The sequence below is a fragment of the Ctenopharyngodon idella genome, chromosome 9, assembly GCF_019924925.1.
Source record: "Ctenopharyngodon idella isolate HZGC_01 chromosome 9, HZGC01, whole genome shotgun sequence".
NCBI lineage: Eukaryota > Metazoa > Chordata > Actinopteri > Cypriniformes > Xenocyprididae > Ctenopharyngodon > Ctenopharyngodon idella.
In genome coordinates this window covers 31,367,984-31,598,232 of record NC_067228.1, presented here as the reverse complement: position 1 = coordinate 31,598,232, position 230,249 = coordinate 31,367,984, and the positions used below count along the sequence as shown (strand labels likewise).

General features: G+C 37.7%; 5 protein-coding genes across 14 annotated transcripts in view; all 5 read right to left on the bottom strand.

Annotated features, from left to right (window-relative positions):
• Positions 1-3,183: 3,183 nt before the first annotated feature.
• On the bottom strand, positions 3,184-91,721 carry ubr3 (ubiquitin protein ligase E3 component n-recognin 3). 4 transcript variants are annotated; one of them, XM_051904894.1, is made up of 40 exons: positions 91,194-91,721; positions 84,327-84,466; positions 83,707-83,859; positions 81,391-81,546; positions 81,200-81,240; positions 80,914-80,980; positions 80,678-80,808; positions 78,676-78,904; positions 78,319-78,498; positions 77,172-77,305; positions 76,506-76,592; positions 76,355-76,420; positions 73,767-73,856; positions 72,596-72,724; positions 72,079-72,131; positions 71,332-71,465; positions 69,293-69,378; positions 68,733-68,874; positions 67,735-67,831; positions 63,880-64,021; positions 63,572-63,676; positions 60,891-61,085; positions 60,720-60,752; positions 56,202-56,647; positions 53,507-53,595; positions 44,440-44,589; positions 42,179-42,312; positions 41,335-41,445; positions 36,761-36,997; positions 36,372-36,508; positions 33,489-33,574; positions 24,491-24,596; positions 21,843-21,943; positions 16,896-17,020; positions 13,810-13,917; positions 11,788-11,913; positions 11,302-11,478; positions 10,555-10,764; positions 10,315-10,454; positions 3,184-6,459 (listed from the first exon to the last, which is right to left on the bottom strand). In XM_051904894.1, exons 1-40 carry the CDS (start codon positions 91,622-91,624, stop codon positions 6,342-6,344), a joined length of 5,622 nt encoding a protein of 1,873 aa, XP_051760854.1. In that variant the 5' UTR covers positions 91,625-91,721; the 3' UTR covers positions 3,184-6,341. The 4 variants fall into 4 exon arrangements, with proteins under 4 accessions (XP_051760854.1, XP_051760857.1, XP_051760855.1 ...); XM_051904897.1 differs by having other exon boundaries at positions 36,797-36,997; XM_051904895.1 differs by lacking the exon at positions 60,720-60,752 and having other exon boundaries at positions 91,194-91,720.
• Positions 91,722-95,371: 3,650 nt separating this feature from the next.
• On the bottom strand, positions 95,372-103,773 carry LOC127518348 (ribonuclease inhibitor-like). Its single transcript, XM_051904900.1, has 7 exons — positions 103,532-103,773; positions 103,267-103,437; positions 102,999-103,172; positions 101,573-101,746; positions 101,137-101,310; positions 99,703-99,861; positions 95,372-95,821 (listed from the first exon to the last, which is right to left on the bottom strand). Exons 1-7 carry the CDS (start codon positions 103,741-103,743, stop codon positions 95,809-95,811), a joined length of 1,077 nt encoding a protein of 358 aa, XP_051760860.1. The 5' UTR covers positions 103,744-103,773; the 3' UTR covers positions 95,372-95,808.
• A 2,404-nt stretch (positions 103,774-106,177) lies between these two features.
• LOC127518347 (NACHT, LRR and PYD domains-containing protein 3-like) lies at positions 106,178-131,138 on the bottom strand. Its single transcript, XM_051904899.1, has 6 exons — positions 130,857-131,138; positions 128,947-130,762; positions 128,448-128,618; positions 117,596-117,769; positions 117,216-117,386; positions 106,178-106,508 (listed from the first exon to the last, which is right to left on the bottom strand). The coding sequence occupies exons 1-6, from the start codon at positions 131,011-131,013 to the stop codon at positions 106,277-106,279; spliced, it is 2,721 nt and encodes a 906-aa protein (XP_051760859.1). The 5' UTR covers positions 131,014-131,138; the 3' UTR covers positions 106,178-106,276.
• Positions 131,139-156,477: 25,339 nt separating this feature from the next.
• On the bottom strand, positions 156,478-167,334 carry LOC127518731 (tripartite motif-containing protein 16-like protein). The gene is made up of 4 exons (XM_051905757.1): positions 163,914-167,334; positions 163,459-163,734; positions 162,433-162,468; positions 156,478-157,215 (listed from the first exon to the last, which is right to left on the bottom strand). The coding sequence occupies exons 2-4, from the start codon at positions 163,712-163,714 to the stop codon at positions 156,644-156,646; spliced, it is 864 nt and encodes a 287-aa protein (XP_051761717.1). The 5' UTR covers positions 163,715-163,734; positions 163,914-167,334; the 3' UTR covers positions 156,478-156,643.
• A 20,120-nt stretch (positions 167,335-187,454) lies between these two features.
• Positions 187,455-230,249, bottom strand: part of kalrna (kalirin RhoGEF kinase a) — a 252,578-nt gene continuing 209,783 nt past the window's right edge. For 5 of the 7 annotated variants that reach the window (XM_051905418.1, XM_051905422.1, XM_051905423.1 and 2 more), the window contains 26 exons: positions 230,183-230,249; positions 227,913-228,056; positions 223,801-223,896; positions 220,848-220,963; positions 218,803-218,869; positions 218,334-218,437; positions 218,186-218,255; positions 218,016-218,102; positions 216,179-216,271; positions 216,037-216,087; positions 215,763-215,840; positions 215,067-215,252; positions 214,131-214,302; positions 213,819-214,039; positions 212,170-212,426; positions 208,089-208,224; positions 207,439-207,501; positions 202,876-202,903; positions 201,761-201,923; positions 198,693-198,814; positions 198,484-198,615; positions 195,527-195,691; positions 194,089-194,167; positions 193,772-193,972; positions 192,556-192,694; positions 187,455-190,921 (listed from right to left, as the gene is read on the bottom strand). The exon at positions 230,183-230,249 is cut by the window's right edge and continues 199 nt beyond it. In XM_051905418.1, coding sequence (XP_051761378.1) covers positions 190,376-190,921; positions 192,556-192,694; positions 193,772-193,972; positions 194,089-194,167; positions 195,527-195,691; positions 198,484-198,615; positions 198,693-198,814; positions 201,761-201,923; positions 202,876-202,903; positions 207,439-207,501; positions 208,089-208,224; positions 212,170-212,426; positions 213,819-214,039; positions 214,131-214,302; positions 215,067-215,252; positions 215,763-215,840; positions 216,037-216,087; positions 216,179-216,271; positions 218,016-218,102; positions 218,186-218,255; positions 218,334-218,437; positions 218,803-218,869; positions 220,848-220,963; positions 223,801-223,896; positions 227,913-228,056; positions 230,183-230,249 — 3,583 coding nt within the window. In that variant the 3' untranslated portion in view covers positions 187,455-190,375. The remainder of the gene's footprint in view (positions 190,922-192,555; positions 192,695-193,771; positions 193,973-194,088; positions 194,168-195,526; positions 195,692-198,483; positions 198,616-198,692; positions 198,815-201,760; positions 201,924-202,875; positions 202,904-207,438; positions 207,502-208,088; positions 208,225-212,169; positions 212,427-213,818; positions 214,040-214,130; positions 214,303-215,066; positions 215,253-215,762; positions 215,841-216,036; positions 216,088-216,178; positions 216,272-218,015; positions 218,103-218,185; positions 218,256-218,333; positions 218,438-218,802; positions 218,870-220,847; positions 220,964-223,800; positions 223,897-227,912; positions 228,057-230,182) is intronic. The other 2 variants (XM_051905419.1, XM_051905420.1) reach the window with 2 other exon arrangements.

Here is a 230,249-nt window from a genome sequence, read left to right as displayed (position 1 = left end):
TATCAGCCGAAAACCACCACTTTATTGCATGCCTATTTATCTAAATGTACAGTAAATCGAGACAATAACATTCCACTGTTTAAGCAAATTCTTCTCTGAGTTATAAAAATATAAAAATTCAGATCCCCAAACCCTGTAAAAAGCATATACTCACGATCACTCGCCGACTCGCTACAGAAAGCTCGAGGCCGCTGCGCTCAGAGTAACTCACCGAACATTCTAAGAACGCGCCGATCATTATGACGTCACAGTGACACCTACTGTTTCTGTGGGTTAAAACTGAACATGCAGTACAAATACAAAGAGTGACTAAACATTTTTAATTAATGATTGTTCATACAAAAACTCTGAAACTGCATTTGCAGCTGGTGCATAAACAGGAGCAAGAGAAGCTGCGGATCAACAGTTTAAGCATAACAGATATTACAATAAAACATTTCTGATACAGACTATTTATTATATAGGCTATATATATATATATATATATATATATATATACACACACACACACACACACACATATATATATATACATATGATTATGATTTATATATGGGCTACAATTTAATAACATAATTTTATATATGAATAGGGTGTTTGTCAGCTGATCATGCCGTCGGAGTTTACAGTGACAGTTCCGTAAAATGCATACATGACGACTAAAAAACCCCCCACAAACATGATGCTTAGTTTACCATGAATACATACATATTGAATACATATTGCAATAATAAAATAGCCTGTACACAGTTTATTATGTAATGCAATGTTATTTCAAATGAGGAAAATAAAGTGGGTTGAATAGGCTACAAGGAGAATTTTAGAATCGTTACATGAATGTCGAAATGTATTACATTCAAATAATAATCTGTTTATAGCTATAAACACTATAAACATAGACTATTTTAGTTCCCCTCACTCCACAACAAATCCTTCAAATTTAACCCTATTCAGAACAGAACAAGAATGAAAAAATATAGCTATAAACAAGCAAAATAAATAAATAAATAAATAATAACAATAATAATAATTTTAGCTAAAGCAAAAGTGAAAGTAACGTTGGGCTCACGTAGCCTATACCTTTCTCATTCAGCACAAATCCATTTTTTTTTTTTTTTTTTCCATATTCGCGATGTATTTAAAACTATTTAGCCTATTAAGTATATAGTCTTTGTATTTCACTCGCTTTCCCAATAACGACAGGGAAAAAATGGATTCAGGATGAAACTCTAAAAGTGCTGCTCTTCTTAGTTGGTAAAACATTTTGTGTTGAAACAGTCAAAATGTGACATTCTGTACTTCCTCATATTAATCTTTTAATTATTATTATTTATAGATGTCTTGACACCACAGCTAACAGAGCAATTTTGTCTTGTGTATAAGCTTTCGGCAGTCTGTAAAAATATACCTAAAATTTCTTGTCAAATCTATTTGAACAGTCGGTCGCAAAGCTCTTTACCGTTTTGAATGTGTTTTGTGTGTTATTCGCGGCATTCACGCTGAAAACCAATGCTGCCACTCAGTGTTTTTGCCATTCAATGGGCGGAACCACAGTCACAGCAGTCGACGGTGATGTCAGGTGCATACCCTCAGTTACTCAGTAACCCCCACTCCTTTAGGACCCCAAGCGATCCCATTGGTTCAAATTGCTTTTAATAGGTACTCTTTTTAGCAGCTGATTACAATTCCTACAAAATCATGTTACGATAAATACTGTTTCAACTACTTTATGACCATTTATGTCAGTATTAGTTAGCTTATATACTAGCATAGCATACAGGTAAGTGATTAGCCTGATAGCTTAAGTTTATAGGCTAGGCTACATACTTCACTTACCCTACATATATTCTCAATCATCCTTTATGTAGCCTAATTATGTGTTAAATGTCCATATATATATATATATATATATATATAATTTTTTTTATATATACAGAAGTAGTTAATAGAGAATATATATTTATTTTTTTAAATCATGAAACTTCATGTAAAAAAAAAGAAAAAAAAAAAGTGGCCTGGATTTTCATGTCACTACCAAAACAGTGTATGTTTTAGTCCATTGGCAGAGACTGATTTTAATCACACTTCTACATTTTTGATAAGGAAATATTCCTGTGTCCCTCCCTCTCATAGCCTCTCTTTCATAGTAGATAGGTACCATCATTTTGAGTTAAATGTGTTCAAAAGTCTGAAAATCTGTTTGTAACTTTAAGGAACGTCACTTCCCAACACCCTTTTTCTGCAATTAAGCCAATTTTTTTGGGGGTGTTATTCCATGAAATTTAGTTTTTATGTGTGAACAACTGTTCAGAACTGTGCTAGCTAACCATGTGCTGATTAGCATATTTGAACTAGGCTCAAAAGTATCTAAAATTGTCACTACCGAAACAGTGACGACTGAAACGTGGTGAAGTTTCGGTTGTGACATCATTGTTTTTTTTGAGTGTTATTCGATAAAATGTATTTTTTTTTCTGTGAACAACTGTTCAGAGCTGTGCTAGCTAACCATGTGCTGATTAGCATCTTTGAGCTAGGCACAAAAGTGAATTAAAATTCTGTAATGTGATGTGGTGGCTACCAACACATTACTGTCACTACCGAAAATGTCACGACTGAAACATGGGATGTTTTGTCAAAAATAAAGTACATTAATTGAATTATCAACTAAGATGTTATGATATTATGATAAACTTTATACCTTTTAGAAAGAAATATTGAATTAAGAAAACAAATCTCATAAATTACACCTGAAATATTGTTAAAATTGTAATTGTTACTGATTTACCTGTGAAAACAAAAACAAAAATCTTAATAGGTCAGTGTGTGGTTCACACTTCTTATTAAATTATTTAATATTGTGTTTCAGTAGTGACAAATTTGGGGAGAGGAAAAGTATTCCAAAACTTTCTGAAAATACAATATAAGAATTAACTGCACAATTACTAGAAATGTGTACCTTGGATATTATACAATTTGCATACATACAAAATTTGTGGAAAAAGACATTTTTTCCAAGATGTTTCCAACTCTGACTTTGAACCATTTCTGTAGAATGGCCCATAAACAATCTTTGCATAACCAGATGGAGAGAGCAGAAATTCTAACATGTGGATACATTTAACGGTTTATGGATTATAATGCTTTAAAAAAACAACAACAAAAAAAAAAAAACACACAAAGGCATTTCAGAGCATCTGTATATTTTATTCACATATGTTACATTTTGCATTAAATGTCATTAAAAGTCACCCTTTCAGAGATGACATCATAAAGTCTGAATCAGCACCTACAGTAATGTACTGTATTACTGCCTGCCTGACAAGCATCCACCGCAGGAGAACACACCAGCATTATCCACCCATCACACTTAGCACAACTGTCTGTCTATACAAAGTGGGGAAAGAAAGAACTCTCAAAGAAGGGAAAACGGAAAAAACAGCAGCATGCAAGAAATAAAGACAAAATAACAAAAAGAAGCTACCTTCAAGTGCACCGAAAACATCCATCCAGCATGGCATGATTGCAGCAATGATAATCAACACCTACCAATCAAACTGATCAATACAAACCAAACATGCTTTTCCTGGTGTGTGTGTCTGAATATGTGTGTGGTTTTGGGGGGTGCTTGTCTGTCTTCGGAAAGAAATAAAAGTAAAATGCCCTCAATATAGCTGGACGTTACATGTCCCTGTAATTGCACTAAATATAATTTTCACAAGGACATTTTTTTGATTGTGACACCACATTGAGAGCTCTTGGTGTCACACAAGGCAAATTATTATAATGTTTAAACTGGGAATATTTTGTTTATGTGAAGCTTGATCTGAATTTTTAAGGGGGAAAAGATGAAAAGAGGAAACTGCTAACAGAGGAGCTGCATAAAGTAAAGAAACTGTGTGCCATACTATACAGGTCCATCACCGGACTGGGCTGTAATATTACATTTGATGTGATCCAGTTTAACGCATTTTCAAATAATTAACATGTGCATACATAATGCCCTCTCCAAAGTATCAGATTACACAATCAAAGATGGTCCGAGGACAGAGCCTTGAGGAACACCGCATTTATCTGACTGGAAAACTAGCCTTCACTAAATATCTATTTGTATAATGTACCAAATAACTTTTTTTCCTTTTTCCTTTCTTTTTGATAACATTAAAACTTTTTTTTTTAATTTTTTTATTTGGTCTGATTCTTTTGCACAAAGGAGATACACACAACCTGGCCGAGTTCAAACACTTTAGATCAGGAATTCAATATCTGAGTGGTGTGTGCATCAAATTAATATCACAATAATATCTTTAAACAAGAAAACTTCATAACCTGCAAAATCCTAGAGGAGGAGAAATTAGACTCAGGCAGCCAGTTGCTACAAAACACAAAGTCAAGAAGATTATTACTAAGAGCTTTCTTAACTTCAGAGGTTTGTTGCCAACTGAGCCTGTAGATACATAAGCCCAACAGGACATCTATATGAGGAGTTGTGTGATGAGGCTCTTTGAACCAGAGCTCAGTGTAATGGAGAACACTGCCCCCTATGGACCATCTGACACCAGTCTAGGCATTATCATGTAATTAGAATATGGGAAAGACAATCAAGACCTTGAGTGACAACTGACTTCTTGGGTCTGTGGTCAGATTTTTGGGCTATAGTGAGGTGAATCTCAAGAAACTTGCCAAAAACATTCCCAGTTCACTATTTCACCCTTAGTCAAAAATAATAAATTATATTTTGCATTAAAAGCTAAGCTTATTTTTTTTTTTTTAGAACCATTACATTTTTATTTTTTTTGCGTTGCAATTGCATTGCATTATTTTCCTGACAATTCAAGCACATCTGACGACTCTTTACAGTAAAGCCAAAACACTATTGAGAAACAAGAAAAAATTCAAGATGCATTACATTAATGAGAAATGTGTTTGATGAAAATGATGCAAAAAAATAATGCAAAAATATTTGGTAACACTTAAGGCCTTTATGTACAGTACAAGTATTCAAAATGCGTGTTATAATGCATTATATCTTTTCATAAATAATTGTAACCAAAGTTAAATTGCCTTATAATATTTACAGATTCCTTGTTACATCTGAAATTGATTTGTCATGTGTTTTTACACTTTCTAAAAGTGTAACAATGAATATACAAGTATTATAATGCATTTTAACTGTGGTTACAATTATTGATGAGAACAAAGAATGTGCATTACAAGGCATAATTAAAGCATTAAAATACTTTTACAATGCATAATACAGTATATAAAGGCTTTAAGTAAAGTGTTACCATTTTTTTTTCTTTTTGATTTTACTTGTATTTATTATTTTCAAATGGCCTTGAGTGAGAAAATGATAACCTTTATGCGAGGGAAAGAGCCACAGACCATAAAGACTTGTTCTGTCTCAAGCCATTAAATATAAATGTGCCAAGAAATGCTGTACAAGGTTGCAGGGGAATATTTTTTTATAATAAACTCAACAGACCAGCCAACCACCATCAAACACAGAGCCTTCATTAGAAAAAAAAGAAGAAAAAAAAAAAAAAAGATGAAAATTGTAAAAATATTTTTTTTTTTTACAAAGGTATAATTTACTTTTTTTTTTTTTTTTTTTTTTCAAACAATGAATAGCAGCACTTTTTAAATATTAAAATCTTTTATCTGAGACTACAAAACAAAAACAAACAAAAAATAAAATACCTGAGGATGACTGCAACTACACCTCGACTCAGAGACAAATCGTGCTTTAGCTCTAATCTGTTTATATTTTGTCTCATTCACTGCTTTTCAACTCACAGTCAGTCTTATGAGATGTGTTTAAACTTAAATAGCATGACATGACATGACATGACTACACATCGCACTGGTCATGGGGTGGCGGGGGGATATGTTGAGAGTCTTGGTACCTTTAGCATTCAAGGTTTTGATATTAATTCTGATATCTGTACATGATTTGTTTAACATTGGTCAGAATAGTTCTTTTCCAAGAATCTCTCTCCTCAAAAATCTCAGTTTTCCAAATATTACAGAATGGGAGCATTTTTTCCACTTGTGCGTCTAACAGGATTGACACAAATTAACTCAGTGTGCTTTCACTGTGAGCTTGCTGGGACAAAACAAAATTCTCCCCTATTAATCCACACGAAAAAATCACTTTTAAACACACGCACGCACACGCTGTTAGTCATTAGCCTTGATTGTACACTAAACTTCACATGAACCCAGGCTGTGGCCAACTCAATGCAGGTTCTCTTTATATTACACGACAGAAATCATCAGAGGACGACACAGAGGCTTGCGCTGACATCATGTGACCTGTCCTCTCCAGGATGTGGGCTGCAATGTTAAAGTCCATTGTAGTGGGGACCCCAGCGCTTGTTGATGTGGTCGAAGGTGTGCGAGACCCACTGCTGCTCCAGGACGCGGTATCTCTCCTCACATAAATACAGAGGCTTGCCTCGACTACAGAACAGGAAAGATCAAGAGGTTACAGCAGGAAAGGTAAACCGTTTTCTATAAAAAAGAAATACAACACTAAAAAATGCAAAACATGTTTAGGCAGGCATAACAGGGTAATGAAATCAAATAAATGACTACTTGAGCAGGGTCAGAAATCAATGGGGGCTTGGGGCAAAAATGTCACCAAAATAAACAAAAATGCTCTTCAAATTCAAAATAAGTGCCCCTGTAAAATTTAAGTAAATATATTTACAGCTATCGCTGTGGTTGAAACATGTTGAATTTGAGGCTTTATATTTAGATCTGCTCACGTTGCATCAGATTTCTTTTTACACATTTTTAATGCAGCATTATATCCAATCATGTGTTTCTGTTGAGCTTATGAATTTAATGGCCAATCAGAGGCATTTAGATTAATCACAGCTGAAAATGCCATTCTCATTTTCTTCAGTGCACATGCTCACTGAATGAATTCTGAACTTCTCATCATAAACAACAAAGAGCAGATGCGATGCAAATAAGAGACTAATTTTGTGGTGTAGACAGCTTCAAAGATTGAGTGAACGACAAATTTTTTCAAATAATTAACATGTGCATACATAATGCCCTCTCCAAAGTAACAGATTACACAATCAAAAATGGTCCAAGGACAGAGCTTTGAGGAACACCGCATATATCAGACTGGAAAACTCGCGCTGAACAGAAGTCAAGGACTACTTTTAAGTGTTCTTGCTCACTTTCGGTATTTACCTTATGTGGCAACGCAGAAGTTATTTTCTGTGATTGTGTGGGTACTTCCTGTTAGAGCCATAACAACATTAATAATTTTGTAATATTTTGTCCTTATTAAGAATGATTATGTTTCTTGATAAATGTATATTTTGTGTTATTTGCATTGTATCATGTGACTTTGACTAGTTTTATACGTGTTACATCTGCATAACAAAATCTGAAGAAGAATAAGGAAGAAGGAAGGATTGGAACTAGACAGTCTTTTGACTGTGAAAAATTTATGTATTTGAAAACAGATTAAGCGTAAAGAAGTTTTTGAGTTTCTGAATTTCTTTTGAAATGTAACAAAGTAAAGAAAAAGTAAACATTTACAAGACAAGTTTTGGATTCATGCGTCAAATCCTTTGTGCCACACCCTTAATGGAAATGGTGAAGAACATGGAAACTTCCGATTCATTAGACACTATAGTAAAAAACTGGAAAAATAACAAAATGCAGTAAATGGTAAAATAATTTTAGCTGTGTTCATGGTTACAGCTAAAATAACTGGAAGCAGGGTTTTTCCTGCATAGATAATTACGAGGTGGCTGTCTCCGTCAAATTTCGTGCCGCCTCTGGCTGTCGACAAAACTCAGGCAGTCACATGCTCAGATACCCCTTTTTCACCGACACGGTTCTGTTGCGGGCTCCCTGCGCATTCTGGAACTGTTCGATAGTGATGCGCAGATCACGGTTATATCCGCGGGTCGGCCGGGCCAAGTAATAAAATATAACATTCCAATTAATTGAGGGTGGATGAGAGATAAATCATTAATGTGTTGATTTTAATAAAGACACAGAACTCTCATTTCACGGTAAGATGAAACAAACATGCGTCACTCTTTTACTTTCATTTTTAACTGAAGGTATTTCTCAGGGAAAACCAATCAAGGAAAACGTGTCTAGAGCACCTCCTAGTGGTCAATATATAAAACAAAGGAAAAACCCTACATGAGATATTGCTTTATAACTTAACAGCTTTAACTAAAAATATAAACAAGCTTAACTAAAAGAAATTATTCTGATAAGAGTGTTTTCCAACAATGATGTAATGAAACTGTGACAATTTAAGTATTGGCCAGAGGAGAACTGGCCCCCTGACTAAGCCTGGTTTCTCCCAAGGATTTTTTTCTCCATTTTAACACCCGTTTGCCACCTGATGTCACCTATTGGAGTTTGGGTTCCTTGCCGCTGTCGCCTTTGGCTTGCTTAGTTGGGGACACTTGACATTTGATATTCAACAGTGTTTTGATCTGCCTGCATCAACACCCTTGTATGCGAATTGAACTGAGCTGGATGATGACATCACTGTTCACTCCAGTGCTGATATATAGTAGTCAACATTTGAAGTGGATCAAAACCTTTCATCAAAGTTGTCCTAAAACCTTCTTCTTAGGACAACTTAGTTCTAAGGACAACTTTGATGAACTTTTTTGATCCACTTCAAATGTTGACTACTGTAGATAAATTAACTAAATTAATAACTATTGATTCTTACAACGGAATGAATCAATACCGAATCTACTTAAGATGGATAATGACACCATGTTCTTTAAGAGCTGCTGTGCAGCCAAAATTATATACCAGTTATCACTGTAAAGCTGCTTTGACACAATCTGCATTGTTAAAAGCGCTATATAAATAAAGGTGACTTGACTTGACTTGAAGGGAGTAAAGACTGTTTTTAGGCTATTAAGGAAATGTAATTCGCCAAAGAAGAACTTTTATTTTAAATAAATGTTAATTTATAAGAAACCTACTTCAGTGTGATATGTTACCATATCATCATGCTTAACATTGAGAATGTGAATAATTGTAATATGATGATCAGGTGCAGATATCTAAATCATCGGGCAGTTGGCGGGTGGATGATTTATTTTTAACAGTGGATTCAGGTACTTTTTGGTTGGAGCTCTTTAATTTGAACTCTCAAAGTGCACCAGATTAATGAATTTATCTTTGAAATGTACAAAATTTTCTTCATGCCCGCAGACCCCCCTAGAGGGACCAAGGATTTTACCACCTTTGCCTCGATTTGAGCCAGGAAAAACCCTGAATAATGGCAACATCTGTTCTTACGTTAAGAGTAAGGTGAATATAATTTATTCCCAGTTTAAATAACCGTTTTGTTTTTCATGTTACTAAAATTAAGCCTGTTTTGTCTGTCTAGCCAGAATATGATGTGCTGCTTTGCAACTTTTTTCTTATGTATTCTATTAATTGACAAATTAATAATCATTATTACAACATCAAGAGCAATAATCAACTATTTGTCATAAAATTGCAGTCCTACCCATAAGTTGTCAAAAGTTTGAAAACATTAAATTTTTTTTACTTTTTTTTTTTTTAACAAAAAATGTCAAGCAGCACAACTGTTCTCAACATTGATAATAATAATGATGATGATAATAATAATAATAATAATAATAATAAATGTTCCCTGATCACCAAATCAGCATATTAGAATGATTTCTGAAGGATCATGTGACACTGAAGACTGGAGTAATGATGCTGAAAATCCAGCTTTGATCAAAGGAAAAAATTCCATCTTAAAATATATTAATAGAAAACAGTTATTTTAGTTTGTAAAAATATTTCGCAATATTACCGTTTTTACTGTATTTATGATTAAATAAATGCAGCCTTTGTGAGCAGAAGGGACTTCTTTCAAAAACATGCAAAAAACTGAAATGTTTCAAAACTTCTGAGAGGTACTGTACATTTATGCCACATCTGAGCAGCATTAAACAAATAAACAAACGCCATGTCAGATGCCACTTCTGTTCCACCTTTGCAGTGTAAAGACGGCTTTTGCTGATGTTGATTACATTTTTTTTTTTTTGCTGACAGCCAATAGTATTCTGATTGATGTAACTGGTTAAAGTATTTGCATGAAAGACAACACAGATATATTAAATATGTTAATTCTTAAAATTGCCCTTACAAATAAAAAAATACCCCTGAAAATCAATTCCAGGGGGCAAATATTACCCCTTAATGGAAAAGTAAATTTCTGACCCTGCTACTGAGCCCCTCAGAATGAAATCTAGATGCAATATCTGGCCATCAGAGCAGCAAGAGGTTTACCGTAGGTCTCTGTCCTCCTCTCCATGAGCGTCCAGATACACAGACCCCCACAGACAGAAGCGATGCCCTCGGATGATAATGATGACTGAGGCGTTTACCAGCAGGAAGATACCGGTCGCTGCTCCACAGTGCTGGGAGTGCTTTGGATTAAAATATATATATATATATATATAATTATAATCAGCATCATCAGTGTAAGGATAATTCAAACTGAGCTTTCAGCATTTGCTACATACTCACCAGCACACACTCACAGACGCCCTGCTGTTTACAGCAGTGACCCTTCAGACAGACGAACGCGCCGCACACCAAGCAGAGCGCAGGGTCTTTGGGGGTCTTGCCGCAGCTGGTGCAGGATTTCCTGTGGTAGTACTGGAAGATGGTGTTGTAATTGTCTGGGAGGTGCAGGAGGCGAGGAGCGGCCCACTGCGGATCCTGAACTAACAGAGACTGAAGACAGACAAGAAAAATACCAGATTTAATTAACTTTCACTGTCAGTCAAAAGCAAGTCTTTTCACTTTGTAACATCTTGACACTGTACAAAAAAAAAAAAAAAAAAAAAAAAAAAATCTAATTTCTGCCAACTGGTTTACCCAGTATTGCATGTCTCGGTCATGCACAATGTTTGAGTCACTTAGATTAGTGTTATTTAAAGGGGTCATGACATGGATTTTTATTTTTTTTATATGTTCCTTGAGGTTCACTTATGTTAAAGATTTTTTCACACACAAAAAAATAGTCAAAAAATCAAGGCAAATTTGATTTCTCATGTCATGACCCCTTTAATTTTATTTTTGCAGCATGAAATCTTCAAATCTTCTCTGCAATCTTGTATATCAAATATGATGTTACTGATGCTGGTTACGCTTGGTTAGATCAAGGTGGTTAACAGTAATAAAGACAACATTTGGTTAGAAAAACTGGTGTTAGCAACACATAAAATAAAACAGGGTTTACAAAGAAACAAGACACAAACGGATACTGACCACAGACTGCTGGGAGGGTGAACCGGACAGAGCGATGACCTCTGAACACCACTGGTTAATCAGATCGAAAGCATTGAAGTTCCACTCCAGACACGCTGCGCTGCTCATGGATCCACTGGACTGAACAGAACCAGCCAAATTCAGACACCCGGTCAGCAGAGAAAACTCCTCCTCCACCTGTGACGAGAGACAGCCGTGAGTCTATCAACTGTGCTGAATGAGAGCGAATACCCACAGGCTGAACATGTGTGAAGTACCTATTTAACCATATTCTGGGGACAAATTTGTATCAAGATGTGAGCTAAATCCCCAAAAACCTCCATTTGGGGATTCTTTTGCAAAAACAGTATAAAATTAAAGTAAATAAATATATATTTTTTAAATGATAAAAATGCAGAAAGTTTTCTGTTAGGGTGTTAGGGTTAGGTTATAGTATTTATAACTAGCTGTACAGTATATAAAACAACAGAAGTCTATGCAGTGTACCTGGCAGCCGGGTAAGCTGTCTCCATACAGGTGGTGCTGCAGTAAACAGGACAGTCTCAGGAAGGGCAGACAGAACTGCTGTAGGGTGAACTCAATGGACTGAGGAGACCACACACTGGAGCTCAACTACAGAGAGAAGACATCATTAATAACAGCTCATTCCCGGTTGATAAAGCCCTGATAAACAGCCCTCTGACAGCCGGCCGCGGTGACTGGCTTTGAATGAACAAGCTTCAGGCTCAAATAACAGTGAGCTGCAGATTACTATTTAATAGATAATTACTCTTCTATGGCTGGTTCTCATGAAACTTTGTGTTCTGTATAATTGCTCAAAAATTAGTTTTTTTTGCTTTTTACGGAATTAATACTTTTATTCAGATTTGCCATTACAAGAATAATATTTTAAAATATTAAAAATTTTATTTAAAATTGTAATAATATTTCATAATATTACTGTTTTTACTGTATTGTCGATCATATAAATGCAGCCTTTGTGAGCAGAAGAGACATTGTCAAAAAAATTTTTACCGACCCCAAACTTTTGAAGGGTAGAGTCCACATAATCAATTTAATGTACATTACATATTTAATGTTTCAAGTTAAATTTGTTTTACTGTAAGGTATCCTGATTAAAAAAAAAAAAAAAAAAAAAAAACACAACTAACTTCCTGGGAAATAAAATGACTTTTTACTGCCTTGTCAAAACAACAAGAGAAGGAAGTGAATGTACTGTCCCACGGTGACACATTTGCAAAAGACATTCAACAATGGGTTCTTAGATACTTATTTACACACTTTTCTTCAATAAAAAAAAAAAAAAAAAGAAAAAAAAGAAAAAAGATCTGAACCTGCTGTGCCCTGTACTACATATTCTCATTATTACTACTGATGCTGAATTTGTAAGTTAATGACTTCAATAATCAATATCTGTCCAATAAATTTGTTTTGTAAGTTTAGTCATAAAGGCTAATCAAATTATTAGCATGTTTTGTTAGGTAATCTCATAATTTCTATGTACTTGAATTAAATCATAATAGTCAGAACCAGAAAAGATTACTACCGTACCATCATCTTATATTCAGGGTCTAGACTTTTACATGTTAATAATACACCTGCAACAATAGGGAGTGTGAAATACATGTGAAACGAGTGTGACCTCCAGGACTGATAAACGCAGTGGAGTCAAACAACTCTCATTAAGCAGCCTGGAAATATGGTCTGTCAGAGTGTAATGCTAGAAGATGACGAGCCCAAAAAGAGTCTTAAAAATGCTAACAGTCAAAGAAAAGAATACTGCAGTCCTAAAAGCAGCCGCTTCGAAGAGATTGATGGGCGGGTGTGTTGGTCCGTGGCCGAGGAAAGAAATGAGGGGCTGCCCATAACCAGAGCCATCATCTAGCTGAAGGATATCGCCCAACAGCTGAACGTACCCACCAGCGAGGCCCCTCATTTCTTGTTTCGGCTGCGTGCTGACACGCTAGCCTGTTGATTTCTTCGAAGTGGCCGCTTTGATGCGGCATAGGAATGATGTACAAGTTTCGACCCAGCACTTGCCCTCTGACTTCAGGGAGAAACTGCTGTCTTTTCAGCACTGTGATTGGCCTAAGGTAAAATCACTCATATCCCCTGGATCAGATGGGTAATGCGGATCAAACAGCTGTGTTTTTTGACATGCCAACATGTGTCACTGTACATAAAAATGTGAATTCAGTCATTGTGAGTTCTACTGGAAATGAGAACTACCGGTTATTTTTATGGTATGTTTATTTTTAAATGTGATTGTTGGTTTCACCAGTACTTACCATACTTTCAATATAAAAATTAAAATATGAAAATTCATTTTCTTTATAAAAGACAAGATTTGGTCCTCAAAATGCCTTTTTCCAAAAGGTACATCTTGAAAAAAGGGGGTCGCCTTATAATCAGGCTTGTCTTATATTCAGAACAATATGGTAAATAATAGTGTTCTAAAACTGTTCTGTAGTGCTGTATTACCCTTTCGTGATGCTGAAAATGACTCACCATTAATGCTTCCTCAGAGTTGGTGTCGTACACATCTTTGGCCTTCGTCAGCTCAGAGATCACGTGACCCAGGAGAGACTCCCATGATTTGTCAGAGTTTGGCATGTTCTGCGTATCAAAACAGCATTGAATATTATAAAATGAAGTAAAAAAGTGCTTTTTACTCCCTCCAGAATGGAATCTATGGAAGCTTGTTTCCACCACTGAATAAAAAATAAAAAAGGTAATTGCGATAGGTAATAAACATAAAAAAGGTAATAAACTCCAGACAATTTTTCCTGCAATTGCGAGTTATCTTGCAATTCTGGCTTTTTTTCTCGCAATTCTGAATATTTTCTTGCAGTTGCGAGCTTACATCCCTCAATTCTGACTTTTTTCTCAGAATTGCTTGATATAAACTCACAATTGAGAGTTATAAAGTCAGAATTGGTGATATAAAGTCGCAATTGCAAGTTTGTATCTCACAATTATGATAAAAGAAGCCCGAATTGCGAGATATAAACTCGCAATTGCAAGAAAAAAGTCAGAATCGCGAGTTTCTCACAACTGTGAGAAAAAAAAAAGTCAGAATCATGAGATAAAAAGTCGCAATTATCTTTTAAATAGTTTTATTCCGTGGCGGAAACAAGTTTCCATAAGATTTACCATCATTGTACTAACTGGATTTAAATACTGTATATTGGCTGTTTCTCAAAACCTAGTGAGCTGACTATCTAGACAACATTGTTGGCCATCACAAATGGATTGAACATTTGAATGCACCTATAACAGTGGTCTCAAACTGCCGGCCCACGGGCCATTTTATGGACCCCCTCTCCCCCTCCACCTGGCCCGCAACTGATCTCAAAATAAAACATAATGTGGCCCGCTAAATTATTATTATTATTATTATTATTATTATTATTATTATTCTCTAGTTGTCTCATAGCATATTCCATATTCAAAAGAATGACACGATTCTATAAAAAAGAAAAGAAAAAAGCACGCAGGCAGATTTGACGAGAGCTGGTTCAGGGCTTTCTTGCCGTGGCATAGGCACGCCTGGAAAAACGAGCGCGCCATGCTGCGCCATGCTGCTTCTATTATGAGTGCATTTGCCTAAATTACAGTAAAAGCACTCACGCAAGTTGCGAGCGTTGATTTAAACCACCGAAACGTGTCCGATGCTACCAATAAACTTTACCGATGCTCAAACGCCATCTTGGACAAATGTGGCACAGCTGTGTGAGCAGAAGCGCTGCCAGGTGTCTGGCAAGAAATAGAATACTGTACAAATGTATTCAGGGATTGTATTTGTTCAGTACAGTGTTGTTCAGTGCAAGATTTTGATGTTATTTAAGCTAAAAGTAAGGAAAAATATATCTGCACTAACTGTTAAAAACTAATACTGTATGTAACAATGATAGAGACACTGCTGTTTACATTTTTTGTTAAGTATGGCAAAAGTATTTTAGTAATGAAATTTGAAGTAAATGAGAAATAATGCAAAGGAAAGTAAATTTTCAGAAATTTTGCGCTTTTTTGTGCTTGAATGTTAAAATGGCCCTCTTATGCGGCAAATTTGAGTTTGAGACCCCTGACCTGTAATGTCCAATTCTGCTGTCTAGGAAGAAAACTTGCTAGGTTTTGAAACATCCTGTGTGTTTTAAATGTAGTCAGCAATTTGCAAAAGCAATGAAAGTTTCAGGCAGAGAGAGATAAGAGAGATGTTAATTAAAGCAGTCTGACTGATGACATCAAACTCTTCACATTAGTCCATTTATTTCTCATAAAGCCCGTCTACACCAAAAATAGACATTTAAAGGGCTGTTGAACCATTGCTAATGATCTCTTCTGTGCTAATGAAAACCTCTGAGTGAGATTTATCTGAAGGACTTTTCCTGTAGCATCTTCTCGCTCTGGGTTATCTGAAGATTATTGCCAGCACCCCCTAAACAAACAGGATTGAGGGACAACAACATACTCTTTCTCTTAATAAAATTAGCTTATCTTACAGGTCTTAATGTGCAATTTAATCATTATAAAATAGATTTTGAGTAAATAGTTTAGAGTTCTGCTTTGGAATAGCCAAATAGCCAATCAAATCACTACTCTGAAAAGCCTGGTTGCTATCCACCATTTTGTTTCACAAGCTTTAAAGCTTACTGAACTGTCAGACACACACAAAACTCCTTTTTTCGGGAAATTTCTTTAAACTATAAAAAGGTAAAAAGGTGGTTATTGAACATGAAATTCAGAATAAGTGTCTAGAGTTGCTAGTTAATGGAGTTTTGTTCATTCTGGTCCCTTAAATCAGCCAGTAACCTCGTAAATTAAAGCATCAGGTTAGACTTGTTATTTGTAATTAACCTCTGTTTATTTTAAACTTCTGTGTTATTTTCTCCATTAAATAAAAAGAAAGCATGTGTGTTCGGGCGGTTTTCATTAACACTAGATCCATATTTAGGAAATTACAGGAAATTTTGTATGGCTGTATGCTTCACCCTCAGAAAATTTGAGGATGATTTTGATGAATTTCTTCTGTAAATATCTATCTACAGTTAGAGTAAACATCTGTATACTAACAGCAAATTATTTGAAAAACAAAAGGATGCTGAATGGTTTCAACATCTCTGTGCTCTGATAAGTAATAAATAATGAAGTTAACTTTATTTTAAGAAAAGACACTTACCCCTGTTTGCATCTGCAACTAAAACACATTTTTCCTGTGATAATGTCAATTTTTATGACGTTGACTGATCGACTTCTTGACACGAGTAGATTTCCTCTTATTTCACTAATTTCTCATCTTCTACTGTTATATTTAGTGTTTCAACATAACCTGATACAAAAGCTTATGACATTTGTGCAATGATAAACTATGGTAAACTTCATTTAAAGTAATTTATTCCAAAATGATAAAGGGACATTTGGTCCGTCATTTTGTTTGACGGACACAGAGCACCAGCCCTTGAAAAATGGTAGGCATGGTAAACCAATCTTCAAAGCCAATTGGCTGACGTATGCGTAAGAAAGCTTTTCGATTGGTGTTTGGCTGGATGTGTGATTGGGTGAGATGGTTGTGATGTGTAGCTCATTGGCCGCACCTTCTTGGCAGCTCCTGTGTTGCTCCAGGCGAGTCTCTCCTCACAGCTGAATCTGATAGACAGAGCGGCCAGAGCCTGTGTGTACTGCAGACTGTACAACACCTTCACCACACACGTGAAGTGCTCTGCACACAAACACAACATGCTTATGATTAACACAAGATGTAGTATCTTAGTATGTTTAAAACATGTTTTAACACAACATGAAATTAAAACCCATTTTCACTTTATGTTCATGGTCATACTGTGCATGATTCATCTAAATATAATGACTTAATTCAGATATGATGAAAGAAAAACATTCTATTTCACTCATATTCCATAAGATTATGACTGCTGCACAGTTCTAGGTAAACATTATCACTTAAAGGGTTATTTCACCCAAAAATGAAATTTTGGGCAACAGTTACCCTCATGTCGTTTTTTGATGAAATCTGAGAGCTTTCTGTCCCTCTGTTGACAGCTACACAACTACCACTTTGACAGGATCGTAAAACTAATCCATATGAATTGAGAAGTTTAGTCCAAATTTTCTGAAGAGACTCAATCACTTTATATGATGAACAGATTGAATTTAGGCTTTTATTCACATACAACATTCATGAACACACATCTGATATGGTAAACATAAGCTCAAGCATGTTTGCTTGATGTGCGAAATGATCTTCATTCTCATCTCTTTATGAACTTTCTGAAGTGACAAAATGGTAGTTGTGTAAACTGTCAATGGAGGGACAGAAATCTCTCAGATTTCATTTAAAATATCTTCATTTGTGTTCTGAAGATTAATGAAAGTCTTACGGGGTTGGAACGACATGAGGGTGAGTAAATGATGACCTTTTTTTTTTTCTTTCATTTTTGGGTGAACTAATCCTTTAAAGCCTTCTCTGGGAATTGAACCCATGACCGCAACAGGAGGTTACACACTACACGACCTGACGACAACTCTGTCACCCAACGACTTTATTTGAAAATGGATGTTGGGAGGAAATTATATTAAATATTGAATTAAATGTAATTAAAATTGCTTGATAGCTTTATAGTTGATAAATGAGCTTTATAGTTACTTACACAATGTGTATCTGATATGAATAAACTTCGGCAAATGAATGGATTGTTATTGCTGCTTCCATAGACATCAGTGTATATTTCATTGGCTGTTGCGTCGCGACACGTGACACCACAGGATATCGAGTCGGCCAACAGCTCCAGATATTTAGCATGCTAGATATTTGTCTGGTGTCTGCGAGGTGTCAGCGACGCGTCAGCGAGCGTCACTGAGTAGTTCACACATTAAGATTGGCGAGCGCCGATCACCCGCTGATTTTCCCCCGATCACAGCCTGACCTGTCAGCGAGCTCGTTAACTTGCAAATCGGGCTTAAAATCCTGTAGTGTAAACTTGGCATTACGTGTTTAGTCTATAGGTTTGCGTGTTTGAGTGCGTTTGTGCGCAGAAGCTTGGTCTTTTTTTTTTTTTTTTTTTTTTTTTTTTTTTTTTAAATAAAGTGATATTTGCCAAATTACTTGTCTGGTCCGCATAATACAGAAAAATTAGTTGTGTCCGCAGATCTATGCGAACTAGAATAATTTTGATAACGTTTTATCTATATATAGGGAAAGGAAAGGGAAGGAGGCCTTCGCAGGGTAAATTGTAATATTATTACAATTTAAACTAACTGTTTTCTATTTTAATGTATTTTAAAATGCAATTTATTCCTGTGATCAAAGATGAATTTTCAGCATCATTACTCCAGTCTTCAGTGTCACATGATCCTTCAGAAATCATTCTAATATGATGATTTGCCGCTCAAGAAACATTTCTGATTATTATCAATGTTGAAAACAGTTGTGCTTTGAATGGTAGTGTACATTGAAAATGCATTGATCAAAATATTTCCAGTGGACAAGAGTGCAGATATGAAAATTAAATGTGACCTAAGACCTCGAGAAAGCAGGACAATTTGAACTGAACTGGACTTCTGCTCCTCACAAATTATGTTCATACACAACAAATATATATTTTATCTATAGCAGATTCTTAAACTTTCCCTTTGGTCTCCCCAAGCCTAAATATCTCAGTTGCATCCTTGAATAAAAGCTTCTGTTCCAATAACAAGAAGCACAGAGAGACTCTTACTCAAACAGCTCTATAGATGGCAGAGCTTTCAAGAGAATCGTGGGTCTTTTGTTAGGACACAAAAATCAATCATGTGACTGTGTACAGAAAAAGATTAGATTTTTCTGGAGAGGGTAATTAGCCCTTGTGTTCATGTAGCAGGTGTTAAGACCAGTTGTGTGATGAAAAGCCACACACAGACACACTCGCACACACACAGACAATGACACTCCATTAACATTCCTCACCACAGACAATGACACCTCACACACACAGCAGTGTCTTTGTGACAGCACTAAGCTATTCTCTAACACATGCACAGCCCGTTTCTGTGCTAATTCAAGCTTTATTGTCTTGTGTCTTCAGACTGATGGACCTGAATCGATCCTCTGCTCACAATAACAAAACAAATGATGCTTATTTGAGAGTCAATCAATGATCAGTGATCAATCAAGACAGTCATGGCCCATCTAAAGATGAAACTCAGTGTGAAGGGAAAGAGGAAGATGTTTTTTAAGTGCTGTACATCTTCTGCAGCAATTGGTTTTCCTGGTGCATCACGACTGACGGCATTCTCAGGACCAAGTGTGTGAGCGGAGTTTCAGATAGAAATAATTTTCAACCCAAATCTTGCCAAGAGAAGATTTTTGTTAACAATGTAAGTAATTTTCAACCACAGCAAGGAATGAGATCACAATATAGTAATTCTGTGTTTTGATCCGGAGATTCTGTACTATTTCAGAATATGTGTAAAATTCCATCAATAGTGGGGAAAGAGTTGAAGGACTGCCAATTTAATTTTGAAAAAGTTGAACTTATATCCGACTCTTTAAGACAATGGATTGTATAACTGACTATTATCAAAATCTCAATTACTTTTGAACAAGCAGGCATGTGCCCAAGCAACATACTTTCAGACTTTTCAACTGCAATAATCAAACCATACTTTCATTATTACTTCATGAGAATGACTTTTGCCAACATTTAAATATCTTGATAGAACAACACCGACCAACAGTTAAATCTCTTAATTGCCTCTGAATGCTCACATGTGTCCGAGTCACTGTGGCACTTGTGCTAAACAACACTATAATAAAATATATCTAGATCTAAACCTGAATCTGGAGGATCACTGGTATCATCATTATAGATTGTTTAAATTGTTATATTTAATTGATCTATATAAATACATTTCAGATGGAAACTTTTGGTTGTTGCGCTTAACTGTTTTGTGAAAGCATGAAGGTGGTACCTCAAATCGGAATTGACGTGATGGTAGAAATGCCTTTACCTAATTCTAGAACTTACGTAAAGGTCAGAGGATAAGACCAATTGTTTTTGATTGAATTTTTTCTTTTTTAAAACCACATTTTTATCATTAACTGTTAATTTGTCAGCCTTACTTGATAAATTAGGCATTAAAGGGTTAGTTCACACAAAAATGAAAATTCTGTCATTAAGTACTCACTCTCATGTTTTTCCACACCCGCAAGACCTTCGTTCATCTTTAGAAGACAAATTAAAGGAATACTCCACTTTTTTTGAAAATATGCTAATTTTCCAACTCCCCTAGAGTTAAACAGTTGAGTTTTACCGTTTTCGAATCCATTCAGCCGATCTCCGGGTCTGGCGGAACCACTTTTAGCATAGCTTAGCATAGTTCATTGAATCTGATTAGACCGTTAGCATCTCGCTCAAAAATGACCACAGAGTTTCGATATTTTTCCTATTTAAAACTTGACTCTTCTGCAATGATATTACGCAGCGCCTGTGACCCCCTGCTTGCACAGGGAGCGTGCCTTGCAACCATGGAGACATTTGTGAGAGACGCTGCGTAATATCATTGCGCCTGCTGCAGCCATGGTACGGCAGCAAAGTTCCTTGATTATTACGCCGGAATGAGAGAGAGTTCCTAGCCATATCGGCTTAGAAAATCGCAACTTTTCATTTTCTGTCGGTCTTAATACACAATGTAACTACAGAAGAGTCAAGTTTTAAATAGGAAAAATATCGAAACTCTTTGGTCATTTTTGAGCGAGATGCTAACGGTCTAATCAGATTCAATGAACTATGCTAAGCTATGCTAAAAGTGGTACCGCCAGACCCGGAGATCGGCTGAATGGATTCGAAAACGGTAAAACTCAACTGTTTAACTCTAGGGGAGTTGGAAAATTAGCCTATTTTCAAAAAAAGTGGAGTGTTCCTTTAAGATATTTTTGATGAAATCCAAGGTTTCTTCCCAGTTAGTCTCCTACACATTTGGCGCAGTGAAAGGAGTGGAGTGCTTCTGTGTTCTACGTCAGAATGCCGACTCACTACATGCATTGTGCTGCTCACGTGAACAGCGTTGGCCAATACTGAGCTGGTGTTCGGACAAAACATGGAAGCGCTGAACTGCGTTCACTGCGCCAAATGCGTAGGAGAATGACAGGGAAGAGGAAAAATTGTTGAATCAAGTCGTTATTTTTGTTTTGTTATTGCGCACAAAAAGTATTCTTGTCGCTTCATAACATTGAGGTTGAACCACTGTAGTCTCGTGGACTATTTTAACGATGTCTTCAGTACTTTTCTGGACCTTGAATGTGGTAATTTCGTTGCTTTCTATAGGCGATAAAAAACCTCTCGGATTTCATCAAAAATGTCTTAATTTGTGTTCCGAAGATGAACGAAGGTCTTACGGGTGTGGAACGACATGAGGGTGAGTAATTAATGACAGAAATGTAATTTTTGGGTGAACTAACCCTTTAAGAAGGTCTTTCTCCATCATTTACTGTGTGGCGTGAACATGAAAAGTATTTGTGATTTCATGTTACTGTGCGTGTGCCTTACCTTTGCGTAAAGGCTGTGGCATGGTGAGGATGAAGATGATGAGGAGGGACGGGACGTCTCTGAAGAGCATGGGCACCTCGGGACGTTCATCATCACAGAACCTGCACACAAAACACAGAATCATACAACAGTACAACACTAAATGCTGTAGAAACACACAAACACATGATCACTGCAAACAAAGAGCAAGCATCTAAAACATATAAACATCAACTATACACAGCATTTTTACATTAGGTGCATGACACTATGTGATCTACAGACAATACTATCTTGCCCACACAACTTAAAACATTATGTAAAAACAGGGCCATTACTGTGGGCGAATATCCATGAGGCTTCAAATCCTTTCAATGGAATTTTACTGTAAATGTACAGTAGGTGGGCAGTTTACATTAAAAGAAACCCAAGACCACAATTAAAATATAAAAGAAAACAGAAAATCAAGTATTTATTTATTTAGCAGACAACTATTTGAATGTGAGGGACTGAGTGAGTGCCGTCCATTAAAGCAGAAATCTGAACCGAGGTTTAAAATATTTTTTTGACATTTTCTGATTTGTTAGTGGATGATGTTGACAGTTAATGTGATGAACTCTATCTGTGGTTACCTGTACTTGAGGAGAACTGACTATACAATCACTAAAAATCACAACACCACCAGCTGAGTAAAAGACATTGAGCAAAAAGTTCTGAGAAAAGCTTCGAGTGCAGATGACACTTTCATATTCGGCATCCAGAAAGCAATGACATTCAATGACTTTAATGTCCGAACACAACTCTCAGATAATCTTTTTTCTGTTTGACAAGTGATTGCGGGCAGGCAGAAATAGGGACAGCAGTGCTTTTATTCTAATGGCTGTATTAATAGCTCAGTGAAAGTGCCAGAGGGTTGTAGTGACAGAGTTTTCCTTCAAAAGCCCCTAACAAGGTATTTATAACCACAGCTGCCTCCCCTCTGAGTCTGAGTCCAGCCCGGCTAACAGTCCTAAGAGACACAGGTGAAAACCCTGTCTTACCGCCTGAACGCAGGAGAAATGAGGCCACTTAACCAGCCTGACAGTGTTAAGTGGCTTTTAAACAGGAGATGTGGTGAGCGGTAACCTCCACACAGCCATAAACCCTCAAAATAAACCGCAGCACTCATGAAATGTAGTGCGGCACACCATAATTTGCAAGATGCAGCAGTTATTAGTATCTATGGAAACCCCATTTGCTCAAGTCTTTCTCGCTCTCTCGCTCTGTCAAAAAGATGCAGCAGCAGTCGAGAAACAACGGCATAAAAAGCCACTGAGAGTAACAATAATACTTCATTTTAGTGTGTTTTTTTAAAAAATAAAATACCATTTATAGCAGCAAAACTCTTTTGTGTATGTGTATCAACGTTGTTAACGTCATCCAGCCAAGTTATTTTTTACTGATTTATTAGAAGAACTGCCCCATAAGAGTCATTTGTTTGTGAATCAGACTTCACCGGTCTCATTGTCAATGTTGAAATGAATAGAAAGATTCATTTCTATACTTTGATGTATTTGGAACAGCATTTGTTTGAAACAGAAATCTTTTGTAACATTATAAATGATCAATTTAATGCATACTTGCTGAATAAAAGTATAAAATTCTTTAAAAAGAAGAAGAAAAAAAAAAAATCCTACTGAATGATTTTGAATGTACATGTAGTTTATGTAGGGAGACTTCAATTTTAGTAAGCGTTTAAACAAGTTCTATTGTCAAAATTTAAATGTCCATAATTACAGCAACTTCTGATTGCTGGATCTCACTTCAGGATTATGGGTAGTCTAGTTCTTCATTGTGAATTCAGAAATTTATCATGATTTCATAAAAAGGACTGAACTCTGATTTTGCTGTGCCAGGATCAGTTCAGGAAATGTGTGTGTGTGTGTGTGTGTGTGTGTGTGTGTGTGTGTGTGAGTGTGTGTAGGTTTGCTATACTTGTGAGGGCCAAATATACTCACTTACATAGTGTAACAACCGACTAGCGAGGTCATTACTCGTTTTATAAAAGGCTTATAAACAAAATCCCTGTAAGACAAGTCATTTCACTCGGTGGCCATCTTTAAAACGCCTCTCGGGCATGCAAGTGCAGCTCCTATCTCTTTGAATGGGGAAACATCAAATTCTCCAAAGCTGTTCGCCAAGCTTTCGATTAAATTTCATATTTGAAATCACCAATGAAATCTGACAACAACTGCCTCATAAATTTTGTTTCTAAACGCTTGAATCATGTCAAAAAACTGCATTTTTCAGGCTGGATCAAGCTAATGTGCATGTGCAGTCCTAAATGTGCATCTCTATAGGCGGCTGACTATCTGCAGTGATTCGATGACTTTACCAATCAGTGATTGCCTCTTATTTAGAATGTGGGACTTATTCCATCATATTGCGCATTGCACTTTCTCCCATTCATAATAATACGAGTGCACTGTCTTTCTATATATAAAGTCTTTGTTATAAATCAGCCAAAATATGTTTTGGTTTAAATCTAGTGTTTTGCACCTGTTATTGTGAGGATAGGAGTTGGTTTAGGTCATAGAAAATATCATTAACCTGATATAAAAATCAATAAAAATCTGTGCAATGTCCTCACTAATATAGTGAAACAAACGTGTGTGTGTGTGTGTACTCACTCAGTCTCTCTGCTGTGCGTGCTCTGTGTGAGTCTGGTCCAGGGGTTGTATGCTGAATCTATGCTGTAGAGACGCATGTGCATGGCCAGCACATGAAACAGCTGATCTGAAACACACAGAACGCACACACACATAAGTGTTAGTGTGTGTAACATGATAAATGGAGTTTGCGTAAAGCCTCTAGGTACATAGGAGGAAGTGACAGATAATAGACCTCATGAAAACTTGTCCTTTTACACAGATCAATGTCTTTGACACATGCTGTGTCTAGCACGTACTAAAGGCACTGAAGCCACCCGACACACACAGGGGCTTCAGAAGCAAAGCCTGATGAACTTGCAACTTTACCTCAGAAGACAGATTACAACACAAACTCTGAGGAAGAAAGACAGACACGCTGCTGGGAACACAACAAAAACTGAGGTTTCAGAAGAACATGAGGCTATAACTCTTATATGTTATTCTATTCCCAACATGCCTCAGAGATGCTAGAGCCAGACTGAAACTTATGGCCACATACACTCATCAACCACTCTAAAAATAGAAGTTCATTAGCCTACTTCTGTGAGCAGTACATCTAGTGAAGGTGAATAGATTGTGACTTAGACAGTCGTGTGATTTAGACAGTAAAATAATAACGGACACTGTGATTTTACACTAGTTTAGCCTTTAACTACTAATTTTGTCCCTTCTGAATGCAACAAAAGATGTGACGTCTCTCACAGACTCCGTCTGCTTTTACAGGCTGTGGGGATTCTGTGATGCCAGATCTGTATTATTACCAGAAACTAAACACCAGCAACATTCAGGAAGCTGGCTCACCAACAGACTTATGATAGAGCAACAGCACCACCTATAGATGACTGTAAGAAAGATGGGACAAAGTGATCCCTACACTCAAAGCATTTTTAATCAAAATTTAAGATGGAGAACTGCTTAGAAAACAACTTATTGGTTGATTGAGTGTGAAATTAAATTTTCAACAAAACCCTTCACAGTAACTGCAATAGGAGGATCGTTTACACAGGAGTCTGCACTATTGTTTGAAGTGTTGGTCCATTTATAAATGCGTCAACAGATGTCTTTGGCTGTTGCATCGCACCTCACTTTTTTACAGTGTCTCATGCCATGAGCAATGTGTGTCGAATTCAGAATCACTACTTCACTACTGTTCAACAATTTGGGGTTCAAAAGTTAAGCAAGAATTCAGCAAGGGTGCATTAAACTGATCAAAAGTGACAGTAAAAATTTTTATAATGTTACAAAAGATTTATTTTTCTAGTTTTCTATAAAAAACAAATATTGAAAAAATACATCAAGGTTTCCACAAAGATATTAAAGCAGCACAACTGTTTTCAACATTGATGATAATCAGAAATGTTTCTTGAGCAGCAAATCATCATATTAGAATGATTTCGAAAGGATCATGTGACCCTGAAGACTGGAGTAATGATGCTGAAAATTCAGCTTTGATCACAGGAATAAATTATATTTTAAAATAGATTCAAAAAGATTTTGGTTATATTACTAGGCTATTTATTATAGATTTTAAATTTTAATCATGTTTTATACAATTTTACAGTTTTCCTCCAAAACACGTTGGCCACAATTATTGGCACCCCTAGAATTTTTTATGAGTAAAATATCTCTGAAGTATATTCCCATTCATATTTACATTTTTTAGCACACCAGGGTGATCATGAACATGAAATTGTCCAGCCATGATTGCCTGTTCCACAGGAGTATAAACATGAGGAAACACAAATGCCAAATTCCCGTAATCATTCATCACAATGAGAAAAACCAAAGAATATAGTTCTGCTGTGCAGCAAAAGATTGTTGAGCTTCACAAAATAGAAAGTGGCTGTAAGAAAATAGCTGAAGCATTGAAAATCCCCATTTCCACTATCAGGGCAATAATTAAGAAGTTCCAATCAACTAAAGATGTTACAAATCTGCCTGGAAGAGGACGTGTGTCTGAATCATCCTAATGCACAGTAAGGAGGAGAGTTTGAGTGGCCAAAGACTCTCCGAGGATCACAGCTTGAGAATTGCAGAGATTAGTTGAGTCTTGAGTCTCAGAAAGCCTAAAAAAATTATCAAACAGCACCTACATCCCCAAAAGTTGTTTAGGAGGGTTTCAAGAAAAATCCTCTGCTCTCATCCAGAAACAATCTCCAGTATATTCAGTTGTCAGACAAGACCGGAACTTCAAAAAGGACCGGCTCCTATGGTCAGATGAAACTAAAAAAAAAAAGAGCTTTTTGGCAGCAAACCCACCAGATGGGTTTGGTGCACACATGGATAAAAAGTACCCCATGCCCACGGTTAAATATACTGCTGGATCTTTAATGCTGTGGGCCTATTTGTTTTGCTGGAGGTCCTGGACATCTTGTTCAGATACATGGTATCAACACAAAAATGTGTCACTGAGCACAAAATGAAGCTTCTGCCATGGCTGTCCCAGTCCCCTGACCTGAACCCTAAAGAAAATGAGTGGAGTGAACTGAAGGGAAGAAGCACAAACATGGAGCTGGGATCTGAAGGATCTGGAGAGATTCTGCATGAAGGAACGGTCTCTGATCTCTTGTCAGATGTTCTCCAAACTCATCAGGCTTTATAGGTGAAGACTCAGAGCTGTTATCTTGGCAAAAGGAGGTTGCAAAAAGTATTGAATAAAAAGGTGCCAATAATTGTGGCCAACGTGTTTTGGAGAAAAACATTTATTTCAATGAAAGGTTAGATTTTTGCTATTTGTATGAATTAAAGATCAAAAGGATAAAAGGTCATCTTTGATCATATTTACCAAGGGTGCAAAAATAATTCTGAGCACAACTGTAAATGACTCTTTAACAAAGATGGGACTATATTGCAAGATTCCTTCAATTCATTTTTATACAACTGGTCCGTCTCCTCCCTAATGTCTCAGACAAGTAGCAACAGATTTGGGTGTTAAAAATATGTTTGCATTTTGTTCTGTTGCAAAAATGTTTGCGAACGCCCTCTAAACCTCAGACATGATGGCACATGGAAATGTGAGAGATCTTCAGATATTTATTCCATTCCTCCATCCTCTTGTTTCTATCCATTTCCCAATCACTTCATCATGTAGCCTGACAGCTGAAACTGAGATCTCTGCATCGCTCTATTCCTCGCTCGCGTCTGTCTCTCCATCCCTTATCCTCACACACTCTCTGGCTCCATATTGATCTTGCGTCTCCACCCACCTGTGATTATAGCGTGCACACTCTGCCCTCTTCACATGCCATCAATCACACACAGACATAAAACATGAGTGAGAAAGAGACTCGGGTGTTCGACTGGCAAAAGTGAACATCCCCCAATCTGCACTAAAATCTAGAGAAAAAATTAACATCAAATGACACTCAAATTCTCCAAAATACAACCCAGATTTACTCTGACTAAGCTAGAGGACATCTGACAGAGTGGAATAGAACATACTCTAAAGACCCGTTCACACCAACGAACGATAATGGTCTCTTTATTCTAAGCTCACGCACTGCGGTTTTAAAGTGTTTTTGCTGTTCTTGTTGCATTTACACGGCTTTAACCAGCAGATGACCTCAGCATGCTATGTTTTGAGTGAATAGCTAGTGTAATCAATCTAATCTAACAGTGAATTTAGCTAATGAAGTCAATGTAGTGGAATAAAAACAACACCTAGTCTTTTTCACTGCAGCAATGATCTCGAATGATGTCGAAACTAGCGCTGGATACCTGAGGTAATTTTATGTCTCAAACCCCCCCCAAAAAAACGTATCATTAATACTTCTCACCATTTATTCTGAGGGTATGGCCGAGTGTTTTCCATATATCCATTTTCTTTACAGTATGCTTGAAAAGGGTGTTTGACTTGTCAAACAGTGGTGGCTTTTTCTAGACCTTGACGATTAACTTCTCCGCAATGACGTCTGCCATTTTAAATACGCGAGCCCTTAAATTAGAATGGATTCTGATTGGCTGTCAGGGTTTTATCGTTCAACAGCTGGAAAAACAAAAAACAAAAAAATAAATAAAAAAATCGTTCTAAAAGTGATCCCAAATATATAGTTTCTCTATATCGTTATCGCTGTGGTGTGGACTCTGCTATTCTTTTATATTTAGAATGATTTTTAGAACAATATCTTTATCGTTATCTTTATAGTTATCGTTCTTGGTGTAAACGGGCCTTAAGGCAACTACTTACAAGCCACTTACATCTGAACAAGTCATTGTTTTTGAAGTAATTAAACTCGCAGCTTCATTGTTAGTAGAGACGCCGCACAGATGCAGGTAATTCACACATGCATCTCATCTCTCTCTCTCTCGATAATTCAAATTAAAGTAATCTTACTGCACTACTTTATCTCTGTGTCTGATTTAAAACATTCACAATGCTAGATCTAACAAGCCATAACTGATGAAAGAAACCATCATTTTTACCCTTCCTGTCAAATATTGTGATGCAAACATCTTTAACTTGTCCATGGTACAAAGGGAGTTAATTCACGGCTAGGTGTGCATTACGCTATTTTAATCGCACTTTGAGGAGGCACTAAACTGCGTGTCATCAAAGTATACTACATTCAGGGTTCATACAGATACTGAAAAAAAAAAAAAAAAAAAAAAAAAATTCAAGGGATTTCAAGGACTTTAAGAACTACTTTTTTGGTTTTCAAGGACTCCAATCAGAGATCTCACTTACCAAACAAATCAAAAAAAGGTAAATATATAAATAAAAATAAGCTAATAAAACAAAATGGTACAAAAAGTGCAGCACATGCAATGACCATAGTAACTTTAACCACTGAAAAGATACTTTGACAAAGATATCGCTTTCCTTATTCAAACTGATTTTTTTCATATATTCCCATGAATATTGACCTAAAGAATGAAAGCTTTATCATATACTTGGATATTTATATGAGCAATATCTCGCTCATAGCCATGCGAAATGGCTTTATATGTATGTCAGATGAGCTGCAGCATTAATTTGGTGTGAAAAGATTGTTTTATCTATAAAATATTAAACAATAATTTCGTATATATTGTCTTTCAATAATTCAAGCACTTTTCAAGTACCTTTTCATAAATATGGCTGTTTTTAAGGGTTTTCCAGGACTTAAATTTCAAAAAGTCAAATTCAAGTACTTCAAGCACTTTAAGCACCTTGTACAAACCCTCTACATTTGACTCGAATGCATACACAGGCTTTTGGCGCATGCTAAGTTTTGAGCAATCTCTTGCCATGAGTTACAACCCATGTAAACATCTTTCATGCTAGAGTTGTAACAAATGAGGGTACTTTCTAACCTCTTCACACAATCTCTCGTCTATGTGGGCCTCCATTGTCAAGTCAAGTCACCTTTATTTATATAGCACTTTTTACAATGTAGATTGTGTCAAAGCAGCTTTACATTGATACATTGATAACTGGTACATTGTTTGGCTGCACAGCAGCTCTTAAAGAAGTGTCAATGCAGGCAGATCAAAGCACTGTTGAATATCAAATGTCAAGTCAAGTGTCCCCAACTAAGCAAGCCAGAGGCGACAGCGGCAAGGAACCCAAACTCCATCATTGTCACTGTAGCTTGCATGTGTTCCGGTCTGTTATGTTTATGCAGGTTTTCTTCGACTACCTTGTGAATCAACGCCCCCAGGGCATGGTCGCCACCTTGTGGATAAACTAACTACTGCAAAAAAATTAAATGTGCATGTGCGACCTACACATACAAGTACACGCAGTTACAAAAATCTGACGGCTGACCCTCATGTACGCGTAAAAAGTGAACTATACTTTGGGGTTTAGCTACCACCTAGTAACAACCCAGAATGGGCTTGCAATCGCAGGCTTTAAAAAAACAAACAAAAAAACAATGCAAAACAAAATGCAAAAATAAACAAAGGCATGCTGAACAATCATATCCCAGCAACTAGGGATGTCCCGAGCTGATCTCAAGAATCAGGGCAGATTCAGCATTTTTTTTAACTGATTAGTATCGGCTATCCTAAGCCTGATCACGCAGGTGTTGTGCAGTAGGTGGTGGTGTGCACCTTCAAGTTGGTTTGCCAACAATTGAGCTTATTAAGTGTTCAGCATATTTGATGCACACTTACATAACAAATGTAACAAATCACTCAAAAGTAATTTATTTACTGTTTATTTTTATCTGCTGTAAGACTATTTGAGATGTCATTGCCATAACGCATTGCTATGGGATGCGTTTGGCTTCATACTTAAATAATCATTCATAAAGTTCGAAAAGGTTGAAGCGAATTACAAGGGTGTTTGAAGTGGGCTGTGTTTACATTAATCTTGTGTCATAAGAGCATTCTGAGCTGAGGTGCAAGCATATTTAACCATTACATGACTCAGCCGAACGCACAATCGCTGTCCAGTACTCTTCTTTGTGAGCGTTTGAGTGTGCAGTTAAAAACTAGCCTAGATCTCTATCTGCTGTTAAAAACTAAGCTCAGAATCGATTAGAGAGAGACAATATCAAAATCAATCAAGAATCATTGTATCGTGAATCGAGAATTGATGTATTGTCCCAGCCCTAATGCACTGGATTGATTTGAACTTTAATCTACTTAAAGTGTGCACCAAACATGAGGAAAATACATGTACAGGATCGGAACTTGGCATTGGCAGATACTCAATATTCAATGACTCAGATTGGAGCAGGGGCACAAAACACCTGATCGGGACATCCCTACTGACAAACACTCGCAACACCCTAGCAATATGGTGGTGAGATCTGCACAGACAAGAGCCATTCTCTTTCTTTGTCCATACTTTCTATTTTCTTGTTCTCTTGCTAAGCTCTAATGTACTGAGGCTAAGTAAATCTGGCCCTCTCTATGGATGTGTGTTTAATGTAGCTCAGAAAATGGCTGCTTTGCTGGAGTGTGAAATCTCTTCAGCTGCGCTTGAGTGTCGGGATTTTTTCATGACAGCTCCAGGTCTGCACACACACTCATTTATACAGAGCCAGTGTGTGGATGTGTGTCGATTGACTGGTCTTGACTGCAAAAATACAACGGCAGCAGTCTCGACATTCTCCTTGCATCCAGTCCATCACCATACAAATATATCATCCATAATGTATCACCCCTGAAGAATGGCGTTCTTGAACAATTAGAACAGTCCCCTCCCCATTTGAATCATGGACAGTAGTCCACTTGTCACATGGACAACCAGGGAAATTTCATTTGAGGTGACGTTGTGTAGTGGTTAAGGTTCAAGGCTGGTAACTGCAAAGTTGAATCCCTTAATGCCCCATCAATGAACTCTTTCTGTCCTTGAACACTAAATTGAACTTCAGATTCAACTTCATTGAACTTCAGATTACTCCAGATAATTAAACTGTAATAAGTTCAGGACCAGTGGCTGACACATTCAAGGCCAACATCATATCTAAAGAGCATGACATGCGCAGAGCAGTTGAAACATACGCAAATTGCTATAATTAAATGAATACATTTACTCAATTCACAAAAAAAAAAAAAAAAAAAAAAAATGAAAAGTGAACGTTTATTTTTAATTAACAATGCTGACATGGATTTGTGAACTGACAAGTTCTGCCAAGCGGGCACTTTTAGATGCTGAAAATCTCAAAATGACCCAGCCTGGCACAAGGGTGAATGCTGTCAGCGGAAACTTGGTGTGCACCAAAAAAGCGGACCGAGACCGACCAAACCAAATGCAGGACATAATGTCACAAGATAACCCTAAAAAGGACAGAATGCTTAAGGATACCTGGTTCTTCTCGTCATAGTCGCAATGTTGTCCATTACAGTTCGGTACAGGCATTGGAATCGCTATCTCCTTGCAGCAGATCTTCATTTGTGTGTGCAATGGTGGATTTCCTGCCGCTGTTTTTACTCCTTTACACATTTTATGACCTCTTCATGAGTTCTCAGCTGGTAAAAATACCACCATATGTACACAAAATGAGTGCATTTAGCACACAGCATTGTTTTTAGGGATGCAACGAAATGAAAATTCTGGGCCAAAACAGCATGTCAGCATGTTCTTATTCTAAATTAGCTTTTTTAATTTTTGTATGAATATTAGACTTTTTAATTATCAGTAAATTCAATAATTTTAATGATACTGAATTTAAAAAAATACAAGCCAACAAAATAAAATAACCACTTTTATTGAAAGTAACACTAAAATTGGACAGAAAATATATTAATATTAAATATAAATATATTTTTTCAGTTTTATGCAACAGAATCAGATTTAACATTTATTTTTTGACCAATTATCATTAGCAGAGCGGATTGGTGAATGAGAGGGTCATTTTACCAGCATTGCTCAGTATGGCTATACTGTATGACACCATGTTACAGTACAGTAGGGCTATTGCAAACAGAAACAAGATATATTAATACATAGAAATTTCATGCCGGCACGTTATTTTACCGGACTTTACTTTTCCGATGAGCATGAGGGGTACATGAGTGGAGCGTTCTCATGGGCCGTGAGTAACTGAGCTTGTGCATAGAGCAGAATATTGAACGGAGCGTCACACCGCCAATGATAACGGCTAGAGCGATAGAGAAACCTGAGCGCTGAACACTGAGGGGCAGGGCGGCATATATTTTTTGTCGTTTTTCTCTTTCGGCCAAAAACAGAAAATGGCATTTCAGCCAAAAATTCTCAGCGGCTGAAATTTCGGTGCATCCCTAATTGTTTTGGATGTTCAGTAAGTTCTGTCACAAAATATAAATCATAAAGTCTGTCCAATCAGGTTGTGAACATTTCTTTTTGCCTTTTGTTTTGCATCTTTAGGTTTGGGGTTAAAAAATGACAGTGTGAATGCTAATCGAAAAAGGACTAAATGTATCATGTTCTTCTTTTGGACTGAACCAAAAAAAACAAAGAGAACTGAACTATAAGTGTGAACACACACTAAACCTGCATTATTCACTAACAAAGCCATTAGTACTGTATACTCTGGAAAGAGAAAGAAAAAAAAGGGATACTCACTGAGACAGGAGCGTTTGGCAGCAGCACTGGCCCCCCCACTGCACAGATTCCCCCCACGATGAACCAACTCTAACTCCAGATTTGTCCTGAGAGAGCAAGCGAAAGAGTGTTAGTCAACATGTGGACTAGAGAAGCTCTGCAGGAAATTATCAATAAGTAATATGTTCCCATAACATTTTAACTGAAGACTAATATTTTGCCATTATAAAGGTATACAACATATAAATTCTTATTTTTTTACTTTTTTTTTTTTTTCTATTAATAAGTCTGTAGAAAAATGGAAAAGGTTCTGGTTTCTGCCAGTACGTTATCTGTTAAGTTTACATACATCAACTTGGCTTTAACCCTAAAACACATCACAATGCAATACGTTGTTTAAAATACAGGTAAAAAACTGTGAAAAATCAATACGGAAAGTTTCCTTCATATTAACAGTACATTGAGCCCTATTTTTCGGACCTCTCTTAGAGTGTGCAAACAGAGTTATAATGTATGATAATACTTACAATAACTACTTAATGTTTCTTCAAACAATTCAATGTATCACAACATTTAAAAGGCAATACAGTGCTATGAATTATCTATTAAAAATTTCTAATCAAGAAATGATGTCTTAAGTTGACAACATAACTCAATTTTTTAGCATTCATATTTATTTTTTTAGCATTCTTTTGTTTTGCTGTTTTACCGAGCATTTGCCTTAACAGGAGTAAAAAACACATTAACACGATAACTGAGACGTGTGATTAGTATGTGAAGAATCCAACGTAATGGCCCTCATACACAAACACAGATGAGTCTGAGAAGTGCATCTCTAATATTACAAGCTGAAATCCGAAAATACACAGAAAGACTACAACCTGTGTGCACTAAAATCAAGTGTTTTAAATTAACATGCACATGCCATGTCTTACACTTAGCAAAATCTTAAAAGCCTCCTGGAAGAGAAGAAAGGGAGTTGGTAGATGAAAAGGAAAAGAAACAGGCAATTTCACATAGATAATGCACTGGTGAGTGGATCCACCTGGCTGCCACTGATGAGTGAGTGAGTGAGTGAGTGAGTGAGTGAGTGAGTGAGTGAGTGAGAGAGAGAGAGAGACAGAGAGAGAGACAGAGAGAGAGACAGAGAGAGAGAGAGAGAGAGAGAGAGAGAGAGAGAGAGAGAGAGAGAGAGAGAGAGAGAGATCGCTGCTCAGAGACAGACAAACAGACAGACGGACAGAGGAGGGGTGTGGAGGGGCTAATGGCCTGAGAATGATCATCCTGCTAAAGACAGGACACAGGTAAAGATGCTGGAGTGGGAGCAGGTGGACACCCTAGAGTCACTGAACTGTTGAGACAAAGTTAACAGACCATCATCCAGTATAATGTGATCATCAGATGTAGACAGACAGAAAGACAGAGACAAAACCAGAAAAAGAACAAACAAATCACAACAAACAGTAAAATAAACACAAAAATAGAACAAGTGATAAAAAAAAAAAAAAAATTACAAACAAACAAAAACACAATAAAAAAAGACAAACGCAAGCTAAAGAATGAACAACACAAATAAAAGAAACAAACAAAAGGATGGAACATAGAAAAGACAGTAAGAAAGAATGAGAGTAGACAAAAGAAGAAATAAAATGAGGAAAAAACACAAAATAACCAAAGCACATGCAAACAAAAGAATGATCAAGAGAACAAAAATGGTGAAAGAAACAACAAAAGACTGTACACAAAAACACTGAACAATTCAAATAATAAAAAAGAAACAAAGAAAGAATAGATGAATGAAACACTGGAAAGAAAGTACAATCAAACAGACAAAGAATGATTAAAAAAAGAGCAAAAAAAAAAACAAATAAATTAAATCACAAATGAGCAAAAACAATGAATGAATTAATGAAAAAAAAAAAAAAAAAAGAATGGCAAAAGTATGTATAATGGGGAAAGACATGATTTACACAGATAGTGTTTATAGTTCAATAAACCCATGCGGTCAAACCACTGATCTGAGAACAGACTATATGAGGAGGTAAAAATTAGTCAATAAACTTTCAATGCCTCGTTTTCCCCTGTCGAGGCTGCTGAATATAACACACATTTCACAAACACACACTCTTCCTCCAGGAAACACTGACTGATCATATTTAAGTATAAATTACAGCTAAAATGATGCCATTTACACAATCATTTTCACAAATTTTAGCAAGAATATAAACACTGTCAAGACATCAGAACATCTGTAATGCAACACTGAACTTCATTCTAATGCCAAACATGATGAGAACACTGAAGTGGGGTTACATTTTATTTTGATGGTCCCTTTTTACACATTCTGTTGACTATAAATAATGCTGCACCTACATGTCTACTAACTCTCATTAGAGTGTAAGTAGAGTATTAGTTGACTAGACCTGTTGGAGTTTGGGTTCCTCGCCGCTGTCGCCTTTGGCTTGCTTAGTCGGGGACACTTGACATTTGACATAATCAACAGTGTTTTGCATCTGCCTACATTGACAGCATTTTCTTTAAGAGCTGCTGTGCAGCCAAAATTATATACCAGTTATCACTGTAAAGCTGCTTTGACACAATCTGCATTGTAAAAAGCGCTATATAAATAAAGGTGACTAGTAGGGTTAGGGTTAGAATAAGTTGACATACTTGCAAAGTTACTTATAGCCAGTAGAATGTCTTTTGGGGAGCATTAAAATAAAGTGTTATCGGATATTAAGCAGACAGTCTACTAATTGTCTAATAAGAGTTAGTTAACATGTAGGTGCAACGTTACTTATAGTCAACAGAATGTTCAAAGGGGACCATCAAAATAAAGTGTTACCAAAAGGAGAAAAATTGTGTAATTTATGTCTTAAACAGACGAGCAATGCTCTTTCTCACCTGGCCACGGAGTACATGAACAAGAAGTCATTGTCAGGTGACCCTGGGTTCTTCCCATAATCCATGTATTTTTTCTGTGTGGTGTTTTTAATATCCTTTATAACAGATTCCATCTCTTTACTCAGGTTCGACTCTGCCTGGGAGGGGAAAAACACATCAGATTTGTGAAGGCCTCTGTGTTTTTCAGAGCAGAGTTTAATGACCTGACATGCAAGTCTATGACACTGGCTTGAGATTTTGTGTTGAGATGTTAAACCAGAACAATATTTGGTGGGGCATGAAAGATCACATGGAGGTGAGTGGCACACCAGTCCTTACTCTGAATCAGGATGGAGGGATGAGATGAACAGAACAGAAAAGAGGGGAGGGGAGAGCGCTCTAATAAATACCAGTATAGGATCTCTCTGCTTTACGCTGGCGCTTACTGGGAAAATGCCCAGCTGCTCCTGAAGGTCCTCCACTTCCTTCACCAGTGTGGACATGCTTTTGTTACTGGGCATGTGCCAGGCGCCCGTCTCTATCCCACGGCCAGGACGACAGGGTAAAACACTGTTGGCGAACTGACGACACAGTGGACAGGTGAACTCGCCCTTATCCACAGAAAACCCCTGAAGAACCTGATCATTCTGAGAAATAAACAAACATGACAGAGGTTCATTTACAGCTAGGTTTACAGCTGATTAGTTAAAAAAAAAAAAAAAAAAAGACGTAACATTCATAGTATCCCATAAGACATTATCTGTTACAGTATCAGAGTCAGACTTTTTACTATTCACAAAACATCTTAAGGCTAAAAGTAGCTCCTAACTTGCCGATTTAGGAGAAACTCTTAAAAATAATGGGCATGTCAGTTCTAAATTTAGGACTCCTAAATTTTTGCTCTAAGAGTATTTCACAAAGAATTTTATTCAAAGTATTAAAACTAGCTTCTAAATCTGTGAAACGTTAGGAGTAGACAAGAGGACTCCTAAGTCACTAAGACCAAATCACAAACAAACCTAAAATTGCCGTAAGCAATCCTCCCAAAGAGACTGACACCATTGAGGCGATAGGCGATAAAGCCTTGAGTGCTGAGCCTATTCTTTATAAATGCAATAAATATTTTGATTTATAGATTTTAATCTGCGATGACAACAAAGTTACATTTATGTACAGGCAAAATGTATTGAATGATTAAGATAACATTGCGATCAAGTTGAAAATAATATTCTATCATCAGTGCCGATAGCCTGGTGGGCAGCTCGGGTGACCTGAGTTCGAATTCTGGCTCGTGGACCTTTCCCGAACCCATCAACCTTTCTGTCTACCACTTCGCTTCCTGTCTACTCACGGTCCTATCATAATAAAAAGACAAAAATAAACCTTTGAAAATAAATAAATAAAAATGACCTCTGGCTGTTGTTTTCACTAGTTCACGCTTACAAATAATCGAATAGTGTAAACGAGTAAAATAAGCGTATTTGGTGTGCTGACCGAGGGGAGGCTCCGAGCTCAGATTTTAGCCCAAACTCGGAGTACTCCCCTTCATCCCCGGCTGGGAATAGGAACCAGCCGAGAGTTAAGAGTCGGACTGGCAGAAGGATGCAGAAAACTGTTGCGGTAACTAGATGAGTCGGCTGTGTATATATGCCTCCTCTCGAGCTGATTAGACCATTTGAACATGCTCCTTCCAAACTTTGTTTATAAAACATTTTTTGTTGCTTGAATTCTGCAATCTCTCAAGATGCAGACATTTAAGAGGCTGACAATTAGCTGAACATATACTTGTTTAATTAATGACACTTAGCCTACATTTTAAAATCTTTATTTGAATATGACAACATTTAAAAAAAAAAAAATCTTTATTAGAATATGGCAACGTGACACCTAGTTCTACAATATTTCTATGATTAAATCACTGACAGAGACCCCTCCCCTATCAGCCAATCACTGCAGGCATAGCTAGTAAGCGTGTTGACATCATCCATAGCAACGAGGTCAACCCCGCCCCTTATCTTAGCTTAAGACTTCTCTCTATTCCTTACTAAAAAGTTGGTCTCAGCAGCTTTGTGAATAGGTTTTAAGAGAAAACTCTTAGCTAAGAACATTTACTGCTATTTAGAATTACTCTTAGTGGTAAGATAAAATGTTTTGTGAATACGGACCCTGGTCCACATTGTAGCTTATTCTGTTATCATGGTTATCATTCTGTCAGCAGTGGTGTTCTGGGTGGTTGTTAGGGTGTCGTTATGAGGTTGATATTCTATTCGCTAGACTAGATATTGCTTGGTTTCTATGTTGATATTGCATGTTGCAAAAAAACTTCTGTCCAAAAAAGGGGCATACTGGGAAAAAATCCTTCATCATGGCTGTAACATGCAGATTCCTAATTTAAATTATTTGTGAAATTAGGAAGCAGTAAGTTGGCCAAATTGTCTCATTACTCTCATCTATTTTACAGGTATTTGGGGAGATAAAGATATGCACAAAATTATGTATGGAATTGGCTCAAGGGCAGATTTCTTTTGTGATTTACCAAAACTTTTGGGACAATTCGGATGACGTGATTTCGCACAATATTTGATCAGTGAAAGGCCATTTGGACAAAAACAGGCTGCAGACAGCAAAAAGCATCTCCTGAGGCTTAAGTGCTGATAATTCTAGAGCTAAAGGGACAGCCCTGCCTAAACCTCCCTCTCTTGCTCTAAGCACCAACGCTTATGTTACAGATAATTAAGCAGATGGTCATGTCAGACTGCCCTTATTAACATAAGCACAACCTCTGAAAGGTTCGGTTGAGAAGAAACACAGTGGTGGATGAAACTCTAATAACAGATCAGAGTCTGAACTAATAGTTCAAGATTTTGTAAAGAAAAAGACATTTTATATTTGTACATCATGGAAAGTATTGTTGAATGTACCAACAAAATGTAACAAGTAAAAGTTAATCCTTAAAATTCATTTTTAGCTAAACATTCAACTGATAAGTCTTTATGTATAACAGTCAATGAAGGCAGTTCCTCCAGTCTAGAGTCTGTGGTTCACAAGGCTCTGGTGCCATGGGACATTTTCATAAATTATGAATTGAGGTTTGGGATACAGCTAAGAGTGTGTGTGAACAATGAATACTGAATATCTCTTTGACAGGGGAGTCAAACTCCAGTCCTGACAGATGCCAGATCAGAAGCCACTTTATATTAGACAGCTGGATGAATGATTCCAGAATCATCTGTTAGGTTAAATAATTTAAGAGCTGTTCAAATGCTAGGTGGGCTGTGAGAGTGGGGTCACTACACATACACTTTTCCTAATTGTTGTACAGTGCTCAGCGTAAATGAGTACACCCCCTTTGAAAAGTAACATTTTAAACAATATCTCAATGAACACAAAAACAATTTCCTAAGTTCTATATAACATCTGTTTAACTTATAACATGAAAGTAAGGTTAATAATATAACTTAGAGAACAAAATTTTCAGTTTTACTCAAATTAGGGTGATGCAAAAATGAGTACACCCCACTGAAAGTCTCTGGAGCAAAGCTAAATTTTAGACCACAAATGTCTAATTTAACAAGAATTCAACCACAGGTGAGTCTAATTATTCATTACACAGGTGTCCAGCAGACAGTTGACTATAAAAGGGCGTTAAAACCCCTTCCCTTTTCATGCTGTCAGCAATGGCACCACATGGAAGAGAAATGTCACAAGACCTGAGAAAGAAAATAATTTTTTTTACACCAGAAAGGTGAAGGCTACAAGATCAGCAAAGCTTTACTTATCAGTCAGAATACTGTAGCAAAAGTGGTACAAAAATTTAAAAAAGATGGAACTGCAACCATCTCACAGAGACGTCCAGGTCGTCCACGGAAGTTAACACCTTGACAGGAGCGTCTTCTGATGAGAAGGGTTGAAGAAAATTGACATGCAAGTTCACTGCAGTTATCTAAAGAAGTAGAAAGCCAAACTGGGGTGATTATTTCCCGTGACACAATATGGCGTACACTGCAGAGGAATGGCATGCTTGGGTGCCGTCCACAAAAGAAGCCTTTCCTAAAGCCCAGGCACAAAAAAGCCCACCTAGAGTTTGCCAGGGCCCATGCTGACAAAGATGAAGACTACTGGGACTCCATACTCTGGAGTGATGAGACCAAGATAAATGTTTTTGGAACTGATGGCTTCAAAACTGTATGGCGTCGCAAAGGTGAGGAATACAAAGAAAAATGCATGGTGCCTACAGTAAAACATGGTGGTGGCAGTGTCCTTATGTGGGGCTGCATGAGTGCTGCTGGTGTCAGGGAGCTGCATTTCATTGATGGCATCATGAATTCACAGATGTACTGCTCTATACTGAAAGAGAAGATGCTACCATCACTCCGTGCCCTTGGTCGTTGTGCACTTTCCCAACATGACAATGATCCTAAATGCACATCTAAGGCCACTGTTGGATTTCTGAAGAAGAACAGGGTGAAAGTATTTCATTGGCTCCTGATCTGAACCCAATCGAACACCTATGGGAAATTCTGAAGAGACAAGTTGAGCATCACTCTTTATCCTCTCTAAAAGAGGTCATTCTTGAAGAATGGAAAAAGATGTTGCAAAATGTCGCCAACTTGTTCATTCCATGCCTAGAAGACTTGGTGTTGTCATTAAAAATCATGGAGGCCATACAAAGTACTAGATGTAGTAGTTTTTGTTGTGGGGTGTACTCATTTTTGCATCACCCTAATTTGAGTAAAACTGAAAAATGTGTAATCTAAGTTATATTATTAACCTTACTTTCATGTTATAAGTTAAACAGATGTTATATTAAACTTAGTTTTGTCAACATTTTGGAAATTGTTTTTGTGTCCATTGAGATATTGTTTAAAATGTTTTCAAAGGGGGTGTACTCATTTACGCTGAGCACTGTAAGACTTCCTCTATAACTGTCCAAATGCATGATAAATAGCTTGATAAAGTTACAGCTCTTTACAGTGATTCTCACCCGTAAAGATTCCATGTAGGACTTGTGACAGTCTATATGCAGAGTGTGGCCGCACGTCTGCACATATACACCACCGTCCCACCCAACAGACACAGACTGCAGACAGGAACTCTGGGAAATTGAGAACATGAAAAAAGAAACTTTAGAACATCAGTCATGACCTAACAAATGGCAATCAGCTTTTATGTACTATTAAACTCTTTAACTGAATACAAAGCTTTAACTTTTACTTGCAGTGGGGTTTTTTGTCCATTGTACAGTTTGAACATTCTTCAAAATATATATGGATTTTTTTTTGCATGCGCACGTTTGTAAAAAAAAAAAAAAAAGTCATACAGGTTTGGAATGACATGAGAATAAGATATGAGCTGATATGAGCGCACTTGTGAGGCAACTGAACTCAATATTAATGCAGCAACTGTAAATCATCTACACAGTTAGGATAATGAGCTCCTTTAACTGGCAGAAGAATTGTTTATTTCTAACTGTTCATTTTAGAAAAGCAACATGAAAGCTGAGAAATTGATTTTACTGTGTCACACTGAGGTAACAGCACTGTAATTTATTGGTCTAAAGTATGTGTGTGCAACCATAATGAGGTTGTACCTGTATGAAAGTCTGTAGTGTATGAGTAGGTGTGCATTTACAATGCTTGAAACATTTTAGCCTCTCAGACAAATAAAAGAAGAAAGAAAATTGATACATTTATGCTTATGCAGTCATATTGCACTTATATGCCTGAACAAAAATGTTTGAGATGTTTCAGAATGAGTTTTATATTGTTAGTGTGTTACAGAGATGTTATTGTAAGTCGTGTGAACGTGTGTTTATATATGGCACATACATCTTTAAAGTAGCGTTGCATAAGGGACAGTCTAACGTCATTGGTCGCTCCACATGTGTCCTCAGGGTAGATGTGCTCCTCATCTGTAGTGGGCAATCGCTTTGGCGTGTCACTACGACAACGGTGCCCCAACACTGAAATACACACACATACACACTCTTCAGAAATGGCAATCATATGCTAATTAGCTGCCATCACATTCATGGCACTCACCATTTGCATACTATAATGAAGTACCATGTCAAAGTCAAAACTGTAACGCGCGCCACGCCAATGCTTGCTGACCCCAAACCCCATCGTACTGAATATTCAGCAATAAAAATTAAAAACAGACCAAATCTGCAGTCTGTTAGTCCATCAAATCTCTAAGAACTGTGGACTTTCTAGCTCTTCAAAGTCAGACATGACTGCTAGAAACACAAGAAGGTTGCCATCTTGACCTTGAGGCATTTCTTGAGTACTAAAATCACATATCGAACAAATCAAAGACCAGTGATTATTCATAAAACACAATGTTAATTTTAATCACAGCACCTGCTGAGAAGTCACAGCACTTGATAAATTAAGCAATTAAAACACTGCTGTTAAAACAAGTAGAGTAAAGTGGTTTAATGCACAGTTAAAGAGCTCCAGTGATCTGGACCACAATCTGAACCTGCAGATGGAAAGCTGTAATGCTACACACCGTCCTAGTGGTGATATAAAGACTTACGCAAACGAAAACATGTTAGTGATGTTCGATGCATAGGTGTACACAATACAATTAATTTCAGCTGCTTTGAAACTAAATGTATTCTGAAAAGCGCTATACAAAAAAAAATATACATGGTGTTGATAACACAAAACTTAAGACATAATGAAAACTTTTATTAAATCTACAACTACAGCAAATATGGATCCAAAAATTTCAACATTATCCAGGATCATGACAAAATACTGGATGGATTAGAAATGTACATTATGTGGTACATTTTTTATGTGGTTTGGGATGACATGAGGGGGTGAATAGATGAGAGAAATATTTTTTTTTTTTTGGAGAACCTATTTTAAAGTGGACATGAAATGAAAATTCTATTTTCTAAATACATGTTATAGATCTTATTGTGAACAATTCATACATGCATGACGTTTAGAAAGCGAGAGCAAGTATGTTAACAAAGGCATAGGCAACTATGAAACTGATTAGACCTCCATAACATGTGCAGTCCCCCAGGGCTCAGTCCTTGGACCTCTAATCTTTAATCTGTATATGCTTCCACTAGGCTAAATAATGCAGTACAACAACATTGATAATCATTGGCATGTAGATAACACCCAAATATTCTGAGCTCAATGTACAGACTTAAGTCCGACAGTCTCTATATACCATTACGATTATTTGGTTTAGGATCTGAGATACAGGTGTGTCTTAGAAACTGACTGAAGTTTAGCTACTAGGGGTGGGAATCTTTAGGCACCTCACACTCCGATCCGAAATGATTCATAATCTACATTTTTTTTCCCTCTTATTGATTAGTTTACTGACTTTAAATATTACATTTATTTGTACATTTTTTATTTAATAAGTTTTGTAATAAGTTCTTTTTAATATGGTTACAAAATAAAAATTAAATGAAAACAATTGTATGTTAAGAATTTTCAACTGACTAACTATAGCTTCAAAACATACAAGTAATTAGTTAATAATAATAATAAAGAAACATATTACAAGCGATAAACAAAGAGTGCTTTCAGTATCTACACATGTTTAAAGCATCTGAATGTTTTCCAGTCAGGATCCAAGAGTGATTTTACTTTCTCAGCTTTATTGCTGTTTTATTATTACTAATAACATCATAGGCATTGGGAGATCTAATAGGCTGCATTCACAGATATATTTTGAGATATCATACGTTTCATGTATTGAATACATATTTCTACTGCATTCCTTGCCTTTGTTGAGAATTTTTAAAGGAAAACACTGAAATACCTGCAGGCGAGACTGCAAACTTTAAATATAACATCAAGCAATGAAGTCCACGATTGCCCTTGTAATTCACTTAAAACTCTTTGAACTTTCTAAAATCGATTCTGAAAATCATCGAGGAGAGAACTGTGATGCATCAGAGAACTGATTTTTTTATCAAGTGTTATCAACAACATTTTTCATTACTATATGCCCTGATGTTATCTGTTTCAAAATTGGCCTAAAACACACTAATACTGGCCAGTGTTGATAGACACTGATACATTGCTGATGTAAATGTTGGAGTGTGTTATACCTGATGAAGCCTGCAGCAATACCACCAATCCTGTGGGTCTGTCTTCAGTGGACGGTCCGCTTTGACCACAGATCACACAGTCATACAGAACCTCAGAGTCCAAAGGTTCTGCCGAGCCCATGTCCATCACTGCATCTGTTTCAGGTGACTCTATTAAACACAGAATTAAACAAAACAAAAGTCAGATAATCTATATAATCTATATAATTACAGAAAACAGAGTCTTTGAAATCACAAAATCTCCCTTCAAATAAAAGTGGTTTGTTTCCACAACCCTGGGTTTCCAGCTGGTGGAAAATGGCGCATATTGCAACCATAGAAACTAGCAAACAATTTAGGTTAGAAATTGCAGGTTCTACAAGACCTAAAAAGCATTGGCATCCATCTACAAAGCTCTATGACCAGTGGCATATTAAAACGCATATTAAAACGTGTATAAATATACAGTGCAAGGCTCGTCGCTTTCCATTGTCAATTGTGCTCATTCCTGTTGCATGTTCTTAATCTGGAAACCCATGTGAATGTCAAGTCTGAGGAAGAGGGGGCGGGGCAAACAACTCTCTCCAATATTTTGAATTTGGACTTCAGTACCCATTTAAACTGCTAGCTGTCAATATTACATACTGCACCTTTAAGGCATCAAAGGTATAAAGACTGTTTCAAAACATAGGCAGCAAAATATTGCTGCCAATCAAGATACTTTGTTTTGGCCAAATTCTAGTGAAGCAACACATGTATCCCTCACAGAGAAGGCAATCCCAGAGTGCAATGTGAAAAATTCCAGCCCCTCCAAAAAATGCATTAAAGATTCCTGATGAGTTAAGAGAAATGTTGATTATAAATAATTCTTTTTCATTCAATAATGAAAAGTATTGAAAAACAAACCCATTTTAGAGAAATACAGCTCAATAGGTTTCAGAGAAGAGATAAAGAACATTCATTTAGATAAAGCATCAGAGATACTTTGCATAGGTGATGTATAATATTCAGTTTAAGTTGTGTAGAAATTGATTGTTCACCAGAAACTTTTGAGAGACTGGTATATTTTGAAGCTCCTAGCAATAAAGTGCCAAAAAGTATCATCTTTAGATACTTCCATGATAAGATCATTCATTACCATGACATTCCACTGAACCATAGTCCCACCACAGTACTTTTTTTGTAAGGGTTTGGCGTTTTCATTTTACATTAAAAAAAAAAATAAAAAAAATAAAAAAATAAAACCCAGAGAGAAGCCAAGCATAAAAGTCAGAGAAAAAGGGGCTAAAATCCAATAACTGAATATGAATTATGAGCTCAGTAGATTGGCAAAACTTAATTAGTTATATAATGTGGATCTGAATTACTTTTTTGCACTCTCCTGGTTAAATTAACAAACGGTTAATGGAGGTTCAGGCGGTCATGCATTAAAAGCAGTAACAACAGAGCTAATGTTGTGTGAACCATGTTGTATTTGTACAGAATGTGGAAGCTGAAACGAATATTCTTGGTGCGTATAGTTATGAGGAGGCTCAAGAATGGTTTGAAAATCCCTGGCTTAAACTGTCTATAACTGTAAAAGTGTTAATACATTTACTATATCAGAATTACTTTTAATAATGTGACACGTTTTTTTTTTTTTTTTCCCCATTTAATTCATTTACTGACTAATACATTTGAAAAAAATATCCCTTCTCTATATATTGTTCATATTTAAGGTGCATAAACACTGTCAGAGTTGTTGTAATATGTAAAATATAAATCAAAACAACAAAGAAAAAAAAAAAAAAAACACTTTGTGTTATATATAAAAAAATTAATAAATAAAAACAACCACAAGCTAGAGCTGCCCGATTCTGGATAAACTGAGAATCACTGAGATTTTTTTTGTTTAAAATAGAGATCATGAATCTGAATAGACAACCATACAAAATAATTTATTAGAGGTTCTGACAAAATGTTAATTGCTGCAGTCTATTAAAAAAAATATATATATTTAAATAATTTGAATTCATTTTTTTTAAAAATCAGTTTGAATAAATGATTCAATGACTCACTCAAATGCTTCACTTGTCTCATTACTGGATTATTCAGCGTTTTTGAACAAATCTCCTGAATGAATGATTCAATGACAAATACATTTTTTAAGTCACTTGTCACCACCTACAGTAGATTTACTCTACTTTGATCGCTATCACAGACATCAGGTGTTTATATCCGAACTATAAACTTTTAACCCAGTACTTCTGTGATAATTTTAATTATTGTAACAGAAATAATGATACTGTGTAGTTGAAAAGACAGTTTGGTTTCATATCTATACATGAGAGCTGCACGATTAATCGTAAAAAGATCGCAATCTCGATTCACACACCCATGCGATCTTATTTTTTAATGACAACGATTCGCCTGTGTCTATTAAACCTTTGACAAAAATCCTACCGGAACATTCACATCTGTGTTCGTGCTGCCGCTGATCCAGAGAGAGCAGTTTTGAAACACACAGTAGTTATTTCAAAGACTATATAGAAATACGCTTCACTCCTATTAGTTATGAATGGGAGAAACTGCAACGCGCAATACGGAATATGTCACGCCTTCTAAGTAAAAGAGCCAATCTCTGATTGATAAAGTCATTGCGTCACTGCAGCTGTTGTTAGAAGCTTCGGTTCCCATAGAAACCCTGAGACTCACGATTAGGACTGCGCATGCGCATTGGCTCGTCTAGCCTGAAAAATAAGCATTTTTAATGCCATTTGAGCATAAGAAACAACATTTATGGGACAGTTCATGTCAGATTTTGTTGCTGATTTGAAATATGCTAATTAATTGTGAATTTGCCAAGCAGTTTTTGAGATTTCAGGATTCCCCCATTCAAATAGATAAGACTTGGTCTTGGATGCCCAAAATAGCTGCCAAATATTCAGATTATCACAGAAGTACTAAGATAAAAGTTTACAGTTAGGATATAAACACTGGACATCAGATAGCGATCAAAATAGAGCAAATCGAAACTAACGTGGTGCTTCAAATAACTGTTGTATAAATTACTTTGTCATTGAATCCTTCATTCAAAAAGATTCGTTAAACCCTGATTCATCCAGTAATGAAACAAGTATTTACTAATGAGTCATTCATATATTTAAAACTATTTTTTTTTTAAAAATAATTCATTCAAATTAATTAAAAAATTCCCGGCAATTAGAGTCCAGCAATTCATATTTTGTCAGAACCTCTAGTAAATTAGATGTTTTTTTTGTTTGTTTAGATGTCTATTCAGAATCGTGGGAGAATCACGATCTTTATTTGAAACCATAAAAATCGTGATTCTCATTTTATCCAGAATCGTGCAGCTCTATTATACATGACAACTGCTCATGTATAGATATGAAGCAGATTTGAATGTTCCGCTGTAATCGTACTCAAAGGTTTAATAGACATAACAGAATCGCTGTCATTTAAGAATGAGACTGTGTGGGTGTTTGAATCGTGATTGCGATCTTTTAACGATTAATTTGCTTCCACCGTATAGAGACTCTCAGTCAACACAGATGTAACGCATTTAGTTACTTATTATTAAGAGTGATGCAAAATGTACTATATTTTTCATAACTTTTAAAGTAGCATTCCCAATCATAAACGCTGCTGATGTCTGCTATTTCATTAATTACCTTTTCTAAATCACTCTAGAACATTAAAGAACATGTTCAATTTCAGGACAAATAGAGGCTTTGTAAATGTCAGTGTGTGTTTGGATTGATTTATAGCTTAAGGTGCACTGATAGAGACAGGAAATCTATGGGGAAATGAAACGTTTGTGCTAGAAAGGTAATGTGACAGTGTTTGCCTGAGGCCGCCCGCCAGGTACTGCTGCCCTCCACACACCCGTCCTAAATAAACACTATAATACGAGATACTACGACAACTAGTCGTCACATGTGGACAATTCGTGACCTTTGTACACATTAAAACAGGTAAAAACATCAAATTATGGTGAAACTAGTTCTTGTTGATTACATTCATATCCATCCATCTAATCCAGTAGACCTTGTCCATCAGAAAAACACACAAGCATACATCAACTCAAGGGTTAATGCAGACAACACATCAGTCAAGCTCTGATTATACTGTAAAGATTAATGAACCTGACCACCAGATCACCAACAAATAATTTATATCACAAAGCAATTAAGCAGCAAATACAACTTAATTAACACTGGAGACGTTTTCATAGCAATAAAAGCAATGTGTGAACTTTGAGAGATTTATGACACGGAATTATTATCCTACGCACTATTAAACAAACCAAAAATTATAAAAAATAGTTCCGTTTTAATCACTGTATTGCTGGTGGTAGCAAAAGAACTTTATATGCTTTAATAATGTCAAATAGTCAAAGAGTAAATGTTTATTATTATTTTAAGCTTCACAACATTTTATTCAATGTAATATTCAGACAAACTATATGAAGCAGAAATCTGTCATGACGTCATGCTCCTTCAGAAAAACATATCGACCGTTGGCAAGAATTGAAATGGAAAATATCGACCATTATATTGGCCATCACAATTATTCAACCACTAATTGTTTCAATAATGAGACATTTTAAATGAATCACATATCCTTTAACCTCTTCAATGTGATTATAATAGTTGCACAGAAATGATTTTACGATCTGGGCTATTAATGTGGCATCAACTATTTCAGTTACTTCTGCCCATAAAATGTCACATAAAAAGCAAACTGTGGTTGGTTGGTTGCTTACATGTTAGTCAGATGGTCTGTCCCTGTCTAAGTGGTGAAAATAAGCTTCAAAGTTGACCAGACTATATGCCGACGCAAGTCTGGCTTTGAGAGACTGTATCATTGACACTCAAATTGTCTTTAATGAATTAACTCGATCTGATTTTTGATCAGGCATTGACTGAAACTCATATCCCTCTGTAAACACCTTCCTCCTTTTCACTGTCCCATCACTGTCTCTGTTCTTATTTCTGCGGTAAGACGTCCAGTATTGCTCTGAGATTCATTACCATATGCACAGATGCTCGAAACGCTGGTCCAATTTATCTCATTATAATTCCGGTGCAAATATCCATGTCCAAAGTGACCTTTCATTCAAATCTGGAAAACAAATGGAGCCTGCACAGCAGAGCTCAAGAGAATGTTTTATTCTGACAATCCCAGACACACGCACATCTATAATACAGACACTGCTCAATGTCAGTGGGGACATCAGCCATGGGTGTCTGAAGCTAATATTTCAACCAAATCTCAACATCATTTTAGCATTTGCTGGTGACAAAAGGTGAACAACAAAGACATATACTGTTTCTCAAAACAGATCAGATATGATCTTTATTCAAATAACGCTGCTAGTGATGCACTGATATTTCGGCAACCAAAAATGAATTTTTGGTTTCGGCCAAAACAGTTTGGAGGGCCGAAATCATTGACTAAAAAGTGACGTTTAATTAGCGTTTCTCCGATGCCATGTTGACAGTATTTGTATCTTTTTCATGCACACAACATAGATAAGCTACAACAGCAGGGTTTGACAATAAGGACTGCCTGATGGCCCAGGCCAACGTGAAAGATGCTCAGGACATTTGACAGAATTGTCACTAGCCCAATCATTTGCACGTTTTTAAGTCTTGCTAATTTAAGCGTTCCGAGCGATTTTAAACCATTCAAGCCCAAGAAGATACAAAAGAGTTCTTGAGCTTGAACAGACAAATACAAATTATATCAAAATGCAGTCTTGGCGAGTAAACACAGTCAGTTTTGTCAAGTGAAAGTAAAGAACTGAGAAAGAAAATGCATGTGTAACAGAATATTTGATCTGTGCAGCTCTTAAAGTGACAGTAGCCAAATATACCTGCAGCCATCTGTGTCATTACTGTTAATTAAAACAAAAGACAAAAAGAAAAAGTGAAAAATCCATATGATCAATACAATATTGATTTTTCATTTTTAATCAATATTTTGATTTTGATAAATCAATATTGATTCTTAAATCAATGTTTTTATGCAGAGCCGCTTTAAAGCTGATTCGACTTTGTTTCATAATCCAGAAAGATTCTTTTAAAACCATCCCATGTACAGTACATGGGCTGCCATGTGTAGGATATGATGTTGACTGTACTGAGACATTGTAATGTTTATTTTAAAACTTCATCACTCATGTCTCAAACACAGTGTCACTGCGTTCTCCCTCTTGATCTCAGTGACCAGCACACAGCAGAACTGCCCTGAAGCAGAACAATACGGCCCCTGAGATCCCCCCCTCCACGCTTCTACTAAAAGGGCCTGAGGGAGTGTGTAGGGCAGAACGGAGGCAATTTGAGTCACCTTCCTTTAGAGAGTACAATAGCAGCCAACAGCTTTCAGCATTCAAGGATTTCTGCAAGTTTACTATGTCCTCTAAACTCTACGTCTGTGTGTGTATTTGCAAGATGTATTAAATTGTATTTGACTAAACCGTTAAGAGAGCTACACTGGAAAGCTTATAATTAAAACCAGAATTTTACACAAATACATGTCTAAATTGAGATTTGCTTTTCACTTTTATTCCTCACAGATGAAGCTACAAAAATATTTGTTACCTAAAGTATCATACAAATTCCATAACACACTGATGAGCCAAAACATTATGACCACTCACAGGTCAAGCGAAAAATGCTGATCATCTCCTAAAGTTATAAAATCTCTTCAGAAGAAATTATTAATTGCTTGGACTTTCAATGGATGGACAAAAAAAGAAATGTTGAAAATATCTATTTGACAGTATATGCAGTATTTTTTCCTTCTGGTATTGAAAATGGTATCGAATATCAATACTTTTTAAGGAATTGTATCGAAGTTAGAAATTCTAGTAGTGAGAACCTACTGACAGTAGTCCGAGGAGGGACAAAACACAAATCGGCGACAGGGTGTTCTCTAGGGCTCATTGATGTGTGAGGGCAAAAAAAAGGCTATATATATTAAAGCATATATTATGCTGGGAAACCCTGGATCTGGCCATTCATGTAGGCGTAAATTTAGCACTTGCCTCCTACCTAAACGTTGCAAACTAGGTACACCCCTTCATGGCAATGGCAGTGGCAGCAGGATAATGCCACACTGCACACAGTTGAGGAACATGATAAAGAGTTCAAGGTGTTGCCCTGGCCTCTAAATTCCTCAGATCTCAATCTGATTGAGCATCTGTAGGATGTGCTGAAACAACAAGTCTGATCTACTGCAGCTGCTCCTCGCAACCTACAGGACTTGAAGGATCTGCTGCTAATGTCTTGGTGCCAGATACCACAGGACATCTAGTATAATGTGGTATAATCATATGACACTAAAGTACAACCATAGTACTTTCTATAAGCCTCTGCCTATTTTAACTAGGCAGAGGCTATTTTCACTTAGTGCAAATTGTTAGATGCTATGTATACTTAGTGCAAATAGTGGCAGATACTATTTACACCTCAGTGTATTGTACCATATTATATAACAGTATGCAACAACATATTGAGTGTATATGTAATAATATATTATTATAAAATATAAACAATTATATTTTTACATTTTCATAAACTTTTTTCATAAGTGTCTTCTTTAAAACAAGACCAACCTTAGGTCTATATTCCAAAGCATTCTTGAATTACAACCATTTATGTTTGGATAGTGCATGTTGTAAAGTGACAGTTATTTAAACCTGTTTTTTTCAGAATTGACCGTTCGCAAAGACCCGCCTCCTTTAGTTACTGTTGCTATGTCCGACAAGCCATGCCACTCTCACGCCACACATCATGTTCTCATGCAGTGAAAAATACATCGCGGAGCAAAGAGGACACTGACAGCGTATCGACAGACAAAACAGAGCAGGTTACTTTTGATATGAAACAAGGTCTCAAATTTGAAATTTTTTTCATTTTAAAAGAAATTTAAACAATAAATACCGTTTTGTGGCTCTTTAATGTGTCGTGACAGATTGCTGTAGCGCCTCAGATCAAGCGGCTCATTAACCGATCATCTCTTCTTACTAGTTAATTTATATCATCAAATAAACATAAATGAACCACATTTCAACCACAGAAAGTAATTCGTTTTTTTTGGAGGGGCTGCCCCTGGTAAAATTCACATTTCAGGGGCTAAATATCTCGTTATTTTGGTTGATTCAATCCGCAGACATGAAAAACAACCCACTGCAACAGTGTAAAAGTAGCCCAATTCCGCTGGAAAACCGCGGACTTGGCAACACTGCCCCTGACTGGTTTGTCGGACAAAATGGCGGATTCGGCGTTATGATTGGTTAGATCGCCTGTCAATCAAAATCCCGGCGAATATGGTATTGAAACATGTGATAGGTAAAAATTTCACCATGTGATGGGTTTTCGCACATCACATCTGATTATTTTTTAAAAAATGGATAGTTCTGTTCCTTGATTCTGACTGGTTGAGCCATGTTCAAAGCTGTTGTAAATGACTCTACAAACATTTTATTTCAAATAAACGCCTCTCTGAGCTGGTATGCATGGGAAAGTGAGAAGAATTAGGCGGATTCGAACCCTTGTCGGTTAAGTCAAAAGCTAAAATCACCCGCCTTACTTTTCACGCTACTACTTCCGTTATCAGACAGTTAGTGTAAATAGCCTCTGCCAACAAGATGGGCTATTTGCACTTGGTGTAAATAGACATTCTGTTTTAATTAACAGTTTTGTTTAAATAAATAAAAATTGAAAAGACTAACTATCTCAAATTCTAAATGCCGAATATGAAAAAATGTTTTTCAAGACCATTCCATCGCTATTTTTGAATACAAGAACACATCCCATATAAACGTCCCACACATCTGGGCTGTTTTTGACAGCCCATAAACATGCAGAATACCAAACACTGAGAGACTGAATGATATTGTGAGAACATTGAGTTAAAACATATCCTGATCAAAAATGTTGTGTCTTTACATCTGACATGTCAGAAAGAAAATCAATCAAATAAACATGAAACTGATCATCTAGTAATTAACAGCTAGAGAGACTCATCAGATGTGTTTCATAAAGGTCAGCAAACAACTTCAGCTCATATTCAAGCTCACCAACATCCATGGCAGTCTCCATGAAGCTCTTCTGCCTGGAGGCAAACTCCGCCAGCAGCTTCTGCTGTCTCTCTCTGGCCCTCTGACGCCTGCAGATGTCAAAACACAAATTATTTGCATCATTAACTTTAATTATCAAATATTATCAAGTGGCACTGAAATGTTGATGTGATCATAATTAGATTACATTTGATGACCGTTTGAAGGATGCATTTGACCATCATTTACTCCAGCAGATTTTGAGGATGGACATATATTCATTCTCAGACAGTCATTAAGTCCAATGGAAATCCTCATTAGTTAGGGATGCACTGACAGAAATTATGGTCGATATATAATTATTTACATTTTATGTTATTTCATGAGATTTTCATGTTAACCAATATGATGGCGATATCATACATGTAAACTATTTGTTTGTTAAACAAATATATATCTGCGTCTGTCCACAGTGCCCAGCTACGAATCCAGAGGCTGTTCAAAAATCTTTCGTTCCACAGAGTCACTCACATTGTTTTCCATTAAATATTTGTCCCAAATCATTGGTAATGTTCATAATGGCATCACCCTAGCCTGGAAGAATGCGTATTGTGCATTTGAATAAAGTCTGTATGCTTCATATAGAGAGCAATAATGAAATAGATTGCCCTTTCCATATGCTGGTTTCAATTTGGGGGGGAAAAAAAAGGCAAAAATCCTTCCAATAGCAACTGATGTCAACAACTGAAAAATAAAACAGAATAGACAAAAACAAAGCAAACAAAAACAAAACAAAACACAATGCAAAGTAGTTAGCACCAATCATCATACTATGAGACACATGCCACATTAAGAAATCTGTTTTTCAGCAAATCAGGTAAGACTGCTGGTGGAACGCCACATAATTACTATTCACAATCCAAACTGATGCACACAATAAAATTTAAATTTTGCGTTTAAAAACATGAGATGCAACGGAATGGGAAAAAAACCCACAGACTTTTTATTCTTTAATTCTTTTAACTTTACATGCCTTTCTAAACACACAGCTCTCTGTTGCGAGATGAGAGTGCAACGGTCAAATATGTCCATCTAGCACTTGTTTACATAGAAAACAATGGAAAAGCAGCACAGAAAATGCATTCTGTGTGAACGGCTTGGTTAGAGTTTTGACGTAACCAAGATCTCAAAACCGTAACAAAGATCTTCTCTGCAATGAGCTTCTCTATTTCTGCAAAGATTTGAATGAACAACGGATCAACTGGCTAAGGAAAACATTAAAAACGCAACAACTCTTACATCATCATCGCATCTCGTGCACCACTGATAAGGCTGCCTTGTGCACACCTACAATCTGAATGCACCTTTTTTGCATTTAAATGTGGATTTTTATTTTATATTCAACGAATATTCGAAATTGAAATATTAATTTGACAGCCCTTAGGCAGATTCAACCAACAGACAGTAGAAAACAAAACCTTATAAATATCTGGCAACCTCGATCGGGTGAAAGAGTTTGTTTAATTGTCCATCTCTCTCCTTTGTTATTTGGATGGAAGGAACAGAGGAGCATAAACTAATACAGACAGGGATGTTACGCTTGAAGAGTTTCCAGCTGATGATGTTAAGGACAAACACACATGCACAAAGTCCTTAAATACTGTTCTGAGCACAGCTGCTATAACATATTGTTTTGAATTGGTTTGCAGGGGGTATCTGTTCCATAATCAGAGGAGCTGATGGGTGGTTTTTTACTCATTCCTTCAACATTATAGAGCATTGAAGAAGCTCCTAAATGTGACAATGTCACGTTTCTCAAATCAGACATTGATTTACTATGTAAACATAATTAATACAATTAATTCTAAGGCTCTGAGAAAGGGTGAAAAAGACCAAAAAAAATGTTGGCCGCAAAAAACTAACAATAGACCATATTCAGAGCATCGCCATGACAAGTATGAAAGCGAGGATGTGAGGTGTTTTCAATGGCATCCACTGTCAAAAAAGCTCCTAGATCACTTAAAATGTCTGGAGATTTTTGTCTACTGAAACTGATATTTTTGCAGTGTTTCGTCAGCAGAGCAATCCAAAAACACTAGGGCTGGGGTTAACAAATTGCAATAAATCGAGAAATGATTCTGGATTGATTCTGAGATTTTCTGAATGCATTGAGATTCTCTCTCAAATCAATTCTGAGCTTAGATTTTAACAGCAGATGGCACTGCGTGCTTTAGAAACAGCCGTACTCCGCTTGCTTCCAATTCCTTGCACACACCACTTAAACCTTCTATAAAATAATCATTAATAAAGTTTGAGAATGTTGAAGCAAATTACAAGGGTGTTTGCAGTGGGCTGTTTACATTAATCTTGCATCATAAAAGCATTCTGAGGTGCAAGTACATTCTCAGACTCAGCCAAACACACGAGCGCTCTTCTTCGTGAGCGTTTGAGCGTGCGATTAAAAACTAGCCTAGAGCGCCATCTGCTGTTAAAAACTAAACTCAGAATCGATTCGAGAGAGAATCGCGATGCATTCGGAAAATCTCTGAATCAAAATGAAGCGATTTATTTGTCCCAGCCCTAAAAAACAGTACAACCCACTGAAGAGATGTATGTTTATCCCTCACAGCCTCGCTTTCATTCCTGCTAAAAATTAAAGATGGCGCTGCTGTGAATAAGGCCTAATCGAATGGAATATGACACAGGGAACACACACCTTTCTTCCTTGTCCATACTCTTCTTATCTCCAGGACTGTTCTTCTTGGGTGGTATGGGCGGACACACCTTTCCACAGATTTCCTGTAGGCATCTCTTGCTGTGCCGGCTACGGGCGGAAGCTTTGGCCAAGATTCTTTCGATGGCTGTTAAACCATCTCCATGTGCGTGATGGGCCGGATCCACCTCGGCCAACCAACTCAGAGACAGAGAGTTCTGCTTGGCAGACAGTTTTTGGTGCAGTTTGACCAGGAGTGACAGCATGCTCTCACGGATCTCCAAGATCTCTGTCACCAGCTGCGGGGGTGAGCCCGGCGGCAGCCAGCGGGAGGACGAGGACTTGGGCCGCACCGCTTGACTGGCCTCGTGGTTGCTGCGGTTAATGATCTCCTGGAACTTCCTCCTGCGCTCCGCCACTAGACTGAACACTTGAGCCTCACGCAGGTTCTGAGGAGAAACCACAGACAGAGAATAAATGACAAATACACATATAGCTGCAAGCAACAATTATGGGGCCACGCACACCAATGTCACACTCATGGTTGCGTTGAGTAGATTTGTTTGGTCATAGTCATTAAGAGTAAGTAATTCACACGCTATTAAAGCAATAGCCAACTTGAGGGTGAAGCAGTGTGATAAGTAAGGGATAATCGATGGCTAGCTGAGCATTAAATGATTTTAATGCACGCCGCGGAGGCAAAGAACCGCCTGACACCTCCACAAAGTGCATTCAAATCATTTAATGTACAGCTAGCTGCCGATTATCCCACTAATACCATGGTCATTTGCCAGCATTGACGACTTAAAGTTGTTATTGATGTTTGCAGTGCAATATTTGACCAGAAAGGTAAAATAAATGGTTATTTTCGTCAATTACGGCTCATTAGATCCAGCATTCTGCCCGGTTTGAATCAGACACAGAGATAAAGTAGCGTGTAATATTATATTTTTTTAAATTAATTAATTATAGCATTTATTTGAAATATCGAGAGAGTAAGAGAGAGAATAATACCTGCATCTGTTCAACATCTCTCTCTCTATTAACAACAAAGCTGTGAGTTTAATTACTTCAAAATTGGGATAAAACCCCCTCGTTGCTGGGAAATACAATGTAGCGATTCAGTAGTAAGGCTATTTTATTAATAAAAGTTGCAGGGCAGCGTTGATAAATTTCTGTACTCCTGAATGTTTCTTTGTGTGCACAGCGTGATGTATGTGTGTGTGTGCGCTTCAATGAAAACAGTGCATTAATATAGAAAGGTGATTCAACTGACTTGGAACTACCTGTGCATTAAACAGTTTTATTGCACACCTTCCAGCCAATCAGAATCGAGTATTCAGACAGACCATGGTATAAATCACTGTAACTCTCAAGAGGCTTATTGCTTTTATAAAACGGCGTTAAGCGCAACACAATAAAAGGCACCAGTATTTAATAGTTTATCAATTATTAAATATTTACTATTGTTAGTAAACAGAAGTAATAGTAACTAGATAAAAATGTTAGTCAAGACTTTAATGTTGGCTTAAAGCGAGGCTAGAAAGCTTGAAGTAGTTTAAAAAGCTTGAAGTTTGAAGGTTTTAAGGTCATGCAGTCACAGACAAACAGACTAAGATGGATAGATTTTACTAGGTAGACAGATATTCCTTTAAAGAGACTTCAGGGGCACCATTTTTTGGTATTAATAGATTCAAGGCCGTGACACACCGAACCGACAAAGAACTAGCAAAGATGAAGGCCGACCATTTTGTCGCCTTGCCTCGCATGCGTCTAGGCCAAAAAGTTGCACTTAAACACTCCGCAAGACTACAGCTAATGGCCAACTAGCATTCTGTGCCTGCATGAGAGAAAACAACTGTCTATACCAGAAGGTGGCAGTAGTCTTTATTTGTCATTCAGAAAAGAAAACTGAATGAGTTCTCTAAGCTAAAGAGCCAATCAGAGCGATCTGTCTCATTGACTGCCTGGCACTAATTCAACATGTTCAACCAGCCAAAAAGTCATTGACAGGCTCTGACTACTGCCAACAGTGGCTCAATAACAGTGGCTCAACAACAGCTCGAATCTGGTCGATGGCCGACCGCTGGATCGGTGTGTCGTGGCCCTATAAACAACTACACTAGAGTTTTAAAATCTTGCTCAAGCGCAAGATGCTGTGAAAGGTGTGAGACACGAGAGCAACGGTCAAATAAATCCATCTAGCGAATGGAGGAGGGAGAAAAAAAAAAAAGAAAAAAAAAAAAAAAAAGGGGAAAAGGGGAAAAGCAGTGCAGTGGAATGAAAAAATGTGTTCTGTATAAACAGGCCCTTACAAAAGTCCCATAAGGCAAATCCATGTCCTGAAATATGTATGTGGCTCAAATGAGGATTTGGGATTTCTGAACCATTTAGCAGCCCAAGAGGAAGACCACTTTGTCTCTCATAAGGAACAGTTATTAGCAAGTGCCCCCCAATGGGCAACAAGTAAGATCACAGAAAGACTTCAAACTCTCTATCCTCAGTGAAATACACAAAGGTGGAGCAATGAGCTCAAGGTTAGACCTGACATGGGTCTTAAAAATTGCAGGGTCCCTGCTGATCCTTAAAAAGTCTTAAATTAGGTTTTATGAAATTTAAGGCCATTAAAAAGTCTTAAAATACTTGAATGGTATAAGTGCTAATTATCTTTTTCAAGAAGTCATAAGTAAGTAATCAAAAAACAAGAATCGTGATATAGCTTATTGTAATTGGTTATTAAACTTAAAAAGGCTATGATTTAATTAAAAGTGAGCGCTGCACATTTCAAAGTAAAAACACAGCGGTCTTGTGTTCTATAGGCTCTTGGTTTCAGAGCAGTTCACAATCAAAGAATACCATATGCCAAGCAATTGCTTATGATCTATTGTTGATGAATTTTGACAATGTTTAATGGTCTTTATATCTCCTGCAAACATGTTGCCTTTAAGCAAAATTCCCCATTCTAATAAGTGCAGCGCAGCTTTGTAAACAGGGGTTACCAGTGTAACCGCTATATTTTCAGTTAAATAAACACCACCTACTGTCAGAGAGTGAACTTGCATTTTTATTCAGTCTGTCTCCTGTTTTTGACTAATGCAAAAATGGACCCATATTTTTATGCAGCACAGCATTTATGCAGTGTTGTAAACCGGTGGATTGAAAAGAAGCTAATGTGCATTCTGAAAATCTAAACAGATTTTCTACATACAACACATATGTAATCATGTATTTTAAAATAAATATAATCATTTATAATTTCAACTTATCACTTAAAAAAAAAAAAAAAAAAATAGTTTAAAGGCTAAAATTTAAGGTTTATCATAAATTGAACTGTAAACTTGTTTAAATAATATTTTTTGTCATTTTACAGTTTAGGATGTTACCATAGACGTCGCCCTACCCCGTCCATGTGGTATTCATGTTATTTGTGTGTGTGTGTCTTAAAAGCTTTCATTTTGATTTTAAAAACACTGCAGATACACTGAAATAGACCTGCTTTTTTCTAGTTTAAATTTATCAATGACATTTCTAACCCACGATTGACAGAACATTCTGGAATCAAAATAATAGAGGACAATTGCTTTACACACATAAAAAAAAAAAAAAACGAACTCTTACTGAACGTGTCAGCTGCCCTTAGTATTTTTAATTAGCATGCTAATCTCACTGAAGCGAATGAATATTTAATAATGAGTACTGACCACTGACCGCTGTGCTCAAGTCTCATTATACCACCATACATCACTGGAAACACATGCAGTTAATGAAAACTTCTCCTACACTCATCTCCGTGCTAGTTTAAAACATATGAATGAAATCACACATACTGTGAACATATTGTCACACGAGAGAAACAAACCAAGCAGGAGAAAACTGGACAGATCAATGTACAAAAGAAAACAAAAACAAACGTAACCCAAACAAACAAAAAAACACAATCACAGAAAACAAAGATACCACAAGGTACATCACGACCAGTGCTCTATTTCCTGTGCACTTATTCATAATTGGGTCAATGGCATGATGCTTGTTTTGCGTGTCTGGATCTATTAATTAATCTCTAAATTCTGTGTGCAATTTTCTGAGAACCGATGGCTTGAATAAACCTCTTTTATGATTAATATTTTCAATATGTTACATAAAAATTACCTAAGATATTCTGTATGTGTTATGTGGAAAAAAAAAATATACAAAAGTTTTTTTTTTTTCCAAAAATGTAAGAAACTGCATTTCTAAAATCTTGCACATCCATTTTGAGCCATATGTTTTCTTCCTGTTTTCATCATCTCAGATATCCTTATTTGTTACAGACCCACTTAATTGTCATCACCATTTCCAAAAATTCAAGTTAACACAAGAAACGAGCAACAGGTCTTTGAATATTGCAAAAGAAAGTCTGCAGAACAAAACAAAACAAGTGCAGTCTTCCTATTTCAGACCATTCCATACTTGGTTATTCAAAACAGAACTCTTGAAATCATTTCACATCACTTGATAAAAATCATTCCCAAATCCTTCTACCTCTCTCCAATTTCCTGTCAGCCTTCTGGAACTCTGTGGATGGAGAGTGATGTTATCAAAACAACGGCATATAGACATCAACTTTTACAATCCCCCCTCTTGTCTGCGTTGACCCGTTCTACAAACCCTTTGAACTCAGATGAGCCTGTAACCTGACAGCATCTGCCTCACCTGTCCAAAGGTGGTGCTCTCAGAGCTGGTGCTGGGTGGAGTTTCCCGCTCTCTCTCCCTCTCTCTCTTCCTCTCCACCTCAGGAGCTGTCTCTGGCACTCGAACCCGCACAAAGTTGATGACGTGATGGAGGTTAGACAGCAGGCTTGTGCCTGGGAACCAGCTGTCATGGCAGTGCTCCTCAATACAGGGCTCCTGCAACAGAGTGAGACAAAACATCTCAGCAAGAAGGACAACACAATAGCCAGGAATCCTGGAATTTGTACTTTCAGCTGCAACACATAATCAGAAAGAGTTCTGTTCAGACATTGGACTAACCGTGATTTAATCAGTCAAGTGCTAACAGAGTAATTACAGATTGGCGGCTGGTATATGAGTCGATTGTGTTAGGACACTACTTTGTTTCCAGGGTTACTAAAACCTATGGAAGTTATGCTGAGGCCAGCCAATCAGATTGGAATTCAGAGCTGCATTTTTCTGATCAAAAAAAAGAAACAACTCCAGGTTTGCAGGGCTGCAAAATTTGTTCAAAAAGTTTGTGATTATATCTCAATATGGCAACATAATAATAATAAAATTACAGTTGTAATGTAACAATTTATGTAAAATAATTTATTAATATTTATGGCTTTCTTCATTTTCAAACATTAAACCATGAAATTTTATACCGTGCCCTAACCAGACATGACTCAACGTGACACAATAAAAGGCATCTTTTACACGTTAAGCAGAGTTTTTGTTCTAACCAGCCCTGACGATTCCATTTTAGAAAAAATGTGCGATGTCATTGTGTTATGGTTATCAGATAGTCAGAATGAGAGTTCTTGCATGAACGTGAACATTAGGACAAATAATGTAGGCCTTGTATTTTTTTTATTTTGTATTACTATTTAAAAGATTTAATTTATAATTAATTTAATAATTTATAACTATTATATATCTTAACTGTGACCCAGGACCACAAAACCAGTCATAAGGGTCAATTTTTTGAAATTGAGATTTATATATCATTTGAAAGCTGAATAAATTAGCTTTCCATTGATGTATGGTTTGTTAGGATAGGACAATATTTGGCCGAGAGACAACAATTTGAAAATCTGGAATCTGAGGGTGAAAAAAAAAAAAAAAAAAAAAAAAAATCTAAATATTGAGAAAATAGAGTTGTCCAAATGAAGTCCTTATCAATGCATATCCACTCACAAAAATGCATTTTTGATATATTTACAGTAGGAAATTTACAAAATATCTTCATGGATCTTTACTTAAAATCCAAATGATTTTTGGCATAAAAGAAAAATTGATAATTTTGACCCATACAATGTATGGTTGGCTGTTGCTACAAATATACCCGTGCGACTTATGACTGGTTTTGTGGTCCAGGTTTTTTTTTAGCAGTCATACCCTGCCATACCCAATTGATGAAACACTTCAGGTGAATTTATGTATACACAGAAGAAAGCCCTGTCTAGATAGTGCGGTTTGTGTAAAGCTATTCGTTAGTCTAGTAGTTTAATGAGAAAGAGATTAAATGTATTGTATATGTAGTTAGCAATAAAAGCTTAAAGAATCAGTACAACTGTAGCAGCTGCTGACTATTATTCTTTTGCAGGGAACTGAGGAAGAACTGATGAGGGTTTGATCTTTAGTTGACCAATCAGTGGAAAGGGGCTTTCATTCCCGTCCACATGCAGAGATTGCAGAGATCCACATTCAATCTGTTTATTAATTTTCTAGCCCTCAACGTAAAAACGAAAAATCAAGCTGAATTGTTGCTGTTGCTTTTATTTTGTTTTTTGAAAAAAATTAAAAACAAAAAAGGCGCCATTTTCTATTTTTTTACTTTTGATATTAAATAATAATAAAAAAAACCTAATGATATAGGGATTCTCAGTGTCCTCCGCAGTGTTGATTTGGTTTCACACTCACTTAATTTCTTTTGAACCCTAGTACATTTGCTTTCATCTTACATCAAAAACATGTACGCTGCACAACAGAACACAGAACGTGCATCAATATAGTGTCTTTTATTAATTTAATGCTATTATGTGTGAACGTCTACTCATATGATTGCAAGCCATTTATTTGCCGCTCTGACTGCACTCACTATGTGAGATTACACTGCACACTCACTCTAGCTCGTATATAAGGTAAATTATCACCACTGACATCCCCTACACGTGTTTTGTTAAATTAGTGACATTGTCATCAGCTAGAACACATGTGCATGTTAACCCGAGGTCGAGTTGATCTCACATTCACACAAATCACACCATAGATTCAGTGCAACCGAACTCAGACCACCTCCTACAGGTAGTCTCGGGTTCGGTACCCTGGTGCGCTCCCGGGTCTGCATGACAGCTTTCACATTACCAATTTTTTATGCAAACCGTGCTCTGTTTCGAACTAAACTGTGAAAGCACCCTTATTTAGATGGAAAACTGCAGGGAGCCCCTTAAAGCTTCTCTTTTATTGATAAGCTTTTGTTGAGCTTCTCACGTTTAAGAACACAGTGCCGTGCTTCACTCTGAAATATGCAGTGCATATATTTAATTAATCTGCATTAATTAACCTTTTGAGGAGGTCTTGACAATTCTGAGAGCAATACGCATCAATGTGTGGCCATGCTATCTGATTCTGAGACTAGACCAGTCTCGTATTTAAGAAACAAAAAAAATGCTTACCTCTTCTACTTTGTCATCCTGGACCTGATTATCAAGTCCGAGTTCTATCAGGTACAGCACCATACACAACACATGTTCAGACATGTTCTGATGATCCATCCAGATCTAAAACAAAAACATAAAAAGTTATCATAAATAAATAAAAAAACAATGGGAAACCACACATTTAATTCTAGTAAATGACCAGACATCTACAAATAAAATGTTGCAAAACGGTAAAGTCCGAGTCATTAACTTGAGTTCAAGTATCTTGTAGAATTAACCACACATATCTCTGTCAGCGCGTTTTGCTTCAAGATAAGTTTCACCTTATAAAGCAGTGTAAAGATGACAATATGTAGGGTTTTGCAGTGCAGCAGGCGCACCAGTCCTCTATAGCAGGGGTGCAGGGGGGTCCTCTCCTTATAGGGCGGCCAGGGATTCCCCGTATGAACGCCTGACTGTTTCAAACTAAAAGAAAAGAAAAAGTCTATTAGACATTAATTAAATGATGCAATATGCTTCAGCAAGCCTGTTTCCATACTAATTCTAAAAACATAAAAGCAGCCTTCTGAGTATTTTTCAGTGTAATTCTGAAAAAAAGTTCACCCCAAAATGACAACTGTCATCATTTACTCAATCCCATATCATTCTAAACCCCACATCACTTTCTTTTTTCATGGAACACAAAGGGAGACGTTCAGCAGATTGTTCTACCGCCTCTTTTCCATTTAATGTTATTGAATGGTGAATAGGGCTGTCAATCTCCAAAAAGTACCATCAAGAAATCATAAAAGTCGTCCATAACTTGTGCGCTATATTCCAAGACTACAAGTTCTACAATAGCTTGTGAGTTAAACCAATCCAAATTTAAGTAATTAATATCAAATGAAAATCTTCCGCACCTCATAGCTATCAAATCAAATTCAGACGTCATAGCCTTTACCCGTCCACCTCCACTGTAGCTTTTAAGCTGTGCTTTTTTGTCAATGGTTCTTGTAAAATTATGTTTTTGTCATTTTGGAGTTAAACAGACCAAGTCAGCATTCGCTTTTCATTACATGGAAAAGAGTGGCCAGTATATTCCCAGCATTCACTTTGGGTTTCAAACAACATGAGGATAAATCACAGAATCGTTGTCATTTTTGGATGAACCATTCCTTTTATATCTGTATTTCTGCAGAAAGTTATTTTATTGAAATATTATTTAAAAAAAATATGTATTTTCAACAATATTTCCCCTTTATAATTTGGTTTTTAGATTAAATACTATGTACTGATAAATTACCCAAGGGATCTAGGACCAACATTAACCAAGATATTGAGGTTTCTATAAATGTCCATATAACCCAAAATTTGCTGTGGGCCATGACACATAAATGGCCACTGTGCTTAAATTAGTTCAAACCAAGAGGTTTTGCAATAGCAATTCATAGAGGTAATCACTCAAAAAAATGAGGAAAATAAAAATGGTAAAGCAACCTCCATTGGTCCACTTGAAAAGGATTGGCCCAAGTTTAAATCATGTGAAACAATTCATTTTGGAGTCATATTGTGTTTTAGGATCTATGTATGTGTATGATTCCCGTGATTCACAAAATCAGAGACAAGGAACTGTAATATTAGTCAAAATAGATGCATGTACAGGGTTTTTCCTGCATTAAAAATATTTTGGCGGCCACTAAAATTAATCTTTGTCCCGCCAAAAATGTATTTGTTCATTTATTGTGACGATACCTGCCGTTCTACAGTACCGGTACCTGATGATAGCCGGATGCTTTAAAACACTCCCGTGAGAGTTTCTGCAGCTCTGTGAAGAGCATCAAAGGTTTCTATTTACAACATGTTTTTGTAGCATTGAGCTTTGTAGCTAATCACAGACATATCTGTTGAGCTCGTGAACGCAATGGCCAATCAGAGGCGTTTAAGTTAGTCAGAATCTGCACAGCACTGCTCAAACCGGCAGACTTTTTGTTTAGCGCGACCCATTGCAACGTTTTTGGATTTACGATTTACAAACCATATTTAAATGCAAGAATGAATCCGATGGACAGTTATAACTATAGCAATGAACGGAACAAAACAATCTGATACTGTATGTCAAATAATCAGTGCATTAAATCCTGTAAATACAAAATAACAGACCTGCCACTTTTTCTATGTAATGCGTTACTTTGTTGCTCATTTTATTACTAACTTTTCAAATCAGTCACTCTGTGACTTTTTACATAGAAATTTACAGAATTTTAAATAAAACATAGTTCTAAGCACTTTGTTTTATGATCTGTCCTGACTGATTTTTTATTTTTTTTTATCTCATGAAGTTAATATTACAAATTATGTAATGTGGATGACCGTGTTCATCTGCCACCACCGAAGACCATTTTTGACCCAGGAAAAACCCTGATGTAATAAACCAAATTTTATATTTAATGTACTGCTGATGGAGTTAAAAGCCACAGCGGACATGAGATAAAATGCAAACATAACTGCAAACAAAGTGTGCTTGAGAAAAACTCCAGCTTTATCAGACTTGAACACAGCTGCCCTGCTTTAAAGGCATCACTGACTCCATTTGCGTTGAAAGGAACGTGGGATATAAAATATTTTGTCCTCTTGACAGGTGATCCATCATCCAGCAGCCGGACACAAGCAACTCAAAACATATTCACAAACTGACACAGCCAATGTCAAATACAATACATTCTGCTGAAAACCACTTAAACGACATCTCTGATTCAAACGTTCACTGCTCTCATGTTGATATTGCAGTTATTGCAAAACTATCATTTAAACATGCCATTGAATTTATAGAGGGCAGAACATGCTTTTAAATTCAACATATCAAAAATGTCTTTCCTTCTTGGCTGACATCACTTAGGCCATGCTGGCTATTGGTGAACGTTAATGCCCACGTTTCATGATGCAATCAATTCATGATGGATAAAATCCCAGTTTGGGATCTGAAATGATTTCTTTTAATCACTAAAAATGTTTCGCTCAGAAAAAGAACATATTCCAGAAGTAAAATTAGTTTTGATTACAGTTTCATGTAGGGTTGTCAAAATTACCGACTTCGGTACCAAGTCAGTACTGAAATTTTAAAAATGTGACGATACCAGCATTTCCCTCTAGCATTTTGAGAGCTGTAGAGTGGATTCTTAAACACTTCTGATTTGCCACTGTGTTCATGCGCTCAACATATGTGTCTCTGATTGGCCATTGTGTTCACGTGCTCAAAAGACATGTCTGTGATTGGCTACAATGATTAACGCTTATATGTTGAGCCTGTGAATACAATGGCTCCCCCTACCATAACAGCGAAAACACGGAAAGCCAGAAAATTCCTTAAATGGAGCGGAAAGAGTTAACAGACATAGCTTAATCATTGTCATTTAGGAATAAGATTGCGTGAGCGTTTGAATCAAGATTGCGATCTTTTAACGATTAATCATACAGTGCTACAATAAAGTTAAAAACTATTGTTTTGATATTACTTTAGGCTGCTGATGTTGGCTTTTTACTTCATTTTCAATGCATGTGGTGAACAGGAAATGAGGTGATGGCCTACCTCCACTTTATAAAATCTGTGGTTGGAGTGCGAATCTGTATTTAAGATGTGATGTATTGATTGTCCGTGACATGACTCTAATTGGGGAAAACCCATTTAGGGTGTACGTCCCTCCACGAACACCTTCCTCAGAACAGGAAAAGTGACCCTGAACATAATTCCCTCTATCACACAGCGACCCTCAAACTCAAGGTCAACAGCGCACAAAATCATGCAATTTAAGGCTCCATATGTGAGGGGTTTTTTCCCTCAGTTTGGTTTCAGGATGATCGATGACCATCTCTTTGAGGTTCCACCTCAGACTAAATACGTTTTGGAGCAGCTGTTTCCCAACATTACTTTAATTAAGCGATTCTCTGAGTCTGATTTCGTTTTTTAGGATTGCCTACATTAGGCTACGCCTTATCTAGGAACAGAAAAAGTCAGTGCTGTCACTACCCTAACATTTACAAAGATTTCAGAAAGAATGTGTGTTGAATAAACTGTGCCGTATTTGCATGCATTTATATACATTAAATGAAGGAAAATGAAGTGAAACAGCAGATGTTTAGTGTTTAAATGATAAAGTGAATGTTAAGATGAGGTGGATGTCTAGAGGATTTTAGAGACTCACAATGCTGCGTATCGATCCATGGCCGACTGCACGTCTCTGCGGTACACTGTGCGTAGAATCACCATTATAGGGTCAAACTCTTTCTCCCAGACTTCAGCTGGAAAACACACACACAAAACAAATGTTGGGTGTGAGTTATGAAAAAGGAGAATAATTTAGAATCAGCCTCAGACTGCCACCATGTGTCAAGAGCTGAGAAATTAGCTTAATGACCACAATAAAATCATAATTATTATACAAAAAAATAATTACACACTTCTATTTCAGAAAATGAGCAGAAAACCAGAAGAAACTCATTGTTTGAATGTTGAAACACTGTATAAATCAATATTCCACTTCTGAATGAATGAATCGACTATGACTTTTACACAACACCAAAAACACTAAAAACTGAAAAATTATGTGTTTTGGCCGTTCATTTACACGACAACAGCGTTTTGGGGGCCTGTGCAAGTTTTTGAAAACGATATCCTTATCGTCTCTGTGAAAACGATGACATCATGCACATGCGTATTATGTGTTCAGTCTACAGGCATGTTGTGTTTCTTTACAAAGTGACATCACTAACTACTGTCCTGGCATAAATACAGCTTTTTCGCAAATGCAAATGTAAATGCAAAAAAAAAAAAAAAAAAAAAAATACACACAAATGCAAAAAACTAAATGTACCCTTAGTTTACTCCTGTTACCTAAAGCCACATGTCATTAGTTAAAGTAGAGCACACTTGCACCACATTGACAAAATAAAACTAAATTACAGATGAATTTTAAATTTACAGAAATATGTCTGGTCATGTCCTGTAACAGGTAAAGGAAACAAAGACATCTATTACTACAGAGCAGATGCTTCTGTCCTAATGCAGAGAAAAGTGTTGAAACCCTACAATCATGTAGTCACACTGCCATCTGGTGGTAATAAGAGGTACACACAACATACCAATGCAATGTATTATGGGGGGAAAAAAGGACATAAATGGCAAAATGATAAGTTGTGTCACCTTTAGGTGTGTACATGCCCTGCTGCATTGATCCTCCTGGCTCAAACACCGGGGCTTTAAAATCAGCTACAGCAGACAGCATCTCCTCAAAACTACAGCTGCCCGGCACCACGCCGCTCTTAGGGTTCGGATTCTCCGGGATCTACAACCGTAGTCAAGGACAATCAGCAAAATTCAACTAATATGACCAAAATATTGAAGTTTTTATTATTATTATTATTTTTTTTCCACCAGAGGCCCTCTAGTTATAAGCCCTATTAGTTATAAAGTCAAGTTTTTGCCGTAATTAAGGGTTTCCATTTTCTCTGGGCATTAAGAAACTGCTTTTCTTTCTTTAACAAATGTTTAAAGAATGATCTTTTTGTACTGGGTTACAGTATTTTTACATAGTATAATGTTTTTTTAATTTACCATAATTAAAAAATAATTCAAAAATGATTCTTATGATATGAATTGAGTAAAACATCACAAGTTGTTCTAACACTAACAAAAGCTCAATCAAAGCAGAGCACTTGCTGTACTTCCTGTGAGTACAACATGTTTTCATGGTGAAAGGATACAAGATCTAGCAGGGAACTGTGGGTACGATCATTCATACACAACTGTGACACCATCTCCGCTCTCAAAATCTCATCATCAGACATTCCTGCAGAGAGACACAAAGACAGAATGACATGAGCTAATATCTCCATCTCTATGAATGTCTTGAAACCCACATGAGAGGGAAAAAACAATCCACATGCGTGTGCTATCATACTATATGATGTGATGGACAACTTGTCCAGTGTTTCCATTCCCACACCACAGCTTTCAAAATGTGGGCGGGTCATTCCATCACTAATGGTTCAAAAAAAGGTTGTTTGCTTTCAATTTTCCTTTTTTTTTTTTTTTTGAGTGATTATCTTAAGGTATTGGTATTGCAAAACAACCATTAATAATAATAGTGTACATGTACCGTTAAATGTGCACTAGAGATCAGTGTAATGTAAACGTTTTAATGCTGGGCAAATGATTAATCGCAATTAAATCGCATCCAGAATAAAAGTTTGTATTTACATAATATATGTGTGTGCTGTGTATACTTATGTATATATAAAAACACACATACATGTATATATTTAAGAAAAATGTATTATATTTATATATAAAATATATATATATATATATTTATATATAATATAAATTATATAAATACATGTACAGTATATACATGCAAATATTTCTTTAATATATACATGTATGTGTGTGTATTTAAATATACAAAATAAGTATAGACAGCACACACACATATTATATAAACACAAACTTTTATTTTGAATGTGATTAATCACGATTAATCGTTTGCCCAGCATTAAAACGTATATAACCAAAAATGTGTTGTGGGCCATGACACAAAAACGCCTGCTGTGATTAAACCAATTAAAATAGAAAAGGAAAAAAAAAAAAATGTGGTTTTGCAACAGCAATACATGGAGTTAAAAAAAAAAAAAAAAAAAGTTAAAATTTTAACAGAGTCCTCACTGTTAACAGAGAATTCTGTTAAAGAACATGGTTATTGCTCTTATTTACAAACAAACTGTGTGTGAATGAAACCATATTCAGTACTCTAAAACAGGGCAACCATATAGAGGGTATGCACATGAGTAGGTGGGAGTCAGTAGACGGGAGTCACTGCGGTTACACACGACTGTAAAGGCCAGTTCACACCAAGAAAGATAACTATAAAGGTAATGATAAAGATATAGTTCTAAAAATCATTCTAATAATGAAAGAATAGCACTGTCCACACCACAGCTAAAACGATAACGACAATATCGTTGGGATCACTTTCAGAACTTTTTTTTCCCAGCTGTTGAACGATAAAACACTGACAGCCAATCAGAATCCATTCTAATTTAAGGGCTCACGCATTTAAAATGGCAGACGACATTGCGGAGAAGTTAATAGCATGCTAAGGACATCTGCTGGTTAAAGCCGTGTAAATGCAACAAGAACAGCAAAAACATGTTGTAATGTACACACTTTGAAAAACCGCAGCGCGTGAAATTAGAATAAACAGACCGTTATCGTTCATTGGTGTAGACGCAAATATAGTTATCGTTATAGTTAGCGTTCTTGATGTGAACGGGCCTTAAGTTTATAATGTTTTACAATTTTTATGGTTGGGCAATATGAGAAAATATAAGTGATCATCCAGATTTAGATCTACCTATATTGTATTTATAACGTTGACTGGCAGATAAAGCATTCACAGGCTTTGATTTCCCAGGCTTTGAAATCAGGTAAATATTAATGTCAGCAAACCCGATTCCTGGCCACGTCAATGTCCATGGACCATTGGTTCTTTAATAAGTTGTAAAGATCACAGTCGAGTGACACATTTTCCCCAATTAAATCCAGTCATGTTGCAGGATGTTTTGCCACTCAGTCCAAAGTGACGTCAATGCACACCCTCTATACTGAAGCTGTATGAATATAGCCTTAGATTCACCAATTAAAGTAACACATTACAATTAACTATAGATCTTGTGTATGTTAGCTATTTAATGTTACTGAGCTTCAAACTGTCAGTATTATTGAAAAAGAGATGACATTGTACCTAAGTGTATTCGGAGACTGCTCAGTATGACCAAGAAGGTGAGCGCTCCCTCCAGCATGGGTCTCTCCTGCTCTGAGTCCAGCACTGCGTTCTGATGTTGAGACGCCATCGTCAGCAAGTCCACCACCTTAAACCTGACATAAACACAAAGCTCTAAGGTGCCATCGCTAAACAATAGCTGTGTTTTCACTGTTGGGCCAAAAGCGAGTGTGCTAGTGCATGTCAGAGCCAGTCGCGTTTCCACTGTCACTTCTGGGGCTTGACCAGGGCCTCATCAGGGTTCCCTCAGGGCCAACGACAAGGGGTTTTTGGCCCACCGAATACCTTTAATATATTTAATTATACATTTACATGCGATGCTAAAGGCTACTTATGTTAACCATTGCCATAATAAATACACATATGTTTTATGGAAAATACCAGAGACTGCTTGAAGAACGTAGACAAATCATATATGATTATAATTGTGTATTTATTTCATTTATCTGTCTCTTTTGCCTTTGTTGATACTGGACTAATGTATCTGCATATATGTCAAAATACATGCACTGACATGATTGATGGCATCGGGTTTTAGGGCAGCACCGGAAACGTAACTTGATTTTGGTCTCGGTTGAGTTCCGAGGCTATTGGCCCCACCCGGCATGTTGTTAGCCCTGGCTAGCACTGGTCAAACAGTGGAAAAGTGGCTAATGGTGGCTGGGTACAATCTGTGTGAAAACAAAATCCAAGAAAAGTTTGACGTACCTCTCAAACACTGAGGAAATGAAGTAATCTGGATCCAGTCTAGATGCACACACCTGAAGACAAAAAAATATATACATATATATTACTATAGTCTCAGGAGGAAACATTCAGGGTTCATTAACACTCACAAAGTGTTAAATGTGAGTAGCAATGGGATAAGATAGCCTGCAAATTCAGAAAGAACTGCACAAAGTACATGGTTTAAATAGATTATAACGACTGCCTGACCCTCGCTGAATGATGTGTGATTGAAATCAAACAGTTTACTGAAGAAAATGTGTTTTATTGTGTCTTATAGTTGTCTTCTAACAACTTTTACCTCAGAGGACAATTAAAAATCATAGGTTTATCTTAATAAGGGAATATTCCACACATTTAGCCTTAAACATGAAAATATGAGGAACGTGATCATGAGAAACCCAAAATCAGGTGTGGCAAAGAATTCTGGACCCTGGATGAACACATACCTCAAGTACAGAAGTGTCAGGTTAGCGAGTAAGGGGTGTTGGCGTGTTACCTGCAGGAGGTAGATGTCCGGGTCAATCATAGAGTTGCAGAAGTGAGACTGGACATAGGTCATGGCCTGACCTTTAATCTGCAGTCCGTTTCTCACCCACATGTTACTATGGATCTCAGACAAGCTAGCCTGCACAAACACACACACACAGATCCCATCTACTTATCACACACAGTAGAATTAACATCATAACGCGGTCACATGACATTAAGTCACATGCCAGAAGTGAAACACGAGACACTGGTCAAGATTTATGACAAACGGCTGCAACATTACACAACAGAATGTCCTCTGCTTCAGCAGCATTAATGCACTGATGAACAAAATGTCTTGTGTATGGCCGTAACATTTTAGCACCTAGACCAAACAGAAGCACTATATTAAATTATAAATAGCATCAGTGGGCATAGCTCGTATATATAACTCTAGGTATTCCAAAGTCTTTGGATTTTCTTCCATTCGTGAGACAGAAAAAGATGTTTTGCAGAACGTCCAGACTGGTCTTTTCCACACAACGCAAGTGGATGTGATTACACAGTCAAAAATACCATAATATTATCATAAAAGTAGTACATATGACTTGTTTGTGTTCAATTCAAAACATTTGCATTGTCACAAGAACCAATGGATTTGCATGTTTTGTCTGAATGTATACAAGCATAAATGAGATTAAGGAACTGTGGCGGAGGAAGGATTTTCAGTGAATAACTTGCTTTTGAACTGTTTAGACTAATCGTACAAGTTAGTCATCAATTTTTTTTTTCTTTAGGACTGGTCATAACTTTACAGTATGTCAGTCACATAAAAAACCAGACTGGTCTAATTTGAATCCAAAAAGTAAAACCAATTAAGCCTTGACTAACTGCTAGCTGGTCAAACTAGTTCTTAAGACAATGTCTCAACATACTGTACAGTATCGTATGACTTCGGAAGACTTGAAATATACCGGACGAGTCATATGGGCTATTTTATGTCATATTTTTTGTAGTTTGGCCAGCCCTAGTCCAACAGTTTTAGAACAGAAGAAAGAAAATTGTAAGAGTTATGATTTTTGACATAAGGGTGAATAAATTAATTTTGGTAAGCTATTGCTTTAATTACACACAATCAGTTGCTCCTTCTCAGTTTGTTTATCCTTCTCTTAATATTTTTATTCACCATCATGGCTTACCTGTATCTGAAGAGGGTGAACCATGATCTTCATCAGCATCTCCTGATCAGGAAGCAAACTGTCCAAATCCAGACCTTGACACTTCACTCCCTGCAAAACAACGTTATAATAATGCACATAAAATGAAGAAATGACATCTATACATTAGATACTCTTCAAATAATTAATATTTGCATGAAGGAACTTCATCATGTCAGTAAATCTAATCAAAACAGTGCCCATCTTAGCCTATTCACAAAAAGCACAGTTTTGTGTGAACCCTTAATTCGAACCAACATATCCATATGAGATCCTTCGTTAAAGGGCAAAACTTTGTATTTGATGCTGAGTGAAAAAATGTTTTAATATTGCGATATGGCAATTGCACTATTACATACTTAAACCCTGTTATTACTAACTGTAGACCATACCAGTATATCATGTAATGTATTAATAATATACAGTTGAAACCAGGTATTTACATACACTTCAGAAAAAAAAAAACTTTTTTTTCTTTACTGTCATACATTAAATCAGAGTAAACTTTTTCTGTTTTAGATCAATAAATATTAACATTTTTTGCATTTGCTAAATGTCAGAATCGAGCGAGGGAGAATTTATGTTTTTTTCCTATCACTTTCATCAAAGTCAGAAGTGAACCTACACTAAGTTTATTGTGTCTTTAAACAAAAAGAAAACTCCAGATGATTCCATTCTGAGCTTAAGAAGCTTCTGATAGGTTAATTGATTCCATTTGAGTTAATTGGTGGCACACCTGTGGATGCATATAAAGGCACACCTCAAACACAGAGCCTCTTTCTTTGACATCATGGGAAAATCAAGAGAAATCAACCAAGACATCAGGAAAAGAATTGTGGACCTCCACAAGTGTGGCTCATCCTTAGGTGCAACTTCCAGATGCCTGAAGGACCCTCGTTCATCCGTTCAGACAATAATACTCAAGTATAAAAAACATGGGAATGTACAACCATCATACTGCTCAGGAAGGAGACAGATTCTGAGTCCCAGAGAGGAATGTTTTTTGGTGCAAAATGTGCGAATCAACCCCAGGACAACAGCAAAAGTCCTTGTGAAGATGCTGGCTGAAAGTGGTAAGACAGCGTCATTATCCACAGTAAAACAAGTCCTGTACCACCATGAGCTGAAAGGTTACTCTGGGAGGAGAAAGCCATTACTTCAAAACCACCATAAAAAAGCCAGACTACAGTTTGCAACTGCACATGGGGACAAAAATCTTAATTTCTGGAGACATGTCCTGTGGTCTGACGAAACAGAAATGTAACTGTTCGGCCATAATGATAAACGGTATATCTGGAGGAAAAAGTGCGAAGCTTTGAAGCTTCAGAACACCATCCCAACTGTGAAGTATGGGGGTGGTAGTATAATGTTGTGGGACTGCTTTGCTGCAGAAGGGACTGGTGCACTTCACAAAATAGATGGCATCATGAGAAAAGAAAATTATGTGGATATATTGAAGCAAAATCTGAAGACATCAGCCAGGAAGTTAAAGCTTGGGTGCAAATGGGTCTTCCAAATGGACAATGACTCCAAGCATACCTCCAAATTAGTTACAAAGTGGCTTAAGGACATCAAAGTCAAGGTATTGGAGTGGCCATCACAAAGCCCTGATCTCAATCCCATAGAAAATTTGTGGGCGGCACTGAAAAGGCGAGTGCGAGCAAGAAGGCCTACAAACCTGACCCAGTTACACCAGTTCTGTCAAGAGGAGTGGGCCAAAATTCCAGCAAACTATTGTAGAAAGCTTATGGAAGGATACCTAAAACATTTGGCCCAAGTGAAACAGTTTTGGGGCAATTCTACCAAATACTAAGGAAGTGTATGTATACTTCTGACTTTGATGAAAGTGATAAAAAAAAAAAAAAAACATAAAAATTCTCCCTTGCTCGATTCTGACATTTAACAAATGCAAAAAATATTAATATTTATTGATCTAAAACAGAAAAAGTTTACTCTGATTTAATGTATGACAGTAAAGAAAAAAAAATTTGTGTTTTTTTCTGAAGTGTATGTAAATATCTGGTTTCAACTGTACGTCCACATTTAGACTTAAGCATATGGTTTAACTTCATTATAGAATATACATATAAAATTGACAAATACAGTAAAATGCACTAAAATGCAGTTTACACAGTGAATGACTGGAGTGCTTGTTGTACAAACTTAACAAATTCATGCCACACTCAACGTGGATAGTTTTAGTACAAATGAGTTCAAACTGAAGCAAAAAAGCTGCCCAGGATTTGTATGACCCATCACAAGTTACAAGATATAAGTTCTGATATACAAGTTCACTTTTTTTTTTTTTTACTGTTTTTATCACCTCCACTTATCCTGTGTTTGCTTATATCATACACACTGTCAGTCTGTGAATTAGGGGTGGGGATTTTTCGATGACTCTTTCTGCAGGTTACATCATTTTGCAAGTAGTAGGTGACAAGTGACTGTCTTTATGAGTGAGTCATTGAATTATTCACTCAACCAGTTTGTTCAACAAGACTGATTCATTTAGAAACTAAACACCACTACTGAATGGGTTCTGGGAGTGTGGGACTCTGCTCCAAGCTCACCTTGCTGAGGAACATGGCATAGTATCGATGGAGAGGTAAATGAAAGGTCAGCTGGTTGAGGGCAGGCTGTGACAGAGAAAGAGAGAGGTTTCTCACCGGTTCAACATTCATCAAGACAAACAATATGACAGTTTAAGCATCAAGACTGTACCTCATCTACAAACCCAATGGCATCAAACCACATCTGAAGAGTTTCCAGACAGTACCGCACCACTGTCTTAGTGTACTCTTGGGTCTCCTGGCAACACACAACATGTTCAATTCAAACTCAAGCCTCCAAAAAAAACACTAAATAGGGCCAGTTCACACAGAACACATTTCTGCATTCCACCGTACTGCTTTTCTATTGTTTTTCTATGTAAACATGCGCTAGACCAGTGGTCCTCAACCAGAGGCCCCACTAGAGGCCTCAACAAACTTCCAAGGGGGCCTCAAGATGAGTTAATACTAATTAAAATATGCTTTAAATTAAAAATCTAAATATTTTTCTTAGTATTTGGTTATTTTATAATGAATATACATCTTTCCAACTAATCCAAACTCAAAAAGTCAAAAAGGTTGAGATCCACTGCGTTAGACGAATGTGATTGACCGCTACACCAGTGTCAGAGTCCTGAGACCTTGCGTTTTTTTTCCCATTCTACTGCTCAAATCTTACATTTTTGAATGCAAAAACTGTTCTGTGTGAATAGCCCCTGAAAGCATATCAATAATAAATAATTACAGACTGAAATTTAACTCAGTATGCAGCAGATAAATTAGAGAATTTCACAAATAAGAAGGTGCTGGAGTGCATGCAGAGATGAATGTGGCTCACTTTGACTTTGCAGTGTGTGAGGAGACCCCACATGGGCTGAGCACAGGCCTCCAGCTCAGCTGCAAACGCTGCATAATACGTCTGAGACTCAAACTCCACATGCTCATTCAGCTCTCTCTTATTCAGATTCATTCCTGACAGAGCAAAAGGTACAGAGAAGAAATCCATAACAACAGAGTGAATTATTGACTCACCGAGATCACGTTTCACTTGTAACATAACCTACATCACACACGCAGTTCTGTGATTTTAATCAAAACTAAAAAAATTTTTTATTAGGTAGTAACCATTTATAGAAGGCATTCGAGGCCATACTATATTGTAAATACAATAACATTTTTGTCTTGCTTTCCAGTACAAATATCTAAACATTCTTTTATCAAGATACATCTACTTGAGAAGAAAAATAACTTAAGATATTAAGTCGTTTTCTGACAAATGTATCAAAATTAAGAGTTTTTGTTTAAAACAAGAAAAAAGTTATCGATATTTCTTCTTGATTTAAGCATAAATTTTTCAAAAAACAAGACTTAAGGCCCATTCACACCAAGAACGATAACTATAAAGATAACTATATTAGCGTTCACACTAGCACACATTATCATTCTGTTTATACTAAGGGCGCACTGCAGTTCTGTCATCTGCCACTTTAAAAGCTCAAGCTCTTTAAAGTCTGGTGGATTCTGATTGGCTGTCAATGTTTTTATCGTTCATCAGCTGGAAAACTACATTGTTTCTCTGTGCCATTATTGTTGTAGTCGTGATGTGGACCCTGCTATTCTTTTATATTTAGAATGACTTCTAGAACCATATCCTTATCTTTACCGTTATAGTTATCGTCCTTGGTGTGAACGTGCCTTTAATATCTTAAGTCGTTTTGCTTCTCAAGAAAAAGGAAGTTTTGTTTATTTGTACTGGAAAACAAAACAAAAATAATAAGAAAGTGTTTTTTGCAGTGTTGTGCATAAATAAGCCCTTTAGCTGTAACTATTTTACAATATAGCACAGATTTTCATAACTCATTGCTCAATTAAGTAAACACTAATTCATTCTCATTATGCCATTCATAGGACTAAGAAAAAAAGCACCACAGACTTTGAAACAAAAACAATGTCTGTGACTGCAGGATTTCCTGTCAGTTATTGACCTTGGAAGAAGGAGACGAAACTCATCCAGAGCAGCAGCAGAGAATGATCCTCCAGGAAGCGCTTGGCCACACTTTGGTGTGAGAGGATATTAATAAAATCACTAACTAAAGGCCAGTAGGTGTTATTCTTCAGTAGAGCTTCACCACAGTTTACCACCACATGACGATTATTCTCCTCATCTGTGACATTAAAAACACAGATTTAAGACATTTCAAAACATTTTGTACTTGATATTCTGAAAATATAGACAGTCATCAAGGTTTCGCATCAAGAAATTTGCATACAGTACACAGTACATACACAGCAGAAACAGCATGGCATTTCGAACACACTCTATAAATTGTTTCTTTCATTACCTTGCAGTTCGCTCTTGATAAGGCAGCTCTCCATCATGTAGAGAAGCACAGTGACCATGATGTCCAATAACTGGCACTCCTCTGTGACGTGTCTCGCCAGCTCCTCGTTACTGAAGAGCTGCACGCTGATGTGAACGATACGGTTGGACATGGTGTCAGACTCATGGCTCTTCATGAGGGTCTTCATGATGAAGGCGTAGTGTTGTACAAATGTTTTAGTGAACGTGATCTGTGGCACAGGAGAAGGAAGTACACATTTTGGTAAAAAAAAAAAAAAAAAAAAAAAAAACCAGTGCAGACACAAAGTTTCTCCAGGAATGCAATAGTTTTGCAAGAGAAAGCAGAAGCATTGAAATATAATTTTTCCTCTCAGCTCATTTTTTTTTTTTTACCATCATCATATCCTTTTAGGGGCTCCGTAGAAATGTAACTAAAAAACATAACTAAACGTTCCATGTTGTGCAAGCCAAAAAAAATGGTAAACAATTATATTATACATGAATGTAATTTTTTTTTATTTCTTCTTTGTTTCAGTGTTTATTTATTATTCCTTTTACATTTCAAATACAGTGTTACTTACATTAAAAATACTATTATGTTATTTCATGATTAAGTATTGTATTTCAATGGAACTGGAGAAAAAAGAAAGAAAAAAAAGAAAGAATGAACCTTAATAGGGCAAACTGAAATTCACAGATTTGAAGGCTGCTATTAGACTATTAGGTCACTGAAGGTTAAAGGCATATTATGCGACGACGCATTACTTAGAGAGCTTACAACCTACTAGCTACGTTCTACCTTAAGAACACGTTATCACAAAATTAACAAAGTTAGCAACTAGTAGATGCACCTACGAACTGTTGGTGCAATACTACCCATATAGACAAGGTCCAATGTTAATACTTACAAAGAGAGTGACAACTAGCAAAATTCTCTAAATTTACTAGAGATTTACATGTACAAGAGGCCAAAATATGCTACTTTAACACGTGTATAAGATTAGGTTAACAAGCTTTAATGTTCAAAAATCACATTACATTTCCACATACTGTACATTATTGCAGCACCTCTATTCCCAGTCTGTCTGAAACACTCAGATTGAATTCTGGTTTCTACAAAGCCCCTCCTTCCGAAAAGTTCAGAGTGCTCAGATTGGCCAGCTGACCCAGTGTGTTGTGAGTGGCTACAAAAAAAACCTCAAGCGTGCATCGGAAATGTAATGGTGCCCTTATATAGATTGCGCTTTTGATGTGAGCGCAAAACCTGCGGGAATTAGTAAAATTATGTGCAATACAAGCCCTATTTAACAGAGCAAAAGAGACAAGTGAGAGAGAGGAGGCGGGTGTGTGTCACTTCGCCGTCGGAGAGAAGAGAGCGAGAATGCGCAGCTGACATTATTGCCTGTGCCGCTGGCAACAAAACGGATGGGCTCGGAATCGGCATGACGTGAGACGGTGCATTGGTGCATCTCTAACCGGGACCAACATCCGAATGACACGACACGGCAACAACACTACAATTCACTGAAGCCTCGCCTTCTTTCTTTACGTATGCCTTTGGGCGGGCATTATGCTAATATTTTGAAAAATGATCCACGTCTGGATAAGTGTTCTCTGTTAGATATAATGAATCCCTTTTGTGGGAGACTTTCCCCCAGTTTCACAGACAAGTCCCAGACTAAAATGCATGTTTGCGCTGTTTTAACTGAAAGCAACTTGCACTGACTTATCTTAAAATATGTCACTGCCATTGTTTTGTCTCAAGATTCACGCCAGTAATGATTTTTAAGGCATGTTTATAAAATGTCCTGATTGAACTATGGCCTAATCCTGGCTTAATTTAAGCCAATGAATTTTGTAACTTTGCAGATCTTACACATGCACACAAAAAGACATTACACACGAAACATTAAAGCATTAAAAAGCATCACTATGGCCTCTTTAAACAAACCACAGGTTAATTTTGGATCCTGCATATGTAACAGTCAAAAAGCATTAAATACCTTGTAATCCTGATCTGGCAACATGTTGAGCAAAAAAGTGACCATCTTCTGTGGAAATTCATACTTAATTGTCCAAAACAATAACTCTTCTAAAAAACATTTATGTTTCAGAGTGTCCATTATGGATGGATCTAACAAAACAGGAAAACAGCAAGGTAATGTGATTATTGTTCCTAAATTATTTGAAGAATAAATGGCAACAAGATTTAGGAATGATGAGATGTAACGGGATTTACCTTTGGTACTGCTACTGAGCTTCACTCTTTTCCTCTGTCCCACACCCTGCAGCCCATCCTGATCCTCCTGTCAAACAAACACATGAACCGCTTTTAATTTGACCTACTCTTCTCAACAATGAGCCCAGCTAAAACAGTTTCCTTTGTCAATAAGTTCACGTTGCTAAAGTGGCCAAAATAAAGTGGTGTTCTCAACAATAACACAATGGGAAAACACACCCTGCTGTGTTTGTTTTGACTGGTTGCTGGGTCACATTTTATCTATCCCAGAAGTCTGTGTGCCTACCTCTTTGCTAGAGTCCTCCAGACTGGCAGCAGCAGTAGCTCCTAAAATAATAAGGTAGCAAAATATCAAAACCATGTTACCAAAGTTTACAAGAGTCATCAATACCCTATTCTCCATATTCAATGTACAAAAGAGGATAAAAACACCCATCTCTACAGTACAGCAAAGCACAGAAGAGGTAGCAGTGTTACCCAGCAGACTGAGCGCTCCTGCTCCTGCCGGAGTGTCTGTTGCCCCAGCACCAGCTCCTCCTGCTCCTTTCTCCTCCACCGACACCAGACCTGAACTCTTCAGTGCCGACAGATACTTCTCATAGTTCCTCTTTGCATAAACATTCTCCTCTTGACCTGTGGGTGTGGGACAATATAGATGTGTGAACAGTGACCGAAAGGGAGGATTATTTTTAAAGGGGTCATATCAAGTGTGAAAATGAACAAAAAAAAACACCTTCTTTACAGCTTGATTAAAAACTGTCGGATTTATGACAACAAAAACCAAAATACAACGGACAAAAGTCCACATTTCCACACCAATGTCACCAAAACAGAAACTTGCTCACCAAGGAATGAGGAAGTAGGATATAAGATACACTCTTAAAAATAACGGTTCTAAAAGGGGGTTTTCACAGTGATGCCATAAAAGAACTACTTTAGGTTCTCCAAAGAACCTTTCAGTGACCAGTTCTTGTGGAATGGAAAGGTTCCATGGATGTTAAAGGTTCTTCATGGAACCATAAGCCGCTTTTTCCAGCATCTGGCTGAACGGTTCTAAGTACAGTAAGGAATGGTTCCAGTCATATTTTCACTTGAGCTTGGTGTGGCACGGCACGATTACAATCGTTGTCACTTTAAGACCTGATGCACAGATCCATTATACTGTTACAGTAAGCTACTGTGAGGCCGGTTTATATGCGTGCACTTTGGGTCTGAGAACAAAATCTGTGGAAATGAGTAAAATTATGTGCAATACACACAATCACACAGCGAAATACAAGCCCTGTAACACCAAAAGTATTGATCTGGAGCAAATTAAATGAGTGAGTGAGGGGAGGTGGGCTTGTGTGTCAACTAGGGTACTACATACTCAAGTACACGCGACACTATTGTTTTCAGTGTTTGCCGTCTCACTATCATGAACACAAACATATCCTTGGCTGCTCTGAGAGAACGCTTAATGAGCATTTCATCATTTTATTTGAGAAAAACCATTGTCAAATACACTCTGAAACTCAAAGCTCTTCACTACAACCCGTCAAAATACAAGTCCTGCTTTTAACTCGAAGAAACTGACAGAAATATATCTATACAAGTCAAAATAATAATAATAATAATAATAATAATAATAATAATAATACCAACAATTTATTTAAACATTATTTAAGAAATATAATTTTTTTGTCCATGTTTTAATTTAGTAAATCTCTTTTGTGCAGCACTTTGCCAGAACATAAAAGGATGAAAAAACATTAATTAAATTGTTAAAGTTTTATGCATTAATTTCATTACCACCATATATTGATATTGATATATTTATAGTATATTTGTATTAAATCATAAAATTCAGAAAAATTAAGTCAAACCAGAATTTCTGAATTTTAATAAATTATTAATGATAAATATAAGTTGTTAATTTAATCCTTAATCAGTTATTAAATGTAATTGACTATGGCCCGGTTTCACAGACAGGGCTTAGATTAAGCCAGGATTAGGATATATTCAAGTATCTTTTATAAACGTACACTAGAAAAAAACATTACTGGTGTGCATCTTGAGACAAAACAATGGCAGTGACATATTTTAAGATATGTCAATACAATTTGCTTTCAGTTAAAATAGCTCAAACATGCATTTTAGTCTAGGGCTAGCATAAGCCTTGTCTGTGAAACCAGGAGTATATGTTTTTGATTATTGAAATTTGAATAAACAAAAACAAATGCTTTCCAGTTTATTATTATAATAGAAAAACTGAAACTGGTTTCATTCATTTATTGGCCATTTTAACTGATGATAATAATAATAATAATAATAATAATAATTGATTGTTTAATACCTTATACTGTGACACTGTGAAACCATGATATTTTCTGAGACAGTTATCATACCATGAAAATCTCATAACATTACAACCCTAGTGTCAACTCACTGTCGGAGAGATGAGAGAGAACGCGCAGCTGGTATTGTATTTCTTTCCTGCGGGAAATGAGTACTGGAAGTGTTTCAGATATTTAAGTATTGATATGTATCGAAAAATTGATCTTTTTGATGACTACATTGCACTTTGTTTATTATTTCAGATGCCTTTTTAAAAGATTAAAAGAATAAAAAATGTATAGCTATATTATATATAAAATTCAACCCGCCAAAGCGGTTAGTAGGAGTGACTGCATTACACGCGACTGCTGAAATCCACCCGCATTTGTTGGGTTGGCGGGTGTTAATGTCAAGCCCTGCATACATACATAAATTGCTCAACTACAGTCAATACCGTCACATTTCAGACATACTCACCCATGCTCAGTTCTTTAAAGGTCTGCTGATTGGTTAAGATCTTGGTGAGAACAGTGCGCATGGCCCCGCCCATCTTGGTCAGCTCTTCTAAGAACGATATGTGCGGCTCTAACTGCTGCAGAACCTTCTGCAGATCTCTGTCAGCGGCCGACTCTGCAAGCACATGATAAGATGTTTGTGTGAGAGACAAAATATAGCAGCATATGTTACCCCAGTGGGCACGATTAGCAGGCTCAGCCAGTACATGCCATTCACATGGGACTGATATTATGCAAAAGCACAGAGAAAGCTGTTGACTAAAGCATTATTGAACATCGCAGATTATCTTATTTGTTGCTTCACACTATTTTTGGTATGCTTCACAATATGTCTGTTCAGTTTAGGAGCTGAATCTAGTGAACCAGCTCCAAACTAAACACTTAAAGTCCCATAAAAAGAAAATTGGAGTTTTGTGGCTTTTATTTCATGTCTATTAGCTTTGTGGCCATGTAGTGTATTCCTATTAATTAACAGAATAGCCTTTAGCTGACAAACCGTGTGTGCCTGTGAAGCCATTTTATGGGGTCTTTGAAGGAGTTACAACAGTACAAGGGCATTGAGGTGTGATGTGATGTCCTCACCTGGCTCAGTGTAGCCGTCTCTCAGGTACTGAATGATAGTGATGATAAACCGTGGCAGCACCATCTCAGACATGAGCAGCAGATCCCGAGGGACTGATGGCACATTCTCTCCTGTTTTTAACCGATGCCTACTACAAAACCTGTCACACAAGAGCATGTAAATTAGAATTTAACATGTCAGCAGATTAATTTGCTGTTTACAAAAAAAAAAAAATCCTGTTTTCATTGTAATAAAAATGGCTGACATTACACTGTTTTTGTAAAGGTCAACAGATTGATGCACTACCAGCAACTACAATTTGCAAGTCTATCAGTGATATCATGGTGGTGGTGTTAGGATAAAAGATGTTCTGGAACAGCAGTTGATTCATATCACCACAGAACAGTGACCACCCACTTTATCAGTATATATTATATATTATTTATATATATATATATATATATATATATATATATATATATATATAGTCACATTAAAATGGAAATGACAGGTCTTTTTTTTCTCCATAATTTGAAGTACATCCAAGTGTAAAGGTCTATCGAAAAAGAAAAATGTAATTTAAACTAAAAGACTAAATTATTGTAAATTGTAATTTAGACTAAAAATTATTTGCAGTGCGCCTCCCATCCAATAATCGCAATAAGCTTTGATATGAAACTAAGTCTCAGCTTTTAAATTGCCAATTTTTTCCACAAAAAAAAAAAAAAAAAAAAAAAAAACGTTGTTTTGACACTCCTTAATGTGGTAGACCACTGTAGCCACCTCAGTTTAAGCAACAGCAGTGTTGATTTTTAAATAAAACTGATTAATTAATTAATTAATTAATTAATTATCAAATACATTTTTTTTTTATGAAAACATTTTCGGTTTTGGTGTTTTTTATAAAAATTAAAATATTTTCAATGCATCTGCATCACTACTTTTTACTTTTTGAACCCCACTGCTGCGTTCTATTGCCCCATAATAAGGCACTAACCCAGGCTTGCTTAATAGAGACTCCCAAATAAATAAATAAATACTGCGCTGACATAATTGTACAGTGGTGGTATCAGAGGTTAAGACTAGGGCTGCACTGATTAACCAGAATTGTGATATGGCTTAGTGTGATCATCAAACTGCAAAGGCTGCAATTTAATTAAATAAATATATGCACTGTGTGTGAAGCGCGGCACTGTGTTCTTACACGTGAGCAGCTCACGATCCGCCGGTGTGTTTAGAGTCTCAGAGCGGCTTGATTCACAGTCAATGCTGCAGTTTTAAGGTTTCCAACAAAATAAGTTAGATATTTAACGTTCAAAAATGAAGATATTAAGGGATAGTTCACCCAAAAATTTTGTCTAATTACTCACCCTCATGTCGTCCACACCAGTAAGACCCATCGAAACACAAGTTAAGATATTTTTGATGAAATCCAAGAGGTATATGACTCGTCCATAGACAGCAATTTAACCACCACTTTCAAGGCCCAGAAAGGTAGTAAAGAGATTGTTAAATTAGTCCACGTGACTACAGTGGTTCAACTTTAATGTTATGAAGTGACGAGAATACTTTTTGTGCGCAAAAAACAAAACAAAAATAAGAACTTTATTCAACAATATCTTCTCTTTTATGTCATTCTCCTACGCTGTTTACGTTCAGTGCTTCCAGGTTCTACGTCAGAACGCTGACTCATTATCGGCCAGCTCCTGCGTCGGCGTCACACGCATGAGTCGTGCTGCTCAAGTGAACAGTGTCGGCCAATAGTCACCGTTTTGACGTAGAACCTGGAAGCGCTGAACGTAAACAGCGTAGGAGAATGACATAAAAGAGAAGATATTGTTGAATAAAGTTATTTTTGTTTTGTTTTTGCTCACAAAAGTATTCTCGTCGCTTCATAACATTAAGGTTGAACCATTGCAGTCACGTCGACTGTTTTAACGATGTCTTTAGTACCTTTCTGGACCTTGAAAGTGGTGATTATATTGCTGTCTATGGAGGAGTCAGAGAGCTCTCTGATTTCATCAAAAATATATTCATTTGTGTTTCAAAGATGAACAAAGGTCTTACGGGTGTGGAGCGACATGAGGGTGAGTAATTAATGCCATAAATATAAGTATTGTAATTGTATAGTTATAATGTAAAATACTCTTAAATACTCTTTATTTTACAGTGAAATTTTACAATAGTAATTTCTTATTCTGTTTTTATTTAGTCATTTTTATTTAGTAATATCAAATCACCATTATTATTATTTTAAAGCCATACTGATATAGAAAAATCACAATTTTACCCAAATTGTGCAGCCCAACAAACCTATATATTTTTAACTGCATTTTAATTTTAGTCAGAAAAAAACTTGCAATTTGATTTTTCCCCTCAAGTCATGCAGTCGTGGGTATGACTTTGGCATGTACCACAGCACTGAATGACTTATTTACCTTGTCTGTCAAGTGTCTACAGTGCGGTCTCAGCATTTAAAGCACATATAATGTCACATATTACTAACGAGATAACGAGACACATACACAGCGAATGTCATCTCTAAACTTGGCAGTGAACATGGCTAATAAGGCCATGAATTTCTTCTTTAAATAAGAGTAGAGATCACTGGGTTCAGTGGACAGTCACTATGAATCAGAAAGAACATGCGAGTAGTGGGATGTCAGTCTCCAGAGCAAAAGCAAAAGTGTTGCTGGAGCTGATGTCTTTTCACAGTAAACATCTACCAAAAATAAAATTGCCAATATCCTCATTCCTGCAGAGCAGAGTACTTCGTGATAATTACACCCTTTACTGATCAAACACAGTGAATCTTTTGAGCTCCAGCTGACAGCAGTCATACCCGGCCCCATGTCTGAACCTCTACACGTTGAATTGTTGAAGTGCAGTGAGTAGTGTGAGAGGAGGAAGGGAAGAGACCTGTCACTGACCCTGTGGGGGAAGTTAAAAATAACCCAGACTGTGACAGTCTCTGTAAGGCAGTGATCAGGTGCCACAGCCCACTCCACACTATTAACCTCCCCTGACAGCCGTCGGACTCTGACTGTCACACCAGCCCTTATGTTAGTGCATATATATCAATCAATGCACAGCTGTGCCTAAAATCAAGAGAACTGCCTATACTCAACATTTAAATGGAAGATTCCTTTACTAGTTTTACTAATAACCATACTTGTGTGGCGTTAAAATAACGACGAGAATGTATACATGTACTATGGCCCATAAATGTGTTGATTTGAAATGGACCAGATTTGAAATGGACAGTGTAAAAAAATTATTTTTGTAATGACAGTTGTAAATAAAACTGATTATTGGAGTATGTTTTACAAGAAAATACTATTATTTCAGTCTTTCTACTTCATGAATTTCATGTTTTATTCAATGCGCTACTTGTCGTTTCTTTGTAATTATTTGTGAAATTTAGTAGCAATTTCTGAGTGAAAATTATTTAAAAGTAAATATTAGGTAACACTATATTTTAATGGTCCACTTTAGACTTTCTACTAACTCGAAGTAACTTTGCACCTACATGTCAACTCTCATTAGAGTATAGCAGACTGTCTGCTTAATATCTGCTAACACTTTATTTTAATGGTCCCCCAACAGACATTCTACTGACTATAAGTAACATCAACTTATTCTACTCACCCGAACACTAACCTAACCGTCTACTATAGTCTGCTAATACTCTAGTGAGAGTTGGTTGATATGTAGTTACTTATAGTTAGTAGAGTGTCTAAAGAGGACCATCAAAATAAAGTGTAACCAAATATTACACCAATTTTTTTTTCAGTGTATAACATGCTGGCAATTCCTGTCACATCTTTGACACCCAAAAGTGTTGATGATTTGAAACACGCCCAGAAATGCTGCTGTCTGCTGCTCAAAAATGTTTCTGACAAGGAACACACTTATAGTATGATGCCAAGCTCACTAGATTTGAGGGCGTTTTGCCCAAAATACTGCTGTTTCAGAACATGTCGGCCATGTACAGGTAATGCTGAGGATTCTAAACATCTCTAAGTTTGAGACTCAAAACTGCTGCTAATTCAGGAAATGCCTACGGTGCCCAAAAATAATGCTGAACCAAAACACCCCTATAAATATCGTGACCAAAATGATGCTGATTTAGAATGCACCAATGATTTAATGCTCAATAACTATGTATAAGTAGGCAGCAGCACACTAGATTTGAGATGATGCCCAAAAATGATGCTGATTCAGGATATGATGTGACGTCCCCCCAATCAGTGCACTAAGTTGGAGGCTATGATGGCCCAAAATGCTGCCGATTGCAGATGTGTCAGTGATACAATGCTGTAGGTCAGTGTTTCCCAACCCTGTTCATGGAGGCATACCAACAATGCACATTTTTGATGTCTCCCTTATATGTGACCCTTATATTTCTGGTCTTGTAGGCTCTACTAACCAGCGAATGTATTGATTTAGGTGTGTTTGATTAGGAAGAGTTGGAAAATGTGTTTGAGTGACTCCAGGAACAGGGGTGGGAAACACTGCCCTAGGTAGTCAGGTCACTATCTTGACAATATGATTCACAAAAACCTATAATATTGCTGCTGACTTAGAATATACTGATGTCCAACAATGCTACCGATGTAGGCTGCTCACTAGATTTGAGACTATGATGCCCAAAAAAAAAAAAAAGCTTCTGACTCAGGATGTGCCTATATATGATTCCCAAAAATGATGTCTAGGTAGGCAGCTCAGTAGGTTTGATACTATGATGCCCAAAATTCCTTATCCGAGGTACTCCTATCTATGATGGCGACATGCTGCTGAAACAGAACGCACATATAATGTGATCAACAAGCCAATGTTATGAGGTTCAAAATTTTTGTTGAATTATAACTACAGTAGACAGTTCACAAGGTTTGAGACTATAGCCGCTTTTCCACCGTTGGGCCGAACGGTTCTAATAACGTTAAGGAACAGTTCCAGTTGTATTTCCACTTTAGCCTGGTACGGCACGATTACAAACCGTTCTCTGCCTGGAATTCTCTGAACGGTTGCTAGTAGAATGTGTGCAGTGATGTCGTCACTCAGGATTGGTCACTTGTCTTTTGCCTGGCTGTCAGTTTCTCTGTAGCTGGCTAAGCTCACTATTTGAGCAGCATAAACACAAATTAATAATAAAATTAACAAATATCTTATCAGTCTCCATAATGTGGTCGCTATTTAAATAGCTCTATTCTCAGCCACACAGTGGAAAATGAAACCATATCCGTACCGGCTGGGCCGGATCGGCACAGAATGGAACGGTTAAGCGACGAGAATGGATTGGCCTGGCGGCAGAAAAGCGACTTACTGCACCCCAAAATTCTCCAGATTCAGAATTAATTTCATTTGCAAGATGATATGCAAATTAAATTATTGTCTAGGTGATCAGCATGCTAGCTGTGGAGACTATGATCGCTCATATTCGGCTGCTGATTTGGGACAAGCCTATGTTATAACCACTGTTTTTTTATTATTGTATAATAAAATAAATATACTATTATAGCATTTGTTAATACTTTGCATTAAATTTTTTTTATACATATATTTTCTGTTGATCACTTTAATTTTAGTTTAAATAATTTTGTTGTGTTTTTGTCCTTTTTATTAGTTTTTTTTTTTTTTTTTTTTTTTAAATATGTACTTATAGTTTTTATTGATTTGGATTTATTAGTTATAGTTTTAGTTATTTTAGTCAAGAACTGAGAATTTTTGCCTTGGCATCTAGCTGGAATTAAAAAAAAAAAATCATATATGTATATATATATATATATATATATATATATATATATATATAAAATGTACTTTATTTTAGTTAACATTTATTTTGTTTCAAGTAACAAAAATGTTTTTTATGATTTTGTTTTAGTTAACGATAACAACCCTTGATATGTTTTAAAAGACAAAATAATAATAATAATAATAATAATAAAATCAATCTATGCAGCTAACAAAGGACTGCCTGAGACTGATCCCCAAAAATGCTGCCGATTTTGACCTGGTCTATGATATGATGCCCAAAACAGCTGACGACTCGGGATGCACCTATGTTATGACTGCCAAAAATGATATCTACATATAGGCAGCTCACTAGGTTTGATACTATGATGCCTAAAATTCCTGCTTACTCCCATGAACCAGCATGCCAATTATTTCTACTGAAAAAATAAAGACTAGGTAGACAGTTACAATGTCCAAAAATACTGCTAATTCAAATTTCACCTACAATCTCACCTTTCACCTTTAATCTTTACTTAAAACACTGTCTATGTAGTCAGCATGCTAGGCTGGAGAGTACGATCCCTCAAATTCTGATTTGGGACACGCCTATGTTATGATGCTTAATAATAATAATCGTAATAATCATAATAATGTCAAGATAGGCAGATTGCAAGGTTTGACATTATGATCCCCCAAAAAAACGCTGCTGATTTTGGTTGAGCCTATGATATGATGCCCAAATCTGCTGCTGATTTAGGGCACAACTTTTATGATGCTCAATAACGATAATAATAATGTCAAGATAGGCAACTTGCAAGGTTTGACATTATGATCCCCAAAAACGCTGCTGATTTGGGTTGAGCCCATGATATGACGCCCAAATCTGCTGCTGATTTGGGGTACACCTTTTATGATGCTCAATAATAATAATGTCAACATAGGCAGCTTGCAAGGTTCACACATTATGAGCCCCTAAAAAGCTGCAGATTTTGGTTACGTCTTTGATATGACGCCCAAACTTGCTGCTGCTTCGAGATGCGCCTATGCTATGATAATGAAGCCCCAAAACGCTGTCCATGTAGGCAGCTCACTGACAAGTGTTTGAGACACAGCCCCTGTCAGTCACATCCCCGCTCTGAGTGGCTACTGACCCGCTCTCTCTCATCACGTTCCCGTCCCCGCAGTCACAGGCCCCGCCGGCCTGACTCCGGAACATGTTAAAATCATGGCCCGTGTGATCGCCGTTATTGAAGCACTCCGCACATAACGACATGCACGGCGAGATGCCGCAAGTCCGGCAACGGTAGGCCACGAAGTTGGCAGTCCACACCAGCCCGCAGAGGGTGGCGTTATCGTAGGATCTGACGGTCCGGCAGAACTCGTCGAAGCCGTCCCCTCCGGCCAGCAGCCATTTACACCACTCTAGCGCCTCCGGGTCCGAGCCCCGCTCCGGGTTCAGCACGCTATCCAGCAGCTCCTGCAGCTGCCGCAACCCTGAGCTGTTGTCAGTCCGCTTGAGGTCTGCCTTCAGATGGGCGGCGGTGGATTTCTTGTCCCGGCGCAGCAGCGACGCCGCCATCATGCGCTCCGGGTTTGTTGTGCTCACTTTATTTTGGTTGTCTTGTTGCTGTGATCGCGGGGCTTCTCGCGAGGTCTTGTTGCTAAGCGGTGCTCTGGTGTGGCATAAAACAGAGTGCTAAAATAGGCGGAGCTTTGTGGATCAGAGTCATTTAGCGGCGCTAGCAATTTATCATAAAGGAGGCAGCAAGTGTCGCAAGTTTAAGAAGCTATGGAACAGTACAAAGCTATAGCAGAGATTTTAAATAAATTACAGAAAGCCAATAGTGATTTTTATTCGTTTAAAATGTGCCTCTAACTGATCAGATATAATGGGTCGGAAATACATTTATTCCTAATTTATCTTCACACTCTATTTTCAATTCATTAAAGTTTCTCACTGTCACCGTAAAACTTTTGCTATTTGCGTCATGTTGTGCATGTTATTTTTCTCAGCGTTGATACAGATGGACCAATCAGGTGTTCGTGATTAATGGACATTATAAATTATTGTAGCAAGATTACTGCGTCAGATTTAAATTTGTACCACTGGGACTATTCATTGTAAATAAGAGCTTTAAACGATTATACATGTTTAGTGTACAATTGTCTCCAATAAGACAAAAACGTCCTTAAATTCAAATGCGTTTCAATGGAGGTTTCCGTTTTTGAGCCGACAAGCGCCTTCTAGGGGAATGGAGCTTTTTCTGTCAGAAAATTAGCCTGATCGAGTGTTTGGTGTGTTTCTCGCGAGGTTTTGTAAGTGTATTTTGTGTATTTCGCATTTCTCTCGCGATGCTTTGTCGTTTGATTTATATACAGTGGTCTGGACAGGTGGCAGGGTGAGATGTTGCTTATCTGACAGAGCATGTTGGTTACTGAGACTATTTTGGACGAATATCTTGATATATTATTACTCAACATCACAAGTAAACACGTGTTTATGACTCAACAAAAATACTTGTCCACTAGGCAACATGCATGTTGTTTTGGTGCAGTTAGAAGGATATCAGACCTTCAGATTGCAGTAACCTTACCAATGTGACAGAGAGATGCTGTTATATTACGGCAGCCATATTGCACCAGAACACCCACCACACACCAGCTTTATTAGTGGAGAGGAGACAGTATATATGGGGATGATTAGGAGGCCGTGATGATGGACAGAGTCCAGTGGGCAAATTGGCCAGGATGCCCGGATTAAACCCGCACTTTTTTTTTTTTTTTTTTTTGAAGAACATACTGGAATTTTTAATGACCACAGAGAGTCAGGATCTCAGACAGTGATCAGAAATATTTAACACTAAATTTAATATTTAGTGTGTACTGAAATGATTTTTATATATTTTAAAGCTGTGTATTTGTGTGAACTGTTGTGTTTACTGTAAATTATAATGTGCAAGGAAACTACAACCAAGTTTATAAAAGTCAAATGAACATTTAATTAACATTTAAAAATGTAATTTGCTTATATATTCACAACGCTTCTAGCAAATCTTTTGATAGCATTTGGCCCATGTTTGGACCACTAACAGTATTTTTTAAAATAAACAATTTTCAAAGAAGCAATTAAAACTTTCCTTTTTCATTAACCTTTTTACAAATTACTGTATTATCCTTATTTCCTATTTGATCAGTTGTTTCTGTACAGTATTTCTTACTTCGATATTTGGCTAGAGCTACCTAAAAAAAACTTAAATCACTGTCCATTTCATTTGTGCTTTATCTGTTGTACATTTGTCATATTGTTCATAATTTGTTCCTTTCTTCTTATTTTATTACTTACTGTTTACTCAACTGCTTAAGAAGTTTGTTGTGGTAATGAAATTGTATTGCAAAAAACTGTATGTAGTATAGGCAGATTGTGAAAATAAAAATACAGTTAGAAAATATTAGGAATATTTGCTAAACAATTTGTTTCCATATTTTATTTTTGTAATGTGTTTTTGTAAAGTCATATTTTGTTATAATACTGTTTTGAACTGTTTGCCCTTTGTAATGGTTTCTATTTATTATTTTTCATAGTGCGATTAATTGTATTAAAAATAATTATGGTCAATTTGACCTGTAAACATTATAATAATTAATTATAATAATAGTATAAGGAACCCACAACAACAAAAGTATTGTCCTCATTTTTACTTCATAGAAAAGTGAGATTTCATTGATATTTTGAACTATAAGTGTCCCCACTGCAATAAAAGTTAGTACAGCAGAAAATGTACAGTCATTAACCAACATTATCACAATTATTTTGTACCAATTACCTTTGCAGGGACCTTTGTAGTTAAATTGTATGTAAAACAGAAGGGGTTGGGATTTTACGGACAGTTGGAAATTGAAACCACACTCCTGACTACTCCACCCTAGGGCAGTGGTTCCCAAAGTGGGGGTCGCGAGATGATTTCCAGAAATAAAATAAAAAAATAATAAAAAAATGATTGATGATTAGAAATAGCATATTTTATGAATAATTGTAACAAAATACAAAAAATATTAGTTAAATTAAAAACAAAAATAGACTGCGTAAATGATCGCTGCACTGCTGCAGACGCACCGCTCCTGGAACGCATTGCCGGACTGCATCCGTGTGCAGTGTGAACACTCTAATCCGTTAATATGGGAACGAAAAAAAAAATACAGAGTATGTGTGAAACAGGCGTTAGTGCGTGTGCGAAATGCGCACAACGTTTGTATACTTTAACCACCTCCGAAGATAGTGGGGGTCGCGAGGCATCGTTATTTTGAAAAGTTTGGGAACCCCTGCCCTAGGGAATATACCCAGTGCAGTACATTCATCTCACCTCCAGAGGTCTCTGTCACCCACTTGTAAACTATATGCAACAACTCAATATTCAGAAAATGTAATATTTATTTAATAACAATCACTGTTAGTGAAATAATTTTATGAAATGAAACTGAAACACTGGTCAATATAGTGTTGGAGGTTTCATGTGTATTATATGCGCGGCCTGCTGGTTAATCTTCACTGATTTTACATTCCATCAGTAAGAGTGAGTGTCAAAGTTGGAGTAGCCAAAAGGCTTTAACTCCTCTTGTAATTTAATGATTTCTAGGTTTGATTTGACATTTTCACACATTCAAGTTTGAGAAGCTTACAATGGCTATAGTTTATGTCCTCATCCTGCTCATTTGTACACATCCTTTTCCTTGCATTTTTGACTGAAGGCAGCGGTTCTTTGTCTTGTGTGCTCTCTGAATGTCTGTATGAAGGACAGGCAGATCTCTCGTCTCCAGTTTCTGTTGCGGAAGTTGGCAGACTTGATGCAATAACACCTGCCGGTGGATAAACAAGAGAGGACCTTGGTGGTGCAGGTAATTCAGGAAGCCATGGCGGTACAGGATGTGCTGGAGATTCAGAGAGTCAAGGAGGCACAGGGGGCGCTGGAGACACAGGGACATGGTTGCAGCAGAGATGAAACTGGAACTTAGTGCAGCAGTCTTTATTGATGACCACATCAAACTAACAGAAATGCTCAGGTTTCTCAGGAATACCAAAAATAAGAACCAAACAACCAGAAAAGGGGGCTTAAAGGGCTTAAATACAAGATCAAACAGAAGAACCAATGAAACTAACCTGAGCAGAACTAAATCAGTAACCACAGAAAGAAACAGGGAGTGAACGAAGGAGAACTGAACTGAACAAATTAACAGATTAGTAGATTAACTGAGAAACTCAAACATGAACAGAACTCAAAACGGGACAAGTACAAAGTTAATTATGTCAATGATTGTCATAGATGAGAATGGGTCATATAATGTTTATCTTTATTAGACAGTCTAGCATGGTTCTCAAACAATTCTTCTCAAAACTCAATTTGTCTTTCAAACTAAATAAAACGATCAAGTTTTTATTTGTATATTTACAATATGCCAACACATATTACAATACAATAAAATGGCATCAACTACAAATTGAAATAAATATACACAAATGTAAAATGACGGAACGGCATTAAGAAATAAGTCTGTACATGCAGCCCACAACAATTAAACATTTACTTTTAGTTTATATCACTTGATAAATTTGAGTACTAAATTTGGCAATCACAGTTATGATTAGCAATATTTTAATTGCTTTAATATGGATGAGTTTAATCCCAATATCATTATGATTGTAGGCCTTATACTGAAGACTTCTATATATTCTTGCTAATCCACTTCAGCTCTGCTCTGACCAGGATCTTCTCAATCTATGCACCTGTAAATAAAACAAAATGATTATTTATTATGAACACTAAAACAACAATAATCATTAAATCTCAATTATATGTACATGTATGTTTCTATTAATGCTGTTTGAATTAGTAGTTATTTTAATAATAAACTTTACTAACTCTAACCATATGGAAGCACATGTGTAGCAATATTCAATTTAAAATGTAATATGCAAAATGGCAATGCAATATGTAAAATGACAATGCATTTCTGTATTTAAATTGACATTTTCCATACTATATGTGCAATGTTTGGAGCAAAATGATCATTCAAATTCAATAATATCATTCACATTTGCTGTTTCCTACACTAGTTTTAACATGGAATTTAAACATATATTTTAACGCTTTATAAGTTACAAAATGAAAATGAAAATGTATTACAGAAATGATTATATATGTTTAAAATGTTCAAGCAAAAATTGTAGCAAAATGACCATTTAAATGTTATTTTTTTAATTGCATTTGCACTCACAGTTAAGACACTTGCGATTGCATTTTCATTAAATGTCCCGCAATGAATGTAGCAAAATTCAATGTGGATTTGAAAATGCATTCTGAGCCGATCACGTCTGCGCCCCGCCCTGTCAATCACTGCGTCAAGGCGGGGCCAGGTGTTGGAAACATGGCGGCAGCAGAGCTAAGAAGAGCGAGGCATAAACTGGCAGATGAAGCTGAACAAGAACAGAGAAATGTCAGTGTTCCTGAAGATTATGCGCGTCCGTCAGTCATAGAACCAGTACGTTATTAGAAGCATAGATATTTCTGGTTAGGACGACCCGTAGAGAACGCGCCTGGCGCTCGTGCACCTTATCGTGACGTGAGCGCGCTCGCGTGTCTGTAAAAGTGCTGAAACAGACGCGTCGAGTGAGCGGTGCTTTACAACAGGTTACTTACTCATAGAAATAATCTTAGACAAGCTGTCCGAGATTATTGCTTGCTCTATCAGTATGGTTTAATGTTTTTCTCTTTTTATCGTTCTGATTATTGTTTATGCATCATTTATATTAATAAAACGATGTGTAGTCCATCTGTATGCTAATGAGTGTTATATAATAATAATCATAATAATACTTTCTATTCCCAAAAATAATTGTGTTTAACCCCCCTTTTAGACACTAGAAAGCACCCCGTCCAGCCCATCTCTAATACTTCTAAAATTGACTCTGGTCTGGTGATGTCGAAATTTCTCTTCTCTATTTTAGAAATATTTTGGACAGCTACACAGAGTAGGGTCATTCTTCTGGGTCACAGCAACGGATTACATAGGCCTATTCCTTTTTCTTCTTTTTATTTTTTTTTTCTTCTTTTATGAAACAATTTCATTTTACATAATTTTATTTATGGACATTTTATTTAAAACTTCTCAACTGTTAATGTTTTTTATCATTGTACAAAAGCTATCATATCACAAAACTCCAGTTCCAGCACATGCCAAAGGCACTACTGGACTGAGATCTGGTGACTGGAGCTCATTTGAGTTTAGTGAACTCATTGTCATGTTCGAGAAACCAGTTTGAGATTATTTGAGCTTTGTGACATGGTGCGTTATCCAGCTGGAAGTAGCCATTAGAAGATGGTAATGTGGTCATAAAGGGATGGACATGGTCAGCAACAATACTCAGGTAGGCTGTGGTGTTTAAATGATGCTCAATTGACCATTTGCACAGTTACTTCCTGGTTGCAGCTTGGGCATTTCTGGTGAACTGTTAGCTGTAATTCTGTACTCGCTGTACATCGACACAAAACCATCATCATTGGTTGCCTTTTTTAATGTTGTATTTATATTGTAATGCAGTTATCACACTTACCTAATTTGCCAATAAACCAGTTTTATTGTTTGCAATAAAGATGAAGCTAATGGGAACGTTTGAATAAGAAACATGGTGTCTGTTTTTGGATACGCACACGCAAGTTTTCCAGCACTTCAAATGTTATTTTTAAATGTGATGACCAAAAATATTTGTTCACCCATCTGAGACTGTCCCCATTTGTAAAACCGAACATTTCAAGATGTAGGAAATCCAACATTTGATAGAAAACACTATCATTTAAAATAAAGCGCACAATAATTACCACTTTAACCAGCAGGTGGCGGCAGAGGAGCATTTATTGGCTCATATTAGATATATGGCTCATATCATTTTTAATATTTCCTGTAATATTTTTTCCACACCTTTCGCTTTTGAATAAATATTAAACATTATAAAATTAATAGGTTTAAAAATAAATGTTGTCAAGGTGAAGTATAAAGTACTCACAAAGTCCCATGAAAAAGAATAAATTTTCTTGTGCTCGAATTACACAGAAAACCACGCTCTCCCTGAGGCGCGTCTTTTTAGCGTTGTCTTACTTCTGAATAACTAGCCTAAATTAACGCTAAGTCTGACTATTTAAGTGACTATATTCTTATTATAAACTAATTATTACACTATTGATGCTGTTAAAGCTACCTCAGGACATTGAAGATACCGGCACAACAAGTGACATTTCACGGGAAGTTTTCCAGCTGGTTTATATTATTGCGGAAGTTCTAAAGAACGCTCCGTGCATGTGGTCCATTGGTACTAAAAAAAGTGTGCCAAGAAAATATCCTCTACACCATCACACCATCAGCACCAGTTTACATCAGACCAAAGTGCTTTCTAAGATGTGAAAGATGGGTTTAGACAGCATTAGTTTTTGGGAACAAAATTATTAATATTAATATTACTATTATTATTATTATCATTATTATTAGGCTATAAATAACACTCATTAGCATCCATATTGACTACACATCGTTTTATTAATAAGCCTATATGATGCATAAACAATAATCAGAACGATAAAAAGAGAAAAACATAGAACCATACTGATAGAGCAAGCAATAATCTCGGACATCTTGTCTAAGATTATTTCTATGAGTAAGTAACCTGTTGTAAAGCACCGCTCACTCGACGCGTCTGTTTCAGCACTTTTACAGACACGCGAGCGCGCTCACATCACGATAAGGTGCACGAGCGCCAGGCGCGTTCTCTACGAGTCGTCCTAATCATAAATATCTATGCTTTTAATAACGTACTGGTTCTATGACTGATGGACGCGCATAATCTTCAGGAACACTGACATTTCTCTGTTCTTGTTCAGCTTCATCTGCCAGTTTATGCCTCGCTCTTCTTAGCTCTGCTGCCGCCATGTTTCCAACACCTGGCCCCGCCTTGACGCAGTGATTGACAGGGCGGGGCGGAGACGTGATCGGCTCAGAATGCATTTTCAAATCCACATTGAACTTTGTTACATTCATTGCGGGACATTTAATGAAAATGCAATCGCAAGTGTCTTAACTGTGAGTGCAAATTCAATTAAAAAAATAACATTTAATCATTTCTGCAATACATTTTCATTTAATTTTGCAACTTATAAAGTGTTAAAATATACGTTTAAATTATAAGTTAAAACTAGTGTAAGAAACAGCAAATGTAAATTATATTATTGAATTTGAATGATCATTTTGCTCCCAACATTGCACATATAGTATGGAAAATGTAAATTTAAATACAGAAATGCATTGCCATTTTACATATTGTATTGCCATTTTGCATATTACATTTTAAATTGAATATTGCTACACGTGTGCTTCCATAAATCCCAAACCAACTCTATACCCTAAGCTGAAACATACTATAACTTTTGTAGCACATCATGGTAGACAGCATCCATGATTTTTCTGGTCTGAACTTAAACATGATTTAAATCAATTTAAATGTTGCTCCCTTTGTTTCAATAAAGCTTAATTATATTTTCCTTTCACAAATATTTAAAGATTGTCCAAGTGTCAGAGGTAAATGAAAGTATCTTTAACATCACAGAGATGTTTACTCACCTCAGTTTACAGTTTGAGTCTCGTATCACGTCACTGAGCTGCTCTGAGTCTCTGATCATATTTTTTCTCAGATCAAGCTTTTTTAAAAACTGCAGTGCTTTTGTGTTTGTCAAAGACTGAGTTAAAGAAGAAACATCTGTAATGCCACAGTTATTTAGACTAGAAAAAGACAAAGACAGAGATCATCTTAGTTTCATCAGATCACAAAACATATGACTAAGGTGAATTATTAAATTCATTAAATTTACCAAACAGCTCTAAAATACAATTCAATATTATTGTTTTTATTTTATATCTTTATAGTCGACCAAGGTAGAAATTTGTCTAAACAGACAATGTTATTAAAAGAAAAAGAAAAAAAAGTCACAGTGAGCATCTTTTGAAAATGTACTCTGAATTTTCAGCGAAGCTCACTTGGGAGTCCAGAATTGAACCAAGATATTTAAAATGTTTCCCAATTTCAACTTGTTGGCTCTCAAGTGAAATTGGCTGGATTATCATATCTCATTTTGTGCACATAATTAATTCTTTTGTCTTAGGGACACCGATTTCTAATTGTGAGCCAGGTAGGCAACATCATGTAAAGAGTTTTTTTTACCCAGTAGGCCATATCATCGGCATATTTAAATAATCTAAAATGTTCCTCCTTCATCATAAACTCCTTAGTATAAGAGAAAAATGCACAGGAGAAAGAATGCAGCCTTGTGGGCAGACTATGCTTAAAGTGAACACATCAGACAAAATCCCTCTAACACAGACCCTCTGTGACGGCAAGAAATTTAATTAATATTAATAATAATTAATATTAAAATCAGTAAGCCTTTTTAGGAGAATGTGTGTCTTCATTGAATTAAAAGCAGAGCTGAAATCCACAAATAAAACCCTGATATATGCTTTAGGATACATGAGATGTTTTGTAACTGTATTAAGCAGGGTCAGCTCAGCGTCATCTGTGCCTCTATTACTCTTATATGCAAACTCAAGTGGATCTAGCATCGAGGCCACAGTTGAGGTGAGATGATCAGCCAAAACTCACTCCATAGTTTTACACAGTATAGAAGTTATTGCAATAGATCGGAAACTACTGGATTACAGGTTTATCAAAGTGTATTTGGGTAAAGCCACGGTTTGGAAGACTGATTTTTCTGCACTCTCTGATTTATAACAGTGTGTTATTTTTTTAAATAAATAAAAAAAAGTTACATAGATTAGGCTTTAAACATTTTGATTCTTACATCTTATTAGATTCCACAGATCTGCAAAAGGGCAAGAGTCAAAGAACTGCTGTGGGTCTCATAAGTGCGTGATTCATTTTCTCAACTACAGGAATATTAATATTAAATAAAATATGATCCATAAGCTTGCATTTAAAGACACTTGGTGATTTTTGCCTGAGAAATTTGAGAACCACTGGTGTATGTGAATGTTACTTACCTCAAACTCTCCAGTTTACAGTGTGAATCCTTCAGTACGTCACATAAGTGATTCACTCCTGTGTTTCTTATTTGATTCTCACTGAGGTCCAGAACTCTCAGGTGTGATGGGTTTAATTTCAGAGCTGAAGTCAGGATGACACACTGATTCTCTGTAATACTGCATTCATACAGACTGAAGACAGAGAAAGAAAATGGACACAATGGACTTTAGTCAGGTTAGACGCCATATTGAATCTTATGTGGATGAAAATTAAGCTGAGAGAAAAAAATAAAATATATAGTGCTACACTAAGATTTATTACTTGTTAAAAAAACATTTAAAATGAAGTGTAACAGAAGGTGCAGAACTATAAACACTATTACTTGAGCCCTGTTGTTTTAAATAAACTAAACCATAAACTTTCATCACACTTGTACATTATAATGATACCAACTCTAGTTTTTCCAGCTTGCATTGTGGGTTCATCAGTAGATCACTGAGGTTTTTCACTCCAGAGTCTCCTAGTTCATTCCTTCTGAGGTTCAGATGTCTCAGGTGTGATGGGTTTGATTTCAGAGCTGAAGCCAGAGCAGAACAACCTTCATCTGTCATTTCACAGCCTCTTAACCTGCATTTGGAGAAATGAGAAAAAGAAAATCTTCATTCTGCAAAGTTATAGCATCTTCATAACAAACATAGGACGAAGTTCAAAATGACAATCATCATCGACAACTGTGGTAAAAAAGTAAAAGACTTCAGACTGTGGAGAGCCACCAGTAAAAAAAGGGAAAGCGACCGGGCTCGTGTGAAAACAAGAATAAGTGTCGGCAGGGCTTTTGAAAGGTTACGTGACCTAAAAACGGACACAGAGCTATTTTTCTGCTGGACAGGTAAGACATTTCAATGGTTCATTGGGGAATAAGGTTACAGTAGCACACTTTCACTTAATCCATACAGTTACGGATAACGATAATACACACTACATATATGTAGTCACGCAATGTTGATGTTTTTAACATTAACAATTCAAGAACAATGTATAACAATAATTTGCACCACTGGTTGTGCGATTTACTGTAAAACCTTTCTCAGTTGGTCAGAACAAAAGTGGATGATGTTACTTCTTCAGAAGACATTTTCTGGTGAAACTTCTTATTTTGGACATACATACAAGACATACTATCTGTAATTATGATTTACAGTGAAGATCCACACCGGTGTGTTGACTGACAGCCCCCAAACATAGCTGCAGCTCAGAACATTACATTCATCCGCACTGAGGAGCCGTACCGATGCACAACTCACGTAAAAAAGATAATTCCGCAAATCACTGCAATTGCAGATTTCAAACAGAGATGGCAACAAAGAGGCAAAACTACGGATTGCAGCTTTAAATGAGTTTCATAGGTAAAAAATGTGTTTAATAGTAAATATGTTACGTACATATGACTTTATCTTCAGTGGAAGAGATGGGAAGTTTTTATAAATATTAAAGCGGAGAAGGAAAACACAAACACACATAAAGCATATTTTAAAAGCTTCATTATAAAATGTATATTTATTTGCAACAATTATATTGTTGTAAGAATGTTATGGTAAGAAAAACTAAAGGGCTGATGGACGCCATACTTCATTGTCATGGTAACATTCCAAGTGAAGATAATGAGGAAATTACATTGTCTTTGCCAAGTATACAGCTACATTATGACACACAAAAGTCCTGCTGCCTTCAAAGTCCCCACTTCAAGCTCTATCAGAGTGAGTAGGGTATAGGGATGTTTGCTTTTGATTGGAATTCACTAAAACTGTGATCTCTGTCTTGATTTAAACTGTAGAAGCGATTTTAAGAATTATGATTATTGTATGTGAATGTTACTGACCTCAAATTCTCCAGTTTACAGTGTGAATCCTTCAGTACGTCACATAAGTGCTTCACTCCTGTGTTTCTTATTTTATTCTCACTGAGGTTCAGATCTCTCAGGTGTGATGGGTTTGATTTCAGAGCTGAAATCAGAGCGGAACAACCTTCATCTGTCAGATCACAGCCTGTTAACCTACATTAGGTGAAATAAGACAAACAAAGTCTTCATTCTGTTTCAGTCAAATACTAAAACATTTTTGTCTTTCATTTAGATGAAAGTTCCTCACCACAAACTGTCCAGTTTACAGTGTGAATCCTTCAGTACGTCACACAAGTGTTTCACTCCTGTGTTTCTTATCTTGTCCCTGAGGTACAGACCTTTCAGGTGTGATGGGTTTGATTTCAGAGCTGAAGTCAGAGCAGAACAACCTTCATCTGTCTGGTCACAGTCTCTTAACCTACATTAGGTGAAATAAGACAAACAAAGTCTTCATTCTGTTTCAGTCAAATACCAAAACACTTTTGTCTTTCATTTAGATGAAAGTTCCTCACCACAAACTCTTCAGTTTACAGTGTGAATCCTTCAGTACGTCACACAAGTGATTCACTCCTGTGTTTCTTATTTTATTGTCACTGAGGTCCAGATATCTCAGGTGTGATGGGTTTGATTTCAGAGCTGAAGTCAGGATGACACACTGTTCCTCTGTAATACTGCATTCACACAGTCTGAAGACAGAAAGAGAAAGAAAATTACTCAGATTCATGTGAACCACTTAACTGAAGTCCTACACCAGGCACTTAGTTTAATTTTAGTTTAATTCTCCTAGTCTGTTTTAACTCAGTCACACTAGTTCTTTAAACTGGAAGATGTCGATTCTTCTCTATTATTTTTCAACAATATCTTTCGTCTCTTTTCTTTACTTTTTATCGTAGAAACAGATTTCTGCAGAACGATATTTACACGATCAGTACATTGTATCAAATTCTTCAAATTTAACAATAGATCTTAGTCAGGTTAGACGCCATATTGAATCTTATGTGGATGAAAATGAGGCTGTGAGAAAAATTAAAATATATAGGGGTGGTTTCTCAGACAGAGATTAAGCCTAGTCCTAGAATAAAATGGCCCTTTAAACCAGATTAACAGAAATCTGCTTTCTCTGTCTTGGTGTAAAATAGTCCTAGACTTAGTGTAGTCCAGAGTTTAATAAGCTTATTTCCTGGAGGAAGACTAGAGCTACTCCAGGACTAAACTGAGGCTTAAATGAAACATATACCAGGAGGCAGGTTTAACTTCAGATTAACGTTGTGTTTCAAAGAAGACACATGTACTACTTGGATATATATCGATATACACTGTGTGTGTGTGTGTGTGTGTGTGTGTGTGTGTGTGTGTGTGTGTGTGTGTGTGTGTATGTATGTGTATGTATGTGTATGTACATTTTTTTTTTTTCTTTTTTTTTTTGATGCTGTTCACTTTATTTAAACAATTTTCTTTTATTTAACACCATTGTTTCTGGTTCAAATGTGATTGCTTTATGTAAAATTGACTTGAAATGGTTACTAAAACTCACTTGATGTTTTCATTTTGAAATAACATGTTTCAGTCAACTAACCCAATCAAACAGGACTTTCACTTCCCATCATGCTTTGCACTGGGCTGAATTGGGAGAATAAATGTTGAAAAAGTGTTATTTTATGCAGTTTTTAGAAAGATGAGAATATGGAGAGACTTCTTACTGTTTAATGTTTTATTATGTAAAAGTTGTTGTTATGTTAGTGTTTTTTTGGAGATTACCGTGGTGAAGTGTTGAGCTTGTGCTTGGGTTGAGGACCTGCTAACAAGGACCTTGACTTTTTTATATAATAAAGCAACCACTATGATAGTGCTCTGGATCAAACCAGTATCATTTCTAGTCTTCCAACACTGATTATCACGTGTAAATAGTTAGTTTGTTGCTATGTAAAGGACAAAACAAAAGCATTAATAATCTTAGGATTATTATATATATAGAAATCATCTATTTAAATAGAATTCATTACAAACAGATTTCCAGGCATTTCTTTTTTTTCACAGCTGATGTATTTTGCTTGCTTTAAAAGAACTGTCTCTAGTTTATTTTAATTCAGGACTCCATAGTCCAGGTTTTAGTAATCTGTACTTAATCTGTGTTTCAGAAAGCCATTTTTTAAGTCACGATAAACTATTCTAGATTAAGGCCTGTCCCGGCTTAATTTAGACCCTGTCCGGCAACCTGCCCTATAATGCACTAAGACTTACACTACCAGTCAAAAGTTTGGAAACATTGCTATTTTTAATGTTTTTGAACAAAGTCTCTTATGCTCATTAAGGCTGCATTTATTTCATAATAAATACAGAAAAAACAATAATATTGTGAAATATTATTACAATTTAAAATTATGGTTTTCTATTTTAATATACTTTAAAATATAATTTATTTCTGTGATGCAAAGCTGAATTGTCAGCATCATTACTCCAGTCTTCAGTGTCACGTGATCCTTCAGAAATAAGGATGTAATATGCTGATTTATTATCAATGTTGGAAACAGTTGTGCTGCTTAATATTATTTTATAACCTGCGATACTTTTTCAGAATTCTTTGATGAATAAAAAGTTAAAAAATATCAGCATTTATTTAAAATAGAAATCTTTTTTAACAATATACACTACCGTTCAAAAGTTTGGGGTCAGTAATTTTTTTTCTCTCTTTTTTTTTTGAAAGAAATTTATACTTTTATTCAGCAGGGATGTGTTAAATTGATAAAAAGTGATAGTAAAGATTTATATTGTTAGAAAAGATTTATATTTTGAATAAATGCTGTTCTTTTTAACCTTTTATTCATCAATGAATCCTGAAAAAAGTATCACAGGTTCCAAAAAAATATTAAGCAACACAACAGTTTTCAATATTGATAATAACTGAGTATCAAATCAGCATATTAGAATGATTTCTGAAGGATCATGTGACACTGAAGACTGGAGTAATAATGCTGAAAATTCAGCTTTGCATCACAGAAATAAATTATATTTTAAAGTATATCAAAATAGAAAACCATAATTTTAAATTGTAATAATATTCCACAACATTATTGTTTTTTCTGTATTTATTATGAAATAGATGTAGCCTTAATGAGTATAAGAGACTTTGTTCAAAAACAATAAAAATAGTAATGTTTCCAAACTTTTGACTGGTAGTGTACTAGTTAAAAGACATTTAATAAGAAGTGTAACAGAAGGTGCAGAGCTATAAACACTATTACTTGAGCCCTGTTGTCTTAAAATAAACTAAACAGTGAACTTTCATCCCACTGTAACTGCTGTAATGATACTAACTCTAGTGTTTTCAGCTTGCATTGTGGGTTCATCAGTAGATCACTGAGGTTTTTCACTCCAGAGTCTCCTAGTTTATTCTCACTGAGGTCCAGATATCTCAGGTGTGATGGGTTTGATTTCAGAGCTGAACACAGGATGAGACACTGTTCCTCTGTAATACTGCATCTACACAGACTGAAAGAAAAAGAGAAGACAATGATTCAGATCCATGATGGCCCACTCATTTGTTTTTGTTTTTTTTATTGGGGGTCATGTCTGACAGTAGTTTGTCACTTGAAAATCACTACACATATTAACTGGGGAAAAAAAAAAAAAAAAAAAAAAAAAAAAACTTGAACCAAGGAAACAAGACCAACTACACTGTGGTTTAGTGTGGGATAAACACAGCTCAGAATTCAGCATCATGAGGAAATATCAGAATAATCTGTGATTCTACAATGTGTTTCCATCTCAACAGTCAAAACCTGAAATCATTATTAAAATCAATTTATTGTGGTTCTGTGCGTGCCCAGAGGAAATCACCTCTGACTCAATCAAATGAGGAAATAGCATTACCACCTACAGTAACATTATTATTTTTAGTTATTTATTAGTTTATTTAACAGGGACAATGCAGAATAACATTGCTACAATTTCATGCAGCCAATGCTCTACATACAGGCACACACAAAATAATATAAAATAGAAATATATAACAATAATAAAAGAAAGCTGAGACTATGTACGACCATCAATGTTCTCAAACCTGCTCTTGTTTGAACCACTTTTTTAGATTTCTTCGAAAAATATTCAACTCTGTTTGCATTTTCAGTTCAACTGGCAGGCTGTTCCAAAGCAGTGTTTACCTTGAACTGAAAATGGGGATTGTGCAAATTTAGTTTTTCTCTTCAGTACTGTGCAGTTATGATTAGTTGCACCTCTTGCAGTGATTGCAGTGATTCCCTTACTACTCTGTTTTGATAATAATTGGCATATGATATCTGGAGCAAGATTACACGGTGTCGTTCCAAATTATTCTGTGAAATATCAGTATGATTTCAGTACAATAAACATTCAGATTTTAGTTTTTCAAAGAAACTGTTTGTTTGTTTTATTTCTCCGTATCTTTTTAGATATCTGGGATCAATCTCAGACAGGTTTGTTAAATAGTTTGCCAGGTCTTCTTAGGTAAATGGAAACCCTACTTAAAGAGGTTGTTTCACATTATTAAGGGAGTCACAGCTCTCATGAAATATGGGGAGGAAGAAAGATCCTTCTGAAGATGAAAAGTATGAAATGGTGCAATGTTATGCAAAAGGCATGAAAACAACTAATATTGTGTGAAAACTGAATGGAGATTATCGAAATATCATAAGATTTGTGAGTGATTTACAGCACAAGAGAACTCGGTCAAATAAAGGCTTATTAAGGAAAGTTTCTATCAAACAAGTTAATTGTATAAAAAGGGCAGCTATAAAAAAAAAAAAAGCCACAGTTGAGCAGCAAACAGGTATTTGAAGCTGCTGGAGTCTCTGGAGTCTCAAGAACCTCTCCATGCAGACTGGTAGTTCAGCCACCCCTAACCAAAGCTCACAAAGAGAAACGTTTAGAGTGGGTGTAGAAATACATTTTCAAACCATTTTATTGGTGTGATGTTTTTGCAGAATGACCATTTTCTGCTGTGGTATAAAAAGGATAGTGCCTTCTGAAATAAAAGGATTTTCATTCAGGACAATGCACTAAAATGGTCAGTTATAAACTCCACATATCTTGCAGAAGTCATTTTAACACCCTCAGAGACCCTAAAGGGACCTTCCATCTCACTTCCCAATATTCCAGCCCAAATCATCACCTGCCAGCTCCTTGCTGACGTCACAGCCTTGTTGGAACGTGGTGGCCACTCACCAACCATCCAGAAATCCATCAGGACCATCCATTGTAGTACGGCATTAGTCAGTGAATAAAACTCTTTAAAAATGAGTCTTCATGTATTTCTAAACCCACTGTAAACATTTCTCTTTGAGAGCTTTGGTTAGAGGTGGCTGAAATGCAACTTTACGCACAACTGCCAGTCTGCATGGAGAGGTTCTCAAGACTCCAGAGACTCCAGCAGCTTCAAATACCTGTTTGCTGCTCAACTGTGGCTTTTTTTTTTTTATAGCTGACCTTTTTATACAATTAACTTGTTTGACAGAAACTTTCCTTAATAAGCCTTTATTTGACCGAGTTCTCTTGTGCTGTAAAATCACTCACAAATCTTATGATAGTTCGATAATCTCCATTCAGTTTTCACACAATATTAGTTGTTTTCATGCCTTTTGCATAACATTGCACCATTTCATGCTTTCATCTTCAGAAGATCTTTCTTCCTCCCCATTTTGCATGAGAACTGTGACTTGCTGAATGTGGAACAACCTCCTTAAGTAGGTTTCCATTTACTTAAATAGACCTGGCAAACTATTTAACAAACCTGTCTGAGATTGATACCAGTTATCTAAAAAGATATAGAGAAATAAAACAAACAAACACTTTCTTTGGAAAACTAAAATCTGAATGTTTATTGCACTGAAATCATACTGATATGTCACTTACATAATAATTTGGAACACAGTGTCTTTACACATTTAAAAACCATTTTAATGAGAGACAAATTCATCAAATTTTAAAAACTAAGCAAACTATATTTTTGTAAAATATTACAATGATGCCATCTAATTGGGTTCTTGTCCAAAATGTTTAGTGTTTGTTTATATGAAGATCGAACAGGTTTAATAGTCAATTGAGAAACCAGACTCCAGTCACACAATAAGATAATTGTGAGAAGACCACTGCATGCATGTATAACTTAGTTGCTTTTAGGGATATATATGGTCTAATCATATACAAACAATTCAAGTTTGTTCTAATTGTTCAACACAGCCTCTTTACATGCAGATCAAATTTGCCTTTTGATTGATCTTAATTATAAAACCATTAATTTCCTTTCTTCTCATTGAAAAACACGCTTAGACAGTTTTTGAACAATTCAAGGTCAAACAGTTGTTTTGTAGCCACTGTGACATACCATTCTTTTCATTTGTTAATATATATGCAGCTGAGCGTGGAGTCTGTGCTGATACATAAATGACTGTGTCATCTGCATATAACTGACATTTTCACCTTTCTCATTTCACTAATTACTTTATTTCTTAAAGATTTAAATCTTAGAATATCTGTCTGTATTTTTGTAAGCAAGGACTTTTTCAAAGCAATCTCTCTTTTTCATTAGTTGATGGATATCTGAATTTAGCCACAGTAAAAGATGCACTATGTGTCTACATTTCAAAGTGCCCCTATTTTGCCTTTTTTAAAGGGTTAGTTCACCCAAAAATATTACTCACCCTCATGCCATTCTACACCCGTAAGACCTTCGTTCATCTTTTGAAACAGTTCATGTGAGTTCAGTGGTTCTATCTTAATATTATAAAGTGACACAAATACTTTTTGTGCGCAAAAAAAAAAAAAAAAAAAAAAAAAACGAAATAAAGACTTTTCAATAATATATAGTGATGGGCCTATTTCAAAACACTGCTTCAGAGCTTTACGAATCACATCAGTGGATCGGAGCACCAAAGTCACATGATGTCAGCAGTTCAGCCATTTGATACACTCTAAAAAATACTGGGTTGTTTCAACCCAAATTTGGGTCAAATATGGACAAACCTAACCATTTGGGTTAAAAATTTAATTTAAAAATTTAACCCAGTGGTTGGGTTTGTCCATATTTGACCCAAATTTGGGTTGAAACAACCCAGCATTTTTTTTTAGAGTGTAGGAGATCCGAATCACTAATTCGAAACAAAAGATTCATAAAGCTCAGAAGCTTCATGAAGCAGTGTTTTGAAATCGGCCCATATAGATATTGTTGAAAAGTCGTTATTTTGTGTTTTTTTGGCACACAAAAAGTATTCTTGTCGCTTTATAATATTAAGATGAATATTATAAAATACCAGTGAACTCACATGAACTGTTTCGAATATGTTTTTAGTACTTTTATGGATCTTGAGAGGCCTCACTAAGCCATTGTATTTCATCAACAATATCTTAATTTGTGTTCCGAAGATGAACGAAGGTCATGAGGGTGAGTAATAAACAAGACATTGTATACAATGTATGGACAGAAAAGATAGCATTGATTTTACTGTATCAATTCGAGCCCGAATCCGACGATGAAATGTCTGAAGTAGTCGATCAACCAGAAACTGACTGGAGCAGGAAGTAAGTGTCACCTTAGTTTGCACTATTTATAAGACGTGATAGCAGCGTCACTGTTATACTTTATGTAGGTGCACCTGTAGGAACTGTATCAGAATGCCAAGCAAAGCTGAAAACTTCTAAACATAAGATAATGTTACAGGACAGAAGGGAGCGGAGACACAGGTAAGGATTAACAGGTTTATTTCAGGTAAGCAGAGCGTGCGAAGAGTGCAGGTGAGTGATGGCAGATGAATGGGTCGATGAGCCGATGAACTGGAAACTGAAACTTGTCTGTGTTCTCTAGGGAGCGTGGAGACCGGGAGACGAGGAGCAGACGAACACACAGGAGAAGCACAGGAGACGAGGAGACACTGGGAATCACTGAAGACGCTGGAGATAGGTAAGAAGTCGAGTAGGGAGTCCTGGAGGTAAGTAAACACTTAGAATGTGTAAACGAGACCGGACAGTGACTGAGTGAACTGACGTGACTTATATGTGGCTGTGGTGATGATAGTGAATGAGCGTCAGGTGTGGCTTGTTAGTACTCAGGAGAGGGAGTGCGATGTGATTGGGTGAGTGTAGAGCCTGGCGTGTCTGTGACATTACCCCCCCCTCCACGGTCCGCTCCTGAGGACCGCGGACCCCGACGTCGTGGTGGTCGACCTCTGCCTCGGGGGCCTGGCTTGCTGGGGTGTCTGGCGTGGAAGTCGTCAAGGAGGCTGGGATCTAGGATATCATTCCTCGGGACCCATGAGCGTTCTTCGGGGCCATAGCCTTCCCAGTCGACCAGGTATTCAAGGGAACCACCACGACGTCGGGAGTCCAGGATATCTTTCACCTGGTAGGCCACTCCATCTTCAGCGATGAGTGGAGGAGGGGGATCTTCGGGGTCGCCAGGCTCTGTGGAGGGAAGAACAGAGGGATGGTGAGGCTTCAGGAGTGACACATGGAAGACTGGGTGAATACGATACTCAGGAGGGAGTTGCAGGTGATAGGTGACGGGGTTGACTTGCCGGATGATGGTGAAGGGGCCAACGAATCTAGGACTCAGCTTTTTACAGGGTAGGCGCAGCTTGATGTCCCGGGTTGACAGCCAAACCTTCTGCCCTGGTTGGAAGTTGGGTGCGTGGGAGCGTCGAAGGTCGGCTGTCAACCTGCGCCTGCGTAGGGCTCGCTGGAGTTGCAGATGTGCTGAGTCCCAGACCCTCTCGCTCTCCCGGAACCAGTAATCCACCGCCGGGACGTCTGATGGTTCCCCATCCCAAGGGAACAGCGGGGGCTGATAGCCGAGCACGCATTGGAAGGGTGTTAGGCCTGTAGTGGGTTGACGAAGAGAATTCTGGGCGTACTCGGCCCAGCCCAGGAACTGGTTCCAGGAGTCCTGGTGGCCGTGACAGAAGGTACGCAGGAAACGGCCGATCTCCTGTATCTTCCTCTCCGTCTGCCCGTTCGTCTGTGGATGGTATCCGGAGGAGAGACTTATGGTCACACCTAGGAGTTTGAAGAAGGCCTTCCAGACTCGGGAGGTGAATTGGGATCCACGGTCTGATACAATGTCTTCAGGTAAACCAAAGTAGCGAAATACATGATTGAATAATAGTTCTGCCGTTTCCATGGCAGTGGGGAGTCCAGGCAGGGGAATTAAACGGCAGGACTTGGAAAAGCGGTCGACGATTACTAGCACACATGTGCATCCTTCGGAGACAGGAAGGTCGGTGATGAAATCCACTCCTAGGTGTGACCAGGGACGAGTGGGAACGGGCAGAGGCTGGAGTTTTCCGGAGGGAAGATGGCGTGGACTCTTGGAGACGGCACATTCCCTACACCCTTGCACGTACCTTCTGACGTTGGATGTCATGTTGGGCCACCAGAAGCGCTGTTTCAACAGCGAGAGGGTTTCGTTGACCCCGGGGTGGCCAGTGCCCAGTGAAGTATGGGTTGAATGGATGAGGGGTGTGCGTCGTGACCGGGGTACATACTTCAATCCGGGGGGACAACCCGGCGGAATGCTAGTGGAGGCATTGGACTCGGGGAGCGTTTCTTCCGACCAGGATATGGGACTTACTATGAGTCTTTTGGGGATGATGGGCTCTGGATCCTCGTTGCTTTCGTCGAGGCAGTGGATACGAGATAGGGCGTCGGCTTTCACATTCTTTGATCCGGGACGGTAGGAGATGGTGAAATTGAACCTCGTGAAGAACAGAGCCCATCTGGCCTGGCGGGGGTTTAGTCTCTTGGCTTCACGTAAGTATCCTAGGTTCTTGTGATCCGTTAAAACAACAAAAGGATGTTTGGCTCCCTCAAGCCAATGCCTCCATTCCTCTAGGGCAAGCTTGATGGCGAGGAGTTCGCGATTGCCGATGTCATAATTGACTTCCGCCGGGTTGAGCTTCCTGGAGAAGAAAGCGCATGGATGGAGTCTGCTGGGATTCCCCTGCTGCTGGGATAAGACCGCTCCCACTCCGGTGGTTGAGGCGTCGACTTCGACGACGAAGGGGAGCTCAGGGTCTGGGTGAACCAGGAGGGGAGCGGTCGTGAAGGCGGTTTTGAGGGCCTCAAAGGCTTGGGTGGCTGCTGGGGTCCAGGACAGAGACTTGGGCTTACCACGGAGGAGGTTGGTGAGTGGACCGGTGATGGAACTGTAATGCTGGATGAAACGGCGGTAGAAATTGGCAAATCCTAGGAATCTTTGTAACTCTTTAATAGTGGAGGGAATGGGCCATTCTTTTACAGCTGTGACCTTCCTCTCGTCCATGCGGACGCCACTGCGGTCGATATTGTAGCCGAGGAATTGCACGGAAGGCTGATGGAAGGTGCACTTCTCGGCTTTCAGGAAGAGGTGGTAATCTCTCAGGCGTTGGAGGACCTCCGCAACGTGTCGGCGATGTTCGGCCAGGCTCCGGGAGTAGATCAAAATGTCGTCAATGTAGACCAGGACAGACCGGTGCAGGAACTCCCGGAGCACCTCATGCATGAAGTCTTGGAATACGGAGGGGGCGTTGACCAGGCCATACGGCATAACAAGATATTCATAGTGGCCGGTAGGTGTCACGAAGGCGGTCTTCCACTCGTCCCCCTCACGTATTCTGATGAGGTTGTACGCGCTGCGGAGGTCCAGCTTGGTGAACACAGTGGCGCCGCGTAGATGTTCCAGGGCTGCTGGGACGAGAGGAAGGGGGTAACGGAATTTTATGGTGATTTGGTTGAGTGCTCGATAGTCAATGCAAGGCCGCAAGCCTCCGTCCTTCTTGGCCACGAAGAAAAAACTAGAAGCAGCAGGGGAAGTGGACGGTCGGATGTAACCTTGCTTGAGAGCCTCGTCGATGTACTCCTCCATGGCTTTCTCCTCCGGGACGGATAGGGAGTATATCTTCCCTCTGGGCACTGGCTCACCTGGGATGAGGTCTATGGCACAGTCCCATGGCCGGTGAGGGGGCAGCTTGGAGGCTTGCTTCGGACAGAAGACATCTCTGAAGTGGGAGTAACAGGCTGGGATGTCCGTGGAACGTTTCTCGAGAGGGCTTTCCACTGTGGTAGCCCCGACTTGGATTTCATGGGAACCTGGAGACCTGGAAGCTGGGAGTTCGGGAAAGCAGTCCTGGAAACATTGGTTACCCCACTTCAGGATCTCTCCTGTCCTCCAGGAGATGGTGGGGTTGTGCTGCTCAAGCCATGGGCGCCCTAGGATCACGTCAGATGTAGACTCCTCCAGAACCAGCAGCTGTATCTCCTCGGTGTGAAGCACTCCCACTTGGAGACGGAGAGGTCCCACGCTGTAACGTACCTTCCGTAAAGGTTTTCCTGTTATCGCGTGGATCTGGTAGATCTTCGGCGTTGGGGTGGTCTTGAGACGCAACTGGCGACAGAGGGCTCCGGAGATGAAGTTTCCAGCTGACCCAGAATCGAGGAGCGCACTGGCTGGAAGACAAAGTTTAGCAGCAGTAAGTGTTACTACAATTGTGAGTGGTTTCATTTTATTTAGAGTGGGCAGGACAGCACTCACCAAAAATCGGGCAGGACGTAAAGGGCATTCAGCGATATAATGCCCGGTACCACCACAATACAAACAGAGATTCTGGGTCAGCCTCCTCTGTCGCTCAGCTGCGGAAAGACGCGAGTGCTCAATTTGCATGTTATCGTTAGCTGGTTCTGGGGAGCTGACGGACTCTGGCTGGCGGGAAATGGAGGGGAATAGCGGCTGGCCCTGGTGCTCTTCTAAGCACAGCTGCATACGAGTGGCGAATCTGATAGACAGCTGGATGAATTTCTCGAGCCCGATGGAATCCTCGTATGCAGCGAGATGCAACCGCACACGGGGATCGAGGCCTTGACGATAAGTGGTTATTAAGGCCTGCTCATTCCAACCACTAGCAGCAGCGAGGGTACGAAACTGGAGGGCATAATCAGACACAGTTAGTGCACCTTGCTTTAAATTGCATAATCTCTCACCAATCGACGAGTCCCAGGCGGGTTTTCCAAAAACTTCCTTGAAGTGGGTTGTAAAACTTGACAAGGATGAAACAACGGGGTTGTTTAGGCTCCAGAGAGGTTCAGCCCATCGCAGTGCTTTCCCGTGAAGCTGAGAGATTATGAAAGCCACTTTAGAACGATCGTCTGGGTATAAGTGCGGTTGCATCTCCAGGACCAGCGAACATTGCAGGAGAAAACCGTTGCAATCCTCCGCCAGACCAGAGAAGGGCGCCGGTTTGGCCATGGGACTGGCGACCACGGGAGGTGAAGGAGCTGTGGCGGTGGATGCGGAAGTGTTCGCTGGTGGCGTTGTCATGGAGGTGCTGGTGAAAGTGCGACGAAGTGCATCGACCAGCTCTTGAATGGGATCCGGGGTGCTCATGCTGTACCTGGACGGTGTTGGTCCGGTCTTCTGTTACAGGACAGAAGGGAGCGGAGACACAGGTAAGGATTAACAGGTTTATTTCAGGTAAGCAGAGCGTGCGAAGAGTGCAGGTGAGTGATGGCAGATGAATGGGTCGATGAGCCGATGAACTGGAAACTGAAACTTGTCTGTGTTCTCTAGGGAGCGTGGAGACCGGGAGACGAGGAGCAGACGAACACACAGGAGAAGCACAGGAGACGAGGAGACACTGGGAATCACTGAAGACGCTGGAGATAGGTAAGTAGTCGAGTAGGGAGTCCTGGAGGTAAGTAAACACTTAGAATGTGTAAACGAGACCGGACAGTGACTGAGTGAACTGACGTGACTTATATGTGGCTGTGGTGATGATAGTGAATGAGCGTCAGGTGTGGCTTGTTAGTACTCAGGAGAGGGAGTGCGATGTGATTGGGTGAGTGTAGAGCCTGGCGTGTCTGTGACAGATAAACATTGAGGCCAGATGTGTACAGACTTTTTCGCCATAACTATTAACAAAGTAAAAAGATGGCCATACCATTGTTTGACATTACAATGTTTACAGAGAGAATACTTCAACTAGTTAGTGTGGACTAGCATCTTAACATCCTATTACAATACAGACAGAGCTTCACTCTACTATAATAATAAAAACACAGAGGAAAAAATAACAGTTATGTAAGCGAACCGGGCCCACAACTATGTTGTAAACTCCCATGTTAGCCGAGCACAAAGGTAAATAGCTGATAATGCATTACACTTTGTAAGCAAAAGTCGTGCTCCATCCTTGATCATTACTCCAAGTAATAAGACAAGCTGCATTAATCGACACATTTTTAGACAATATTGGACCCACATCTGAATATCAGAACTACAGAAACGTGAGTTAGCCAGATAGCAGGAGATATACAGAGGGTGTACGTTACACAACATAACATAACATACAAAACTACGAATTTTAAACAATCGCTAGAAAATATAAACATCAATTATTAATCATACTTACAGGTTGAGATTCAAAGGAGCTGGTCCAAATAAACTGGGCATTGATCCATATTTTAAGACAAAGCGTTTTTTGAATCCTACGTTAAACTCCCCGACGTTTGAGAAGCAGTCATCAGTAAAATGACAGGAACACAACAAAAGATTGTACTGCTGTGGTATTGTTGAAAAAAATGAATTTTCCCTGGCATCTGTGTGCGCGATAAGTGGACGGGCAATATGCTAATGTTTCGTCTTGACGTCACAACGAAACGGCTTGGGATTCGTTTTACAAATGACTCATTTCATTGACTCAGAGTTGATTCTTACTTTTGAGAGACAATAACTTTATATCCGGTGCACTTTCAGATTTAAAACTTTGCAGGATGTTTTCATTCACTTAGACTAGAGCTATGTTACACACTACATGAAAGGTAATTTTCAAAAATACATAAAAGAGGCACTTTAACAGTTGTGTATACTTTTGAATAGTTTTTCCAAAGGTTCTCATCAACATTGCACAATTTTTGTCCAGGTCATTAATTTGTAAAGCATCATTCCAATTAATATTTTTATATCATTTTTAAATGTTGTAATTTTACTCTTGGGGGTGCCTACTACTCCTGATTTAAAAATTTGATGTAAATTATTCTGAAAACGTTTCTTTATCAATTTTCTAACAACCAGGATCATGTTATGATCAGACAAACCTGTCAGCAGATTATATATTTTTATTTGTAAATGCAAGATCAAGAAGAGTTTTACTTGTTTTATTAAAAGTAATAAAAATAATATTTTTAACCATGTCACATACTCACATCAGTGTGTTGAGTTGACAGTGTTTATCCTGCAGTAGAGCAGCGATCTGATTCACTCGTGTGTCTCCTAGTTTATGTTCACTCAGTTTCAGCTCTCTCAGGAGTAACGGGTTTTTACCCACAACTGTTTTCACATACTGACAGGCTTCATCTGCAGCAGGACCTAAAAACCTGCAGAAGGGAAGATGAAGCAAGAATTAAATTAAATTCTCAACTAAACTTGGTGTAAATGACAAAATCCAGCAGTTGGTGCTCTTGAAATTACGTAGTCAACTTTGATGTAACAACATATTATGTAGCTTATTGTATTAATGAAATAATATTTCTAAAAATAATTTGGCTACATATAATTTATTTTGTATTATTTCATCATGTCTCACCTCAGTGTCTTCAGTTGGCAGTTTGGATCCTGTAGTAAATCATCGAGCTTCTTCACTCCTGATTGTCCAGGATCATTTCCCGTGAGATCCAGCTCTATCAGGTATGAAGGGTTTGATCTCAGAGCTGAAGCTAGAGCTTTATAACCTTCTTCTGTTATACTGCAGTTTGAGAGTCTAGTACAGAAATGAAAATGCAACAGTCAGCACAATGGTGTAAAACTCATAGGTCTGGTTTCACAGACAGGGCTTAGATTAAGCCTTAAGTAGGCTTTAGTTAAACAAGGACATTTTAGTAGCTTTTATAAATGTGCCTTAGAAAAAACATTACTGGTGTGCATCTTGAGACAAAACAATGGCAGTGACATATTTTGCTTTTAGTTAAAACAGTTCAAACATGCATTTTAGTCTGGGACTAGGCTTAAGCCTTGTCTGTGAAACAACTACAGGGAGTGTTAGGTTGGGACAAAGATGGCAAATTGAAAGCAGAATCAATAAGTAGATATCTTTTTTTTTTTTTTTTTTTGAACAAGGTCTGTTTATTTAAAAATGTATAATATGCAATAAAAAAAACGAAAGACTGAAACAATACAGTATATACAGTCAAAACCCCAACACAACCCATCCCTCTACCAATCAGACATAAAGTATCAATTACATCATACAAAGGGAAAAAAAAAATAAAAAAAATAATCAATTATACATATTTTGGGACTGTATTCCCTACTTGAGTTTTTCAACAATAACAGTAACAGAAAGGGTTGCCAGATTGCATAGAATCTCTGGGTAGACCCCTGAAGTGAGTATCTTATTTTTTCTAGTTTAAGGAATTGCATTGAAAAAAAAAAGTGGGGGGGAAGAGGGTCGTTCCACTTAAACAATATTAATCTTCTGGCAAGTAGTGTGGAAAAGGCAAACATTTTACAATTATAGCTACTTAAGCGCATGTTCAGGGCTGTAATGCCAAATATAGCAATAAAAGGAGATGGGTCTATATACACATAAAATTAGGGCCAAATCCAAATCTTCCTAGAATGCAGAAGAGGTAGTCCCACTCCACCTGATCGAAGGCTTTTTCAGTATCAAGCGATATCAAAATCTCTGGTATGTCGGGTGGGGAGGGACTGTAAATAATATTTAAAAGCCTCCTAACATTAAAAAAAAAAAAAGTACAAATTTTTTATGAAACCAGTTTGATCTGATGAAATAATGGAGGAAACAAGCGCCTCAAGACGTCGGGCTAGCAGTTTCGCAAGAATCTTGTTTAGGAGGGAAATTGGACAATAGGAGCTGCACTGAGAGGGACTCTTATCTTTCTTCAGAATAAGAGAAATAGTTGCTTCACGCATAGTTGGAGGGGAAGAATTTGAGGACAAAGTTTCTTTGAATACAGTGAGGAGCAGAGGGGCAAGTGTGTCCGAAACTTTTTTAAAGAACTCAGACGGGAAGCCATCTGGCCCTGGTCATTTGCCACATTGCAAACTTCTAATTGATCTCTTCTACCAAAATGTCTTTCTCTAGGTCAGATGCCAAATCTGGGTCCAACTTGGGAATATCCAAACTATAAAAAAAATTTGTCTAGGGCAGATTTATCATTGCGTGGTTCTGAAGTATAAAGGGCAGCGTAATAGCGTTGAAAACATGAGTTTATCTCCATATGATCTACATGTTTTTGTTTATCACTAATCTCCAAGATATACTTATTATGCATCTTCTAATGCAACTGATGTGCTAAAATGTTTCCAGCCCTCTCCTCATATTCGTAAGAAATATGTCTAGATTTTAGTATAAGGTTTTCTGCTTGATGTGTCGAGAGGAGATCAAACTCAGTCTTAAGCATCAGACGCTGTTTAAGTATATAATCGGATGGTGAGTGGCTGTATCTAATATCTAATTTCAAAATATCATCCGTCAGCTGCCTAAGATGTTCGACAGTGGCTCTCCTTTGCACTGAACCATATGAAATGATCTGCCCCTCAGATATGCTTTCAATGTTTCCCAAATTGTTAGAAAAGACATCCCTGGAGTCTTATTATGGGATAGAAAGAGATCAATCTCTGATTTAATAAAATTCACAAAAGTTTTGTCTGAAAGAAGGAGGGGGTTGAACCTCCATGGGCGGTATCCAGGATCTACGCCTGGAATGCATAGCTTTATTTTCAAGGGGACATGGTCTGAAATTACTATGGCTTGATATTCACAGTCAGCAACCATATGAAGAAGTTTATCATCAATAAAAAACAAAAAAAACAAAACAAAATCAATTCATGAGAATGAGTTATGAACTGGAGAAAATAAGGAATAACCCCTAGAGGTAGGGTTTCTGAACCGCCAAATATCAGTCAAACCATGTGTCTGAAGAAAAAGATTAACTGTTTGGGATGATTTGGATTCAGGGCACACTCTAGATGTACTGCGATCTAGTTTGGGAGAACGGACACAGTTTATATAGATACCCCCTAAAATAAGGTGGTGGGCATCTATATTGGAAATTCGGGAGAAAGTATGAGTGAAGAAAGTGTTATTTTCCCAGACTGGGGTGTAAATATTCATTAAAATAACGGGTAGTCCATACAATCTCCCTATCACAATGATATAGCACCTCATGGGATCTGAGTCTGTATTAGATATTACAAATGGTATATTCTTATGTAGTATGATTGCTGCCCTCCTCGTCTTGGAAATAAAACTAGAATGAAATTTTTGACCTATCCATCCACTTGTTAGTCTAGTCTGGTCTGGTCTGCCACCCAGAGATGAGTCTCCTGAAGAAATGCTATGTCAGCCTTCAGATAATGAAGGTGTAAGAGTACCTTTTTCCATTTCACAGGATGATTTAAAGATTTGATGTTCCAACTAACAAAATTAATCATGTGCCCCGCATTTCCATTTGGACTGGTGTTAGCCATCAGGAAACTTAATGAACGAAACACTGAGAACACAACCCCATAAATCAAGACAATGAAATTTTAAATAAAACAAGAAATAAAGCATTCAAACAAATTAAGTCTAGTAGGTCCCCAACCCCAGCCACCTAAATAAACCTGGTGGCTATAACATCCATTGCAAGATGTGCCATACATTATAATCTAGCAAGGGAGAACCACTTTAGTGTCCAATAAACCAGTTTCCGTCCAGGTTAGTATAAGGAGGAAAAAAAAAAAAAAAAAAGTTCTCTCAGACAGCTCGCACCTGGATGGTCAAATGCACACATAGTTGTCAAAATGTCCATTGTGTGGAGTATCTCACGTAAACAGTCGGCTATGGCTTAAGTCGACGTAAACATTTGGGTGAAAACAAGATATGTGTCAGTATCCATGGTTTCGGTCTTAAAAGGACCATAGCCTATATTTGACATTACTGTTAATAAAACAACAAAATATGTTAAATAAATGTATACATGGTAAATAAACCTACTGTATCATAAAAACAGGTCTATTTAATTTGTATCTCTATAGTACTTGTATTGTTTGTAATTTGTTTGTAAATTTATTTTTATATAACAGCAATTATATATATTGGTAGGCCTAATTATGCCCTGTAAAGGTTATTGGACACTGTGAAAATTTTGTTCTTTAAGTTTGTGACAAGCACATAAAAATTATTACTTTTTTCATTAGAGTAATGATAAAGAAGCTGTCCTATATTCATTAGTCTCACTGTGTTGTGCTTGGAAAACTGCAATATCACAAAAAAAAAAAAAAGAGAGAGAGAGAATTTAATAAATGTATAGGCATCAGTATTGGCATCAGTATTGAAATAAATAAATAAATATAGAAATACATAAATGAACAAATAAATAAATGAATAAATAAATAAATGAATAAATGCTGAAATAAATAAATGCAGATATGCATAAATGAATGAATACATAAATAAATAATTGTCAAAAGTGTCATTTTTAATTGTGCTACTTTGTACCATTTGTGTTATACATTTTTTCTTCATTTATTTATGTATTTCTACATTTATTTATTTTTACCAAGTACCAATGGTAATGATTTGAGTTTAATAGCAAAAGATATAGATCATGCACCAAGCGACTACCTTATGTTTCATGTGGAACGTGTAGTCGATGATTTAGTTCAGCTCAGTGCTGATATGATGTATGATATGCTGAAATCCAAAATAAATGTCTGGCCTGAATAATAATAATAATAATAATAATAATAAAACAGGCCTAAATAAATAAATATAAATGATAAAATATATATATTTCACAGCCCAATTTCACCTGAAAATGATAGAACACCTCGGACCCTGTCACTGTATGATATGCTGAATTCCAAAACAAAAGTCTCCCTGAGTAAATGGAAAAAAAGGCCTAAATAAATAAATATAAATAAAAATTTAACAGGCCAAAGTCACCTGAAAATGATAGTACACCTCACAGTCTGACACTGTCTGCTGCTAAATTCCAAAATAAAAGCCCTCCAACACTCATATATACGATGTTTTGTCCATACATTCTAAAACTAAGAAAAGTTTCCACAGACCAGATTCACCTCAGATGGACAGTACATCTTCTCACGGTGTGAACTACACTGTTTCAGTACATTCTGATGTTGTATTCCAAAATAAGAGCCCCCCAAACTTCAAATATACATTGTTTTGTCTATACAGTCAGAAAATCATAAAAAGAAAAGTTCTAGTTTCCACAGACCAGTTTAACTTCAGATGGACAGTACATCTTCTCACGGTGTGAACTACACTGTTTCAGGACATTCTGATGTTGTATTCCAAAATAAGAGCCCCCCAAAACTCATATATATGCAGTACATGTGTTTTGGGGGGCTCTTATTTTGGAATACAACATCAGAATGTCCTGTAACGGTGTATTTGACACTATGATAAGGTGTACACACCATCTGACTAAATTGTTCTGTGGAAACTAGGACTTTTCTTTTTACAATTTTCTGAATGTATAGACAAAACAGCGTATATTTGAAGTTTGGGGGGCTCTTATTTTGGAATACATCATCACTGTCCATCTGAGGTGAATTTGGTCTGTGGAAACTAGGACTTTTCTTAGTTTTAGAATGTATGGGCAAAACATTGTATATATGAGTGTTGAAGGGCTTTTATTTTGGAATTCAGCAGCAGACAGTGTCAGACTGTGAGGTGTACTATCATTTTCAGGTGACTTTGGCCTGTTAAATTTTTATTTTTATTTTTTTCCATTTACTCAGGGAGACTTTTGTTTTGGAATTCAGCATATCATACAATGACAGGGTCCGAAGTGTTCTATCATTTTCAGGTGAAATTGGGCTGTGAAATAATATATTATATATATATATATATCATTTATATTTATTTATTTAGGCCTGTTTTTTATTATTATTATTATTATTATTATTATTATTATTATTCAGGCCAGACATTTATTTTGGATTTCAGCATATCATACAGTGACAGGCTGTGAGGTGTACTATCATTTTCAGGTGAAATTGGGCTGTAAAATATGTATTTATTTAGTTATTCAGACAGACTGACTGAATGAATAAATAAATGTGAAATCGCTTTGACAGAAGAATACTTGTTTTCAGATCAGTTCTCTGACGGTGTTGAGGAGGTGAAGAAGGATTGTATTCTAAGGTGATTCTAATGTCTCTAGCCTTCCTCTTGGTGTGTCGATCAGAACACAGGAATGGATCAAGGCAATCAGATTAAATCAAAGGGATTTATTGAACACTGAAGATGTACATGAGTGGGAGGTCGAGAATTTGTGGGTAGATGTGTGGTACTACAATGAAGCATAAATAAAGAAATAATCAGCATAAAATGTCTTGACTGTTATATAAATTAAATCACATTACACATCAAATTCCACTATGAAATGCTGTAGTATACATAACTACAATATAGAGTATTAACTTCAGTGGAAAAATACTATGTAGTATGGCGCTGTCATCATTTATGTAAACATAATCGGCACGTTGAAACCGAAAGTGTCCGTATACTGGCAATAAAGATCACACAGCGCACTATACAGTACTCCCATATAAACTTGACATGAATAACATAGTAGCATTGTAACATGAATAAACATATATGGAACAGGGTGAAGATATCACAATCTGCAATGATGTAATCGTGAACACACAGCGCGTGAACGCGCCGAACGCGCTAGTTTGATTAACTCAATAATAATGGAGAAATGCAAATTTGACCGGTAATCAAATACTACGATTAATAAAGATTATCTAATGATTAGAACGGGTACTCACAATCAGTCATAGACGCACACAATAACACAAAAATTGAGGTTATTTCTCCCAGTCTCAGTCAAGTTTGTCTCTTGCTTCATTCCGCTGCATCATAGATGATGATTGACACGTGAGCTAAGTCCCGCCTTTCCAACAGACGGTCTTACAGTAATAGCCAGTGTATGCGCGAACCGCAAAATAGTGGCGGCTAGACTGACCGCGCATTTCGCGGTGGCGGCTGGCTTGACCGCAGTTCAGAACCGGAGACAAACATGGGACGTCCACCATACCTTTTACCTTTGCATGTAATCGAGGCACACCTCCTTTTGGGACACACCGCTGGAAATATAGCTAATTTATTTGGAGTGTGCGAGAGGAAAATTCGCCGGAGGATGGCACAGCATAGGATAAGGTAATTTATAACATTCTGATTATGGAGGCGACAGTAAAAGGTATGGTGTGAAGCTGGCCTGCTGCGTCTTGAAGACCGGCGAACACAGCTGGATCAAGGTCTACATCCTTATCAGCACTGAGCTGAACTAAATCATCGACTACACGTTCCACGTGAAACAGAATGTAGTCGCTTGGTGCATGATCTATATCTTTTGCTATTAAACGCAAATCATTAGCAATGGTACTTGGAACCATTGGTACTTGGAAAGATGGCTCGCCTTTATATTGAAGTAGACCTTGTTCTCTGGCTCCGCGGAGAACTTTAGTGCAGTCCTGGTAATAGTTAAATTGGTAACACTTTCCAATAAGATTCATTAGTTAAACATTAGTTAATGTATTAACTAACATGAACTAAACATGAACAATACATTTGTTACTGTATTTACTAATCTTCGTTAACGTTAGTTAATGAAAATACAGTTGTTCATTGTATGTTCATGTTAGTTCACAGGGCATTAACTAATGTTAACAAGATTAAATAATGTATTAGTAAATGTTGAACTTAACATTAACAAAGATTAATAAATGCTGTACAAGCGCAGTTCATTATTAGTTCATGTTAACTAATGAACCTTATTGGAAAGTGTTACCGCTAAGTTCAGCGACAATTACCCGGGGCTTTCCGTTAGGCCTCTGTGTGAACGGTCGATCAGGATTTCTCTCTCCAAGTTTAAAACTTCCTTCAGTATCTTATTAGAGATTGCCATGGTAGAGCTTGTACCGGTCTCCTCTGGAACCCCCACAATGCGTACGTTACATCTCAGCATCCTTCCTTCCAAATCATCGTTCTTTTCCTTGATAGCGGCCTTCATGTTGTCCATTTCAGAAAGGATCGCCACCGTGTTTGTAATTTCCAATTTGACTTCTTTTAGCTTGTTCTTAATGAAGCTAAAGTCTTTGGAGAGAACGTTTTAGAGTTCCGCCCTGATGACGACCGAGATTACTGGCTGAGTTTTTCCCCATGTACAACATGCAGACCTGACTAAATGATGTCAATTGTTGTTGTCCTTTTTTTTTTTTTTTTTTCATTTTCAAGTATTATCAATTAGTTGATGCATTGAAATATTTCACCTGTTGCCCATTTCATGATTTTGAAATTAGCTTATGATAAAAGAAGCCCATTCTGTTGCTTTTGCAAGTGTTCAGTAATTTACAGGAGTGACAACTGCATTCTACAACTGAATTAGCTATGCAGTGTGTACAGAACCAATTTGAACAACTAGCTGTTAATGACGTATTTTAATGTGCATCAAAATTGTTTCTCTCGTCTGTATGTGTAGTACAAGAAATCACAGGAAAAGTAGTACGAGCCTTGACTTACTCATGTTGCCAAATCTTGCTTAAAAAAAAAAAAAAAAAAGCAAAAAAAAACAGCGAACAAGAACAAACCCACAATAAACAGAAATAAATCCAAATGCTTATTGCTGAAAATAAGACCAAAATATTGTGACCCAGTTTAATTACATCATGAAGTCGATTGCTTTATGAGCCAAGCTTAAACAACAACCCCAACTTAAAGCTGCAAGCAGTGATGAAAGGGCCCTTGCACCCGGGCTCACCGCCACCCGTTGGCCTTAGGAAAACAATGAACAGTGGGTGACATGCATGTAAGCGAGTAAATACGGGAGAATTATGGCAAAGTAATTTCAAAGTGCCACACTTCCTGCTGCCAACAGGTGGCGCTTTGACCGTAACTGAATATTGCCATGTAGATGTCTTCAGGCAAGGACTATTATCAAACATGAAGTTTGGAGCAGATTGGATATTGTATGCCTGAGTTACAACAACAATGTTAAATTGTGAAGATCTAGAGTTTTCGCTGAAGGGCGTATCCGTGGCAGCCTGACAAAGTTTGATGTTTCGCCATAAAAGAGTAAGTTGTTGTAACTCAGGCATACACTTTCTGATCTGCCCCAAACTTCACGTTTGATAATAGTCCTGGCCTGAAGACATCTCCATGGCAATATTCAGTTACAGTCATAGCGCCACCTGCGGGCAACAGGAAATGGCATGCTTTACACTGTAATTCACTCTCAGAAACACATTTCAATATGCCACGAAGTACCAAACATACTAGAAACACGTTAAATCATGCAACACTTGGTTAAGTGCTCATGTATGCAATAAACGCCACAAAACAGGAAGTTGTTGAGCTCCAATTATAAAAAGAAAAAATAATGTATTATCCAACGATTATCTTAACCAATTGATGTGTTTGTTACTACACACCTCCTGTAAATTCAAGAAAATCAGACCATTGCACACTGAGATATGGGTATTCATGTGTTCACACTGTCTGGTGGCCATTTTGAAAGCTGTTTGAAAACTTTCACCAGAAGAGTAGCCCCTTAAATGTGCATTTTTAAGGTGGTTAAGCCATTATAAGGAAATAACTACTTACTGCAAAATTAAGAGATTAATGTTTAGACTTTTGCACATTATAACCTGGAACCTGGATATGGGAAATAATTACAGTTAGATCCAAAAGATAGTTTTAGCAACATAGCGCAGATGCTACAGAACATTGTTAGCTTACTAGTTGTATAAGATTGTTTGCAACACTAATATATTACTTAGACACTATTGGCTTGTACTGTTAAATCCATAATATTATAAATTTACAGTTTATTGATGGTCTGTGGTTTTACACTGCTGCAATTTTTAAAGAAATAATATTACTGTAAGGTGAGCTTAAAGAGTGCACTACTATGACAATCACACAGCTTCAGTGTGACATCGACAAGAAAAAGTATAATTTCATAGATATTGTCCATAATAGTTGGTCATATTAAAATATGTATAAACTTAATACATGACCTAGATTATTTATTTTGCAAAATCTTGTCCTTTAAATTTCATGAAATATTTGTTAATTAAAAATAGTTGCTGCTCCAATTAGGCTCAGTGTGCTCCCTTTAAGCTCATCCACATTGAACGTCTATGTAAAAACTTCATAAACAGACTTTAAATATTAACTGATGGTTGTCACTTTAAGTTAATCTTTATAAAATGATTAATAACTTATTTTCATAGCCTTAAAGGGTTAGTTCACCCAAAAATAAAAATTCACCATCAAGCCATCCTAGGTGTATATGACTTTCTTCTTTTTAGACGAATACAATTAGTTCTATTAAATAATGCCCTGGATTTTACAAGCTTTATAACGACAGTAAATAGAGGATGAGATTTTGGAGCCCAAAAAAAGTGCAACCATCCATAATAAAAGATATCCACATGGTTAATAAAGGCCTTCTGAAGCGAAGCAATGCATTTGTGTATGAAAAATATCCATATTTAAAACTTTAGAAACTAAAATAACTAGCTAGTGAACTCTGACCTGACACATGACGTAATGATGAATGCGGAAGTGCAGAGAATAGAGCAAAACAAAAACAAAACATTGGTCATGAATTAGAAGTCTAAAACAAGAATTTTTTAAAGAGAAATGTCTGAGGATTTCGATACAAGAGAAGAGGAGCTTGAGTTTGTTGCCCAGCACTATTTTTTTGAACAGCAAAAGGCATCAAAGCTTACACTACAATTAATTGGATTTTTGAATGTGCTGCTTAGATGAACAAGGACTAGTCAAGATGTTGCAATGTGTTTGAATGACACTTCACTATGAATATATAACTGATCAAACTGAATGCCTTGTTGCTTGATTTTAGTGTTGTTGTTTTTGTTTTGTTTTTTCGTGTTTGACTCTGTACCTTCAAATAAAACACTTTTCAATTCTTTAAAAAAAAAAAAAAAAAAAAAAAAAAAAAAAGTTTAAAATAAGAATTTTTAATAAAATATGTTGTGAGCTTCATGGCAACAGGGGTGTGCTTAAAGGGTACCAAAAATGTACCCATTAAGCACAGCCAGACTTTTTGCATTTGATGATGATCATCTAAATTGAAATGCTTTTGTCATTTAAAATACAATGAAATATTATTGTGTGAGAGATTAATATTTTATTTTTTAACATACCTTTTTGTACTGAAACCAATATCCTGTGCACTAAAAATGTCTCAATGTAGATTTTGGTGAGCTTAATAGGTATGTTTACCCTATGTGGCCTTAGAGTGTAGTTACATCCAAATAACACATTCTTATACATATATTTTGTAAAGAATATCTAAAACAAAATCATACCTTTAATTTTGGTTGAGGTTTTTTTTTTGTTTTTTTTTGTCTGTTGTCAAACCACTTACCTCAGTATCTCCAATTTGCACTTTACACTCTTCAGTCCAGTACAGAGCAGCTTCACTCCTGAATCCTGCAGATTATTATTGTTCATGTTCAGCTCTTTCAGACTGGTATCTGATCCAAGAACTGTAGCCAGAGCTGAACAGTTTCTGTCTGTTAAGTTACAATCATTTAAACTACACAGGGATTAAATTACATTGCAGAATTAGATGCAACACATACAATTCATTTTCTGTATACAAATATTAAAAATGTTCCATTATTTTTACATGAAAAGTAAATATACAGTGAGGAGTGTGAGCTACACTGACATTATTGTTTAACTAGTATTTTCTTTTTATTAGTATTTTTTGACAAATTTGCTAGATAAAACAAACATGAATTTTCTGATTCGTCCTTTGCTAACTGAAGTTCACATTTTGCTAAAACTATAATGGTATACTGTATGATTGAGAATCACTATAAGGCAATGCAGATAAATGCAAAATGTATTAAATGACTTACAGAGCTCTTTTGGAGGTTTTGATGACTGCCAATAATCTAATGAGACACTCGTCTGATTTCTTGAATTTCTGAAGCTCAAACTCCTCCAGCTCTTCCTCTGATGTCAACAACACAAAGGCTAAAGCAGACCACTGGGCAGGTGAAAGGTCAGCAGATGAGAGACTTCCTTTGCTAAGGTGGGTCTGAATCTCTTTTACCAGAGTTTGATCATTCAGTTCACTCAGACAGTAGAACAGGTTGATGGATCTCTCTGGAGACAGATTATCTTCAAATTTCTGCTTGATGTACTGAACGATTTCTTTTTTGCTCTGGTCACTGCCGTCTTGCTGTGTCAACAAACCTCGTAAGAGTCGCCGATTGGACTGGAGCGACAGACCGAGGAGGAAGCGAAGGAAAAGGTCCAGATGTCCATTGTCACTTTTGAGCGCCTTGTCCACTGCAGTCTTGAGCAAATCTGTCATGGCTTTATTTTTGTTTTCCTGTTCTGTAGACTCGTCAACAAACACACTTTTCTTATTGATGTCTAGAAACAGATGTGCATAAAGGGCTGCAATAAACTCTTGAATGCTCAAGTGAACAAAGCAGTACATGGTACCAAGAATGATCCCTCTTTCCTCCTTAAAGATCTGGGTACACATGCCTGAGTACACTGATGCTTTATAAACGTCAACACCACAGGCTTCCAGGTCTGTGTCATAGAAGATCACGTTGTTTCTTTCCAGCTGATGAAATGCCAGTTTCCCCAGTGAAAGAATGGCATTTTTATCCCAGGAAACATCTTGTGTGTATTCTCCATCATACTTTCGCCTGCTCTGCTGGATCTGAAAGCGGAGAAAGTGTGTGTACATTTCTGTCAGAGTCTTGGGAGAGTCTTCAGTATTTGTTTCTTGTAGTGTCTCATCAGCTTTTTTCAGATAATTATTTATTTTTCCCTCTAAAATGTTCTGAAGAACAGTAACTGAAATCCAGCAGAAGACTGGGATGTGGCACATGATAAAGAGACTTTTTGATTGTTTAACATGATCAGTGATTTCATTGGCCATTTTCTCATCTGTGAATCTTTTTCTAAAATACTCCTCCTTTTGTGCATCATTGAATCCTCGTATCTCTGTCAGCTGGTCAATACAGTCAGGAGGAACCTTGCTGGCAGCTGCTGGTCTGGTGGTGATCCAGATGAGAGCAGAAGGAAGCAGATTTCCTTTGATGAGGTTTGTTAGAAGAACATCCAGAGAGGCTGGTGATGATACATCATGCCATATCTCATTATCATTAAACTTCAGAGGAAGGCGACATTCGTCCAATCCATCGAGGATGAACAAGACTTTGAATTGATTTCTTCTTGTAAGGTTCAGTCCTTTTGTATCTGGGAAACATTGAGTTATAAGACCCATCAAACTTTGTTTTTCTCTCTCCTTTAAGTTCATCTCTCTGAATGGAAGAGGAAATATGAAGCTGATATCTTGATTTTCTTTTCCTTCAGCCCAATCCAGAACAAACTTTTGCACAGAGACAGATTTTCTGATGCCAGCAACTCCTTTTGTCAGCACAGTTTTGATCTTCTTGTCTTGTTCATGTGCTTCAAACAAATTTTTGCAGTGAACTGGTATCTCTTGTGATTCATGACGCCTGGAAGCAACTTCAATCTGTCTGACCTCGTGTTCAGTATTGACCTGTTCACTACCACCCTGAGTGATATAGAGATCTGTGTAGATGTTGTTCAGAAGTGTGGAGTCACCTTGCTTTGCAATTCCTTCAAACACACACTGATACTTCTTCTTCAGGTTAGACTTTAGCTGATAACTGAACAACAGTTCATCTAAACACAGGAATAACAAAGAGACAGTTTTAGTCTTAATTTGCTCTTCTACATTTATAAGTGACAATCTGGCAGATGGTCATGAGTCTATTACCTTCTAGAGTATCAGCAGCTTCATCTTGCTTCATCTCTCTCAGGTAGTGTAGTGTGAGATCAAGAGCTGCTGATTTGATACTACATCTATTCTCATTAAAGTCCTTCACAAAGTATTGAGTTTTCTCTTTTTGTAAAATTTTCTTAAACTTTTCCATTTCATTCTTCAGAAATGTGATTATTTTACCCTCAAGAGCCTACAAACAAACCAAGAAAAAAAAAAAAAAAAAACAGAAAAACAAAATTTAACAAAATCCAAATCCATATTTGGTAAAAAATTATTTATTCAGTAATTAAAAGTATTTGTAAAGAAACCAGTTAAAAAAAAAAAAAACATGTTAATTAGCGGTCATTTTTAACATACTGTATAAAAAGTACACAAACATCTTTATTTTGCAAGAAACATTGTTCAGTAATCGATTTGTTTGTTATGAATATAAACATTTATGAAAATGTGTTTTCTTACCTGGAAGATCCACAGGAGATTGTCTGTGAAATTTGTGTGGCTCCTGTGAGTCTGGAAGTCTGAATCTAATGTCTCATATTGAAACCTGTTAGTGAATAAAATAAAATACTGCATTTACAGGAAACAAAGAAAGCAATAGCTGTTTAAGTTCACACTGTCAAAGTGTAAGATTTGTTTAAATATAAATTTAAGTAAAAACTTACTCTTATTGTAATATACTCTGTTTATAATCAAAAAAACACGTGGGCTGGTGATAAATAGTAAATACTTCACTGACAACAGGTATTTTAATATGTTGTGCAGCAGTTATATCAGCACAACAAAATGAAATGGACATTACAAAAAATATAATTTATCAATTAATTTCAATCTTTTTTGCTGATGCTCTTAGCCTGCTTCATTATGGTTTATAGCACTTCTGTTTGTAAATTTAAATGTTTTTTGAATGATAAAGTTTCATGATAAATATTCACTGAAATATTTTCTAACAGACTGTGTGTAACCTAGGGCTGCACGATATTTCAAAATTATCTAAATATCGCAAATGTACATATCGCAACGGCATGCAATTTGAATTATTTCAATAGGCTAGTACAAAACGTACTACAAAAAGTTTTAGGTCAACGCATAAAGCAGTGAATAGACTGGGCACGCGACTGCGGCATTAACATCGTGGAGCTGCACAGCCGAATCATCAGAAGTTCTGCAGGTATTTTGAAGCAAGCAAGCAAGGACAATAGCAAAAATGGCAGATGGATCGATAATAACTGTTCATGATCCATGATATCATGATATATTTAGTTATATTTGTAAATTGTCTTTCTAAACGTTTTGTTAGCATGTTGCTAATGTACTGTTAAATGTGGTTAAAGTTATGATTGTTTCTTACTGTATTCATGGTGATCAGAGCCATGTCGTTATTTTCATTTTTAACCCCGAAAACGCCTGCAGTCTGTATAATTCATAAACACATCATCATTCTTATTGAGTTTCTCCAACAGTAGTTGCGTCCCAAAAGATGCACTATACACTATGCACTTATACACTATGTACTCATCCATGTAGTGCATGAATTGTATAAAGTTATTTTGTCATTTAACAACGGAGTCCGATACACCCTCTCCCTCCGCTATGTAATTAAAGCTGCGACAGTTGAGTGCATGAAGTGTCCAACATTCCACACTTCGTTTTTTCCGTTAATTTAGTGCATCATTCGGGTATTTAAAGTGCACTTTTTCATTTTGGAATTTTCTGTGTGAACGCACTACTCGTACTATTTGTACTTAAAAACGTCATAGAATAGTGCACAAGTACGCAAATTGGGATGCACCAAGTGTGTAGCTTTAGCCACGTTAGCCATGCAGCACACTATCAAACTCATTCAGAATCGAATTTTAGCAAACATCCACAAAATACATGCCATACTTACGTGATCTGATATGTTGCATCACGAACAGTTTGTAAAGATCCATTTTGAGAGTTATATTTGCTGTGTGAACTTCTGTAGTATTTATGCAATGTTTATTGGAGTTGCGAGCTTGGGGTCGGGGAGCAGGAGCATTTAAAAGGTGTACACACACCATATCAGCGCATTTTTCCTCCCACCCCAAAATAGGCAGTTAAAACTTGGTATAATAAAAAATCTATGGGGTATTTTGAGCTGAAACTTCAGACACATTCTGGAGAAACCTTAGACTTATATTACATCTTGTGGACATTCTATGGCACCTTTAAGATTTTTAGGTTGATATAACTAAATATTATTGAGCAAAGAGTTTTTGGTATTTAAATAGGCCTATTGGCATAAATTTTTTTGTTTGTTTGTTTACATTGATGTTAAAATTACATTGTCAGATTTGTGACATTACTTTTTAAAAGTAATGTAAAGTTTTTAAAACACTTTCAGAAAGTAAGTTTTTTTTATTTTTAAATACAATTTAAATTGAATTTACAAACTTAAAGAAATATTGTATTGCATATCAAGTATCGCATTATTTAACAAGGTACTGCATATCACATTTTTCTTCAATATTGCACAGCCCTAGTGTGACCAATAAGAAACTCATGAAATACCTTTCATTAGCTGAAGGTCTTTCCTCACTGAAATTTGGTCCTTCTCCTCTTGAACGGTCACTCTTCACAGACACAGAGCTGGACACATGTGAGCCTGAACTGTCACTAATGACACAAAGAACAGAGAGAAAAAAAAATTATTACAGAACAATATTATTTGAAAAGGTTTAATGCTGCAAATGGTAATTAAATGCAGTATAACTGTGAATTTGTCCATCTATGACTTAACGGATGGAAGAACATGTTCATGCTGGGGAAAGTCGTAACCTAATGCAGGGGTTTTCAACCCTTTTGGACACGCGCCCCCCTACGTTTATCTAATTTCACTCCTATGTTTATCTAAAGAAAACACAAACATCATTGCTATATTACTTAATATGCCCGAATAAAGTGCGCAAAACCCGTTTCTACACACCGGACGCGACCGCTGTCACATCACGCCTTGCCGCAACACCTTGAGTATGTCTACCCTGGACACAACAAAGTGACCACTGCGAAACTATTTGTTCTTTGTGTCTAAAGAAATGCAGGTGCTTTAGAGTATGTCAGAAATACCGGTAGAACGAGGCATCTGTTTACTGTCGGGGATTTTGTGTTGCATCACGTCGATCACATCCGGTGTAGACAGGGTCAGTTAAAAACTGAAACATTAAAATATAAACAGCTTACCGACTTTAGAGTCACGGCCGAGCTTGTTTTTCGTTCAGTTTAACCTTAGTTTTGATCATCTCTGGTATTCTTGATTTTACAAGCCACCAGTCTATTTTGTTTTTAGTTGTTTTTGCTCAAATTCAGTTGTGCCAAACCTGCTGTAACTATAGCCAATGATTAGCTGGGAGAATAGTCCCCCTCTAGTGGATGATTCAAGATTTGCTAGTAAAATCTCACTTTTACAGCTGTTTCACTTGAGAATTTCACTTTCACTTTTGAACTAACAGGTGCTCGCGCCCCACAGGTTGAAAACCCCTGGCCTAATGGTTAGACAGTAAGATTGGTAACCCGAAGATAGCGGGTTTGATTCTCAATACTGGTAGGAAATGACTGAGGTGCAAGGCACCTAACCCCCAATCGCTCCACAGGCGCCACAGCAAAATGGCTGCCCACTGCTCCAGGTGTGTGTGCACTAACTTGGATAGGTTAAATGCAGAGGATGCATTTCAAGTTCACTTTCATGTTTGGTTGCAAGATCTATTTTCCATGGCGAATATATGCCTGTGTATTTGTTACTGGAATGAAGCTAGACTGAGTTCAAAAAAAAAGGAAAGCAGACATTGTGTTCTGTGAATTATTGTTTTATTTAGTTAATTTCTATAACAAACATCTTAGTTGAGAAATTAGGTAATGGAATACTGTAACACAAAACACAAAAAATACCTTTGATTAGCTGATGGTGTTTCCTCACTGAAATTTGGCCCTTCTCCTCTTGAACGTTCACTCTTCACAGACACAGAGCTGTCATGTGAAACTGATCTTACACTAATGACAAAGAACAGAGAGAAAAACACTACTACAGAAGATACTTCAGTCACATTTGAAGAGGTTTCATGTTTAATTTAGCCCAGTTTAAACACACACAAACGAAAACAAATATTGGTCCGTCCGAGACCTGAACAACTGGTCAAGCCTGCTACAATGGAATCATGGGTAGATTCCTCACCCTTCACAATATCCATTTCCACTGCCATAGCTTGACATTTGAGACAGCTGATTTGGTCAGTTTCACTCGTTTCTATTGTAAACCTCAAATTCAGACTCCATGTAACTACATATTGAAACGATTTTACCAAGACTACATAAACCAGCAGCCAGATACATAACATGTGAATTACTTGCTGCTCTAAACTTGGCAATAAACACGTTGAAAATAATGCACTCTAAACATGTTTTGTCAACACAATCCCAAAGTAGGCTTTTATTAAGCAAATCAAGCAGTGAACTACATACTCACTGTTTTTATATAAAAAAAAAAAAACAACAAAAAAAAAACAAAGGACATCTGTTGAACATAATTCAAGTTAGACACACAATGGTAGGCACACAAACACTTTATATTTAGTAAATCTTACTGAAAATAGATTACGCAGTTTATATGGTAAAATTTGTGTTTATGTTGTAAATGTTCTTATTCTGAACATTGAACATCATACATATACCATTTGTCTAAGTTGTGCATTAATTTGAACAGTGACAGATTTTACGCGGGTGACGCTGATCCAGCGCAGGAGACGCAGACCACTTCTCAAATCTCAAAATGCATTTATGATGCTAAATTAATTCAAACAGTCACTTATCTCTTAAGGAATTAAGAAACTAATTAATGCTGTCATGTATAGCAAATCCACTTTTAAAATAAAATTAAATAATTTGATTAATTGCTAATTACAATACTCTTGACATTGAAAAATATAAAGCCTGTACAAATACTAGAAATGGTGAAAAATAATTGGGGATCATATAACAAACATACACATTTTATTTAACTATTAGAACTTGTGTCATTTTCCTTGATCTTCACAATATGATGTCATTGCGTTGCTGTCTTGCAGCCAGTCAATCGCAACACAAGAACGTGCAGTAATCTCAGACAACTTAATGTAGATATTTTAATCAAATCTGCAAACTCATTTGAAGAACCAAATTATCCAGAGATCAGTTATCACGATTAGAAGATCTGGCATCTGTCAAATCATCTCAGATGTATAAAGCAAGGTATGAAGAACGGAGCCCAGGTAAGCAGTAGACACTATCCACCAAAATGCAGATTTGTCACACGACAACTTCTTGCAAGTAAGATTGAGGGAGCATTATTAAGTTTGTTTTGATTTATTAATTTACTTAGAAAATTACAAAATAACTATTTAAAAATGCATTAAAATACATTAGCATATATTTATATATATATATTTATATATATATATATATATATATATATATATATATATATATATATATATATAAATAAATAACATTATGACCACCTTCCTAATATTGTGTTTGTCCCACTTTTGCTGCCAAAACAGCCCTGACTCGTCGAGGCATGGATTCCACTAGACCCCTGAAGGTGTGCTGTGGTATCTGGCACCAAGATGTTAGCAGCAGATCCTTTAAGTTCTGTAAGTTGCGAGGTAGGGCCTCCATGGATTGGACTTGTTTTTTCAGCACATCCCACAGATGCTCAATTGGATTGAGATCTGGGGAATTTGGAGGCCAAGTCAACACCCCAAACACGATGTTGTGCTCCTCAAACCATTCCTGAACCATTTTTGCTTTGTGGCAGGGCGCATTATCCTGCTGAAAGAGGCCACAGACACCAGGGAATACAGTTTCCATGAAAGGGTGTACATGGTCTGCAACAATGCTTAGGTAGGTGGTACATGTCAAAGTAACATCCACATGGATGGCAGGACCCAAGGTACATGGTCTGCAACAATGCATTCCCCAGTGGTGCCATGTGTTCCCCAGGTAAGCGATGCACATGCACCAGGCCATCCACGTGATGTAAAAGAAAACATGATTCTTCAGACCAGGTCACCTTCTTCCATTGCTCCGTGGTCCAGTTCTGATGCTCACGTGCCCACTGTTGGTGCTTTCGGCGGTGGACAGGGGTCAGGGTTCCCATACTGACTGGTCTGAGGCTATGCAGCCCCATACGCAACAAACCGTGATGCACTGTGTATTCTGACACCTTTCTATCAGATCCAGCATTAACTTTTTGAACAATTTGAGCCACAGTAGCTCATCTGTTGGATCGGACCACACGGGCCAGCCTTCGCTCCCCACGTGCATCAATGAGGCTTGGCCGCCCATGACCCTGTCACCGGTTCACCACTGTTCCTTCCTTGGACCACTTTTAATAGATACTGACCACTGCAGACCGGGAACACCCCACAAGAGCTGCAGTTTTGGAGATGCTCTGATCCAGTCGACTAGCCATCATAATTTGGCCCTCGTCAAACTCACCCAAATCCTTATGCTTGCCCACTTTTCCTGCTTCTAACATATCAACTTTTAGGACAAAATGTTCACTTGCTGCCTAATATATCCCACCCACTAACAGGTGCCGTGATCAAGAGATCAGTGTTATTCACTTCACTTGTCAGTGGTCATAATGTTATGCCTGATCGGTGTGTGTGTGTGTATATATTATATATATATGATGATCTGCAAAAACCCATCACACAGTGAAATTATACGTATCAAGCTAGATTCGAGCCCTTTCCAAATCTGTTTTTACTTTTCTAGCTTGTCTGTAACAAAAGTTATGGTTATTTGAAGTCAGCTGATCGTTCTGATTTTCAGAAACGAATTTTGAGAAAAACAGGTTTAAATAATTGTCAACCCCTTTTTTCGCATTGACATGAAAATGCACTATCCAAACATAAATGGTTGTAATTCAAGAATGCTTTGGAATATAGACCTAAGGTTGGTCTTGTTTTAAAGAAGACACTAGTCAGATTATTGTAGAAGTGAAATAAATTATGAAAGTGAAATAAAAAAAAAAGTTCTAGAAGTTTAAGTTTGTGAAAATATAATTGTTTATATTTTATAATATATAATATAATATATTATATAATATAATATAATATATTAAAGCATGTTTTACTCTTAAACTGCAAGAAAATAAAAGCCAAAAATGTCAACATTCCAAATTTTAGGTTGAAATATTTCAAAAATGAGCTTTCAGTAAGATTTTGTTTGGGCGCAGTACCAAACTTTTTCACTAGATGACACCCAAGCTCCATATCTGAACATTTAAGGACACCACCATTTATTTGAGTAATCTGAACCATATATTTCCATATTTTCATACATTTTATGAAGTAGACATCCTATTCAGAAGTAGTATGGGCAGTTTGGCAGTATTTGATTTGAATTCAACCTCTAATAAACACATAATGAACACACATGTTCTAATTATAGCTCCGTTCTCTTGTGCTCTGCCTTCTCACGATAACGTTGTATTAGGAAAAAAAATCTTTGTGTGTCGTAGGACTGGTGGGAAATTTGCACTAATACACCTTCACTCTACGTTATGTGGTTTATTTTGATAGGTGAACTGTCTTTGTAGTGTTAAGAGAGGGAAGGCTATGGCCATTTTGTTTTTACTTCCGCTGGGTGTGTTCTTAAACAGTAACGAAAGACAGCCTTGCCACTATAAATCGCTATTTTTCTGCACTTAACAAGCGAAATTTTGCCAAGGTGATCACAAATGTCTGATCCATGAATTGACCACTAAATGTTCTGGTTCAATGAAAATTTGTATTTAAACAGTCCTCTTCATCATGCTGCTCACATTTTGACATCATGAGATCAAGACGATGCCTAAAAATTAATCAACAGTACCTGGCCAATGTGAGGCTTCAACTGGATGTTCTCAGAGGGAAGTTGCCACTGAGCTTAGAGTGTCATCAGCAGGTTGCAACAGAGACACAGAGAGACTGGAAGAGTCACAGAAAGGTGTAGAAGTGGGCGTCCTTGGCCACATCCCATGCTGATGACCGCTTCATTGTGAACAGTGCCCTGCGGAACCGGATGCTGAATGCCACTCAACTCCAGGTACGTTTAAGGGAGGTGAGAGGCACTGGAGTGTCACGTCAGACCATTTTGAAACCGCATGGTCAGCATGGTCTGTGTGTTAGACGACCTGCAAGGGTACCCGACTACACCACCAGGCACAGGCATCATCGTACGAGGAACGAGGAACCATTGGGCCTCAGTGCTGTTCTCTGATTAAAGTCGATTCACATTGAGCAGAAATGATGGCCACCAATGCTGACGTCAAGGAGAACGCTATGCATCAGCCACTGTTGTCACCAGATGAGCCTTTGGAGGTGGTGGTGTTACAGTCTGGGCAGGTGTGTCTAGTCAATACAGAACTGCTCTACACCTTGAGAATGGTACTGTGACAAGCCAATACTACCTGAATAACATCATTAATCTTGTCATTGTGCCTCTGCATGAGCAACACGGGCCTGATTCCATCTTCATGGACGACAATGCCCCAGCTCATCGAGGTCACATCATCAGGGAACGGCTGCTGGAGGCTGGGGTACCTCAAATGGAGTGGCCTGCACTTTCTCCAGATCTGAATCCCATAGAAAACCTATGGGATCCGCTGAGTCGTCGTGTAGAGGGTCGTAACCCTGCACCCCAGAATCTCAATGACCTGAGGGCAACCCTTCACAAAGAGTGGAATGCTATGCCTCAGCAAACAATAAGTCGACTTGTGAATAGCATGAGACGTCATTGTCAAGCTGTAATTGATGCTCAAGGGCACATGACAAGTTATTGAGACACTGACATTTTTTGTTGTGGTATACCCACCACTGCTGTTAGATTTTGTTTCAATAAACTGTTTGAAATGAAGAAATTACCATTGCATGCTTCTACTTAAATGCCCTAATTTCATGATATAATATTACTGTAGCATGAACTTTTTACATTTTCCATAAATTTAACCTGAAAGTTGAATATCCCTAACTATTTGTGAGTAGTGTATATAGAAATTATCATCATTTATTTTAAAAAGCTACGCCCACGTCTACTTTACCGTAAATCACATGCTGTCCTAAATCTAACAGAGCATCTAAATTAAACCTGTTGATTAAACAAACTGTTGACCGAAGTAACCACATGAGAAAATACTAAAACTAAAATCCCATCTAGTATCTGTAATACTGAATAAAATTGAATGGTGTGCAGTAAATGAGAGGCTGAGAAATAGATGAAAACCTTTTAAATTCCTCTTAAAAATATCCACTGATTTAGACGGTTAAGAGTGATGATTTCAGGCATTTATTATTCATCTTTTCTAGCCATTTCTTTTTCAGTGTTCATTTTTAGTAATTCCTATTGGCCATCAAGTTGTTCATCATCATCCCAAAACATCAACAGTCATGACAGAAGCGCTGTACATTAATCAGTTAATAACTGTGACATTGTCTATAAAGCCGTGTTTATCATGTATATTTTGATTTGTTCAAAATAACTAAAATTTCATCATTATTTACATTTACTATCTAATAAATGTGCACCTTTATACCATAATGCAACACTTTAATATGGGGCTGTACAGGACTTTACACATATGGTACATTAACATTTAGCACAGCTAAATAGATTATATAAATTAAATAAGAATCCATTCTTAAGTTTTTTTTTTAAACTGTGACTTTCTAAAAACATTTGTAGTAAGTTCTACATGGTTTTGCACATCATTTGACACGGCTATGGTGAGAGAAAACACTCCTTGTTGAAAAGGCTTTGCTCTTTACAATAGAAACCTGAAACTTCAGTAGTTTAAAATGATTCTGTGAAAACAGACGCAGTCTTACCTCTGTTTCTCTGAGAGACTCATCTTAGAGAGTCCTTTCCTTGCTCCTCTGACAAACTGCAGCTAAACTGTTAGTGTTCCCCTATTAAATTGTGTCGCCGAAGACAATCAGATGCTCATCATAACCTGGACATGACAATGTGTCACTGAGATGAATATGATAGTTCAGAGGGATTAATTTTGTAATATGCCATGTACAGTGAATCAATTAATATGCAGAGATTAGACACTGTGCTACATTGAGGGAAAAAAAAAAAAAAAAGGATCTCATATGTAGTTTCATATAGTAGTATACACTAATTTATTTTTCATACTAACTATTCATTTATTTTTAATTTAATCATTTCACAATTTATTTTATTAATTGAAAATGATCCCACAGGAATTCTTTCAGTCAATGCGATACTCAATATGATATGTGAAAGAAATTGGCTTATTTGATACATTTTTCTTCGACAAATCAAAATAAAGAAACATTTGGAACATTAACCCCGGGTTTCACAGACAAGGCTTAAGCTAGTCCTAGACTAAAATGCATGTTTGAGCGGTTTTAACTGAAAGTAACTTGTACTGACATATCTTAAAATATGTCAGAGCCGTTGTTTTGTCTCAAGATGCACACCAGTAATGTTTTTTCTAGGGTATGTTTATAAAAGCTACTTAAATACCTTAATTGAAATAAAGCCTAATCCTGGCTTAGGCTAAGCCCTGTCTGTGAAACCGGGCCTAAGAAGTTTAAAAGAACATTTATAACGTGCTCGAGTTTATCGACTATAACCGGAAGAACTGATTTAAACACAGAATACTTTCGATTTCGCATCATCACAAAATGACGTTCTAAAAAAGAAAATGGAAAAAAAAAAAAAAAAAAAAAAAAAAAAAACCCTTTTAGCATTATTAAGTATTATTTACAAAATTGTTTTAAAAATGCGTCATGTTCAAGAGGTTTGTTTTAGTAATTTCTAGTTGCAGGTACGCCTTAGGCTATAACATAACATCTAAATCACGCTCAATAAATTAATTCTTCATTATGCCAAATAACTTTAATCGTGTAAGTATTACAACTTACTTGCAGTAGTTAAGACGGTCACCAGGAACAGAATCCAGAAGTCTTTGAAACACTTTCGATTTGCGACACTTGTTAAAACACACCTGTGCGATCCTTCACGATTGAAGCTTGTCACATGATGCGATTCAATCTTGAATAAAATCCAAGTTTGTCAAACAGATTTGATGCATTACCGCCACCAACTGGACAGGAGCGTGAAGCACAAACACACCTGGATTTCTCCTGCTTCACAGTGCTATACATACAAGCATTCTAGAGACCTTTTACCATATGAATGCATCCAGATATTATTTAATAACCCCTGAAGTAATTCATCCAGTAGCTTTTCTCTCTGTGACAACAAAAGCAGACTACTGTTATTAGCAGTTAGCACTAAGCATTAAGCAGGGGTGAGCGCTGGTGAGGGGGAGGTGCTGATTAAATTCAGTCTTATGCTGAGTTCCAGACGAGGTTGGACCTGAGAATATCCCAAATTAAGGCCCCATTTATAATGCATGGTTCAAGTGACCCAATTCCGATTTTTTCCTCCCATGTGGCACAGATCGGATATGAGCTATGACAGTGTAAGCAGGAAAAAAGAGCATGGATTCCGATGTTCACAGATCGGTTTCAGGCCTCATTATTGAATGCATTCTCACTGTCTGAAGCGCCTATCAGAGGAAATCAACCAAATACCCTCTATATCACTTCTACAGGTCTCTGCAGGACAGTAATAGGAGTTACCAGATCAGTGGGTGAGATCATAAACAGAGGGGCGTTTTTAAGAGCGTTACCTGATTTGCCCACGTTGGAGTGTGGGTAGGGTTTAGGGGTAGTGTGAAGGGGATCATTTTCCTTGCATGTTTTATAAACACCCACCAGTTTGAAAACACCCACAAATTCAGAAACGCCCACTTTTGTTCCACAGAGACCTCATACTTCTTCTCTTTGGTCTGTGAGGAGTTGCTGACATTGAGGAAATCATCACCCCCTGCTGGTACTCCACCTTCATACATGCGTGTCATTTTCAAGCATAGAGGAGGCAAAGCGAGACACTGACACGCATCCTCTAGTGGACCAGAGTGTGTATTACACACTTTGGCGTGATCTCTCAGGCTGGATATAGAAAAAGAGAAACGATTCAAATTAAATATGGGATTCATATAATTAAAAATGGAGCAGAGCAGGAACAGAAATACATGAGACGTAAACAAATAAAATGTAAATATAACCCACAAGCACATTCTTCTTGCTCTTAAAATAATCTTGGGAGTCCAGAAGGTAACAACCCCATCTTCACTTGACGTTAGCTGGTAATACAAAGGCTGCCATTTTACTGCTGCGTTTAGTCTCTTTCTTCACTTCATACTCCAGATATAAGTATGTGCAGAACTCATGATAAAAGAAAGAGAAGACAACTTAAATAGAATTTGTTTTGGAAGTGTGTTCAATATTTCATGGTAAATGTTATGAGTACATATATTTTGATATGTATTGAGATATATATATATATATATATATATATATATTGTTTATATATATTGTTTATATATACATAGATAGATAGATAGATAGATACAACAATAGATAGAACAATTTTAGTATAATATGTATTCATTACATAATACAACAATATAATTTTATTTTAAAAATGGCCATCAGGAGTTTTTGCATATAAGTTTGTATATTAAGAAAAAAAATTAATTGTGAACTCAATTTCAATCATGACTTTTGTTTGAAAACGTTTGCAATGAGACCCATTTTAATCACTTGCCCACAAAGGTTTTTCATACGCAAAAACTTGACTCAAAAACTTAGATGCAACTGTGCATTTAAGAAATCGTCATTTCATCTAAGAGATCAAGTTTAAGATTTAAAGAGGAAACAATGAATTATTCACACCCATTCAATTTTGCCATTACAAGTGTAATCGATGCATGAATAGCTGTTAAATGTGAGTTTCTTTCCGTAACATTTCAAAAAGTGGGTGGGAAGACAGTGAGAGAGAAATGACTGTACAATCATCTTTGCCTTGGGTCTCCCATTTACACAAGCAACAGGATATAACTGAACACATAAACCTCTCAGTACAATATATTTACAGTTAACACAATGGTTGCAATCATACTGACAGCTCCTTTCAAACCTGGGCAGTTTTTCACAACAGATTTGAATTTTGAATAACCCAACTTATGGATGCCAGCCTTTGCAAACTCTTGCTCCAGAGAACAGACTTAGAAAAACTTATTTTGTCTAATTAATCATTTGAATTAGATTTCCAAATAATCTAAATATTTTGAATACTTACATCGTAGGGAAGTTTAATTTGCTTCAGATCATCAAGGGAAACCATCTTCTCAATCTATGTTGGACAGCAAAAATAAATTAAACAAGGCAAAAAATCTCATAAACAGCACCCTCCAGCATGTCAAAATATGAAACAGCTGCTTTTAGCAGTTGCGGTGCGGTGCGACGCGACAATGACTGAAAGATGGTTGGCTAAAATGACAGTTACAATATGGTTGGTTGGTTACTTCTACATCAAAACCTGGGACATAATATACAACTTTTTGAAGAATTAAATATGACATGATTAAGAGCAGATAACAGATATTAAAAGATACAGATACTACATGGGTGGTTCTGCAACTATAGGCACTTTTAAATCCAAGTAGTGAAATTTAAGGTTTATGTTAAAATTTGTCATCTAAAGCTTCATAAATATAAACACAGTGTCATTACACACCTTGACTTAAAAAATAATTAATGAATAATATGATTTAATGTAAAATTATGAAGCATTTATAGGTCCAAATACCATTTTTGCTCATGTCCCACACTTGTGGTTTCAATGCTGAGATGCGTAAAATTCTTTTGTAAATTATTTTACAATATGACATTATTTCAACTGAATTAGTTTCATATAAATGTTACTTTACACAATCTTGACATGCAGGAAAAAAATAGTAATTTGTTCCCTCGATTTGCTAAATCCTGCACACAATTTATAAATAGAGGTAATGAAAAGTGGGAAGAACATTTTTCCCAAAATTGTGTTGAAAGGGATACAAATGTTCTAATGGATGTTATTCAAACTACTGTGAATAGTTTTATGTGACAAGTTAAAAGCAGACCAAGGAATAAAAATTGCCTACCTTGGTTAAATGTAAATATTTGGTCACTTATGAAACAAAGAGATAACGCATTGAAACAGTTTTTAAAATCTAAGATGGAATGTGAGAAGCGAAATTTTAATAATTAATTAAGAAATAGAGTAATAAATGAGATTAGAAAAGCAAAAGCAAATTTTTATATTTCTTTAATAGAGCAGGGAAAAGGAAATACTAAATTGATATGGGAAAATCTGAGAAATTTAACAGGAAAATGTAAAACATCAGTGAGAAATATAGAACTAGAGATAGAAGGAAAACGAATTAGTGATCATGCTATGATAGCAAATACTTTTAATAATTATTTTGTAGATGTAATAAGTGTTCTTACTAAGTCTATTTGTCTGGATATTCCATGTATTGCATCGATGGATGGTGTCTTGTCCAAGTTTACTCTTAAGCAGGTGTCAAATAGAGAAGTTGATAGAATAATTAGTTCACTTAAAAATTCAACAGCTAAAGATAAATATGGATTAGATACTCTTTTTTAAAAAACTCATAAAGAATTATTTACTGGACCTCTAACTCAGATTATTAATTTTTCGATAGCACAAGGAATTTTTCCCTCTGCATGGAAGTTTGGAGTAATTACTCCTGTTTATAAATCTGGAAGCTACAGAAATGAGTAATTATAGACCAAAAGTATTCTACAGAAACGGCAAATTGTTGGAAAATATTAAATCTTTGATGATAAAGGAAGTGTAGGTGGTGCTGTATTCCTGGATTTTAAGAAAGATAAATTCTTCTGATAAATGCCCTGCAAAAGGTAAACAATGTGGCAAATGCGGGAAACGCAACCACTTCGCCAAAGTGTGTCGCTCTGCTTACAAAAGGAATGTTCATGCAGTGAGCAACGAGGCTTCTTATGATGAGGAAGATCCACATGCAGAGTTTTTCGTGGATGCAGTCTTTCAAAAGTCATGTGACACGGAACAAGCATTTGCAGACATACTGCTCGGAAAAGAAAAAACTGAAGTTAGTTTCAAATTGGACACTGGATCACAGGTAAATGTCATTCCACTGCACACATTTAATAGGCTACAAGTTCAGTGCAAGCTCACACTGACTAAGCAGAGCCTCACTGGATATGGTGGTCAAATGCTCACAGTAAAAGGAACATGTGCGTTGCCGTGCAGATACAAAGACAGAGAAACACTGATGAACTTTTACATAGTAAACACGCAAGCACCGCCCGTGTTAGGTCTAAAAGCATGTCTGGACCTGGACTTAATCAAGCTAGTGCTCTCAGTGAATGCACTTAAAGAAGACAAGTCCGTCATGGAGGAATATGCTGATGTATTCAATGGCATTGGATTATTTCTAGGGGAGTGCACAATCCATCTAAAACCCAAGAAGAATACCTCTGGCTCTACGTGGCAGACTGAAAGAAGAGCTGCAAAATATGGAAAAACAAGGAGTCATAGTCAAGGTAACAGAGCCCACCGACTGGGTAAATGCACTTGTGGTCGTGGAAAAACCGAGAACCAGCAAACTCAGAATATGCTTGGATCCCCGCGACCTCAATAAAGCTATCAAGCGTCCACACTACCCCTTGCCAACGATAGAAGACATCACGCCCAAGCTAACAGGTGCAAAATACTTCAGTGTTTTAGATACCCTGTTCAGGGTACTGGGCAATAAATCTAACAGAGGAATCTTCCAAGCTGACGACATTTAACACTGTATTTGGATGATACAGATTTTGGCGTCTTCCATTTGGCATCATTTCAGCACAAAATCGACGAGACATACGAAGGTCTAAATGGTGTTGTTGCGATCATTGATGACATTCTGGTTTACGGACGAACCAAAAAGGAGCATGACGACAACTTACACGCAATGTTGCAAAGGTCTTGTGAGAAAGACGTGAAGCTCAACCCTGAGAAAAGCATTGTGAGTGCTACTGAAGTTGGCTATTTCGGTTACTGTTTATCTGCTGAAGGAGTCAAGCCAGACCCTGAAAAGGTCTCAGCGATCAAGCACATGGAGCCACCAAAGCGGAGCTCAAAACAGTCCTAGGAATGGTAAATTACCTGTCCAAGTTTGCACCCTGCTTATCGGACATTAATGCATCACTTCGGCAGCTCCTCAAACAGTCCAGCGTACTTGCGTACTTTGACCCACAGAAAGAACTGCACCTTCAAGTGGACGCATCAAAATATGGCCTCGGTGCAGTCCTGCTGCAGGACGGGAAGCCGCTCAGCTATGCGTCAAGGTCACTGACTGAATGTGAAGTTAGCTACGCTCAAATAGAGAAGGAACTCTACCCGCTCTTATTCGGCTGCAATCACTTTCATCAGTACGTGTATGGCCGAAAAGTCATAGTGGAGTCTGATCACAAGCCGCTTGAATCAGTGATGAAAAAACCACTAGCCGCAGCTCTGCCGCGACTTCAAAGAATGATCCTACAACTCCAGAAATATGATATAACCATCACACACCCTCCAGGAAAGGAGATTCCTGTGGCAGACACCCTCTCTAGAAAGTTCATCGAGACAGAGGACGACAATCTCAGCGAAGGAATGGACATGCAGGTTCACATGGTTTACAAAAGCTTACCTGTCAGTGATAAAAAAGCTGCAACAGATCCATGCCGAGACTGAGTCAGACAGCCAGCTTGTCCAGCTCAGACAGGCGATTCTGGATGGATGGCTGGGAGAAAGGAGAAAATGCCCCACAGACATCAGTGACTTCTGGAATTTCAGAGACGAACTATCATTGACAAACGGAATCATTCTCAAAGGTGAGAAAAGAGTCATACCCACCTCACTCAGAGAAGAAATGCTCACACGCATTCACGTCGGTCACATGGGCATAGAGAAGTCAAAGCAAAGAGCACGAGATGTGTTATTCTGGCCAGGAATGTGTAAACAGATAGAATGCATTGTTGAGAGATGTGATACTTGCCTGGAGCGACGTTGTTCAAACACCAAGGAGCCCATGATTCCTCACGAAATACCAACCAGACCATGGCAGGTAATAGCTTTAGACCTCCTTACCTGGAACAACGAAGAATACATGGTTACAGTAGACTATTATAGCTGTTTTTTTTTAATTGGACAAACTCAACACCACCACGGCTGCCACTGTCATCAGCAAACTCAAAGTCATCTTCGCGAGACATGGCATTCCAGAGAAAGTTGTCTCTGACAATGGTCCACAATATCGAGGCAAGGAGTTTGAAGACTTTGCAAAGACATGGGGTTTCACCCACACCAGCACTAGCCCCCATTACCCCCAGAGCAATGGCTTGGCTGAGAAGACTGTGCAGATCGCAAAGTTGATCTTGACAAAAGCCAAGATGGACAGGAAAGATCCCTATCTCAGTTTGTTAGAGTATAGGAATACACCTGTTGACAACTTCAAGTCGCCTGCCCAGCTTCTCATGAGTCGCAGATTGCGATCCATACTGCCAACCACCAACAAGCAGCTCCTACCTGAAATTGTCAGTTTCACAGAGGCACGCTGTAAAAAGATTAAAGCAGCAGCAGCATCAGAAAAAGTATTATGATCGTTCGACTCGTCCACTGTCACAGCTTCACACTGGATAATCCGTTTGTATACAAGAGCACGACCTTTGGAAACCAGCTGTTGTTGTCCACCCTGCCAATACACAAAGATCCGACCATGATTGTACTTCAAATGGTCGGGTGTATCGCAGAAACCGTCGTCATCTTCTCAGCACAAAAGAGGAGCCTGTGGAAAATACTTGCGTTTCTGCAAACATAGAGGAAGAGCAAAACACTAAAGCCTCATCAATGCTTCAGGTACACCCTGAAGTTCCAGCACAGCATTCAAACGACAGAGAGATACAGCCCATACAATACCATACCAGATCAGGTCGAGCAGTGCGACCAAGAGCAATTCTTGATTTGTGATTTGTAATTCGTCTGGGGTGTAGGCGGATCGCTGCCCCTATGAGAGAAATGGAATCTAAGATCTGGTATGGGCTGTCTGAGAATTATAGACATTTTGTTCCTAAATATTGTTGCATAATGTGCTACGTTAAGTGTCAGAGGTGTTGAGATGTTTCGTGAAATGCTGTGGGATTATTGGCTTGGCACCAGTTGTATGTGACATGTGAATACTGCTGCACGTTTGCTAGTAAAAGCTCCAAGTTTGTTTGGTACTCGCTGTACGTCTGTCTCCTTATTTAAGACTGCACGCCCTGTGCATCAATATAGCAAACTAAGAATAAGACACACATTACATATTTACATTTTTTACATTATATTTACTTAGCACACCAGGGTGATCATGAACATGAAATTGTCTAGCCATGACTTCCTGCTCCACAGGAGTATAAACATAAGGAAACACAAAAGCCAAATTATCGCCCAATGTCATATTCATGCTATTTTCACTGTGTCTTATAAGTAAAATTATATGACACTACAATACCACTTTGGCTGTCTTGAATGGGAAACTCTACTTTATTGGCGACACATTGATGCCTTTCTTGGAAGGCTTCTTTTCTCTCCAGTGTTCAACATTTATTCTGTATGTTTTATATAAAGCAGATTCATTGCAAAGATTACTTAAGAATTAAGTACATGTAACACTGTTTTTCCTACATTGAAAATTTTTTGGCGGTCGCCAAAACTAATTTTTGTCCCGCCAAAGCCTTATTTGATCAGTTATTGAGTTGTTTATGAGGGATGCAGATGATTGCTGCGCTTGTGATAGGGCGCATGTTAACTGACGGAGAGAACGAGCATAGCTCCTTCCTCATGCGCACAAACTCTCTCTGTCTTCAAACTAAGCACTATCTTTTTTCTCTCTCTCTCACGCACATATTAATCTAAATCATCTGTCACGATGCTAAAAGTTTGGAAGACCGAATCCTTGTTTCACGTGGCGCATTCGGAGATTTTTCTGAATAACCGCTGGGTGTGAATAGTGCTCATGAAGATGAATACTTCATCTCCTCTGACAGGCGCCCCCCACATACAGCTGACATAAACCACACTTTCATTAAACAAAAAGAAAATCCTATCTAGTGATGAAGTGTTTCTGTGTTGACAAATCTTTTGCGATATCCTAATAACAGCCGCGATTTACACGCAACGCGTCCACGTCCACAAATGTCCGATTCGCGACCTAATGACTCATTTGAACCGATTCATTTTAATGACTAGTTAAAACAACTGACTGAATCGGTGTATAACAAATAATTTACCCAGAACACCTCTGAAATGTGTGCTTACCCCATTTAGAAAGAGTGGTTAGTAATATTTAGCCTTAATAATCCACAGTATTTTCAGGTTATTTATGTGACAATGTAAATAGTTTAGACTGGAGTGAGGTGAAACCAGAACAAAGCAAGTTGTTGTTAGCTAGGTACATTCAATTGTATATGGTAGAAAATTATATTATCAGTTAAATTAACTTTTTAAGGCTACTTTTTAATTTTCTGGTCTAGCAAATAAGCATCTTCTCTTACAAAGCTACGAAATCACCGATTTTTTTGCAAAGAGGGCAAGAAAGAATTACAGTGAGAGTGGCAGGTAATTTATTGTCAGTATTGGGCTTGCAGATCACGTGGGTAGGGCACTTTTTTTACTGTTTGTGTGGATGACCATGTCTGTCAGCCACCACCGAAGACCATTTTTGACCCAGGAAAAACCCTGTGTAAGTACTTATACTGATGGTAAACATTTCTAAACTTTTCTCTAAACCGTTAAAGAGTACACATATTATGCATGTAATTTTGAACAAGTTATGAATTCACAGTGTAAGATAGTATCAACATGTACAGTGCACCCGGAAAGTATTCACAGCGCTTCTTTTTCCACATTTTGTTGTTACAGCCTCATTCCAAAAGGGATTAAATTAATTTTTTTTCTCAGAATTCTACAAACAATACCCCACAATGACAACGTGAAAGAAGTTTGTTTGAAATTTTTGTAAATTTATTTGAAATAAAAAACAAATCACATGTACAGTATTCACAGCCTTTGCTCAATACTCTGTTAAAGCACCTTTGGCACCAATTACAGCCTCAAGTCGTTTTGAGTATGATGCTACAAGCTTGGCACACCTATTTTTTGGCAGTTTCTCCCAGTCTTCTTTGAGGGACCTCTCAAGCTCCATCAGGTTGGATCGTTGGTGCACAGCCATTTTCAGATCTCTCCAGAGATGTTCAATCAGGTTCAAGTCTGGGCTCTGGCTGGGCCACTCAAGGACATTCAGAGAGTTGTCCCGCAGCCACTCCTTTGTTATCTTGGCTGTGTGCTTAGGGTCGTTGTCCTGTTGGAAGATGAACCTTCGCCCCAGTCTGAGGTCCAGAGCACTCTGGAGCAGGTTTTCATCAAGGATGTCTCTGTACATTGCTGCATTCATCTTCCCCTTGATCCTGACTAGTCTCCCAGTTCCTGCCGCTGAAAAACATCCCCACAGCATGATGCTGCCACCACCATGCTTCACAGTAGGGATGGTATTGGCCAGGTGATGAGCGGTGCCTGGTTTTCATTCAGGCATGACGCTTTCTATTCAGGCCAAAGAGTTCAATCTTTGTTGATCTCATGGTCTGAGAGTCCTTCAGGTGACTTTTGGCAAACTCCAGGCGGGCTTTCATGTGCCTTTTACTGAGGAGTGGCTTCCATCTGGCCACGCTACCATGCAGGTCTGATTGGTGGAGTGCTGCAGAGATGGTTGTTCTTCTGGAAGGTTCTGCTCTCTCCACAGAGAAATGCAGGAGCTCTGTCAGAGTGACCATCAGGTTCTTGGTCACCTCCCTGACTAAGATCCTTCTTCCCCGATCACTCAGTTTGGCCGGGCGGCCCGCTCTAGGAAGAGTCCTGGTGTTTCCAAACTTCTTCCATTTACGGATGATGGAGGCCACTGTGCTCATTGGGACCTTCAATGCTGCAGAAAATTTTCTGTACCCTTCCCCAGATCTGTGCCTCAATACAATCCTGTCTCGGAGGTCTACAGACAATTCCTTGGACTTTATGGCTTGGTTTGTGTTCTGACATGCACTGTTTACTGTATACCTTTAATAGACAGGTGTGTGCCTTTCCAAATCATGTCCAATCAACTGACTTTACCACAAATGGACTCCAATCAAGTTGTAGAAACATCTCAAGGATCATCAGTGGAAACAGGATACATCTGAGCTCAATTTTGAGTGTCATGGCAAAGGCTGTGAATATTTATGTACATGTGATTTTTTTCGTTTTTTTATTTTTAATAAATTTGCAAAAATTTCAAACAAATTTCTTTCACATTGTCATTATGGGGTATTGTTTGTAGAATTTTGAGGAAAAAAATGAATTTAATCCCTTTTGGAATAAGGCTGTAACATAACAAAATGTGGAAAAAGTGAAGCGCTGTGAATACTTTCAGGATGCACTGTAAGCACATTTTTCAGTTCATCAACTGAAAAATCATAATAATCATCAAAATAATCACCAACATCCCCAAATAGTTATGTCCACCTGACGTGTGAAAATAATTTTTAGTTTTAGTAAAAATCTTATCTGACTCCGTAACTTCTTCTCAGTCTAACTGACCTTGACTACAGAAACTGTAGATTAGTTTTGCAACATCAAAGAAGCATCATACAAAACAGTTTATCTGAATTTCTTACCAAATGTATGATAGAAAAGTGACCCAATACTTAGATATAAAAATGAAAGGTAACATATGTATATTTCTGTGCTTATTAATCAAAATCTAACCCTTACATTTACAGCATAACCTCTGTAGGGCAGCGACCTGCTTGATACCTTAAGTTCGTCCCTTTAAATTCTTAGCCAGTTAGCACTCTTTTAAAAAATCTCCCAGGTGAGAAACAACATATCTTAAAAACAATAAAGGATAGGAAATATGTTTTCAACACAGGAAAAAATATTTCTCTTGCATTTCCCCATATATATATATTTATACAGGGGTGTAAATCATATACACCCAAAAACGTAAGTAAATCTTTGCCAAATTCGTCACCCATTTCTTGTCTTGAACAAACCACTTTTGCTTTCAAAACATTTGGGATGTGGGTAATTTGAAGTGAGGGTGGGAAAAATAGGTCCCCCATTTTTTCCCCGTCATTGCATTCTAAAGCATTTTGTATGAAATCTCACACATCCTTCCATTCTCCACCATTTTTTGCCAATGAAACGTGACGCACAGACAAGTCTTAAGCTAGACCTAGACTAAAATGCATCTTAGAGCTGTTTTAACTGAAAGCAACTTATACTGATATATCTTAAAATATGTAATGTTTTTTTTTCTTGTGTACATTTATAAAAGCTACTTAAATATCCTAATTGAACAAAGGTCTAATCCTGGCTTAGTCTAAGCCCTGTCTGTGAAACCGGGCTGTGGTGTTGTCTCTCTAAAAACATAACACTGTTCTTGTGAGAGATATACCCATAAATTTAGAACTCAAATAAATGTCACCCAGATTTAAACACTCATCATCTGGTCCAGGAAACCAGTTTTTTTCATGAGACAGGTCTGGACCTGTATGGGAGAACAAACTGGTGCAGTGTAAACATTCTGGAAGTTCCCAATCTATCAAACCTGGTGCTACATACAGCTGTTTATGAACACCAGACTCAACAATATTCCATGAATAGAAACACTGATAGGAATGACAATTTTTTTACTGGCCACAATTAGTTCAATATGGGGATCTTCTACCAAATTATGTGTCAGTTTTAAAGCCTGTAATACCCCCTGCTCACCAGTCCACTCATCCTATTTCTGTTTTGGACAATTCACAGAAAACTGAGGCATATTCTGAGTTATTGTCGCATAAAAATATCTTAAACATATCTTAAATATATCTTAAAAACAATAAAGGATAGTGTGGTGGCAGTAAGAGGGCAAAAAATGAACTCTTTATTGACATATCTTGAATAAAACAATGTTAAAAAAGATCCTGAAACATTTGTTCCAGTCCAACGGGCCACTGAGGGTTTAGAACAAGTCAAGGCCAGGGACTAGAGCTTACTAGCAGAGGCGGAAAGTCAGCCCACGTCATCCGCAGATGAATCACTGCACTTCACTGTGCACACACACACACACACACACACACAGACAAATGTTAAGACAAGTCACAACACATGGTGAGGTGCTCACAGCACACGGTGAGAAAGATACCACCAGCTAAAATAAAGCCATTTCTCTGCCCTTGATGCTTAGGCCCTGCCAAGAAAAAGATCCGCATCAAATAAATAGACCCATTTTGTGCCAAAGTTACAATTACATCACAGCATTAGCTGGAGGCAAAACAAAGGGAAAACTGGAGGTGGCCAATACAAACCAGCACAGAGTCGCGGCTACATAAGGAGTTTAAAATGTCATTTTGTTGTGTTGTTGAGTGCCAGACTCGACTGATTACAGGCTCCAATTTGAAATTTTATCGCATACCTGCTGCCATTGCCAGACAAAAAAAAAATGGTGACAGCTGTGGATGAACGCAATAAAACAAACGGAGTGGACAGAAACAATCATCAAAAATGCTCATGTTTGCAGCGCACACTTCATATCAGTTAAGGTTAAATAAACTATTGTCTTTTGTTGGTATGGATTATGGTTTGGTTGCGTGTCTAAAGATTTCTCATTCATGCCTACCTAATCAGAAATTGGGGAACAAAGTGATTTCTCACGTAACGCTAACTTAAGTGCCTAAGTTAGTTAGCTAACTTTGTTAGTTATATAACTAGCAGTTAGCTAACGACCAGAGACTAAACATAAAGGAAACTGTTTGTGTCGTTTCTCTTTTTACATTTGCCATAAGTGCAATTGTAGAAAGGAAGAGGGAACAGTGAGAAGGCCCATATTATGTGTCAGGTGTGTGTTCAAGTAGTTAGTGAAGCGGTCAGGGGAATCTTTCTGCCTCCACCAAAGCTCTGCCCACACACATACACAAAAAAAAAAATGTCACAGTGTTTACTAACTGAAAAGGGGTCTATAGTCACTTTGGGAGTAGGGTTGGTTAACAAGCTCAGTCAGCCAGTCAAAGTACAAAAATAAACAAAATAAATTAAATTTCGCAACCAATGAATCAGCAAATAAATAGTTTGCTAAAACCACAATACTAACAGAATACAAAAGTATGTAAAAGAGTATATAAAAGGAAAACAAAATACAACTTTATAAACAAATTAAGTATCATACAAAACAAATCTAATGCAACTGAAGAGAGCAAGCAGAAACAAACTTTTCTGCATCAGAAACAGATAACATATTCTGTAGCTTAGGGATGTTTCTGAGGTGGAAGAAGGCCGTTTTTGTAACATATGAAATATTATTTTTGAAGGACAAGTTGCTGTCCAATATAACACCCAGACACAGTTTCTATAGACTGTACTCCACCTGCATTTCTATCAATTAAATGGGTAGAACACAGACTGTGATTTGAGGTTTGACTTACTAGTCATACAGTGCGTAGCGTCTTGAAGATGTTGTCCGACAGTAGATCTACTCCGATTCTGCTGGGGTGCAGGCCGTCAGCACGGAAGAGCCTAGGTTGCTCCCAGAAAAGATTCCAATTATTTACAAAGAGCAGTTTCTGTTCATTACACCATGACATTAACCATTCATTTAGAGCAAATAATCCACTAAACCTTTCATATCCTCATCGGTATGCTGGAAGCGGTCCGGACACGATGATCTTCGTCCTGGGCGATGTGCAACGTACCATCTCGATCAGGCTCCTGAAGTCCTGCTTCAGAACCTCCATCTGCCACAGCCTGATGTTTTTCACCCCCGCGTCATTCTGCACCACAGCTCCGATGCTCTCGTCACCATTCAGATTTGCGGTTACCTGGAAAGCAGGAAAGCAGTGAATGCGCACCTTACCTTTAGCTGAGGTAGCGTGGATGTAACGGACAATTGAGTCTCTGATGACCACAGCATCGCATTCCATCTTGCGAAGACAGGAGAAGCGGTTCCGGGTGGAGATCTTGAAGACCCGGGGCGGCGGATTATGACGTTCAGCAGATGCAGATCAACACATAAAAATGTGACACCCCACTGTTTAATATCTTCACAGTGCTTTGATGTATCAGAGTTTTTTTATGACTTTTGTCGTGAGTTTTGAGTAAATTGGACCAACAGTCTTGGAGAAGTTTTTTTATTATTATTTCCAAGCTTGAGATCTCGAAACATGTCTGATCGTCAGAGACTGTAAGTCTTAGAGCAGAAAAAGAATAATTAGCAAAACAGTACAAATACAATAATGTTGCAGCATCTGCTTGGACCCCTAAAATACAAACTTTTCTGCATCAGAAACAAATAACATGTTCTGTAGCTTAGCAATGTTTCTAAGGTGGAAGAAGGCTGTTTTTGTAACATATTAGACAGCACCCAGACAGTTTCTATAGACTTGTACTCCACAGGATCTTCAGTGCGTGAACCCCTAAAATACACTTGGATTCAAATATGTTTAACAAATTTCAATTCTACAGACATAATTTATAAATAATTGATGTGACACTGCAATAAACCTAAATCAGGGTGATCTCCATCAACACAAACAGAGGTTGAGAAAAGCACAGAGACACGTCATCACTCACACTGTTCTTACTGTCTATGAGGATTTATTACACACATTTATTCTGACGTTATTTCAGTGACATAAGTTCAGCTGCAGTATTAATGTAATGAAGAGGCTATAACATCTCACTGTCACTGATGTATCATGCACCTCAAAGCATTATGGGTAGAATCAGTCTGTTCTGATTCATCAACACAGTTTCACTGATGCTTCATATTTAACGTTTCTAACACCAGTCAATTCACAATAAACCCCAAACCCAGGATAGAGTGGTTGAGTGAATGTGGTCCGGACGGTGTGGATGAGGCTCATTGTGTCAGAGATGCTGTAGAAGGACAGAGTTCCTGCACTGTGATCCACATACACTCCTATTCTATAGTGATCCACATACAGTCCTTTTCTACTGCTGATGGGCTTTACGGGGAGATCAGTCTGAATGTTATTGTGTATGAATGAGTATCTGGAGGAAGAGCAGATCAAACTCCAGGACTGATCATTATTTCCAAAGACAGACTCAATACTCCCTCCCTTCCTGCTGATGCTCTTATATGACACTGATATATATACAGTCCCAATCCACTCAATCTCGCAGTAACAGCGTCCACACACACTCTCTCTACACAACACCTGGCACACATCAAATCTGTCTGGATGATCAGGATACGGCTGGACTGTGTCAATGTAAGTAATCACTCTGTTGCTCTCAGACAGACGGAGGCGTTCATTCACTGTGTTCGGATCCAGAGTGAACTGATGGGAATCTGATGGAGATAAAACACATCACAATCAGGAATTATCAATCTGTCTGATCTTTTAATGTAGCTGAACTCTTCATGTTCAATATATCAGCAGTGTCTCAGTACAGTTTACCAGATATCCTGTGAAAATCATAATTTGATACATGATAAACTATAAAACGTCTGGGTTACGTATGTAACCCTCATTTCCTGAAGGAGGGAATGGAGACGTACGTCAGAACTGAACCGACGAATTGGGATATCGCATGAGAGCCCTATCACCTTCGAGTGTCTATTAAATGAGGCATAACATTGGAAACATTGGCAACATTGGCATGTGAGCTCTGCAAAACGCGCTCCGCCCTGCTGTGCGGGTATAAATTTAGAAGCAAGCCACTTGCACTGTTTTTCGCTGAGGAGACGAGCACGTAGGCCTGCTCTCAGGGGCAGCACAGGAAATGTGGCGACGGGACGTACATCTCCGTTCCCTCCTTCAGGTAACGAGAGTTACATATGTAAAACTGAGACGTTCCCTTTCATTTGGTCACGTTCGACGTATGTCAGAACTGAACAGACGAATTGGGATCCCTAATAAAATGCCACGGGTACTGGCCCTTCCAGCACCAAGAGACTATCACCGCTGTTCCGCATGACCCGCCAGTGAGACATTGGATAAAGCTGGGAAAGTGTGCCCTTCCAGGGGAAGGGACACTGCGGAGACCACATCCTGCCTGAAGGGAGGTAACGTGGAGTATAGTTAAGGGCAGTATAGCATATGGAATGTCCCCGGGGAGGCTCCAGCCTGTTCAGGGGAAGACAGCACCCGGCAGGGGCGGCAGAGCGGACTCTGCCAGAGGAAAGACACGGGCTCACCGCATGGAGACTTACCGTGGAAATACACATATAGGATTGCCACAGGGGTCACAGCATATAGCACCCAGCCTAGCACAGGTTCCACAATGCAACGAGTGGTAGGCCTAGCGTCAGACACTCCACCATTTCTGAGGCCGCAGGGGGTGATGGAGGAACTCTACAGGGTTCGCCAGGTGGGGAACTGACTGGAGCAATGAGCGCACTGATCCTCTCCGAAGGGAGGGGAGAGGCGCAGCAAGCCAACACTAGAATGGGGGCTCCAGGCGTTTACTGGCAGCTGTGGGCGAGTAGGCGGGAGGCTACCGGTTCTACGCAAAGGCTATAGAATCTAGCGAATGTGTTAGGTGTCGCCCAGCCCACAGCTCTACATATATCTGTCAGCGAGGCACCGTGCACCAGCGCCCAGGAAGGCGCGACACCCCGGGTGGAGTGTGCTGTCAACCCGAGCGGAAATTTTAAAAATAGAACCAATTTTAGACCATATATATTCATAATTAATTATAATCTGTTGTAATTAATTATCCATATATACATAATTCCCTTTTTGGTTGTTTTATATTTATAATTGATCATAACGCGTTATGATTTAATTGGTAACACTTTCTATGAAGACCATGCTTATAATGAATTATAGCTCCATTTATACTTATTTATAAGCAAGTATTACTATTTTATAAACATATTTATAAAGACTTATTAAGACCTATACCGCATTATAAGAACAGTTATAGTTATTTTATATTATTTATATAATTAATTATAAGTCATGCATTTGCTTATACACTGATTTATAAGTATGAATTAGTCGGTCGTATGGTTCCATGAATGTATTTATAAAGATGCAACCTGCATTGCTATAATGTTATTATAATATAGTTACAATGACTTTTTATTCACATTTATTTCTGTCAAATTAGTGAATATATTGTTATTAATACCCGTGTTGTGTTCTTATAAATACTTATTGTGAGTATTAATAGTTACTAATCTCTATAAATGCATCATTGATGGCTTTAAGTAAAGTGAAAACATAGGATGCAATTTTCCTAAATCAAATGTTAAGAAAACATGAAGATGTGCTCATTATACATTTTAAGTTGTTTACTTGTAAATGTAACTAATGAACAATAATTCCAATAATAAAAATACATAAATCATTACAAACAGTTGAAAAAATGTATCTTTTTTAATGTTACATACTTGTAAAACACTGCAACAATATTTTTAAAGTATAATTCCAAACAGCTATAAGCAATACCATGCATATGGCTGAGGAGATATAGATTTTAAAAAATCATAATTAAAATTCATGACCTCTAATGCAAACATTAGCCATTAAAGACATAACTAATTGGTACAGCAAACAAATGTTTCTGGCACTATTTTATATATGGTCATTTATAAATTGGTGTATAATGGATTATGAGCATGCACATGGAAATGCATGGCTTATAAGTAATTATAAAAATAATATAAATGTATCTATAACTGTTCTTATAATGCAGTATAGGTAATGATGCTTTATAAATATATTTATAGAACAGTAATACTTATAAATAAGTATAAATGGGCCTATAAATCATTATAAGCATGGTCTTCATAGAAAGTGTTACCATTTAATTGTACATATATTTTACCCATTTGAGCTGATTTGCTAAATGAGGGACAGAGTTTTTAACTCAGCTGATTGCAAAGGCTCAAATGGCGGTCTCCATAGTGCAGTAAGCACGAGGGACAAATCCCAAGAGGGTATAGAGTGCGGGCGAGGAGGATTCAGTCTCCTCGGCTCCCTCAGGAACCTGATGATCAGGTTGTGCTTCCCCAAAAACTTACCATCAACTGCATCGTGATGCGCGGCAATAGCGGTGACATACACTTTGAGGGTGGAGGGAGACAGCCTTCGCTCCAACCTATGCTGCAGGAAGGAGAGAATTGGTCCTGATTGAGCAAGAGAGGAGAACACCACTCAACGAACAGGGTCCACTTCAACATGTAGAGGTGCCTCTTAGAAGGAGAGCTCTAGCCGAAGTGATGGTGTCTACCACCGACTGGGGTAGGCCACCTAGAACCTCCTGCAGGTCGGGTGCCAGAGGGTGCCACATCTCTGAGAAAGCAGGTCCTTCCTCAGAGGAATTGGCCAAGGAGGGGCTGTCGCGAGGAGCATGAATTCCGGGAAGCATGTCAAGTTGGGCCAATACGGCGCAACTGGCAAGACCTGCTCCTCATCCTCGCTGACTTTGCACAGAGTCTGCGCAAGAAGGCTCACTGGGGGAAACAGATACTTGTGGAGGCCCTGGGGCAGGCTGTGTGCCAGTGCGTCCGTGCCGAGAGTCCCCTCACTCAGGCAGTTAAACAACTTGCAATGCGACGTGTCTGGGTGGTCAAACAGGTCTACCTGCATGGTCCTGAAGCATCTCCAGATCAGCTGGACCACCTGGGGATGGAGTCTCCATTCTCCCAGAAGCGGAGGCTGCCATGAGAGCTCGTCGGCTGCATGGTTGAGCACGCCTCGGAAGGATGTGAATGGCACGAAGTGACCTCAGATGCTTCTGACTCCATAGGAGAAGATGGCAAGTGAGTTGCGACATGCGACGGGAGCGTAGACCACCTTGATGATTGATGTATGCAGCGGTCACAGTGCTGTCCGTACAGACCAAAACGCCTAGTAGCAACAATTTGAAGCAGCCCAGCACAAGACATACTGCTAACAACTCGAGGCAGTTGATGATCCAATGCAGTTGGGGCCCTGTCCACAGACCTGAAACTAGCCAGGCCCCCAGACACCGAGCAAGCGGGACCAATGGCACAACAGACATACCCGTGGTGGGGCAGCGATGTGGAGCACATAGACCCAACTCGGATGGCAGCGCGCCCCAAAGTGGGGTCTGGGTGTTGGGGGCAACACAAACTTGGTTCCACAGTGGGGCCGATGATGACCGATGGTGACATGAGAGGGGGCTGAGGGTGTTTAAGGCATAGCAACGCACACCGCCAGACGCACCCTCTTAGGACCTGGAAGTTGAGGAAACTGCTCTTTTGAAACTTTGGGTACCGCTGAACTCTGGGGAGACAGTGGCGAAACAGAACGGGATAAAAGGCTTACCAACAGGCCCTCCACCGGGGGGAGGGAGCGATGCCTTCATCGTCTCCCGAAGAGCAGGATCCCCTTCCTCTGGGTCGCCCATCTCAGGGCCGCTTACAAAACACATTTTGCCACACAGGCCGGCGTGGCAGGATGTGCCAGATAGCCTCCGTCTGCTTCTGTGCAGCTGAGAACTGCTGGGCAATGCTCACGACTGCGTCGCCAAATAGGCCAACCTGTGATACAGGGCAATCCAGGAACCGATATTTATTGGTCTCCTGCATATCAGCCAGGTTAAGCCAGAGGTTGCGTTCCTGGACAACGATAGTGGCCATCGCCTGACCAATGGAATGCACTATCACTTTAGTCGCCCAGAGAGCGAGATCATTTAAGATCATCACACAGCTAATTTAAGAGCTCTTGGTCAGGACCACCCTGGGGCATGTTCATGAGCGCTTTAACCTGGTAGATTTATAACAGCACCATGGCATGCAGGGTGGAAGCAGCCTGTCCACAGGCTCTGTAAGCCTCGTCCACTAGAAAGGACAAGAACTGACAGGCCTTGGATGGGTGACACGGATTACCCCTCCAGGAAGCGGTTGTTGGACACAGCTGCATCACAACGGCATGCTCGAATGGGGGGATCTCCGCGTACCCCTTGGCTGCTCCGCCCTTCAGGGTGGTGAAGGCGGAAGAGGGACCAGACCGGTTTCTGGCAGAAAAAGGAGTCATCCACGACCTGGTCATCTCTTCATCCACTTCCAGGAAGAATGGTACTGGGGCGGGCTGCCCCAAGAAACCAATCATCCAGCCTTGAGGGTTCGGGACACGGTTCCACATGAGCCCAACCCTCTCGGCGGTCCGGGAAAGCAACATTATTCTCCCAGAAGGAGGCAACGAAGGCAGAGTCTTCATTTCCAGTTCACCTTCCGGTGTCGTGATCGACATCTGGTCATTAGCGGGGGCCCCAAAAGAAACGGTTGGTCACTCATGAGAGGGACCAAAACGATCTTAAGGGAGCACCACAGGCTGCAATGTGTTAGAGGGGTGAGGAGCCCACGGAGATTGCCTCAGCAGGGAAGCCCTGTCCATCGGCTCGTTTTGAAGACAATCTAAGGTGATAGGGCTCTCATACAATATCCCAATTCATCGGTTCAGTTCTGACATACGTCGAACGTGACAGACTGAAAGGGAACTCTTCTGTCCTGTTTTCTTTCATCTTCTACAGGAAGAACATTGACAGTGAGTTTTTTTTTTTTTTTTTACTTGTTTTCTCATTGACTTACATTGTAGGAAATCGTTCCTGGTCCTGGGAACAATGTCTGTGGAAATCAAAAGACATGAAGAGTGTGATTAACGTGACAAGAGATGATGATTTCTATGATGATATTCTACATGATATGAGATGATGGAGGATCATTTCTGAGAGCAGATAAATCTCAGAGATCTTTTTGAGCACTTTGTAGAAATCCTTCAACACAAAAGAAGATATTTTGAAAAAAGTCTCTGCTGTTTACAGAGCCCAAATCCTGACACAACAATTACTGAGGATTGATAGTAATGATATTAATATTTGTTTTGGGTTCTGTTGACATGAACTGATCAAAGATTGATTTGAGAGTTTATGATGAACGGAGTGAAATTTGAGTCATATTGAAAGTAATCATATCGCTTCAGCTGAATCAGTTTAGGGAATCAATACAATCAGCTGAAAATATATATATATATTTTTTTTAATGTTACACACTAGCAAAGCACTACAGCAATAATATATATTTAAAAGTATAATTCCAAACTGTTATAAATACCATATGGCTGAGGAGATATAGATTTTAACAAATCAAAATTACCATTCATGACCTCTAATGCAAACATTAGCTGTTAAAGACATAATTATTAATAATTAATTGGTACAGCAAACAAGTGTCTCTGGAACTGTTTTATATTTGATTTATAAATCAGTGTATAATGGATTATGAACATGCACACTGAAAAAGCAAATACATGGTTTATAAGTAATTATGAAAATAATATAAATGTAACTATAACTGTTCTTATAATGCGGTATAGGTCTTAATGAGTCTTTATAAATATATTTATAGAATAGTAACACTTACTTATAAATAAGTATAAATGGGGCTATAATTCATTATAAGCATGGTCTTCATAGAAAGTGTTACCACATTCACTTAATGAAACATCAATTATATAAAAATAGTACAACTGGGTCTTTTTCATATTTCAAATAGTTACAAAAAAATCAGTTCTTTAGTTTCACATTTAACAATTTCACTTTAACCTTAACTTGTTACCTTCCTTGTGTTTCTTTTCTAACTCTTCAGCCTTATGGTTCAGGTTCATCTTCTTCAGGATGTCCACCGTGATCTTCACAGCTTCGTCTGGTCCAAAACGCGCCATCATCAGATCCACTGTGTCTAACCTATCTGCATTCTCCAGAGCAGAACTGGGAACATTGTAGTTATTCTTTAAGTGCCATTTAAACCTCTTCCGTTCCTCTGCGTCTAGATCATCCAAAGAATGCAGAAGCTGCTCTGAAACAGACGGCATCGTCCTTCACCGATTCACTTCTGCAGGACAAGAAGATACAGAAAGTCATCTGATTTGTGTTAAACAGCTAGAATTACTTTGAAAAGATAAGTAATTGCCTTTAATGACCACAAAAACTACACAATGTCTCAAAATTGTCTGATGTTGAAGGTCTGGAATCAGTATTCAGTATTTTATGAAGCAGTATTTACTAACTTACCATGAACAATAAGGGCTTTGAAGGATTCTTTTTCTACCTCTGAACTGATTTCTCCAAGAAAACGCTCTGAAACTCGTCTCTGGGAAAACAGGGCAAACCAGTTTTTTAAGAGACATGAGAGAAAGCCTAAAGGGAAAAAATCACAGTCTGTCATCAGAACACATATACATCTATACCATATGCAGTAGAGTGATTAAGAAATAACTGGGTAACACTTTACAATAACAGTACATGAATAATCATGTATTAATACCTGACTTAATAGTTACTTCAACATGAACTGATGATTAATGAAGATGTGAACTAACCATGAACCAATGAAGAGCGATCTTTAACGCCAGGATTCATGCATGAATAACAGCAGCCTTATCTAATAATGCATGTTTGATAGTTAATGTATTAATTAACATTTAGGTGTAAACTAAATCAAACAGTCTCTATAAGAAGGAATAAGAAATATTCTGACTTTGAAATAAATTGAAACAATGTATTATTGTCATAATTTAAACTACTGACATCAGCAGCTTCATTATAAACATTACTAAGAGGCACAGGATTAGATTGTCATTATTTTCACTGATTCTCCTTATCAAACATAAAATACTAAATCCACTAATAATTTATTTTAAAAGGTCGTTTTGTGATATTCTTTCCCATCAAACTAAACCTGCTGTGACTTATGACAGTTCCTGAGGAAATGTTTCCCAAAAAAATAACCAAACAGGAAACATGCAGTAAGGTCTGGGAACGTTTGCTGGGATCAGAACAGTTCACTCTCCATCCAGACGCAGGCCGTGATGATACTGTACCTCCATTCTCTGACTTCTTGAAAAGCCACACAACATCACTTAACTGGGCTGAATACTAGTTGTAAGTTTATGATAAATTATGAGCTAAATTTGCTAAGTAGTTAACAGTGAATTAATTATGATGTGCCCCCGCAAGTGAAGTCATAATAAAAATAATGCATTAACAAGCCATTAGTTGATGTTAGTGTATGGTTAGTTAATAATGAGTTAATTATGATGTGCCCCCTCAAGTAAAGTCATGACACAATGATGCACTTTTTTTAAACAAATTATTAACTATGAATAAACACTAAGAGTGCCATCCTTATTCTTTACATCCCTGGTACAAAAAAAAAAAAAAAAAGAAAGAAAAATTATTTGCATTTCTTTTATTTTTATTTATATAATTAAATCAGTGGTGTGCGGTGGTGTTTTAAAATGAGGCGGCAAAGTCCTCAAATTTTTTTATATACTGTATATCAAATGTAAATTTATGTCTTATTCTTAATTTCCCTGGTTAAATAAACATTACATAAAAAAGAGAGGCCAAATACAATTAAATTTTTGTTGTTGTTGTTGTTGCAATAACTAGGCCTATGTAATGTTCTATTTATTAAAACCAAGTATAAATTTGATCAAGTATTTTTACATTTATTCCAAATAATTTATAACTAAAAGCAGTAACAATTTAAACAATATATATTTATTTGTGAACTAATGTTCAACTTTTTTTTTTTAATAGTCAACTTATTTTCAGCTTATACACACTGGTCACAGACACAAGATGTAGGGGAGCGCAGAGCACAACCTAATGCTTTTTGACTTTCTCAGTTTGTGTAAATCTACTTAGGGTTCAGAGAATTTATTTTGTTCCACATTAATTTCACACGTCTGGTACAAATATGTGGCTTTGTTTCATTAATACAGTGTATACTTTATTTTTTATTTACCCTAAAGGTAGGGAAGTGAAATGTGACAACATGCCCCATAGGTGGGGCACATTGTAACATGTGATGTGGCACTTTGTAACATGACCATTTGACAGCTAAAAATGTTATGTGATTGAATTAAAATATTTTAAACTAAAAACTAAAATATTTTGTCAATAAAAGACAATATATATTTTTTTTTTTCATATAAAATAATAGCACTTTTTTAGAAATTCAAATTTAAATTATTTTGTAATTTGAACACTCTGTAAAACACAGCTATACAGCACTGGTAAAAACAATACAGGCAAACAGATGAAGAAACATATTCAGACATTCAGAAAAACACAGAGCTGAACAAAAACACTCCCCTCCCTCCACATACAGCTCTCACAGAACACGAGAAAAATAGACAAGACCGTACAAATGCTGAACATTTCTTGAAATAATATTTTCTGGATGTTCAGGTTCTTACTCTCAGTCTTTATTCACCTTTTTTTTCTCAGTTTATCAACAGAAATTCATAAAAGTGAATTATTCCAGTTGTATCGTAACTGTATAGAATAGCACAGTTCTAATAGCGGGGCACATTGTAACGCAGTGTTACAACGAACCCTCTCTGCGCAACTGGACTTTAAACCTGGTTAGCGTCTTCTGATAGTTAGTGAAGCATTAAAGAACTACCCAAACTGCTAAACAACAGATTGGAGATTAAAATAATATAAAATTTGTCTAATTTTAAATAAACACAAAAAATATAGATGAAAAATTAGCTTAAGTAATAAATTTACTTTTGCTATTGTTAAATAAATGTTCAGTGGTATCTCCCAAAGATTTCTGAATTTTGGCGCAATTTTTTCTCTATATATTTTTGATATGGCAACTAGTAAATACGCTGTTTCTTCATGCTAGCGTGTGTGGAAGTATTTAAACCACGTGTGTTACAACTAACCCCGCGTTTAGTTTGTGCCCCGCGCTCCCCTACCTTTAGTTTCACCATGCTGATTGCTCACTAAAAACCCCACAGTCATCATGTTTTCAGGCCATTTCAAGTTTGCATTTGACGTGACAGGCACCTTTGCTGAGAGGCATGCGGGTGGATCGTTTCCTTGTACTCACACTTTTACTAGCATTAAAATGTTTATGGTTTCATTTTGTTAACTAAATGTGTATTAAAAGTGTTTGCTTAAGTTAGTGATCATGTTAAGGTGGTGTTTATTACTAGCCGTAGACTACTTGCTATACTTTCCTATACTTTCAGTTTGCTCACCTTTATAGCACTAAAATGTTTATGATTTTGTTTTGTTAACTAAAGGTGTATTACCAGCGTTTGCTTAAGTTAAAGAAGTTAGAGATCGGTTAAGTCCAGCATCTGCAGTTTATTTCTCTCATTGCACACTTTTATACTGTTGATGATATATATCAGGGTTCGACAATAAGCCTTGTCATGTGCATGTAAATAGGCCATTCATATGACAGGTAAATAGGCCATACACTTGTCCAAGTAAAAAAAGTTGCCTGTATAAAATAGGATTCCCTTTCAAGGGAACTCGCACTGCGTCAGAGTCTTTGATGCTGTGGGAATGCCTCTGCGTGACTGCGTCGTGAAGCACGACTAAAATCAGTCCAATGGCGTCATTGACCAGGCAGGTGACGTCATTGACCAGGAAACTATAAAGCATACCCAGACCAAACAGTGTTAGCTTCTGTGTCTTCAGCAAGTGATCTGTGTGACTGTCAGTCTTGGTTATTGTTGTCTGTCTGCATTATTGCGAAGCACTATATATATATATATATATATATATATATATATATATATATATGTATATCATGGCGAGCAAGCAATTTAAATTGTGTGTTTCTCCCTGCATTACATCCCGGGTGGGGATACACACAATTTATGTGTTGTTTTTTTGGGAGCGGAGCAAGCTCAAGCGGGGGGCTGGTTGTGAGCATTGTGAAAGCCTTTCCCTAAAAACGCTCCTCTCCCGTCGGTCACTTTTTGAGGGAAGTGACCTGGTAAGCGTTCCTCACGGTTGTGGTCCCGCTGTTGCCGAGGCACAGCAGCGGCTGCAATCGTGGGGATCACAAATGGATCTAGTGGAGGGGTTAGAGATGGGTCTTGCCCTATCTCTGCCCTCACCCACTAGATCCCAGTGCTTTTTCTCGGGATCTGGAAGCCCGCACTGCGATTTCTTCCATTCAGGGAAAAAAAAAAAGAAAGAGAAAAAAAAGAAATAAAAAACATCGGCCGGTCTATGGCAGCTGGGCGGGAGCAGCAAAAGCCGTCAGCCAGCTCCTCACACAGGGTTCAATAAAAACAGTGTCGCCACCCGGGCTCCCCCTCAAAAAGACTGGGGAACGGGTTGGCACTCTCAGCCAAAGCCGACTTCAGTTCGAGCATATCGGATCTGAGGACTGTTATTATCTCGAAGAAGGCTTCGGCGAAGAAGTCCTGACGCCATTGGTGTCAGACTTCTGGGGGCAGTCCCCTCTTATACGGTGCCTGTCTTATAGGTCTTATACCCCTTAATATACGGTGCCTGTCTCCCTTTGGTGCCCTCAAGAGGCTGTTCTGCCAACCCCGCCACCTCGTGTGTTTCAGGGTGCAGAGGTTTCCAGTGAGCGCATGATCCTGTCACCGACGCTATGGGGTCATTCCCTCGACGCTGCGGCATTGGGGAGCTCGCATCCTCTCATGAGGAATTCTCAGTAGTCAGCTTGGCTGTTCCTTGCCGGTTTGCCGCTTCAGGGCACCGAGTTGATTGCACAAATAAATCCAGAGGCCAGCCTTGAGCGGCTGGTTCCCTTAGTAGATTTTCTGGCAGCGTGGAAACTTCTGCCAAATGTCTCTCAATGTGTCCTGCAGACTATAGAAAAGGGTTACAGAATTCAGTTTGGTTTTCATCCACCCAGTTTCAATGAGGTCCTGTTCACTATAATGGGCCCAGAACAGGCTCTGGTAAATGGAACAAGAAGTGAAAGCTTTATTAGAGAAGGAGGCCATAGAACATGTTCCTCTTCCTAACAGAGAATCAGGGTTTTACAGCCGGTATTTCATTGTTCCAAAGAAGGATGGAGGGTTACGTCCGGTTTTAGATATGCGTCTACTAAATTGTTCAGTGAGCAAACTAAAGTTCAAGATGCTGACACTCAAGCAAATCGTGTCTCAAATCAGGTCCGAGGACTGGTTTGTCACGATAGATCTGAAGGACGCTTACTTCCACATTTCCATCCTTCCTCAACACAGGAAGTTCCTAAGGTTCGCTTCTGGGGGGCGAAGCGTACCAATATTGGGTTCTTCCATTAAACCTAGCATTATCACCCCACACATTCACAAAATGCGTGGATGCAGCTCTGGCTCCATTGCGACTCCAGGGCATTCGCGTATTTAAATAGACTGGCTCATTCTGGCTCAGTCCGAATAGATGGTGGTTCGACATCGAGATGTCGAGTGTTGGGGGCTCCTTGTCGTCGCCTAGTGCTAACAACGGATGCCTCTCTCACGGGTTGGGGAGCAATCCTGGATGGACGCTCAGTACGAGGTCTGTCATCGCATTTGGCACATAAATTGTTTAGAGATGATGGCAGTGTTTCTAGCACTGAAACACTTCCTCCCAGAACTCAGCAGCCACCATGTTCTAGTTCGGTCAGACAATACATCGGTGGTTGCCTATATAAATCATCAAGGAGGTCTGCGGTCGTGCCCACTTTGCAAACTGGCACATCAGATCCTCTTGTAGGCCCAGGGGAAGCTTCTATCATTGAGGGCTATGTATATCCCGGGGTCACTGAATCAGAGGGCAGATGTCCTGTCGATTCAGGGGTACGTGGCGGCTATATCTTCTTACCACACTGCTTTGGGTGGGATGTCAGTTGGTAGAGACCCCTTAGTAGTTTGTTTCCTTCGTGGCATTTTGATGCTGAGGCCTGCAGTTCATACGAGAGTACCATCATGGATCTGGCTATAGGCCCTTTTCACAATAACGTCAGTCAACTTCCGCCTATCCGCAAAGCAGTGTATCTGTAGTTCCATCTTACCTTCGTGCCAGCGACTTCTCAGGAAAATGCTGTAATAACTTCAAATGCGAACAGTTTATGTCAACAATAAGACTAATAATTGTTACGTATTTACATTAAACACTGAAAGAAAAGTCGGTACACTTTCTATGAAGACCATGCTTATAATGAATTATAGCCCCATTTATACTTATTTATAAGTAAGTATTACTATACTATAAATATATGTATAAAGACTCATTAAGATCTCTACTGCATTATAAGAACAGTTATAGTTACATTTATATTATTTTTAAATGTATTTATAAGCCATGCATTTGCTTTTTCAATGCACATGGTCATAATGCATTATAAACCGATTTATAAATGATCAAGTATAAAATAGCTCCAGAAACACTTGTTTGCTGTTATTAGTAACAGCTGTAATTAGTTATTAATAATTATGTCTTTAACGGCTAATGTTTGGATTAGAGATCATGAATGGTAATTTTGATTTAATTTGATATATATATATATATATATATATATTTTATTTATTTTTTTGCTGCAGTGTTTTGCTAAAAAAATATATTTTTTCAACTGTTTGTATTAATGATTTCTGTTTGTATTAATGATTTCTGTTTATTCCCCCCATTATTTTTATTACAGGAATTATTATTCATTAGTTACACTTACAAGTAAACAACTTAAAATGTATAATGAGCACATCTTCATGATTTCTTAAGGAAAATTGCATTCTGTGTTTTCACTTTACTTAAAGCCATCAATGATGCATTTATAGAGATTAGTGACTGTATTATTATAAGTATTTATACAAACACAACATGGCTATTAATAACAATATTGTCACAGACACGCCAGGCTCCACAGTCACCCAGTCACAGCGCACTCCCTCACCAGAGTACTAATCATCCACACCTGTCACGCATCAGCACCATTACCAGCAGCACTACAAAAGACACAGCAGCACACACTCTCGTTAACGCACACTCACCTGTTATGCTTACCTTAAGGACTCCTTTGAAGAATACTCACCTGTCTCCAGCGTTCTCCTCGTCTCAAAGTGTTCTCCTCGCCTCCCGTGAGTGTCTCTGTGTCTGGTCTGCTCCTCGTCTGCCTGCCATCCACGATCCCTGGAAATCACAAGACAAGTATCAGCTCTACGATCACATCTGCCACGAACTGCATCAGTCACTACTCACCTGCACTCTGCACAGAAAATAAATGCACTTTGACAGAAATAAATCTGAATTACTAAAAAGTCATTGTAACTATAATATAATAGCATTATAGCGATGCAGGTTGCATCTTAATAAATACATTCATGGAACCATACGACTGACTAATTAATACTTACAAATCAGTGTATAATGGATTATTATCGTGTGCATTAAAAAAGAAAATACATGACTTATAAGTAATTATAAAAAATAATATAAATATGTAACTATAACTTCTTATAATGCAGTATAAGTTTTAATGAGTGTTTATAAATATGTTTATAAAATACTAATACTTATAAATAAGTATAAATGGAACTATAAGTCATTATAATTATGGTCTTCATAGAAAGTGTTAACGAAAAGTCTTTCTTTTTCTGCAGGTAAATGTTGGAAATGTGCATTTATTTTAAAAAATACTGACAAATACATCTAAACAGCTTCATCTGCAATAAAGTCAGGAAATTTTGCAAGTCACTATAAGCCTACGGGAAGCAGAAAGTGTTCAGTTCAGTGCTCCGTATTCAACTCCTCCTTCGACTTCAAGCAGCAAATCTCGCCGATCGGTAAGTTTGTTTGAGATCTGCCAAACACCTCGCCTTGAATTTACATGAAATTAGGTGACTACAGTCATCCTCTAACCACATTTGTGGCATATGTACAACTATTGGGTGCACTTAATTCAAGCTGCGCTAGTATTCCACTATGCTGACGGAAGTAAGGATACACTACTTTGAGTCCAAACGGAAGTTGTGTGATGTCATGTGAAAAGGGCCTATTGTACTTGAAGGCCTTTCTCTGTATCCCTTTGAGCCCATTGAAGAAGTATCTGAGAAATATATAACTCTGAAAGTTCTCTTCCTTCTTGCCAGTGGTGTGCATGGGGGGCGGGGGGGTCTGAGCCCCTGCCCCTTTGATCGCGAAAGTGAAAGTTCCCTTTGCGGTCGCAAACGCATCTTCTACCGAGAGAGTACAATCAACTGGATTCGGCCGGCCATCTTTCACCTTTGGTGGTCCGAGCCCATTCAACCATAAGTATGGCTGCTTCAAAAGCATTATTGTCAGGAGTCTCTCTCCAAGATGTGTGATGCTCTAGGGTGGTCTTCCCCCCACACTTGTGAGGTTTTACAACTTAGACCTGGGGTCTACTCCTGGGACTAGTGTGCCTTCCTCTTAGTGTGCACGATTGGTTTCACACAGACAGGCACTTGTCAGTATGGCGGCATGGGTATAAACGTTCCCACAGCATCGAAAACTCTGACGCAGCGCGAGTTCCACTGAAAGAGAACGTTTCAGGTTACGCATGTAACCATGGTTCCCTGAGAAGGGAACGAGACGCTGCGTCGCGTTGCCATACCTTTTGCATACCTGTGATCGTCTTGCTTCAGCCTTTTTAGAAGCTAACACTATTTGGTCTGGGTATGCTTTATAGTTTCCTGGTCAATGACGTCACCTGCCTATGACGTTCTGTCAAGCCATTGGACTGATTTTACACGTGCAATCATGCAGAGGCAATCCCACAGCGTCAAAGACTCTGACGCAGCGTCTCGTTTCCTTCTCAGGGAACCATGGTTACATGCGTAACCTGAGACGTTTTTTTGTGGTGCAAATATAATTTATTCTGAAGCAATATTCTTTCAGAATATTGCAGCTTTGATATATTTAAATCAGCATATTTGTGATATTTACCCGGAAGGGGATTTTTTTTTTTTACCTTTATTAAGGGTGTTTTCTCCCTAATCTTATTAAATGTATGATTAATTTTAAATTCTTAAATTTGATCAATAAATTCAATTCAACACTATAAGGCTGTTACCAATCAAATTAAATCATTTACACTGGAAAAAAAAAAAAAAAAAAAACCTGCATTAAATAATGTTATGAGATATAGCCCCGGTTTCACAAACAAGGCTTAAGTAAGTCCTAGACTAAAATGCGTGTTTGAGCTGTTTTAACTGAAAGCAACTTGCAATGACATGTCTTAAAATATGTCAGTGCCATTGTTTTGTCTCAAGATGCACATCAGTAATGTTTTTTCTAGGGTACGTTATAAAAGCTACTTAAATGCACTAATTGAACTAAGGCCTAATCCTGGCTTAGTCTAAGCCCTGTCTGTGCAACCAGGCCATAAACATTTGAAATGTTGGGAAAAAATGATACTTTTAAACATGAAACTAAACCGCCATTAGGTGGCAGCAAGTGACAGTCTTAATGAATGAGTCACTGAGTCATTCATTCAAACGATTCGTTTGAACGGCTGATTCATTGAAGAATGAGGCAGTTTGTGAATGGGTAATTTAATCATTGACTGAACAGATTCGTTCAAAACGATGAATCAAAAACACAGCTGAGTGTTGCTGTGAGATACGATATGATTCTGCTGTGATCTTTGTTTGGAACTATTTTCGCTGCTGAACAAAACAGAACAAAAACAGTCAATATTGTGCATAAAATGTAAGTGACTTAATATAATTGTCACATTTTCAATCTATGGTATTCAGGAAAGCACGCTTGGTCGTGTGATGTTGCTTAACTGTATCATATGTTATAAATATAAAAACTTCACATTTTGATTTTTACCGCAGTGTGTTAACTGAGTTTCTTTGTGTGTGCTGCGCTCATTTGTTTAGAAGCTGCGCGAGCCTCAACAGTGCAACCTTGTTGTCAGTACATTATACATTAACATTATATATACATTATTTTTCTCCAAATATGCACACTTTTAAACTAAAAGTCCTGAGAAATGTTGTTTAGAACTAATATAAACAAAGAGTGTGCCGGCGTCCTCCCGTGGGTCAACAGGTTTTAAACTATAAACATTTGAATGCTATAAAGGTGAGCAAACTGAAAGTAACAGCCAGCAGGTGCTGGATATTTTCAGACAGTTCACATTAGCAAGTAGTCTACGGCTAGTAATAAACATCTCTTTAACATGATCTCTAACTTAAGCAAATGCTTTTAATACACATTTAGTTAACAAAACGAAACCATAAACATTTTAATGCTAGTAAAAGTGTGAGTACAAGGAAACGATCCACCCACATGCCTCTCAGCGATGGTGCCTTGATCAGTTGATCTGCGTCTGGACTTCCGGGCAAGATGGCATGTTGAACAGTCGCTCGCGTCAGAGACGGAAGCGAAATTGTCCCAAATCTTGATTATCTGCTTATAAAAACGCTCCAAACAATTAAAAAGTATGATCAAACCGGCCAGACTGATAATTAAAGAAGGGGACAGTGATAAAAAGCAAGCTGCGATGAGCACTAAGGTCCTCGAACAATCTGCCGACCATGACTACGATATGGAGGTAGTAAAAGAAAAGACTCTATGCCAACAACTCCGAGCAAGATTCCAGCTGGGAAAAAGAGCAAAAATACATTAAAGGAAAACGAAGTGTCTAACCTGACCATACTGGAAGCCATTCAGAGTTTGGAGAAGAACTTTAATGAGCAACTGACGCAACTTCGAGAGCAAGCTAATCAGAGTAGCAGCATGATTGCTAACCTATCGAAAGCCGTGCAGTTCAATGCCGAAGAAGTTAAGGAATGCAAGGGGAAAGTCATCGAGCTAGAAAAGTGCAATGATCGTCTGTGCAAAGAAAATCAAGAGCTTAAAGAGAGAATCAGGGACCAAGAGAGATATAAGATGCGATGGTGTCTGAAACTGAAAGGTTTATTAGAAAGAAAGGACGAGAACGTAGCAACAGACGTCATACAACTGTTCAAGGAGATCGCCCCTGACATGGAACAGTGACAGCTCGAAGAAGCAATTGATATTGCGCACAGAGTCGGACTAAAAGAAGACAACAGGAATAGACTTGTAGTTGTGTTATTTGTCCGGAGACTTGTCAAGGAGGAGTTATGGCGTCGCTGCAAGGATTCCCCGGTGTGCAGAGAGAAAGGTGTCCGCCTCGCCGAGATGCTACCGCTAGAGGATAGAGAGGCAAGGAAAAAACTGTGGCCGCAGATTAAACAGGCTCGTCGGGAGGGAAAGCGTGCCTATACCGCGGACCGCACGGATACATAGAGGGTCGTCGAATTGGTTTAAAGAAGGAAAGGTTTGATCTACTGACATTAGAGGTTGAAGGAGTGTGTTAAGAGGACATGGGACTATTGTTGTATTTGCTAATCAGCGTAAATAAGCTTTGAACTAAGTTCTTAATATTTTTTTTTTCTTTAGTTTCTTCGTTTAAAATATCTCCTGTTCAGCAATGTTCAATTGTTCAGTCTCATTTGCTTCGTTAAACGTGAGGGGTCTAAAAGATTTAGTCAAAAGAAGCATTATTTTTATTTTGTAAAGGGCGAAAACCACAATGTCTGTTATTGCAAGAAACTCATTCTTCCGAAGTGGATGTTAAGTTTTGGTCTAACCAATGGGGTGATCGAATACTGTTTAGTCATGGGACCAATAAGTCTGCTGGTGTTGCAGTTTGTTTTAATAGGTTTCCAGGTGATATAATCTAGAGCTTAGATTCTCTGCCCGAGCCCGGGCCGATATTTCCCGCCACCGTCCTCGGGCCGGGTCGGGTCGGGTCGGGTCGGGCCCTTGATAAAGCACGTCACGTGTCATGCGCAGCGTCTCGTCCACTCGCACTGGCAGTCTCCCACGCGTGACGCAGAGGAGGATAGCTCTGAAACCAGAAACTGTGGACGCAATCTTGTTCTTGCATGACAACATGTAGAACCATGTAAGTAGGCTATAGCTTTGTGATTAATATGGTATTATATAATGATTACATATATAGCAGGCAGCCTTGCTTGGCCTAATCAATTTCTCACACTTCATCTACAGGCTCATACACAGGCAGGAGGCTACCAGAATGGAGCAGCGTTTTTGCACTATAGGCCTACGTTTTATAATAGGCTTTACAAATATTTATTTTGTTTAAAAAATATTATATGTTCTAAAACATTGTTTAATTATATTAAAATAGTAGGCCTATAGTCTTAGGCCATCATTTTCTGTGTTCATCATTGTTCACGGTTTGTTCATTCGGAATTTCAGATCCATTTACGATCCATTGAGTTATTTCTGAATAAACAAACAACGCAGTTTACATGCTTCTTCCTTGTCGTATTATTCATTAAGATAATAATTAATAAATGCACGCACAATTATGAACTTGATAAATGTTACAGATATGTTTTACTATGCACAAACAAATGCCTTTCAACTTACATGTGCAAAATTCAGAATTAAATGAATGTGCTGCAATTTGTACAAAAAGAGAGTCTGTAGTAGCCTACGTGTTTTAGCCATTAAATAAGCACATTTAGTTTCAAGTTTGTTAAGTTTTGTTTTGAAGAAAGATTTTCTTTAAAGTGAATTTCGTTTAGTATAAATTGTATCTTAATTTTAATACATTTTTCATCAACCAACTGCCTGGATTTAATACATAAAAAGCAATATAGCAGACAATATAATAATGGCATGGAGGCGCCGGCGCGCCGCGGTCACACTTACACCATTTGAAACTCGTAACACACGCTGTCACCGAATTTACAAATGCACATCTTGCTTGTTGCTCACACACGTTATGTTGAAATAACAATATGTTGAAGTAACATTATTAATAATAATTAATCTTTAAGAATATTTGATTGAATGCTGAATGTTGTGCTTGTTCAATTTTAGTAAAATTAAAACTTTAATTATGATAATTAAAATAATTGAATATTTAATATTGAGTGGCCAATTTTTGCTCATTTATTAATAGTATTTATATAATATATATAACTGCGCAGCTCCCCCCTGTAGCCTAAATGATCTAGCGCAGCAGCACCTGCGTTAAAAAAAAATCTGGCGCCGCCCCTGGTTATAACGGCCCATATATTAAAAATGGTCGGGTTTAAATCGGGCTTGGGCTCATAATTACAGTGAACGGGTCGGGCCGGGCCGGGCTCGGACACAACGTGCTCGGGCTCGGGTAGGGTCGGGCTTGATTTGTTGGGCCCGATCTAAGCTCTAATATAATCAAATACAGGACAGATAACCAAGGTCATTGGCTGATGGTGGTTTTAAAAATTGATGGTTGTTTTTTCATACTAACTAATGTGTATGGTCATAGAACTGTTGCCCAAAATAAACAAATGCTTGAAGAAATTACAAACACTTTATCAGAACTCAAAATAGTTTATCCTACAGACTTTATTTTAATGGGAGGTGACTGGAATATGACACCTAATGAATGGGAAGATACAGGTGCTGGTCATATAATTAGAATATCATCAAAAAGTTGATTTATTTCACTAATTCCATTCAAAAAGTGAAACTTGTACATTATATTCATTCATTACACACAGACTGATATATTTCAAATGTTTATTTCTTTTAATTTTGATGATTATAACTGATAACTAAGGAAAATCCCAAATTCAGTATCTCAGAAATTTAGAATATTGTGAAAAGGTTCAGTATTGAAGACACCTGGTGCCACACTCTAATCAGCTAATTAACTCAAAACACCTGCAAAGGCCTTTAAATGGTCTCTCAGTCTAGTTCTGTAGGCTACACAATCATGGGGAAGACAGCTGACTTGACAGTTGTCCAAAAGACGACCATTGACACCTTGCACAAGGAGGGCAAGACACAAAAGGTCATTGCAAAAGAGGCTGGCTGTTCACAGAGCTCTGTGTCCAAGCACATTAATAGAGAGGCAAAGAGAAGGAAAAGATGTGGTAGAAAAAAGTGTACAAGCAATAGGGATAACCGCACCCTGGAGAGGATTGTGAAACAAAACCCATTCAAAAATGTGGGGGAGATTCACAAAGAGTGGACTGCAGCTGGAGTCAGTGCTTCAAGAACCACTATGCACAGACGTATGCAAGACATGGGTTTCAGCTGTCGCTTTCTTTGTGTCAAGCCACTCTTGAACAACAGACAGTGTCAGAAGCGTCTCGCCTGGGCTAAAGACAAAAAGGACTGGACTGCTGCTGAGTGGTCCAAAGTTATGTTCTCTGATGAAAGTAAATTTTGCATTTCCTTTGGAAATCAGGGTCCCCGAGTCTGGAGGAGGAGAGGAGAGGCACACAATCCACGTTGCTTGAGGTCCAGTGTAAAGTTTCTACAGTCAGTGATGGTTTGGGGTGCCATGTCATCTGCTGGTGTTGGTCCACTGTGTTTTCTGAGGTCCAAGGTCAACGCAGCCGTATACCAGGAAGTTTTAGAGCACTTCATGCTTCCTGCTGCTGACCAACTTTATGGAGATGCAGATTTCATTTTCCAACAGGACTTGGCACCTGCAGACAGTGCCAAAGCTACCAGTACCTGGTTTAAGGACCATGGTATCCCTGTTCTTAATTGGCCAGCAAACTCACCTGACCTTAACCCCATAGAAAATCTATGGGGTATTGTGAAGAGGAAGATGTGATGTGCCAGACCCAACAATGCAGAAGAGCTGAAGGCCACTATCAGAGCAACCTGGGCTCTTATAACACCTGAGCAGTGCCACAGACTGATCGACTCCATGCCACGGCGCATTGCTGCAGTAATTCAGGCAAAAGGAGCCCCAACTAAGTATTGAGTGCTGTACATGCTCATACTTTTCATGTTCATACTTTTCAGTTGGCCAAGATTTCTAAAAATCCTTTCTTTGTATTGGTCTTAAGTAATATTCTAATTTTCCACCAAACCCACCGCATGCTTTTGGGGCGCTGCTTTAACTCGATGAGGACAGAGGAGACGCACCTTCTGCTGTAACTTCACCTATGGGTGTCGCTGTTGGACACTGTTACTTCATAAAAACGAGTGACTACATCGTTTAATGTCACATTTTGTAATATCGATTATTTTCTCATCCAGTTTTTTTTTTTTTTTTTTTTTTTTGAGGAGGCACTGCCTCCCTTGCCTCCTCGGAGGAAATGCCCCTGTGGACTTAAAAGCAAGCCCAAGCATACCTGTAAAGAAACACATAAGGCACGTTTACATGTAAAAAAGGGGTGCGTCCGCAAGCTAATGCTAATCAAAGCATATACATTTAAATGACAAAATTTATTATTAAAATTAATATTTTTGAATTTATTTACCTCTAAAAGTAAAATAATTTTATGTAAAAATGCTTATTTCCAAAGTGTCTTTTCTAGACTCTACAAAACAGCTTGGAAGAGCAGAAGCTGCACATCCTTTTCTTTCTATTTTCTTGACATTTATTTTGTGTTTATTGTAAAAATGCACTACACAAATAAATTGCAGTTGAATTTAAATCTTGCCTCCTCCCTTTCACAGACACTGACAGCACAATTTATTACAGTGGCATTTAATAGCATTGACGCAAGTGTTTATATATATGTAATTCTGCAGAATGTTCTTAAAATTTGAATAGAAAAATAAGAAATAGATGGCTGGGTATAGGCTAAAGAATGATATAAAACACTGACAGAAGCTTATTCTTTCTTCATAATTGCAATTTGGAGAGTTCATCAATTGTATCAGATGCAGCAGGCAACAGCAAAACACATTCCTAAATATGAAAGCATTAATAATGCAGAAGCATTCAAATAAAAATTGTGGGTATTTGGTTTGAGTAGGTTGTTTTTATAATCATGTCCAAACAGTAAATGTCTAATGTATGATCAAAACATGCAGCTAAATAATTATGCTCAATTCTGAAGAATAATGTAAAGGACATAACATTTGAGGTTTCCTTGGTCATAAAACACTTCAGTTTTAGGACAAAATAAAGATCACAAAACTGTATCTACTGATTAAAACAAATAATTCTGAATTTATTTGATAAGTAGGCATTTAATTACTGCAATGACTAATGACATCAAAGACAATAATCAGTTATGCGGACTGGAAATCAGTTATGCGCGTATTCAACCCATGAGAGTTGCTGGCTCCAGGAGGATTGATGACCGTTGCTATGAGGATGGAACCGAGAAGAAAGACTGACACTCGCCCCCAGTAACCGACAAAATTCCTTCCAAAATTTGGAAACAAATTGGGGTCCCCTGTCAGAGACCACGTCCATCGGGAGACCATGAATGCGAAACACGTGATCAATGACAGTAACCGTCGTCTCCTTGGCAGAGGGTAATTTAGGCAAGGGAATAAAATGAGCCGCCTTCAAAAACCGGTCCACCACAGTCAAAACGCCCGTGTTCCCCTGAGAAGGAGGTAGGGCGCTAGCGCGATGTGGGACCAGGGTCTCGAAGGGACAGACAGTGGTTGAAGCAACCCCCCGGAGGTCGATTGGAAGTCTTACAACGAGCACACACCGAGCAGGCCACCAGCATCGCTGCTTGACCAAAAACATGATACGATCTACCCCCGGGTGGCAAGCAACGTTAGAAGAATGACCCCATCGAATAACTTCAGACCGTAATTCCTCCGGCACAAATAAGCTACTCGGTGGACAATCGGACGGAGGCGTTACCCCTTGTAAGGCCATGCTGACCTTCGATTTGATCTCTCATGTGAGTGTAGTGACAATGAGTCTCTCGGGAATGATGCACTCAGGAGTGGACGAACGCTCAGAATGGTCAGAAACGCTAGACAAGGCATCGGGTTTGATGTTCTTAGAACCCAGACAATAAGAGATAGAAAAATCAAAATGACCAAAAAAATTGCCCACCAAGCCTGCCTGGAGTTAAGACATTTGGCGGATCTGATGTATTCAAGGTTCTTGTAATCAGTCCAGATGATAAAGGGTACCCCCGAACCCACTAACCAATGACGTCACTCTTCCAATGCTAACTTGACTGCCAGCAACTCTCTGTTACTAATGTCGTAATTGCGTTCGACAGATGATAAGTGATGTGAAAAAAGCGCGCAAGGATGCGTCTTGTCAACCCCCTTCCTTCTAATCCTTCACAGCCTTAACCTTGTTGGGATCCATGCACACTCCCTCGTACAAGACGATGAACCCCAGAAAAGGAACCAACTGTGCATGGAAAACGCATTTCTCCGCCTTGACAAAAAGCCCATTCTCAAGCAGCCTCTGGAGCACCCGCCTGACATGCTGAACATGTTCCTGGAGAGAAGAGGAAAATATCAATATGTCATCCAGGTAGACGTGTATGAACTGATCGACCATGTCTCTCAGCACATCATTAACGAGAGCTTGGAAAGCTGCGGGAGAGTTGGACAGGCCGAAAGGCATAACGAGATATTCAAAGTGCCCTCTGAGGGTATTGAACGCGGTTTTCCACTCATCCCCCTCCCTCATGCGAACCAAATGATAGGCAATACGTAAATCCAATTTTGTGAAAATGGATGCTCCCTGCAGCCTCTCAAAAGCTGAAGACATCAACGGCAAAGGATAAGTATTCTTTACAGTGATGTTGTTCAGCCTTCGGTAGTCAATGCATGGTCGCAGTGAACCAACCTTCTTTTCCACAAAAAAGAATCCTGCCCCTGCAGGAGAAGAGGTAGGGTGGTTGAGCCCGGCTGCTAGAGAATCAGAAATATATTTCTCCATGGCCTCCCTTTCTGGAGCAGAAAGGGAGTATAACAACAAAGTTCTGGCATGAAACACTAATGGGCAGGCTAATAGGTCCTTTAACTCAACCTGCTCATAATCACATTATTATCTATAGGACACAGATGATTGGTTCCTGCTGTATTAGTAGCCAATGAGCTTGCGTGCTCAATCTTCAAATACGTGAGTTAACATTTGCCTTAGCAGTGCAGCGTGCTTCAGAAATCATCTGAAATTCGACATCTGAGATAAGTACATGGGTTTTTAGACTATATCACTGTGCGTTTTTGCACAGTCTGCTCTATCGATTCCTATGTCACGTCAACAGTCCTGTTTTAATGCTTAGAGAGAATTACTAAGCATATTAGCAGCTAGTGCATATGCAATGTTGTATAAGGATACAGAGACAAGCTTGCTGAACTTTAAGTGGAAACAGGCTTCGCTTTTGTATTCGCATATCTAACGGAGCTACAGCAAGTATTTTGTACAGCAGCAGCAGCAGCTGTGTACTTTTTGTAGGCCTAACGTTACCTGTTGCTAATTTGAGTGAGATGAGTTTTGTGTCGGCTAATGAGTTGATCATGCAATGTGAATATTATCATGAATTAAAATGCAAACGATGTTTTCATCTTATTTACATACTAAGTACACGAGCAGCTGTATTCAGATTTATATTGGGCATATTTCATAACTACAGGGCGAACAGCGATTTATGCAATGTCTGTATGTTACCGTCATCTTCACGTAGAATGATATTTATCATTTCAACTTACTTAGAGTGTGCCAAGGCAGTTCCATGTATTCTCAAACGAAGCAAGAGCGCCTCAGTCGATACTTTAATAAGTAATTTTGTGTTATAATCTGTATAGTATATAATCTATGTTGCGCTCTAACATCAGGTGTTTTCTATATGCGGTGTGTTTTGCAGCGGCGGGCAGTGTGGCTGATTCATGGACATGCATTTGTTGATTTGAGCGGTGGCTGCATGTTTACTATCTGTCAGAAATCACTCTCTCTGCTTAAAACGCCGAGGTATTCGTTTAACAACAGGAGTGTAAATAGGAGACACTTTGCAGTGTGGGCAGCTCATTGATGTAACGGCACTTTCTGAGTTTCCTACTGAGATGAGTGAACAATTTTTTGCATGCTCTCGTGGCCACAAGTTTTCATTTGTGTTTATGCTGTGAGGACCGACAGTCGGTTGCACTTAACATTGCATAACCATTGCATGGGACAAAGATATAATATGCCATAGTAATGCATTAGCATGCAAAAGATATAGAAATATTGATTCAAATTATTTTGAGTTTCTATTGACATATCATTTAATTAATGACTCATAAATCTAAATGTTTCACAGTACATTGCTATTCTTATGGTGGAGACGTTGCTTGCACAGCATCTGTATTAAAGCATCCTCACTAAAATTCTGGGAAATTTACGGATTCTGGAACCGGGCTGGGCATTCATGTCTAAACATAAACCTTTTCTTCTAATCTACAAAACATTAACTATGTCTTATTTGTCTTAGAGGGTGTTTACAGTCTTGCACTTGATGTAGGAGTAAAATACAAGCATACAGCAGCAGCGATACGTATTTTATACAGCAGCAAGCCATCACTGCAACTAAGCATAGTGGACATGAGAAAACGGATTGCCATCTGACCAGGACTCACCTTATTTGCTCAGCTTTCAACAATGCTTTCAAAGCTGATGTTTTCATGTACCTATGTGTGTTTCGGGCTGGATCAGCTGAATGCGTGTTAGAGTCATGCTCATTATTTTTCCGTTTGTCCGAATTACTTCACTTTTACAATAGAAGTATACAGGGTTTGACAATGACAATTATCAAATGATGCTAAATCATTATACTATTTATTTGCTCAGGTGGTTGTGGAGGGTTTCTTTTCTCATCTCTATTAGCCTGCAACATTTTACCATTTGTTAAAGCCACACATAATGTGTGTTCTAATTGGTTATGTTTGAGCCTTTTGGCTCAGGCACACATAGTCATAGGCCACTAGAGTTAAGCCATTCGGCGTAGTAGCCCAGGCACACATAGTCATGTTGTTCACTAGAGCTAAGCCATTCGACGTGGTAGCCCAGGCACACATAGCCATATTGTTCACTAGAGCTAAGCCATTCGGCTTGGTAGCGCAGGCACACATAGTCTAATAGGCTACTAGAGCCAAGCCTTATGGCCCAAAATACTTAGTGGCATGCATACACTGGTATGTAGGCACATATGTAGCCACACCACATTGGTAAGTTACCAGGGACACCCTTTAAAAAGGGGGTACACTAGTTCACTTAGGGCTACACTGCGAGATGCTTCACGTGCCTTATATGCACCTCATGGCAGCCCACTTGTCTAACGGCTATCTGCTTGGGGGGAATAATGCTTAGGCAGATCTAGTCTGCCAAGACCAAGCATATGCCCCATTTCTCATACTCAAAACTAATGGGCCAGGCACACATAGCTAGCATACACACGGTTCCTATGGCTCTTCAGAGCAGCAGCAGTACATATGTTTTGGCGGTAGATCTGCTGGTGGGTGAGGGTGAATCGTCATCTTGCCTTCTGCGTGATGAGGGATTTTCTGACATACAGTACACTTGGCTTGTATTGTTCAAATATCATGTCACCTGCTCTGTTGGGGGGTAATTCCTGTACGCTATATTGTACAGCAGCAGCATGTCTTACTTGCTCACAGCAGCGTGTCGTGTATGTATTGGCAGTAGCAAGACCCGTACTTGCTCTGCAGCAGCAGCAGCAGCAATAATCAACAGCAGCAGCAGCATAAAGCAGCAGCAGCGTAGCAGATCTATTCCGCCAAGACCAAACACATCTACGGCACTGTCCCAAATGGCACACTTCTATGCACTTTCGGTCTTGTGGACTTACAATGGCTGCAGCGTGCGCGTGTCCGTTAAGTCCACGAGACCGTAGGGTGTCTCATTTGTCAATTTTAGGCTTCAGAAGGGTGCTCGTGAGCACCCCCTTTGAGGCCGATATGCGCCCTCGATGCACACTTTTGCTGAGCCCGCACTGGTGCAAGCTCTGCGGCAGACTTCTTCCCGACAATCAAAGCGACGTTACGTCAAGAAAGTGTGGACTCGTAGGAAGGTCGTGACTGTTTAGGGTGCCATTTGGGACAGGGCCTACATTGTCATAACCATTACCATGCCAAACACTCCGAGAGTTGTCATGACAGAACTTGCCCTTAGGCGGAGACGTACCTGGCAATAGATATCACAGTCATAGGGACGGTGTTGTGAAAGAGAATCAGCCGGGGACTTACTGAACACTTCCTGCAGATCAAGGTACTCCTCAAGCACGTTAGACAGGCGCACTGACTTATCCTGCAACACAGAAAAAGACACAGACGAACAAGCAGACACAACGCAGAGACGGTGTTAAGACCCCAGTCTATGCGTGGTCAATGACGAACAAGCCAGGGGTGACCAAGAACGATAGGAGCCAGAGGAGAGTCAGTGAGCAGGAACGATAACTCCTCAGAGTGATTACTAGAAGTAATGAGGGTTATCAGGCCGGTGGTGTGTGCGATAACAGGCAGGTTCTGTCCATTAAGAGCATTAACTGTAATTTCATGTTTGAGAGGAATATGGGAAGCTGGAGGTGTGAAGCCAAATTACAGTCCATAAAATTACCTGCTCCAGAGTCCACGAGTGCCTGACAGGAATGAAAATGGGAAGCCCATTGCAGTCTAACAGGGAGGAGAGTGGTGGAAAAGGATTTTTCCAAGGTAAATCCACCCGACAGTAACCTCGGTTCTACTGCCGGGCTTTGCCTTTTACAGGACAGTTAGCTGCGATGTGTCCAGCAGTACCACAATAGAGACACAGTCCTTTTAATCTCCAACAATCCTTCTCCTCCCGTGTTAGCCGATCTCTGCCCACCTGCATGGGTTCTTGATCTAATGCAGGGCTGACCGTATTACAGACACTGGAAGCAGAAAACTCAGGAACTTCAGGAAAAGCTTTTGCAAAGCTTGTTGGTCCCGTCGTTGCAAACGAGCATCCACCCGAAGAGCCAGTTCGATGAGTTCATCAAGATCTGTGGGTAATTCAAGGGTGAAGATCTCCTTTTGAATACGGTCAGCCAACCCATGCAGGAACATGTCCCACTGCGCCTCCTCATTCCATCTGCACTCAGTCGCCAGGGTACAAAACTCTATAGAGCAGGGGTGTCCAACCCAACCCTGCTTCTGGAGAGCAACCGCCCTGCAAACTTAAGTTCCAACCCTGCTCTAACACACCTGTCTGTAAGCAACCCTGAACACCTTGATTAGCTGATTCAGGTGTGTTTGATTGGGGTTGGAGCTGAAATCTTCAGGATGGTAGCTCTCCAGGAGCAGGGTTGGACACCCATGCTATAGAGTAATCTGAGATGGGTCAATGTCTTTGACGTAGATCTCCCAGCACGCGAGCCGCCTCACAACCCGCGACTGTGCGATCGAAGACCCACCTCATTTCATCCGAGAGCGCTTGGAACGAGGAACAGCAGGGATGTTGATTCTCCCACACCGCCGTTCCCCACAGAGCCGCACATCCAGATAATAACGTCATCACCAGAGCCACTTTAGACTTTTCAGTAGAAAACGTCAAAGGCTGTAGAGAGAAGAACAACGAGCACTTAGTTAAAAATGCTCGACAGAGATTGGGCTCACCGGAATATGGTGCAGGAGGTGGTAGACAGGGTTTGCTCTGATGGCTTGTCGTCACTGAAGCTGGGAGAACTGGCGGTGGGGGTGGCGCAGTGGGCGATCTTGTTGTTTCAGTCTTCAGATGCTGAAGTTGGGAAGTGAGCTCGGACACCTGCGCTACCAAGGCTTGCACAGCGAGACCCGTAGCAACCCTTTGTTCCTCTTGACGATCCATGCGAGCACTGTTGCTTGACAGGAAATCCCGTAAATCAGAAGCATTCGCTGAATCCATTGTGGTCAGATTGTTCTGTCACGGGAAATAATGTAATTGAGAATGCAGAAAACACGATTTATTAGAACAAACTTTCAGCAGAGCAGAGAAAGCAACAGTCAGATGCCGTGGGTGCTGATGGCAACAGTCTCTTGGCAGTGCAGGGACCGCAATGTGCAACCAGTCCTCCAACAGGAGTAATATCTAACAGGAGGAATATCCAAACAGGCTTGAAACAGGTAATCCAAACGGGGAAGAAGAACACAACAAGAGAGACAAAATCACAGCCAGGAAACACACCGCCTGAGAACACCAACGATCTGACACAACGAACCATGACAAACTGTGTCAGTAATGCATACAGTAGGCTGTATAACAGTAACAAATGCATTTAAGAGTAACTTAATAACTGTATAATAAAAGAGTAACTTAAGCACAGTAAAGTAAAACAAATTAATTTTTTCAAGGCTTAAGCCTAGTCTCAGACTAAAATGCATGTGTGAGCTGTTTTAACTGAAAGACATCTTAAAATATGTCACTGCCATTGTTTTGTCTCAAGATGGACACCAGTAGTGTTTTTTTTCTAAGGCACATTTATAAAAACATTTAAAAATCTAAGCCCTGTCTGTGAAACCAGGTGTTAACTCAGTGTTACAATTGCTTCTCTCTTGTATAAATCTTGTGTAATTGAACTGGGTTATGCCTGGTATGTAATTGTAAATAAACTATTTGTACTTTCAAATTGTGCAGATGTAATATTAACATTTATAATATATTAAAATAATAATTAGTACACTAAAATAATATTAAGACTGCATTCTAATGTTAATAAAACCACCTGTGACGAACAGGGCGGGCGAGAGCCGTGAGGGAACGGCGCGAGGCCAGTGACGCAAGTGATAATGAGCGTCAGCTGCGCGTTGCACCGGTCTTGAGTCTCACGGAGGAGCTCTGGAAGCATAAAAGGGGAGCGATGATAGTGAAGGACGAGAGAGGACCAGGCCTGGACTTTACTTTATGTTTCATTATGTTTGTGTGGCCGGCAGACATCCATGAGGGTCTGCCGGCATTACTTTCGTTTTGTTCTTTGTTTATTTTATATTAAAGTTATCATTCATTATCACTCGCGTCACCGGCCTCGCGCCGTTCCCTCACGGCTCTCGCCCGTCCTGCTCGTCACACCACCTCCAGGTGAACTTAAAAAAAAAAACACACACACAAGAAAACAGTTTTCCTAAAAACAAAGCACAGTTTATTAAACATTCAGTAACAAACAAACAGCCCATATGAATCAAGAAAAACTAAATTTCAGCAAATTTTACACACAGGCTTCTGTACAATCCGTTTGCAGGGGTATATGCATAAAACAGAGATTTAATGAGCAGATCTGGCTTTATTCTTCAGAGACCTCCTGAGATGACAGCTACTGTTGACTAAAATCAAATGACATTCAGATTATTTTTATGTTGTTTGTTTCAGATGTGCTGAAGTGAAACTAGGCCCAACCCTGATGATGATATTACAGAGGTTATTAATGCAGAGCAGAAGCTTTAAACAGCAGGAGCTGATAAGGTTAAACATGAGATGTAGCGATTGTCCCAATGCAGTATTCACAGGCGTGTCATGCTGTAATACTACACCGCTGTGTGATAATTCACTGGCCCTCACTCAACCTCTATTAGGCTTCCCTTCCATTGATGATGTAGCAACTCATAATGTAACAGCTGCACATAATGTAGTAAGTATTACATTATTATTGTAATAAAATGTTCATAATGTAATAATTCTCTCAAAACTTCATAAAATCTTATTTTAAAATCTAACAATTTTTACATTATGAGAAATGTATTACATTATAAACTCACCAAAACGTTGTCATGTTTTTACATTATGTCCAGTTATTACATTATTAGTTGCTACACATGGCAAAGATGTGTATTTAGAGTGTATTCCACGATATTGTCACATTATCAACTGAAAGTGTTTACGGACTGTGTGCTTCTGGCCTGTCAAAGATGATATGTGACTGCTGTGACAGTTTGACAATTTACAAGTCTGACTGCACATACAACACACAGAACATTTATATAGTCAAACATAAACGTGTAACACATGAAAAAGTTGGACATTCCTATAATACATTAATAATGTGTTTAAAAATAATAAATTAAATAAATGAAGTAAAAGGCAGAAGTGGTTTCTTCCTGGACAATGTGTGGGTATTTCGTAAAAAAAAAACTACAGCATCGTTCAGAAGTTTGAGGTCAGTAAGATTTTTTTTAAAGAAATAATTTTATTCAGCAAGGACGCATTAAATTGATCAAAAGTGACAGTAAATACTTGCATTACAAAAAATTCTATTCAAATAAAAACTGCTCTTTTAAACTTTCCATTCATCAAAGAATCCTGTAAAAATGTAGAACAAGTGTTTTCTACATTGATAATAAGAACCATTTCTTGAGCACTAAATCAGCATATTAGAATGATTTCTGAAGGATCATGTGACACTGAAGACTCAAAATTCAGCTTTGATCACAGGAATATATTACATTTTAAAATATATTAAAATTTTGAATTGTATTAATATTTCACAATATTACTGTTTTTACTGTATTTTGATCAAACAAATGCAGCCTTGGTGAGCATAAGAGACTTCTTTCAAAAATAATTTAAAAAATCTCATCGACCTTAAATTTTGAACGGCAGTGTATATAAGTGCTGAACTGCTGATGTTTAATAACTGAAATGACAATACTTTGCTAACAAATAAGAAAACAGCATACTTTGTTCAATTCATATTTTTCTATTTTAAGACATTCAAAATTATCCTCATTATGCTAAATGACATCAATGATGACACTCATGACCCCATACTATGAAAACTGAATATATTACAGGTTAAATGGTGGATGGTCTGTTATTTCTACATGCATGTATTTGTACAATAACCTGTCAAATATTCTACATTCTTTCATTCATCTTAATGAAGCTATGAAAAATATATCTGCTGCAAGTAAGGATCACTAAATTTCCCTTCACACCCAATCGTCAACCACATTCTGTCATCGTTTATTTACTCTCATGTTGCTCCAAACCAGTATTTGAGAAGTACTCATACTTATAGAGCTCCAAATATGTGCTAAAAGTATCATAAAATTGAAGAATCTTCCAAATTAAGCTCTCAAATCATATTCATAAAACGGATAGTTCCCGTCCTTGATAATGCTTTTTGAGCCACGTTCAAAGCCGTTAATTACTCTACAGACATACACCTGTGACCGCATTACATCAGTATTACTGCACCACTGTGTCTGTGTGTTGACTTCTGAAGAACTACATTGGTGGAAGAACAATATGTCTTTTTATCAATAGCATTACATTTTTATGCTAGTGTGTTTATTTTATGAAACCTTGCCAGGTGTGTGGAATAAACGTTTTAAGCCACCAAGATTTACACTGAATTTAGAACAGCTAAGTGGGTTTTAGGCACTAACAATGCCCCTTAGCTGCTCTAAATTGACTGTAAACCATGGCTTCTCGGGGATTATTGCTTTATTAAACTTCTGCACATTCAAATTGGCATGTTGCGATCATCATAGATGTCAAACCTAATGTGATATATTTGAATATATGTGAACACAAATGAGTTTTTTTATTTATTTATTTTTTTATTTACTTGGAGCAGCATTAACATTCGTCGAAACATCTCTTTTTGTTTTAGCACATCTTGCAGGTCTGGAACGACATAAGTAAGTGATGACAGAATTCTCATTTTTGGTTGAACTTTTCCTGTAAACCTTCTCCGTACAACTGAACATACAACAACATCCAACTACTGGTCTGTTTAGGAGTCTCAAAGTTCTAAAACAAATCATCCTAAGCCACTCCCACCCATATGACATTCAATGATGTCACTACTCCTAGCTCTGCAATTCCCACAATTCCAGTGTCCTTGCAGTCCTTCTCAATCTATTCATGGTCTCCCTGGGTCACAAGTCATCACAGAGCAGGCCAAATAACTCTACAGGAAACACTGTGTACAGTAAGTGCACATTCCAAATGATATGATATAATGTAAATGACATTTAATGTTGAAGAACAGCATGTAACATGCTAGAATCTCCGTACTTCAGCCCATGTTCTCGTCTCACAAGGTGTGTCCCATACTGCTGCTGACCAGTCCTTTAACGTTTGTCACAGGTCTGACATCATGTAGCTGTTTGCGTCTGTCGATAAACGCAGCGAGTCTGATGGTGTCCAGTGGTGTTTTGGAGTAATCTCCACTATGAGCGCTGACCCACGGGTGCTGAAGGCACGAGGCTGAGCTCGGCCTCTTTCTGGGGTCCTGGTTGAGCGTGGACACGATGAAGTCTTTGGCGGCCTGGCTGATGCCGCAGAAGTACTCTTCAGGAAAGCAGAAGTCCAGCCTGCAGATGTTGACGCAGGTCTCCTCCAGACTCTCGTCCAGGAACGGGGAGACTCCGCTAAGCATGACGTAGGCCAGCACCCCTACACTCCACACATCTGTAGACAGGGACACCGGGGTGCCCTGGATGAGCTCTGGAGCGGCAAACTCAGGGTTCCCCAGGAGGAGATGCACATAGCGGTGACCCGAAACCTGTACTGCATCGCCCAGATCTGAGAGCTTCACGCAAGGCACCGGCACGTGGAGGTCCACCAACAGATTTTCAGGCTGAGGAAGAAGAAAGACTTTCAAGACTCTGCACTAGGTTTCTAAACTCTGTTTTAGACTTGGTGCTTGTTTGTACAAATGCTAGTGTGATGTGGATGGTTGCCAGGATGTTGCTATGTGGTTGTTAAGGTGATGTTGGTTGCTGCTATATGCAGGCTTCTAGCAGGTTTTTATCAAAGTCCCTTGCAAAGAAAGTCAGTTCACTTGGCCGCCATATTGGCGGCTATTTCGGTCATGCAAGACCAACTCACTTTAAAATGAAAATTAAGACTTACTCATCCTCAAGCCATCCTAGGTGTATATGACTTTCTTCTTTCTGAAGAACACAATCGGAGTTATATTAATAAATATCACTGACGCATCCAAGCTTTATAATGGCAGTGAATGGGGGCAACAAGTTTGAAGCTCAAGAAAGTGCATCCATCCATCATAAACGTTCTCCACACAGCTCCGGGGGGTTAATAAGGCCTTCTGAAGCGAAGTGATGCACTTGTGTAAGAAAAATATCCAAATTTAACAAGTTATAAAGGAAAATATCTAGGTTCCACCAGACCACTTTCCGTATTTAACTTACGAAGAAAGTGTAATGCCTCTCGCCTTTCAAAACGCAAGTTCACTACGTCTTACGCCTTTCGTATTCAACTTACAAAAAAGTGTAACTGACGCGATGTCAGTTATGCTTTTTTCGTAAGTTGAATATGGAAGACGGTCTGGTGCAAGCAGAATATTTTACTTAAACTTGTTAAATATGGATATTTTTCTTACACAAACCCATCACTTCGCTTCATATGTTTGTGTTTATGTTTATGATATGGATGGATGCACTTTCTTCAGGTTCAAACGTGTCAGGATATTTATTAATATAACTCCGATTGTGTTCATCAGAAAGAAGAAAGTCATATACACCTAGGATGGCTTGAGGGTGAGTAAAGCTTAAGGGTAATTTTCATTTTAAAGTGAACTAATACTTTAAATGGGGTAATACTGAAATCTCATACCGAAAATTCTGATTAAGCTCACATTTTAATAATTACATATTTCAAATCAGTAATAAAATCGTTTTAACAAAATTGTTTCTTATGCTCAAATAGTGTTAAAAAGTGTATATTTTAAAGTTGGTCCAGCCAACGTGCAGTCTCAAGACACTGATGGTTTCTATGAGAACTGAAGCTTTGTCGATTGACTCTTTTATTTAGAAGGCGGGACCTCCTGTATTACATCAATTATATTTTGCATTACAGTTTCTCCCTTTCATAGTAATATAAGTGAACAATCTTGGTATATACAGTCTTTGGTTTTATTTAGGTTTTTAGCATGCTGCTATGAAGTTGTTAGGGTTTTCTTGGTGGTTGCTCTGTAGTTGCTAAGATGTTAGAATTGTTTTTAGAACATTGTTATGCAGCTGGTTACTTGATCTTGGTTAGTATCGTATTGTTAGATGGTTGCTAATGTTGCTAGTTTTATTTTAGGTTTTTAGCACACTGCTGCATGGCTAAATGTACTGGTGGTTGCTTGGTGCTGCTATGCAGTTGCTAAGGTGTTCTGAGTGGGTTTCTTTGGATAAGTGTCTGTTAAACTTCTACTTTTTACTAAATAAGCTCTAAATATGCTGATGTGGTGGTATAATGTTTCACCTTGAGGTCCAGATGAGCTACTCTGCAGATGTGCAGATGCTGCAGAGCTTCCAGTGTGTCTTTAATGAAGAACGCCACCTTCTCCTCCATCAGCTCATCGTGAGCCACTAAATAGTCCAGCAGACGCCCATCTTCAACACTGAACACATAAATATGATCATATCAATGCGTCATTTAAAAAAAAAAAAAAAAGCCTTTGGTCGATGCAACTGGAAATGCAAAAATACTAGTTTGTATCTGCGTTTTTGGTCTCATGCCAGCCACACTCATATTCCTTTGTGGTCTGGACAATTCCAGCATGAATATTCTTCAAAACATCTAATTTTGTGTTATACTACGTTTAAAAAAAAATATACAGCATGTATTGATCTCATGACATTACATCCAGCATTTAAGCATATGTTATAACTAATCCTGACTGATTAAAATGATTAAACTAAGACATAATTAATTTCCAAGACCACGTATACAACATAACTATCAGTCTTTGCATTTTCATGACATTTAATTCGTAAAACGACTTTGATTCCAGAACTGGTTCTAAGGCTTGGCTATCTATCACTGTTACCGGAAAAAACTTTTACCCGGCATGGGCCATTCTGGAAGCCAAAAACCCAGAAGTGTGAAAATGGCTAACTGATTTGTCTAGTCTAGGCTCATAACTATGGAAGTTTGTTTCCACCACTGAATAAAAAGGAAAAAAAGGTAAAAATAAAAAGGTAATTGTGAATTTTTTTTCACAATTCTGACTTTTTTTCTCAGAATTGCGTGATATAAACACAATTCTGACTTTTTCCTCAAAATTGTGTGATATAAAGTCACAATTGTGGGTTATAAAGTCAAAATTGCATGACAAAGTTGCAATTGCAAGTTATAAAGTCAGTCTTTTTTCCTCAGAATTGGACCTTATAACTCGCAATTGCGAGTTTGTCTCACAATTCTTAAAAAAAGAAGTCAGAATTGTGAGATATAAACTTGCAATTGCAAGAAAAAGTCAGAATTTCAAGATACAAATTCGCAATTGCGAGACTTTATTTCTTTATAACTCACTATTCTGACTTTATTTCTCACAATTGCGAATTTATATCTCGCTATTCTGAGAAAAAAAATTCACAATTATCTTTTATATTTTTAAAATTCTGTGGCGGATACAAGCTTCCATATATAACTGTTGTGTCAATGGAAGTGTATTTGCTTTCCAAATGGATTTACTCACAGCTCAAGAACCAGCATGTAGGCTGTGGGCGACTCATAGGTATCAATCAGCGCCACCAGCTGGGGATGCTGGACATGACGTAGGATATCTGCCTCATGGGCAACCTGCTCTTTCTTCTGCATCTTCTTATTGACATATTTCACAGCAACCTCCTTCTTACTGGCCTTACTGAGACACTTCCTCACCACTGAGAAACGACCCCTGAAACAGGGAGCATATGGAAAAAAAAAAAAAAAAAAAATGTCAGAGTTTGTTACTGACAGGATCAATGATGCTAGACTGCATTTTAATGAAGGTAAAAACATATTTATCTTTACCGTCCAATTTCACATAATTCTGTGAAGGCAGATTCAAAGTTGTCTTTCCACTGGATTCCAGTGCCGTCATATGTTGAGGCTTCATAAAAGAGAGAGAAAAAAAAGAGAATAAGAACAGTGTTTTGACAGAAGAATCAGTTTTGTTCCTAAACCTTGTGCTGTCTACCAAAACAATACTTTACAGTAGGCATTCTCAACCCTGGTCCTGCAGAGTTTAGCTCCAACCCTAATCAAACACACCTGAACCAGCTAATTGAGCTCTTCAGGATTACTAGAAAGCTACAGGCAGGTGAGTTTGATCAAGGTCCTCAAGGACCAGGATTGGCAGGCATCATGTACAGTTTTGACACAGGCTTTTCCAAAGGGTATACGTGGCATAATTATGCTTCTTTCTACTTTATTTTTGCTGAAATAGAAGGTAGCATTGCATGTATCTTTACCCGACAAGTCAATCCCAGATTGCAATGCAACAAGCTCAGTGAAAAAAATTAAAAGTTTAAAATCAGTTAAAAATAGTGAAATCGGATTAAAAGGTTAGTTCACCCAAAAATGAAACTTCTGTCATTAATTACTCACCCTCATGTCATTCCAAACCTGTAAGAGCTTCGTTCATGTTCAGAACACAAATTAAGATCTTGGATTTCATCAAAAATATCTTAATTTATGCTCTGAAGATGAATGGAGGTCTTACTGGTGTGGAACGACATGAAGGTGAGTAATTAATGACAGATTTATTTCATTTTTGGGTGAACTAACCCTTTGAAGCCATAATTTTACCCAACATTTGTGTGTGTTGTGGACAGTATGTTTGTGACTATCAAACTCTACTGAAATCAATTGCACTACAAAAAATCATATTCTTAATGAGTATTTTGTGAGAAGCAACAATGTGTAAAATATTGAAATGTTTAATATATTATATCTTGAATATATTTTGTCTTACTGCACTGGCAGATTTTTTTTTCTCTTCTTTTTAACTTAAATTAACAACTAAAAATATTAAAGTAACATCAAAAGTAAATGTTATTAATAATGGCTTTTTTTTTTTAATTGTAGAATTTCTTTTGCCATTATTAATCAAATTTACCTGTACTTTTAATGCTTAAAGTAGTTTTAAGTACAGGTAAATTGTATTATTAATGGCAAAGGGGGAAAAAAAAACCCCAATGTTTTCTAAAAATATTAAAGTGACTGATATTAAAGCTACTTAAGCATCAAAAATAGAGGTAAATTGTATTAATAATGGCACAGCTGATGGTACCAATGGCAGCCTGAGTGGTGGTTTAATAGAAACTGTAGGATATGTAAGAGTGTACTGTTCACACAAAAATTAAAAATTGTCATCATTTATACAGCCTAATATTGTTAGAAATCTGGATGAGAGAGGAAGGTAGTTCCCTTAGAGTAAAGCACTTCTGTTTGATGTGATTGTCCTCACCTGTGCTGGGTAAAGTCACCATGTTTGAGGGTTCACTGGGTGGGCTGATGCCCCAGGGGTTACTGGCACTGACTCTGAACTGATAGTGCCCACCAGGAATCAGATTCTCAATCTTCACACACACATCTGCAGTGGAGACCACTGACTTCTGCCACACCAGAGAGTCTGCACACAAATACACACAAAATAACAGAAATGTAGTTTTTCTTTAAGTGTTTCAGTTTATGAATCTTAACAGACATTATAAGTTTCAGGATGAATAACTTTAACTTTGCAGACAAAATAGTATGCATGGAGCTAAATAAAGATGCTATACTCTATACTTCTGTAGAAATGTATTTATTTCTGAACTCTTCTTGCACTAAAAATACTAAAACAACAATAGTATACAACAATAATATATATATATATATATACATACATACATACATACACACACACACACACAGGTGCTGGTCATATAATTAGAATATCATCAAAAAGTTGATTTATTTCACTAATTCCATTCAAAAAGTGAAACTTGTATATTATATTCATTCATTACACACAGACTGATCTATTTCAAATGTTTATTTCTTTTAATTTTGATGATTATAACTGACAACTAAGGACAATCCCAAATTCAGTATCTCAGAAAATTAGAATATTGTGAAAAGGTTCAATATTGAAGACACCTGGTGCCACACTCTAATCAGCTAATTAACTCAAAACACCTGCAAAGGCCTTTAAATGGTCTCTCAGTCTAGTTCTGTAGGCTACACAATCATGGGGAAGACTGCTGACTTGACAGTTGTCCAAAAGACGACCATTGACACCTTGCACATGGAGGGGAAGACACAAAAGGTCATTGCAAAAGAGGCTGGCTGTTCACAGAGCTCTGTGTCCAAGCACATTAATAGAGAGTCGAAGGGAAGGAAAAGATGTGATAGAAAAAAGTGTATAAGCAATAGGGATAACCGCACCCTGGAGAGGATTGTGAAACAAAACCCATTCAAAAATGTGGGGGAGATTCACAAAGAGTGGACTGCAGCTGGAGTCAGTGCTTCAAGAACCACTACGCACAGACGTATGCAAGACATGGGTTTCAGCTGTCGCATTCCTTGTGTCAAGCCACTCTTGAACAACAGACAGCGTCAGAAGCGTCTCACCTGGGCTAAAGACAAAAAGGACTGGACTGCTGCTGAGTGGTCCAAAGTTATGTTCTCTGATGAAAGTAAATTTTGCATTTCCTTTGGAAATCAGGGTCCCAGAGTCTGGAGGAAGAGAGGAGAGGCACACAATCCACGTTGCTTGAGGTCCAGTGTAAAGTTTCCACAGTCAGTGATGGTTTGGGGTGCCATGTCATCTACTGGTGTTGGTCCACTGTTTCTGAGGTCCAAGGTCAACGCAGCTGTATACCAGGACGTTTTAGAGCACTTCATGCTTCCTGCTGCTGACCAACTTTATGGAGATGCCGATTTCATTTTCCAATAGGACTTGGCACCTGCACACAGTGCCAAAGCTACCAGTACCTGGTTTAAGGCCATGGTATCCCTGTTCTTAATTGGCCAGCAAACTCACCTGACCTTAACCCCATAGAAAATCTATGGGGTATTGTGAAGAGGAAGATGCGATATGCCAGACCCAACAACGCAGAAGAGCTGAAGGCCACTATCAGAGCAACCTGGGCTCTTATAACACCTGAGCAGTGCCACAGACTGATCGACTCCATGCCACGCCGCATTGCTGCAGTAATTCAGACAAAAGGAGTATTGAGTGCTGTACATGCTCATACTTTTCATGTTCATACTTTTCAGTTGGCCAAGATTTCTAAAAATCCTTTCTTTGTATTGGTCTTAAGTAATATTCTAATTTTCTGAGATACTGAATTTGGGATTTTCCTTAGTTGTCAGTTATAATTATCAAAATTAAAAGAAATAAACAAATATATCAGTCTGTGTGTAATGAATTAATATAATATACAAGTTTCACTTTTTGAATGGAATTAGTGAAATAAATCAACTTTTTGATGATATTCTAATTATATGACCAGCACCTGTATATATATATAGCAAAAGCAGATAACTCCACATTTCATGTTTCAGAGTTAAACTAAACCAAGTAATTGCTTTGTCATTGCATTTAAAACACACTCAAACACACTCACGCACACACACACACAAAGGCAAAAACGACAACCAAGGGTTCAGCATGTAAGACATGTATGGTGTACAAGGACTTGAAGGAGTCGAAATTATAAATCCTCTATCACTTTTAGTCAACAAAACTCCCCTCAGCTAGCACGTCTTTTCGAAGTGACTAGCACCCTTGTCAACTGACCTGAATACTGCGCGCTGATTCGCTAAAACGGACTTATCAGTTTCTGTACACAAACAACAAGGGCACTTGTCGGTTTCTGCTGTAAAATGTGAACTCGCGACGACTCGCTTGACAGTGGACAATACCGGCTTTTCTGGTTCAGAACATGCTATATGTGGAGAATAACGCATAGCAGTCAGAAAAAGTGGCATTTAACGTTTTTGCAAATTAACTCTTCACATGCATTGCGTGTTCATGCATTTTGTGGGTGGAGCAATGAAGGGAGAGGTGTGTCTGTTTGGGGTGATTTCAAATATCAACTGTTTCACAGAAATCTCTTACTGCACCTTTAAATCACTGAGCACAGAAAAGGTGACGATATGTAAATGTGGGCAATCATATGTTAATGTGCTCACAGTTGTGACAACACAGAGCTGTTTAGTTCCAATCAGTGTTGTTGGTGGATTGGGGAGGAATCTAAATGTGAGAGTAGAGAGCAGAGTTTTATTCTACATTGTACAGTACATCAAAGTCTTTTATTTCAAGAGAGCAACATGAGCCGATTAAGTGTCTCTCATTACAACAACAATATCTCAGTGGATATTTGTCAGTGTTGCTGTGCCAAGAGTGCTGGGACTTGGCAGTGTGTAATTGTTTACCTTCCTGCCTGTATTCCACAGTGTAGCTGGAGATGGCAGAGTTTCCTGAGCTGGCTGGGGGAAGCCAGTGAACAATCACTGCAGTGCTGCTGGCTTCCTGAGCCACAGGTCGAGCAGGGGCTGCTGGGATACCTGGACCAGAGAACAACTCTAATTACAACATGTGGACAGATGAACACCCATCTTTATTTCTCTCTGTGTCTTTTCACCTTGTACTTTAATAGATGCAGATGAGGAGGCTGTGCCATGATCGTTCACAGCCACACACGTGTAGATGCCGGTATCCTGTGGCATTAGATTACAGATCTTCAACACGATATCACCTGTATCCCTGAAGTGGATCAGGCACAGCACACACAGATTGAGAAAGTTATTTTCAGATGAATAATCAAATGGCACAGGTATCATTAGTAATAGTGTATGACTGTATGTAAACATCTGTCATATAAAATAGCTTATTCAGGGCAGTAGAAAACAAAATCCAACCTGTTATTGCAAAATATAAAATCAACATTCAGCAAATATAACAAGAAACACGCTATGTGTTGTTTATGTTTAAATTACATGTATCTAGGTCAAAGTTCATACAGTAAGTCATAACATAAACATACTTGGATATCAGGTTTAGGGATGTATTTGAACTTTTTTATGTGCTCCATAGAGAGTTAAAGATGTGATGTGTATGTAATAATAAACAGTGGGTAGGGAGTGGGGAAAAAAAAAAAAAAAAAATCACAAAAATGTGTTTTGGTTGTACAGTGCTCTTGTATAGGTGGATTAAAAGCCACAGTCACTGGTGCAGTTGATAAGAAGAAAATTGGAATCTTGGAGGAATCATGGGACAGTTACATAACAGTGAGACTTATGTGGTCACATGGGTGCAGTTTTCCCACAGAACAAATTCAGATGACATTCTCCATTCCTGAACACTTTCCTGAAACCAATCAGTTAAACTCTAATAAACACATTTCAATAGAGAATTTCAATAATCCACTCCAGGGTGGATTGTACCAGGAGAACAAGTGTTTTAAAGGGTTAGTTCACCCAAAAATGAAAATTCTGTCATTAATTACTCACCCTCATATTGTTCCACGCACGTAAGACATTCGTTCACTGCTTACATGCAGCGCTTCCAGGTTCTATGTGAGAGCGTCACCTCAGTATTGGCCGACGCGGTTTATGTGAGCAGCCTGACACATGCGTGTGATGCTGAAGCAGGAGTTGGCCAAAATTGAGTCGGTGTTCTGACATGGAACCTGGAAGCGCTGGACGTAAACAGTGTAGGAGAATGACACAGAAGAGAATATATTGTTAAATAAAGTCATTATTTTTTTGTTTTTTTGCACAAAATTTCGTATTCTCGTCGATTCGTAAAATTTAGGTTGAGCCACTGCAGTCACGTCGGCTGATTTATCGATGTCTTTAGGTACCTTTTTGGACCATGAAAGTGGTGGATAAATTGCTGTCTATGGACGAGTCATATACCTCTCGGATTTCATCAAAAATATCTTAATTTGTGTTCTGAAGATGAACGAAGGTCTTATGGGTGTGGAACGACATAAGGGTGAGTAATTAATGACAGAAATTTTGGGTGAACTAACCCTTTAAAGGGATCATATGATGTTATTTTAAAAGTTCATTATTTGGTTTATTGGGTGTAAAAGAATAGGTTAACACGCTTTAATGTTCAAAAACATTATCTTCCACATACTGTACATTATTACAGCACCTCTATTCCCAGTCTGTCTGAAATGCTCTGATTGAGTTCTGGTTTTTACAAATCCTCTTCTTCCAAAAAGCTCAGAGTGCTCTGATTGGCCAGCCGACCCAGTGCTCTGGGATTGGCCAAACACGTGGGGCCTCATTTATAAAATGTTGCAGAGAAACCGTGCAAATTTGATCTTACGATCATTTCTCAGATGTGTGTATGTGTGATTCATAGAATCAACGTACGCCTCTCTTTCAGATGTGAAATCTATAAATTGCAAATGATCTTGAACTTGTGCGCAGCTGAATGGTTTCAGTTTTCCGCGTTGTAAACGACACCTAATTAATGTCATTAACATATAAAAGACCACCAGCCATTGTCCAAATCCTTTATTTTAGCTTAGTAATAATAGCTTAGATTTCCAAAAACCTGCAAAACTCTGACAAGGAAAGTGTGTACGTCTGCTCAGACCCTGACGTGGTGCTAAACACTTTTCCATGTCAAAGACCGTTTTTACAAATATGAGTGTTAGCATGGATTTTAGCGTATGCACACTCTACGATCAAATCTGTGTGTACACACACTTTATATATGAGGCCCTTCAAGCGTGTATCGGAAATGTGAGGACCTTTACCATAATCGCAAGCTTCAGCTTCCAAAGCCTCTATAACAACTCTAAACACAAACAGTTAATGTTGTCGGTTTTACCGTATCGTTTGAGCCCGAGTCCAATTCTGAAATGTGGATTGATCGGAACCAACTTTGCAAACACGATTTGTGTATAGCCAGCGTTGTACTATCCCAAGTTCAGGAAAAAAGGCACTGAATACAAGCAAACTTTTGGGTTGTACTGCTTAGGATCAGTTTTATAAATGAAGCTTAACCACTGATTTAATCAGTTTTCGGAAGGCCAAAACAAAGTGGGTTTGCTTTCGCATCCAAACACACAGACATGAAGACAACACTACAAATTCACTGAAGCCTCATCTTCTTTCTTTGCGTATGCCTTTGGGAGGGCATTATGCTAATATGTGACATTGTGACGTAGGCTCTGTCCCAAATAGCACACTTCATATGCACTTACAGTCCTGTGGACTTACAATGGCCGGTGCATGCATGTGAGCATGAAGTCCACAAGACCATATGGTGTCCCATTTGTCATTTTAGTTTTCTGAAGGGTGCTCATGAGCGGCCCTTTTGCGGTTGATATGTACCCTCGATAGGCACTTTTGCTGAGCCCGCACTGGTGTGAGCAGACTTCTTCCTGGCAGTCAAACGGAGTAGGAAGACTGCGTGTGTTTAGGGTGCCATTTGGGACAGAGCCGTAGACATTTGTGAAAGTAATATCTGGACTTTGATGGATGCATTTTAGGCAGGTCTGGAGCAGTGTTCTCTGTTAGATTAAATCCCTTTTGTGGGAAACTATGAGTTTTGTAACTGTGCAGTTCAGCCACCACCAGATACATTACACACGCAAGGAAAAGGAAAACATATGGCTTCTTTACCTTTCCTGAGTTTCAGTTTAACTCGTGCTCACAGTCTGTGTTGTGACCGATTGTGGATTTGTACCTGATATTGATAGTGAATCGGTTATTGTTGACCAGCAGACTTTGATCGGGTCCTTTCAGGGTGATTGTGGGCTTGGGTCGAGCGCACACTTTACAACACAGAACCACCGTCTCCCCCAGAGCACACGTCACGTCCGCTAGAGGGGTCAGGAACTCTGGAGCCACTGTATTACAGATGCAAGATTTAAAATCAGACTACACCATTTATTTATTAAAACACACAACTGCTGTATATGAAAAATCCACATAATAATATAAAATTTCACGTGGCTGATTCAAATTCTAAAACAAGCTACATGTGACATACATATGACCACTCAACAATATATAGGGTAAGATGTGGGCTATTAAATATGTATAAATTCATATGTGTGTATATAAGTCACAGAATACATTTACCTTTCAAATTAATTTATTATCTGCTTTGTCTGCCATCATTTTATGAAATAATTATTCAAGAAATGTTACCTGAGCACAAAATCAGCATATTAAAATGATCTCTGAAGGATCATGTGACACTGAAGATTGGAGTAATGATGCTGAAAATTCAGCTTTGATCACAGGAATAAATTGTTTTAAAACATATTCAACTAGAAAACACTTCCTTTAATAAGTTTTTACTGTATTTTTTGATTAAGTAAATGTAGCCTTGGTGAGAAGAAGAGACTTTTAAAAATATTTTTTCTTTCAAAAACATTTAAAAATTGTAATGTTTCCAAACTTTTTACAGGTACTGTACACACACACATACACACACAAAAAAAAATATAAATAAATAAGAGACACAGAGAGAGAGAAACAGTACCTCTCAAAAGTTTGGAAATATTACAATATATAATAATATTACCAGATGTTATCAGAAGTAATTTATACATATCTCTTTAAATAATTCACATTTTGTGCTATAAGAACTAAATGAGCAAATATTTCTATTTGTTACCCTTAACACATTGGCTCATGCATCATAATCCTGCACATGCTAAACTTGTATCTAAATGTAACAATTTATAAGTAAATGCACATCGCGTCTAATGGGGCATCTTCCCACATCTTACCCTGCTAGTGAAAAATACAGACAAACCGAACATCACAGCATCTGTACATTCATAAACTCACCCTCTTGGATGAAATTAGGGTTCAACAACTGCAAAACAGACAGATGAGTGTTACAGATGCATACAGAGGTGCAGCATTTCAGAGGGTCATATAAAGCACTGATTCTGAAGGAAAGCTTAATGTTGTGTCACTTCAGCACGAGCCAGCAGAGGGCAGTACCATCGCATGAGATGACAGACACTGGCTGAATTTGAAATAGCATACTACTCTTACTATTTCTGCCATATAAACAGTGTTGGGGAAAGTTAAGGGGAAAGTCTTGCGTTACAATATTACCTTTTATGGAAAGCTATGCATTACGTTAGGTTTTTGTGTTTTTCTCACCTGGGCTTGGCTTGTTTGTTGGTTTTGGTTTTTGGCAAAATGTTAAAGGCCCTTTCACACCAAAAGTGAAATTGAATAAGCCTTAGGCTGAAGGAAATGCATATTTACGCCTGTACAGTAGAGGGCGCAGTTCAAACAAACCTTTCAGTTGTGCTGCCATTCTGGATTGCAGAAGAATAGGATGCAGGAGAAGGAAGTTCAACACTCTTATTTCAGCAGTAAAAAATGTGATGTTTTTCTAAAATCATACTTGCTTAGTATGGTTGAATTGGATCATCAAAGATCAGCAGCAAAGACACTGGTTAATAAAGTGAGATTAAATACAAAGTATATTTGTGTAATTTAACATTTAATTATTGAGTAATATTCAGAGTTTGCATTTCACTGTTTTCATTCATTTTGAGGAATACTGAATTTTTCATGTGATCATGTTCACATACAAGGCCTCTGCACTTAAAGGGTTAGTTCACCCAAAAATGAAAATAGTGTCATTGCTTACTCACCCTCATGCTGTTCCACACCCGTAAGACCTTCGTTCATCTTCGGAACACAAATTAAGATATTTTTGTTGAAATCCGATGGCTCAGTGAGGCCTGCATAGCCAGCAATGACATTTCCTCTCTCAAGATCCATTAATGTACTAATAACATATTTAAATCAGTTCATGTGAGTACAGTGGTTCAATATTAATATTATAAAGCGACGAGAATATTTTTGGTGCGTTAAAAAAAAAAAAAAAAACGACTTATATAGTGATGGCCGATTTCAAAACACTGCGTCATTAACAGGGTATCAGCGGTTAAAAAGCATTAAAAGCCATTAAATGGATTTTGTGAAAGATAATTTAAGAAAAATAATACTACAAGTTTATTTTGAATATAGCCTTCATAATTAATAACTTTGATTTGCTGTCGCAAAATATGTACATTGGTGTGATACACACGCGGAACCAGTTTGGTAATTGCCACCATCCGGTGCAAAATTGCCGTAACGCCGTTTTGGACAGCGGTGGCCGGGGGCTTGGAGATGGAAGGCTGCATCAGTGTTGCCAACTTAGCGACTTTTCAGACCCCTTTTGCGACTTTTTTTTTTTTCCAAGAAAGACTTGTTAACCTGATCTAGATTCCGAAACCCCCCCTTTACAGCCGCACGAGCGCGAGATCTTGCTTTCCTGCCGCATGCGCATCTCTCTCTGCGTCTGTTCTGTTCAGTGACTGACTGAGAGGATCAGCGCATTCAGTTGAGGATGTGCGAGTGTGCGCTCTGTCAGAGAACAAATAAAATAGATACTATTGCTTCTAACCTGAGTGATCATTTTACGTGTATATATAGCCAAAATCACATTAAATGTCTTTATATTATGTGTATGGTGATTTTGTCAGACAACGTCTCGATTATAAATCAGGATTTTAGCGCTGGTTTAACATGTCAGGGCTCGACATTAACGCTTGTCAAATAGTCCGGGTTAAATTGATTTTTTGAAGGGGCAAGTGAAAGAGAATTTTACTTGCCTGGCTTGACAAGGAGTCTGATTCAAAGTGGAGTTTTTATAACTGGATACAGTTAAGCAAAATCACACGACCAATGCTGTTTTCCTAAATACAATCACGATTAAAAACGTGACACTGATTTCATTACTGAATGATTCAGCGTTTTGAACGAATCGGTTCAAAGATTCAATGACCTGTTCATAAACAATTGCCTCATTCTTGAATGAATTAGCCATTGTAACGAATCGTTTGAACGAATGACTCAATGACCCCCCCCCCCCCAACATTTCTTATGTGTATTTTCAAAAAATATTTAAAACAATCCCATAACATTATTTAATACAGTTGTATTTTTTTTATTGTTGTAAATTATTTAATTTGATTGGTAACAGCCTTTAGTGTCTTATTCTAATTGAATTTGTTGATCAAATTTAAGAATTTAAAATGAAAGATGAATCATACAACATGAATCATACAACATGAATTTAAAAATGTCAGATGATGATAATCATACAGCAGATTTAAATATATCAAAGCTGCAATATTCTGAAAGGATATTGTTTCAGAATAAATTTATATTTACACCAAGCAACTGTTCTACTTGTACAAGTGAATGACCGATTTACTTGTCTGAAGGACAAGCACATGACAAGGCTATGTCGAGGCCTGCATGTAGTATTAATCGGCCGCGTTTCAGTCACCATTTCATATTGTCTGACAACAAAAACAGAAAAATATATAGATGAAACAATTGTATTGGGAATTTGGCTGTATAAAATTATATTATGTGAGCAAAAAGGGTAGCTCCAGAGAAGCAAACAAATGTAAAGGGCTGACACTTGGCAGAATGCGAATACAACAATGACATGATGAATATTCTAATTGCGGTATTATGTAATTTATCGACATTTATTATATATATATATATATATATATATATATATATATATATATATATAAAATAAATGTCGATAAATTTTTACATTTTTAATGCCATATATATATATATATATATGGCATTAAAAATTTAAAAATTGGCATTAAAAAGGCATTAAAAAGCATTAAATTAGATTTGATGAAAACTGCTGAAATCACGTGACTTTGGCGCTCCGAACCGCTGATTTGACACAAAAGATTCATAACGCTCCGAAGCTTCATGAAGCAGTGTTTTGAAATCGGCCATCACTATACAAGTCGTTATTTTGTTTTTTTGGCGCACCAAAAATATTCTCGTCGCTTTATAATATTAATATTGAACCACTGTACTCACATTAACTGATTTAATGGATCTTGAGAGAGGAAATGTCATTGCTGGCTATGCAGGCCTCACTGAGCCATCGGATTTCAACAAAAATATCTTAGTTTTCATTCCAAAGATGAACGAAGGTCTTACGGGTGTGGAACGACATGAGGGTGAGTAATAAATGACATTATTTTCATTTTTGGGTGAACTAACCCTTTAAACATGGGGACAGGAGAGCTGTCAGTCAATAAATGTTAAAACAAAGTAATTTGTAATCTGATTACGTAATTTCCGTTACTTGTTATGCGTTACCCCCAACACTGCATATAAAGATATGGGAAAATATCAAGAGTAGTATGTTAGATTGCTATTTGGTATTCAACCACCGTCTGTTCAGAATAGCATAATATCATACTATTGATGCAATTTCTGCAGTGTGCTATATCCTGTAAAATGTGAAATCCTGAATCCGGACCAAATACACTGGCCAAAATGAGAAGTACAGTATAGAACCACAGCACACTGCTTGTGATTTCCAAAACCCAATGCACTCCAACTGACTTTGGATTTCTAGTGTGATGTAATAATGATATCAAACACAAATCTCTCTTTTATTTGACCGGCAGCACATTATTATTATTATTATTATTATTATTTTATTATTTTATTATTCTGGCTGTCGGAATGGAAGTCCCGCCTTTCAGGTATAAGAGCCAATCACCTTTCTGACAGAGGTAGCACCTGGTCTTTCTACTCTAGAACAGTCACAAAAAAGACTTTTAGCCTGATTTGAGGTAAAAAAGAAAAATATGATATATCAGATTTTTGCAGATTAGCCACCAACTGACCACACTTTCTCCAGTGAGAAATTTAATGCCACTGAAATAAACATGCACTCAGTGAGATCATGTGACATATATACTCTTTGAGACATTGATTACAGTATAAGCTAGCATTTCTTCCTGAACATTGCAAAAGCTTTTCACTAGGGTTGAGGCCCGTTCACACCAAGAGAGATAACTATAACGATAACTATATTAGCATCCACACCAACTGACAATAACGTTCTGTTTATTATAAGCGCATATGGTTATGCTGTCTGCAGTTCAAAAGCTCAAGCTCTTTTAAGTCAGGTGAATTCGGATTGGCTGTCAGTGTTTTTATCGTTCATGTTCTGAAAGTGATCTCAGCAATTATCGTTCCTTAGTGTTGTTATCGTTAAAGTTGTGGGGTGGACTTTTCATAGAATTAAAATGATTATTAAAACTTTATAGTTATAGTTATTGTTATAGTTATCATAATTGGTGTGAATGGCCCTTTATACCAGTCACTCCACACAATTAGTTAAAATCATAATTTACCAACAACAACTTAAGCCAAATAAAATGTAAAAGGGCTTCAAAAGCTATTTACTATTCAGTTCATTTTATTTAAAATAATACCACCAATAAGTAAATAAAAAATATTAATCTACTGGGCAGCATGCATTGAGATCAGTATCTCTACCTCCATACTAGTTTTGGGGTCTAGTTCATCCTCACAATCGGACTCGTCTGAGCTGCGGGACTCCTGTGGTTCGGGTTGAGAGAGAGAAATGTTACACACTCACAAGTACAGGAATACAGAGGGATGGAGTTTACAGTCTGAAAGAACCCCAGGCCAAAATGACAGGAATACAACAATCCTTATCTTTTGAAATTAACTACTTATTCATATCATCATCAGTATCATTTTTATACTGTAGTATATTACCAAATCAAAATAGTGATGATAATAAAAAAGTTTATTAAACAAATGTTTATTAATTTATTGAGAAGTATTGGGATCCAAAAAAAAAAAAAAAAAAAAAAATCCTACCCAGCCTGTATTGTACTACAGTATATATTTATAGTCATGCAGTTGTTAGCAGATTATGTCGTAATCATTCAGCTTTTCTAATTAAAATATATAATGGCTTTTTTAAAAGAAAAAAAAAAATGGAACAAAAGCTAATATTTGAAATGTTGTGCGTTTCTGTCAGTCATACTGTCATTGGACAAACACAAGTGGGGTGAGTGATGTGTTCAGTGTTTATTTCCACACAGGTGAGGATGCAGCCCACACAAACACACACACACGAGAGCGCACACACACTCCCTCCTCATCCTCCTACTCACTTTCTCAGTGACCTTGCTGCTGAGAATTTCCTTTGGCTTACGCAGTCCATTCTCAACTTTTATGTCACTTTTGAGGGGCGCACTGTCCTTCTCTGCACGCTTGCGAGCGCGAAGCGTGTTCCACGAGAGAGATTTCCTGTTGTGTCAAAACATCAAGTTGTCAAACCCAAACACGCTGGTGGAAATGCAAATTAACAGCGAGGAAAAGCAAATTAAAGTGCTTGAGGGGAAAATTATTTCAGGAAGGAAAATAACTTCTTTTTTGGAAGTCCAAAAAAAGAAACGGCAAACAGCAAGATACTCAGTGCTGTTAACCTATTTTTATCATCATCCAGTTCCATTTATAGATGCCTCAAAAAGTATTTCGACACCCAAGTACAGCATTCAGATGTGCTTAAGTGTGCTTGAATTAGTGTGTTTTCTTAAGTGTGCCCAAATATTATTATACACTGTATTTCAGTATTACACAAGTATAATCTTGTACAGTTAATTCTTTGTTTTATTATGTCTGCATTATATTTAAATACGTAGTTCAAAAGTTTGGGGTATATATATGCATACATACAGTGCCTTCCACTAATATTTGCACCCTTGGTAAATATGAACAAAGGCGGCTGTGAAAATAAATGTGCATTGTTTATCCTTTTGATCTTTCATTTAAAAAAAAAAAAAAAAAAAAAAAAAAAAAAATCACAAAATTCTAACCTTTCATTTAAGTAAAACAACTGAAAATGGGGGGGAAAGCTCATTATGAAATAAATGTTTTTCTCTCGTTCACGTTGGCCACAATTTTTGGCAATTTTTGCCAATTATTGCAACGTCCTTTTCCCAAGATAACAGCTCTGAGTCTTCATCTATAATGCCTGATGAGTTTGGAGAACACCTGACAAGAGATCAGAGACCATTCCTTCATACAGAATCTCTCCAAATCTTTCTGATTCCCAGCTCCATGTTGGTGCTTCTTCTCTTCAGTTTACTCCACTCATTTTCTATAGGGTTCAGGTCAAGGGACTGGGATGGCCATGGCAGAAATTCATTTTGTGCTCAGTGACAAATTTTTGTGTTGGTTTTGATGTTTGTTTTGGATCATTGTCCTGATGGAAGATCCAACCACGGCCCATTATAAGATTTCTAGCAGAAGCGGTCAGGTTTTGATTTTTTTATCTGTTGGTATTTAATAGAATCCATGATACCATGTATCTGAACAAGATGTCCAGGACCTCCAGCAGAAAAATAGGCCCCCAACATTAAAGATCCAGCAGTATATTTAACCGTGGGCATGGGGTACTTTTTATCCATGTGTGCACCAAACCCATCTGGTGGGTTTGCTGCCAAAAAGCTCTTTTTTTAGTTTCATCTGACCATAGAAGCCGGTCCCTTTTGAAGTTCCAGTCTTGTCTGACAACTGAATATGCTGGAGATTGTTTCTGGATGAGAGCAGAGGATTTTTCTTGAAACCCTCCCGAACAACTTGTGGTGATGTAGGTGCTGTTTGGTAATTTTTTTTAAGGCTTTCTGACCCCAAGACTCAACTAATTTCTGCAATTCTCCAGCTGTGATCCTTGGAGAGTCTTTGGCCACTCAAACTTTCCTCCTCACTGTGCATTAGGACGATTTAGACACACGTCCTCTTCCAGGCAGATTTGTAACATCTTTAGTCGATTAGAACTTCTTAATTATTGCCCTGATGGTGGAAATGGGGATTTTCAATGCTTTAGCTATTTTCTTACAGCCACTTTCTATTTTGTGAAGCTGAACAATCTTTTGCAGCACATCAGAACTATATTCTTTGGTTTTACTCAAGGGAATTTGGCCTTTGTGTTTACACATATTTGTACTCCTGTGGAACAGGAAGTCATGGCTGGGCAATTTCATGCTCCTAGTCACCCTGGTGTGCTAAAAAAAAATGTAAATATGAATGGGAATATACTTCAGAGATAATTTACTCATAAGAATTTCTAGGGGTGCCAATAATTGTGGCCAACATGTATTGGAGAAAAAATATTATATTATATATATTATATATATTAGATTATATTATATATAATGTGAGTTTCCCCCTACTTTCAATTGTTTTACTTTGATGAAAGGTTAGACTTTTGTGAATTTTTTGAATGAAAGATCAAAAGGATAAACAATGCAGATTTATTTTCACAGCCGCCTTTGCTCATATTTACTGAGGGTGCCAATATTAGTGGAGGGCACTGTATATATATATATATATATATATATATGTGTGTAATATACACACAGACATATATATATAAAATATAAAAATGTAATAACATAAATACACACACATATATTATGTAAAGAAACATTTATGTTAGATGTGATTAATGGATTTGACACCACTATGTTTTAGATTAGGGTCCAACTCTCACTATTAATTAATAACTACGACTTTTGCATCAAACTCCTAGTTACTGTTGATTAATAGTTAGTAAGGTAGTTGTAAAGTTTAGGTATTGGGTAGGATTATGGGATGTAGAATAAGGTCATACAGAATAAGGCATTGATATGTGCTTCATATGTACTAATAAACAGCCAATATCTTAGTAATATGCATGCTAATAAGCAACTACATAATAGTGAGAAATGGACTCTAAACTAAAGTGTTACCAGACATTTATAATGTTATAAAAATCTATTTTTTTAAACTTTCTATTTATCAAAGAATTCTGATAAAGTGTCTTACAGTTTCCACAAAAAACATTAAGGAAAAATGTTTCTTGAGCAGTAAATCAGCATATTATAATAATTAAAATAAATAAGGATCTTGTGACACTGAGGATTGGAGTAATGATGCTGAAAATTCAGCTTAACCATCAAAGGAATAAATTACATTTTACAATATATTCAAATAGAAACAGTTCATTTAAATGGTAATAATATTTCACAATATTAGTATTTTGTACTGTATTTCTGATCAAATAAATGCAGCCTTGGTGAGCACAAGAGACTTCTTTCAAAAACATAAAAAAAATAAAATAAATTGGAGCGGTATAAATCTACATCCTTACAGCATGGTGGACACATGGTTTGTGTGAGAACAGCAATCGTTCATATAATTCACAGCAAATACTGCTTCACACACAAACCTTTACTGTCAAGGACCAGAGAGGTTAGTATAAACGCAAAATAAGTGTTCTACACACTACATTATGAAATAAAACAAATGAAAGACATAATAAAAATAAGATGCACCACTTCAACACTGCAAACACAATGAAGGATTTCTTAAAATGTACTATTAGCATTCACTTAACACTATTATTTTATATTAAAAAGGAAAATAAAACAGTCTACTTGACTAAGTTGTGTTAAGTCATGCGCATGTCAAAATTTTATTTTACATATTTAAAATAATACATTTCAAATCATTAGTTACACTACAACATTGCAACTGTAGTTCTATTGCACAAACCTGACTTCATTAATAAAGGTTCACTTAAATAGTGCAAAAGGCTTTTTACAGGAATGTGCTACAAACAGTAAACAAACCAACAGTATTTACAGTAAATAGCCAACATGTGATCCTGTAGAAGAAAACAAAAGAAAAGCCTATACAAAAATACAATTAAAACAAATACACAATCTATAAAAAATTGCCATAGACAACAGTATATGTTCTCCGTCAGGAGAAACAGGCCAAATCCTTCAGAAGGCCTTCACTTTTTTTTTCCTTTTCACACACACAAAAACAAAAGAAAATTATATCAACACAAAACAAAGAAACAATAAAAATGGTGTTAGCAACTGAAATAAGTGTCCAGACGTGTCCATTTCCACACTGATGTAAGACTGTTTGCAAATCCTCAGTCTACAAAATAACAACGATGTGGCTTCGCTAAAGTCCTTTTAACATTTATCTGTTCGTTTTTAACTTTTAGCCCAGAAAAAAGCTCAAGAAGAAAATCAAAACTTCCTGTGCAAAAGGGTCCAAAACATCCGGGTTAGTTCCAACAGAATGGGGTGGGGGGAGTGTTCAAAAACGGGCGTGCAGTTTAAAAAAAAAAAAAAAAAAAAAAAAAAAAAAAAAATCCAATCATAGCTCCAGTTAGTATTGACTGACACTTACTTGATGTTTGAGTCAGCAGTAGTGTCTATGAGGGGTTTAGTGAGGGGGCCCAGGATGTGTCCCGGCACCCAGCCCTCCGCAGCTGGTGATTGGCTGTTAGCGGGTCGGTACACCAGGTACATATTCTGCTGGTTAGTGGCCAGTATCTGCACCGTCTCACCCTGCGTGACACAGATCTCGTTCTCTTTCAGTGCGTTATAGTCCTGAGTCACCATCAAAGATGACGATGATCCGTTACAGCCCACACCATCAAACTGCTGTAGGAAACACATCCACGTATGCGGCATACAGAGAGACAATACAAACACACAAAAACAAAAGAGATATATATGGTTAAAACACTTAATATGTCCAATAACCAAACCTTAAACATCAGTAGTTAAGAACACAGTAACATCTTTTTAAAGGATTTAAATTTTTTCAGTGGGTTTCTCCCTTTCGAATGGGAACTCGCACTGCGTCCTCTTGAGGACACTATGGGGAATGCCTTGAGTGTGACCGGTGTCTGAAGCACGTTTAAATGCAACAATGTCTTTCTTTGTCTTCAGGATCCATTTGTTTGCGTATGTGTGAATGTGAATATCATGAAGAAAGTCTCTTTTAAGCGTTTTCAGGAAGCATATGTGTCTGGTTTACTTTCTCGAGGGAGCTTAATGCGCCTATTGTGAGGATTTCTCAATGAAAAGCTCTGTTTGAATTGTCCCTGTTCTCTACGAATGTGGGATGTGTGTTTGGGTGGAATGCTTTTGACTCGAAGAGGCTGGATGTGCTGGGTAGGATGCATTCGCAAAACTATCTACAGAAACAGGTAAGGAGCTTTTGTCTTTTCTGTTCTCTCCTGAGGGATGGTAGTTAGCGTTTGCACAAGTGCATTCGGCTCTCAAGGGAGTTGAAGGCACTCATAGCGATGCATTCGTGGCTGTTCTGTTATGACAGAATCTGGCGCTTGAACTCCCGAGGGGGTTAGATGTGTATTGCGTATTGTGACCCCTTAGATCATCTTAGATCAAAACGTAGAAATGCACCTGAAGGCTGCAAAATTTTTTTTTTACTAATGGTCGCACCAGTAGTGATGCCACGGACTGTTGCTGGCCAATGACATTGCCACATTTAAACACATGCTTCAGACATCAGTCATGCTGGAGGCATTCCCCATAGTGTCCTATGAGAGGATGCAGTGTCTCTTTCTCCTTCTCAGGGAACCATGGTTACATGCGTAACCTGAGACTGAGGGACAGTAAACCAAGGATAGAAAACAGCAGTTCATTTCTAAACACTGGGAATAGTGAGTGTTTCAGTAATACTGATGAATACTCAAACTATGAATACTCATAGTTTTAGCTTAATATCCCTGATCCTATGTCCAACAGTTCCACTTTAACCTCTATGAGGTGTGAAACTCTATGAATTGTGATTTATATTACTGCATAAAGTCAACATGAAACGGTATTTGCAGCCCTATGCCTACAGTATGTTAGAGAGAGTTGCAGCAGAAGTAAACATTTTTCTTAGCTTTTGGTCACATGATGGAGAGTCATTTTTGCAAAAGTCCTCTCAACGCACCAATCGATGAGTTCACAGTGTTCTCTGAGCCACTATAAACTCTAGCATGCACATGTTTAATGTTAGCAGAGGTGCTGTGTCCTCACCCTGTGGTATCTGTCCGAGTCATGGCATGGACCACCGTTGGAGGTAGATAGCTTTATCGGGGTGGAGCTCCGTCCAGACAGAGAGGGTTTTTCTGCTCCGAGTGACACAGTGGAGCTGGGCCTGCTGTTGGACTGACCCATTCGTCCACTGCTGGAGGAGTTTCGGGTCAGAGATTGAGAGCCGCTACGTTCCTTCTGATACTCAATGGGTGACTGTAGAGCTGTAGATAGATAGATGCACAAATGGTTTCAATAGCTCAACAAGAGGAGAGTTTAACAACACGTTTAAGATTCACATGGACATTTTCTTACCTGACAAAAAGTTGCTCTGTAAGTCTAGTAGATCGGTGATATGCTGAACCCAGACCTGTTTAATGTCCGTGTTTGCCGCTTGCAGGGTAAAACGTTCGGATGACCCACGACACGACAGCACAAACTTACACGGATCATTTTCAACATGTTCTTCCAGACCGAGGAAGCTCACCTGCGCGCGCACACACACACACACACACACACACACACACACACACACACACACACACGTTAGTATCAGCTTCAGCCAAGTAACCAGCGTTGTAATTTTTAGAACTCCCAAACAGTAAAGCCCAAATTATAATTAAGTTTTGACGCAAACGCTTAGCATATGCATACAGCCAAATGCACTGCCTTTCAAAGTATACTCCATTTGATATCATGTGTGAACACAGGCACTAGGCACATGTGCACTACAAAGTTTCATCCTTGTTAAGTGTCTGCGCTATGTTTTATGATCAATAAAAATGTCTTTGTACTTGTTTAAACTACAGTTGTGGGTATCTCTTAGGACCCGATATACTCACAACAAAGTTATTTTTTGTTCTTCGCTTAGGGGTAAAAAAGAAATACCATTGCAGCGGTATACTGTTAGCAAACATCCGGAAAATATGTAATTATGTGCTGCATGTGTTCCTCTCAATAAAATAAATGTTGCTGTCTTCAGCAGTTTGTTGTTGCTGTTGTTCTGTCTTATCTGTCTTTTTTGACTGTAAAACAACAGCCCATGGCAGTGTTGCCACTTTGCGAAAAAAAAAAAATAATTAGTACAAAAAAAACCTGAAGAAAAAAAAAAAAATCAGACTGTGCACATATACTGCGCTGATGATAAAATTTGCGCTACACACATTGTATGTACACCCTAGCATACATGTAATAAACATTGGGCTTAAAACAACATTGAACAAACTCCATGACTAACAGTGATGCAGTTACCTTGATGCTCTTTTTAAACTGGTATCCTGGTGTGGACGAGCCTTTGCGTAAGAGCTCACTGAAGATGACGATCTGTTCAAACAGGAAGACCCTGCGCTCTTTACTACGGGAGAGAACACCAGAATCCTGCTCCGTCACAAAAAACGTCTCCTGCTGCAAGAGCTTCCCCTGACTCGTCAACTTCCCCTGAAGTACACAAACATACAAACTCATCAGTCTGATATCGTTAATGTTTCAATGAACTCACTTGTTTTGATATATTCAAGTGAACATTAACAGATGCCACAAATTGTGGAGGACTTTTAATTTGTGTTTACATGCTAAATTTAAAACAGGGTTAAAGTTTAAGTAATGCTGGGCCGTTTTTGAGCATCGGTCGGCTTAGTTTTTTCCGGTGTGTTCTGCACTGTTTGCTCTAGTCGGAAGCCGCTGGGTTTTTCTGATAAAGGAACTTTGTGAGATTACGATGAACTGAGATGAGTGATAGCTTTTTAGTGATTATAAAGGGAGCGCTCTTTGCACGCTTTCTGTTGTAACAAATCATGCATGCAGAAGCCTATGCTTGCTTTTCTGTTAAAATTATCAGTGTTTTTTGAATGTAGACGATTTAATAACAAATACAAATAACAAATCTTTTCAATAAACATTGTTTGATTAAATTTCAGAATGAGCAAAGTGAGGTTGTTTTCAGAATACCTCATATCCCTGCAGTCTTCCCAGATTCATCATGTCATTGCACAGCTTGGGCACCTGGGACATCAGGTCTACCGCTTTCTGTTACAGAGAAAACCAACAAAAACCTGTATGACCTTTGGGAATGAATCAAAACTGCTTCAACTTTTTGAATTTCAATTTCTTTCTTTATTTTTATTTCTTTATTTATTTTTACAAAAATCTAAAATGCAATCAGCTCATTTTATGATTGACCATTTTTTAAAAAGACAAGTGAGCACTTTAGCTTAATTTTTACCTCTATATGCTGACAATCCAACCCCGCCTTCATGCTGTACTTCAAGAAGTCCTTAAGCAATAAAAGAAATTGTACATTAATAAAACATTATTATTTATTACTGGTATCAATTGCAGCATCAAAGATTTCTTTTATACTGTACCTTTAATAAAAGTTGGTATTTAGTAATTCTCTGAATGGGTTTAATTAGAAAATCACTGATGCCTAGTCTTGAGTTGACGTCTTGCTGAATCCCCTGTGAGCCAAAACAGACACATGAATATAAAAAACTTGTGATGATTAATTGTTTATTTCTTATTTTAGAAGTGATTTTTTCAGAGAGCTGCAGAAATAAGTCCAAAAACCCAGAAATAAGTTGGCAGTTTTTGAACTTTTGGTTGCATCATCCTGAAGGCAGTGAGTTTTTGGAATGGGTTTTTGGTAAATGCTTGAAATAAGGTCTGTGGTTAACACAAATTTGAAATACATCAGTAACACCCCACTCATATTTATGTCTTGAAAAAGGCGGATGCTAACAAATGGCTAAATGGAACTATAGAGGTTGTCAGGGACATTAAAGGGTTAGTTCACCCAAAAATCTAATTTCTGTCATTAATTAATTTCATCTTCAGAACAAAAATTAAGATATTTTTGATGAAATCTGAGATATTTTTTTTTAATCCCCCATAGAAAGCAACGTAATTAACGTCATTCAAGGTCCAGAAAGGTATTAAAGACATTGTTAAAATAGTCCATGTGACTACAGTGGTTCAACCTTAATTTTATGAAGAGACGAGAATACTTTTTGTGTGCAAAAACAAAACAAAAATAAGGAATTTCTTCTCTACCCTGTCAGTCTCGCAAGCAGCTGACGCAGTGCAGGCTTCCGTGTTTACGTCAGAACGCCGGCTTAGTATTGGTTGACGCTGTTCACATGAGCACCATGACACATGCGTGTGATTCTGACACAGGAGCCGGCGTTTGGACATAAACACAGAAGCTCTGCACTGCGTTCACTACGTCAACTGCGTATGAGACTGACAGGATAGAGAAGAAATTGATGACTAAATTTGTTATTTTTGTTTTGTTTTTAAAACATAAAAAGTTTTGTCATCGCTTTATAACATTAATTTTAAACCACTGCAGTCACGCTGATTATTTTAATGATGTCTTTATTACTTTCTAGACCTTGAATGATGGTAATTACGTTGCTTTCTATGGGTGATAAAAAACAACCTTGGATTTCATCAAAAATGTCTTAATTTGTGTTCCGAAGATGAACGAAGGTCTTTACGGGTTTAGAATGACATGAGGGTGAGTAATTAATGACAGAGATTTCATTTTTGGGTGAACTAACCCTTTAAATGTCATTAAGATGAAAAAGAAAGCTCATCTACTCACTAGTCCAATTTTACAGCTTCATTGTGTTTGTACTCATGCTCTTATTCGAACTCAAAATTTCTAAATTGTAGAATTTTAAATAAAATATATTTCGGAAGCATAGTCTTGATGTGGCGTTGAAGTCATGAGCCATGGTGTAGGTAGTTTATAGCCTGACTTTAGCTTTTTACTTTTGCCGATTATATTAAGGCTTCAGAATTTATAAAAGTTGTTAATTTGTGAAAATGATCTTGATGAACAAAACATGCAAGTATCATAAACTTTTGTTGGTCTCAGAGCTATTTTCTGCAATAATCCAAAAGCCAATAGAAAAATGCTATTGGCTTTTTTGTCAAGGGAACCAGGGTGATGCTGCCTTCACATGTTATCGGAAATTTCCTACTTCCCAATTCTGAAGTCATGATTACGAGATTGTCGCGTTCAAGTGCTTTGTTGTTGAAAAGAATAGGAATCACAGAGGTTTATTCTTTCTTATTTTTTGGGGAAATTTTATTAAAACCAAAATGTATTAAAGATATTTCATTTTGAATAAAATGTAGCATCCCATTCGTTGACAACCATATAAACATTCACTGCACTATCCAGAAAGTGTGTCTTACCTCGAAGTATGAATCGTATTCTGCAACGATGAATTCAGATTTGGGTTTGTTCTGACAGTAAACCACATACATGTGCAGCCTTCTCTCCTACACACAGAAACAGAAACCACTTCATGAGCAATGCCTTTACACTGTTAAAGCATCAGACCTGATGTCAATCACATACTTACATGTTTACTGAACAGCTCAGGCAGTTTTTCTTGATCTTCAAGACATTTTTCCAGTTCACCAACAAAAAAACTACAGCCAGCAATAGAAACACAGAATTAGTTTAATTTCAGTAATTGTCCTTAAGAGGAGCTTATGTGAGACACTTACTCTTTGTGCCAGTCGTAGATTTGGTGAATGTTTCCAAAGACGATCTTATCTTTTCCTTTCATATTATCAGGAACACCTTTCTCCTCTATTCTCTTCATAAACCCCTTCAGAAAATAATTTCATATACATATGAGTCACCACCCAAAACACACAAAGTTGATAGAAGCAATAAAAGCAACAGTAATTCACATGTCCATCTACAGCGGCTGTAAATGATAAATGAACGCTAGGATGATTGCACATTTTCAGAGTAAATACTGAAACACTGATGATGTAATGAAAATGCAAATGAGTAATGACAAATGAGGAATATGCAAATGGATTTTGATATATTCCGACAGAACAAAGTCAAATGAAGAAGGATAAAGGACACTAGAGTGCTTTAAGATGATATTTTCATACTAAAGCCAAAATATGCTATGTCACAGCATTATATTATGATACTGTCAGGATATTAAGTTGTTCTTACCTCAACCACAATACCCAAATCTTTCACATAGTCTTTTTCTGTCTGGATTAATTCATTCAGAACAAACCTACAACAGAACAAACATAGTTATTAATAGATTAATAAACATAGATTTTTGATCAGTCACAAAACATCTATAAAATATGTGACAGGTTAAGGCACATCACACTTCCCTTTTAAGGATATTGCATAATGAGTGAGAAAAATTCAAATAAAATGATCAATTGCCTACAATGGATAAACTTTCCCATAAATACCTTGGATCTTTAATGAGAGCCATATCATTCAGGGAGATGATTTCTCAATACTACGTGCTACATTGAATCCAAATGTTGTGGTTCTAAAAGACTCAACTGCCTTTTACCAGTTCTAACCAGGTTTTTTTTTTTTGGCCCATAAAAACCACGCACAGTTGTTACAGTAGGTAAAAAAATCTTTTGACAATATTTTTTGTACTGGTGATTGATCTTTCATCCATTCATTCATTTATTGTTTCAGAAGAACCATCTTTTCAACTAAAAATCAATTCCTGACAAGTATGTAAAACTAAAAATATAGTAAAAATCTAGTTAACAATAAATTAATATATACTGCTCATAATTTACCTGGGGTTAACAATTAATCCTGGGTATTTATAAGATGCGTTTTCACACTGTCCATTCCAAAACCCTGGGTTAATGTTCTTATTTGCATATTTGCTGTTCAGTGTCATTGATTGGATGAACGTCGCACACAACCTGTTTATATAAAGCCTCTAGCATTGAGCATTCTCATACAGTATTATATATTGCCAACTGTATTATCAAGTTTAAAGTGAAGTGTTTTCTGTCACCATTTGACATTTATCCCCTCAAACATCCCCTCCAGAGCAGGGTTTCATAACTCCGGGTAAAAAGCGATGCTAATTCTGCTTCTAAATTACAAGTGTGAAATGTTCCTGTACTCGGGGTTAAAAGCGGTGTTTAGAATGACGATAATCTGGGGTTAAGTGTACTGTGAAAAGCCCTTTAGAGTGAGCACACATATGAATTATATAATGGCTTAAAGGATTAGTTCACTTTCAAATGAAAATTACCCCAAGCTTTACTCACCCTCAAGCCATCCTAGGTGACTTTATTTTTTCTGATGAACACAATCTGAGAAATATCAATAAATATCCCGATGTATCCGAGCTTTATAATGGCAGTGAGTGATATCAAACGAGTATGAGCTGGGGGTTAATAAAGGCCTTCTGAAGCGAAGCAATGCATTTGTGTAAAAAAAAAAAAAAAAAAAAAAAAAAAAATATATATTATATATATATATATATATATATATATATATATATATATATATATATATATATCCATATTTAACAAGTTATGAAGTAAAATATCTAGCTTCCGCCAGACTGCCTTCTGTATTCAATTACGAAGAAAGTGTAAAACTTTCGCATTTTAAACAAGCTTAGGCTACGTCCAGCACCTTCCCTATTCAACTTACGGAAAAAGTGTAACTGACGCAACGCCAGTTTACACTTTTTTCGTAACTTGAATTCGGAAGGCGGTCTGGAGGAAGCTACATATTTTACTTCATAACTTGTTAAATATGGATATATTTTTTATAATGGCTTACTGCCATTATAAAGCTGGGATGCGTCAGGATATTTATTAATATTTGTGTTCATCAGAAAGAAGAAAGTCATATACACCTAGGATGGCTTGAGGGTGAGTAAAGCTTGGGGTAATTTCCATTTCAACTAGTCCTTTAATGCCAGCCTGAGAGCCCAAATATATAAATAATAAAAATAAATACTTAAACAAATAAATACATTTATTAAAATAAATTTTAATAAAAAACATATTTGTCTGCACCTAAACACAACTCTAAAATATGGTTGTTTTAGGAACATATGGAACTCAGGTTCACCTACATTACATTAGCAGCAGGGACTAGTCCCCACAAACAACCAGTGATTTGGTCACTATGACCTGGAATCAGACCTGTAATGTTTGTGGATTTACTCCTAGAACAACCTAAAAGAGTGTAGAGTGTGTGCCTCTTACATTCGTCCACGCAGTGCTTTGGCTTTCTGCTCCATCTCAGGGTTTCTGGGTGGCATGGGGCTTTGCTCTGCTGGGTTCACTGAGCTGAATCCTGGGTATGACCCTGGCTCCAGCGTCTAGAGAAATAGAGACGAGACAAACACAAATACAAGAGATTCCAGTCAGTTTGACAGTCTGCATTTGGAAGTGCCAGGCCTGATGTGGGAGAACAAACACAGCAATTGAATGATTTATGTGCGACACGGTCCTAAACTTAATCCACCATCAGAGCTGCTCAAGAGATTCAGAGAGGAGAAAAGAGTCACTCCAGGCCACAAAGTGAGCCATAATATCCAGAACTTTGGCAAGTTTGGAAGGCTTTTATTACTTCATTATCACAAAAGGCTATGCAAGGTATGACAGTTAATAAAGACAGCATGTAGGCCTAATCAAAGCTAACTTTCAGAATTTAGCGGTTTTTAAACCTCTCATGAAGGACCCCCAGCACCACATATTTTGTATATTGCATCTCAGACAGCGCGAGAATACCTAATTGAGCTCTCTTTCACGTCGTCTTGAGCTTGAACGGACAAATTCACAAAAAAAAAAAAAAAAAAAAGTGAGTATCGGTGAGTATCCTAGTAAATAAAGTCGATATGGCTTAAGTGAACGTAAACAGTAGAGAAAGATGTGTACCTGTATCAGTGTACTGGATCCGTGCATTAAGTCTTAAAATGACTACAGCCTAATATTTCTGCGAATGTCTGTATTTTTAATGTTAATCAAACAACAAAGGACAAAGAAAAAAAATCATTCACTGCTCTTGACTGAATAACTTTTGTAACTTTAATAAGGATTAATCTATGTTGTGAAGACTATTCAGTGTTATTTTAACATTTAATTACATTATTCAATGTCTCTACTTGAAAACTGCTGTTACTTGTCTTTAATAATGTTTTTAATATTTATATTAGTTAGGCTAGTAGTTTTAGCTGTGGTATCGAAATTGGAATAGAGAACTGAATTTTCACTGGTAGGCTATCTAAAATGTTGGTGTCTATCTGTCTGTTTTTGCAAAAACAGTTTCATGGCCAGTTAAAAATATTTATGGCTGGTAAATTTTCTTAAGTCACCAGCCATTGGCAAATGTGGCAAAAATTTAGTTTTAGGCCCTGGTGCAATTTGACGACAAGGTGGAACTAATCCAGCCAATCACAGTGCAGATGGTATAAACGGAAAAATTTCGTAATCACTTGCGTGAATTTTTTGCGTGAATTTTTGTGAGAAAACATTTTTTTTTCTTTCCTGCTGTTGGTCAGGACAGCCTCGACCAAATTTCTTGTATTTTATGCACCTCGTCAGCGTTGTGTTGTGTAGTATGCTTGATGTTATTATAAGACAACGACAGATGACAAGAAAGCATGCTGTGTGGTGTGAGCACCACAACAATTGAGGTAGTCTTAGGCCCCATCCACACGGAGACGCGTTTCTGTGTATACGCAAAAATTTAGTCCACACAGATCCGGCCTTTTCTGAAGGTGAAACCGCTATTTTTTTGAAACCGGCTCCCAACCGGGTTCTGCAATCTCTATTGCAGAATTACAGTGCCACATACTGATCTGGCATGTATACTACATCGTTTTGAGTCGTTTCAGTGGTTTCGTGTGTACACAGATATTTCTTGAGATGAGGAAAAAAATAAAAAATCCCTCAGCAACGATGAAAGATGAAGATGAAAGTGAATGAGGTAAATTGTCAAGAATTTAAAAGCAGCTACATTAAATCTTCTGATAAAACTTTTTATTATTTTTATTATTATTCTTTTATATTATTATTATAATTATTACTATTATATATATATTATTTGAGCTCTAGATGAGTTTCATGACAATAAAGTTGTAAAACTGAATATGGCCTAACTTCACACAGAAAAGCTTATTAAAGCCATTTTCCTCTCACTAAAATCACGTTAAAATACGTTTTTGAAATATTGAGTATTTTAGCATTAATTGATTGGCTCCATTAACTTCGATAGTAAGTGCCTCATTAAAATACAGATTTTGGCTTTTTTGAAAGATAAAGAGGAACAAGTTGAAATTAATTTTTGTAGTAAATCAACAAGATATGCTACTAACATATCTAAAGCAACACAACTGTGGAAAAATATGATCTAAAAGGTGCGTTCACGCCATATCGAAATTACTGTAACTACGAGATTCTGGCTCGTAAAAAGTGTTCACATCCTCGTAGAGCTCGTAATTACAGGTTGTAAGCTGGGAGTTTTCTGAAAGCTCCCACATGTACCACATGGCTGCTGTACCACCTGACCGCTGTAGATTCATTTAGGCGTTGATAGTGGTGCCATAGAAATGCATAATTCCCAGTCCGAGGACGTGAACAGCTCAGAATATAACATCACGTGTTATCATCTCAAGATTCCGGTAAATACAAGGTGGAGTGAACGCAGCATAATTATCTCATAGCCTAACATGTGATCCAATCAAACCCTAGTGTGATTTCTCAGCACACCTGTTTCCGAATCCGTCAGAAAATAGGGACATTTTCTACATACAGCAGCTTTAATGGGAACTGAATCTTTGAGTGGATCAAGCTGATTGCTAATGACAGAAACATGCTCTTAAACACAATGACAGCACTACACAGGACAGATTATCATGTTGACATTCAACACAAATTCTAGCATGTCATTTGTCTACACCTACAGTAAACAAGGTCAAGTGTACAGAAATATTAAAACAATAAACAGTCACATAGAACAAGACAGCACATTCACATTTTATTGGTGCATGTGAGACTAATGCAGATGATCTCAGTAGTGCAACATATGGTCAAAAGTTAGTGATTGTCTTAGAGCAAGAGAAAACAGAAAGAAAACCAGGAAAACCAAGAGGTTAGCCGATCAAATCATCCTGCTTGTGCCAGGAGAGGAAATCGGGTTCAGTGGCACACTTACCATCTTAGTTTTGACCAGTTTTTCTATAGCACTGACAAGCTCAGCAGCACTGGGGACATCAGCCGAGCTCTGCCGTGAAGCCAGCAGCACAGACGACTACATGACAGCAGCAGGAGGACAGGAGGAGAGAGACATTAGCAGGAGGAAAGAGGCAGAACAGGAAGTGCTCAGGATACCCAGTTTATCAAGCTTTGGTTTGGGGAGAAGTGAAGCAAAGGCCGTGCCAATCTCACACCTGTCAAGAACATGCCAAACATTTCACCTCCAAATCAAAAGGAAAAACAACAAATTATATTTTGCTTAAAGAAAATGGAGCCTGCATTTATGACCATTACAGTTCTTCCATGGTGACACTATTTTCAGGACAACTAATAATTTCTTCTCAAATGCTCATTAATGTAACAGGTAAAAAGATGTTATGTATATCATTTGTATATCATGATTTATTGTATACACAAAAGTTTGGAGTCTGTAAGATTGTTTGTTTTTGATTGTTTTCTCTTGTTTTCAAAGATACAGTAAATACAGTAATATTGTGAAATATTCTTACAATTTAAAGTAGCTGTTTTCTATTTGAATATATTTTAAAATATCATTTATTCCTGTGAGCAAAGCTTATTTTCAGCATCAGTGTCACATGATCCTTCAGAAATCATTCTAATATGATGATTTGATGCTCAAGAAACATTTCTTGTTATTATTTTATTATATTATTTCTTCTTGTTGTTATTATTATTACAGGGTTTCTACAGGTTTCATAAAATCTAATTTAATGCTTTTTAATGCCTTTTTAATGCCAATTTTTAAATTTTTAATGCGGTATATATATATACACCGCTAAATGTCGATAGATGATGACATACGGCAATTAGAATATTCATCATGTCGTTGTATTCGCATTCTTGCCAAGTGTCAGCCCTTCACATTTGTTTGCTTCTCTGCTGCTACCCTTTTGCTTACATAATATATTTTAATACAGCCAAATTCCCAATAAAATTGTTTCATCTATATATTTTCTGTTGTCAGACAATATGAAATGGTGACTGCGTAAATCGGTCATTCACTTGTACGAGTAAAACAGTTGCTTGTCCGGAAAAAAAAAAAAAAAAAAAAAAAAAAAGGATTTTTTTTTTTGTGTAAATATAAATTTGTTCTGAAGCAATATCCTTTCAGAATATTACAGCTTTGACATAATTATGTAAATTTGCATATTTGTGATAGATAACAACTGCATTAAATAATGTTATGGGATTGTGTTAAATATTTTTTGAAAATACAAATAAGAAATTTTGGGGGGGGAAATGATACTTTTAAAAATGAAACTAAACCACCAGTAGGTGGCAGCAAGTAACTGTCTTAATGAGTGAGTCATTGAGTCATTCATTCAAAAGATTCATTCCAATGGCTGATTCAATGAAGAATGAGGCAGTTGTTTATGAATGGGTCATTGAATCTTTGACTCAACCGATTCATTCAAAACGCTTAATCATTCAGTAATGAAAACAAACGAGTGTTGCGCTATGGTACTGCTGTGATCTTTGTTTGAAACTATTTTTGCTGCTAAAATAGAACAAAAACAGTCAATGTTCCTTCTAAAATGTAAGTGACTTAATATTAACTACTTATTAATTGAACTGTTGTATGAAATCAGTGTCACGTTTTTAATCGTGATGGTAGCCTATTTAGGAAAACAGCATTCTTGGTCATGTGATTTTGCTTACCTGTATCAAGTTATAAAAACTCCACATTTTTAATATTTACCGCAGTATGTTTAACCGAGTTTCTTTTTGTGTGTGCTTCACTCATGTTTCCATTTCTCCTTGAGATGGTGCGCGAGCCTCAACAGCGCAACCTTGTTACCGTCAGTACATTATACAGACTATTATTATCCACTATAGATCGCCACTTACACTAAATGTAGTAAAATCAATCATTCTTGCGTTTTGGTGATTCCCAAGTTGTTGTTTTTTTTGTTTGTTTGTTTGTTTGTTTTTTTGGTATTGATGTTTTAATCGGGTCCTTGTCCGGCCGGGAAAGTAAAATTCTCTTTCACTTGCCCCTTATCCCGGACTAATGGACAACCGTTAGTGTCGAGCCCTGACATGTTACACCAGCACTAAAATCCTGATTTATAATCGAGACGTTGTCTGACAAAAATCACCATACACATAAGATAGACATTTGCTGTGATTTTGGCTATATGTACACGTAAAATGATCACTCAGGTTAGAAGCAATAGTATCTATTTTATTTGTCCTCTGACGGGGGGGGGGATGGGGCCTCGGAAGCTAGATCAGGTTAACAAGTCGCTATATTCGTAACAACACGCTTTCTTAGAAAAGTCACTAAGTTGGCAACACTGATGCAGCCTTCGGTCTCCAGGTCCCAGCCCGCCGCTGTCCAAACCGGCGTTACGACAGTTTTGCACCGGCTTTTTAATGCCATTTAAGGCCTTAATTTTTGCAAAATCCATTTAATGACCTTTAATGCTTTTTAATGCCCCGCAGATACCCTGTATTACTGTTGAAAACAGTTGTGCTGCTTAATATTTTTGTGGAAACCTTAAAAAAAGTACTGGATTATAATAAAGAGAATCTTCTAATAATAATAATAATAATAATAATAAAACAATGGTCCTAAAACAGTCTTCAATTCCTGTATGAAAAACATTTTTCCTTTTGATTTTAAGAGGAAATAAGGCTTGAACATGTTATTTGTGAGATTCACACTGTCAGCCAGCTATGGGTCGTAAACACATTACTACTGCAGTGGCAAGGCACAGCGTGTAAAAGAGCCAGAATTGACTTGAACAGTAAAAGTTTCACAACTACATAATTTAAGCTTCGTTGCAACAATAGGGTGGATTTGTGGTTAGTTGACTGTGAGACAGGGAGCCTCCACCCGAGCGGTTATGGGCGATGCTGACATCAGGGAGGAAAAACAGTGTTAGTAAAGCCACTGTGTGTGTGTGTGTGTGTGTGTGTGAGAGTGTGAGGGAGGCAGGTGGAGATAGTTATGAACACATGATGAGTGACACAGTATTTAATGAATCTACCTCCAAGTTAAAGGGATAGTTCACCCATAAATGAAAATTCTGTCATCATTTACTCACCCTCATGTCGTTCTAAAGCTGTAAGACTTTCATTCATCTTTAAAACCCAAATGAAGATATTTTAATGAAATCTGAGATAGTTCTGTCCTTACATTCACAGTTCATGCAACTACCATTATGTTGTTTCAAAAAGTTCATAAAAAGATTGGAAAATTGATCTATCAATTGAACTGTTTAGTCCAAATTTTCTGAAGAGACTCTATCACTTTATATGATGAACAGATTTAATTTAGACTTTTATTCACATCAACGCATACATCAGTTATGGTAAACAGAATCTCAAGCACGCTCGCTTGACACGCGAGAACCAATGAGGTTCATACTCATGTTACGCAGCACATTTGAGCTTCAGCAAGAACCAATGAGGTTTGTTCTTGTGTTACGCAGCACGTTTGAGCTTCAGCAAGAACCAATGAGGTTCATTCTCGTGTTACGCAGCACATTTGAGCTTCAGCAAGAACCAATGAGGTTCATTCTCGTGTTACGCAGCACATTTGAGCTTCAGCAAGAACCAATGAGGTTCATTCTCGTGTTACGCAGCACATTTGAGCTTCAGCAAGAACCAATGAGGTTTGTTCTCACGCATCAAGCAAGTACAATTGAGCTTCACTGAGTTCGTTGAGTATGCTGATTAGAATGTTTATATGTAAATAAAAGCCTAAATTCAGTCTGTTCATCATATAAAGCGATCGAATCTCTTCAGAAAATTTGGACTAAACCTCTCAATTCACATGGATTAGGTTTACGATCTCTTTATGAACTTTTTGAAGCTTCAAAGTAGTAGTTATGTAGCTGTCAATAGAGGGACAGAAATCTCTCAGATTTCTTTTAAAATATCTTCATTTTTGTTTCAAAAAAGAAAAAGTCTTACAGGTTTGGAACGACATGCGTGTGAGCAACTGATGACTTTTTTTTTTTTTCATTTTTGGGTGAAATAACCCTTTAATAACCTATGACATCACTTCCTCAAAGCTCCTCCCCCTCTTTTCTGTCTTTGTACCTTCTCTTCCTGAGCAGAGGGGTCTTTGATGATCTCCATTGGAGGAGGGAGGGGAGTGTGTGACTCGTCCTCAGGCTCTTCCTCCCCTCCACTGTGCATTCCTGATGAAGATTTGGAGAGTGTTCCCTCTTCTTTACGCACTCTCTGAAAACAAAAGAACAAATCATTAAGCAAATTCACAGTGCATTTTAAAATGACATGTTATATAAGTTCTCATATACACCCCAGTTAAATTCTGTGCATCCCCTTGTGAAAAAATAGTGTGCATAAATCTATTTAATGTGCACTTGTAGTGTACTTCAAATCTTAAAAGTATATATTTTTTGAAAACTACACTGCATAATATTAATGTAATAAAAGGCATGCTATTTTACATTACATTACATTAATAGTTAATATATTTTAAATGTGCTAAATTGCAACTTCATTATCACAAATGTGTAATTAGTAATATATTTATGTAGATGGCATAAGTTTCAACAGGAATTTGGCAATACACTTAAACCATATTTTAAAGACAACATAAGTATATTGAATGATGTATAAACATGTACTTAAGTCCTATTACGCAGGTCAAAAAAACCCTCTTAAGTTCAAATAATCGCATTTAATATAAATTTAAACTAATACATTTTCTTATAATTGTAAATAACATACAAGTAAGTGCTCGAAACATTACATTCAGTTCACACTTAAGTATATTCTTTTAAAGTATATTATTTCAGTAATACATACTCCTTAAAAATGTATGCTAAAATGTACTTTTACACAAGAATTAACCATTTGTAGAAATGGCTTTGATTGTCATAGAGTGGCTAATGTACTACAGCATGTAACTTGCCAGAAGAATTGTTAGACATGAATAATACTGTGCTATCATTTTAAGTGATGAACAATCGCAATATAAAATGCATATACCATGCATTGTGGCACAAGTTTTGCATGTGTAAGCACCCCTTAAATTCTAGTTTAAGAGAACAATCATTCATAGGTTATACTTTATATATTGACACTTGTTCCGTTAGAAGTGTCATATTACTGAAATTTTATAAAAACAATAAACGACACAAGACAATGAATTACAGTGATGATATCACCTAACAAAATGGCTACAAAAATGTTTAACTGTGATGAAACCACCGTAATGCACAGCCTCAAGAACTTTATTGCTTTATTATTTGGCCTCTATTGCACTACTTTAAATGCTCTGAAATTATTGTTGAAGAATTTGCTGTTGCTCTGGAAGACAGCAGACATGGTTAATATGGGCCATTGTGGTGGGGTTCACATACCCTGCTTCAGAAATACAGAGGCCCTTTTGTACCAGCACATTATATGGCACACAGCTTTAAAAAGTCAGGCTAATCATCACCCTCCGATCTGAACGGCTGTTGCCGGGGCCAAAGCAGCCCTTTAATACGCCATTTATACAGCACACAGAACAAGAGGGCTACTTTTCTCTGTGCGGCCATGGTTGTGTAAAAAAAAATTAGTGATGGAGAATGAAGGAGGGGTTATTAAACACTCTGACGTAAAACTGCTGTCCACCGTCACCACATGCTGTTAGACAAGATATAAAATATCAATAAACCTTTTTTGGGGAATTCTTATGAAAATGTGAAAATATTCTGAAAATAAACAAATATACACAAATTATGGATTTAGCTCAGTCTGTCCTACCTTCACTGATAAAAAGTCTTGATTTATGTAATAGCTGTCACCATGTTTTTGATTGTGCTTAAATAATGAATAACTGTGTAGCTAAAAGCAATTAAAATGTTAATTCTATTGTGTTCTACTAAAAGACTTTTTGAAAAAGTGCTGATGTACAGTATTTCCTGCTGAAAAAGGGAGTTGAGATGAAACAGTGGGGCTTGCACCTTTATGAACTATAAAATTTTTAAACCTAGAAAAATTATGGGGTCTTTAATGCTGAATTCATGTAAAAAGTCATGCAAAACAACAAAATGGCGAAAAAGGATAAGATAAATATTCTGGTCTGACCATGTGAGAACTAAAGAACAAAAAACACAGTACAAATCACCATTGTATTTCAGACAGTGATTACCATCATGGTTTTGTGGACATATACCATGATAATATATTAAAGTATTGTTTGAAGTACCTTGGAATACCATGGTATAAAAATATGGTAATCATTTTAGATCATAGTATAACTATTCCATTCAATCAGATGGATCTAAGTTTTTCCTCAATGTAGTATAAAAAAACTAATAATTACCAGTAAGATGGAAAAAAAAGTACAATACCTCTTCCAGGGTGTCATCCTGTTGTTCGGGTGGCCCCAGATCAATGCTCTTGCGTCCATCACGTTTT

Excerpts from the sequence above, each read along its gene's own strand:
- LOC127518347 (XM_051904899.1), bottom strand. The coding sequence starts at position 131,013 with ATGGAAAAGTTTAAGAAAATTTTACAAAAAGAGAAAACTCAATACTTT. Across the intron at positions 128,619-128,946 it reads AAAACCTCCAAAAGAGCTCT|TTTAAATGATTGTAACTTAA; the intron begins GTAAGTCATTTA and ends ATCCCTGTGTAG. Across the intron at positions 117,387-117,595 it reads TGCCAACTGAAGACACTGAG|GTTTTTAGGTCCTGCTGCAG; the intron begins GTGAGACATGAT and ends TCCCTTCTGCAG.
- ubr3 (XM_051904894.1), bottom strand. The coding sequence starts at position 91,624 with ATGATGGCGGCGTCGCTGCTGCGCCGGGACAAGAAATCCACCGCCGCC. Across the intron at positions 76,593-77,171 it reads TCACACACTGCAAAGTCAAA|GAGACCCAAGAGTACACTAA; the intron begins GTGAGCCACATT and ends GTGTGTTGCCAG. Across the intron at positions 64,022-67,734 it reads ATGGATCGATACGCAGCATT|TTTGAAACAGTCAGGCGTTC; the intron begins GTGAGTCTCTAA and ends CTTTTCTTTTAG.
- LOC127518731 (XM_051905757.1), bottom strand. The coding sequence starts at position 163,714 with ATGCCGTCTGTTTCAGAGCAGCTTCTGCATTCTTTGGATGATCTAGAC. Across the intron at positions 162,469-163,458 it reads AGAAAAGAAACACAAGGAAG|ACATTGTTCCCAGGACCAGG; the intron begins GTAACAAGTTAA and ends TGATTTCCACAG. Across the intron at positions 157,216-162,432 it reads CAGGAACGATTTCCTACAAT|ATTCCCATCAGTTCACTCTG; the intron begins GTAAGTCAATGA and ends TATCTCCATCAG.
- LOC127518348 (XM_051904900.1), bottom strand. The coding sequence starts at position 103,743 with ATGAATCTGAGTAATTTTCTTTCTCTTTCTGTCTTCAGACTGTGTGAA. Across the intron at positions 103,438-103,531 it reads TGTAAACTGAAGAGTTTGTG|GTTAAGAGACTGTGACCAGA; the intron begins GTGAGGAACTTT and ends CACCTAATGTAG. Across the intron at positions 103,173-103,266 it reads TGTAAACTGGACAGTTTGTG|GTTAACAGGCTGTGATCTGA; the intron begins GTGAGGAACTTT and ends CACCTAATGTAG.